The sequence below is a fragment of the Rhopilema esculentum genome, chromosome 7, assembly GCF_057945365.1.
Source record: "Rhopilema esculentum isolate cy_ngs chromosome 7, ASM5794536v1, whole genome shotgun sequence".
NCBI classification, from domain to species: Eukaryota; Metazoa; Cnidaria; class Scyphozoa; order Rhizostomeae; family Rhizostomatidae; genus Rhopilema; species Rhopilema esculentum.
In genome coordinates, this window is record NC_142821.1 from 13,233,946 (window position 1) to 13,522,303 (window position 288,358).

Genomic DNA, 288,358 nt, shown 5'->3' on the forward strand with positions numbered 1-288,358 from the left:
GGTCGATCTTGGAAAAAATGGTTGCACCATTTAGATTGGCAGAGAAGTCATTGTTATGGACTCCCTATGGACACCATTGTTTTAGTATTTATTATTGTATATCGGACTAGCCGAGTGAAGGTTGATGTTATGTTCAAGAGATATACAAAGAGTTTCTTTCCCGATCTTTACACTTACTTGCGGGCCAACATAAGATATAATAAAGTGGCTACGAGAAAAAGCGAATAATCAAGACTTGCAAAGAATATGGCTGCAAAACTTGACCTGGCACCACTACCGTTTTTCGATCCCCATAGCGATCAAAGTAACCTTGCTGCACATTGGAAAACATGGATTAAACAATTTCAAACATTCCTCAAAGCAGCCAACATCTCGAATAAAACACAGCACCGAGCATTGCTACTCTACCAAGCAGGCCCTGAAGTCCAGGACATTTTCGAAACACTCACCGATACGGGAAGAGACGATGATGTGGACGCGGCAATCAAAAGTCTCACAGAATATTTTGCTCCAGCACAAAACACAGATTTTGAAATATTTCGTTTCCGCCAAGCAAAGCAACAACCCCAAGAAACTTTGGAGACTTTTCACACTCGCTTGAGGAAACTAGCTCAAACATGTTTATTTCCGACAGATTCAATGGATAGAGAAATAAAACAGCAAATTATTGAAGGTTGCTCGAGTTCCTCATTGCGGAAGTACGCCCTGAAAACAAAGGAGGTCACATTACAAGACATTTTGGAGAAAGGCAAAACAGATGAAATCAGTAAAGAACAGGCAAAAGAAATAAAGAGACAAGCCACAGAGCCAATAGAAAAATTGCAAGCCATGAAAATCGAGCTCAAACGGGACAGACCGAGTGGGAAAGGAAAAACACAACAAAAACACAATTCTGCAAATCCACCTTCACGGAAACCAGCTATTTGTTACAACTGTGGATTCGATTACCCTCATCGAAATAAACCCTGCCCTGCCAAGGGAAAAGTATGCAGTTACTACAAGAAACAAAATCACTTCACTCGCTGTTGCAGACAACGTCAGAAAAGCCAACAAAACCGCGAGAAAGTAAACATAGTACAAGATAATACCAGCTCAGATGACAGCTCAGAGGAATATGTTTACTGTATGGATAAATCGAACGAATACACAAAGAAATTGGAGACTAAGCTCAAAATCAATGGACAGGAAGCTTGGTTTCTCATCGACACAGGAGCGAGTGTCAACATTCTGGATGAAAAGTCGTTTGACAGAATTAATGCCACAGGGAAACCAGTCACGATCACGAAGTCAAACACCAAAATCTTTGCCTACGGATCAAAAGCACCACTCCAGCTGTTAGGTACTTTCGAAGAAACTGTTGAAACAAGTAAAAAGATTTCTCTTGCACGATTCCACCTTGCAAAGAATGTAAAAGGGAATTTGCTCAGTTCTCAAACGGCTCAAGATTTGCACCTTATCAAGATAAACATACACAGTATGCAACAAAAAACAAAAACAGCCACACAAACACACTCAGCCCAGCCCACGGTAAATTCACCAAGTTACGTCAATCACTTGTTGAAGCAGCACAAGAAGGTTTTTAAAGGTGTCGGAAATTTGAAAAACTTTGAAGTTAAGCTACACACAAATCCTGCAATCAAACCAGTCATCCAAGCACAACATCGTATCCCTTTCCACATACGAAAGAAAGTCGAGGAAGAACTAAAGCGACTCGAGGAAGATGACATAATCGAAAAAGTGGAAGGAGCCACACAATGGGTAAGTCCTTTGGTAATTACCCCGAAGAAGAACAGCGAAGAAATAAGAATTTGCGTGGACATGCGTTTACCCAACACCTCAATTTTACACACAAGACACCCTATGCCAACGACAGATAAACTGATTGCTGATTTAAACGGTGCGTGTCATTTTTCTAAACTTGATTTGAAACAAGGATACCATCAGCTGACACTGGCAGAAGAGTCGAGAAATCTAACAACATTCACAACACACAAGGGACTCAGGAGATACAAAAGACTTTGTTTTGGAGTAAACTCAGCAGCAGAAATTTTCCAGAACGCTATTTCTCAGACTACTCAAGACATCAGCAATTCCAAAAACATGTCTGATGATGTAATTATCTGGGGAAAGACCCTTGAGGAGCACAATATTGCATTAGAGAAAGTATTGCAAAGATTCAAGGAAAAGGGAATTACTCTCAATGAAGGGAAATGCCGTTTCAACAAAACACGTCTTCAATTCTACGGCCTAGTCTTCAGCAAGGAAGAAGTTAGCCCTGACCAAAGTCTTGTACAAGATTTTGCCAATACACAACCACCACAGAATGTTAGTGAAGTCTGTAGTCTACTAGGAATGTCTCAATACTGCGCAAAATTTATCCAAGACTATGCATCAATCACAGAGCCCCTGCGAAGGCTGACACAGAAAAATGCACAATTTCAAAGGGGAACAAGCCAACAAGAAGCATTCGAGAAAATAAAGAAAGCTCTATTATCGGATCCAGTTATGGCCTACTTTGATATTGCCAAGCACACAGCAGTCACTACAGATGCCAGTCCATACGGAATTAGTGCAATACTGTCTCAAACATCGACACCGGAAGCGAAAGATCATAAAATCGTAGCATATGTATCAAGATCGTTGACACATGTCGAACAGCGTTATTCTCAGACTGAACGAGAAGCACTAGGACTAGTATGGGGAATTGAATGTCTACATCTGTTCCTATATGGAGCAGGAAACTTCGATGTCTTTACAGATCACAAGGCACTCAAAACAATCTTCAGCAATCCAGTTTCCAAACCACCCGCTCGTATCGAAAGATGGCAATTGCGACTGCAAAACTACAGCTTTACCGTAAAGTTCAAGAAAGGATCAGATAATCCGTCAGACTACCTATCAAGACATCCAGCGTCGCATCGCTCGGAGCAAGGCACAATTGCCGAAGAATATGTAAATCTCATCACCAAAAATGCCATTCCAAAAGCAATGACATTGAAAGAAATTGAGGAGGAGAGGGAAAAGGATAAAACCCTCCAAGTTGCAATTGACCTGATTCGCAGAAATCGATGGCATGAAATGGATAAAATCCAAGATCCTACCATCAACAGACGAGATCTCAAAGTTCTTTGCAGCATCAAACAGGATCTCACTGTCACAGGAAACATAATTCTAAAAAGCACAAGAATCGTCATACCACAGACAGTACGCCGCAAAGCTATAGAACTTGCTCATAAACCAGGAAATTCAGGGACAACTAAGACAAAAATGTTACTGCGTGAGAAAGTATGGTTCCCATATATCGATAAAACAGTGAAAGCATTCGTAGATCAATGCACTGCTTGCCAAGCAACGGGACATGAAAACAGCAAGGAACCGATGCAGTCAACAGACCTACCACCAGCACCATGGCACACGGTCAAAGCGGATTTCTTTGGACCAGTACCATCCGGAGAATACTTGCTGTCTGTCATTGACACATACAGCCGTTTTCCTGAAGTCGAAATTGTTAAATCAACAGCAGCAGGAAGCATCATTCCAAAACTTGATCGTATTTTTGGAACACACGGGATTCCAGTCAAGTTTATATGTGACAATGGTCCACCATTTAACGGAATTGAAATGGAAACATACATGAAAACATGGGGCATTGAATTCAAACCAGGAACACCACTATGGCCTAGACAGAATGCAGAAGTAGAATCTTTCAATCGACCTCTCAAGAAACTACTTCAAACGTCTAAAATTGAAGGAAACAATTGGAGAAAGGAACTGCACTTATTTCTGTTAAACTATAGGTCAACACTGTTAATTTAAAGTTATGTCGAGTTTCGCAGAAATAGCGTAAAGAAATCACGAGTGTATATCTGACAACACAACAAAACTCAATGATAATAGCGAACACAACTTCAGCAAGCGAGAAACTCTAAACTCATTACAGTCACATGATGTATAACCGCTTTTGCGGAACAGGAAGCGGATGTAGATACGAATCAATATAACAAAAGATAATTATTGTTCAACAGTCCCCCTTGATGAGTATCTTCTCTTAGTCCTTTAATCTAAGACCCATCAAGTTTCGCAATTTTTCAAACTTTTCTTTAGGCAGCCCTTTAGTAAGGATATCTGCAATCATTTCCTCTGATGGACAATACTTTAGATTTACTTGTTTCTTTTCCACAGCATCTCGAACAAAGTGGTACTTTATATCTATATGCTTTATTCGTGAGTGGCTGGTTTGGTTCTTTGATAGAGCGATTGCTCCTTGGTTGTCTTCGAATATTGTTGTGGGTCCCGATGTTTCAATTCCTGAACTCTCTATCAATCTTTGAAGCCAGATAGCTTCTTGCGTAGCTGTACTGAGACTGATGTACTCAGCTTCTGTCGTTGACAGCGCAACAACACTCTGCCGTTGACTTCTCCATGAAACTGTAGAACCTGCTAGTTGAAACATGTATCCTGAAGTAAATCGTCTTGAATCAACGTCACCAGCCCAATTTGCATCAGAATACCCTTGTAACTTTAAACTTGTGTTGTTTGCGTCAAACGTAAGGCAGTAGTCAAGTGTTCCTTTCAGGTAACGGAATATTCTCTTAACTCCTTGCCAATGATCTAAAGAAGGGTTTGACATGAACTGACTCAGAGCTCCTACAGCAAAACATATGTCTGGTCTTGATGCAATCATGGCATAGTTTAATGATCCGATTGCTGCTTGATATTCTTTCTTGTCAAACGCTTTTTCACCATCAGATAGCTTCGTGTATACCTTTCCAGGTTCCATTGGTGTAGAGACTGGCTTACAGTCAGTCATACCAAATCTTTTAAGGACGTTCTCTAGATATGCCTTCTGATTTACAAAGAGAGTTCTATTTTCTCGACTGCGCTCAATAAGCATTCCTAAACATTGCATCGCAGGTCCCATATCTTGCATTTCAAATCTTTGTGATAACATCTGCTTCTCCTTCACAAGCAATTGGCTATCATTGGAAGCAATCAGGATATCATCAACGTATAATGAAAGAATCACAAATGATACCTGATTTCCATTGCTGGACACCACTTTTGTGTATATGCATGAATCTGCATTGCTCTGCTTGTACTCAGAATCCTTTAGAAATCTATCGATTTCCATATTCCAGCATCTAGCCGACTGTTTCAGGCCATACAGACTTTTCTTTAACTTGCAAAACTTTCCTTTTGCGCCCTCTTTAACGCATCCAGCGGGCTGTGCCATGTAAATATCTTCCTCGAGTATGCCGTTTAAGAAAGCAGTCTTAACATCCATTTGGTGAAGCTCGAGATCTAATGTGTTGGCAACAGCTAGAACTACTCGAATTGAGTTATACCTCGCAACAGGTGCAAACACTTCATTGTAGTCAGTTCCTTCTTCTTGGGAGAAACCCTGAGCCACTAGGCGTGCTTTGAATCGATTGAAGCTACCATCTGCATTCCTCTTGATCTTAAAAATCCATTTGCAGCCAACAACATTCCTGTCAGGTGGTAAATCAACTAGCTGCCAAGTGTTGTTCTTGGTTAATGATTCATATTCACTGTCAATGGCGTCCTTCCACTGTGTTGCAAATTTACTGTTCAATGCTTCTTGTAGACTTTTAGGCTCTTCACTGTCCTGCACTGCAATATTTGCACAGTCCAAATCTTCATGTTGCCACCATTCACCCGTTATACTTCCTAATCTTTCAGGAGCAACTCTGTTTCTTTGAGGTCTTTGATGCAGTTCTTCTGGTACAGCATTTTCTTCTTCTTGACTCTCTGCAAGTTCTTCATTATCTTTACTCTTGTTGGCATCTTGTACGGCCTTGAAATGCAAAGCATCAGACGATAAATCTTTCTTGTCAGTAGTTAACAGTTCTGTTAATCCCTTTTCATTGTCAAACAGTTTGTGTTCGAAGGAATTCTCCAGAAATATGACATCACGACTTCTTATCATCTGCTTTGTTTCAGGATTGTACAACTTGTATCCTTTACAGCCAAAAGGGTAACCAACAAAGATACAATGCATAGACTTTTTGTCCAGTTTGCTTTTTTTTTGGTCTGGCACATGGACAAAAGCATTACAGCCAAATACTTTGAAATGGCTTACATCAGGTTTCTCATCATACCAGCACTCATGTGGTGTTTTCTCTTTCAAACATGATGTTGGGCTTCTGTTTCTGATGTAATTTGCTGTAGACACAGCCTCTGCCCAAAAACTCAATGGAAGATTACCATGATGTAGCATTGACCTTACAGTTTCTATGATTGTTCGGTTCATGCGTTCAGCAACGCCATTCTGCTGTGGTGTGTAGGGAACCGTGACTTCGTGCAGTATTCCACGACTTTTGCAATATTCAGCAAATTCTTCTGAAATGTATTCGCCTCCATTATCTGATCTAAGCTTCTTTACTTGTTTTCCAATCAGTCTTTCAGATGACTCAACAAATTCTTTAAATTTATCCAGTACTTCACTCTTCTTCTTTAGCATGTACACAGTAGTGTAGTGAGTACAGTCATCTATGAAGGTGACAAAATACCTTGAACCTCCCACTGAAGTGACATTCATGGGACCACACACATCACTGTGTATGAGTTCTAAAGGCTGAGTATTCTTCTGTGAACAGTTCTTTGAAAATGGTTGGCGACTTTGTTTCCCATGGGCACAGCCTTCACATTTTCTATCAGTTTGCTCATTTGGTTTCCAGCTCAGCCCATCTACCATAGATTTGTTGTGCAGCAGCTTCAGGTTGTCATAACCAAGGTGTCCATAGCGATAATGCCAAAGTGCATTGTCATCATTTGCAACAGTTGATCCAAAACAGCATGATTTCTCGGGATCTACATTCAATTTATACAGTTTTCCATGCTTGTGGCCAATACTGTATACATTGCCATTGATGATTATCTTGCAATGTTGACCTTTAAACTGCACTTCTGCATCTTTGTCAGTGATAGATAGCAAAGATAGCAAGTTTTTCTGTATTTTTGGTACGTAAAGTACATCTTTCAGGGTTGCATTCACCTTGTCTTTGCCATCATACAAAACAAGCTGCAATTCCCCTTTTCCATAAGCAAAAATTACAGTATCATCAGCAAGCTTCACTTCTATTGGTTTCTTGAATGGTGTATATCCATACATCCCCTTTTTAACAGGGGTCATGTGCTGTGATGCCCCCGAGTCTATCCACCAGTCATCTTTATCTGATGGAGTATTACCCACAGCTAACGCAATCTCAGTTGCTGTTTCTTCATTTACCTTGCCATTTTCTTGTTTTGTTTCTGCCATACTTGCTGTTACGTTCTTGGGGTTATTTTTTGCATCAGCTTTCTTTTTAAAGCAATCCCTGGCAAAGTGTCCGGGCTTTTTGCAATAATGGCATTGAAATTTCTTGCAATTATTTATTTTCTTGTGTTCTGTTAATTTCTTTGTAAATAATGCATCTTGGCACGCCTCAGCTTTTGGAGTACTCACTGTCCCTTCACTTCCGCCCTGCATTTTATCATATTCGTGAATTAATCTGTCACGAACATAGTTCCAACTCAATTTCTCTTCAGCAATTGTTTCTAGAGCAGTGATCAAATAATTGTATTCCTCAGGTAGACTGCTTATTAAAATGATAACCAAATCTTTTTCAGCTATTTCGTCATCCACTGCTTCCAAATGCTCGGCAAGTGTTTTAATATAATTTATATGGTCGATCATTTTCGCTCCTTTTCCCATTCGTGCAGAATATAGCTTCCTGCGGTAGAATATTTTTTGTGATAGCGATTTTCGTTCAAAATGTTGTTCAAGATTGTCCCAAGCTTCTTTAGCATTCTTAGCAGATCGAACATAAATTTGTAAACTTGTTTCAACAGACAGGCACACTGTCGCGAGGGCCACATTTTCCCTCTTTCGAAATCTCCTTTGCTGTTCAGGATTTGCTGTGGCATTCAGGGTTTCTTCTCCCGTAACTAATTCCCATAAATCTTTTCCGATAAGGTACATTTTCATCTGGAACTTCCAGCTATGATAGTTCTCTCCATTCAGTTTTTCAACTTTAAAACCAGTGTCTTCGGCTGCCATGATTACAGCGAAATATTCCAACAGACTTCCTCTGATTTATTTATGTACGGAGCAAATATCTAAGCCATGTACAGACGAAAAAACTTATGAAAGTGTCTGGGCCCATAACCTGTTAATTTAAAGTTATGTCGAGTTTCGCAGAAATAGCGTAAAGAAATCACGAGTGTATATCTGACAACATAACAAAACTCAATGATAATAGCGAACACAACTTCAGCAAGCGAGAAACTCTAAACTCATTACAGTCACATGATGTATAACCGCTTTTGCGGAACAGGAAGCGGATGTAGATACGAATCAATATAACAAAAGATAATTATTGTTCAACAACACCTCACTGCACAACTCAAGTTGCACCCGCTGATCTTCTGTTCAATCGTGTGATCAGAACGAAAATTCCTGCTATAGGAATCACGTTGAAACCATCCAACAAACACAAGCTTGTCAAACGAAAAGATAGAGATAGCAAGACAAAAGCCAAAGTCTACTATGACAAACGTCAGCACACAAAACCATCCGACATCAAAGAAGGAGATCTCGTACTCGTCAAACAAGAGAGAAAGAACAAACTGATAAGTAAATTCGATCCGAAGCCATATCGCGTCATTGACATCAGAGGAACTAAAGTAATCGCTGAAAGATCTGACCATAGGATAACTCGAAACATTTCATTTTTCAAAAAGTTTTATAACTCCTTTGAATCAAAAATCGAATCAGAGACTGATGATGATGATGATACAATTCAAACAGACACTGAACCTGAAGCCGATATTGTACATCGATATCCAAGGAGACCTCGCATGATGCCTATGTACTATGGTCAAGTTATCACACACTGAAAACTACTTTATTAATAAACTGTTGAATATATAACCGATGTTAGTAATTTTGATTTCCGAAGAAGAGGAGAGATGTTATGGACTCCCTATGGACACCATTGTTTTAGTATTTATTATTGTATATCGGACTAGCCGAGTGAAGGTTGATGTTATGTTCAAGAGATATACAAAGAGTTTCTTTCCCGATCTTTACACTTAGTTGCGGGCCAACATAAGATATAATAGTCATGAATGTACAGAATCGGGTAGCGATCAGGAACTGTTATGTTGTTATGTTATTAAAGCTCGGTAGTCACCGCAGGGGCGCCAGTCACCAGGTGTAGGTTTTGGGACCATGTGAAGTGGAGAGCTCCAGCTACTTTCGGAAGGATGAATGATTCCAAGTTGTAGCATGTGCTCAAACTCAGCTTTTGCAACAGGCAAGCGATCAGGAGCAAGACGGCGTGGACGACAGAAAACAGGTCGGCCTTGCGTTCGGATGTGATGGGTGACATTGTGTTTTGTGGCTGACTCTTTGTAACAGGGACGAGCAAGGTCTGGAAACTTCTTGATCAGAGCTTTATAAGGAGAAGATGTAGTTGGGAGGGAAAACATCGGACATGGTGAAAATAATGAATAGTGAATACCGTTAACAGTCAATGTCAATGAGTTTCCGATGGCGCGATTATTTGTGTCAATGAGTTTCCGATGGCGCATATCCACTTTCAAGCTGAAGTTGGCCAGAAAATCAGCACCAAGGATCCCTATTGGTACATCCACAATGATGAAAATCCAACGGAAATCATGACGAAGTCCCAAATCTAGAGCTATGGACTTTTCACCATAAGTTTTTATGCTTGACTCGTTTACCGCTTGCAACATTACAGGTGAAGGATGACATTTTTCAAAAAGAGAAGCAGGGATAACACTCATATCAGCGCCTGTGTCATTGAGAAATCGTTTACCAGTAGGACGATCGGTGACAAAAATTAGGCGACTTTGTGTGCTTCTGCCAGGGAGACTTGTCGCCTCTAGTCGCTGGCGGGGCAGTTTTCCTGGTCTTGAGATGTGGAAGTGAAACTGCATGGCGGAGTGCAATTGCGAGCAGCTGAGCCAAAACGCCAGTGGTACCAACATTGAAGACCTGTATGACGACTTGCATTAGAGGACCGTGGACGAGAAGAGCGAGGTGGAGTTGGATATCGACTGCGAGAACGAGGCTGTGAATTGAAACGGCTTGTCAGGGTTTGAACTTGAAAAGTCAATGTGCTAATTTGTTGTCGAAGATCAGCAATTTCATTGGGCGGAGAGGAAGGTATACCTGAAGAAATGGCAGCAATTGGCATTGAGGGTGTAGCAACTTCAAGGATTTGGTCAGCAATGGTGGCTAATTTTTCAATTGAAACCGTGTCTGGTGAGAAAAGCTAGGACCTGTCGAACATTCGTTGGCAAACCTTGGAGGAATAACTGACGGAAAATCCTGTCTTCCAACCAGGTATCACCTAGTAGTTGTTGCATCTTGCGAAGAAGCTGTGAGGGTTGTTTATGACCAAGCTCTTCAGAAATTAACAACTGATGAAAACGCCTTAGTTCTGAAGCTGATATGCGCCTTATGAGCTCCGCTTCAAGCTGGTCGCAAGGCTGGTTAACTGGAGGATTGATAATGACGTCGCGAACTTCCTGAGCAATTTCTGGTTGCAGTGAGGCTATAACATAATTATATTTTGTTGTCTGTGAAATAATGCTACAGGTTAAGAACTGAGCCTCTACTTGTGCAAACCAAACCATGGGGTCGTTAGGCCAATATGGAGGTAATTTCAAACTAATGGCAGCGACGGGAGCGGCCATGGCTGCTGTAGATAGAGCTGGAGTTGGGACATCTGGTTGTGATTCGTCGTTCATGATAAAATAGCAGCAAGCGAATCAAGCGTAAAACAATGTTGGAAAACGGCGAGCGATGCAATGGTTAAAACGTTGTGGTCACCAATTTAGTAAATGTTGTTGTTTAGTTGTATTTACTAATTTAGTGAAAAACGAAAGAGAAACTCTCCACGTGTGTCTCTGTGAAACTTTATCACCAACTCAATTAAAAAATAGCTTTGTACAAACTCAAAAGTTGATAACAGAGAGTTATTGAATTAAATACAAAAGGAAGAGAAAAGAGCTAGATGAAAACAATAGGGCTAAAGAATTATAACGCAAGTTGAAAACAAAAGGTGTTATCTGCTATTGTTTTGTGAGTTTGTTTGTTTTGCAAGTTTGTGAGTTCACTACAGTGGAAATAGAAATGAACAGCAAGTCTTTCGACCATGAGCTTGACAAAGACCTACTTTCTATTATTGACAAGCATTCAAAAAAGATTACCCCATTCATGAAGCTATTTTGGGAGCAGCAAAAGAAAATCTCAGACAGACCCTCTTTTGGCCGTCGTTATTTTCGGCCGGACCTCTTTTGACCAATAAGCTCAAAATCTGCATCAGCTCATGAAGAGCTGAGAGAAACTTTCAAGGATGGGGGTTTATTGGAACTTCCAAGCAAAAGGATGCTTCAAAATTATCGAAAATTATCGAATTGCAGATTTGATTGATGCTTCCAGAGACTACCAAGTCCTCCAGCGCTATATTGTGTTGCTTGTTGATGAAATCAAGGTGCAAGACAATCTCGTATGGAATAAACATTCCGGAAAACTTGTTGGGTTTGTTGATTTGGGTGATCCTGACACAAATTTTGCAACCCTTAAAGAAACAGATGCATTGGCAACACACATGCTGGTTTTTATGATAAGAGAGATTCAGACAAAGCTCAAAATGTCAATGGCATATTTTGCTACAGCCTCTGTCACTGGTCACCAGATGTTTCCAATCTTTTGGAAGGCAGTCGGGTTATTAGAAATGACATGCAAGCTTGCTATCATTGCTGTTATTTGTGATGGTGCATCATCCAACAGGAATTTTTTTAAAATGCACGAAGACTTGGACAGAAGAGGAAGTGCCAATATTGTTTACAGGACATTGAATTTGTTTGCCAAAGACAGATACATCTACTTCTTTAGTGACCCTCCACACTTAGTAAAAACAAGCAGAAATTGTCTACACAATACACCTCTCTCACCCCTGCATCGCTCTTAAACGAAAACGAGGCCACCAAGGCAAGGAAGCAACTCGCTCGCCACAAGTATGCCTAACTATCATTGCTGCGTTCCTAGATGCGAAAATGATTCAAGATATCAAAGTAACTTGTCATTTCACTGTTTTCCGAAGAATGAGGCAACCAGAAAGGTGTGGATTGCAAAAATTCGAAGAGACCCCGGACGTGCTTTCAGCATTACAAACCACACATTCGTGTGCTCGGCCCATTTCAGGCCCGAAGAGTTGAAGACGTCTCAAGCAGGAAAGAGATCTCTAAAAAGTGGTGCTGTACCCACAATTTTTTCATGGCAGGAAGAAAAAACGGAAAGGAAGTCTCCACAGAAGAGGAAAGTTTTGGTGGAGAGGGACTATGGAGCTGTCCGTTACGAAGAAAACGAAGCCACTGCTGCGGCCTGCTCAGAGGGTGATGATCGGACAGAGGAGCAACTTTCCCTGGATAAAAAAAATTTGAAGATTTGCTTTGAAGCTTTGAAGAGAGTTCAGGAACTTACAAAAGAGGTCGAAAAACTGAAAATGGAACGATTTGGACTTTATAGATATGCAGCTAATGATGCAATGATTTGCTTTTATACTGGCTTCCAAAGTAACCAGTTGTTGAGACAGTTCATTCTTGTCATTCGCCCAACTGCCCTTAAGATGACAACTTGGCAGCAAGTCCAGAGACAAAGGTTATCTGGCAAGACAGTTACAAAGAGCACTGGTTTTTCGCAACATGCATTATGTTTAGAAGATCAGCTGTTTCTTTTCCTCTGTAAACTGAGGCTTGGCTCATTTAATCAAGAACTTGCAGACCGTTTTAACACCTCAACATCTACTGTGAGTAGGTACATTATAACTTGGGCCAATTACTTATACTTCTTTCTTGGAGCAATACCAATTTGGCCTTCAAGAAAAAAGATTGATCAGCATATGCCAACCTTTTTCAAGGAGCAATATCCTGCTACAAGAGTTATTTTGGACTGTAGTGAAATCAGATCACAATCTACATCAAGTCTGGTCCTACATTTGGAATTATATTCCAATTACAAGGGCCACACAACTTACAAAGGGTTAATTGGAATATCCCCAACAGGGGCTGTGACCTTTGTTTCACATTTATACACTGGAGGAATTTCAGACAAGGAAATTACTTCCGTGAGTGGAATTTTACATTTGTTGGAGGAAAATGACTCTGTCATGGCTGACAAAGGCTTTGAGATAGAAGATCTTTTGGTTAAATACAAGGCAACTCTAAATATTCCACCATTCATGAACCCTACAGGACAGTTCTCAAGTGATGAGGTGGAGAAAACTCAGTCAATTGCAAGGTTGCGTATTCATGTGGAAAGGGCTATAAGGAGAGTGAAGGAAAATCATCTTTTTGACAAGGTTCTACCTTTAAATATAGCAGGGACAACAAACCAACTCTGGACAATTCATGTCTGCTTACAAACTTTAGAGGGGACTTGTTTTGAAAAAGCATTTTTATAGTCATGTTTCTATATCAACATAAAATTAAGAGCACTACAGTAATAACCTTAAAATTTAAATTTATTCAATTTAAATTTTTGTTAACTATGGCTGGCAAAAAGTATTCAAAGTAAAATTTATCAACTTTTGATATAACATTTAAAAAAGTTGTTTCATCGAAGTTAATTCTTTCAACAAAGTGGTCTTCTGGGCACCAAACCATAAAATCACACCACTTCAGGCCCGTTATCCCAAGCTGACCAATTACTTGGTAGTAGTACTCATGACAATCATTGAGGTGTATCTTGCCATCCTTTTTCTTCAGGTATGGTACTTCTGTGATTGTTTGTTTATCAGGGCACTTTATTTCAAGAAGACCGAAACATGGGTCTTCAGCTGGATCATATACTTTATAATCAGGTGAAGTCCCTAAGTATGGTATTCCCCAGTTTATACAAAAACCATCTCTTTAAAGATTGACTCCCCTGTTATTCATATATGCAGAAGCAGTCATTTTCTCACAAGCAATGCCTCTTCTCCTCGCAGCTGTTTGTATATTTTTTGTACTTACTAAATCCATAGCAAGTTTTGCAAAATTATCACGACGTGAAACAATCCGTTTGAACTTAGTTTATGTTATTCTACTGCATCTCATTTCATGCCATAAAGGAGTAACTGATTGCTCTCTGGTCTCATTTTCAATTGAGATAGCTTCCTCTTCGGTCACAATGTTCTCTTCAAAAATTTCTAAGCTATTTCTGTCCAACACAGTCGAATAGACTCTACTTAGAGAATACAACGGAATGGCTGGGAAGGTAGGTGCATCTTTAAGCTTGCAAAAGTTGTCAACTTCCTTCAGTGGAAAATGGTAACTGATAACTGAGCCTTTGGGTAGCATTCCATAAGAAGATGAAACTAGGATATCTTCCTGATCTGCATCCAGAATGCAGGAAAACTGTGTTTTTGGGCCACTTGCAAAGGATTTTTTAAAGTCTGCAATAAATTTTTTTGCAGAATAATCTTCATCTTGCAAAGGGTTATACACAGTGGGCTCAATGCATATGAAGTTGTATCTTTCTTTTGTCCTCTTGTCTTCAATTTTATCTTCTAAAAATGAAATTTAATTTCATCACTTTCAAAGCTTTAAAAGACTCAAATTTGAAGAAACAGATTTGAGCACACAAAGGTTACTTCCTTTAAGCAGTAAAACAGGTTGGGTTGTTGATTAAAATTTTCCTAACATTTAACAGAGTCCTAGAAATTAAAAGAGATAAACAATAAATAAATCCTAGATTCATATTAAACTTGAAAAATATATAAAAGAATTGATACAAAAAATTTAGACTCTTGTCTTTGGGGAGCTAGTTCTCTAAAATAAACCCAGCTGGATAGCAAAAAGTAATCCAGCATGACAAACAGGCTTTGAAAGAATTTAAGGGCCTATTTGCAAGTTGAAATAAAATTAATCATACACAAAATAAAACAAACCATTTGACTGAAGTTTCTTCTTTGCAAATTTCACAGGCTTTTGAATCCGCAGAGAAGAAATTGGCTCAGGATTTATACCTTTCGTTCTTGGCTTGTGCCAAGTTTGAGGTAATGATGTTTTGGAAACATTATTTGGCAAAACCTGCAATGTATAAAAAAATAATCTAAAGGTACTTGAGAGCAAGAAGAAATATGTATCACAAAGCTAAAAAAGAAGACATTATTGCAGATTTTGTTTCATAAACATGTACAGATTAATACTAAATTCATGTTTTGCATTAAAGCAAGTTTAAAGTATTATGCTCTAAAACATACCTTGATAAAAAATATTTTTGACTAATTGAAGTTGTGAGCCAAGGAACGAAAATAACAAATTGATTAAAACCAAGGGAAAGGTAGGAACACAATCATTTACACGGAGAATAAGATCTACATGCACCTTAGAGTGAACAGCCAAAAGACCCACCCAAATCTTAACTAAACATGGAAACATACCTTTAATCCTAGGGATTTGTAGTGGACAATCTGGAACAAAAAGGCAGACTTGTGATTGCAAACCCCTTTTCCAGCCTTGCATGTGCAACTTAATGCGTCTACATGCACTTTCCCGGCATCTGAGGGAAGGAGAACAGCCAAAGAATGCGGTTTTTCACTTTCTCTCATCGAATGGTAGCACTTGCTCACTATTTCGCATTGCGTGATTTCGGTTGTTTCATTGATTCTTTTCACTGAAACATAAAGAAAAAGATGTCAAGAAACTGTAACTCATACTACAGAGAGGTAAATAATCAAAATATAAATGAATCAATGTAGAAAATTGTACAACAGTATTGATACCAACCCTTTATGTTGTGGATGTATCCTTCCGTAAAGAATTGGTACCCTCTTTCTTTGATTTTCTGTGGTACCTTCCCTAAAAATTTATACACATCCTCATATAAAATGTTAGGCACGGACACAAGACTTCTAGTCCATGACGACTGCGAGCCCGAAGCACTTTGCTGCTCAGCAACATGCTGTTTTTCTTGTTCTTCTGGTGCTTGATTATCGCGATCAGCCATTGTATCTGAAGCTCGGCAAATTTCTTGCCCTGGTGGCCTCGTTTTCATAGTAAGCGGCACAAGGGTGAGAGAGGTGTATTCAGGGTCAGGTCGAGGTTCCCGTTTGATGTGGAACAATGGATGTTATCTCTTGTGGAGCCACATATCCCCTCTGTATTACAATGATCTAGAAAATGGTCTCCATTTTTTGCCCAAGCCTACTACTGAGCATTTTGAGCTGACTTAATTTTCTGTTATGAAAGTAAACTTGGCAGCACAAGTTTTGAGCCAAACTGTAGCAAACATTTTAAGAGATTTTGGGCCTCCCAATGCAGCAGCCACTGCTGATTTCTGTGAGTACATTGACCCTTTCTTTGACTGCATGAATGTTAGGTCACTGAAGGAAGGTTATGGTAAACGGAAACCATATTTGCTAACATACAGAAGTCTTGAAGATGAAAGGTTGACTTGGCTGGAAGAAACCTTTCTGAAGTACCTTGAGACTTAGAAAAGTAGTATTGAAAGGAGAGAGGGGACATTTTCAGAAGCTGATAAAGCCAAGATGTTCATCTCAAAACAGACACATGAAGGTTTCATGATCACGGTGCACTCCTTAATTAAAACTGTAAGATTTCTTTTAAGTAGTGGGATGGAGTATGTCTTGTCAGATCATTTCTGTCAAGACCCTTTAGAAGAAAATTTTGGAAAAAAAAGAGGCATTGGTCAACGAAATGAAAATTTAACTGTGAAAGATTTTGGAGATAATGACAATATTATAAGAGTTCAAAGATCAGTGTTACAGATCAAAGGCAATGTGACTTCTAAAAAGAAAGTTCAGAAAAACGCTGGAAAGAAGCCACAGATGAACCTCTTCTCACAAAAAAAACAATCTCCCACTAAGCGACTAAGTGGGTTCAAGTGGGTGCATCTCTAATCCTTTAATTGAATTAAATATAACAGATACACTACCGAGGCATTCCCACTTGCAAAACATAAACACCCAGCTAGCTGTGTGAAGACAAGACTGTGAAACCTCTCATGTTTAAGAAGGCTTGAAGTTTTCAAGTTTTGAAGACAAAATCGAAAAGAAAGTTCTGGGTACGTGAAATTTATAGAAAACAACAAGAGCTTTTCAACACAAACTTTAAAGTGACAGAGAGTATTTGTTTCAGTATTTGCAAATTGACAGGTTAGCAGAAATATGTTAATTGGCAATGTTTTATTGATCGCAAGGTGCTAACAGTCACAAAATCGATTTCATGCACTGCTACGGTTGAAATCCCCTTATTTTGGCTTTATATTGGCATCTTACTTGTTGGTTGATGAATGAAACATTCCTTGAATTTCCCGGCTTCTTTTATGTTTAAACACGCAGATCAAAATTTTTTGATCTTGGCGGTTAACTTTTTTGAGCGTTCAAGTGCGTTCATCTCCTCCATGTTCAAAGCCCGGAGCATTCCCACTTGGCGTTTAACTTGAACGCACTTGAAAGCACCTAGTGGGAACCAAGCTTTAGGGTTCACCACTTGAGTAATGAGCAATTGTCTATATGCAAGGTTTCGGCTTTTCTAGAATCGTATCATCAGTCATTTACAGAATGCAGTCATAGAACATCTTCCATCCTCTCATCTTCTCAGTTTATCCTGTTCTCCAATCCGACTGCTGCAATGGAAGCTGAAAGCTAAGTTTGTTTTTTTTCCAATAATAGTCAAATGGTTTTTTGCCTCTTGGGTCACATGAAGGCTTGTTCATGAATAGATAGTAAGAGTAAGCACAACAACACGGAGCAAAAGCGTGCGGTAGGACTTTACCCATACTTTTTTGAAGAAAGCCTTTCCCTGCTGTCGCAGCTCACAACTGGTGCTGCATGCTGCAGCAATGCTGCTGAGTAATCATGTGAAGCTCTCATTCACTAACTCACTCACCTCGACGACGTTCTTCAACATCCACAGATTGATTACTTTGCTGCTGGAGTGAAGGAGCAGGCAACAGGCAAAAGGCTGAGCACTCCGCAAGCAACAAGGCAGACTTGTGAAGAGTCTGAACTGAAGACATGAGACTGGGTATAGCTTCTCGGCCCTTTGGCTAAGATCTGTCCTACAAGTTGAGCAGTGGACTTTGGAGAGGATTTGCAACATCGTTGCAGAGAGCAACAAGAGAAGGGTGACTTACTCCCTGTTAGGACCTGTTGGTACGACAACCCACTGCCACAGGTACCCTAACGGGGAAAGTGCTTTGGCTCTCGGCTTCAGCCACTAGCTAAAGCATGGCCAAGAAGCTTGCTTCCAAAGGCAGTAGGCCCTCTGGGAGCAAAGATCTAGGATTCCTTAATGAGTTAGAAAGCAGTTTGTGTGGAGTGACCAATCCTGCCACAGAACGCCAAAGTCTTGCTACCCATCAAAACAAAATTCGAAAGTTTAGAATGCCGCAGGCACCCACGTTTCAAAGAAGAAAACCTGTCCGTTGCCCTCCCACATCTGCATCAGATGTTGCGAATCCCAGATGGCCACAGGAGAAAACAGCTACCCGTTAAAAGTCCCTCAAAAGCCACAGGAGCAGTCAGCGGCCCATACAATCGAGATCAGCTGGAAATTCCCGTAATCGCCACAGGAGGAAGAAGCCGTCCCTTTGCCGCAGACTAGACAGGTCACCCTCCCGCAGCTATGCAGCTGCAGCTACAACCACTCTCAGCTGTAACCTGTAAAGCAAGTACCAATGGGGAGAGAAAGGCCATGATCCATCTGTGTCCACGCTACAAATGGGCTGATTGACTGCAGGGCCTTCATTTAGAAGCTGGCAGATCACGACCTGAAATCAACGCACCTTCAAAAGCTGCCAAATGGGACCTAGAAGTTACCTCTGCGTTGTTTGGGGACAAAGACCAGTTCCTTAGGCTAGAATTCATCTGTCACCCTCGAATAACATGGAATTCAGTATCCACATCTGTATTGGTTCGTATCTTCCACGTTCCTGCGGAGCTACTGCCGGAAATCATGCAGAGGAGGATTTTGGTTGTGTCCTTTTGCCAGGGAAAATATTCACCCTGGTACAGATAATGGAAATTGTGCAATGACCCTCAAAATGATCATCAAAGATGCCATTCCTAGCTATGTGAACTTCGGTTCATACTGTCTACTTGTTCGACATGAGGCTCAGCCAATGACTTGTCAGAGATGTGACAGAAGGAACATTTTGCTGCCAATTGCACCATTTAAAGGTGTTTTAACTGTGGGTCTAATGGCCATATCAATGCCGACTGCCCCAAAGCCAGTCGCTTTCAGGGTTGTGGTTCGACTGAGCACCATGTTATTCAGTGCGATGCCGCATGGACTCCAGAGGCAAACAGATGCATTGACTCTTCCTCTGCTGTCTCTACTGACGATGAAGCCGACAACATTTCAATTCCAGAGACGCCGACTAACACCACCATGGCCTTTGATCCTTCACTTCAGGAAGATGATGCGGCCAATGACCTGACGAAAAAGAAAGCAGCAGCGGCCCAAAATCCTCCCCTTTCTGAAGACGAGGAAGCAACAGCAGGTCTCGCCAATTGCCCAACAGCTGCAAGTGAGAAGTCAAGCAGTACTCAACCGTCACCAAGCTGGTGTGACCAAGCCAAACGTGCAAACGTGCTGACCCGGCTCCAGAGGAGACAGCCATTACCCACGTTCGCTCATTGTCGGATGGTGGCGTGGGTATCGAAAATCTCCCAATTGCTGCTCCTGAGGAGCCGGCCAGCCTCCAGGACTCCACCACTCAAGTTTACAACGGCCAAGCAGTGTCGAGATGGTATGATGCACCAATGCCTTCACCCGAGGGTATGAACTCCTCTTTGTATTTTTCTTCTCCTCTTCCCATTTGCACCAAATACTCTGCCATGGCGCTCCAGCAGCTCCAACAGCCATTACCCATGTTTGCACACCGTCAGATGGTGGCGTGGGTACCAAAAATCGCCCAGTTGCTGCTCCCGAGGAGTCAGCCAGCACACAGGACTTCTCCTGGCTATTCATGATGGCTATTCAAGGAGGCCTACGTTCATGATGTGTTGATTGCCTTTAGTGATGAAGGCAGTGGCAAAGCCAAAGGTCCTGCTTGTCCTGCCGGGCAGGACCACGAATTTCCAAAGATAACAATTTTTAAAATGTTAAAAATTGATTCACTTTATGAAATCATTATATGCCTGATTCAAAGGCATTTCTTGTCTTATTCTACACTTATACTTCGTGGCTGTGCCTTTTTTCAATTTTGGGACACAGGGTGACTGAAATAGAATTTCGAGTATCCCGTTCGTAAATTGATATCGTCAAAAATTTAGCCCTGTGGTCAGTCCTGCCCAATACTCGTAGGCAGGACTAAACCCTATGTTTGGTCCTGCCCAACAATAGGCAAATGCCTCGTAGCCCTGTTTTTGGTCCTGCCTCACAATAGAAGAAAACAATGGCACTCCTGCCCTTCAGAAATGGCAGGACCTCTTTCATGAAGGCAGGACCTAGACTTTTGGAGCCCTATGTTTCGGTATAATTTGTTGATTTTTTGCGCCGTGGTCAAAGGTCACAAAGAATTTTCACTCAGGCCATAGTCAGGCTTAACTATTTTGATATCATGGATAAAACTAACTGTAACGAAGACATCATGATTCTGCTGCTGAAGAAGTTTTTGCTGCTAGAAGCTTTGGTCCTACACTGCCGTCAATTGATTTATACAAGAATCGATGGTTTCAAGAGGAGTGGTACTTATGGAACTCAAATTGTTTAGGATCGTTCTGTTGCTCCTATTTACTGTTAAAGTCGGGAATATCACAGACATCGCGAGAAACCAGATATGCATATAGTTTTCTCTCAGACTGCAGAGAGCGAAGGAAGTCATATTCAAAGGCCTATTTTAAAAAGTAGAAAAAGTTTGCCGCCGCTGCCGAGAAAGAATCTTCTTTTTTTTTGTACCAGGAAAGTCGAGATCGAGGGGAGATGGAGTGTTCATGACAGAAAAAGGGCTTCCTTAAATTTAGGCCCCGTTTACACGGGAACGGATCCGCATAGATCCGTACCCAAACTGGCTATGATAGGCCTTGCGTCTACACGGGCACGGTAGGATCCATATCTTTTCTGGGAGAGATCCGTACCTTTTTGGATACGATTCGAAAGCGAATCCATTTGGATCCGTACCTTCATCAGCGTCGTGTAAACAGGAAGATACGGATCCGCAAAGGCACGGCAGTAAAACGAGACTGTTGCTGGGGTCAGTGGAGGCCATTTCAATTGTACGCAGCACTCATCATACAACAAAGAACTTACTCTCCCACCCCCGCTCTTTCTTCCACAATCGAAAGTCTTTCTGAACCCTGTCTTCATCATGGTTTAATTTTTTTTCACCTTTTCTTATGTAATTTTTTTTTATCCTGGGTATTTGGAAAGTTCTCTGTTGCTATTTCTAGATAGGCCTCGATAAATTGAAGGAGAATGTCTTTGTATTTCGACCAGACAGTCTCTAAGTTTTTTTCATTTTGCATTTACCTTGTCATTGCGCATGCTTAAAAAAAGCGATTCGATTTTGGTCCGTTCCCATGTAAACGCTTTATAGTTTAGGATCCGATCTCGTGTAAATGCTTGTGGATCATAGAAAAGGACGCTTTGAAAAGGATGAAAAGGAAAACAATGGTAATTACTGGGAGCTTTTGTACTCGGTGACTCAGAATGTGTTGTACTGGCAAAATGTCAGGGGTCTCCTCTGATATTCAAAACAAATTGATTCAACACCCTATCTACCGTTCATCAGACATATCCATGTTGTGACAAAATATTTTTACTTTTTTAAATAATTTGAATCAATTATTTTTCCAGTATGTATTACAACTGTATATGCCTATCTGTACAAGCAATTTCTTTTTAGTCCATGATTTCAAAATTTTCAATCAATGAAAACATTTTCAAATCTAACTTATTTTAGAAAGAATTTTTGTGATGCTCTTTTGACTTTTTCAATGTAAGGCAGGAGGAACTTGAAAGGATCCGAACCTTCATCCCCTTTTTTCCAAAATGTGGCAATGAAAAATGTTTCACTGAAATCTTGATTTCAACATATCCAGAAGGGCGTTTCCCCCTTTTCCGAGGGTCTCTAGGGCGTGGCTTCACGCGATTTTTCCCCAGACCCCCTTTGAGCAGGACCACCTGCTATTGGTTAGCTTCGCCACTGGATGAAGGGAATCCCACTAATCTTCACCCGAGGGTATGAACTCCTCTTTGTCTTTATCTTCTCCTCTTCCCATTTTCACCAAATACTCTGCCATGGCCCTCCAGCAGCTTCTAAGAGATCCTTTTAGGACGACAGTGTCTCTGACATTTCTGCCGTCCGGAGGCCCTCTACCAAAAAGAAGACAATCAATAGAAGTTCAACTCAGTGATCACTTTTTCAAAATTCAATTTTTGATACCAAGAGTATAAATCAGAGTAAAACTCAAGGCTTTCGATAATTTCAATGCTTAAATGATCTGCTACGTGCAAGGATACATGTATAAAAATTACAACTTACTTTTAAATATTATTTGCCTGTAGTGCACTTACAAATAAATGTCTTTAAGTACAGTAACATTTGCAAAACTACAAAAGTAAGAGTCCAAATCCTCAAAAACTTACCCAGTGGGCCTATGATCCACACTACCACCCTGGCCCAAGAGCTTTTGCTCCCATATTGCTATAATCTAATTGATTATGTCTTTCTTGTCATTACTATGAAACCTTATTTCAAGAGCCTAAAGAATTACCTGTTCAATTAGAATATTTAAGTTTAAATTGAAAGTTTAAATTAAAAACATTGTTTAGCTGTTATGATAGCATAGGATTATGTAAGTTAGAAAGCAAGCATATAACTGTCCATATTTGATTAATTGTTCCCATCATTGCTATTGGAATGACAGAGTGTAACACACGAAATTGCTTTATCTTAAAAATAGCTCTCTCTACATGTATCCGCTGCATTGCAATAGTCTGGGTTCTGAGGACATCTGACTCAGAAAAACTACCTTTATCTTTCAAGTATGGTGGAATGCTGAGACCAAGGTCAAGCTCTCTAAGTTCTTCACCTATGTTGAAGCCTTTATCTGCCATGATAGTGTTTCCAGGTAGAGGTTTGAAGCTTTTGCTTGAGAATTTCCAAAAATTCCACCTTATCTTCTAACAATCTCCTTATCACTTATTGATCCTTGATACAGTTGAGAAGCAAATATCACACCACCTTTTGGATCCACACCAATTAAGGGTAGCATGACTTTTATAACTGCTGTAAGTCTCACTTTGTTTTTGCAATGAACTTGGAACTTGTTTCCAAATTTCTGTTGCATCTTTAATTATTATGTTATTACCATATTTTACAATGAAATCTTTTCGTGCATTTTGCAGAATTATTCCACGAGTTGGCCATATTTTTGGAGACCCAAGGATAACATACAAATAATTTATCCAAGTTATCAAGATAGCTGACACAGTGCTTTGGGAATATTAAAGCGTTCTGCCTCTGCTCGAATATTAAAGTCTATATCTGTTAATCCCATTTGCAACTTCATCAAAACTAAAATAAATTCATCTTTGACAGACAATTTATGATTGTTCATAGTGCTTGGCTTCCCTTCCCAGCTTCGGCTCTTCATGCCATTATCATCATCCTGGATATTTCCCTTGTCATCCAATATATTTTCCATATCAATTGACCTTCTAGCAGCTTCTTTTGTTCCCCAGTAAACCAGTTTCATTCTATCCAGGTTAGGCAGGAAAAAATTCAATGTCTCCATAAAACGCTGCTCTGAACTAAATCCAGTAAAGTGGGCGAATTTTTCTTCCTTTTTCTTCGTTGCACATTTTGAAACAAGATGTCAGAGCGAAAAATCATGTAGACAAGGCAACCAGTCTACTTCATCATCACAGTCTTCGCCAAAAGTTTGAGTCTTTCTTGATAACAGCTTAGGCTTTTCACGAATCAAAACAACACCTTCCCCTTCGGAGGCAGTGTTGGTAGCTTCTTCAGCCTGTACACGACAACTTTATAACTTTTTCAGTGCTTGCCTTGCCTGCTCAACTTCTTCTTGATGTTCACAGCTTGGAGTTGTCCATTCGAACCTACTTGGAACTGCAGTTGCCTTTAAACACTTTAAATACTTTTGCAAGTGGGTCAATGAAATCATTTTTGCTTAAATGAACCAAATAAATTTTCGTATGTATCGTTATGATAAAAAACCTGGGATCTTGTTTCATCTTCTTGTCATTTAACGGCAAACTATGAAATGAAATATCTTCATTGCCATCTGAGCTTTTGGTGCATCCTCTAGAACAACAAAAATGCGGCATTTTGAATGTAAATTTTACAAAATTGTTTTCCTGCAAATAGCGACTCAATTGTACCAGATTCTTAACCCCTGAAAATCTTTCATGTGATTGAATAAAAAATATACCGAAAATGAGTGACTTAAATTCAAAACCTTTACTGCGTATATTGATATTAACCAAGATCAAAGACCAAAATTAATTTGGGTGGGGCTGGTAAATTAGTCTAACAGCAGCCCTATTTAACAAAATAAAGGAATTTTACTTAGGGTTCCTGAAAATAGAAATCCTGTCAATATATTTATCACTACCATACGATATGTTGGCCCGCCACACACTGGGTCCTGCAAGACGGAGGAAGGGCCTCAAATGCTTTGAATAGTACAACATTCTTGCAAATCTTATTATGAAAGGTTTGTAAAGGAGCCATCATCTGTGTTTCAATTAGGTTGTAGAAATGGAGTCAAAACCTATTGAATTAATGTATCGATGCTCATCTGCAAAGTCATAAAAGTACGGCCTTCCAGACTGTCATGTTGCTCAAGTGATGTGAACATGGTGTTTGTGACGTCACGATTATGCGGAAGGCTTGGGCAAACTTGTCCGTGTTCAAAAAAGGTTCGGAAGCTAATTTTGACGCTCAATATGCTTGATATGCTTTCTTTTGAGATCAAGTTAATTTTGCGTGTCAGTTCACCTTTAAAGGATAACTGACACGCAAAAATAAGTTGGGCTAAAACGGTAGTTTGGATGGGAAAAATTTTTTCAATCACAGTTACCATTTTTGAAATACAGGCCTTTTAATTTGAGAAATGACAATTGTTCCGAAAACTTGAGATTTGATGTTAAAATCGTCACAAGTGGGCCATCATCTTTGACAACAAAAGTGACATGTTCTCAGCTGGTATTGTGTTTCTCTATAGAAACCTTTAAGAAAATGCTGTGGACAAATGTATATTTTGGTGCATCTGAAAGGAAATAATTTTGCATTTTTGACACATAAGTGACTTCTTCAATGGTTTGAGACTCTGAATCCGATTTTTATTACACTGATTTCGAAACAAATGGAAAATTTCAGCTCTCAGAGGTTTTGCTACCGACCAGCGCTGCCGCTTGGGTAGACAGTCATCCCATGGCTCAGTAGTGATGATATTATGAACAAAGAACAGACTGGAAAAGTACAAACTGATATGGAGTTTCTATTAAAAACATTGCTATTGCTACAATTTAAATGGGATCAGGTATTGTAATACTAGAATTCCATTTCAGATTGAGGCGTCTTTGTCCAGACTGCTTTGCCTGTATAGCCTAATTTGCTGAAATGCCTATGATGCCCTAGAGGGAACTGCAAGTTATTCATTGTTAATGTAACATTCTATGATTGTTTTTAAATGTTTCAAACACGTTAACTGTATAGTGATATTAAATAGTAAAGGCGGGTTGAAAGTCGCACTTGTGGGGATTATATGCCCTTTTCACCGGGCGTGAAGGGTTTCGGGAACCGATAAGTTACCTGGCAGTCAAAAAATCTGGATTTACGAAATAGGCTCTTAGCTCTTTGTCAAAGAACTTGATTTCTTAGTCAAAGAAAATGCTGTTTAGCTGTCATAGGAATATCAACTAGCGCTTACCTTCTTTTGCAAGTAATTTTGACTTGGGTGGGGGATGGTCTATTTGCAAGACTAGGTTATTCCCTAGTATCTCAACCTCTGTTAAAATGCAATAATCAAGTCCAGTGAAATTATTATTTAGTCACACTCGCAGCTCCCATCAACCAAGGTTTTTTCTTGAATTCATATTTCTGCACCCAAAGCAGGTTGCAGGATCGCTTTTACCGCTGTCTCCACTAGATTTCGTTTGTCTTTTGGCTATTGCTCCAAACCCCCCTCCCTCCACCGTCCCCCATGTTGTGATTTTATTTGTAATTGTAAAAGTAAAAACTTTGAAGAAACGGTATCAATTTTCAAACAAAGTCGACTCCTTTTTTCACAAGCTTAGAGGTTCTTTCAATGTTTAAAAGCATGCTGGTTCGAAGATGGCATTTGCTAGAAAACCCAGATTGTGCAAAAAACTATAATGGCGACATGTTTCGGATTATTGGTAAAGCCCGATCATTGTTCCACCTAGCAGTTTTAGAATCTATCTACATAAGCACGAAAAAACCGCTACTGTGTAGACAAAAGGAGTTCGTTTTCACCTTAGGACTCCACTGGTAACATTCTAATAGGCAAGCGGCACTGATTGGTCAACCTTTACAGTCATGTGCTCATGTTTCTGATTGGCCTATTTCGATCCACAACTGGGTATATATATTTCTTAGCGTAGAGTTTTCGATCTATGTTCTGACGTTTTAAACTCTGAAGAGTGTCAGACGAAAAGCTTTAGTTTACTAAATGTTTGCTTTTTTCAAAGCCATATTCATTTGTGTTGTGTAGCAACACACATTTCAAACTTCTCTTGGAACTGTCAATGAATAGGCGCCAGGAGTTCGCATCATAATGGTCTATACCTAGTTCCATCAGTAAAGGCTCTACATCATTGCAGACAACAATTTCTTCATATTGTTTGTTATACGGGAGAAATTCAGCATCCCTGTTCCTGTAGAATGTCACCTTTGTCTTCGGTTTCAGAAGGTGGTTGACCCCTCTGGTTAAAAACTTTTTTATTTTCAGGAATTTCTTGATGAAATTAAAAGTATGTAAGAATCATATGCTTAAAAAGTAAAAAATGTAAACATTTCAATTAAATATGCAAATTACTTAAAATTGCGGCAATAACAATGGGAAAAAAGTTGATGCTGCCTGTGACAACAATTTTTGATACAGGAACACTGCAAGGGCCTGAAAATTGGTATACTTATAGCAAGAGCCTACATCTAATGAATGAAAAAGTTTGACTTAGCTCCTATTTGTAATTTTGAAAATATTCGAGAAAAGCTGAACATCGATCAAATTGGTATGTTACCTGTTACTTTCATTCCCTAATTAATCATGAGCTAGTATACAGAAGGCAATCAAAATACTTCAAGCACTATAGTAAAATGTAGAGAGTAGACCTTGAAATTTTCAGCTCTTTCAGATGAAGCATGTTGGAAAATCATTGTCACAAAACTACCACGGTCGTCATTTTACGCAAATTGAGAAAAAGCTGATTATATATACAATGTTTCTGAGGAAAGTGTCAGTGGCCTCCAGCCTCGTACATGTTGCCTTCTTTTTCCTTTTCTGTATCCCAAAGTCCTTTTTTAATAGCTCTTAGTTGTTTCCTCCTTTTTTTAAGCTTTTCTGATGACTTTTTATTTGCCAAATTTATACGCATCTTATTGCATTTGTTGATGGCCATTGTAGTGTTCTTTCCTGGGCAGATTTGTAAATGTTCAAGAACTCTGGCCACAGAGGATACACCATCATTAAAGTGTGTGATTGCACTTGCAGTGCACAACTCTAAAACTTTCTTACCCTGATAAATCTTTTTTGGGCATCTTGCCCATATAAGGTTATTCAGAGACTCATTTGCATTTTGCATGAAGGATTCAAGACAATGTGATAACAAGTCCTTTTTACTTAAATCCTTATAAATTGGGAGCACTTCTTCCATTACAGCTGCAGGTATATAAGATTTGTGTTTGAAACTCTTATTCTGTGCCATACTTTTTTGCCAACCACACCAAGAATCTTTTCCTTTTGGACACATGTCATGCTGGGGGTTGCAATGTGATAAAGTCCTGCCATGACATCATTCATCATTTGCTGTAAGTTATTTTTATTTTGTCTTATAGCTAGACCATAATAGTTCTGCATTTTGTCCATCACTTTCTTTGTTAACCTGCCTTTACCTCCAATTCCTTTGCCATCCTTCAGTTTTCTAGTTCCCAACTTCGACTTCAGCTTTCTTAGCCGCGTTCCTAGCCTTTTCTGGACATGGCCGACACACTCTTTCTTTTCAATAATAACATCAGGTCCATATGGCTTCTTTTCAGCAATAGTGGAGTGAGATGCAGAATCTCCATCACCAACAAAAGTTGTGTATCTTACACCATATGCTGCCTCACTCCTCTTGAATATATCTCTGAGGCCATCAACCTCCATGGACCCTGATGAGCCATGATGGTTGATCACACAATGTGCACTATGTCGGAGTTGCCACTGTAGAAAAGCAAGTGAATCCTTATTCAAACTTGATTTCCTATCACAAGCTTTGCACTTCTTAGATTTCACCTCAAAATCTAATACTTTGCCAGAAGAGATTGCAATTGCAGTGACAACTCCATTCAATGATGCATATCCTGGTTTTTGCCATGTACCATTAAAACTGACTGTCAAATCATTTAACCCTGAACTCCTTTTTGCATCCTCAACAGCTTCTATCATGCTGACTTTGGCCTCCTCACAATAAGCTTTGTGTATATTTCCAATCACTTTATTGTAATATTTTCTTGTCATTGGATTCTCCATGTTCATAGCTAATGCAAAATTTTTAATGGACTTGTATCCACATCCAATATTTCTAAAGGCCAGTGCCATTCTAACATTGACTTCTGAGCTTCTTTTTGTTTTATCATTTACCTTTCTTGATGATGAAAATTATTTTTCCCATGTACACAGTTCACACATAACTTTAAATGTTGAACAAAATCCTTTTCGTTTTTCGGTGCACTTCTGTAGAGACAATCGATTTTGTTTGCAGCAGGGACAGCAAAAACAAGCAAAAATCTCGACCAACACGCTGGAGTCAAACAAAACAAAACCACCGATCTCCTTCTCAAATTCACCATCTTCTAATAGAGTTGCATCCGTTGCTAACTTTATTTTTTGGCCCGACCTTGATAACAACGCTTCTGTTTCATCAACAGCATTTGATTTTCTAGAAAGACTATGATCATCATGAGATGTAATAACAGCATTAGAACTTGGCCTAGTCTCAGTATTTGAATCGCAAATAACAAAAGACATGGATGTTTTCTTGCTTGTTTCTCGGTCCTCTTCAGCTAAACAGGCAGCTGTTCGCTTCCTCAACTTTCTTCTGCTCCTATTTCGTGGACTTTCCATTTCAGTTTCGTATAAAACTCAGATAATTCTCAAACCCGTAAAATACTTTCGCTACCACCACTCTCAACTAATCCGGGACTTTTGTACTCTAAATACTTAATGTAAGGCGCATACAAGCCTCGTTATCATCGAGGAATGCTTTGAAGCAAGCCTTTGAGAACTTTTTGGGGGTGAAATCAGTGGGTGAATTAGATAAAGAAATGGAAAACGTGTAACTATGGCAATTGCTAAGGGCTTTTTTCAGGGGTGGCTGTGGAAAATCTTTTAAAGAACCCCTTAGTATACTCTGATTAAAAATCTGATGACACCATTCAAACCACAATACTCTTAACTACTTATAGTGAAAGTTTCAAAATTTTGGAAAATATTCAATTTTGGTTGCTGTGAGAGGGGTCAACCACCTTGACTTGAAGCAAGCAACTCAGCAGATTCCTTGGAAAGATTCAAATCACGGATTAGATCACTCAGATCGTCTTGGTTGAAGCGGTTTGGTTCACTTGAACACTCATCATAGTCAAAATCATCATCATTATCTAGACATTCAGGGTCTGAATCGGTTTCAGTCGACTTTTCAGGAGCGAGATCTTATGCAAGAGATGCAGCTGTCATAGGAATATCAAGTAACTCTATAAAAAATGACACGGGAATTTCGTCAGAATGAGGAATTGAATCTTTTTATTGAATCCAACTAAGTTAGTCATGCAGAAATAGCAGTCATCAAAATGATTGGCTGGTTCACGCCATACCATGGGAATTCCGAATTTAAGAGCTGTTCGGTTGCCTTTCATCCAGAGTCGTAGAGTTTCTTTGCATGACTTGCAAAAAATGTGAGGTGCCTATGTCTTATCTTGGTCGCCTAGTTTGATTTTGAAGTACGTGTTGTAGGCTTTCTTGTAGAACTCATCAATTGTCTTTCTGTTCTCTTTGAAGACAAACTCGCCACAGGTGTAGCAGAACGAATCTTTGTCATTATTGCACTTTCTTGACATATTATATTATATTATATTATATTATATTATATTATATTATATTATATTATATTATATTATATTATATTATATTATATTATATTATATTATATTATATTATATTATATTATATTATATTATATTATATTATATTATATTGTATTGTATTATATTGTATTGTATTATATTATATTTATTATATTACATTATATTACATTACATTACATTACAATACAATACAATACAATACAATACAATACAATACAATACAATACAATACAATACAAAACAATACATTAACTTTCTGTTCTGTTCCGTTCCGTTCCGTTCCGTTCTGTTCTGTTCTGTTCTGTTCTGTTCGTTTTGATAACGCAGTAGTAAACAATCGTGGCTAGCACAATGACGGAAGTAGAATAAATTTGAGAGGTTGTGCAATGTAAGACCATTCCTTCGTACGCTGGAAAGGTCTATCGCACGAAGGACGCGTGTCCAACTTCAGCGGCATGACGTCACGCATCGCAACCTGAGGGGTTGCATTTCTTGTTGACCATGTTGGAGCTCCATGACTGAATAGTGATTACATCGAGCTATTCACATTTAAAACTCAGCTGTGTTCATGTTTTTCAAGCTATGTAAACAAAACTTTAAAATACGTTATTTATAGATACATGATTTCATTTTTAGCAGAAACGCACATTTCTTTGTAACAGATTTCTTGTAACAGATGGCCCTCGTAAAAAGATTGATTTGCAAGCAGTGTTGGACATCCTAAATTCTCCCAGAGATGTTGTCTTACCTTCTTTACTCCACCTCTAATGCTAGATAATTTGGTGTTGGCTAAATATCAAGCTTGTTTTCTTTTTCGTTTTCATTTTCTTGAGGTGCGTGTTTCAGTTGCAGCTGCTCGAAAATAATTGCTGGAACGATCACAGCAAGAAAAGCCGACGTTTCCTTGTAGTTCTAGTTAAAGAAAATGCTCAGAAACGAACAGTTTCTACCAATCTCACACCAAAAAAAATTTGTAAGAAACTTAGAATTTCTGAAGCAGTTTCCGACATCATAAATCAGCAGAAAGGTACATTTCCGTTTCCACAAAGTGCCACAACAGAAACGTTGGCGTTTCTTACAACGGAAATGATAATAATCTAACATATCCTATGCCATATTTACAGAATAAATTTACGTTTTCAAAAAACCCCAGTTTCTTACTTACAGAAAACCTCTGAAATTTAACTTTTTTTTAGGCAAATGATGCAGAAAAATTAAAATTTCCAAGAAATTCTAGTTTCTTACCTACGGAAATGGCTCAGAAATCTATCTTCTTTATGCAAATGATACTGAATAAATCTGGGTTTCCAAAAAACCCTATTATCTTTTTTTTACCTTTGGAAACGGCTCAGAAATTTCAGCTTTATCTTATAAACAAAATATCATATTTATCGAAAAAGATCGGCAGGTTGAGAAAATATCACATAAATTTAAAAGAAATTGTATCAAACTCATTTCCATGAAAATTATCAGAACATTTAATGGTGAAGACACCAATAATGCTACTAACAATAAAATAAGTTCATATTTTATACAACTACGGATAAGAAGAGTGGACTGACATGACATGTATGGACTGTAATTGCCAAGTTAAGATAAGTCAACACCAATAGATGAAACTATTAAAAATAAACTTATGGAATAAACCTATTTGATTAAGTTCTTATTATAACCGTTTATATTCGTTAGAAAGAGTGCAGGGGATGGAGATTCATATACTCAGGTGGAAAGTGAAATGGCGGCTTTAAAAGCGCACATTTGGAAAAACTATATTAAAGAGAAACATAATTTTTCAAGATAACTCAGCTAAGAACGTATTCTATGACTAATAATTTATCTGCTAATACATTTTCAGTCCATCTACGTTATGGATACACACAATAATTTTTTTGAACGTACTTTGTTGAAATCCTCTACCTAGTTTCATTCATCGTAGTCCTGTTTTACAAATGTTTTTGTTTTCGCCCTTTTGATGACATTCGTTTCATTGGAAAACTCTTTTATTCCTTCAAATCTGTTTGACTTCTTCCGCATTTTTTGCCTCATTCTCTCATCAAGCAAACCAGTGAGATGATACAGAGCTTTGGTCTCCAATGGGGGGATTTGATCTTGAGAACATCTCCATGGCCCTCTTCGTCTTGTGTGCTTGAATACATCGCCACAAAGCTGATCACTGATAATGGCATTATCCTGCTGCCCAAATCTGAAAATTTAAATTTGAAGAGTAAATCGTTAAAAGCATGTTAAAAGTAAATCTTAATTCAGATTAACAGTGTTATTATAAAATCAGTTCTAAATTGGAGTTTGCGCAGTAGCTAACTTGGATGAATTTTCCAATGTGAAATGATTTTCTACTGTACTTTCATAAAAGTTCAAATGTACATACAAGACCTAGCCTTTAAACAAGAGCTAACTTTAGCGTGCTCTTACTTTTAGAATATAAACAGAATATAATCGTCATTTGAGGAACTTAAGAAAACTTACCCTCTTTCTATCTATTTTCCGCGGAAATCTGCTTGCTTCAAGGTACTTTCATGCAAGAGTTGTGAGCCAGAACTATAAAAAGAATTGCATAAAAGAATTTGATAACTGCAGATCGATCAGGTGCCTGCCAAACCAGGCGGGGAGTTAAAAATGCAACAGCTTTCGGTCGATTTCTCTAATCTTTTTTAAACATTAAGATCATTAACGTTTTATATATGCTATCACAATTTTCAAAAATAGTCTTTAGTTCGTTTGTTTACGCAGGTTTTTCGACAAAATCAAGGTTGAATAAAGGCCACAGAATCTCTATTCTGCTTAAAGGCCCTGAAGGGCAACTCAGATGCAAAAAATTTTGAAGTAAGATCAGGAAACGAATTACCTTTTGATCGAACCACTATTCAATTTGCTCGCTCTGTGTTCTGCCATGTTTTTTTCTGAAAGTAGAGAAAATTCTTCGAAGATCTCTTTTCATGTCAGCAAACCGTTGGAATAAACTCAAGCACTCGGCCTCAAGGCAAATGGGTGGAAATGTCACCTTGACCTTTGCTACTTTGGCGCACATTTCCGTTCACAATAGGACAGTCATTGTGAAGTGACAAATTCTGTCAACTGCCATCGATGGGCTATTGTTTGTCCTTTTGCCAGCAGCACGCGAGCATGGTGTAGCCTGCATCACAGACCAAATCGAATTCGATTTCTATGATGTACAAAACTACGCACTAAGGAAAAATTTAATATTTTACTGAAAGCATCCGATTAACCGACGGAGAATTTCTCGAAAAATGTAGCAAGGTTTTCATAATCGAAAATTACCACGCCGCAGGAAGGTTCTAAAACGAAACATAAACTTTGGCGCAAATACTGTTTGATTGATTTCGAGCAAAACCGTTTACTCACAGAAAGGACAAAAACGATTCAATGTTAAGCCCTGAATCCTAAATCAAAAGTCTTATGGGTCAACTTGCTTCAATACCTGAAATTCTCAATAACACTTCTAAATTATTTAATGGAAACAGCCTGAGTGCAAAAAGAGTCTTAGATTCCAATTTTAGTCCTAGATTGACATTTCCCCCTTGAAATTCAAAATCAAGGGCAAATCAAGCAAACATCCAAAATTTGTTGCAATTCGATATTAAAAACAAGTTAAAAGTTTATGAGATCATTACCAAAAAAAATTAGCCGAAATCCGGCATGTAGTTCTCAGTGAAAAGAAATTTCTAAGAAATTCGTAGCGTAAATTCCGGCAAATAAACTTGCACTGAGATTCAGGGTGCAAATTTCCGTAAGAGGAAATCTCTCTGAAATTTGTAGTGTAAATATCTGATTGGGAAACTCGTATACACGTGGAAATTTCGGCAAGTAAAAACTAGATGAAACTGAGGCATTTCTTGCCGTGGATATACTGATTGTTTTCAGCACTATACCATACAAAGCCAACATCACTGCTGACTTGAACCAAGTCTTTGAATATTCTATCGTGATGTGGACGCTTTTTCACAGGCTCTTTGTTTTTAATAGCTTGAAGGTTCTCCTAAGTAATTAAGTACAAAGGCAACCTAATATTTACAGAAGCAAATCAGGTTTACAAACAGAGACTTTCTAGTAGTGTAGCAACAGGATATTCCCATTTTCGGACTAGGCCTAGTACTAAGCAACTGTCCATTTATTTATCATTTTTCCTCTATATGCCTGTCTGTCAGTTCAGTTAAAGATTATGATATTTATTACTTTACAGTCAATGTGTATCCACCTGCACTGCTCTTTCAATCTGATACATATATATTTATTATGTAATTAACTGTTTATATTAGTATCATTGTATGTAGTGAAACCATTTTTAAACAAACCTCATTTTGGTAACGAAATTCTTCTAGTGCTTCATTGCTGACAATGTCCATTCGATGTTTAAGTATTACATCAAGCTGTTAGGACAGATTCAACAGGAAAGAGACAGCTTTACACACATGCTCAACAACATTGCTTTTAAGAAATTTTAGATTAATGCATGAATACAAAATAATTATGTGTATATAGATAATTTAAGGATACATGAGGTTCCTGTTTGGGATATTTAGGGATTGTTCATAGTTGTTGGCAATGCTTACTGAAAGGCAGAGGAATTGAAATGTTGAAATTTTTTTTGGGGGGTGGGAGGTGGGGGCAGGGAGAGGTATCAGTGATATTTATTGCTGTGAATAGGTAGCTTTTAAATCAGATAACAAGATTTTTGCAAGATAAAGATGACTTGGATGGTTGCTAAGCGAATGATAAAAATATTGATAACAGTAAAAATAGACTTTTCCTGCAAAATTATAATTTACCTTAGTTAAGTTGGCTTCTGGTGGTAAATGTTTAGTGAAACTTCTTTTTGACTGGCATTTAAACAAACAGTTTAAACAAAGCACTGAACCAGCCTTCGTGTTAGAATTCTCCGAAAAGGCAGGTAAACACGCTTGCAAACCACCAATTTTTGCTAGGTCCTTTGTCTCGTCACATAAACAGTTCCAGGCATTATGAAGAGGATTGCAACATTTTTTTCTTAAAGGTGGCATATTTATTTTTTAAAAAATTGGCAATACTTTGGGGTGACATTTTGGCATTTTCGCATCAAAAATTGCATTATCAAAATGGTAGCTAACACAGGAACCTTGTTTATCACTCAAGCCATCACAACATGATAGAAAATGTAAATACTACTGTATTGTTAAGTAACTATTTACCATCAATAATATTTACATTTTACCGTTAATAATGTCTGTTTAGAAACAAAACCTGTCCAGCAGCTGACCGATTTGGTTTTTGTCCATCTTTTTAGTCAATGAAATAAGTCTTTGACTTTGATGCTATTAACCTGAAGAATCCTAGAATCAAAGTCACGTAAAAAACCTTCCTTGCTTCAGAGATGAGTGTGATCCTGCTTTAGACCACTGTAGATGTTTTCTCTGTTCCTTTGATGAGAAATAAGTCTTTTGAGTTGAAGTAAAACTTGAGAATTCTGTCTACAAGTCATCTGCTTGGCTGCAGCACATGCTGTTAAATAGGCCTAAATCAATGCGTTTTGAAAATGGTAAATATCTTGAGATCGAGGCGATGAACAAAAATTCCCAACGACAGAGTTGTAAATTTGCCTTTGCTGGGTTCACTTCTGTTGATTTTCGCGCCGAGTGCACCTCGTGTATGCCGGGGAGGTTAAAAGCCCTGCGCCCCTCAGCCACAGCTTCCCCATTGATTTCTATAGCACGAGGTTAGTTTGCATAAACTCAAAATGCTGGGGGTTCAGCCAATCAAAATATTATTCCGCTATGCTGGGAGGAAGGAAGTCATTTTTGAAAGAAAACTGAAAATAGAAGCTTTTCTTGAAAAGTCTCAACCATTTTTGACCAGGATTGTAGTTCCTAATCTTGTTTGTTGCAAGGAATCAGCTGCGCTGTTAGCTTAATGTGCCAATTCTTTCATTGTTAGACAGTCAAGAATAAACAACTTTCTGTCTATTTTTCCTAAACCCAAGATTTCCCCATCGCTTTTTAGGATAAGACATTTGTCCTCATTAAAAGCCACTGATAAATTTTCTTTTGACAACTGCACTGATTGAGAGCAAATTCTTTTACCAAATCTGAAGTAAACAGCACTTCAGACATTTCACCCAGTTCTAAGACTGAGTAACACTTAATAGCGTAAAACACTGAATGGAGTTGCACACTAAAGCTGGATTTCCAATGAGCAAAGTTCTACGCGTATTGACACGGATGGTACCGTCGTGCATGCGTGCTTCTATAGAATTTTTTAAATACGTGTATCTCAAGAACGTGCATATGCACACTCTTCGATCCTACTTTTTTACGTACTATGCCGTATCAAGCCATAAAACAATCAATCAACTTTTGTATTTTTGGGCATTAATATTGAAATCAAGATGGCGGCTAAAGGTCAAAGTTCTGTCAAAGAGGGAAATCACCCACTGTTTGCTAATAAAAGTTGGTTAGACCTTTTACGATCGACTGGTATCAATAGCGATCAGGTTGTTCAACAACAGGAATCAGAGCTGCAGGGGGAACTATGCAATAATGATGCTGCCAGACTGCCAAGGAGGGCTTCTATGTCTAGAATAGACATCCTTAAGGAACAGCTTAGCGTTGGGTGCACCTGTGAAGGCCAGTGGCTCGAGTGTGCTCTCCAAATCTTTGACAAAAATTGCATTGATAGGTCTGTGTTTGCAAATGCCATTGTAAAACTGGTTGTTATGGGTCGTGGCAAGGGCCGTAATATTTGCATTACTGGCCCAGCCAACTGTGTCAAGACTTTCATCTTGGACCCCCTTAGAGTGGTGTACGATAGCTCGCTGTCCCCAGCTACTTGCTCGTATGCATGGCTTGGAGTTGAGAACAAGGAGGTTATATTCCTCAACGATGTTGGTTGGTCTCCTGTTATACTTCCTTGGGCTGACATGCTGCTGTTGCTTGAAGGCCATGTGGTACATTCTGCTGCACTCAAAACCAACTACAGCAAGGACATCAAGTTCACGAGGGACACTCCAGTGTTTGCTACTGCCAAGGCCCCCATCTCCTTAATCAAAGAATGATGTCTGTTTTCTGGCGCATATTTACGTTCAGGTATCAGTTTTCTTTGGAAGAGCAGAAGACAGCCTCCCCATGTGGCCATTGTTTTGCAAAAATGCTCTTGGAATAATAATGCAACATGTCATGATTTCCAGATGCTCTTTCTTAGAGAAGCTTCCCTGTACAAAGTGAAATGGTACTCGGGCAGCCAAACGACATCGGGTTACCATTGCATTTCCCCCTTGAATTTTCTTGTTTTTATGACAGTTTTAAAATAATTCCACGCAAAAAGTGGTACAATATGATGTACATTCTAAAGACAAAAAAACCATTCTCGCGTTTGCCTATTTGAGTGTAATTGAAAGAAATCACCACTGTTTACCATTTTCCATCTAAGAACAGGAACAGGTAAGATTCATTTTTCTCAAAAATGGTAAACCGTGAACATTTTTGGCTTTTTCTCAAAAAGTATCAGTCCAGTTTTTAAGAGTCTTGCGGTACGTTGTAATGTACCTCCTTTGGGGAAACTATCGAAATATACCTGCAACCTGTTATTTTTATAAGCTTTTTTAAAATGGTAAACCATGATGGTAAACCGTGACCAAGCATTTTTCCAATCCAATTTAACTCTATCACTTTTTATTATGTAAGCAATAGACGTTATCCAGAACTTTGAACAACTAATTAGTCAGTTATAAAGGGCTTTTGAAAATTTTTCCTGATAAACAATAAGCAATAAATTTAGATGAACTGCTAGTGTGAGTATTTTAAAATAATCTTCAAACACGTAGCTTACAGAGGAGCTGCCAAACACTACAGAGAAACAAATCCATAGAGAACAAAAGCAATTTCAAAGTTGCAGTTCAAATTTCACGATACACAAGTTAGAAACTCTCATACAAAAAAACACTTTTAAGTTTTTTTTAATAGCCCTTTTTCCGAATTACGTCATATGTGTGGCCGCGCGCAATGCATTGTTGGTTTTGTAGTCACGCTTTGCCTTGTTACCTTTGTTTACATATTGACCTAGCGACTCTTGGCTGCTTGAAACCTGGATAAAAAACCGATTGAAAATGGATCAAAATGCAACAAACGATACTATTGAAACTGGAAACCACTGCCCTAGTTTTTTTCAAAACTCTTGCCCGGGGTCTGGTGCCATTGAAGAAGCAGAAGCAAACCAAAGGAAGACCGAGTTATCCAAAGGTGGCCTAAGGGTTCTTCGTGGAATTCCAGACCCCATCAACCAAGAAGGCTGGGCAAAGTTTCTATCCTGCTTTCCTGGTGTTACAACTGAGGCTGTTGATAGAAAACTAATTGGTAAACTTAGTACTTTACCCGGAAAATCCATTGCCCCAAAGACCTACAGAAACAAAAATAATGGATACAAGTTGTGGAAAGAGGGCTATGTCTGTAACGTATTTGTCAAGCCGAACGTGCATGGTGAAATGATACTATTCCTAATAAAATCAAAAGTGCATGCGTCAATGAAAAACACGTCTTACGATGTTCTTGTCCACTTGAATCAAATAAGTGGTGAGAATTTGTATTCAAAATGCAGCTGTAAGGCTGGTCAAGGGGGCTGCTGTAAGCATGTTGCTGCCCTCCTTTTCTTATTGGTTGATTACACATGCATGGAGTTACGAAAAATTCCAGAGGCAATGGCATGTACCATCATCTGCTAGTATGAAATTGCCAAAAGCAGTAAAATTTAATGACATTGTATTTGAAAAAGGTGAGCCAAACAAAAAACGCAGAAGACCAACTGTTTGTGGGACACGAGAAGGATATTGTGGAACACCACCATTTGCACACAGAATTGAAAATGAGGCATTAAAAATTTGGCTGAAGATTTGAGACAAGCAGGACAAGCTAAGCTGTTCTGTGATGCACTTGCCTCAAATAATTATAAGCCTTCATTAATATTTGAAACTTCATGCAGGAAAAAAGAACTTGCAGACACAGCTGCTTTAAGGGTCATTCCATGTCAAATTTTATATAAAAGTCATGAATTGTCACCCACCCTCTAAGATTTTGATGAATTTTACAATATTGATTCAGTCCCAGGAGAAACCACCTCACCCAAAATTTCAGCACAATAGGTTAAGGCGTTCCGGAAATACGGCCAGTCAAAAGTTGGCTCATTTTAGGGCGTGGTCCGCCCAAAATTTGTGCCAGCGATAAATAATAACATTCAAAGTCCTGTGAAAGTTTTTTTATCACAATATTTACATCAAATTATCAACACAGTACATTCTGATAGTGCAGATTTCAAATATGACCACCAAAACATCAACAAAGCAAAGCTAGCTACTCAAAAAATAGGTTAAAAGTTTATATTAGACTTCTTAGATTTTGTGACTAGCCAATTTGAATTTCATTTTTTGCAAAGTCTACAAAAGTTTTAAGAATTGAAAATAGAACCAGCTGAAAGCTCTTGAATTGGGCTTTTTAACCATATAAATATTATCATTTGCATATTCAGCATTACTGAGATTATTTGAGTTATATAAGAGAAATAAAATTTGCAAAACTTGCCTCACAACCATTCTGTATGCCAAATGGCTGGCAAAATATTTGTCAAAACAGATAGTATTTCTTTTAAAAAACATATAGAAGTAGATGCCTAAGATGAAAACTATTACTCATTTACTTCGAAATACCATTTCTTATGTTAAAAAACTTCTGGAATGTTTTGTTAATGTTGTTTAAATGAGCATGTTTTATGCTGTATGTCCTTCCAGTTGCTGTTACTGGAGCATCAATCTTCACCAAGAAATCATTTTCTGGAATGCAACAAACATCAGCTCTAGCTGGCCAAACAAAGGTCTGTGCTGGGCCTGAGGGATGAAAAAAGTTTAATTTTGTTTATCACTTCAACCATGCCAATCCACCACTTGTCATCATAAACGCATGCCACAAAATCCTTCAAGGTTAGAGCTTTGTATATTTCTCCTTTGAAATTGTGAATTCCTGAAAAACTGTCATCTTCTGATGTACGATTGTAAGCAATCTCATAGGGACCAATTGGTTCAAAGTAATGGAAGCTTCTTGTCGAAGTAATGGAGGCAAAACGGTCTTCCAAGCCCTCTCTGACTGACATAATTTCCTCTTTTGTTATAAAAATGAAACTGATGTTATTTATCTTTTCACTGCAAAAGAGAAACATATCCTTTGCAGTTAAAATCTGTTGTGAAATTGGTCTTTGTAAACTTGCCCTAGCTGTCAGTCTCTTAACTGCTCCTCCGATGCCATTGCAGGGGGACTTGCCATGGCTTGATGCAAAGAATGTCCAGTTTGCAGATAACCCAAAATCTTGCTGATGGAGTGTCAAGTTCAAGAAATTTTTGTAGTTCTTGTATTGGGAAGCACAACCATCAGAAAAATATTCTAGTTTGCATATTTTTGGCACTTTAGTTTTGATGACCTGTGTTAATTCTTTTTGAATCTGATATACCAAGCTGGTGTCATTATCCAGATCATCTGATAAAATACAGAAGGAGTTCTGCATCAGTGTCTCATCCTATTTGAAATATACAACAAGTGGGTAGCTGTATCCTCTCCAATTTGTTCTTTGCGAATCTTCAAATACCTTGCTTGACATTTTGCCAGATATGAATGTGAAGTCAATCTATCAATGGTTTTTACTACCAGGTCAATGAAACTTTCTAAATCTAGAGTCTGGCTTATAAGTTTTGTACTATCAGTACTCTGCCATTGCTGGAAAGATATTTCCTCGTCTGCACTTGTAAGAGTTTCACTTAGGAAATTTTGAAGATACTGTGTACCTGGGCAATTATCACACCTATGTATCATGCAGGTTTTGCTATCTCTATCACAAACTATCATGTCAATTAAGTCTTTGTAGGTTTTGTCCAGATCTATAGCATCAACAAGCAGAATTGCATTTTGATGTGTGACACACACGCAAACAGAATGAGATCCCTTTGAATCAACAGTGATGCACCATTTTGGATGAAGGGAACAGAACTTTGAGAATCCAATTTTGATTTCAGGCTGTTGACTCACAAAGGTTGCATATAACTCCTCAAGGTTGCAGAAAAGAAGGCGTTTTTGTTTGTGAGTGTTATGACTGATGCTCACAAAATCTTTTTTCCCTGGCATAATTCTTGAAAATTCGTCATCCTCAAAAAATGAATTTACTGCCTCAATTGTTCTGCGGGGAAGCTCTTTGCCCTTCTTTTTTCCTGGGCAAGCTAAGATACCCTGCTCTGTTTTAAGTTCACGGTCACGTTTTACAAAATATTCAGATACTTGAAAATGAGAAGACGCCTCCTTTATGCTCCAAGATTCTGGTGTAAGTGTGAGCAGCTGGACTTTCTCACGGGAAGAAACAGTTGACAATTTATCACGAATCTGTTCCATCAGTTTATCAAAGTCATTAGCTTTGGTCATTATAATTCGGCTTAAATGGGGTGCCTCTGGCTCCATTATCTTCTCCTTTTGGACTCCAACGGCTGCAGCAAATGATTGCTTGAATGAAGTAACCGTTGCTTCAAATTTTGAGTTGGCATAAGCAAACGACGATGCTTGGGTACACTGTGCAGCTTTATTGGTGATTCTCCCAAAACCTCCAAACTTTCATTGATAGCTTCTGTAGAAGGATGATTCAAGGTCAGTTTCACCAAAATCCATTGGTTCTTTATCATGAGATTCAGTCATTACATTATCTTTTTCCAAATGTTCTAACTTTGTTAAACAATTTTGACAAAGCTGCCACCCTGGAACACACACAAACTTTTTTGCTCTTAGCTGTCTAGCCAGTGCAAGGGAAATTTTATGACCACCTTTAACACTTTTTTTGTGATTCTTGAGTAAATTGCAGCATCTCCTTTCAAAGTCTGCTCCTAGTTTCCATTCATGGTGAAAGCAAATGCTCATCACCCTCAGCTCATTCTTAAGAGATAATGTTCCAGCTCTCCACAAATAAATCTCTTTCAGGTCATCATCATAGTCATTAAAATCTTTTAACCCAATTTTAGTAGTGAAATGTGTTTTATGACAAGGTTCTTTCAAATACTTTCCAAAGTCACATGAACTATGAGCTTCCAGATCTACCATGTTTCAGCATTGAAAGTCAAAGGTAAACTAGAACATCAACATTTTAAGGGTATACAAGCTGTTCTACACAGCAATCAACTTCCTTTCAGGAAATAACATATCATTCATAGGAGATTTCTTGAAACAATATTTCCACGCCCACAGAACAGTTTCCTGTTTATATCAGCTTTGGTGTAGATAACAGGAAATAGAGAGTTAATGATATCATAACAACTTCCTGAAAGAATTGAAAGAGCAGAACATACTGAAATTGCAGCTTTCTGCCCATTAAACCTACTTATTTAAACAACATTAACAAAGCATTCCAGAAGTTTTTAACATAAGAAATGGTATCTTGAAGTTGATTAGTTATAGTTTTCATCTTAGGCATCTACTTCTATTTGTTTTTGAAAAAAAGGCTATATGTTTTGACAAATATTTTGCCAGTCATTTGGCATACAGAATGGTTGTGAGGCAAGTTTCGCAAATTTTATTACTCTTTTATAACTAAAATAATCTCAGTAATGCTGAATATACAAATGATAATATTTATATGGTTAAAAAGCCCAATTCAATAGCTTTCAGCTGGTACTATTTTCAATTCTTGAAAATTTTGCAGACTTTGCAAAAAATGACATTCAAATTGGCTAGTCACAAAATCTAAGAAGTCTAATATAAAATTTTAACCTACTTTTTGAGTAACTAGCTTTGCTTTGTTGATGTTTTGGTGGTCATATTTGAAATCTGCACTATCAGAATGTACTGTGTTGATAACTTGATGTAAATATTGTGATAAAAAAAACTTTCAGAGGACTTTGAATGTTATTATTTATCGCTGGCACAAATTTTGGGCGGACCACGCCCTAAAATGAGCCAACTTTTGACTGGCCGTATCTCCGGAACGCTTTAACCTATTGTGCTGAAATTTTGGGTGAGGTGGTTTCGCCTGGGACTGAATCAATATTGTAAAATTCATCAAAATCTGAGAGGGTGGGTGACACTGACCTTAAACTTGACATGGAATGACCCTCAAAACACAGTCACCTTTGGTGGAACATGATGGCATTATAAATTCTCTCTTTGGAAACATTGGAAATATGATCTTTGATGTTGAAGATGCAAGTGATGCCAAAATTGGTATTAATGTCAAGAAATTAGTGGGCTTATCAGTTGAAGATGCTATTGCACTTTGCAAAAGAACAGCAAAACAAGCAGAAGAAGCAAGTTGGCACAGTAAAAGGTCAAAGAGCATTACAGCATCAAATTTCGGAAAAGTAATGAAAAGAAGAAAGAACATTGAGCCTATGTCAATTTTTGAGGCCATTATAAAGACAGAAAGCAGAAGAAGTAGTGTTCCAGTTTCCTTGCAATGGGGTATTGCAAATGAGACAATTGCAGTCTAAAAATATATGGATGCTACATTTGATAATGCAGATCTTAAAGTTGAAAGCTGTGGTCTAGTTGTCTATGCAAAGTTGCCATGGCTTGGATGTAGTCCTGATGGAATCAAAGGGGGAGTGCCTGTTGGATGCATTGAAGTGAAGTGCCCATTCACAAAAAAGGACATGAAACTTAAAAATGCTGCAGATGAGGACAAATCATTTTACTTGCAACTGGCATGCTTAAACTTAAAAGAAATCATGCATACTATTACCAATGCCAGGGTGTTGTTAATATCTTGAACTTGCCATGGATTGATTTCATCGTTTATACTGAGGTAGATATGTATGTTGAAAGAATAATGGAAGATTCATTTTTATGGGAGAATAAAATGGTGCCAGAGTTGACTGACTTTTATAAAAAGTACATTTTGCCTAAATTTTTATAAAGAGGTTGTTTGTATTGAAATAGTTTTATTCATGTTAAGCAGAAAGAAAATTTTATAAAAATTATACTATGGACAGATTCTAAACCAATCTACATTTTTGGTGCATATTTTTCTTTGATGAAACTTGTAGCTTCAGAAACCTCTAGGTAATATGCAGAAGAGAATCAGTAATCTATGTCATTTGTTGAAAAATTTGTTGATACTTAGACCCCTATATTCACATTGGCTCATCTTCATCGTGCATGAAGCTTCAAGGGCCATTTGTTCTTTGTCACAAAATTCCAACCTCAAAAACCAATGTTTTTATAAAATAAATTTGTATATATAGGTATATTATCCTCTTTAAAAACCTTGATATAAATCAAAATCTATGTCTCCCAAAGTTTCAAAAATTCCTGGGAGTATAGGTAAAGTGTCCTCTAAAATAAGGAACTCAATAAAGAAATTTCAAATTATGTGTGATTCAGAAGCAACTAATTCATCATCTACAATTAATGGAGGTAAAAAATTTGTCAAGTAGGCACAAATGACCCAAATTTTGTTTAGTTATGCACTCATACTTATAGGAAATACTGTGCTTAAAATCCTAAAAGTTTTTATTCTTGAGATGGCACGCTCAACATGAATTCGCAAGGAGGCTATTTTTCTTGTTTCTTGCGCTTCTTCAATTTCTAAATGATCTCTCCTTTTAAGGAATGGAGGTATGTTCGACAAAACACCATTTGGCAAGCTTTTCTCAATGTCGAAACCTTTATCTGCCATAGCTGGATCTCCATTCTCCAATAAGAGAGATAGTTCACATTCAACTGTTGCTTGTTTATCACTAGTTCTGCCAGCATATAGATCTGACACAAAAGATACTGCCCCTGCAGGTGTAATGCCAATAAGCCCCTTAGCAGTATTGTGGTGCTTATAATTTGAATAGGTCACACTTTGTGACCTGATTGAAGAAGCCTTTTCAATATATAATTCTGTACAGTCAATTATGACTCTGGTTGATGGATATGTGTCTTTGAAGCACTTAGGCATTGTTTCATCAATGCATGTTCTTGTTGGCCAGATTGGAAACATGCGCATTATATTGTGCAGAAAATCAAACCAGGTGGTGCAGATTCTGGACACATGTTGGACAGAAATAGAGGTCCTGTTTGCTATGTCTTTCTCGACTGGGCCCAATCTTACCAGCACAAGGAAAAACTCCTACTCTGGTGTGAGAGTTTTTTGGTCCTGGCTTGATGTGATCTGATCTCACAAGCTTGTCTGCATTTGTACCAGAGTCATGATAAACAAGTTTGTCAGCTGCTTGTCCAAAAGATGTCAATAATGCCTTGAAAGTTGAATAATTGGGCAATCCTGTGTAAAATTTAAACAGCTTGTCATCTGCTTTAAAATTGTCAACGGAAAATGTACTGGACCTCTTTTGGTTAGTAAGTTTATCCTGTAGGAGACGATTTTCACATCTAAGTTGCTCATTCTCTGATCTTAAATGCTAATTCTCCTGTTCCAGTTTCTTTATTTTTTCACCAGGTCAAAGTCTTCTCCTCTTTCTTCTTCGTAGGAATCTGCTGTAATGTCAACACTTTGATTTTCTATTTCCAAAACGATGCTTGAATCCACGTCTTTCTCTTCGTTGTCAAATAACTGTCTTGTGTTTAATGCGACTAGAGCTTCTCGATTACTTGCCTTCTTGGTTGGCCTTTCAATTATTGGCTTGTTGTTCGCCGTTTTTGGCGTTATTATTGGGATATTGTTCATGATTGTCTTTTTGCCACCCTGAAAATGTTCAGAGCAAACCCTGTGTCCTAGAGTTGGTTTGAAATCCTTCCTGCTTATAAAGTGGATCCATCTCTTTCTAAGCTGCTGTTTTTCAGTGCTTTTGCCGGTTGGGAAGGAATAAAATGAAATATTTCTGTTCTATTTGCTGTTGTTAAAGCAGTTAGGCACACAGCAAGTGAATCCACCAACACCTCCTCCTCTTCTCTTAGTGTTAGGCCTATCAACTTTCCAGGCTCTTATTGACAATTCTTGTGTTACTTCAGCTTCTAAAAAGTCACTAGTGCCCGGGCAAGAGTTTTGAAAAAAACTAGGGCAGTGGTTTCCAGTTTCAATAGTATCGTTTGTTGAATTTTGATCCATTTTCAATCAGTTTTTATCCAGGTTTTACGCAGGCAAGAGTTGCTGCATAAACTCTTGCCTGCGTAAAACTCAAGACAACACGTGACTACAAAACCAACAAAGCATTGCACGCAGCCCAACATATGATGTAATTCGGGGAAAGGGCTATTAGTATTTAGTTCTATATCCATCATTTATGGCTAGAGTGCTCGAACGTTCATGCATGCTTCGCATAGTTCTATCTATAACAGTTCCATCAAAGTCACTAAATGCCTGCAAAACTCAAAAGTCTGAAAGTCCTCTTTCACGACTTTTCCTCTCACAGCCTCCTGTCGCAAATTACATTTTATAGTATTACATAAATTTTCAACAAGTTCAGCACCCACTTCTTCTAAAGCGTCGCTTGCCAATTTGCTCCTTTGACTGGGGTCATTATCCATAACGAATAACAGTTTTTCCTTCTTTTTCATCGCTGCACATTCTCTGAGAGTGCTGTCCAATGTCTCATGCAGAAATTTGCAAACCACCGGGCGTTCATCTTCTCGTACTCCTCCGCAACAACAATCCATGCCGAAAAGGAAACACCTACCAACAAATGTAGCGTACGCCCTCCAGGCAAGTTCTTTGATCCTTTACTTGTAAACACAAGGCCCCCTTTTTTTTGTTCTCCACACTTGTCCCCTTGGGCACAAAACATCGTTATACGGATTTTGTTTGTGATGGAATGAAACTCTGTCCAGATACATAATTTCTGTCATGTTTCTTTAAAGCATCCCTGGCATACAATACTCTCTTCCTCCTATCCTTCGCTGACAGTATACCCTTCTATCTCGGATTCAGAAACCTGTATCCAGCATCATGCAGAGCTCTTACCAAAGTCCTGTAGCTAACATGTGTGATCTGGCATTCCTTTGCTACATCCATTACTCTGACGTTTCCACTTGTTTCTCGCATCTTCTTGAAAGTCCTAAGAAACCTTGCCTTGTCTCTTTTGCTCATCAGTGGTGGTCTACCTGTCCTCTTATTCTCTTGTTTAGTTGAAGGCCCCTCTTTACAAATACGGACCACATTTGAAACAGAAATCTTGCAATGTTCCGCTATTTTTTCGAAACAACAAAGACCTTCCCTTTCGCAAGTAGCAAGCCAACGTCTCTCTCTGTCGCTAATTTTGCTATGAAACACCATGTTTGTTAAAGTGCCTGTGACATGATTTTCGTACTTTTGGGTTTTTATATCTAATCTTATGTAAAAAGGCCTGTTATTTTCATTTCTGAGGTTAGTTTTTACGTTTCGTGAGAAATGAAGGAGTTATTGGCGATCTTCTACGCCAAAATTCGCCATCTTGGTTTTCAGAATGAGTAGACAGTGACGTCACGGGAGAGACCCGATCGCCTCCTCCTTCGAGTTTTTGTATTGTAGTCAATGAGGGAAATCTAACAGGTCCAAGATGAGCGATATTTCCAGAGAAAGTAGTGGCAGCGAGGATGAGATTTTTGAAGGTAGCGATAGCGATGCCTTTTTAGAAGTTGAAATAGATGGAGAAGATGACTTAGAAGATATCCCGGCGGAGATATTGCCGTACATGTTTGAGCCACGGCAGCGGATCCTCGAAGGTGGGCCCGAAGACCAACCTCGCAAAGAAATTCCATCAGAGCAGGAACTTGAAGATCAATGGTAAGAAAGTTATTTAATACGTGAAAAATGATTATGTGACATACATATCGTCAAATTTTATCACCCTATTGTGGACAAAGATACGTCTATACGTTAATTCTCGTACTCGAGGGGAACATTGACAGTTCACTAGAATTAGGAAAATCAAATGTCCATTTTTCAATAGGCGAAAAACACATGATTTCTAAACTCTAAATAACTATTCAATGATATCAGCCTTTTCATGATATAAATATGGTTGGGCTATGCAGTAAGTAATCAGCACAATAGGTATGTTAGAGTATAACAGTTAATTTTTAAGTGGCGGGGGGGGGGGGGAGGTTGCTGATTAAATAGTATATTTATGCAAGTTTTTCTTCAATTTATTTCCACAGGTGTTTGTGTGGGCATTGCCAGCCACAAAATAAGAAAAGAGAGAACATTTGCTGTAACTCCATCCCAAATGTAATGGAGAAATTGAGTGAAAGAGAAGACAAACCACTAGCCTGTATTACAGATCACCCTGGGTTTATTGCTGTTTGTACAAATGTCTGGGCCCTTGAAACAGCTTGGTTTTACTACAAACAGCAATATGAAGATGCCTACGAAGGTCCAAGGCATAAAAAATTCCGGCATGTTGCTTACAGGCAATTTGTGCAATGGATTTGGCACTACCTTGGCAGACATGTAAGAGTTGTTCTACCAAGTTGTGCTGTATCCTGCATTTGGGCACACTTCCCACCTCCTGGTGATGAGGAGGATTTTGTGTTTGAGGGTTTTAAGCTTCCAGACATTTAAGGGGCTTCAAGACCTATTTACATATACACATACACTTATAAATGTAGAAAAATACCCATTACAAATACCTATCTCTACATAATCTATTTTTGGAATCGAGACAGCATTGACTGGATGGCATCATCTTTAGATGGTCGCTCGTATTGACTGGATAATGGCTGTGGATGCTCTTCTTCGAACTCTACAATGCTGTTCTCTGCTCGTCTCATGAATTCATCAAATATTTTTCTCACATAATCTATAAAAGGGAAGGCAGATGTTTTAACAAAACATTCATGTCACCACAGCTGCCACCAGGAAGGGGGTACTCAAAGCAAATGTTTCTTATTGAATCTGCAATTGCACTGTGTACTTTGTATGTTGAATTTCTTTTTATCAGTGCTATGCATCTTGAATCCATAGTTTGAATTAGTAGTAGAAGAATATATTAAAGTGCAAGTGACACGATCTTGAAAAAATTCTTGTTTTTGCATGAGAAGCAAGAATACATTGTATTTAATCATTCTGACTGTTTTTATTGGCTCGAAGTGTAAAAAAACAAACAGTTGCAGGATCCTCCCCCAGGACTTACTGCAAGCAATTTCCCCGCCATTATTCTTGCTAAGTGACGTCACACAGAGAACAAGTAACTCGTACTCATTTTCATCTTGTTTCCCGTAAACATGGCTGCATCGGGGGCAGATAGGAAATCATCAACCTATGAATCGGAGAGCGATAGTAACTCAGGTGAGAGTGAAAGCACGTTATCAAGCACTGATGATAGTGTGGATGAAAATGTGAGACAGATACGTCCCTACAATTTCGAGCCACTTTTTGCGGCAAATGAACTCGACCAAGAAAACTTGCTGGTAGAGGAGCATGACGAAGTAAACCACCAACTTCAAAACCGTGACTGGTAAGGACGCTTTGTTATAATATCTTACTTGCCAAACACTGAAGTCTAAAACCAAGCAAACATGTAGTCAAACCCTGCATAAAAGGCAGATGGCATCAGACAATCTTGATTAGGCATTGTGCCCAAAAATGTTCCTTTAATTCTATCATATACGCTCAAGTATTTTGATATTTTTTTTGTCTCTTTCAAAGGTGATTGTGTGAGAACTGCCAGACCATGGATAGGGAAGTTGAATGCTTGTGCTGCAGAGAGTGCAACGATACAGTAATAAAACTGCAAAAGAATATAACTTTGCTGCAGAACCCAAATGAGTTTGTTTGCATAACAGAACACCCTGGCTTTCAATCCGTATGCCTGAACTAATGGGTACTACAGGTTGCTTGGCTTGCATACAAGCAGATGTATAACAATATTTACAATGGGCCACAACATAAGAAATACAGACAGCCTATCGTCAGTATGTAAGATGGGTTCATAGTTATGTAGGGAAGAATATAAGAGTTGTTATTCCTTCTTGTGCCATAAGCTGCATCAGAGCACATTTCCCTCCCCCTGGAAATGAAGAAAACTTTGGGTTCACAGGTTTTCTGTTTTCTGATCTGTAATATATATAAGCTAGGGGTAAATACTTCTAAGTTGGTTTCAATTAATGTTTTTATAATTATATATATGAAGAAGTACACACATTTTACCAGAAGAAACCCCCTTTCAAGAAGCTCTCCCATCCTTCAGTCAAAGAAATCTATGCAGAATCTTGTCACTTTTATGTATTTTCACTTGTTTTTTAAACCACCTTGTTGCTTGGAGGTCACACCTGTGTAAAACCTCCCTGTGAACATATTCAAAACTATACAGGATGCAAGAAGCCAAGACTGTTTTGAAACTGCGAAAAAGCCCTGAAGAAGCTGCACATAGTTAAATGTGAACAATTAAGAGCATGGTTGGATCCAGAACAAATTTGAAGGAGGGGCAGTTGGTATTGGGGGCACTGAAAAATTTTCAGAAATTGGTGATGAGAGTGTGCTATATACAACAATTTCAGACCTAAACTACTGACAGAAGGCTCTCCATTCACATTCTAAAGAAAATTTCCACAATAATTGTGCCAAACCAGACTTGCTTCAACTCAGTGAGGGAAGGGCAACTGCCCCTAGTTGCCCTTAAATCCGCCACTGATTAAGAGAAGCTTTTAGTATATACATAGTAAAATTCAGTTTCTTATGGAAAGATATGTGTATTTAAACTGTTCAATATTGTTAGTTATGACTAGTTTAAATTCTTGTTTTAATTCCTCTTAAACTATTGTTGTTAACAAAGTATTATCTATGATTGTCATCTGTTTTTTTTTCAATTCAATTTCTTGCCCAGTAGATTATCATGTATTGAATCGAGTTGTATGCTCTTTCACTGCTGTTGTCTTGTCAGGATGAGTGTAACTATGACAAAGATGTGGAGGATTGTTCCTTTCCACACTTTCGCTAACATCTTGGTGCTGAAGATTTTCAATTAGTTCCTCAAACAAAGCTTCAACATAGTTGCATGTGCAGTTTGACAAAATCCTTCTTACAATATATCCACCCTTCTTATACTTTGGGAAAGCAATAGTATATTCCAGTGCTCCTTGTTTATTCAGTTGTTGGCTTCGTCCACTGTTCTCATTGTAGTGCATGGCTGCTAATAAAAGTCTACTTTTCATGCCATCAAATGAAAAATGGAACATTTTGGGTGAAAAATGGTTAACAACACTATGATAACCTTCAACTCCGGAGGTCTGGCCATAGGGTGAAGCATTATTAATATCTTTAAGTAGTGACTTATTTTCCACTATTTTCTGGGAGTTATCAGCCAACTCACTATCAGGCTTGAACCATTTAATACTTTTTGCAATATGCCAACAGTCAAAATAATGTTTGATACCAGGTCTATGATCTCTGAGCCACTTAGCAATTTGTTTATGTCGATCAGTAATTAGACTCTTTATTTTTATTCTGAATTGGTCAAATAATTGTAACGTCTCCTGGAGGCCTTTCAGCTCCATGTTGTTGGATGATTTCACCTGATTGCTTTGCACAATTTCTACATTCAAGATTTTATTTGATTCTATGTTAATTGTGGTGTATGAGCCATATTTTGCAGAATGGCCCATGCTGTCACATCTGCCATCTACTCCTACAACAATGCCTGTTCCCTGTAATTCTGTAAATTGCTTATTGCGTTGATTAATCCAATTATTCTCTACAACTTTGTGAAGAAATCGTTTTTGATATCTAAAAAAGGTTCTATTGCTTATCATATTGACATTGATAGATCTGAGTGATCCCAAAAATTTGCTTGGTAATGAGCCAGAAAATAAAATTGCTCCGCTAGGAAGAACATTGCCCATTGGTATGCCTGCAATGTCTGGTTGACTTTTCCATTTCCGGACTGTTTTACAGCATAAACACTTGATGTAAGCTGTGAGCATGCTTCCACATGTTGCGTAATTGATGATTACATCTTTTGAAAAGCAAACAAAGCAAAGAGACATGAGAAGAAGCAGCTGATTGTGAAACACAATATACTTTGGTTTTCTTATGATAAGACTCATTTTCTGCCTCGAATTTATTCATCAAAGATGTTGATTCAAGTTCAGCTTCACTGTCACTGTCATAGATATCGGAGTCTGTTTCAGGGTGGTAACTGTCTGAATCAGACATATCTTCATAATCAGATGAGTCTGATGCTGAAGCTTCATACTCACTAAAAGAATGTTCATCTTGATCTGAAAATATCTCCGTTTTCGTTCGTTTCTGTGGAAATGAATGCTCCACAACTTCCTCAAAACAAGTCTGGATTCCCCTGCTTCTGTGAGGTGGCATTTTAAACTTTGGTTTCAACTTCCTTGTCTGGGTACCACGAGTTGTCATGGCAGGTTTACTGTTATCTTTATGAGACTGTGGTATTTGTCCCACATTGGACACATCAGCTGTCTCTTGATTCTCATATTCTGAGAAAATCCTTGCTGATTGAGGCTTCCTAGCAGCTGACCTCGAAGTCTCATCTATTGGCATAACCATTGGCATAAGAGGATGTGAATGAATGGTAGGAACTGACTTGCTCCTGTCCAAGAGTAACCTTTACGCAAAGTAGATGTAAAAAAAATTTACAGAAGTAGGCAGTGGTTGTTTCAAGAAAGGACAGGGTGAATGGCCCCCAATTTTCCCTAGGGAAAATTTTAAAATTTGACTATATCTGCCAAGAAATTTTTTCAAGATTTAATTGGATACTTAGATAGTTAGATTCTAAGATATTATGACAAAAAATTTTTTCCTGTGGGCAAAAAAGGGTGTTTGATTTGATTACATTAAACAACATTGCAGGAACTTTGATGATCTAAAAAAAATTATAAAGACTTTGACCCCCCCCCCCCCCCCCACCAATGCTCCTTCAGACCCTGCTGTCTGGTGAGTTGTGCAGCTACTATGAGTAAAATATTGATACCATTGAAAATGTCAATTCCATATAAATAATTTATCGCCAGCTTTTTTCTTTATCAAAGTATCGTATTAGCATTATTCTTTATTAACCAGTTCATAGGTTCAAAATAGAATTTCAAAGATCTTTATGTAAAATTTACTGCATATTTTGATTTCATTGACGTCCACATTATCATTTGAGACGCTTGAAATGCCAGAAATAAAATTTGTTTAGACCTAGTAAAGTACACAAGCTAGCTAATACATGTAAGAGAAAAAGATGACGCAATGGTTAATTGTTCATTTCAGTATTATGGTGCTAAAATTCACCCACTTCTTAGACAATCCGGCTTTGAATCGTCTCAGGTTGCTAAAACATTCTTCGTTGAAGTGGTCACTACACAACACTGACGTAGAACTTGGTTTCCAATTGTCTCTTTTAGTGCGCACAAATCTTGTCCATATCCTTGCCAAATTCTCGTTCTTTGGCCACACGTACAGCTGGTTATCTGCTTTATTACAAAGTGCAGCAACGCATCGCCTAAGCATCTCAAATTTATTCAATGCACTGAAGGTGCAACTTATCCCTAGGTCAATGTTTTGCACAAAGGTTTTCGATCATTGCTTCTCTGTGTGACGTCATGTGATCTGATCGTTTGGCGGGAAAAGTCGAGAACAAAACCTTTTGAAGTCTGACTTTCAAATGATAATAACTTAAGTTAGGAATGAGATAATCAAACAAATTTTTTTGTTACAACTTGTGACGAGATGGTCTGTCAAAATTGGTTAAAAAGTCCGAAATTCAAAATCATGTCACTTGCACTTTAATTAGTTAGAATATTATTTTTACCTACCATATGTGCAATCAGTTGTTATTTTTCTAACAATAAAACCACCTTTCTTGTACTTTGGGAATACAATCTTGTATTCAAGATTACCTTCCCTGTTCACAGCCTGCTCACTACCTGCGTTTTCATTGAAGTGTAGAGCAGCAGTCATAAGCCTGTAATTTAATTGAACCGAGTTTTTCATGGGAGAAAATAGTATGCATTACTTACAAAAAACTTTGGGAATTAGGGTATGGCAATGTTGCAGACATAAGAAGATTTGAAGGAAATTTCAGCATTAGAAAATTATAAGTTTACCTTGCTTTCATACTTTGAAATGAGAAATGGAACTAGACTGGTAGCCCTCTACAGCAGATGTTTGGCCGTATGGAGATAATTTACGTACACTTGTTTGCAAATGGGTGCTCTGCAGCAGCTCACTCAGTCGTTCATATACTGCAGTTCCTGAAAGTAGCAAAAAATTCAAGTTGGCATATCACAAATGTAATGCACATGCCTGGAAACAAGAAATATACCTACCAGATGTCATAGAATTCACTTCCTTGAAGTAGAGATTAAAAATTAAAATTTCAAAATTTCAAAATTCAATTTCAAAATCAAAATAAGATTAAAAATTTCACAAATTTGCAACCACCAATGGACTTACCAGCTTCAAACCATTCCCTTGGATCATCATCCAACGATTTATGACTACATTTTGGGTATAAATCTGAATGTCCTTCATGAGTATTACAGATATGATTTGCTACAGAGTTCCATTTTGCAAGCATTAAGTCACCATTATCCCCAGAGCTAACTGCGCACCAATAGAGGTGGTTGATTATACTTCTGCTCCATCTATTTACAAGAGAGCAAATGGGTCTTTTTCCCAAAGCATCCATCTTTTTTGCAAGACCTATGGAAAAGAGGAAGCAAAATCAGAGTTAAAAATCTTGATACCAATTTATGAGTTTTTGAATTTGAAGGGTGTATTGATAATATCTAGATAAATCTAGATGGAGGTACAAATATGTTCTTCATATAGTTATAAGGTATCAGAAATCGAAAAATAATGAAAATTATAATAGTGAGTGCATAAGCATATAACACCCACCTTTTGCAACATGCCACACATCCAAGAAATGCTTTGTATCTTTACAATTCTCCCTAAGCCACTTTTGGATTGATTTATGACCATCTGTTACAATGGCGGAGATATTGATAGAATTTTCTTGCATGCGGTTCATGATCCTTTTAAGCCCTTCTTGCTCCATATGATAACTACTACCAACTTCATTGGACTATTAGTAGAATAATAAAGCAACATGATCTTATTCATATTCATGAATATTCAAAATTCAACTTAACTAATACTATATACTACAATACTAAAATACAAGTATAACAATGACAATTAGATGTATAAAGATAAACATAAATATACAAGCAGTTAGCACAAATTGTTGGCTGTTGAACTTACAGTACAATTTAGATTTTATATTCTATGCTAACTATGCAAGTACATATAATTCTCACCTGGACAAGTTCAAGATCCAAGACTTTGTTCAGGCCAAGCTCCACAAAAGTGTAGCTACCATATTTAGCAGAGTGACCCATTGAATTGCAACGTGCATCACCTCCTACAACAGTGTAATGCTGGTTTTTACGAATTTCTTGCTGGATAGCTGCAATCTCATTTTGCCAAATACTCTGCTCTGCTGGGCAAAGATATGCTTTCTGGTGCCTGAAGTAGGTTCTATGACTAAGAAAATATAGAAATATTTGAAATCCTGATTCATGGAAGCCCATATTATTATCTACTACCAAGAAGACAGTGGGAATGTAAATGTGTAGAATCCAATGACTTGCAATTAGGTTTCTTACATATATGGTGTAGTAAAATGTGACCATTCAGAGGGTGGCCTTTAAAACATATATCTATATCATTATGTACTTATATATATGTATTATTGTATTGGTTACCTGTATGTCACTGCGCCAAAAAATCTGACAAATTTCAGAATTTTTCCAGGAAGCCCACAAAAAAGAGTATAGCACCAGACAGTAACAAATAACAAGAAGGTACAGCTCCAATGTAGGGTGAATTACACCATATTCTGGTTTCACCACATTTTTCACATATCTGACTTAAAATGACCATGGCTCCAATGATAGATGTGATTGTTGCTTTGCATCCAGGTGACAAGCAGAAGGTGCACAAATAGTTCCATCAATTTGCTCTCATGAACGAGGAATTTTCTCTCATGATCCCCAAACTGCTCAAGAGAGGGCCTGTAGGTAAAAATAATATATTGGCAGTGAGCACAATGCACAGTTTACAACCACAGTGGCTAGATTAATTAAAATTGCACTTATTTGATAAAAATCCTATTAAGAGTAAAATGATTATATCATGATATTGAACAATACTTAAGATAATATCTGCATTGTTTTTGTAAGTTCAGTATGGTGATCATAGACAGAAACACACCCACCCTTCTTCTATATCCATTAAGTTATCATCGTCTGAATATCCATTGTAACATCTTCTGGATTGTATGTTTGATCATTAATTCCATAATTTTCTACATCATCCTCATTATTGCTATTTACATGGGTTGAAGAGTCAAACCTAACCAGGTTACATTGGACACCTTTATCCACCATATTTGGTGAAGCTTCAATTTCTAAAATAAATTATAAGTTTTTAGTCAAGCAATTCTAGTGTTGTTGCTACTAGGAGATGATACTAAAAAACATAAAATGAACTGTAAATGCAAACATATATCAATGAAACGTAACAGCGAAAAGGGTGATAATTACTTGAGTTTCTTCCTTTCACAAATGCTTGAGTTTTTACGGATCTGGTAGAATCTTTTGTAGATAATGGGGTGCCTACATCAGACTCTTGTGGGAATTCCTCATCCACGTCTGTATGCGCACAAGCGGCTGCCACAGCCTGGAATTAGTAAAACAATATGTCCTCATTCAATGAACATAAATAATGGCTTTCACAGCAAAAAATTTATATTTTAACAGTTATGGCTTATAATGCAACAATGATAATATTACCCTGACACGCTCAAGTTTTATTACTGCTCCACGAGTTCCTGCTGTTGATTTCGATGGTCCAGGCATGGGGCACTCCTTGTCAATCCCCCTCTTTAACGTTGGAACGGCACCCTTTTCTAACTGTGAAGATCTAAAACAGATGAACATATTTTTCGTCATTTTTACTACTTTAGACGGCTAAGCTGACGTTTCTGTGAGCACATCTTTGACAATGTGGCCTATCGTAAGTTTGGCATTGGCCTAAAAACTATGCGCAAAATAGCTATACATTCAGACATTAGATTAATAAGTTAGAAATATATATATATATATATATAACTTACCTTTTACCAAAGCCAAGAGAATCAGCAACCGGGTTTTTTTTAAGCAATCTGGGGTGAAATGCAGGCTGCAAATGCAACTAGACGCCGAGTGTTTCATAAAGTCCTTCCTTGTGCACTGGACGAACTTTACCCATAACTTAATTATCTTCTCGTCTTTAGGAACTTTATGAAGCGAAACTCCATCGCTAAATACTGTCCCGCATTTCCCAACAACACATCGATTTGGCATTGTTTGTTATTTTGGTGTAAAAGTTTAAACTAAAGAATATTAGCTTACTCGTCCGTGATATCAGCTGATAGCAAGTAACAGCCTCGATAACGAGTTCCTCCCATGACGTCACAAGAGAACGGGGAATGATGATAAAGCGACTTGGCTAGGCCGTACTATTTTGCTTAATTTCAATATCAAAACGCTTTTATTTAAAAAAAAAAAGTTCAGATCTACTATAAGAGCAGTGCAACGCTTCATTTAAGACAATAAAAAAAATCATGTCACAGGCACTTTAAAGAGCAACTAAACAACTGCTTTTGATATTATAGTCATTTTCGTTTTTATTTCTTAGCTTATCGTTTAATTATACAATACCGACACACTGAGAAACAGGAAGGTTTCCGCCATTGACATTACAAAAATTCTTTCTTGGAGACATTTTCACACGTACATGTGCTTTGAACAGCAATTGCAATACTTAATTTTCTTGTTTTTCATCTTTCATCATTTTCCCTTGCAAGTCTGGTGAATTGTCAATATCTAATTTTGAAAAAAACAGAGCAGAATTTGAAGAATTCAAGTAAACAAGTGAATAATAATCATAATATCTCTAAAATTCGAAAAATAGCTAAATTGTGCAAATTCCATTTTAAATATCAAATTTTTTCGATGCCAATGAAATCAGCGCTACCGAGAACCCCTACTCCCATAACATTGATTTTCATGCAGCTAACGGTTAAAAGAAGCGCTCAGACAATCCTTGCTGAAAGTCTTGGTACACTAAGCTAAAATTTCGCATAACTTCAGTAGCATCCTCCCCTCCCCCTTGAAACAATGTTGAATAACAACAGTTTTAAAGCTTGAAATGCAAGTAAACTCATTTCTATGTGACCAGTTCAGTTTGCATACAGGTCTACAAGAAATGGCTAAGCCGGAGAAAAGATAGTGAAAACACAGTTAAAACATGCAAATTCTTCAATGACAAGATTTTATAGATACAATAGAACAAACAAAGAGTTGTGATTGCTGATGAGTGGATCTTTCAAGTGTTTTCAATGGGATTGAATAAGAGCCGTAGCAGTTTATCAAGTCAATAAATGTAGAGTCCTTCATCTTCACAATCAGGATCCTTGTCAGCCTGAGCTGCAGTGCTAGTGCCTGGTGTCCTCGTGTACATCTGCTCTGTGTTGAAGAAGTCAAGCATCTTTTTGGTGACCTTGAGGTCTTGACAGCATTTCCCATCAAAGTGTAATTTTGTAGGAATGCGAACAAAGGAAGTCAGCATTTCTAATCCCATCTGATTAGAAAACATTCTCTCTCCACGACTGCATTGCTAACAGGGTTGGTCAAGCAAGCCAATGCATAATTTGCTAATTCTTGGAATGGATTTTGACCAAAACTAGTTTCGAAATGATAGATTCCTATCCAGAATTCGACTGTATCATCTGGCAGTGCACCATTGAATGCTGGTCCCTCTTCCTAATTTCTATGAACAATCTTCCTAGATTGCCCTTCAATCTGATCTGATTTAGCAGCTCTTAGATGTGCAAGAGAAAGCTGACCAAATGGAACTCTGGCATTTGCTTTCAAAACTCCTTTTGGGTGCAGACCACTGAGACCTTTAAACAAGTCTTTCGAAGCAGATAGACGCTTTTCAACTTGCTCCGTTGCTTCAAAGAGAAAGCTGAGGCAGCGCGACTTCATTTTGATGATGTTAGCCTGCACAAGACTGTCTTTCAAACTCTGTCACTAATGGGGACACAAAATGAAAATAGAGGTGTATGATCGGATCGTTCAAGAAAACTGCGTGCCTTGTTCCGAGCATCCTGTGTGCATGTTGGCAGAGCAGACATATAGTAGGCTTTTAATTCTTTCCAATTCACAAGGCAATTGAATATCACCTTCCCTCTCACTAACCACCTGGTCTTGCTGTATCTTTCAAAAGGAGAAGGAATACCTTTTTGCTCACCACTTGGATTCATTGCAGAAAAAAGCGTTTTGAAAGCCTCTCTGCGTAGTGTGCTCTTTGAAAACCATTTTGGAATCTCTGCCAGGAGGTAGAAGGTAGCTTGTCAAAGGAATGTTGCACCAGAGAGCAAGCCAGTGGCAGACGCATTTAACTTGAAGACAGTCAGGAGCAACGGCAGCAATCCTAGACCAAACTGAATTGTGCTCTCCAACCATGACAGATGTCCCATCACTTCCATAACCAACACAGTCCTCCAGTTTCAGACCAATTCCCTCAATGCAGTTCTTTATGGCAACAAATAGATCTTCTCCACGAGCTTCAACGACCTGGATCAGGTCAAGAAATGCCGTTTCTATCTTCTTCTCTTTCTCACACTGTAGTACCTAATGACAGTTCACATCAACTTCTTGGTTGAATCATCTGTCAATTCGTCTACAAGAATAGAAAATTTCTTCCTTATTACGTCCTCCTGTAGGTCATCTTTTATAGAAGGGGCAATCACTTTAGTTACCAATTTTGAACACTTACTTCTGTGCAGCTTGATCTTTTCTAGCTTGCTTCCCTTTCCATTCCTTGCAATAACCTCCCCAAGGTGGTCAATTGTCAAGATTGCAGAATGACAAGAAATGGTGGTAGCCAGCTCTTTATCTCAATACGCTTTACATCATCTTCCTCTCTTGGTACATGCACAACTTGTAGTGTCCTCGTTATAGATGCATCCTTTACTCTTCGCACATGCTTCTCGCTTTTCTCGTGATTTGCAAGGTTTGATGCTCTTGGCTGTATTGAGGTTAGGCACAGCTTACAGAATGCATTCTCGGTTCGATCGGACATCTTTGAAACCCAAGAAAACTTTGCCTCCCAACTCTTACCATATTTTCTTAAAGTGTCGTAGTGACCTTTCCACTTAGTTGCCATTTCTTTTTTTTTCTTCTCTGCTCAAATTTCTGAGCGCTATAATGATACAAGGACGCGTTTTCGTCGATACTTACTCAGAATGATATCTTCAGATTGAAAGAACTATTTTTAGTTTGACGAAGCCATTGTATTGTTTTAAAAATATTATTGTTACAAAGAAAGTTGATTGAACGACGCTTTTGAAATGATGTCTTGTTGCTATAGAAAATATTCCGGTGGAGGGGTGCAGGTTTCCTACCCTTTGAAAGCCGTTTCCCCCAAGTTATGGAAATAGAAAAATTGAGAATATAAATTGTTTTCTTGGACATAAAAAAAACCCAAAATAAAGCCAGAAAGCCAAATAACTTTTCAAAATCCAAATCCAAAGTTGGCAACCCTGTTCCACACCCAACATTACAAAAATAGAACTATCATAACACAAATAACACATTTTTCATGATACTGTAATGTGCTTGATGAGAAAGACAATGAATAAAATAAATATTAACAATATCATGATAGCAATAACCTTTTATTTTTAGATAAGATATAAATTTAGAAGGTGTTTCATGTTGAAGAATCAACAAAAATCATTTGTCAGTATATGTCTCTGGAGGTTTGAATAGATCCCACTATTCAAACTATTCAAAAGGTTGCTTTTTGTGCTGGCCAATAAAACCACTCTTTTTTCTGATCCCCCCTCCCAATAACTCCACAATTCTATGATCCTCCATTTAATAGCTTTTACAGTAAACATTGGAAAACAATAATACCTATAAGAATCTTTGCCTTTCCTGAGAGAAGCTTTGCTGTTTTGGTGGCATTAAGCTTGATTCAATTTTATAGATACTTGGGTTTGGTGGCTCTTCATATGGGGTCTGAAATAGGAGGGGAGGGGAGTTAGTTAATCAAGAGTCATGATAAGGCATGGCTAAAAACATAAAATGTGTTACTTTAGCCTCTTTAATCAAATCTATGTAAACTTTAGCACAAGTTGCCCCATCCTTAAACATTTCTGTCGCTTTTCTCTTTGTGGCTGCATTTTGTCTGACATACATAGATGTATGTGCTTTCTTTGCATTGAGTTAACTACAAATTCTTGGTTTGAAATATTTTCCAGTGTCAATGGAGGTGTTTGAATCTTTGTAATATCTTTTTCTTACAGTTGCAAACATTTGCAGCAATGATGGGTTGTTTTTGTTTTGCCGGTATGTACATGTCAGTGTTTAAACTTCACTTGAATGTACTTGTACCTTCTCATATTTTGTGCCAATTCTTTTGCTGATATAATATGAATCGTCCGTTTTCTTTGCTGCTGTGCAAGACCAGCCATTGTTGTTAGTTATGAGGTAAAATTTCTTTTGACACCAAGTTTGAGCATTTAATAGATTGAGAATTTGGAAAACCCAGTATAATAATGAAGTTAATAAGACATCATGTATCCATTAACTTGTTGTTATATCGTGGACAATTTCAATTAAGACAAATCCATTAAGACAGTTCCAATTTAGGCAATTCCATTACGACAAGTCCATTAAATTAAATTAAACGTTTCTACTCTGGCTAATGTCATATTTAGTATAATTGCAGGCAAGAAAGAATCAACTTAATTATGAAAATGCTAAACAAAGGAGATCGTAAATCATGTGATAAAAAAGTACGCTGGAGGAGCAATCAGAAGGTGAGAGAAAACACAAGGAATAACAACCTAGAGAAATAAACAAGGAGTAAAGATCAAACAAAGAAAACAATGCAGGAAAGAAAATCAGGTCTGTCCTAGTGTATGAGGAGGCTTTCATGAATAAGTAGATCAAAGGAGTTTCTTGGCTATGTGTCCAGTTTTGGAAATATGATCGTGAATGGAGGAAGGGCTAGGGGTTTTAACACCCTGGCCATGTTTGTTGATTCCCAAGTGCTCTGTACATCGACTCATGAGATTTCAAGATGTTTTACCATAATAAGTGGCGATACACGTAAATATGTAAATAATGTTAGAGCACAAAAGGAGAGTGTGGCGATCTTTAAAGATGAATGAATACACCAATTGCACGACCGCAGCCTCGAGTTTGCGAAGAGGTCTGGCACTAGTTTTTGGGTGAAAAAATGTCACCCATAGCAATGTAAACAGTAAACAGTACTACAGGATCTGTGCTTTTCGAAAGTTATCGATTATTTTTCTCAACGTTTCACTTGTCTTGACCTAGTCTGTAATCTTCGAAAAAGCTTTTTTAAAAGCTCCTGTAATTTCAAAAAACTTACAGCACTGTAAACGATTGATTTTCAGTTGCTCTCTGGTATGAAAGTGGAAGAGCTGAAGGCATTCCTGCGGCTCCGTGGATTAAAAGTAAGTGGAAGGAAAGAAGAACTCGTTGCCAGAGCATTCGTAGCGATGCAGTAAAACGTTCCTATGGAGCTAACAGCCGAGGAAGTCGAAATAGAACTTGCTAAGCAGTACACTGCAAAACTTAATGTATTTATATCGGATGAAGTTGGAATAGAGGAAATACCGGATCCTTTCAAGCTCACCGAAGGTTGGATTTCTGAAAGCAAAGGAGTTAAACTTTGGCCACATACATTATACCCTGACATTTTCAATTTTTTGGCCTTTCATCCGAATGAGTTAGCAAGCAACGATCTCTGTGATTACAAGACCTCTAAAGGGTACAGTTACTACCAGGATGGGTGGCTGCATAATCTCGCCCAAGAGCTCTCTATGTTTGCTTCGAACAATTTGCAGACCTTCGCAGAGAATATCTGAGGTACCTTACAAATTGTGGGTGTGTTTAATGAAAACTACTGGGCACATTATGGCTGCTCATTGTTCATGCATGACAGGGATTTCCCAAACATGCAACCACGTAGCTGCTGCACTCTTTAGGATTGAGGCAGCAGTAAGGATGGGCTTGTCAAACCCTACATGCACATGAAATCCTTCTGAATGGCTACCAAACAACAAAGATGTGCAGCCTTTGAAAGTAACAGACCTCAAGCTTGTTCGAGGGGATTTTGGAAGAAGAGGTAAATGTAAAAAAAGGTTTTATTCATCACCAAAAAGGAAATACGACCCCACTGTCAATATTCAGGGATCATTAAACCTTAATGACATTTTATCAGCCCTCAAGTCTGTTTGCAATGAAAATGACTCAATCATTTTCACAGCTGAGCGGAAAGAAATAACAGTGAATACGGAAGATAAAGGGTCAGTTAATTTATTAACCCCAGAGGAATTTATCAACAGCTTATCCAGTTTATCAGTCAAAATTTCTGAAATTGAAAAGGCAACTTAGGGCCAAAGTAGTAATGACTTTTGGTTTTCGGTGAGGAGACACCTGATTACTGCATCAAAAGCCCATAATGTCAAGACAAGGATGTCAACTCATAAAAGTAAAGGAGAAGAAGACTTTAGTTCAGTTTTTGCAAGAGTTTCGGGAGAAAAGCTGGTAAATGCCAGACTGCCAGCACTAAAGTATGGCCTTGCTATGGAAGAAGATGCTACAGCAAAGTTTTTTGAGAGTTTTACCAGGGAGCACAAAAGTGCAACACTAAAGGAGTGTGGTTTGTTCCTTTCCAAAGAACTACCATTCATTGGTGGTAGTCCTGACAGGATTGTTTACTGTGACTGTTGTGGGAAGTCATGTCTGGAAGTCAAATGCCTCTTTTCCATGGCCCATACTTCCCCTAGCAATCCTGATGCAAAGCTGCCATATTTAGCAACTGATTCTGGGTCCAACACGCTTTGTTTGAGAAGAAAGCACAAATACTTCACCCAGTGCCAAGTTCAGATGGCTGCTACAAAATCCATACAATGCTCCTTTTTTGTCTGGACCAGTCATGGCACATTCACAGAGAAAGTAAACTTTGACAAAGAATTTTGGGACAGTGCAAAGGATTTATTAAATGAATTTTACACAAATTTTTATATCCCACATATGTTTTCAACCAAGCTGTCATAAAATTCACTGCTTTTATCAATTGACTTTTTGCTTCTTTGCATTTTTATTCTTCATTTAGTTCCAATGTAAACTTGCAGGAGCTTTAATGTTACGAATTCTTTAAGAAAAAATCAAAAAGGATGAAACAAAATTGTCTTTGCGTCAGTATTATGTTATTGAAAAGTCAGTTTCATGTTGTGCTAGTACTACATTTTTAAATGAAAAATGTTACAATGATATTGAAGAAATAATTTTACCCTAATCTATTTTGACTTCACATGTTGAAAAAGTAAACACTCAACAGAAATACAAGATTCTACAATGGTTGGGAACAATGCTCAGTTTGAAAAATTATGGGCTTATCAAAATGTTAAAGAAAATCAAGCCTGTGACTGTGACTGAGGACAGCTTTAATTTTAGATAAATAATGAATTGAAATTAGAATGTTCTAGGTTCAATGTTCTCAAAAATCAACTTCTAAAACTTGGGCTTCTTTAAGAGAAGAATCAACTAGGTAAAAAAGGACTAAAATAAAAAATATGTCACTTCATCAAGGTGCTCAAACACATAAACATTGTAAAGAGGTTTCAATCAATTGGCTGTTTTTTTCATAATTTGATAAAACAAAAGGGAGGGCTGCTGCTAGGGGGTTATCCAGAGCTTGATGATAAGGAGGGAAGCTTCCTTTTTTGGCAGGAAGCTTAAGAAATTTTAATTTTACTCGGTAAATTTTAATGTTGTAGTTGACTGGGCAGACATTTGTATGACCAAAAAGGGTTGTTAAATGTAAATGTAATGATGATGAAATAATTATTATTGGTAAATAAATAAACTTTTTCACTGTCTTGGCTTGATCAGAGGTGGTTGTATGTTGCAAATTGCTGCACAAGTCTTTACAATATCATCAGCAAATGAAAGAAGAGTGAGGGGCAATGTACCCTTCAAAAGTCTAAATGTTTTTATGCGATTAATTGCACGCTCTACGTGGATCCGTAAATTTGCAATTGCCTTTGTCTTTTTGCACTCTTCAGCTGTCATCTGAGACTTGACTCTTGCTCCAGGTGGGACAAAAAGTGTGCAGTAAAAATGGAGGAGATCCTCTTATATCTGAAACCCGCGATCTATTACATCCATTATTACATCATTGTATTCAAGTAGGGAGTAGAATCCACTGTTCTGACATATGTACCGATCAGTGGTCCTACCCCCGAAACACTTAGAAATGAAAGTTATAAAGCCAGATGGAGCAATACCAATAAGGAATTTGATAGTGTTCCTCTTTTTGTAATCTGACCAAGTTCCTGCATGATCACTGACTGACTTTGGTCTTTCAATTGCTATCTCAGTGCAGTCAATGATGCATCTGGTTTTACTATAGGGCTCTTTGAAAACATCTGGCAAATTTGTTGTTATGATGTCTTTTTCGAGCCACACTATCAATGCATCTCCTAGAATTCTGCTCAAAAACCTGATCCATGTGGAAAATATTCTTGAGCAGGTAGATGGGGATATTTGAAATCTATACGCAGGATCATTGAGTAGCAACCCAAGCCGTAGCTGCATCATAACAAGCAAAAACTGGTCTTTGCCACATAGCTTTTGAGACATCAAACCTTTGTTACCAGTTGGCCTTGCTTTTGTAGAAATGACAGTCTTTGATCCCCTCCACAGCACCAAATTTGGTAGGTATGAGCGTAATAATGCAAAAATAGCATTAAAGATGACAAGTGACTGGATGCCAGTATAAAATTTGATCTGTTCATTAGATTTTAGAAAAGCTGCTGACATTCTCTGTGGCCCTTTGACATCATCCTTTTTCAATTTTAAGGATTCAAGCTTTGTAGACAACTTTGCAATATTTCACCTGTACAATAACAGCACGACCTAGTTCTTTTTGCAGCTACTGCTGCGAGTGATTCATGTTGAGCTTTTCTTAGTTTTCCATATTCAGAAAGGAACAGTGGATAAGCATGGCTTTTATGCGCAAAGAATTATGATATCTTCTTTCCTTCACTGGTATGCAACGTAATGAGATTTAAAAAGTTTGCAATCCTGCTTGAAATTATATAGCTCTAAGCTTTGTTGTAGATGTAGAGAAACAACAATTTAGATGTAGATGTAGAGAAACATCAATTTGGAAAAACAACAATTTAATGTGAGCATAATTTTTGTATCATAATTTTCTATTAGAGACCTACAGTGCAATATTTTTGGATGGAGAGTGGCCACTAATATTGCTTAAAATGTATCTTTTTAATATGTATCTTATAGTTACCTTGATTTGCATTGCACCTTTTTTTGCCAAATTTCACATTTTTGCAAGATTAAAATTTGAAACCTGAAACAGGATATACTCAGTCAGAAGTTTTAAATTGGTGCACCTGTTTGACCCATGATGCAATGACTATTTGAATATATCACAGAGTTCAAGAAAAAAATTAAATTCTTGTTCAGTTAAGAAAATATTTGTTTGGTAGATTCTTACCATATGCTGATTTCTTAGAAACTTTTTAAAAAACTATGACTGACTCACTGTAATCACATTTTAAAAATTTTAGTCTCTATCATTGTCTTTTTTAGTCTTTAGCTCTGTTCATATCCCCTTCTGTTTTGAAGATTTATCGACCGCTCTTCTGTATTTATCAATTGTGTTGTTTGCATAGCTGTGACACCGTATCTTTATGTATAATGGAAGCACAGCTTTACGTACAAACAATGCATCTTCGAAGCTGCATTGTTGGGGAATCAAATTCAAAAATTTCCTTTCAATTTCACTGTTTTGAAGACAGTCTTCTAAGATGTAAGTAGCGTTTATTGTTTTTTCAATTTTCGACACATGTGTTTGAAAGATGTTCTCTGCAACAAGTAAAATTTCACAGAATCCACTTTTTGCTTGTGTCAATCCACCTTTGCTCAAGGCACTGATAATTTTCATTTGCTTTTCCTCGCCATCTTCTGCTTTAAAGGAATCTATGATAAGTAAATCCTTATCAATTGAGCTCACTTTCTCAGAGGTACTGGTTTTCAAAAGCTTAAAGAATCTCTTTTCTAACTTGGATAATATTGCTCCTCCTACATATGCATTTACATCTTTCTTGTCATCTGAAATTTTGATTTACGGCACAGATTCTTCATCAAGAGCAATTCAGAATTGTTTGTGAAGACAATGAAAATTGGTCTGTATGTACAATGAAAACCCTGGCTCGAATCCAAGAGGACCTTCAAGACTTGACTGAAGGGATTTCCTGGTCAGAGCCAATACTATGGAATTCTCTCCACATGGTTTCTCTTGCCACTGCAACACTTCCCTTGCCAAATTTTTCAATAGTTTTTTGCAACTTTGGAATAAGGAAGTCAAGGTTTGGAAGAGATTGCTGAAGGAGTTTTATTTTTTGTTCATAGAAGGTGATCTAGCATAGGATCTCTCTGCATCATAATTATTGCATCTCTAATAATTGAATTCAACATGTTTGAGTCGATGAACAGGTTAATTTTCTGTGATTTTTATATTTTCTTTTTTTCATTCTCTTTTTTCCCTTTAGGCTTTTTAGTTCTTGAGTTAATACCTGGGTTGTCACCATCTTATACAACAAAGCTCCTATTATATAAAGAGATGCATGAAAAAGCATGTACAACTGGCGATTTCCAAGAGAAAACAAAGTAGAGTAAGTCCCAGCCTAAGGAAACGCATATTTTCATATCAGGTTGTTTAGTTTCTTTCATTTAAGAAAATATTTTTAAATGAGGCTTGTTGAATTCTTATATGTTCATTAAGAAACTCCTTTTTACATAAAGCTTTCTTGTCAAAAATCATCTTCAAGGATAGCGCTCCATAGTAAACAAGGACACCAGAAAAATGAAGATGCATTGTTTAAGTATAAAATACTGTATATAGTTGAACTTAGATTTCGTCCCATTTTCCAATAATTGGAAAAAAATCAGGCTGCCTAGTTTCTTAAAAAGGAGCAGGCTGCAGTTTCTTTTATGTCTATTTCTTCTAAGTGGGGACTTACTTACTTATAAACAGTGTATTTGCTTTAACTTTCGCCGTAGGCTTCCTAAAACTTTCATCACTGACCACAGGGGATAACATGAATGAAGAACTTTTAGCGCAAAGGGAAATATTTATTGCATTCAATTTCATCATATTTGTTAAAGAGTACGCCGAAAAACATTATTTTCAAGCTTAAGGCCTAAGTTAAGGAACTCTTCTGCTAACATAGGAGTTGTCGCGGTCGTAGAGCGAATTTTTCTTACCTCTAGAATATCTTTATCGTCAAAATTAAAAATGTCATCAAAATCGTTAGCATTTGCCATCACTGAAACTGAACTGAAAAACCGAAACAAAACTTCTCTTCATTCACGGCTTCAACGCTGCACTTCTTCAAACCGGAAATGAACCTTCTACTCTTGGCTCCCGAAACGATAAATCCTAACATTGAGTGAAGAGGACATCCTAACATTTCTGCCTCTTGTATCTCCCTTTCCATCCTGGTAATTGTACAATGTTATATTCCCCCCTTCAGACCCAGCATCCAAGAACTCTAAAACAGCATTAAAAACTTTCAATGTTGGGAGACCTGTGTAATAATTGCAGGAATCATCTTGGCTTAGAACATGAGCAACAAAGTTAGCTTTTCTTGAAATCTTGTCCTTCATCGAAATTTCCATGTCAGTTACTTGCTTATGCAAGTCAATATTGTCGCTGCTAAGTTGTTTGTTTTCTGTCTCTAGTGCAATAGATTTCTCTTTTAACTCTTATAATTCTCGTTTGACTTCAGCGACAGCAAGGTCTACGCTTGTTGATTCCTTTTCAGTCTCCTGGATAACAGGTGTTAAAGCTGATGCCTGATTTCCAAGATTAGTATAAGTATAACAGAGTTGGAGAGAGAAATAACAGAATGGACAGTAGATTTTCTAGAGCTTTACCCAACTGTTGATGTCACACCATAAATGTATGCCTTTAGGGATGTCATGTTCTGCAGTTCCTAAGACTATATGGCAAGATTGAGGCCTTCAATCAACAAGGCCTTAAAACGTTGAATGATGAAGCCAAAATTTTAATGGTGAAGCCTCTAAATGCTACTACAGGGCTATAAATCATGAAGGAATAAAGGCTTTGAGGCATTTAATTTTAAAAAAAGAATGGGTTGCAGTTTTTGCTAGCTAGAGGAGCCATCAGCAACTAAGGGCTTTATATCGCAGACTGTACCACTGGTACATGCTTCTTGCTAGATACAGGTGCTTATGTAAGTGCCTCCTTCTTCTTCTGCTGACGTCCTTCTTCTTCTTCTGCTGACTTACCTCCTTCTTCTGCTGACAAACAAATTTCTCAAAACATTTCTTTACAGGCTGGAAATAAGGTGCCAATTCGTACTTTCCTAAAAAAGGCTTTAACGATGGACCTCAGACCTTGCCGCATGTACAGGTTGATTTTTATCATTGCTGAAATACTGTTTTCAATTCTTGGCGCTGACTTCCTTGCTCATTTTGGCCTTAAAGTGGTGGATGTTAGAAATCGGAAACTCATTGACAGAACAACAAAATTTGACCATTCAAGGTATTTAGCCTGCCGACAGCTCACCCTATCCTATGCTGGCAACCCCTGATACTGCACGGAAAAACCATTTTCTACAAAAATTGATCTTGTACATGCATATCACCAAATGCCAGTCAAGCCTAGTGACATTCCTAAGACTGCTATAACAACTCCCTTTGGGCTATTTGAGTTCATCCCCATGCCGTTTGGATTGCATAATGCAGCACAGACCTTCCAGTGATTCATACATCAAGTACTTCGTGTCTTGGATTTCCTTTTGCTTACATTGATGATTTACTTATCGCAAGTAATTCTGAAGCAAAACATTTGTTACCTCTTGAGATTTTATTCTCTCGTCTTTCCGATCATGGTATTGTCATTCACCCTACCAAATTCACTTTTGGCAAATCTCATATCGATTTCCTAGGACATCATGTTTCTACACAAGAAAACTCACCACTTTCCACAAGAGTTAAAGCAATCAACGATTTTCCTCATCCAACTTCGCTCAAAAAGCTTTGTGAGTTCCTGGGATTAATCAACTTCTAATGTCGATTTGTGCCTTGCTGTGCTCAATTAGTACAGCCTCTCACTGATCTTCTCTCTGCCAAGTCTATCAAGGAAGCGTCACATCTAACTGTGGATTCTTTATCTTCATTCTCAGAGATTAGAACAGCACTTTCCCAGGCTACTCTTCTTGTTCACCCATCACCAGTAGCACCATGCAGTGTAGTTGTTGATCCTTCAAAATGTGGCTGTAGGAGCAATGCTGCAGCAATTCTTCAATAATGCCTGGCAATCTATTCTTTCTTTTCAAAGCACCTGCAACTAGCAGAAACAAAGTACAGCACATTTGGACGAGAATTACTTTCAGTCTACTTGACTATCAAGCAATTTTGGTATTTTTTGAAAGGACGCACATTTCATGTGAGGACAGACACAAACCACTGCTCCGTGCACTGTCTTTCTCATGTGATCGGTATTCGCCACATGAAATTTGCCTTCTTGATTTTAACTCTCAATTTTCCTCTGGTATACGACATGGAAAAGGCCATCAGAATGTGGTTGCTGATGCTCTTTCTCGCAGTGAGCTCAATTCCTTACTCAATATTCTTAACCCTTGACTTTGTCACAATGTACGCAGCACCACAGCATGATTCTGAATTCTAACATGTACAGTCAAAGACTTCTCTTAAACTTAATATTCATAAATGACATTGTTAACAACGTTTCTTCTGACATAAGTCTTTTTGCTGACGACTGTGCTCTATAGAAGAATTATAGAAGGATCGAAACACTAGATGACGTGGTAACATTGCAAAACGATTTAAACAAGCTTTGTGCATGGAGCCATCGTTGGAAAATGGAATTTAATGTAAGCAAATGCTATTCTATGACAATTACGCTAAAAAGGAGAACCATTCAAAATGAATACCACTTCTCTGAGGAACCTATTGAAAAAATTGAATCTTATAAATGTGTAGGCATTTATATTAGCAAAGATTTACGCTGGAATAAGACTGTTGATCAAATAGTAGGAAAGGCAAATAGATCTCTTGGTTTGACTCGGATAAACTTTTCTAGAAGTCCACGCCGCCTTGAATACGCATGCAAAGTGTGGTCACCGCATACTAATGAACTGAAACAACAAATCGAAAAGATCCAAAGAAACAGAGGTAATTTTGTTATGGGAGAGTACCGTCAGAGATCTAGCGTGACAGATGTATTGCAACAACTGAATAGGACTCACATGAATCACGTAGATTACTATTCAAACTGTAATATGTTGGAATACATAATTCATAAAATGTTTACAAATCAGGTTGCTTTGGACCCTAACATTTTCTTTTCCCCTGCAAATTGTAAGATCATGCCTTAATTCGGAAGGGTTGATGCTTGTAGATTTTCATTTTTTTATTCAATCGTTTCTGTACGGAATAGCCTGCCAGACAGTATTCGGATACCTTTTACAACCTATGTCGAAATCACCTCAGTAAATTTTAATGTTGTAGTTGACTAGGCAGACATTTGTATGACCCAAAAGGGTTGTTAAATGTAAATGTAATGATGATGATATGGTTCTACACTTCGTCTTCCAGGTTAATTCATATCTGCCACATTTGATGCAACAGCCCTTGATCCCTCTGTTTTTGTTGATTGTTTACAAAGTTATATGCACAACTAAAACCAACTCCTCTTCCCTGTTCTCAAGAAGCTTACACGCACATCCCAGTTAATCCACGTCTTTGTTCCCTATGATGCTGTAAGAAAGCCGCTTCAACCTCCATATGATGGTCCTTTCAAGGTTCTCAAGCGCTCTGACAAACATTTCCTTGTAGATGTCATGGAAAAACAACAAACAATAAGCATAGATTGTCTGAAAGTTGCTTAGACCTATGCAGATAACCAACATTCAACTGCCAGGAATATATCATCCCCATCCAATCATACTTCAACAAGGGCCCAGCCAGTTGAAAATCAAGTACCTGCTACTTCTTGGGCAACACGTTCTGGGAGACAAGTTCATTTTCTCAATAGATATGGACAAGCCTGAACATTCTAAAAACGTTATATTAACTTTTTCCCCAAATGCTTTTCTCATGCTTGCATTCTAGGGGAGGGTAGACCAGAAAAGAGCTAGGTTGGTGTCATCCGTCTGGGAAATTTGTTAAATATGCTTATTAAATACAACTCTAGGGCACTGATTCTGAAAATCGATGTTAGATGCATGTTCAGGCTCTATTTGAAAATAAAACCTGGATTTCATCATTTGTGTTTTAATGACTTACATCTTCACTACGTGCAGAGGATTCATAAAAAGACTGAATGAAAGTAATCTCAGAAGACAAGAACCAAACAATTTCTATTGAGAGAGAAAATTGGTAGAGTTTTGTATCTCAACAAAAGATAAATACATAAAACAAAACAGGTGTCAACACTAAACTCGAAAAATTCAATAGTTTCAACTATTCACTGCGAGATGTCTTCGATATCCTCATCAGGATTCTCTTCGAATTCATCACCATCGATTTCATATTTGTACGTGTCATTGTCTTCATCTTTTGGTATGAGGAGCTCACATACATTCCCAGGATAATTTTCGTTGCTCCCCGCGACTCTACCCTCATTGTCCCAGCCGTGGTTTACCGGGTCATTGTGTGAGATGATTAACATGTAAGCATTCCGATAGAGAAAGGCCAGATAGTTGGAACACATCATATTAAATATCAAGTTTGCCTTGCAAGGGGGAAGAAGACAGGTAAACAATCAGCTAACTTTTGTTAAATTTTTGCCAGAAAATTGACTGTCAAACTGCACTGACATCATTCAGTGTTGAATAACCATACAAACAGCAAACGAATTTCTCTAATCCTTCCAAAAGATTTTGACCTACTGCAAGCGTTGTTCCTAAATTGCAAAATACGTAAAGGAATTCTCTTCTTTTCTGCAAAATTCTCCAAAAGGCTACTTTTCCTTTCCTAAAAAAGGCTGATACGTAGTAAAAGTCCTCTTTTTTCCTCTGTTGATGAATTTGATCAAGAAATTTCTAAAATCTTTCGTTCTTTTCCAGTTCCATTGTCCACATAAATTCCGATATTGCCAATGTTGTGACCCAACAGTAACACGAGGATGTCAATATCTCCAGAGCAACATTGTATCATGACAGATTCCACATTCTGCAAATTGGCTGACTTTAGAGGGGCAATTAACTTTGTGTCGGCTTCCTCATGATTTGTGCTCAATTCAGAAATTATTGATTCTCATTTATCATGGTGCATGAATGAACTGTATGAAAAGAGCTTCGAGTAAAATTATCAATAACCGCTTTAGCTGGTAAACATGATTGAAATAGAAAGTTGGCCTATTTTTAAATTTTTTAATTTCAGGAAGTTAACTTTTTTAAACCGAAAAATAGCGTGAAAAGATGCCAGAATAGAAAAAAGGTACTCATCAAAATACTTAAAATTCTGTGAAGTCTGTGTTCAGAAACCATTTCCCCAATGAAAACAAGGCAAGAAAACACAAAATGAATCAAAATGCCTTTCCCTGGCTGCTCGCAAAAATATGATAAAAAGCACTCAAAACTTTAGTAACATGTCCGAATTGCCTTAGGACAAGGGTTCTTAATTGTTTTGAGTGCAGTGCCAGAAAAACATGTGGATTTTCTCCAAGGGCCACTAAGTTTTCGACTTTTACATAGCTTGTGTCAAAAAGTTGTACAAAGTCATAAGTTCTATATTCTACATTCATAAAATTTATGTAGTGCACTTGTTTTGACCACATGAAATAAGTTTGGGAAAGGCAGATGAGAGGAGAGAAAAGGAGGGCGATAACATTTAGGAACATGATGCTGGCTTGATGTAAGAGGAATTGGCTCAATGTACCAGACAGATTTAGACGCCCAAGGACGGGGACAACTTTCTAGGGGAGGGGGACTAAAAGCTTCAAACTGTAACAGAGTGTATAAAGCCAAAAAAAAGATTACACAAAAGATTGCCGCATGCGTTTCTTTTACCAGGTTGAATCAAGACAGTTGTGCTATTTTTAGGTTATAGCTTTAATATTTGTTATGTCGACTTAATGCATTTGAAGTCTCATCCAGGCACGGTGAAACATTTTTAACAGTAGGATCAAAACTTAATGATTGTGTTTGTATTATAAAAACCCGTCACCATGGTTGGCGCTAACAAAAATTTAAAATTATTGCAATCTAGGAATGGCCAGTAACTGCATCTAGAATAGAATTTGATGGGAGAAAAGCTAATGGTTCCATAGTTTTATTTATTTCAATGTTGACATGAAAAGAAAGGGGCTTCCAAAGTAATAGAATTATCTTAGCATTACAGCGAATAATCAAATTTTTTGCAAATGAACGAAACCAAAATATGATGGAGAGAAAAAAACAAATAAAACACAGTTTGGCAATAAGGCATTAGCCAGTGCCCTAGTCCACACATGCTGCTTCATACGCTAAGTCTGGCCTTGGGCCTGGGATCTCAGAAAGTGGAGAAGGGGTGAGGTCATGGTGATTTTATCGCCGATCAATTGAATTCAATAAAAGCAGTAAGAAAAACTAAATCGAATTCAGAATTTTCAAAGTGTAAGCCAAAAATATTTCTTTTTGATGAAGCGCTTGGGCGAGCCGGATAAAACAGGTGCTGTGGGCCGGAGTATAAAAATGGCTGGCCTAGGATAACATATCCACTAATTCCTTGATGCCAACAGGTCAGTTTATTTCAACAAATGAAAACACTATTTTATTACAATTTCTTTCTCCAACTGCTGTCACTGTATTATAAAAGCTTTGATTTTCTTGGGTTAAGTTGACACTGATGGAAAGCTTGCCTTACTTTCTGTTTGATTAAACTAGGCATCTGTTTGATTAAACCAGGCATTATTCAACCAGGCAAATATACCGAAGATCACCTGTACTTTGGCTTCGGTTACCTTTCTTGCTTTGGTTACCTTTCTTCTTTCTGGATCTTGCTAAATTGCATCTTCAGGAAGGGATACTGCTGGTTCTTCGACTAAATATTGCAAAGCCCATTGCTCCGGGACTTGCTATTTTGACATACATTGACATACATTGCTTACCGAGCACCGATGATCTTCGGGTCGGGATTTGCATCGACAGCACAGTATTCAGAAATGGCGGATTTTCCTGTCCGCTGTAAGTTCGGGATCTGATTTTTTGTATTAGTAATAGTTTTTTACTTGTAAATACTTTTATCGAATCAGAATGAATTGAGTGAAATGAATATAGTATGGATTGCCAGTTTTTTATTTGATTTAGCTGCAAGATCACATCGGTGATAGTGATACACTCCATTCATGCTCCATTGTGACCCCAAGGTCTGACAATGGGAGTTTTCAACTTGCTTTTAAACTGCTTTTAGAATAGATTGAAATTTATTTGCTGTTTTATATTGCATCCAATTTTATTTTTGACAAGGACTCAAAACAGCTTTAGCCCACAAATGAGGCCAAAAGCAACCTGAGCACTGACAAGCCTGAGATAGAAACTCACCGAGATTGGCAATGAATTCAAAGATTTCTGAATATTACAACTGGAATGCTGTAAAATTTGAAGCACAAAATGTTCTGCTGTAAGTATGTGTATAACGACTATAAAATTTTACTAGAATGCAAGAAAATATTTAGTATACATGGGCATTTAGTGCATTTAAAATATTTAGTATACATGGGCATTTAGTGCATTTAAGATATTTAGTACACATGGCGGAGGCTAAATGTTTTATTTAAGGGACTTAGTATGGGTCTTGCTGGAATATTGTTGCTTCATTGAGATAAAATTGCCTGATTGGACCTGAAATTTGATATACTGTTACTTTATGTAGAGTTTGGACAATTATTAACAAATTTCAATGACATAGAGGCTTATAATGGCAATCGTTGCCTTACCTGATTGGCTGAAGAAAGAAAATAATTCTTTATAGTGAGATAAAGCCTTGAGATATTTATCATTCACCCTCCTCTTTTCCTGAATCCATTTCAGTTGCTAAATTCTCCTCTACGATGGAATCTGATATTTGAAATGGCCTATTTGAATTTGATAAAAACTCTTTTCATAATGCAACCAATGGAATCAAGGACCAATCAGCTAGGGGACAGGCTAGATATCAAATTAGATTTGTAACATGCATTTCAGAGACTCATACCATAGGTAGATAGATGTAGATGTAATGGATTCTTGTCTAGCAGTTTAAATAACAAAGATGGTACAACCAATTATTTTGATACAATTCTATCGATAAAATAGTTACTCACTGTTTTGTTTTTAGCCGTTATGGTATAAGTCCATATTTCATTCCTACCGAGGCCATCCCAAAGACACCTCAGGGTACTTGGTCAAAGATATTTCTCACCCCTGTGAATTTACAATGAATTGTTTCCCCTTCCCAGGGCAGTTGACAACATGTGGTCTATGAGAATATACAGCTATACTGAAAATAATGTTTGCTTTCAGCTTTGGGCATTTACTAAACAGTTTTATTGATCTTCAGGCTGTCTAGAGGATCGTAACGTTAAGAATAGAACAAGACATTGCTCTCATATTGAAAGAGCATACAGACAAAATGAGGGCACTTGTGATGTTGCTGGATTTGTTATTTTCTCTTTCAGGTTTTTGTTGAAGCCATCATAAAAGGCCCATGATTCCTTATACCTTATTAATGCAGTATAATATGACATGGATGCACTCCACAATGTAGCTCCAACCAGATGATACCTAAAAGGTAGTCAGAATAAAAGGTATTGAAAGGCCTCTCCATGAAAAAGTTCATTGTTCAAAGTTAACTCTGGGGCACAATGCCCCCTGGTTTGTACTGTTATGTTTATCATTCATTAGAAAGGGCAATTTCATTTGTGACTCAATTGAAATAAGATGAATAAAGAAAAGACTGTAATTGCACATTTCCTGACAAGCAAGTCAGCAAAAATAGCCCCTGTTTGCATGTCCACTGCTCCTAAAATATACGCACAATCATTTTGGCAAATATTGTTTTTAATATTGGACATGTTCAAATTCATTTTAAAATTCACCTGACTAACGTTCGCTACTCTGTTCTGAAATTATAAGGTGTCTTCTTGAGAACACCTTGACGGTTTGAGAAACCATCAAAAATGACATAAAACGTGATACAATTTTTTCAAAACAAACCTTTGTCTATTCAATAGTCTGATACACATTGGGATATTTTCAAATGGTAGATTGCCATTCTTGCTAGGGAGGTCAACTTGTACTAGCAACAAGGGGGGAATTTCACACTTGATGAATTTCTTTGCTTCAAATGACCTTTGACCATTGCAGTAAAATTTTATTTCACTTGAAGAGAAATAAATCACTGTTAATAAGTTGAAAATGTTTTATTCAAAATAAAATTGATACTGACCTGTATATCAATATTATAAATTTTGATATTATCAACAATTCTCTTTCACCTTGCAACTTCATAAAGTGTAGGAGTTTGTATTTATTCTTCCCATGAGCTGCATGATCGAAATCAAATCTGCTTTTTATCAACTTAACAGGGAATCTCTTTCAAATGTAGAGAAATCCAACTTCTTTTGCAAGCCTTTTAACCCTCTATGATGTCTGAGTCACGACATTCAAACAGTTTGATTGACACTTGTATATCTTGTGTTTAGATTATGTTAATAGTTCTATAGCCAAATGATAGTTAAGGGGAATAATATCACAAGTCAATAGAAAGCAATTATATATGTTTCTTACACAGGTCTCAAGGCCCTGAATCAAAACATTTTAACCACTAAAGTTCATTAGGGATGGCTCAGTTGTAACAAGCTTGACTACAAATCTAAAAGGACCAGCACAATGCTTCTATAAGCTTCACTTGGTATTATACTAGAAGTACGCTTCTACAAGCTTAGCTAGATACAAATATAGAAGAAAAGTCAAAGACAACTTGTTATTTTCATCCCCTAGGTATCATTTTGATCGTCTCTTTAATCCTTAATTAGTTTGATCAATTTTTGAAAACCTACTTTTTTCCGGTTTCTGTGTTGAGCTGCTCACTTGGAAATGTGAGGTCGATTGGAAATGACTCTCCTTGCATTTTTCGTCCACAGCGTGACAAGGAACCGTTCAAAAGCCATTCATTGACAAAAGATGTAACATCATCTGCTAAATACTGCGTTGATCCAGGCAAACGAGGGAAAAGCTTGAATGTTTTATTCAATACACCTTGGGGGCATGCTGGACTAGAGCAAGTGGATCTAATCGAATGCTCAAAGGCGAATGAGAGATAACGAATAAACAACTCCTGTTCATTACGATACATGTTTATTGTGTTGTTGACTGGTTCTAATCCATTCATTTTGGCAATGTGCAACTTAGCTTCAAGATACTGGCACAGCGGCACGAATCTAAAGACTTTAGCTATTTCATCATTGTATGCCATGCTCCAAGCTGCACGATATGCGTTTGAATGTGCGAGATTTGCGACTGCTAGTAGCATGAGCCAATTATCAACTGGGCAAGTATTGGAGAGCTTGACAACTCTGTTCCCTGTTGCAATAGATCCTCCCTATAATGGTATCGCTGACCGGTCTGCACTGCAGGTAGGCTTTGCAACATTTTGTCCAGGACGGCTTGCAGGCCCACTTTCATAAAATTCTTCGGGTACTGGCGTTGAATTTGCTACATTTTCTGACTTGACCAGATCTCCCGTCACGATGCTTACTTCGACTTCTTTTTCTTTATCTTCACTGGACAGCTTGAACTTTTTTGACTCGCGAAATGCACTAGCTGCTTGACCACAGCGACCTCGAGACCTCCAGTGTGCTTGTTTGCGCTTGCGAGAGTTGTTTCTTTTCAATGGTAGAATTTTGTCCTTTGTTCCTGTCCTGTTTTGGATAAGGGCCTGCGACTTGCATGAGGTCAACGGGATACTTTGACTCGGATCTTTAAGAAGAGTTTTATCGACTCTTTTCACCATATCATTTAATGTATCTAACGTTTTTTTCAGCGTAACTCTTTCATGACACTCGAAGATCTTGCTCTTTAATGTTTCTAAAGAAGAAATACATTTACGACGAAGGATTTTTGCCGATTGCGATTTCAAAATTTGAAATGATTCATAATTTTCAAATTCATCCAGGGAGTCTCTCTCTTTGTATTTATTTACATTGTCTACATTGTGCCCGATATTTACTTCGACCCCGGTATCGTTCTCTACAAAGTTTTTTTTCCTTATTTTAGTTTCTAATGTCGCATCCTCCAGACAAGCAGAATCTGCCAATGCACGATGTAGAAGCCGATCATCAACTTTCAGAAAGTCTTGTTGTAAGTACGCAGCTGGCAAAGTATCCCAATCAATACCTGGAACGTATTTTAAGACGTAAAACATGTGCTTACATGGTAACTTATTCCGGCGCCAATCCATACAGTCGCATCGAGGGAGTTTCAAGTCGCAGGAGTAAACCTTCTGATCATTTGAAGATTTGACTTCGAACAATTTATTTCCGATATCTGTTCGCAGCAAGTTCTTATTCCCGTTAAAGTCAGTTTCAGCATTTTTTATTCGAGGTAAACAATGCTCAATAAATTTTCGTGGTCGCCCTTTAAGAAATGGGGGGACAAATGAGCCGTAAGACCGTATTCCATTTGTCTCTCTTGATTTTACATTTGCTGTCAGGAACTCTCTGTATAAGTGTGGTAGAAATTTGTTGATTACAAGTGATATTATAGCACATAGGGATTTTTCTTCAGATTTTTTGAGAAACTTGTATTTTAAAAGCTTGTTTAGAGACTCAGCTCCATTGTTTGTGTTAACATTTCTGTCTAGATCGCTCTCTCTGAATGCGCGTGCCCAGCGTTCTGGGCAAGACAACCACCACTGGTTGATGTACTCTCGAACGTTAGGTTTCGAATTCCAAACATGGAAAGATTTAAGGTTATCAACAGCAAGTTGAAAAGGATTAGTGTTTTCTTCATCATTTGCTGGGGCGTTGGCTACTGTCGTAGGTATCCCAGTAACTCTTTCCTTTCTTCATGACTTAGTGTTGACTCCTTTCGTTTCGTCCAACGTTCCCAGGCTTGCTCTCTGTGAAAAGCACATATCAGTACTTTTGTTCCGCATTCTGAGAATACTGTAAATGTAAAAAATAGTATCAATGCTACTTATATCTTTTATACTTATACTGATAATGGTGTCACTGTTTTGTGTTCTATATTTTTACTATAAAACCTTTACAATTGAAGATGAAGTTGAGATACTTCCGGTGCTTAAATGTATCGGGACAAAAAAATGAGAATACCTCTCATTGCCTTGGCCCGCGAGGAAGGCCATTGAAATCATCAAAGAAATCTACGTACCCGACTCAATAGCGTTTATTTCAATTTGGGAATAATCACACATGAAGAATTGTGGTTTCCAGCTTGGATTCCAATTCTTCAAAACAAGCAATGCCTCTTCAACCGACTCTGTATTTTCTTCTTGAGTGATAAATTCCGCTGAAACAAAATTTTGATATCTAAATTATTATAAAGAATCAGAAATATGAAAATTATTTTTTTCAAAAAAAGGTTTTTGAAATAGATTTTTCTAACATAATTTTCTTATATAGAGGTACCTTTTAGCAAAACACAAGGTCTCTAAGAAATGCGTTTCTATTTTTCGGGTTTTTACTGTATCATAATAACAAAAAGGGAGCACAAACTTAAGTACTTGATACCCACTATGCGACGAGCATGTTTTTGGAATGGCATCAAATGGCATCATGGCATCAAAATCCCGGTCTTTGGGAAAAAGATCATAATTATAACTGCGTGTTGCGGAGCTGGGAATCAAGCCTATATTTAGTTAATTTGAATTTGAATTTACCTGCAACTTTGTACCCAGCATTTGTATTTACGATGACAAAGAAGAAAGGTAACGCGTATTTTGTTGTTTTGTATGTTGCATCCATCAAGCATATGTTATTACCGTAGTTTTTCAACAGGTCTTGCTGCCATGGTTCTTGGTGGACGTAGAGTAGCTTTTGTTCAAATTGTCTGGATTTTATTTGGTGCGGATTGAATTTGCTAATTTCCGTTGAATTGTCACAATTGGGGCTGTTCAAGTCTTCTTGAAGCCTGTCTTCTCCACCATCACAAATTTTACTTGCTCGGAAGGAAAACTTTCGTTTTACCTGGTCCATACAGCTAAGTTTCTGTTTCGTGGCAGCTATATACATGTGGTTTGCAATGCACCTATCTCTTGGAAAGAATGCGGTGTTAAGTACATCTGGCTTTCTGCTGGTGTGTGCAAACATATCATTTAAGATAAAATCTTTCAGCAGCTCTCTCATTGTCTGGACATCGGATACACCTATAAGAGAATAGGTATATTCTTTTGCCATATATTCTCTACACTAGATCTCACATGGAGGTATCAAATAAATGACGAAAAACATTGTATTGAAGATAAAGGCAAACATCATTAAGGAATTTGTTACTCCGCGTATATATTCTCAACCTTTTTTTCTTTGTCTTGACGTTAGGCAAACTTGTCGCGTAGTTCAACATCACTTATTACGATTGATTGAAGAGTTTGTGTTTTGTGAGTAGATGGTCCTGAATTCATAATTTTCGCAGAGAGTTTCTCACGGAGTTTCTATTTTCTCTTCCTTTTAATTATTCACAAAAGAGAGACTGTATGCAGGCTAACTTTTTTTTTATATTCGTTTTTGATTTCATAGTCTATTTTCTTTTAAATCAGAGTAAAATTGGATTTCTTCAAGTTTCAAATCTTATTTTTTAGTTTTGTTTTGACAGCAAAATTTTCTACCTGAATTTGTCAGTTTGTGAATTTGTTCTTTCACCTTCTGGTTAATTGGTTGGCCCAGCCCGGCAAAAACACCAACAGCGTGCGATGTATGGGTGCATTGGTCCGGAACACACAGGTAATATCGTTTAAAAATTTTAAGATCAGGATTTCCGATATTTTCCTTCAACTTCTGCAACCACTCCTTCTTTGTAAATCTGTCAAACTACGAAAGAGGAAATATGCTTTATGGCTGAAAAGAACATTTTTGTTAGAGGAAACCTTTACCTTTTACCGAGGTAAGGAAAATCCAGCTGCTCTATTGCCTTGAAAATTGATTGGGAGTGAAAACAACTGCTTGGCAGCAATTTAATATATTTTCCGGCATATGCTTTCTGTCATTGACATTTTTTTTGGTTGTGTAATTATTTTCAGCATCTACTGTATGTAATTCTTTTCCAAATAAAATTTAAAAGAGCTATGTTGTGCTTTCGAAAACTACTGTCGATATTCCATTGTTACTTTTAACATTATTATTTAAAAAATCTAAAGTATTCTTACATGTCTGCGACTTTCAGTCTTGGCTTTATCAGATATGTCATAATCTGGGTACACTGTTCTAGATCGCACAAAGATCTTTGCAGGACATCCAAGTTTTCGCGAATCTTGCAGCCTCATTCGTCGTTTTTTCCAACTTGGATGATTATTGATGCTCTCCTGAAATTTCACAAATAAAAACCCCCATAATATTTTACACTAAAGATTCTTGTATCCTTATCTCCAAGATATTTGAAAAAATTTAATTTGTATGGATGGTATTAAAAAATTCTGGATTGCCAAGCATATTTTGTGCACAAGCGTCAAAATACCGCTGTCGTTACAAAAAAGAGGCAATGATACAAATTGAAAATAAAGAATAACCTCTGGCGAATCTTCTTTGTTTTTGTCATGTCTGTTCTGTCCGTAAGTACATTCGAGCTGCACATTAGATTCTACTTTAAATGGACTGCCAAAGAATTCTATCGGATTGTGTCCACGCGTGCTCTGCCAAACTGGATCCCCTAAAATGTAAGACAGGATACGATTAACTGGTTTCTTCCATATTCAGCTTCAATCAAACATCAAGGGTTTTTAAAAAAGGTAGATATATTTTCCAGGCATTGCAGTGATTTGTGATTTCATAAATGTGCATGTCATCTTTCGTCAATCATTAATTGAAGTCCTCTCGGCCGATACCAGCCATAACCACATGGGGGGGGGGGGGGGGTGCAGAGAGGCAACATTTTCTTAATATTCACAGTTTCTTATAAAAATACATGTATTCCTTCAATTAACCGTATGGTGGGGGTACTGATTTGAACTTTGAAATCTGAAAACTTACCTTCTGTACGATTTAGCCTTCTCTGCGGTGCTTTTCCCCCTATTCCCTCCGCTGCTGCATTTCTCTGATCTTCATCCCCTTGCTCTTTCTTACTATTTTGCGAAGCATTATTGAGCTGATCCTCACTGTGATAGTTTTTTCTCTCTACTGAAGTTCGCACGCAAAATGAATTTGAACTTACAGCAGAGAAATCATCGAGAAAGTTTTTATAGTTATCTTCCCCGTCTACATAACCTTTGTAGTATTGCCCAACCTTCTCAATGTTCTTGAAGTATGAAGAGATAACCCGGTGAAGAGTAGAAAATAAAGGGGGGCCTATACCCTCCGCCATTTTGGTTCGTATGATTTTCCCGCCAAAAAGTTGAAGTAATCTTTTTCCCGCCCATTATGTATGACGTAGTCACAATACTCGTTATTTCGATATTCGCCCTCTTTTTGAGTACGAAGCGTTTTCGTGGTTTTCGGCCGAAAACTGGTATGGACTTTGACCGCGGCCAATGTATGTCAAAATAGCAAGTCCCCATTGCTCCACAGTTCTTTCATGGAAGCAGCCATGAACCCTTTCAACTTTCTCTTCCACATGTGCAAATTTTTCTCTGAAGATTTGCATGGAACTTTCAATGTCCTTTTACGTCTGGAGAGCATCTAGTTTGCTGTGAATGGGCACCAGCAGGCGCTGAATAATCTTTTTTTTCAGAATCCAAAGCAAAGAAAATTTCTTACTCTGAAAACGACATTGACAGAAGCCCAATGATGATGCCATCTTGGCAAGCACCAAGATGAGAGTATTCTTTGTTCACCCAGAATCCTGTTGAAATAGCACTATATGCAACAAAAATAACACCCCAGTTTTATTACAATAAGCATGCTTTGCTATGGGTTCCATTTCAACGCCTTTTCTTCTAAACATTAGTAGAATATTTCTGGAAGGAGAATCTTTCGAACTAGACTATGACAATGTTTGCGCTTTACTTTTCTTCACTCATAGGTGCATCTACAGCAGCCTAGCCCTATTAAAAAAGCTATTTGGTTTAAAAATAGAATACATATTATATGCAGGGATTTGCTGTATCTAGTAGATGCTGAAAGGGAAGAAAACCATCCGGGCTATTGTCATAGCAGACCCAATTGAAAACAAGCTTTCTATAATTTTCAAACAAAAGTTGGCACCCCATCCTATATCTCAAAAATTCAGTTGATACCCCCAAAAAAATCTAAATTACATTTCATATCCCACTCCAAAAAGAAATGCTAAACGTACCTAACAATGTGCAGTTCATACATACTGGCTTCGTTTCCAGTTTGTTGTGAGTCTTCTACTCTTCTAAAGGGACCTATGCTTAGCAGAAAAACTATACATCATCAAAGCAAATAACAAAATTCTTCTAAACAAACGATCCGAATTAATCTCCAAATGCCGACACGAAAACAAGTTTTATCTCATGAACAATAGAACTCCACCTAACAAATTAACCTGTATCTAATAAAATTTATTTTGTCTAACTTTATCACACCTTTTATATATTTATACCGCGGTAGCAGGAATATTCTTCATTATAGTCTGTCTGATGAGTGCGCAAGCACAAAACTCGGAGTAACAGAGAACATGTCTCATTTGTTTAATCTTTCATTTAACTTTATCGTGGATGTTTCTAAGAGCACCTTCCTTTTCCTCTTAAAGCATACGTCACACAAAAAGCATACTTCTTTGGAAACACTTTTTCTTTGTTTCTTCAATCTTCCTTTGCTAACCAAGCCAGACGATTCGCCGACACTCCTTTTCCTTGCCCTTTCAAGCTTAGTGTTGCTATATAAGGACCTACACCACTTGTTATACATTGCATTGTTATCTCGTAAGGTTTCTTCAATACCATTGCCTTTTTCAAGTCTTTCAGGATCTAATGCGGTCAGCAAGCTATTAATAGAGAGTTTCCGATCGCAGACGCAGCTACGACGGGGACGTTTGCGAGGCCTGGAAATAGCGCAGTCAGAAAAATTGCATACCCCCCATGATTACTTCTCGTCTGGCCTACGACGCAAAATTCGAAAATTTCCGTCAGAGGAAGAACGCAGAATTTTTAAGGCAAGAGTTAAATGTTTTTGATGTTATAGTTTAAAATCAATATAATTTTGATTCATCGAGACATTAATCTATCTCTTCGAAGTAAAAACAGCTCAATTCAGGAAGCTTTCTTTTGCATTTCAGCCTTATCAAATCGACCTATTTCAGAGGGAAAATGGCAACAGAACCACTATCCAAAGAAATGGAAAGCCGACCCGTGTTTGTAGTCATATCGCATTGAATGTAGTTGTCATTTACTAACTGAACACTGTCTTATATTTCTTATAAATTATGGCTTTCTTATAACTAGTTAAACTTTGTCTAAGAGTTATTTAATCAAAAATGTGCCAGCTTCATAACGCATTTGAAGCTAAAATTTTCAGATATTTATTATTAAAGGGATTTTACCATCTATTACCAGCTATTATTAAAGCTTTTTCCCTTCACAAAAACACTATATACTTATCTATTATTCAACAAACTTGATATAGAAAACTTGCTTGGGACATTTCAGAAAAGAGAGCTTGAAGAAAGCTGAGAGTAGGACAAGTAACAAAAGCTATTACAAACATCTACCTGTTCTTCAAAGCCAACTTATCTTCAGTTATAAGTTAATCAAGTCCCCTTCAGGTTTCAGTTATAAGTTAAAAAGTTTCAATTATGAATTAATGACATGCAATTAAGAAAGTTGACAAAAGCAAGTGCTGAAAAATGCAGCAACACTAAGACACTTCGCTACTAAATGTTGACCTTTGTTTCTTATAAAAATGAGTGTTCGTCCAAATTGCAATCAAACTGCAATCAAGACTTTTTGCCAAATTCTTATTATGCATGTCAAAATGCAGCTTTCTACATTTTCTGTTCTTAAATAAACAGTTGTGTTCTTGTAAAAATGTTGAAGGTATCCTGTAAGATATACACCAGTCTGAAGAGCATGGCAGATTTATGCACCAGGTCAATGTAGTGCTGTATGCTGATATTAGGAACTACATATACACATAACATTTAGTGCCATGAGGTTTACACACAGAAAACCAACCTGAAATGACTTTGAGCATGTGAGATTTTATTTAGAACTGCCACACTCTCCAGACTGAGATATACACAATTATATCTAGAACATCTGTAATCATTTATGTTTCATATATAATTTTTGAGTGAAAAGGTTTTTTTTTGCCTTCAACCCTTCTTAAACCTTTTCAAACAGGCACAAAATGACATGGACCAAGCAGCATGATGTGCTAATTTGTAGAGAAGTGCTGGTTGTCCAGCCATTTCAATTTAGGCATGGCACCCATGACCGAGGGCAATGCTGGGAGCGAATTGCCAAGAATTTGAATTTGGTGGAGCATCCTCACTTCATAGTTGACCAAAGGTCAGTGAGAGATCGCTTCACCAAACTTGAAAAAGATTTTAAAAGGAAAAAGGCCAGCGAGGAAAGAGCCAGTGGTATCAGTCCAGAAGAGCCCGATGAGCTGGATCAGGCTCTTGAGGATATAACAGAGACTGCAAGGGAGCAGCAAGAACAGTTGTTGAGGGGAGAGGTAAAGAAGAAAAATGACATTGAGAAAGAAAAAGAAACAGCAGAGGCAGTGAGGAAGAGGGCAATGGAGAGAATGGGGGAGACAAGGGAGAGGGAGAATGTAGAAAGAGAGAGGAAGAAGAAAAGGCATGGGGGGATACAGTGGAGTATTTAAAGGAAAAGAGAGCGCAGGGAGTCAAAATAAGTGAGAAAGAATTTGAGTTGAAGAAGCGAGATCTTGAGTTAAAGGAAAAGATGCAGGAAGAAGAGATAAAGATGAGAAGGAAAGAGCAAGAAATAAAAGAGAGGGAACAACTTATGAGGGAGAGGGAATTGGAGGCAAGGCTGAAGAAAGATGATGAAATTATAAATATTTTAAGACAACAGCTGCAGCAGCAACAGGCTATTTTGGAAGAGGTACAGCAGCAAAACAAATTGCTACTGTCCCTTTACCACAGTAGACTGGAAAAGAAGGAATGACCAGGTTAAGACTCATAGTAAAAATGATGGAACCTCCAAGTGAAAATGCTGGTATTATTAGTACCAACAGATCCTCTGTTTATAAAACTCAAAAATGCCAGATAAAATTCATATCCAAACATTCCTTCTTTTCAAGTAAGAACTTAATGACTATATTATAAAGTAAGAACAAATTTTAGAAGATAAACATGTTGACAATTTTTGTTATAAAACCTGAACTAATACCATGACTACCGCTCCAAATAATTAGGTTGCAAGTAGAGAAATTTTTAGACAGGAACATTTCACTGAAGTACTAATGGCCTTATATTTTCATTTAGATAACTATTTTCTTAAAAAATAATCTTAATATCAATTTTCTTAATAGCAATTTTCTGACAGGTTATGCATTGAAAAGCCTATTTCAACAAGCTTTATATTCGAAATCACCTTGTAAAATATCTCAGCCTTAGATTGTTCTCAAATTTTTACTATTTTTGTGTCAGTTTTCAGGCTCATGTCCTGATAAAATAGTTCTACAAGACGAGATTGTGATTTGGAATTAATGAAATGTTGCTCTTTACAACTCAGTGTGTTCGAAGTGATATACTGTTTGTTTTGGAAAAGTCACATTTACTTAAGTTCTATCAATGGTTGACTCAATTGGTTAATTTTTTGTTTATCAATATTAATTATCCCATACACTGAGATTTCTATCATGTGTGATAAGATAAATCTAAACTTGGTACCTTTGGTAGCTTTTAAAAAAACTGTTTGGTAGGTTTTAAAAAAGCTGTTTGGTAGCTTTTAAAAAAGCTGTTTTTTTTAAAAAAGCTTCAAGAAGTGGTGGCTGCAGATTGAAAAAAGCAGATGTGTTGTTCCCATACAGGCAAGTAAGTGCATTGCGTAGTAGGGCACAAACAACATAAGTCTTTCCAACTGCACTGAGGCCAATCTTCAGATCTTTCTTGAAGTCTGTGAATTTAAAATAATTCACAATATCACCAAACACCCACTCAACAGAAATACGAACCCTGCTCATGGATTGATTGAAGGCTTGCTCTTGAACAGTGAGGTTTGGTCTTCTTGCGAAGGGGCATTGGAGAAAAACTCTGAGGATATGCAGGATCTCCATAGATGCACAAAGGCTGGCCATCAGGTGTAAAGGAATGTTGCTCCAACTGATTTAAAAACCTGACATTGCCAGGATGCCACTGTCATGCCTTCTTCCTTCAACTGGACCAAAGAGGTTGGCAATAAGTCCATTAGGTACCACTACCGATTGGAACTTGATTGCGTGCACTCTTTTATGGCCGTTATAGACAGCCCTTTGATCCTGGTTTGGTCTGCAAATGGGCCTGACTGTCCCATCCACGAAACCCCAACAGTTGTCTAATGCAGCACCTTTCTGATGAATGGCATGTGCATATACCTTCAGATTATGGCGTGACAATAATGGCTGATCAAGGTTGGCAAGGAGGTATCCAAATCTGTCGAAGATATGGTCAATCACGAGATTTACGACCATACAGAGTTGTGATACAGGCCTACCAAAACGAGGGATGAGATCAGCAAGTCTGCATGGGTAAGCAAATCTCTTTAGGGCGATGCACAAGGCTTCGATTTCGTCTACCACCACACCATTCTGACACTTGAATATTTCCAGGAGGCGCAAAGCAGCTGCAAGTCTAAAAATGTCATCCTTTTTGAAGCGAAATTACACTTCACATTTGTCTTCTCGCATCTCAAAAACATTAAAACGTTCGTACTTAAAAAACGGAAGGCCAACGTGCAAATTTTTCGGTGGTCATCTAATAGAAGAAGCAGCTCTTCGTCGTCGATATCGCCCTCATCGTGCAATAAATACAGCATGTCATCCACTTTAGCTGATTTAATTTTGGCCCCAATGCACGTCCCCGTCGTAGAATCGGAATCTTATTTTTTTACATGTGCAGGAGGACGGAACGGCCGCGCTATTTCCAGGCCTCGGAAACGTCCCCGTCCTAGCTGCGTCGGCGATCGGAAACTCTCTAATATTCAAGTCTTCTTTTCTGTCTTTTTGACATAAACAGCATTTCGCTCAGTTTGTTTTCCATTTCTTGTCATCCATGCTCTCAACGACCAGCTGCAATTATCTATGTGTCCAATCAATAACAGGAAATAAAATTTTGACATTTTTGTAAGAAGGAGACTGCATTTATAGACTGGTTTTGATTGAGTACCATTAATTGATTGACATCACCAAATAATAAAATGTTCACATTTAAACGAGATATAGGGCCTCGAGGGGATGGAAGGGGGCAAGGCCCCTCATTTTTTATAGTGCGTACCTTTTCAAACATCAAATATTGCTTCTCCCCAACTTTTCGAGACATGCTAAGGTCATGCATATACAAATAAATAGCGGGCATGAACAATTGCAGATAACTTACCATTTTAGAGCAAAAAAAACTATAGATTTATCTGTAGAAGCGCGAGCTAATCATCAAACAGTTTTTTTAAAATGGCTGCCGGATGCAAAACACAGGGATCCTAGCTCAGAATTAACCGCATGTTTCCAAAAATGGCACAGACTGGAGGTCAACAAAATCATGCCAGAAATGACATCGTTTGCTGCAAGATCTTAGTAGCTTCGGTGTATTAACCTTTTTTAAAATCGCTATTTAAAATTTGTTGATTTTTATTGACAATTTGTGAAGTTTAAAATGTTTTGGTCTTCATGGCTGCCATCTTGGAAATGGCAGCCATCTTGAAAATCGACCCTTAAATTTCTCAGCAAGGGAAAAAAATTTCACTTGGCTCATCGACTAGAGTTTTAAGGTAGGATAATACCAATGTCCAGGCCAAGTTTCATGTTTGTATCACCAAGTGAACGATTCTGCACTTAGCTGCTTCACTATCTGCTCAATGCAATCTAGGGTGTTTTGAAGAACACGCTTTACCTTCAGAAAAATTGTGGGTTATGCATCAGATGGTGGAAACCTCAAACAAGGTCAGAAAGATTAATTACTGATCAAGCACCTGGAATATACGTTTTCAAACGCTTTTACCACCCCTTTCATTTGGTTGGCCGTCATTCTTCTGAAAAACTGTTTAAAACTGCTGAACAACTGGTACATGAGATTTATACATATTTCAAAAACTCACCCATCTGGCAGAAATATTTTGAAAATGTGCAAAAGTTGGTTGAAACAGAGCCCCATAAAATTTTGAAGCCTTATCACTTCAGAAGACAAGATGGTTTTTGCTTTCTCAGTGTGTTAACATAATTTTAGAGCAATGAAACCCCTCAACTTGCTTTTCGCATCTGAAGTTTTCGAAACGAAATCTCCACAAGCTGACTGACAACAACTCATAGGTTTTGTTCTTTTTTGACAGGTGTCAATGTCCTTTTCCAGTCAGATTCTTTCAAGCTTCACCGACTGTTGCCAGGGGTTGAAAAAGTTCTGAAAAGTTCTGCAATGGTTTTATGTAAAGGAAAGTTTAAGATCTTATATATTTGGATGTAGATGATTAAAGTAAGTGGGGTTCCGTGTATAACAGCAGAGCCCTTTATAAATTGATTCAGACATTAGAAATGATGGCAAAAGTACAATGTCTCAGAACTCTGGAGAGCAATTCAAAAGATTGAAGGTTACAAGGAACTTGTATTTTTAATGGCACAAACAATAGAGTGCTAAAGTGTGACGTCACGTCGCGTAGCAACCAAATTTTCTGTTCTAAACATACCTTACTCTGTATATGAAGTCGATAGGCCGTAATAAAAAGTCAGTTTTAACAAGTATTTCCTGTTAGCAAAAGAATCAATTTGAAACATTTTGTATGCTTTAAAGCCTTTTAGTCGATTTGCCGCAAAAAACACATATTTGGTGGAGTATACGATTAATTTTCAAAGCGTGACAATGGCTCAATGTTTCGCTCCTGATTGCAACCACCAGTCAGAATCGCACTACTGTCATTTCTTTGGATTCCCAAGCAAAGAAAAAAAGCCCCAGGAAGACAAGAGATGGTTGAAGCTATTGAGGTTAGATTAATTTGTAATTTTTCATAACCGGCGATGTGAATTTCAGCCATGGCCTAGATCGATACATCGCCTGCTTTTGCATAGCATACCGTAATCGTAGCAACACAACATGTAGGTCTTTAGGCAAAAAGTAATCGGATCCTAATTTCCGCCACTATTCCAGTGCTTAAACTACATGGGTACAGACTAAGTAAGGGATTGAGGGTGCAAGCCCCCTCCCCCGGCCCTGTGACAGGACAATCAAATGTAATGTTTTGGCGTGGTTCCTTGTCAATAATTGAGATCGAATTGTGTCATAAACATTTTCTAAATAAAAAGAACCCTTTTTTAGTTAAAACATTCATTTTAAGTCTTTAGCCATCCCTGGAAAAATCAAAACCTCTAGAGAAAGTCAGCACCTGTGCTCATATATGTTGAATTTGCTTTTAATAACAAGACATTTTTTAAAAATTATGAAAATGACTTGAGTTTCAAAAGTTGCCTTTATACGAGTCAAAAGAAAAATCTGAGAAGTATATTTCAGTTGTTTTGATAAACTTTAATGTGGTCCAATTTATTTCCTATATAGGAGAGAGGATAGAGAGCCCAGCACCCATTCAAGGGTCTGTAGCTGTCATTTCCGAAATGGAGAGAAATGCTTTGGCCCCAAAATTTATGCCAGAAATGCTGAAAAGATTTTTCCGTCCTCTAGCAGCAAGTCCAGGTCAAAAAAGAAAACAGAGTGATGAAGAAACAATTGCAGATATTGTAGCTAGGTATCGAGAAAATGAGCCACAACCAGTTGTTGATCAAGATATTCTTCTCCCTAATGAAGTCATACTAAAGGCTGAGCTGGAACAAACAAGGAATGACTTGGCAGAGAGAAAAAAGAAGCGTCTTACAACAAAAAACATTATGCTGCATGCACTCTTAGTGAAGAGGTCATTCGCATGGAAACTGGACTGCCAACAAAAGAAGTTTTCCAAATTGTTGTCCGTCATGCCACAAGATTTAAAGAAACTATGGTGTATTATGCAGGGTGGAAAGTTGTCAGCATTTCATTTGAGGATCAGATTTTTATTACACTCATGAAACTTTGCAAAATTATACAAACCTACACTTGGCTCAACTTTTTTCTTGCTGTGTTGCTACATTTTCAAACATAACTACTAAATTCATTCATATTCTCTATAAATTACTGTTCAGACATATCATGCTATCAACCCCATTTAGGGAGAAGAATGAATTTTGCTTACCATCTTCCTTTTCACTTTTCACCAACTGTAGGATTATTGTTGATTGCACTGACATAGAAGTTGCAAGGCCCAGTTTAATGAGCAATCAAAGTGCATCATACTCAACATATAGAGGTATGAACTCATTTAAAGTTTTGGTTGGAGTTGCACCAAATGGGGTCATTACATTTGTAAGCAGCCTTTACCCTGGGTCGATCTTGGATAAGGAGATTGTGAACAAGTCTGGGTTGCTAAGCAAAATGGAAACTGGAGACCTTATAGTAGCAGACAAAGGGTTTTTGATACACGATATGGTACCTTCAGGATTTTCTGTTAATATTCCACCTTTTTTGCAACATGGAAAATTTACAGAAAGTAAAGCTGCAGCAACAAAAAACATTGCAAGGTGCAGAATACATGTTGAGCGTGTAAATGCAAGGCTGAAAGATTTTAAAATACTTGGATTTGTGCCACCCTATTTACGAAGCCGTATCGACACCATCTTTCAGCTTTGTGCAGCATTGGTTAACCTGCAGCTTCCTTTGATTAAAGAATGCTGTGAAACAACTGACTTTGATTGATATTTTTAAAAATTTATTTATAATGATTGTAACATAGCAGCAGAAACGGTTGTAAGTTAAAGAAGCAAAATAGCTCATAATAGTATATTTTAAAACAGTTCATCATTCATTATCTTTGGTAGGATGTTGCCAAAATAAAAATTCTTCAATTTGTCAATATTTTCCTCCCAAGAAGGATCCTTCTTTTTTTCGATATTACCGACCATGATAGTGTTCACACAACAAAATAGCAATCGTTTCTATTTGTGAGATACATGTTTCCTTGTACCTGATGCCAATTTGCATGATCTTTCTTCAAAAGATACAAGGAACCTTCCTTTTGTAGACAAAATGTCTTGCTTTTTAATGCTTCTTCAAGTGACTGATCTTTTTGTGTATAGGGGCATTTAACTTCCAAAACATGATCCAAACCTACTAAACCATCAGGCGAAGCACCCAAAACCCAAGAAGAATCAAGCCATATCCCTGTGCTCACAACCTCCAGCTTGGTTCTTTTAGAGAATGCACCAATAGCCTCAGCCTAATTGGTCAAGCCCCAAGCAATAGATTTAACTCCAGATAGATCATACTCTCCAAGAATTTGTTTAATTAAGGAAGATGTTATCCTCTTGGCATTCAGGACTAAACCAAACCTACTTGCAGTTAGCCTTCCTTTTCTTACAAGATGCCACTGTGGATTTTCCCTCTGTCCAACAGTAAGTTGACTGGCTTGTAAAATCTCCTGTGAAGCTATCAAAATTTTGATTTTGATTAAATCGAGCCTTTCAACAAATGAAGGAATTTCCTGTGTTTTGCTTGAAAAGACAACTTCTTTGACCAATTTTACTTGAGCCTTCTCTTGCTTTTGAGGCTCAGGACTTAAAAGCCACCACAGGCCTGTAAATTGCCCATAATTGCATAAAGAGCAGCTTTGTCTTCATCATTTGGCTCCCTTGTGAGTGGAACATATCCTGGCCTTCTGGGTTGATAAAGTTCGGATACTGCATGTGTGGAAAGACTCTCAGTCTTCTGCTTTTCCATGAGCACTCCACATCTGTCACACTAATGCTGTTGATGGCATGAATAAAAAGGGCAGCTGCATGGCTACACTTGAATTCACCTCTAGGGCATTCAGACTGTGTTGATTTAATTAAGTAGCTCTCGTCAACATATACCTGAAAAATTATATGCATTCAAACAAGCCATTCTTTCGACAGATGGAATAATCATCTCAATTACTTGTTGGAAAAGGTCAGAATGATATTTATATTCCAATTAGATTTTTTTAATAGATACCACAAATCTTAAAAATTTGTTACCCCATCCTATATGAGTTTCATCCTATATGAGTTTCATCCTATATGAGATCCTTACTCACAATGACTTTCATATCTCCAATAACTGAAGGAATCATTGACATTTCATATCATTCGATGTTTGCCAACATCAGGAAAGAGCGAATCAAGCGAAGAATGTCTTCAAAAGGTAAGGGAGGTTGAGATTGGGGTCGACGTACCACACTCTGTGCTTGATTGTGCTCACAGAATTGGGAAATTGGTCACAATTGAAGGTAAGCGCACAAAGCAGATGATTGTGCGACTAACCACATGGCAACATAGAACCGTAATTTATAAGGCACGTAAGAAGACCATAAGGTATAGCACCATGTTAGACCTGACAAGGAGAAGAAGGGAAATCATTAAAAGGGCAAATTAAATTTTGAATAACGATCATGAATCATTTGCATTTGCAGACATTAATTGCAATTTGTGCTGGTTTAAGAGGGGAGAATTCGTATATTTTAATGATGTGAAAGATCTTGAGAGGCTGAGAAACAATGATTCTAGATAGGTTAAACTCGTTTCTTTAAACATGGCTGTCCTTTATCGTTGTTTTTTTAAAATTGTTTTTCGAAACCGTAATCTTCAAGGGGGCTTAGAAAATTGTATATTAATTTATTTGCTGCAATTGCTCCATTAAGCTGCCACCTTCCGTTTTATACCTTAATTTAAATCATGATTGAAGATGCCTAGAGACATTTCGATAACAAATGACGAATTTATGCAGTAACATATCTATTGTCAACAGCACGCCCCCTTTTATTAAAACACGTAGATTCAATCTAAATGACTAACGCCGCTCAGCTTGACTGCTAGGATTAAATATCCAATTGCTAAACCAAATTGTGCTTCACTCCCACCTTTTCACGTTTAATTAATTTTTACTTTTACATACTATATGCTTGAGGTAGCGAACCATGAAGAGCCCTCATATATCGCAAAACTGCTAAATTTTCAGTATTCTTTGAACTTAAGTGGAGTACCATACTTGAGTGACTATGACATTGATGAGCAACTGCCTCAAACTATTGACTCACGCTATTTTACTGTATCTGAACTTAGTTCCCTCAGATATGATTCTCGCGATCTTTCCATTCTTCATACAAATATAAGGAGTCTTTCTTTTCACCATGATGAACTTATTAATCTTAATGTGCTTAGGCTAAAATTAATTTTGATATTATAGGAGTTTCTGAGACATGGAATCAAACTTAAAATGAAATTTTAACAAATGTCAGATATTATTATTACGACACTAAATCGTCAAGCCAAAATGGAGGTATATGACTTTATGTCAAGAAGTATTTGAATTCTAAACTATGAAATAACCTCAGCTTAAACTGTGATGAATTTGAAGCAGTTTGGGTCGAAATAGATAATAAACTCGGAAAATTTTTTTTATTTTGCTGCATCTATAGACATCTTGGTTCTGACTTTGAAAAATTTCCCGAATATCTTAAAGGTACTCTTCCAAAACTAATCAATAAAAAGGTATTTATGATGGGTGATTTCAATATAAACCTTTTAAATTTCGATTCTCACGCACCTGCCAATGATTTTGTCAATACTTTCTTTTTGTACAACTTCTTGCCTTGTATAAATCGCCCAACAAGATTTTCCTATAACTCGTCGACAATAATTGATAACATTTTCACAAACTTGATGAATTCTGAAATTAAATATAGAAATATTCTAATCCAAATTTCCGACCATTTCCCGCAATTTCTAATTCTTAAAAACGCTAATATGGAATACAATAAGTCAGTGACCTATTAACATGACTACTCATTATTTGACAAGAGGTCTTTTATTTCTGACTTTAATAAATTAGAATTGAGCTATATTGATAACGATATTAATGGAAACTATAACAAATTCTCTTAGGACATTAATATGCTTGTTGAAAAACATGTACCAGTTAAAAAGTGCCCAAAAAAGAATCAAAGATGAAAGCAAAACCTTGGATCAACAGCAAAATACAAAAAATGATGCGAATTTGTGATCACATGTTTAGAAAAATGAAAAGAAATAGATCGGATCTTCAACTCTACAGAAAATTCAGAAATGGGGTAACAAATGAGATAAAGAAAAGCAAGCTAAACTATTTCCATGACTATTTCTCTACGAATTATTAAAATATGAAAAACTGTGGGTAAGCATAAAATCAATTATCTCTAACAAAGGCTCTGTCCCTGCAAGTATTGGCAAAATCAAGGATAAAGAAGAAATAATTTCAGACACAACTAAAATTTCTAATACCTTTAACGAGTACTTTGTCAATGGTGTTGAGAATATTACCAAAACTTTGCCAAAAATATCTGAGTCACCTATTGATTATTTTGATAATAAAAACTTAAATTTAATCTTGCTCTCTCCAGTCGACCATATAGAAGTTGAGAATGAAATTTCTAGATTGGACTCATCAAAGTCTTCTGGGCCCCACAGTATCCCGATCAATCTATTGAAAATTCTAGGACCCTAAATTTCGAATTCCTTAGCCACACTCATCAATCAGTCGTTCTTCAACGGAATTTCTTCCAAATAAATTAAAAGTAGCCAAAGTAATTCCTGTCTTTAAAAAGGGGGACACCAAAACTAAGTCAAACTGTAGGCCTATATCGCTGTTGCCAGCAAATTATATGAAAAATTAATGTACAGGCGACTCTATTTGTTTATTACTCATAACAAAGTAATCTAGTCCTTACAATTTGGTTTTCAGGAAAATCATTCAATTGACCATGCTTTTATTGGTATAAATGAAGCAATAAGAAATACTCTTGACATTAGAAAATATGGATGTGGAATATTTATCGACCTGGAAAAAGCCTTTCATACTGTTAACCATGATATTTTGATTAACAAACTTGAACATTATGGTATCAGTGAAGAAGCCCTGGCTTGGTTTCGGTCCTACTATTCAGAAAGACATCAATTTGATTCAGTCAATGGCGTAAATTCTGAATTACTAAAAATCACATGCGGTGTGCCACAGGGATCTGTACTAGGAACCGTTGTTTCTTTTCATTTTTATCAATGACCTACGAAATGTCTCAAGAAAAACTGAACAGTTGTCCACTTGAGCAGTTGTAAATAGTCCTTTTCTCAAACTAGGTCGGCAAACGCCGTTTCTGTCAAGTGTCACAAATCTTGTTACCGACGTCAGTTGAGATACTTAAAACTCGATCATATGATATTGACAGTCCAGACTCATGAAGTATATCAATTACTTCACGTTTTCGAGTTTGTGCGGGCATTTTCAATCCCAAATATATAGGGAATGGTGTTTCTTGTGCTCTTGAATGGCGTCGATATTCTCCTTTGCTACTTCCAATCCGTTTTGTGCTGTTGTACTTTATCAATTGTGCTAAATTAAGTGCAACTGAATGTTCTTAGTCATTTTCTGAAGTCCTACCTGTCACCTTTGGGCCTTCCATAAGCATTTCTAGCAAAAGAACTAATAATTTTGGCACAGTCTCTACTTCTGACATTCCTTGAAATGTCCCATCGAAAGGGGGAGTTTTGGCAAAAACCTTTTTGCAAATCTTCATCATCTTCATCATCACGAGAACAGGCTTCAGAAATAGCATCACCTATCTTGTCAGTTGGACCCAAAATTATCTTGCTTCCATTGTTGCTTGTAGAGGCTCCAAGATATGGCAAGTGTTTTAAAAGACTTTCTTTCAATCTTGTAGAATGTCCTCTGATGTTAGGTTCCTCCACATGAGCAGTGTATATTTTGACTAGATCTGACAATACGAAGAATGAAGTTATTCCCTTCATCAACCATGCATCGATTTCCAATAATTGCCACAAGCTCTGATAGTGCTATAGATTCTGGTGATGTATCTACTGTACCATTTTGATCGCTCCAAGACACATTGCTTCTTGCAGCTCTTTCTCTGTTGTACAGATTAGCAAGGCATTGTGAATGATATTTTGCTTCCATGGGAATATATTTGTTTCTACATGATTTATGCCACTTTGCATTTTGAGGTTCAAATGTCGCTTGTATGCCATCACCTTCATCACTTTCATACTGTACGAAAATGATTTCGAGAGGCTAGGGCCTAGGCATTAATTCCCATTGTAATAATGGACACGCAAGGAAAGAAAGCGAAAAAGCACCCAAAGAGAAAGGAGCCTCTTAAGATGGTATATTTCTTAGAATCAACTTTCGATATCTGGAATAAGGCAAAGAAAAATTATTCACGTCCTGAGCACACTTTGAGCAGTGACAAATTTGCGAAGTTCTTGCTGAGATGCTTCAGCGAGGGAAGTGAGATGGCGTTAGACTCTAGTTTTGGGGTGGAAAGAATTGATAAGGAGCACTGCCATGGCAAAACGGAGAAAGTAAAGTCAGTTTGGTCATCTTCAGAACCCCAATACGCATCACAATTATGCCATCAAGGCAGTGGGTAAGTTTGAATTTTTTTCCTTACCAGCGACAGCACCATGCATTTTCCAATAACATACTTTTACTTTGTATTGTTGCATAACGCGTTTTTATGAGACATTTTAATGGTGGAAACAGGCCTCAAGCCAAAGGGTTTGCAAGAGTATCCCAGACTTTTGAGGTTCCAATTGCAAACGCTTTAATCAGACGCTTCAAAAGTGAGCTGGCAAAAGATTTCAACACAAATAAATGGTGAATAATATGACAGTTCTTTTTAACTTTTCTGGATGAGTTACATTTCAGACCTATAGTAGCAAGGATTCTTTCATTTTTCAAATTTTAATGGATTGTTTCACTTTCCATATATGAAAACTAACTTTTTAAGGAATTAATACCACAAAATTCAAAATCAAAATGACTGCTGTGTGGAGGTTTGTGGGGAGGTTCGTGGTGATATTTTCGATAAACCTTTACGTTAAGAGATGTGCATTTGTTAGCTCAGACTGCATTGGAGTTTCATTGATTGGAGAGGAAGCTAAGGAGACCAAATATGGAGAGTCATTTATTTGCTCAAGCCAGTGGCAAGCGAGAGATGGAAAGTTTTTATTTTGGATTCGAACGTCAAAGCAAAGCTTTTTTAGCATTTCAATCCTTATGTGTGGCGATGTGGAGCAATGTCCCGGGCCTGGAAATTTTAGAAGGAACATCTCAATTAACCTCATTGACTAACAACAAAGGGATGAAAATGTTTCACCAAAACGTGAGGGGACTCTTTGGAAACCTTGGACATGTGTCTGAACTGCTACAAAGTTTTCCAGGCAGTGAAACATACATCGAAGCGGGATTTGAGCAAGAGGAAGCAATATACGACATACCTGGCTACTCTTTCATAAATCGTCCAAGGAAATCTGGAAAAGGTGGCGGAGTTGGAGTGTATATCGGTGATTGTGTAGTTTGGGATCGACGATACAATTTAGAAAATGATAACATCGAAGCAATCTGGATTGAGATTAGGCCAAAACATTCAAAGAGTTTCCTAGTGGGAATTATGTATCGTCCTCCTGATAGCTCTAAATATCTCAGTAAAGATTTCAACAACCATTTGAATATCATACTTTCTAAAGTGTCTGAAAAATCACAAGAGACAATCCTCATGGGAGACCTGAATGTGAACTTTCTAAAGCAGGACAACAAAGAATTCAAGGCTATTTGAGTGTTTTTGGTCTGAAACAAATGGTTGAAAAACCCACAAGAGTAGCAAAATCATCTGAAACTCTGATAGACGTCATCTTAACAAATAACCCGGCAAATATGATACAAACTTATTAGTCCAGTAAAACTAAGTCAAAAATGGTCGAACCTCAAACAAATTGCAACAGAAACGAAATAATGGTTGTTTTGCTAATTAAACTATGCTCTATAACATATGAAAAGTCCTAAGAATTTCTAGAAGTGGAAAGTGTCCAAATTGCCAGCTGAGTTAAGGTGGTTTAGCTAAAAAAATTTCATGGATTTTAAACGTAGAAGTCAAAGTCGAGAAGGCATATGGGTTTACAATGACTCTCGTAGTATTTCCATTAAATCTACCAAGATAATTACCCACTCTTGAATAGATATTTATTCAACATAGTGCTTACTTAATTGTGATGTTCACTTTATTTGGGGAAGTCCTCTCGAACCATTTCAAAACAAATCTTGGTGAAGGAGCTGTTGCGATTGAGCATATGATCAAATTGCATGTTGACCTTGAATCTTGACCAGAGAACCTGTTTGTTGCTTGCGTTATTTCTTCTTTGTGCAGATAATAAAACGTAGTCTACAACCGGCAAAATGGTCTGCATGACAGTTACGTAAGATAGAGTGTGTTATCTGCAAAAAACCAATCTGGAACATAGCAGCAGGTGTCGTTCTTCGTCAGAAAGGTGCAAATGGAATCAACAACGCAAGTAAAGAGCGAGGCGACGTGATAAATGTTACTGCTGGTCAATCAGTTCACAAGGATTGTCGTGCAAATTTCACAAAGCCACAAAATATAGCAGCGGCTGCAAGAGAGACCTCCCAAGCAAGGTGCAAGCGTTTACTTCGATCTGAAGCTCAGAAATTCAACTTTAAAGAGCACTGTCTGTTTTGTGGTGAGGGGGAACGCTACCAAGGGAAGAAGAAGGACTTTTCTCTTGTACCGGTGAGGACCTTCGAATTTCAGAATACAGTTTCCGAAATATGCAATGAAAGAAATGATGAATGGGCAAGTAACGTCGCTGAGAGAATTGAATCGGCTATTGATCTTTACGCTGCAGATGCTTTGTACCACCAAAAATGCAGTGTAAACTTTAGGACAAGAAAAGGAATCCCTTTAGTTTTCACATCAAATCAAGAAGGTGCAGCACCTCAAAAGAAGACGAAGCGTGGCAGACCACTGGAAGAAAGGCAAAATTATGCCTTTGAAAGGGCTATGGAATTTTTTGAACAAAATGATGAGGAACAGCTCACCGTTAAAGATTTAGTTGAAAAAATGGCTGACTTCCTTCAGGAATCTAAAACTTCTTCATTCAGTGCTGTATACATGAAGAAGAGGATCAAAGAACGTTTCGGAGAAGATGCTATTTTCACCTAGCTGGATGGAAGAACTGATGTTGTAACCATGCGACCCTTTGCTGCAAAAATTCTGCAAAAGTTCTATAATGAGCCAAAGAAGGAGGAAGTTAAGGAAGAAGAGATGAGAGTTGTTAAAACAGCGACAACATGCCTAAAGAATGCCATTAAGTCATGTCCCACCTCAAAGGAATATTATGCAAGCAACAGTGATATATCATCTATGGAAAATGCAATGTCCTACCTACCAGAGTCACTGATCTTCTTACTTGACACAATTCTTGTTGGAAAAGATAGAAAAGTAAGATTGCCTCAATTGGTCAAGCAATCATGGAGGCGGCGAGACCTAGAACATTGATTGCACCTTTACAACTTGGTCTTGGGGTTCAAATGCACCACCACTTTGGATCGAGATTTCTGGTCGACTCACTTCATAGGCATGGATTTTGTTGCTCCTATTCAGAAGTGCAAGCTTACGAAAGGAGTGCAGCTATCAAAGATGGAGTTGAGCTGAGTATCCCTGAGGGACAAACGCTAGTTCAATATGTTGCAGACAACGTCGATCACAACATTAGAACTATTGACGGAAGAAATACTTTTCATGGAATGGGAATAATTGCCACTATCACCCCAAGGAGTGCTGCCCGTCCTTCAACATTTATCCCAAGGCGATGCAACATATCATCTGATGAAATAGCAGCCATCGGTGCAATTAACATCAAGCAGTACAATATAGCCAATAACCAACTCAACATCAGGTACGATCAGTTGCTCTCAAATGAAATTGTTGATCCAACATCAAAATTGGATCTTTTATGGCAAGTTTCTTGGTTGCTGAACCCAAGAAGGCCATCATGGTCTGGAACAATGCAATGGTGCCACCAGGTGGAGTATCCAGGCAAGTCATCTGTTATCTTTTTGCCAATGATCGATTTGGATCCCAGCAATGTCACTTGTATTCACTCTACCTTAGACTTTGTTTCTCGCCATGCCAAAAAATATGATGTGACACCGATTCTCACTTTTGATCAGTCGCTATGGTGGAAAGCCATTTGTATCATCAAAGGGGAGCCAATTGATAGCCCTTTGCATCAAATAATTTTGCGACTTGGAGCTTTTCATACAGAAATGAGTTTCCTCGGAAGTATTGGATATCTCATGAGAGGGTCAGGATTGCAAGAATCTCTCGAGCTTATATATGCTGATAATGTTGTCCCACATATTCCCACTGGTAAAGCTATCTCCCGAGCAGTACGTGGCCATCAGTTAGTCGAAACAGCTCTTAATGCTATTTTGTTATCGAAAGCCTGTGATGTACCATTGCCTACAGATGCTGACAGAGAGCAGGATGCTGCCGATACAAAAGGAGAGGCTCCAGAGCCTCAACAGCGTGACAGAGGTGCAGAGGCAGCTGCTGTGTTAGAAACCCCAGAAGTATCCAGTGATTTGAGGAATTTGAAAGATATGTTTGAGTCACTGATGGGTCATTCCATGCCAAAGTGGGACAAAAAAATTAGATTTGTAATGCACCCTCTCAGATTTTTCTGATACTCCTGTCAAATGCTAAGTATCTTGAGAGGAAAATAACCTGAAAATTTCAAGTTGATATCTTAACTCATTCAGATATTATAGTTATTTTAATTTTTGTTGATTCAGCATAATATTATCCACATATCCGCCATTTTAAATGTGCGGGGAAAGTTTTGATAAATTTTGATAAAGCAGATGGAAATCACCAATAAAAATATCACTTTTGGATAAATTAGGGGCAAGGAATTCAAAAATTGCATTAAAAATTCACTAAATCCATTAGAAAACAGAGTAAATTATACTAGAATATAATTTCTTATACTCACAAATCGCTTTTACCATCCATCAAACTATGAAAAAATTCACCATGTTGGAAGAATGTGACAAATTTCAAATTGTGCATCCAAGAAGTACACAGGACAGACTTTAAATTTACAAAGAACCAGCAAAAGGTTTTTCTTGGTTTCTGAGATACGCACCTTGCAAATCTGTGAGAAATTCATGAAAATTTGGTATTTTTCTCAGTTGTTTAAAGCCATCTATATAGCAAATACACTGCATGTTGTTGGAATTGGTGTTTTACTAATAGTTGTGGCTCTTTCTCTGCAGTATCTCTCTTGATAGATGGTTCAAGAGTACTTCTTGAAGGGATGTTTTTAGGCAAAGAGTCCACTGAAATTTTGAAACTGTATATTCAAAACATTTTTTCCGCAGTACTTTATGCTACTAAAGGTTAGATAAATTGATATTCAAGCAAATTGTCATTTCTCGTTATTTAGTTATAAAAATGTTTATGTATGTAGCTATATACTCACAAGCAGTTCTACATCCTTTGAAGACATCTGTCAATCCTATCTCTATCTTTGCCATCAAGAATATACTGCCTACCGGTATGAGTTGAAAGTGTTGGTGGCTCGATTTTGAACAATATCTTTGTTTTCGGTACCCAGCATGTATCATCTCTTTTTGGCCACTTCAAAGAAGTGGATGGGAGGCTGGGATGCATGAATTTAACATTGACATCATGCATATCATTGTCTACCTCTATCAACATTCCTGCCCAGTAGAGTTCGTCGTAATTGCAAACCACAAAGAGGCCAACTCTAGCCTCGACACCTTCCAGTTGCTCCTCTCCAAAACTGAATCGAAGAGCAAAATCCACTTCCTCAGAAACTCTTTTGGCGCCAATAATAGATGAGCTTATTGGTATAAATTGGTGGAAGCTTCTTGTGCCAGGAACTGTCTTTGCTTGACTGAGACGCTCTCTTATATTCTCTCGTGTGGATTGAATTTCCTCCATTGGAATATATTTAAATTCAATTCCACTTATTTTTTCTTGGCAATAGAGGAACATTGCCTCTGCTGATAAAATTTGGTCATTTGAAGGCCTTTGCAAGCTTGCCATGGCAACAAGCTTCTTCACTGTGCCACCGATTCCGTCACATGGTGACTTACCATGGCTGGTGGCAAAGAAATTCCACTCACATTCAATGGAAAAGTCTTCTTGATGGTGGCACAGGTTAATGAAGTTCTTGCAGTTCTTGTACTGGCCTGCGCAACCGTCTGAAAAATAGCTGATCTTCTTTACCTGGCTTGAGAGCTGCTTTATATGAGCAACAGTTTCAAAAATAACTTTGTACACAAAATTTACATCATGGTCCAAATCGTTTGATGTGAAACAGAGGGATTGGACAGAAAATTGAGCAGCATCTTCAAATTTGTGGTAAAGAACTATTGGATGTAGAGTACATTGCTGTTGATTCCAATGGTACCCTTGAACCTCATCCTTTATTACAAACTTGTAATTCTCTGAAAAATCCCCCAAAACAATCACTTCTTCAGCACACAACGATTCTTTTTTGGCATTTAAATATGCTGCTTGTGAACGTGCTATATATGAGTGAGCTGTTACTTTATCCAACTTTTCACAAAGAATTGAAATAAATTCACTTGCAGAAACAGTTTGGTAAGTCAGCATAGAGCGATCTGTTGTTGTCCATTGATTGAATTCAATACTTATTTCATCCAAGTCATTGTCTTCATCATCTGTAGACGTTTCAGATTCATCACAGTAGTTAACTGCGCCAATTTCATCTGACAACGGCAGCTTTCCTGGGTCAACTCTTTGGAGTTCCCTTTTTAGATATGCTTCAACTGATTCTATGCCTGGACAGGAGGCACACCTATGAATCATGCATACCTTTGATTCTCGGTTACAAACAATCATGTCTGTAAGTTCATGATAACTTTTGTCTATACTGATAGCATCTAACATCAGTTTTAAATTTTGATGGATTGTGCAGACACACACTGAATGAGTACCTCTGGGGCCAACTGAAATGCACCATTTGGGACGTAGGCTGGCAAACTTTGAAAACCCGATCTTTAAGTTAGGATTTTTAGTTTTAAATAATTCATATAGTTCTTCCAAACTGCTTAATATCAAACGCTTTGCCACATATTGCTTCTTTCCGATGCTTAAGCAATCTTTCTTGCCAGGTTGCTGATGAGTATAATCATCATTGCAATAAAATTCTTTAACTGCCATAACGATGTCGTGGTTCAACTTCTTTGCTTTACAGGCTGAAGGAAGTTCTATAATTCCCTTTTCATCTCTGAGGCGGATAGCTTTTTGGATAGTACTTTTGGAAACTTTGAATTCTGTTGCTGCTTTTCTGAGTCCCCAAGACTTTGGAGTCAGTGTCAAAATTTGAATCTTTTGTCTTCTAGTTGACACATTCAGCTTTTCTTTCATGAGAGAAACCAGGTAATCCAGGTCCCTTGATTTTTGCTCTGTTTCCTTTGCCGACTTATTTTCTTCTGATTCGAAACTAATCACACTTTTATCAACATTTAAAACAGTGGCAACTCGTTTGGACAGTTCATTGCTTGCTTCTCTGATTTTTCGTTTTCCGTGCGTAACCATTGTGTTTTGAGGTATTGAATGCAGTTTTATTGGTGACAAATCAAGCTCAATGAATGTGCTACTTAATACCTCTTTACTTTCTGCAATGGCTAACTCATCATCTAGTTCTTGCGTGAATTGGTCATCCTGGGGTAAAATACTTTCATGGGGATCACCTTGCGTCAATGCACGGACTTTCTTTTGGCATGAAGGGCATAGCTTATATCCTGGAACAGCGTGCAACCCATACTGGATCATGTGCTTCGCAAGCTCCAGCTTTATTTCAGCAAGGCCACCTGCAAAAATAGTTTTGTTAGTCAAAATGCTTTATCAAGTGTGTTCACGATTTCGAAGTAACCTAAAAGGGGCGTAGAATGTGTTCAAAAGAAGAGAGCACGGCAGAAGTTTTTTGACAAAAAGTGCACTTTACTGAGAAAAGGGACAATTTTGCGTACAAAAAGGGGCACAAAACTTGTATCCTCTGAAAAGTAGGGACACCTGCCCCTCACGTTCCTACGTTACTGTTTCATTGAAATGGTCGGTTATATCATGAATGACAGTTTGTTTTCGTTAAAATCAATGTTTCTTGTAAAAATGCAGAACTTCAGCGTATCCTTTTTAGATTTTAGAAGATTCTTAATGGTAAGGCTCACTATCGCTGCTCGATGTTCAATTTTGGTTGAAAATAGATATAAACGATTGCTTGCTAACATACATACCTTTAATTTTCTTTGTGTGGGCATGGAAAGGATCGCAACACCACGTTTCCTTTATGATGTATCTTTTTAATATTTCGTGTTTATGATGTAAACAAATGTCTGCACCCACATTTAAAATCGAAAGTCCAGATCTCCACCAAATGATTTCTCGTTCCTCCCGGTCAAGCTCGTCCAACTTTTGAATTCCCTGGTTTCTGCTGTAAGACTTTAAATGACAAGGCGTGCCAATATTTTCACCAATCGAACAATTCTTCAAACTCATAGTTACACCAAAACCCTAAACTGCTTGCGTCGTATCGAAGTAACAGATCAACTTTTTAAAGCGTCTGCTGTGTAAATTACTGCGCAAATGTGATTTAAATAAAACCTCAAAAAAAACTGATACACCTGTTCCTGACAGGAAACATCATGGACATTAGCTGGAAATATTGCAGAGGTGTTAACTATGAAGTTCTTTGAAGAACAAAGGATTTACATTGTTCCCACTTGTCGCAATTCGCGTAAGAATCAGGGTAGTCGGCTCTTCTTACCCTTCTGCATTCATTGCGTTCACATCCGTTATGAGAATTTGATTTCAATGCTGCACGGGGCGGCAAAAAGGCGACTGATCGAAATTCGCAAAAGTGTCATGGAAGTCGGCGACTCATGAACAGCCGATAAAAACACGTTCACACTTGTCCCAGTACGCATAAGAAGCAAGAGAATCGCCGACTTCCCCGATTCCTACGCAAATTACAACTGGGAACCAGGTTTAAAAAGGTGTGGTGTTTCGCGTTTACAGACGGTACACGCTTTTTTTATAAGGAACCACTTTATAAGGAACCTACATGTATAAGGCCGAAATATTTAAAGAACTTTTCGATTTGCAAAATTTTTAAAACTGCAAGCATCAAGAACTAAAAAGCTGGTTCCATTCATTTGCAGCCAATAATTGCATAGATTGTTTGCTATTCGTGTGTCAAGTGCTTTGTCGAGTAGTTTCCGCATATGCTATCTCACCCCTCTCCATTAAGTGTTAAGGCTTATTGATGTGCAGTAATAATTAAGGAACTTTTGAGAAACTTTTGGTAATAAAATCTGATGATTTGAAGTATACGAATAAGGAACTTTTGGAACTAGGCCTTGAGGTAGGTTCCTGATAAAAAAAGCGTGTACTTCAAAACTTAAAACAAATCTGCACAATAACATGTCATGTTGTTAGCTTTTGGCAGATAATAATTTTGAAATAAATTACATCCCTAGAAAATTTTACCTTGAAATATGCATTTTAGGAATTGCCGAATTTTTGCATGGGTTTTCAAAATTTTGAACGTTTTTGTAGGTCTTCGTACTCCCTAAGCATGTATAAAAGTAAATTTGGACCATTGAAAATGGGTTGTATTGATGGGAAAGATATATTCAATTATAAACACCATATATTATAATAGTTAAATTCTATTTGTAAAACACCAATTCCAATAACATACAGTGTATTTGCTATATAGATGGCTTTAAACAACTGAGAAAAATACCAAATTTTCACGAATTTCTCACAAATTTGCAAAGTGCATATCTCAGAAACCAAGAAAAACATTTTGCTGGTTCTTTGTAAATTTAAAGTCTGTCCTGTGTACTTCTTGGATGCAGAATTTGAAATTTGTCACATTCTTCCAACAAGGTGAATTTTTTCATAGTTTGGTGGATGGTAAAAGCGATTTGCGAGTATAAGAAATTATATTCTGGTATAATTTACTCTGTTTTCTAATGGATTTAGTGCATTTCTGTTGCAATTTTTGAATTCCTTGCCCCTAATTTATCCAAAAATGATATTTTAATTAATGATTTCCATATACTTTATGAAAATTTCTCAAAGTTTACTTTCTCTGCACATTCAAAATGGCGGATATGTGGATAATATTATGCTGAATCAGCAAAAATCAAAATAACTATAATATCTGAATGAGCAAAGATATCAACTTGAAATTTTCAGGTTATTTTCCTCTCAAAATGCTAAGTATCTGATAGGAGTATCAGGAAAATTTGAGAGGGTGCATTACATGACTGTCCCTCATTGGCATGGAATGACCCTGATGCAAGGAAGGGTTTCTATGGAATATGTTTGTCAATCACATGATCTTGAGGATGTAAGGCAGAAGATACTCGATGCCAAATCGTCTTCAAGCAATTCCAGGACAGGAAAGCTTTGGTTGCAGTACCTTGAAATGATAGAGATTCTTCGCACATTTATCAAAGCTGAGAGGACCGGAGATTGGAACCTGCACTTGCAAACTGTTCAAGCTATGTTGCCTTACTTTGCCCCCTCGTGACACAGCCTCTACACCAAGAGTGCACGAATATATTTGCAAGAAATGAGCAAGCTAAAGGATGATCATCCACGTGTCCATGATGCCTTTGAGAAGGGATTCCATGTTATCAGACGCTCTGATCGTTATTGGGCTGGATTATCCTCAGACCTCATCATAGAACAAGTTTTGATGCGAAGCCTTAAAACCTCTGGTGGTTTGACAAGAGGAAGGGGAATGTCCGAAACACAGAGGCTGATCTGGTTGTTATCCATGCCAGCAACTGCTGAGATCAATGAAGCTATGCAAGAGTTTACTGAAGTTACTTTCAGCAGCAGTGAGCAACATAAAGATACGTCAGAAGCGAGAATTAGCAGAGATTTGAAAGACACAAATTCACTTCTTTCATACTTTCAGGTAAGAGATCCATTTAGTGACGACTGCAGTCTTCGCAACATTGCGACAGGGGTAACAGCAATAGATACAGTCAATGCTGACGTTGCAAAAGAAGTTGGAAACAAGATTCTTGAAAAGATGACAGGTCAATATTGCAAAGATTTTCTGTTCAAAAGAGCAAACCAGGCCATTACGCTTGATGCAAAAAAGCTCCCAAAGGAAACAGATGGAGACATTCATGTAGGACCCCAGCTGTTATTTCAAAGACTTATTGCCGATAAAAGTCATACCACTGAAGATACATCAAAACTTTTCAGCTACGAGCTCTGTTCTGTTCCAGCATCTTTATTTGAAACAAATGGCTCCTTGAAAAAAGTTAACAAGCCCGTCCTGGCGAGTACCATAAGAAAAATGGTTGACACAGAGATTGAAATACCATCGCAGCCAGTAAGGTATGTTTTAGATGGGGGCTCTTTGCTGCAACGGATATCTTGGAAGCGTGGAGCATCATATGCCTCCATTATCGATAGTTATGTGGCATATGTGAAAAGAAAGTACACAAAAGCTTTCATAGTTTTTGATGGGTATACCGCTGGTCCTTTGCCCAAGGACATGACACATCAACGAAGAGTTGGCTTATCGTCTGGAACAACGGTGAAATTTGAAGAAAATATGCTTCTTACTATAAGGAAAGAAACCTTTCTTGCAAACAAAGAAAACAAGCAAAGGTTTATCAACATGCTTGCAGCAAAGTTGAAGGCAGAGGGCTGTGATGTCTACCATGCTGATGCTGATGCTGATCTTCTGATTGTTCAAAAAGGGATTGAGACCTCAGTGGAAGAAGAGACGGCGGTGATTGGTGAAGACACAGATTTGCTAATTTTGCTCATTTACCACTCAAACAAAGAGTCGAAAAAAATCTACTTCTACTCTGAGTCCAAGCAGAATGCTAGAGGTACAAATGTCTGGGATATTAAACTATGTAAGGAATTGTTGGGCAAAGATATATGCAACAATATTTTGTTCCTACATGCCATTCTTGGGTGCGACACAACATCTAGCCTGTATGGCATCGGTAAAGAGTTATCGTTTAAGATATTCCAACAAAATAAACACTTACAACGACAGGCTGCAGTGTTCCAGAATGATATTGCCAACTCCGAGGAAATAGCATCTGCTGGCGAGCATGCCCTCGTTTGCTTATATAAAGGACAGGAAGGTGAAGGACTCGATGCCTTGCGTTACAATACCTTCTGTGATAAAGCTATTTCTGGTAAATCTGTTATCAGCCCACAGGTACTTCCACCCACCTCTTCTGCTGCTAAGTATCACAGTTATCAAGTTTTCGCTCAAGTAATGCAATGGAAAGGAAGAGATCTCGATCCTACAGAATGGGGGTGGATCATTGAAAAAGGGAAAATGATGCCTTTGCAAACTGATCTTCCATACGCACCAGAAGAGGTCCTCAAGTTGATCAGCTGTAATTGCAAAAAGGGGTGCGCAAATCTTCGATGCAGTTGCAAACAGAATGGTCTGAAATGCACAACGTGTTGCGGAGAATGCCGCGGAGTGAGCTGCAAGAACGCCATGCAGGCAGATATGGAAGAAAATTTGGAGGACAGTTTGTGAATAATTTAGAATGACCAATATCTAATTAATTTGTTTGATAATTTTTCGTTTTTGATTATTTAGATAATTTGGTTTGGTTTGGTTTGGTAAAGTTTGGTTGTTTTTGTATTTTGGCTTGAAATCAAAAGCGTCAATCGCATTCAAGACTCAAAATAGAGAAATAATACCCCTGTTAGTCCAAATTTCATGAGACTTTGCAAAGCGAAAATCATTTTGTAGATAGGTAAGACGAATTAAGAAGAGTTTAGACGAGTGCATAATTACTGAGCGACTCTAAAAACGCCTAATTTGGTAGAAGACCATATTTTGCAGCATTCACCATATTTCAAAATTTAGCCAATGTACTACCTTAAATGGCATTTAAAGTTTCCAATGTCTTCAATGATTTTCTAGGACTTTTTTGCTCAAGGTATAAATACATTTTGTAATCTTTTTAGCATGTATTCATTCCTGTTGCAATTTGTTTGAGCTTACACCACAAATTGACTGGACTATATTCCTACCAGCATCGGTGATCATGACATGGTTGCCTGTGAAAGGAAATTGAATCACTCTGGTTTCAAGCAGAGGAACATGGTCTGTTGCGATAATAAGAACTATCGCCCAGAGAAAATGAATAAAGGCCATTGACTGGTCTACTTAGCAGCAACTCTCTTATTTGATGAAATTCTGCAACATATAGATGAAAGGAAAGTAGTTGGTGCAATGTTCATTGACTTAAATAAGGCATTTGATACCATCAGTCATTCGAACCTGCTTCAGAAATTACCTCAGTACGGAATCTGTGATGAAGAACTTGGATGGTTTACAGATTATCTTTTCATCGATCAATGGCTGTTAGCTATGGTGGCTGTTTGTCTAACAAGCAAGATATTCAAACAGGAGTGCCGCAAGGATCAATTCTGGGTCCCCTACTTTTCATAATATTTTTTAATGACATACACGCTTTTTTTTATAAGGAACCTAGCTCGGGCCTAGTTCTTTAAATTCCTTATTTTGAGACCTGTTTTGACCACTTTGTAGTTCTAAAAGTTCCTTAATAGTTCCTTAATTTTAAGTTGGCATTTAGTGGACAATAATTAGTACAGATGCAAGAAAAACAATCAAATTCAGCGTTTTGCTATAAACTTAAGAAAAGATAACAAGTTAAAACACAAAGAAGCTTCATATAATATAAAATTAATAATAATAGTCATTAAAGAAGTTGCATATCCACTCCATTGATGTCGTCTGACACAATGTAGTCTTCAGTACCGTCTTCGAAAAGAACTCTAAACTCTCCCAGCTTGGTGTTGAACCACTTCACTTGTCCAGTGTGCCATTCGTCGTAGAATGCGCGTATTTTTTTATTAATCAACTCATGTTCGTAGACACGATCTTTTACATGGTCTACTCTTTCATGCTCAAGCTCGTCAGGCTCAAGTTCTTCATCCCCTTCATCTTCTTCATCACTTACATCTTCCTCACAGGCTGCTGAGGCCTCTGGTATTTGTACAGACAGTGGATTTTCGGGGCCAGTCACAGGCAATGGTGGTGGTATTGAGTACCCAATCAGACCTTCAGGCTGAATTTTCTTGTCCTCCGACCCATCAGCCGTTATTAAGCAGCCTGTCTTTTCAAAGCATCTGTACCGTGATGAGGCATAGCTCTCACTGGAAAGCCTATTGTATGCCTCACCAACCCAGTGTGTAATTAGAATTCTTCGCTTCTTGACATCCAGTTTTTCAACACTGTTCCCAAGCCAAAGATCTATATTTTCGTCACTTTGCAGCCACTCATCTTGGAGGGTTCGAACCAAAGACTTCAGCATGTTTCCAAAGCCACAATCTACAGGTTGCCAGATGTCTGTCGCACCGGCCAAACCGAACCAAACAACACCATTTAATTTTCTGACCTCACTCAGAAACAGATCATTAGTTTGCGCACTTAAGTTGTCGCAGAAAAGAACGAATTCTTCATTTTCACCTGTTTCGGAAGAATTTTGGACAGCTGGTTTCAGAGTTCTCTTCACCCAGTCGATGCTGAAATTGATGTCTGCCCAGGCGTTTGTCTGCCAGTAAACATCCACGTCTTTGTGGTATGCCTGTATTTCATCCTGGCTGATTCTTTTCCCTGTTCCACGGAAAATAATTGCAATTTTGACTGGCGGTCCTTCGGCTGCAAAGCAGATTTGTAACGTGCACTGCCGCTTATCAAGTCCCGGTCCCGGTGTGCTGAAAAAGAATTAAAGATAGCAATTTTAGAAGGAGTGGACAAATGAGCAGCCCCCCAATTTTTATAATATTTCCAAATTAATTTTTTAAAAGGCCCAGTCTGGAAAGAGTTTAAACAAAAAGCAGAAAGCGGTTTACCTGACCCAGGTTCGATGGTTTCTTTGTTCTCCGCGCGGAAAGTGTTTTTCGTATGTTGTTTTACAATCGACCGCAAACGGCATAGGAACTTGGTCAACGTTGAAGCGTTTAGATGGTCGGAATCTCCCCCATTTGCTGTCATAGGAAGGCTTTGCGTTTCCTGTCTTGATCAAGCCTTCGCGCAAAGTTGTGTGCCAACCAATCATGCCTGGCAAGAAGCTCGTTTTCTCAGCCCTTTTCTTACGCTGAATTCTCCTCAACTTGATTTTGTACTTCCTGATAAAGTTGAAGACTGCAGATTTCGGGATAGCTTTAATATCTGATTGGGCACTTTGGTCGAATTCGGGGTTAATCTTCCTAGCATTTGCGTACAGCCATGCAAAAGATATTCGCATCCCCTTTGATCTTGCTTGTAGGAACTTTTCGTGAAGCATCACGAAGACTTGCTTATGCCTTGTGCTGGGTCTGATCTTTTTCATCATTTTCCTGTGGCTATCGGCGGCTGCATCAGTAATTTTCTTCTCATTTTTAACCCAGGTCGATACCATCGATTTAGAGATGTTGTATTTGAATGCAACGTCATTCTTTTGGTTTTTCTTTGCTTCCTCGATAACTTTTAGCTTAAATTCGGTGTCATAAGATAGTCTGTTCTTCTTCTCTCGATGGTGCTGACTGCTTTCTCCTGCTTCTGACGCTCTAGCACTTTTCTCTATCTCTTGACATTCCTCTACAGTTTCTTCGATGTTCTCATCCACATCAATAGCAGTTGGTTCTTTTTGTGGCTCAACAGCCTCGGCGCTACTTTCCAAGATCAATGGAATTTCATCGATTTTTTTAGTTGGTTGTTCTTTTTCTCTCTCACTGTCTTTTTTCGAAGTGCACCAAGACACGTGCATCGTAAGGCCAGACTTACTTTTGAAATGCTTGTTGCATGTGTCACAACGATACAAACTTACATCATCATCCTCAACAAACGAACGACCAGGGACTTCTTGTAACTCATTTCGATGAGGTATCTTTTTAGAAAAACCGAACTTGAACAACGTTGACTGCTTTTTCTTATCTCCCATATTGCAACTACTGTAATACTCAGCCACACACACAGAATAAGAATTCTATTTTGTTGTGACTAACCTATTTGACTAAAACTAAAACACCTAAAGTGTGAATTCACAACAAAGCACAGCTGCATGTGAGGTGAGTTAAAACGGAAATTTCTCATGTTGATTCTTGGCCCCATGAGCATGGCCGGTTTTACTGAAAATCAATGGAACCGGCTTCCTAATTGTAAATTGTGCGGAAATATAAATATATTCAAAATTAAAAAGTTCCTTAGGGATTTGGCCTTTAGTAGTAAAAGTTCCTTAAGTTTTTTGACCTTCTACATGTAGGTTCCTTATAAACGGTTCCTTATAAAAAAAAAAGCGTGTAACCAATGTGATAAAAAGTGCAAAAATTGTGAAGTATGCTGATGATACAGTGATATATGTAGCTGATAAAGATGTAGCAGTTATTAATTCTAAGCTCACCAAAGATATGGATGCTATTGCCAAGTGGCTGGAAGAAAATGCGTCTCTTCTTTTCGGAACATCACAGAGAATTGCAAAGCAAAATGAGATACTCACTATCATGTACCGAGGCGCAAATGCATTGAACACAATCCATTACAAATATCTTGGCATTGAAATCGACAGCTCTTTGAATCTCAATAGCCATTTTGACAAATGTTTTAAACGCGCATCAAGCAGGCTGAGGCTGCTAGGAAAGCTTAGAGATTATCTTGATCTCAGCGCTGCGGAGAAGATTTATCGCTCACTGATTCTGCCTACTTTTACCTACTCTGGAATACTACTGCTGAAGCTAACTGACACCCAATTAAGAGGACTAGCTTCGTTTCATAATCACTCGTTAAGAACAATACAAGGAAATTTGAACACTAGCGGAATAATTCAGTCAGTTGTCAGTGCAAATAAGATTCGTGCATGTAAGTTGGTACGCAAGTGTATTGACAAGGATATTTGTGACACTTTTCAAGGCTACTTTGAAATCAATGACCACAATATGAGAACAAGAAACAATCAATGTCTTGTCAAGCTTCTAAAAATTAAAACTGAATATGCAAGCAAAAATTTACAATGAACTGCCTATCAACAGACGGAAAACTGAATCATTCAATGCCTATGAACAGCATCTTAAGCAACATTTTACCTAGGCTTCTTGTTTTAGATATGTAATATATGATTTAGGCTCCTTATTTTAAATATTTAACATATGGTATTAATACAATTGCTGTAAATTTTTCAATTTTTTTATATAATATCTTTTTACGTTAATCAGGACACACATTGATAACAGCAGTAACGTTGAAGTGTTAATCCGGTATAAAGATTTGTGTTATTATTATTATTACATTTGAAATTGAGACTAAATGTTATTCTAAAATATATATGCAACAGGTTTTATGCATGTCAACTCCACAAATTTCTTATTAGCGAAGAATTCTTTTTCAGCCAAGAATAATGATTTAATGAAAATCCTTTTGAAATGATCCTTACAGTAGGCAAAAAAAGCTGATTACAAAATGATACTTGTTGTGTTGTGTAAAGCAAATTGTTATTGCTAATTTGTTTCTAATTTGCTCAATTTGCCACCTTGACATCAGCAAAAGAAATATCAATATTCATTGCCCAACTTAGTAGTGAAGATGATGAAGGACTGGACAAAGAAGAGGTAGATGAAATCCATCACACACTACATCATCCTAGAAATTAAGACAGTGAAGATCAGAGTCTGTTAGCTGGTTTGACTGATATTGACTTGAACAGGACATTTATTTTTAAAAGTTGCGACAAAGCTAACTCAATGGACCTTGAAGAATGCCTTGATGACCAAATGCCACAAATTCAAGCCACTGAAATAAAAAAGGAAGCATCAGATGCGTTGACCATGCTTTTTCCAGTGGATGGTGCTGGTGAGGCCTACAGGCTAAGCCAAAAGCAGAGAGTGATTGTATCTGTGCAAAAACTCAAAGAACTGAAAGGTAGAAAATGCCCTCATGTTCTGGATAATGGATCTGTCTGCCTTGGAGTTTTAGATTATGCATTAAATCTGAAAGGAAGCATTGTACAATTAAGATGGTGCTGTCCTTACAAACACAGTGGCTTATGGGTATCTTCAGAAGTCATAGGAACATCCCACAATCAAGATATTTATTTAAATGACTTGCTGATTGGGGCTTGTGTCCTACTCTCCGGCAATAATTATTCAAATTTTCAGCTGCTTTGTAAGTTTTTAAGACTTCCTGTGCCAAACAGATCAGTTTTCTGTAGAAACCAAAGGCTTTTTTATTTGCCAGTGATACTGACTATGTGGGATGACATGAAGTGCAAACTTCTGGAAACATTGATGCCCTATAAAGACATTATTGTTGGTGGAGGTGGAAGAAATGACTCCCCTGGCTTTTCTGCACGATTCTGTCTCTATGTTGCCATGGATCTTTTAACAAATTTAATTATAGACATGGAGGTTCTTGATAAATGGGAGGCTGGTGGGGCCTTTACAAATATGGAAAGAGAAGGCTTAACTCGCATTTTGCTGTGCTTGATGAAGCAAATTGACATTAGAGAGATTGCTACAGATGCTTCCAGTTCTTTGATGAGGAGAATTTCAGACCTCAAAGGTATAATCTCAAACACACTAATATTCTCAAAATGTCATACCAAAGATTTCCACCTCATCAGTATACATTTTATCCAAAGCTTTATAAAAATTTATTTTGACAGTTGACAATTCATGCTAGTGTAAACTTGAAAATTGAAGAAAATTGTTTTTAAGGTATCAGATATTGCAGTGCTGAAATTGGCTTAATGATTTGTTTAATCCTTGCCTTTATTCTTGATAGAGGTATTTAGGTATTTAAGTGTACATATATCACTATTTTTCAGCAATTCATCTGGAGCTCAAGAACATGGCCCATTCATTGGATGTTTGGCACATGTCACATGGCACAAGGAATATTCATATGTTCCATATTGCCTGGCTAAGATTGTTGTTGATCGTCAAAGTTCCAAAGTGGTGATCCAAAGCTCATTTCAAGGAACCTGGACCTAGTTGTAAAGCCTCCAACCAGCAACCTTATTCAAGAAAGGAAATCACGCACGGAAACAAAGGAAAAAAATTTTAAATTTAGCTCTAAAAGTCACTGTAAAATGTAAAATTTGAAGGAAAATTCCGTGATAATTTTTTTGTGTGACAGAAAGTGGCAAATGGGTGTGGGAAGAGCGATCGTGAAAGAATTTTTTCAAAATATGGTTTAATTTGCGAGTAATTGTTAATTGAAATAGTCGTTGGCTGCGGGCAATTGTCGGATCTTCTTAGTTTCCGAGAATTTGACTTTCCATTGTGACGTTATATGTGATCATTGGATTTCGGACATGCGATCCACAAAGAGATTTTGTATAAAAGTAGGGGCCATGCGTATGTATCTTATTCGCTGCAAGGAAACCCGAATAACCCGAACATACAAGAATAATGGTTCACTGTAGTGCTAACAACTGTTTTGTTGATAGTAGAAGAGAATATCTAAGAAAGATCGAGTGGTTTGTTCCGAAGATGCTGCTGCAACTTTAGATGGGCCTAGCCATCCAACTCAAATTAAAACGTTGTTCGTATTTCCAACAAATCATGCCCTTCGAAAATTTGGATATCGAAGATGAACCTCATCAACTTTGAAGTAAAACCTCACTCTAGATTGTGTCAGGATCATTTTGAAGAGGATCAATTCGAAGTCAGCCCAAAATTTATCGCTTCCCTTGGACTTGAGGGGATCAAACCTCTACCTTGAAGAGTGACGCTGTCCAGACAATTTTTGATAGAGGGTCACCAAAAGGGAGTAAGCAAGTCAAAGGAAAGATATCCTTCAAAAGAAGACCTGCATCAACTATCGAGTAAAAATTCCAGTCAAAATTCCAACCTTCAAGTCCAAAGAGCATACTTGGTACCATCAATAAATGCTGTTTGGGAAGATTCTCAAAGAAAATATTTTGATTTTATTCGCGGCAAAAATTTGGTTTTGGGTGGAGATGCATGGATGGACTCTCCAGGCCATTCAGCAAAGTGTGGATTTGGAAAGAAACCATAATAATAGATACACAACTGATTCAGGTAACTCACACTACCATTTGCTGTTTCCTTTTCTTCTTCATCATCTTTATAAGTGATGGTGAAATTTAAATAAAACATTTGTAACCATATCAAGATACTAATGGCTTTTGGATATCATGGGTTCCAGTGGACAAATTTTGATATAATAGAAACAGCAGCATTGCTATTTATTATTTAATATACAAATATTTTTGCAAACATTTGATATTTTCTTAACTAGCTTGTGATATGTAGATAATTACTTTTTAATCTATCTTAGAGTAATGAAGTTGGTGGAGCCAATAAAATGGAGCTTGAAGGCCTGAAGAGAACCCTGTATACATTATCAAGAGGTGGTATTACATACCAGGTTCTAAACAATCTTTTGGTGGTACAAAACTTGTAAATGGCTTTGAAAAAAGCAAACATTTAGTAAACTAAAGCTTTTTGTCTGACACTCTTCAGAGTTTAAAACGTCAGAACATAGATCGAAAACTCTACGCTAAGAAATAAGAAATGTTATTTCAGTTTACATTCAGGAGAAGATGGAAATTCCTCGGCTGACGTAAAATTTGGTCCTCAAAAGTGCCCGGTCTATCTAAAATTACCCTGGACCGGTAACAGCTCCATACGTTTTGAATGCCAAATAAAACAGGCCATAACAAATTGTTTCTTCGCGGTTAACCCAATAGTACAAAAAAGGCCCTTCCGTCCATTCAAAAGGACTGCGTTCCTGCCACAAAAAAGGTTCTGTTGTTTATTAACTTTACGTGCCAGTGTGATTCTGGCTACGTAGGACGCACCACCCAAAGGTTGTAGGATAGGATAAAACAACACGTTCCATCTAATATTAGAAACAAAACACATCCCCAAAGAGAACAGCCACCTCGGTCTTGCAAATCTAAAATTACAACTAAAACCTGCGATTCTGCTATCGGGCAGCATTTGCTAGAAAACCCAGATTGTGCAAAAAACTATAATGGCGACATGTTTCGGATTATTGGTAAAGCCCGATCGTCGTTCCACCTAGCAGTTTTAGAATCTATCTACATAAGCACGAAAAAACCGCTACTCTGTAGACAAAAGGAGTTCATTTTCACCTTAGGACTCTACTGGTAACATTCTAATAGGCAAGCGGCACTGATTGGTCAACCTTTACAGTCATGTGCTCGTGTTTCTGATTGGCCTATTTCGATCCACAACTGGGTATATATATATTTCTTAGCGTAGAGTTTTCAAACTATGTTCTGACGTTTTAAACTCTGAAGAGTGTCAGACGAAAAGCTTTAGTTTACTAAATGTTTGCTTTTTCCAAAGCCATATACCAGGTTCTCGTAACTGATCCACATGGTCAAGTCAGAAAGTTCATGAGGACAGAGCAGAAAAACACAAGACACTATTTTGATGTTTTTCATGTTGTAAAATGTGAATGTTGTAAAATGTGAGTATGCCATTTTAAACATTAACAAATCATTCTTTTTTATTTCTTTATTTTATTCATTCATATGCAGCATTAGGACTCTATTCATCAGGTTCCATATTAAAGTCCCCAAGTATTAGAATTCTTTCATAGCTTCGTGAATAGAAATCCAATAACTTACCTAATTCATCAAGAAAATAGAGGCCATTTTGGTTTGGAGGGTGATAGATTCCAATAATTATCCATTTTTGTTTTTTAAAATTAACGCAACGGAAATAGTTTCTATATAATTTGCTGGGTTGAGATTTCTTAATTCTTTAGCTGGAATGTTTTCATTCACATAAAGTAGTAATCCTCCAGATCCAATTTTTCTGTCACGTCTAAAGGGCCTCCTATACTCTATGCAGCATCAAATATTTTTCATAGACCATCTCAGAGATAGGGCTATACAACTATAAAGAGTCATAAACTAGTTTTATTAGATGATGGTTGAATCAAATATGCTATCTTAGCTTTCAGTTTTTCTATAACATATTCATCAATTCATAGGTTATGATTTTTCTTTTAAGCAATTGGGAAAAAGGTAGAAAAGATTGGGTGATGGAAGCAATTCTAGACTGGGTTCAAAGCATCAAAAACCATGTTTACTGGTGTGCTGCAACCTCAGATGGAAACTTAAAGAAATCAAGGAGAAATGGTTGTCGCTTCTCAATCATTTAATCAATGTCCATGAAGGTCATGGGGAAATTAACACAAAGTGCCTGCATGGTAGTATTGATCGTGACTGGCTGAAAAAAGGTACAGCTTTCTTTAATGCAGCTTTACTTTGTTAGTGACTTGATGGTATCTATAAACGAATTTTTTGTTTGAAAATTATGTGGTTAACTAATTTTTGGCCGATAAAAATTAACCGAGATTATTTTAATTTGTAGGACAAAAAGGATACAAAGAGCTTCAGGCTTTTCTGACAAAAACAAGACTTGTCTATGTTATTGCCAGGCTATCGGCTTTGGAGCAAACAAATGCACTGGAATCTTTTCACAACGTTGTCATTCGTTTTGCTCCTAAGAGTAGCCACTTCTTCTATGGTTCCATGAAAGCTCAGTAAGTTCTTGTTTGTGACAAAATCATAATTGATATTGAATCAAGTAAAAGTAAGAGGGGAAAACAACCTGAGAGTTTTGAAACCTATGAAGCTATTTATTCTATTGCTTTCTTGTAAAGTTTGAAAAGACTGTTACAGTAAAGGAAACATAACATATTTTATCTTAATAATTTCCGACAATAAAAGGTAACAAATGGTACACAGGCAAAGGATCCTTTTGACAAAGGACTTTCCTAGGGCATAGGTATAAAATTTAAATGTGTATGAGCTTGGAGGTCTACTTTCAGAAATAAACTTAACGTTTCAGTCAAAATATGGTAAAAATTTCCATGGAATTTCCCAAATTGTGAATTCAGTCTATCAGGCACTCCAAAGGAGAGGGGGCATTTTCAGTTTAAATGAGGTTCTTTATGCCAATTGATTCCCCCACCTGGAACTTTTGTTTTAAAAATAAGGCTTGTAAATTTGACATTCTATTTTAGCTGCATATATTTTTGTGATCAGTTGGACTCCAGTGCACTTTGCAGCTTAAATTGTCTTAAATTTTCTATTGAAGTTAAACAGTAATTTTTAAAAGCATAGAAATGATTGTTTTATAGTTTCATTTGCCCCTGTTTTCAGGATTCTACTTGCTGCTCTTCATTTCAATGAAAATACTGATAGACGTCAAGCAACAACAAAGACACGAGAAAAGAGATGGAGAGTTTTGTACCGGAAATTTAAGGGTGGAGAGGGCACTGTTCAGGCAATCAAGGAGAAAGCTACTTACAGTATGTATGATGTTCAGAACAAGCTGTTTCCTTAATAACAATTTTATTCATGTTTTTGTGATCAAGTATGTTGAAAACATCTTAATTTGTTTTTCTGCTCCATGCCTCACTAGATTTTGTTCATACATTACTTTGAATTGCTAACCTACATGTATATATTTAAGATAAAAATTTGTTTTTTCATAGATAATGTTGATACACTGAAAAAAAAGGCTACTGAGCTATGCAAAAGACTTGTTGCTGCACCAGCAGAGGCCCAGACACCTGCGTTCTTGTCTTCAGCAGCCAAAAAAATGGCAAAAGCAGAGGTGGTTGCAAAACAAAAATCACGCTTTCCAAGGATTCAAAGAAGAGATAACACAAAACAATTCAAAGCAGTAATTTCGTCAGGTGCTAAGAAAACAAAATAGGAAGTCAATTTTAATAATTTCATGATGTTAGTAATGGTGGCAATTCAAAATTTTATTCTGGAGGAGGGGTAAACTAAACCCATTATTTATATGATAATACAGAGACAACAAGATATACTTTAGGGGCAGGGTAGAGCATAAGACAAAATTCTTCAGATGTTTTATGAACAAAAATTATCTGCATTGTTCAAAATTGGAAGCATTCATTTCCCTGTAATGCTTACCCCTGCCTTAATTTCCACCACTGGCAATTCAATTAGAAAATATTAATTTTTATTTAAAAATATTTAAGATAACTCAAAAAACTTTCTACAGGTCCAGCTTTGGATACTTGAAACCTGTATATTCGTTTGACGGAAATTTATGCCAGATTGACGTAACAGTGCAGGCAGGCAGTATCTCCCTCTTGTGTTTCCCAAGTTTGTGCCATATCCACCTCACAAGTTGTCTGTAACTGACATATCTAAGAAGCCTATTGTAAGAAAAAGAATAATGTTAGGTTATAGCATATTATAACACATTATTCTAAACTATCCTCCAATTTCAGAGCACTTTAACTTCGAGCAAATCATACTTCCACAATGTGAACTGCCTATATGCAGCCTTCCTGTATGAATCCATAGAAAAATCCATAGGGTCTGCACGAATATCACATCTTGCAGTAATATTAAGCTGTAGGACATCTCTGTCCAGACAGAGCTTTCGAAACATTCTGTAGGAAGTCACACAGACTTTCCTGTCACAACACTTGTTTTCATCTGGATGCCCAGTGTTAACACAAATCCCACATTTACACCAAATTTGCAAATCTTTGAATTGGCTCCTCCGGGCGCTGTATGGTATCTATCAGGTCCCGCACATACTCTAAGCTTCCCTCTCCACTGAAAGCAAATTCAATAGTGATCTGTTGAAGTGTTTCAAGTGTTAGGTCATTGATTATATTGTAAAAATAAAAAAGAACACATTTAGTACAAACATTTTGTCTGTTTTCTTTGCTCTGATGAAGCCCCATATGCCAGGGCCAATATAAGCCTTAACTTATTTACGTGTTGTTGTTCATTATTCTCAGTGCGTTGTGGTTTTCCTTATTTACTACCTTTAGAGCAAAACTTTGTTATCTTGCCTTTACTAATAATACTAGGTTCTTTGAAAGTCAGGTTTTTTTCTTGTTTATTTGTTCTTGAATAAAAAACATCGATCCTGAAATTTTTCTGGAACAAAAAGGTCTTGCTCTTCAAGGCCTGCTCCTGGGTCACAAGCTGATTTTTTTTTAAAATAAATATTGGTAATCTCAATGTTGGCCTATATAATGTTGTGATTTGTTTATAAAAATTTTTGTTGGTTTACATTTTTGTGATATTCACCTGCACACTCAACCTTGCAAGCTCTATTTCCTGCTCTATGGAAAGGATTGCCTCCTGACTTCCACCCTGATTTCTGGCTTGATTTCCTCCAGCTGGTTTTGCCTGAATGGACTGTGGCTAAAAATGAAGTAATTTCACCTCATAAGTAACATTCTAAAAGTTGGTTGTTATTCTTTAGTTATAATCAGGAGGGCAAGTCATTCCCAGAAAGCATAATCTTCCTAGCCCTGATCAATATAAATAAGGATGCTATTTATAGAGAAATGAATATGCTTTGCTTAGCATCTGGGTTAAGGCATGCATGTATGCATTCATACAAATGTATGCATTCCCTGTGACCTAGTCTATTCTTTGTACACAAAAAGTGGGAAGCTAGTATGAGGGATTCTGATAACCATTGGAGTCCAATGAACCAAAAATTACCAATGGAGTCCAAGAGAGAAAACGAACTCCTTTTGTCTACACAATGGCGGCTTTTTCGTTTTTCGTTCATTGTGTAGACAAAAGGAGTTCGTTTTCTCTCTTGGACTCCATTGGTAATTTTTCTTTAGGCTCGCGGCACTGATTGGTCAACTATACCGGTCTTGTGCTTGCGTTTTTCTGATTGGCCTATTTCGATCCACAACTGGGTATATATTTTTCCATCGTGTTTTTTCGGAACCTATTCTGACGTTTTATGCTCTGAGGAGTGTAAGTTTTATGCTCAGACGAAAAAGCTTTAAGTATGTTGTAAAATGTTTGTTTTTTTCAAAGCCATTTTCAAATTCTGTACCGCAAAAAAAATGATTAACTTGTATGCAGATTTGAATAATTTTGTTTAGGATTCTGTTCATCTGGAAGGCTTTGCTATGACTCACTAGCAAGGTCCTTTTCACGCTCACATCAATTCTATTGCCCATGAAAAATGCGTAAGTACAGAGAAAAGGTAGGCTTAGTCCAAATTTCATTTGTATTTTTGGGAGCTGGGATAAGTTTCCTTATATTGTAGTTTAGGGGAAATCGAAGATTAAAAATAGTATGGCTTTTTACTACTGGACAACTTACCTAAGCTGGCTTTTTATAACTTTTCACAATTTGACCATGATGAACCCCCTTTAACCATGTTTCAAACACGGCTTTACAAAGTCTGTAGCAAGACTGTAAGAATGAATTGGGTTTGACTAAAATGTTAGAAATTATACAATCTTAATGTTACTAACTAATATACTTTCCATGAGGCGGTCTAATTTGGACGAAAAGAAGAAGAGTTAATTCACCTTTCTGTTTGAGCACCACTTCACAACTTTGCCTCAACATTTTTTGCCACACATGCACTGTTTTGCAAGGGCAGCCTGGCCTTTTTTCTGAGCGTTTTGAGCATTTGCCCTTGCAAAAACAAATAGGCCTCTGAAATCATAAAGAAATAAATGCCCGTTTATACAACAAATTTAGAACACCAGATAAAGTATTTAGAATACAAATTTAGAACACAGCTTTTTTAAAAGCTCCTGTAATTTCAAAGATCCTACAGCACTGTGAACGGTATTGGTGAGCAAGAGGAGGCGGAGGTATGGTGAACGGAAATTGTGCGGTGATAGGGTGTACGAACAGCAGATACAAGATCAAGGCATGGCAGAAGAAAGAATGCAATGAGCATAAAGGCTTATTACATAAGGGTTGTCCATGTCCTACCCCATTTAGCCTTCACATCTTTCCAAGTGTGAAGCTGAATTCCGATATGAGAAAAGAATGGATAAGACTGCTGCAACGAACAACAAAGGGATATAAAGAATGGACTCCTGGCCAAAGCGATATGGTCTGTTCATACATTTTGTTGATGGCCGCCCAACTTTAGAGAATCCAAACCAAGAAGAGAACTGGTAAGGGCCGCTCCACCTGTAATGACACCAAGGTCATCATCTCAAGCAACAGAAGCATCAAGCTCATACTCCGCTACATCTGAAATTACTTCAACAGTACAAGATCTATGCGGTAGTTCTGCATTTCCAAAGGATGAAGAGTGCCAAAAATGTTTAGAGATAAGTTCTCTTATGGACAATAAGGTTAGTGTGATTAAGATGGAAAATTATGCTTTGAAGGAAAATATTGCAAAGTTGTCTACAAAGCTTGAATCCTTAAAGTTGAAAAAGGATGATGTCAAATGGCCACAGAGAATGTCAGCAGTTTTTCTAAAATCTGATGAACAGATCAAATTTTATACTGGCACCCAGTCACTTGTCATCTTTAATGCTATTTTTGCATTATTACGCCCATACCTACAAAATTTGGTGCTGTGGAGGGGATCAAATACCGTCATTTCTACAAAAGCAATGCCAACTGGTAACAAAGGTTTGATGTCTCAAAAGCTATGTGGCAAAGACCAGTTTTTGCTTGTTATGATGCGGCTATGGCTTGGGTTGCTACTCAATGATCTTGCGTATAGATTTCAAATATCCCCATCTACCTGCTCAAGAATATTTTCCACATGGATTTTGAGCAGAATTCTAGGAGATGCATTGATAGTGCGGCTCGAAAAATACATCATATCAACAAATTTGCCAGATGTTTTCAAAGGGCCCTATTGTAATACCAGGTGCATCATTGACTGCACCGAGATAGCAATTAAAAAGACCAAAGTCAGTCAGTGATCAAGCAGGAACTTGGTCAGATTACAAAAAGAGGAACACTATCAAATTCCTTATTGGTATTGCTCCATCTGGCTTTATAACTTTCATTTCTAAGTGTTTTGGGGGTAGGACAACTGATCAGTACATATGTCAGAACAGTGGATTCTACTCCCTACTTGAATACAATGATGTAATAATGGCAGATCGTGGGTTTCAGATAAAAGAGGATCTCCTCCATTTTTACTGCCCACTTTTTGTCCCACCTGGAGCAAGAGTCAAATCTCAGATGACAGCTGAAGAGTGCAAAAAGAGAAAGGCAAATGCAAATTTGCGGATCCACGTAGAGTATGCAATTAATCGCATAAAAACATTTAGACTTTTGAAGGGTACATTGCCCCTCACTCTTCTTCCATTTGCTGATGATATTGTAAAGAGTTGTGCGGCAATTTGCAACATACAACCACCTCTTATCAAGCCAAGACAGTGAAAAATTTTATTTATTTACCAATAATAATTATTTCATCATCATTACATTTACATTTAACAACCCTTTTGGGTCATACAAATGTCTGCCCAGTCAACTACAACATTAAAATTTACGGAGTAAAATTAAAATTTCTTAAGCTTCCTGCCAAAATAGGTCTCCCTCCTTATCATCAAGCTCTGGTAACCCCCTAGCAGCAGCCCTCCCTCTTGTTTTATCAAATTATGAAAAAAACAGCCAATTGATTGAAACCTCTTTACAATGTTTATGTGTTTGAGCACCTTGATGAAGTGACATATTTTTATTTTAGTCCTTTTTTACCTAGTTGATTCTTCTCCTAAAGAAGCCCAAGTTTTAGAAGTTGATTTTTGAGAACATTGAACCTAGAACATTCTAATTTCATTTCATTATTCATCTAAATTTAAAGCTGTCCTTAGTCAAAGTCACAGGCTTGATTTTTTTTTAATATTTTGATAAGCCCATAATTTTTCAAATTGAGCATTGTTCCCAACCATTGTAGAATCTTGTATTTCTGTTGAGTGTTTACTTTTTCAACATGTGAAGTCAAAATAGATTTGGGTAAAATTATTTCTTCACAATTATTGTAACATATCTCATTTAAAAATGTAGTACCAGCACAACATGAAACGACTTTTCAATAACACAATACTGATGTAAAGACAATTTTGTTTCATCCTTTTTGAATTTTTCTTAAAGAATTTGTAACATTAAAGCTCCTGCAAGTTTACATTAGAACTAAATGAAGAATAAAAATGCAAAGAAGGAAAAAGTCAATTGATGAAAGCAGTGAATTTCATGACAGCTTGCTTGAAAACATATGTGGGATATAAAAATTTGTGTAAAATTCATTTAATAAAAAGTCCAGACAAAAAAGTAGCATTGTTTGGATTTTGTAGCAGCCATCTGAACTTGGCACTGGGTGAATATTTGTGGTTTCTTCTCAAACAAAGCGTGTTGGACCCAGAATCAATTGCTAAATATGGCAGTTTTGCATCAGGATTGCTAGGGGAGTATGGGCTATGGCAAAGGGGCATTTGACTTCCAGACATGACTCCCCACAACAGTCACAGTAAACAATCCTGTCAGGACTACCACCAATGAATGGTAGTTCTTTGGAAAGGAACAAACCACACTCCTTTAGTGTTGCACTTTTGTGCTCCCTGGCAAAACTCTCAAAAAACTTTGCTGTAGCATCTTCTTCCATAGCAAGGCCATACTTTAGTGCTAGCAGTCTGGCATTGCAAGCTTTTCTCCCGAAACTCTTGCAAAAACTGAACTAAAGTCTGCTTCTCCTTTACTTTTATGAGTTGACATCCTTGTCTTGACATCATGGGCTTTTGATGCAGTAATCAGGTGTCTTCTCACTGAAAACCAAAAGTCATTACTACTTTGGCCCCTAGTTGCCTTTTCAATTTCAGAAATTTTGTCTGATAAACTGGATAAGCTATTGATAAATCCCTCTGCAGTGGATGCTGAGTGAAATAAATCGGAAGGGGTTAATAAATTAACTGACCCTTTTTCTTCCGTATTCACTGTTATTTCTTTCCGCTCAGCTGTGAAAATGATTGAGTCATTTTCATTGCAAACAGACCTGAGGGCTGATACAATGTCATTAAGGTTTAATGATCCCTGAATATTGACAGTGGGGTCGTATTTCTTTTTTGGTGATGAATTCAACTTTTTTTTACATTCACCTCTTCTTCCAAAATCCCCTCGAACAAGCTTGAGGTCTGTTACTTGCTGCACATCTTTGTTGTTTGGTAGCCATTCACAAGGTTTTGATGTGCATGAAGAGTTTGACAAGCCCATCGTTACTGCTGCCTCAATCCTAAAGAGTGCAGCGGCTACGTGGTTGCATGTTTGGGAAATCCCAGCCATGCATGAACAATGAGCAGCCATAATGCGCCCAGTAGTTTTCATTAAACACACCCACAATTTGTGAGGTACCTCATATATTCTCTGTGAAGGTCTGCAAATTGTTCGAAGCAAACATAGAGAGCTCTTTGGCGAGATTATGTGAAAATCAAGCGGTTTAAGCCACCCATCCTGGTAGTACCTGTATACTTTAGAGGTCTTGTAATCACAGAGATCGCTGCTTGCTAACTCGTTCGGATGAAAGGCCAAAAAATTGAAAATGTTAGGGTATAATGTATGTGGCCAAAGTTTAACTCCTTCCCTTTCAGAAATCCAACCTTCGGTGAGCTTGAAAGGATCCGGTATTTTCTCTATTCCAACTTCATCCAATATAAATACATTAAGTTTTGCAGTGTACTGCTTAGCAAGTTCTATTTCGACTTCCTTGGCTGTTAGCACGATAGGAATGTTATTCTCCATCGCTACGAATGCTCTGGCACGAGTTCTTCTTTCCTTCCGCTCACTCCACGGGGCCGCAGGAATGCCTTCAGCTCTTCCACTCTCATACCAGATATCCAATCGTTTACAGTGCTGTAAGATCTTTGAAATTACAGGAGACTTGCAGTTGACACTTCGCATACTTCATATTTAAGAAAAGACTTTTGCAAAGGTAAGTACTTCCAAACATGCAACACATCTTCTTGGCATGCTGCACCAGACCTGGATATGAACCATCATCCACCATGGAGATACTCCATATAAAACAGAATTATATGAGTTTCCTTATATTTCTGTTTCAATTCAATGATACCCTGCAGCTCAATCAACTCCATTTGAAGATGGAAAGTGAACTAAGTTCTCTTGATTCAGCTGAGTTTTCCAAAAATGTAGCATAAGCAGGAACCTGACAACATACTCATACATGACATTAACAAATTGACCATGGCCTTGAAGCTTCTTGTTCAGCTTGTTCGAGTGACTTGTAATGACAACGAGGAATGCTAATCTGATTCCAAGCTGACACTTGTGCATTGGGCCAGATTATTTACAGGTTAACAGGGGCCTTCCGGGACACACAAAAGTACCTTTCGAGCCACATGTCGCCCGCGGGCCACGGGTTGCCGACCCCTGTTTTAGGAGCTCGTCTCCTGCAATCATCCCGGCATTAGTTGTCCTTTAGAACCTTATTATTATTATTATTATTATTATTATTAACGGAATGGAAAAAAGCTTGCACTATATTAATACACAAAAAAGGAGATACAGAGGATCCCTCAAACTTCAGACCTATCACTTTCAAATCGGTCACACTAAAATCTTCACATCTTGCCTCCGAGATTCTGTATTTGATTTTCTCAAACAAAATAGTTTCATAGAACATCAGATTCAAAAAGGGTTTTACCCATCAGATATCGGGTACACTAGAACATACTGCGATGATGAGCCATATAATAGACAAAGCTCGAATAAAACAACGGTCTCTAGTCATAACATTATTGGATCTAAAAAATGCCTTCGGAGAGGTTCATCACAATCTAATCAAATCTGTTCTGTCTTATCACCACGTACCAGAAAACATCCAGTCCCTGATTTCTAGTCTCTACATAAATTTTAAAACCTCTATTATCACAGATAAAGTTGTTACCCTTGCTATTCCTGTTAAACGTTGAGTGTTTCAAGGTGATTGCCTAAGTCCCCTTCTATTTAACATGTGCTTTAACACTTTCATTCAATACATAAAGGCAGAAAAATTCAGACAACTTGGTTTCTCTCCCCATAGCCAATCGAAGTACCTTTAAAAATATTTACTTCTTGCTTGCGTGACTTCATGTTTTATTTCCTTAAAATAAATGGCTATATTGAACAACAAATTAAAAAAGGCTTCACGTCTAACATCTCTGGCACTCTTCAACATACTTCAATGATGGCGCATATTATCGACAAAGCACGTACAAAACAGCGCTTGCTGGTTGTCACTCTTCTTGATCTCAAAAAAGCCTTTGGCAAAGTACATCATAATTTGATACCCATTAAACTGTCTTATCATCATATCCCTGACAACATACAGCTTCTTATCTCTAGCCTTTACACCGATTTTAAAACCTCTATCATCACAAGCCACTATAATACTCCTGCTATTCCAGTCCGCCGTGGTGTGCTTCAAGGCGACTGCCTCAGTCCCCTACTATTTAATCTATGTTTCAATACTTTTATACAGTACATAAATGCTGAAAAATACAAACAGTTAGTTTTTTCCCTACATGATCAGAACGACCTTATGTTTCAACCAGTCCATTGGTTTCAATTCGCAGACGATGCTGCTGTTATCACCAGCAATGAGCAAGAAAACCAACTTCTACTGGATTGTTTCACTCGCTGGTGCCAATGAGCTAACATGATCATGTGTCAATAAATGCATCGCTTTTGGAATAAAGAAATTTTCTACACGTTCTCTTCAGTATCAACCTAAGCTTTTCATAAACAACAAATCTATCCCATCTGTCTCGAATGGAAACACTTTCAAGTACCTCGGTCGTCATTTTGACTTTGAAATGACAAACCAAGAACATAAATCTGACCTTTTATCATCACTGTCCAACATGCTTAAACAAATCGATTCCCAGTCTCTTTATCACAACTTTGTTCTTTCTAAAATCTCCTGGAACCTTACTGTAGCAGATCTTTCAAAGACGTTAGCTTTCAAGAATCTTGTGGCTCGACCTCCCAATAAGTGCTACCTTGAGTAGCATTATTCTTTCTAAAAACCAGTTTGGACTCAGCCTAACTTTACCATCCACCAAATTCCTACAGTGTCAAACAGTTTTACGCAACGCATTGAAATCTTCACAAAACGATAACATTCGCTCTTTATGGAGAAATACCAGCAGTAGCACAAATATACAATATGATATATATAGAAACAACAAAGAAGCATTAAAGGCTGTCCAGCATGAGCATAAAGATCGTCTGCAAAACATCCTAACCTCCCAAGGATTTTTATTATCACATTGCCTTAACCAGAATCTTCCACAAATAAACAAACTTTAGTACAAGGTGCAAAGTAGCATGCCTCAGAATATTTTCAATTTCACCATAAGGTACCTGAACAATACCCTTGCCACACAGAAAAACCTGAAAAATGGAACTTGAGCCAGACCTCTGATTGTTCTCTCTGTTTTTTGCCAGAAAATCTCCTTCACGTTGCCAGAAACACCTGGAGACATAGCTCTATCCTAAACTTTCTAGCTACGTCACTAAAAGCTGTCAATGAATCTACCATCTACGCTGATATACCTGGCTTTCTTTCACCATCAATCATAACTGGAGAAAACCTTCGCCCTGATCTTCTTTTGAGGACTAACAACAATTACCTCTACATTTTAGAGCTAACTGTTCGCTTCGAATCCAATCTTGACACTAATGCAACAAGAAAACACAGCAAGTATGCTCCTCTCTTATCTGGTTTACCACCGCAGTTCAAATGTGTCTCCTTTTTTAATCTTTCTATGAGCTCTCTTGGCATCTTCGGCAATTTCTGCAATTCATTCTTCAAAATGTGTGACTCTCTCTCCCTCGATCAGCAACAAAAACGGTATCTTATTTCCAAACTTTCCAATATTGCCATCCGTACTACGTACTACATATTTTGTTGCAAAAATAAGCCATGGACAAATCTGGAATTACATTACCTTTTTAACTTTAGTCATTTTATTTTTTTCCTCAGTTTTTCCTTTTACCTTACGATTGTTATAGTCTTTTCTTGTAAAACCAGGCTAGCCAATTGCAAATTACCTTGTAATAGTGAGATTTGTAATTGTAGTTTAAGTTGAATTGAAAATGAAATGTTTCCATTATTATTATCATCAGTTTGTTTTTTGTATTGTTCTCTTAAGAGGCCGAAACCAAACTATGGTCCTAAGGCTTAACAGTTCAGCTCTTTTTCAGGTTGAAGATAGAGCTTTCCTCGGGATATATGATGTTCCTAGCAAGACTATCTTTTGGATTTCTTTGATGCTGATCTTTCCAGGAATGTTTGATACAAGTTCATTCATACGTTTTCTGACGAGTCCAAGGGCTCCGATTATGACAAGAATAACAGTTGTTTTCATCTGCCATATTTTGGTAACTTCTATCTCAAGATCTTTGTATTTTGATAACTTTTCTGTTTCTTTGCTTGCAACATTTCGCTCATATGGGACAGACATGTCAATGAAAATGCATTGGTTTTCCTTCCTGTTTTTGATCACAATGTCAAGTCTATTTTCAGTAATTTCCTTGTCAGTATGGATATCACCATCACCATATCCCACAATATCACCACATCCTTCCCTTCAACAACAGTGCTTGGTTTATGCTCATACCATCTAAAGGGCACCTCAACATTGGAATATTTACATATCTTCCAATGCATGTAGATTAATGCTTTGTCGTGTCGTTCGAGGTATTCCCTTTTTGCCAGAACAGGGCATCCTGATGTGATGTGCTCTATGGTTTCATAATGGTCGTGGCACAGTCTACACTTTGGATTTGTTCTGTTCTTAATGATCTTATTCCGGTAGTTGTTTGTGGCAAGGCTTTGGTCCTGTGCTGCAATAATAAATCCTTCTGTTTCCCCCTTCAGACTAGAACTTTACAGCCATTTATAAGTGCTTTCTTTATCTATATCTGATTTGTTTACTCTTTCAGGATATTGCCCATGCATAGGATTTGCCTTCCGGTTCTCGCATAATTCTTTTTTTTGGCGCATTCTTTAGTGTGTCTTGCGCATTGTGTAGCTGACTCATTTTCCCCTGTTTCAGTATCTTGCATTTGGATGTCTTTCTTAAACCTAGTTGCTTCATTTTGTACCGAATATAGTTTCTTACTCTTCTCGTGGTGGTAAACTTGTCTCAACAATCTATCTCTTTTCATTTTTAGGTATGTTTCTAGGCCTATGGTATATGGTATATATATTGTATATATATTATATTATATTATATTATATTATATTATATTATATTATATTATACTATATTATATTATATTATATTATATTTAATTAAATTATTGTATATTATATTATATATTATATAATATGTTTATATATTATATTTTATAAAGAAGGTCGTAACTTGTTGGTAACTCGTATACATCCATACTGAGCGCTACAAATGTAGAATCATAGTCTATTGAAATGTTAGGAATGGTTAGGAATGTTCAATGAGTCACATGATTTTTGTTGGAGCAAGCCCTTTTTTTGGTCACGTGACGACAAGCCTGCATCAACTCTGCAAACACAAAGATGGCGATGGAGAATAGAAGCGACGAAATTGATCTAGACATTTCCGAATCTGAATCACTGTGTATCTCTGAAATTGTGTTAGAAGATCAGGATCTTTTATTCGATGTCACTTTTATTTCCGACAAGGAGATTTATTGGTCTACATGATTTTAGTTGTAGTGAGTGTGGGAAAGAATTCAAGTCGAAGAAAGGCCTAAACATGCATTTGGCGAAGACGCACAGAAACACTTCAAATATAGCTATTGTTAGTGCGAATAGCCCTTAGCCATTGTAGTAAAAGCTATTTTCATCTAGCCTCGTTTTCACATTGCATTGTTTTCTTTACGCCTTTTAGTATACGTTTCATTAGGTCATATTTCGTATTTCCGTTTTGCGTGTTCTTGCTTTCTTCATTTACTTCCGGTAGCTATAAAGGATTTGCACCCCACGTTTTGGGTTGGTTATTGACTCGCCTTGCATTGCGCTGTGTTGGGGGCAGTTTTCTATCGTTTTCCATGCAGTTTTTGGCCTGGTAGTTTCCACATGCTGTGTTTGGCCGTTGTGCAAAATTTTTTATGGCTACGAGGACTAATAGATTCAAACTAATGTAGTCCACAATTTGTAATTCTGACTACCTTTGGTATATCGAGCGCACCACACCTAAATTCCTACGTTTAATACATCACCTCAGAACCTGTGTTGTTTCTTGCTGTGTTATCTGCTGGGGATTTAGGTGTGGTGCATTCGATATACCAAAGGTAGTCAGAATTACAAATTGTGGACTGCAGCTATAGAAGAGGAGCAATCATATATTTCCGATATCGATTTCTCTACTTTGGCAACTAAAGTCCTGCACAAAATTAGAGCCAAAGGGATCTTTCCAGAGGAGATCTGAAAAGCGTTCCCCACCGCACTCCCAGGAAATTTGTCCGAAGTTCTATCCGTGCTAGCCCAAAAATTTTGGCTTCAAAAAGTAAAGAGACTTTTATGCGAGATATTGTGAGGTAATAGCAAATTTGTATCAATATTTCCCTCATCAAAAGCCGGAGCTTGTAAGTCTTTTCTTGTAAAATTAGGGCCTGAACTGATCGCTTTGGCGAAAGAGAAGTATAGTGCAAGGAAGGATAAAGGCAAGAAGAAACCAATATGTTTTATAAAAGAGGAAGAAAGAGGACCTTTGGCATATGTGATGGGTGCTGTAATATCAAAACTTGATAAAAAGTCAGCTTATGGTCATACTACTTCACTTTGGAAAGATCAAATTGAAAGCTTATTCACTGAAATTCTGCGTGTTTCCATTGAAGAAAACTCTTATTTATCCGAGCTTGATAGAGGAGGCCTTTGGAACCCCTCAAAAACAGGGTTGCCAGACGCTTGGGATGGTTGGCGGCCAAATATTTTACAATCGAATGGTTCGATCAGACAACACATGTTTTTTTAAGTTTAGATGAACTTCATTTCAAAACAACTCAACAGAACAGCAACTTGTCAACTAAAACTACAAAAGCCTATCAGTATAAAATAATAAAGTTATTCCTAGGAGAAACTACAATAAAAGCAGCACATAAAAGCAATATCAAAGCTAGACATAAACAAAAAAAAGTAATTCAATTAGGGGGAACAACCATACCTTATTTAATTTATTAACAATTTATTAATTATTATGGTTTTGGGCACATATTTGAATTGTTTACTTTTGGTATAATTTAACATGACACGTTATTTATAACAGGTATAATTTAACATGACAGGTCTTTACTTAAAACAAAAATCATACTAAATGGAAATTTAAATAGAACAGCTCAATAATAAAACTAATATTTCATAAGTCAAATTTAGTGATTTCCCTGCAAGGGAAAACCACAAAAGGCATTTATTTTTTAAAAAATATTAATAAATACTTTGCTGAGGCTTTTTTTGCTACAAAATATTAATAAATACTTTTCTGAGAAATTTCAAATACTTGATAATTAATATTTTATCATACTACAATCATATTTTCAGGAACCAGGTTTTGAAAACTTTTTTTGGTAATGAGTCCTTATTTATATCTTGCCATTTTGTCTTCTGTTTCCCCCTAGTGGTACCCTGCACCAATGTCATTGCATGTTAATGATCTGGTCATTAAATCCAAATTCATTTGCACTTGGATTCTTGGAGAGTCTGCCATGGCTTCTTTGGTAACCGAAATATTCCTCCAAAACGTCCTGCATCAACCTTTCAGTAAGGACATATTGGAAGCCGTTATTTAGAAGAAACTTTATTATCTCTACAGTTGACTTGATATTAATTATAAAGCCTCCATATGTTTGCTTTGAGATGAACATTTTTGCTCTCTCCTCCTTTGAGTACTCTCCAGGCCTCTTTTCAATATTTTCCTTCCACCTTTTCAAGTACTCTAGGAATACATCTGTCATCCATACTAGCCTTTCATCATCAACTTGATCTTTGGATACTTTTACGCATGTGCTCTGTTGTTGACCTGACATTGCACATATCAAAAAGATCATTTACCATGAGGCATATATTGGCAGTTTTCTCTCCATCATCTTTTAAATAATGCCTCCATGCCAATGCCATACTTTTGCTGAGCACTTGAACTGCAAAAGAGACCCTCATCTTCAAATATGGAATCACATGTTTGTGATCAGGACCAATCTTGAAGAGACGATGTAGACTATTTTGCTGATCATTAGAGAAGGCTCTTGCAATGTGACTCCAAATCAAGTATTTCCCATCATTCCACATTAGTCTTGTAGACTTTTCAGAAAATCCAGAGGATAAAAGACAATTTATTGTTGTTTTTATCAAAAGAGGGATGTCTGAAATGAACAATATTTTACGATTTGTATCTGCAAGATTTACAGTGGAATGGCACAATGTTTCCTTTCCTGTATTATTTCCTGTTGCTGGGAATGCCTAGAGTTTCTGGTGAAGCATGAAAAATTTCCTGTTTGGTGATGCTCCATCGCAAACCACAAAAACTACTTTCAAGTTGAGAACCAACTCAAGGGTAAATACCGCATCCCAGAATAATGGCCGCAACTAAAAAGCTGTTGACCCAATTGAGCCAGTTAAGTGATAACTGAAGACAGCCTTTAAACTTGTGCAAAGGTCCCTTATCATAAACACCAGGGCATATTGTGCAAACTGTTTATTATCCTCAAATGAGACATAGTCAATTACTGGATCCCCAAGGTCAACATATCCAATAAGTTGACCAGACATTTTGTCAAATACAAGATCATTGCGTATTTTCATCTCATCAAAAATGATGCCTATGTACTGTGGGATTCCTCCAAATGCCAGGCCTCGCTTTAAATGTGAGCTTATAATTCCGCAGGCATCTTTGACTTGGCAGCACAAGAACCTCAGATAATTCATCATATGCAGATGAGCTTTTCGCTTGCAATGATAAGCAGAATCTGATGAACTGTGGGTGGTAGCGCCAGCCTTTGACAGATACAGTACTGAGCTGTTGCTGCTCCTCCCAAACCAACCTCATTGGAGGTGTAGCATTTAGCTTAGAATTTCCTACTATGCTTGTTATATCTTTGTGAAGATCATCACTTACATCGAGTCCATTGGTATTTGCTTGGCTTTGAAAAAGGCAAACATTTAGTAAACTAAAGCTTTTCGTCTGACACTGTTCAGAGTTAAAAACGTCAGAACAAAGATCGAAAACTCTATTCTAAGAAATAGATATACCCAGTTGTGGATCGAAATAGGCCAATCAGAAACACGAGCACATGACTGTATAGGTTGACCAATAAATTTAGCTTGCCTATTAGAATGTTACCAGTGGAGTCCTAAGGTGAAAACGGACTCCTTTTGTCTACACAGTAGCGGTTTTTTCGTGCTTATTTAGATAGATTCTAAAACTGCTGGGTGGAACGGCGATCGGGCTTTACCGATAATCCGAAAAATTTCGCCATTATAGTTTTTTGAACAATCTGGGTTTTCTAGTGAATGCTGCCCGATAGTAGAATCATAGGTTTTAGTTGTAATTTTAGATTTGCAAGACTGAGGTGGCTGTTCTCTTTGGGGATTCTCTTTTGTTTCTAATAATAGATGGAACATGTTGTTTTATTCTATCCTCCAATCTTTGGGGGGTGCGTCCTACGTAGCCAGAATCACACTAGCACGTAAATTCATATACAACCGAATTTTTTTGTGTGGCAGGAACGCAGCCCTTTTGAATGAATGGAAGGGCCTTTTTTGTACTATAAACAACACATGGGTTGACCGCAAAGAAACAATTTGTAATGGCCTGTTTTAATGTCTTTCAAGTAGGGATCTATTACCGATCCAGGGTAGTTTTTGATAGACCGGGCACTTTTGAGGACCAAATTCTACGTCAGATGAGAAATTTCCTATCTTCTCCTTAATGTAAACTGAAATAACATCTTCTGGATAGCCGTTCTCCAGAAAAATCTTAGTTAGTTTTTCAAGTTCCGAGTAGAGTTTAGACTTGGAACAAATCATCAGTGCAACTAAGCGTTTTGATGAGGCTGATTTTTCTTTGTTTTGGGCAAAACGAACTCCATCGAGTGTATAACCCTGAAAATGTGGTATATATTTCAGTTTATGGTATACACTAGTGTGTCAGATTTTTCAACCAAAGCATCTAGAAATGGCAAGGAGTTATTTTGTTCCTTTTCAAATGTAAAATGTAGGGCTGTGCGATACCATTAAGGCGTTTTAGGAAAGTATCACACTCAGCCTGTGTTTTGAAAATAGTATGTGTCATCCACATACTGAAAATAGACACCTGGCTTTTGGTCGCAGTCAAACAAACGCTCTTCATGAAAGCCAACAAAGATATTGGCCAAGGCTGGTCCCCGAGGGCTACCTATAGCGACACCATCCTTTTGTTGGTACATTTCATTGTTAAAGCTGAATTCAACCGAATGAGTTGCAGTTTCCATCAGTTCAATGAATACTTCCTCTGGGAATGGTGGGCTATTAAGCTCGCTCCGGTACAAAGCGTCAGCACATATTTTGATGGTCTCATTCAAAGGGACATTTGTGAAAAGAATGCTAATGTCAAAAGAATGCATGAAAGATGTTTCGTTTTCGATGCTCAAGTTTTGCATGAACTCAGCGTACGTAAAAGAGTCCTTGATACAATGTTTTGAATATTTTCGAAGAACAGGGTCCAAAACTTCAGAAAGCCTCTTAGCCAGTTCATGTTGTGCTGAGCCAATCATAGAAGAAATGGGTCTAAGTGGAACATTCGGCTTGTGTATTTTAAGGAGGCCATACATTTGTGGACATTGTGAACCTGTGAAGCTTAAGTTTACTGAATGTTTGCTTTTTTCAAAGCCATTTACAAGTTTTGTACCACCAAAAGATTGTTTGGTAATTATTTCTTGTTTAATCTTCACAACTTGATTTTCAAGGTCTCTGCATTTCAATCGGCTGGCTTTCACTGTAGCAACAAGCTTACTTTGACTACATGCCGAAAGTGGGGCTTTATCCTTAGCTGGGACCGCTTTTTTTGTCAGGTTTGCCCTTGCTTTCAACTTTAGCTTGCAACTTGAACATCTGCCATTTTCAGCATTTGGTAATAAGATAATAGAGCAATCTTCGCTTCTAAATATTTGAGATGATTCAAATGGATCAGAGTTGGTATTCAAGATTGGTCTTTTTGAAACTGCATGTAAGATTGTGTCTTTACACCAATTACATGGTATACCACAACAAATACACAAAGTTTCCAAAAAGTTTAAAATCTGCCTCACAGAGTTAATCTGTATATCCAGGTTTGGGAAAGATGGTATTCTCCAGCCAAAATAAAAACATTTTGTGTCCAATGGTTCTTTATTAGAGACAGTTACCGAGAATCTTGGTACATACATTTCTGAATCATCAAGGAACAAATTTATAATTTATTTTTCATCCTTCTGTTTGCCATGAAATTAACTTCATTTTTCCTATGCTTTTCTCTACTGTTTCGAAAGACTCCTAAATTGGCTTCAACAACGGATCTTGAATTTTGCCTTTGACAACTCTCTTTTCTTTGAAATTTTCGTCAGTGTCAAATTATATTTTAGGCAAATTTCTTGACGGAATGCTCCAGGTTCGTAAGATTTTTCGTTTAGGAAACATATCAATATCATCTAAATCGAAATGAATTTCACACAAATGAAAAGTATTCACAAATGAAAAGAAACTGCCTTCCCAAATCGGCATCTCCTACACACAATCCTTATCCACTCAGCTCAGGCTTCCTCCTTCTTTCTACGTGTATCCTCTCCATCGTTGTTACTTACAGTTGGTATTTTAAAAAACGACAGCTTTGCACCTGATGAGGCCCTGCTATTGTGACAACCAAGAGACGCGCAGTTTTCTCCGGCCATTATGTAAAAGACGAAGTAAGATACAAGACTAGAGTAAAGATCATGCTATTACGCTGTCATTCTGGCGTACTGAATTTTCTCTTTTTGGCGACTGAAATGATGGCTGCTTGTCCTTACGTGACACAAAATTACCATAACAATAACATAGCGGTCGAAAGACAATAGGATTCCTAACCAGTCTTTTCAATAGACTATGGTAGAATGTAACCCGTACGGTAACTCGTTGGTGACTCATGGTAACTTGTGATAATTTTCCCAGTACTGTACAAAAGGCTCCTTTTATCAGTACAAAAGGATCCTTTTATCAATATTTTATATTAGCGCATGCGTAGAAATGGATTTGTTGTTATAAATTTCCAAATTGCAGGTTTTGATTTTTTAAACATGAAATTTGAAGACACATAAACACGATATGTCTAGTAGATTTTCATCACCTTAACCCCTTCCCCCCGATTTTGAAAATCTTTCAACCTTGAACACTTGTATTGAAGACCCCCTAATATGAACAAATTAGACTTTACCAAACCCGCCAACAACTTTCAACTGTACCCGAGAGCACATTTGTCCTTTAATAACCATCATTCAACTTTTCTAATAATTTGTGGGTTCTACTTTACCATTGTCTTCGTAGTAATAATTTTTTCTGTGGCATCTCTATTCAATTGCTGCTTGACAATTCCAGAACAATCAATTGGATTTAGGCCTGGGCTTCAAGATAGAATTAACACAAGTTGTGAATTGGATTCCTGCATGAACTCTTTTGCTTGCTGAATATAAAATTCTTCATGATTGGACGCACCTTTCTTAAATTGCTCCTATTTTAGGTTACAAAAAATGACACTTCTCTATATAAGATATTTGCAAATTTTCATCTTCTTCCTTTTCCCTCTATATTAGACAATCCTGGCCAAAAGATTAGTGAACTGGTGAAAAAACCACTAAAATTGCAACTTGGCCCCAAAAATATTATCAAAACCCCCCACCCCTGCAGCAATTTTGGTTTTTTCTTAAATACCTAAGTAACAGCAATCGAAAAGAGTAGAAATAAGCGTATGAATATTGACAGTGGGGGGCGGGAAGTCTATTTTTCCAAAAATACTACAAATTGCCAGCTAGTCCAATAACTTTTGGCTAGGATTGCAGGTCCTTGACGTGCCTTGAGGGATAATCTGATGTTCTGTGGGTATCTGACATGCAGATATTACAGAACTCTGACCTGATCTTGTTAGAAAGAGATATTTTTTATTTCAAATAGTAATAAACGGAGGCAACTCAATACCTGCAGAAGCAAGGCTGTTGCCAGCCTTTTTCCATTGAAAGTATTTGGGAAACCCTCCCAAGTTTGCTACTATACAGGAGTCATAGTCACATTTCTTGACAAAGCGGCAGTTGCACCAACATCCATGGTTGGACGCTCACTTTCACTGGGCAAGATTGTGTCCAGGCGACCCACAACCCTTACACAGACTGCTTTCAGGGCAGTCTGTATTAATATTGCTGGCACAACCATAGTTGAAACAATTTTTATAGAGCAATTTGCTGTGAGATGGGTCCTGCTGTCACATTTCCGAAACATCATAGGTTGACTCTTGAGTCGCACGAGCAAACAGTCAAGTCTTAAGCCTGATTTACACGAGACGAATTTTTCGCGCGAAGCGAATTTTTCGCCACGAATTTTTCTCCTGCGAATTCGCTGCGAATTCGAAGTTTAATTTCCACTGGCAGAATTTCTTTTGCGAATTCGCCGCGAATAATGCCAAAGAAAATGGCGTCTGTTCGAAGATTGTTGTTATTGAAAAAAAGCGAGCAAAAAAGCAAATAAATGGGTACTTGGTTCGGAAAATTTATTCAGAACGTCTGCAGAAGGTGGAGTTTCATCTTTCTGTAAGTGACTTACGCTTACATTGTCAGGAATAATTACTTTCGAATGTCGCCAACTACATATGAGGAGCTTTCATCGTTTATTGCACCAAAGACGCCTGTTGCTAGAAACGTCCCATTCCATTGTTTATGTTATAGGTGCGGGATTTTCCCAGCATTGTTTAGGCCTAGTCATAGGTTACTCATTCTTCACCCATGTTGTTGTTTGAACCATTGCGTAGTTTTCTGTCGTTTTGCATACTTTTGATTTAGATATGTTTACATTGCGTAGCACCATTCGGCCAAGCCCTTCCTTTGGGTTCGTGTCAGATGTCTTCAATTGCTGTTCTGATTGGTTTATTTTACATGGCGAAAAAATTCGCAGCGAAAAAGTAGGAATGGTTTCTACTTTTTCGCAGCGAATTATTCGCTGCGAATTTTCTAATCTCCACTTCTGCGCATATTTTTCGCGCATTCGCGGCGAAAAATTCGCTTCGCACGAAAAAATTCGTCTCGTGTAAATCAGGCTTTAGGCGTACGTAACTTGGTATCCTCTCAGTCATGGTCTTTTTTCTTGTTGTTAAAAAAAGTTGCGTTTAAAAATCTCAAGTTGCAGCTAAGTCTTGAAAGTTTTGGCTTGCTGATGGTCTGTCCAAAAATTGCGTTCTGTAGTCATAAGTTACAGCTTATTGGAAATGGTCTAGTGAATAAGTTAACAAGCTATCCAGTTGCTCTAATTGCCAGTTCTGCTGAAGTGATCATATATAGACAAAAGCAAGAAATTTTAGATTTTTATAACCTTTTCCAATTTTCTTCAATGTCCCACTAAATAGTTAGATATAGAGTCAAGCCTAACTACACTAGCAGGACAAAAGTATTGCAACACCTGCAAAGGCGATTAATGGCGGATCACGCAATAGCTTTTGTTGTTGTCTGATTAAGCTATTGTTTAATCAGCCAATGACGCGCAAATAATATGGCAAATAAACTACTTGTTTAACCCTATCCAGACTAGGGGGGCACAAAGTGCCCCCCTAGTTGGTTTTTCTTTCATAACTTCAGGAGTTTGAAAGCAATACCCCTCAGACCTCTTGACTTTTAGTTTTAACCTATCTGACACATGTTCATATAAAAAGATAATTTTTTTATTATTAATCAGGGGGTTGTGTAGGGGCGTTTTCAAAACTAGTCAAGTAAAAAATAGTTCAATCTGCCACGGATTCGCAACAAAAGTAGATTTATTGATGAAAATTAGTATCTAGGCATTAATTTGTGCTCTTTTCATGATTCTGACCAGAAAATTCAAATTCAACATCCTTTTCTATGATTTTTCTGCTGCGCATGCGCGCACATTTGTTGACAGATTTATAGGTATTACATTAATAAAACTGCAAGTTTAGAATAATTTGTCTGCTAAGGCATTAAAATTGAACTTAAACATGACATTTGCTTGTATCGATCATTTAGTTATAAAGGAAAAACTATAGCCAAATACAAAATATGTTGAGTTCTTTTGTTAGAAACGTTAATAATTTTGAGAAGTAACATTAAAATTGTGTCAATCTTCTTGTTTCTATTAGAAAATGCATCAAATTTGCTTATTTTAATATCTTAGCCCGATGCTTTGGAATTAATGAATATTTTAAGATTTTCTATAATTTTCTAAATTTTTGCTTCACCCGGCAACCATTTTGATGACGTCTGGTCTGGCCTAGTCTGGATAGGGTTAAATAGAGAGTCATTACTGGATAGGGTTACATTTTTTTTTCATTTCCTGCCCTCTGATGACACAGTAGGGTTAGGGCATAACAATCATAATCATTTAGTTTATATGTGACAATTTAAAGGGAGACAACTGCCCCTTTTGTGCAGAGGTCCCCCTTGACTACAACATTTTACTTGACATGATAATTTTTACTTTCACAATTTTACGAAATTAGTTGAGGGACAGGATACTAGTTACAGACATATGGTTGCAATACAGAATTATTGACAATGATACAAATAACAGACAATTCAAACATTACGATCTTCTGACAATATAACGCTAATCATTTAACGAAGTTACAGAGACTACCGGAGAGAATTCCAGGCTGAGAATGTTCATCTTTTTACTTTGAGACAGAGAGTAAATAGGTTTAACAGCTAGATTTTCAGGGACAGCGCACTGTTTTGTCCCGGTTCATAGTTGATGCATTACATCAAAATTTATACCCGTACGCCTTATTTCTCTTTGTGAGCTGCCAGCTTGTCTGGTATCAGCTTGTCACAGACCCTTTTTTACACTAGAACGGATCCAAATGGGTACGGATCCAATTTGGATCCGTGCCAATATTTGCTAGCGTTTACACTCGAACGGATCTGTTTCAGATCGCGTTTACACTAGAACAGATCCACAGCCAGGTCCAGCACCGTTTCAGCACTTTGACCTCGCACTGATTACAAAAACAAGGTCATTCCAATATTTCAGTGATTTTTGGTGCAAAAACATTTGCAATATCGTCCGCGTGTTTTTGTTGAAGTTGACCAACAAACTTTACATCAATAATGGCTTCAAGAGAAGGGAACTTGAGAGATGAATCAACGTCAAACTCAAAAACATTCTGTTGGACTGATGAGGAATTACTCTTGCAAACGGTGCTTGATTATAAAACAATGAAACTGTCATCAGGGAATGATTGGGAAACTGTGAAAAATAAATATGAAGACATTGCCAAACTATTCATTGCCCATTACCCAGTTGAGGGTAGTGACGAGTTCCCAAATGCTGAAGCAAAGAATAAGTTTACCAAGGACAGGATCGCATCAAGAATAAAGAAGCTTAAGTTGGGATTTCGTAAAGCGATTGACCGTGGAGAAAAAGTGGAGGTGGGAGGATAGTTGGTGCATTGTACGATGAATGTTATGAAATTTGGTCTGGCAGCCCAGCAGTGGAGACAATTAGTTTAGGGTTCGAAACTTCAACATTTAATGAAAGAAATGGAGATATCGAAGCTTTTTATTGGATATTGAAGATTCTCCTTCTGGACTGCAGGGCTCTCAAACCAGAACATCTTATGAAGATGGTGTTGATGTTGGTCATCCATTGGTGGAACCAATAAAAACAAACATGAAGAGAAAAAGGGAAGTATTATTGGAATCACTGGAAGAAAGGCGTCATGCAAAACGACCAAACAAGTTTCTTTCCAGGAGCAATTGATGTCATTTGTGAAAGAAGAGTCATCAATGAGAAAAGACGATCTTGAGTTAAGAAAAAAATCTCTGGATCAGTTTGAAGCTGCGGAAAGAAATTTTAAGGCTTCATTGCAGCAAATGACAGAAGAGATTGCTGGAACCATGAAAGAAGGTTTCATGATGATAGCTTCAATGTATCAGCCACAGTATCAGCAGCAGCAAGGTTTTCAAAACCAATTTCATATGCCCGACTACCAAAGTGGACACCATAATGTGCTGCAGAATGTACACCAAAATTTAAACCAGAATGTACACCAGAATGTACAAAATGTCCACCAGAATGTGCACCAGAATGTGCACCAACATTTACAGAATGTACAACAGAAGGGAGATAACAGGGATACATACAAAACATTCACAAAACTTCAAAACAGAGAACAGTGCTTTTGAAAAGTAACTGTTTTATTGTTCAACTAACTCAATTTGAAAAACTCAACGAAATAAAACTCGATGGTTACAATGCAGTACTACTTTCTTTATAGACCCAGGGGGAACTCAAGGGGTAAAGTGATCATGGTGACCCTGATCCTCTGACACTTTCGAGGTACCATTTTCAGCCAAAAATCTCCTGGCTCACATTTGGGTCTATGGTCTATCATCTTTAACTAAAAAATCTCCCTCCTGGTGTAAATTTTTGGTTCTTTATTTGACTTACTTGGCCTCCAATTACAGTTTGCAAAATTATCAAGAGATCTGGAAATTTTCTTAAATACTTTTAGGGCATCAAAAGTCTAAAAAGTTTTTACATTTTAGGGTTTGGGGCTCAGATGACTAACTCATTGTGACCGTACTCCCACTACATTCTACCTCTTGAGTCCCCCTGGTCTTATAGACCACTTTCTTATAAAAATCCACATATGATGGAGAAACATTACTTAATGGTTATTAAAATACATTTTATATGTATCTCTGATTCTTTTTGCTTGAATATCTGCGCCACAGTTTCCATTTCTTTACATATGTGGTTGACATTCTCTATCTGACTGAATTGCAACTTGAACTGCCTCTTCTACCATTGCCTCACGATGATCCTCACAGAAGTTGTGCAATGTGAAGCAACTGTAAATTACATGAGGGAGGTCTTTCTGGCATATATCCATTTCACGTCTTAATGCCCCAAAACGAGCTTTAAGTCGACCAAAGGCACATTCAATGGTTATTCTTGCTGATGACAACCTTTGACTGAAGAATTTTTCTTCAAGTGAGCTGCCCCTCCAGCATACTCTTTCATGACATAAGGTAAAAGTGGGTATGCTGGATCTCCTAGCAGACAAACAGGAACACTGTCTTGGGCTTCCACTAAAACCTTTTGGCAAGGAGGTATAGAACCATTTTGCAACATTTTGTTTTTGTTTGAGTTTGAAAAAATGCGAGCATCATGCACGCTACCAGGCCATTTGATGACCACATCTAAAAATCTAAACCGGTAGTCACATGTCGCTTGAACATTAATAGAGTAACAAGATTAGTAGAGTGCCATCTACAGCACCTAGACATTGAGGAAAACCATGCTTTGTTTCAAAATTCTTTGTGAGCTTAACAACCGACTCAGTTGTTGTAGGCAACTTGATATACTTCGGTCCCATAACTTCAGCCATGACACGATATACTCTTCTGATCACTACTGACACAGTTCCCCTTGCTACTCCAAAGCGTTAGCGACCTTACAATATCTACCTTTGTCCGAAAGATAATATAAAGTAATAGCCACCTGGCTCTCAACGGACAAGGGCTTTCTCATTTGAGTTATTTGCTTTTGTAAAAAAGGTCCTAATTCCTCACAAAGGTGATCAAAACTTTGCTTCAACAGCCTAAAATTTTCGTACCACTCTTCAGGAACAACTTTTTCATCCAAGAAATTTTGCCACCAAGCATTGGTTCTTCCTGGTCGTTGCTGGAATCTTCTTGGCTTGCAGTGTTGAAATCGACGTTTTTGAATAATAATTTGTCGCATCGCATGTTGTAGGCCTGGCCGTCCAATGCTATCCTGCCCAAAAATTTCTGAGGCAAGTCTCCACAGGCGAATTTTATGTTGGGTACATAAAAATGTGACATAATGAAGCCATGTATTAAAACATGAAGCTAGCATCGTGAGCAGAAGGAGGATTTTCTGTTGACATTGCTCATCCATCTTTTTGATTTCTGAATTTGCTTCGAACCCTTAATCTTTTAACTTCTGGCGCCAACAAGAGCCTTTTACAGAGAAATCTATGCCTCGCTTTTGAGCTGTATTCGTTTGGGAACGGTTCCAGCCGTTTACACTAACCTAAACGAGCACGGATCAAAATGAGTACACCTTGAAAAGCGATCCCAAATGGGTCCAGATAGCAGACCCAAATGGGTATGGATCCACAGTTCTAGTGTAAACGGGAGGCCTATCTGTGCTAGTTTGGGTACGGATCAATTTGGGCTTATAGACCCAAATGTTTACAGTGCTAGTGTGAACAGGGTCTAAATGTAAAAAAACTGTGAAGAGGAAGAGTGGAGACGAAAGAAAGGGGATGTCAAAGTACGATGCACTTTTGGAATGGCTGTCACCCTTTGTAAAGCACAGACAGTCAGACACAAACATCACTGAGTAAGTAGCTAAATCTCAAGCTGTTTGACTTGATTTTAAGCTGTTTATTATGAATTTGTTTAACCAAAAGCTTGGGGAAATCTATTTCGCTTGTCATTGCTAATCAAAACTTCGTAAACTCAACAATCTTTTGTTTTTTGACTAGACAATCTCAGCAAACGACAAAATTTTTGTCCTTAGAAAAATTTCATAAATGAGTCAAAATAACATAGATAATTGGAAAGAGATGGTAGTTGGTTACTTGAACTTTTTAATCATTTTTGGAGCATTATCTTATCATCCTTTGTCTTTTTTTACATTCATTTTTATCTAGCTGCAGTTTTTAATCCAAAAGAATTGTAATAATTGTGTGATGTTTTTTTAATGTTGAAATTACACGCTAAATTATGAAAGAGATGGTCAATTGCCTTTTTCAGTGACCAAGCCCAAGACCTTGATCAATCTGACCGTGAAGTGTCTGAAATTGCATCTCATTCCTCGTGTCCTTCCCCAACTCAATCTTTGCAAGGATGCCAGTCCTCTTTTGTCAGTGAATCAAAGGTAGGGCCCTTTATGTATATTGTCGTCAGCTAAAATATAGAACTGCAATTCTGGCCAAAAGTTATTGGACTAGCTGGCAAATTGTAGTATTTTTGGAAAAATCCGCATGTTGATACGCTTGTTTCTACTCTTTTTGATTGCTGTTACTTAGGTATTTAAGAAAAAACCAACATTGCTGCAGGGGTGGGGGATTTTGATAATTTTTTTAGCGTCAAGTTGCAATTTTAGTGGTTTTTCACCAGTCCACTAACCTTTTGGCCAGGATTGTGGTTCAAGAAACGCAGATTTGTGACAATTAAAAGGGGTGAAATGCTACAAAACTGTCATATTGGGAAAATTCCAATTGGATACTATCAAAGATCATTTCAGTCATAAATAAACAGTTTAAGATTATTATTGAATCATCAGTCATAAGAATTTAAAAATCAAGCTGCAATTTGATGGCACAAAAAGCATATATTTTCACAGGTTCTCACAAGCAAGAAGAGAAAAGCCATACCTTGGGACTCAATAGCTCTTTAATTGACTTTATATCACAATATTCAATGTTGTTTTTTTAGGGGGGGGGGGGGAAGAAATGTAAAAAGGTTACCCCCCGTATAGCTGTACTTATTCTGACGCATTGTAATTCCATTCATTCGGTATAGTTCTAATTAGAAAACACAAACTCGAGAGTCTTTCTGATATTTCGTTTCTACACCTTCATCGGTCAAGAAAATTCTCTATTTCTTGCAGCTTGTTTCGATGACATATTTCTACCATCTCAATTTTTATTGCATGGATTCTGTCTGCTTGTATTTCTCTCCATGTTCCTGGCACAACATCACCCTGTAGTTCTTCGTCAACCAGCATTGTAGGCACATATCGGGTTTTGGCGTATTTTGAAAATCTGTTTTTGCTAAATAATTGTGTAATGCAATAGATGCTTCCGTTATTGTCACACTATTTTCTGGATTGGCTTCAATTGTGCAACCAAAAACTCTCCAGCAGGCTGACAAGATTCCAAAAGCATTTTCAGAAATTTGACATGCTTGTGAATGTCTGTAGTTGTAGACCTTCTTTTCATAGGATAATTCTGAGCCTGAAAATTAATTTTGAATTTTTAGGCTACTTTTAGGATATAAATGTTTCTGGAAGCTTGTGTTTCTTGATTGGGACGATGGAAACTTAAAAGCTAAATTAATGAAAATCTCATTGCCGAGGGCACTACATATAAAACAAACAACTGACAATCATATCAAATGTTTTGGATACCATGTTTGATATTATTACCTGGATAGGGGCGCATCATATTTTTGAGTGGAAATGCTTCATCACCAACAAAAACGTACAGGGATATCTGCTCTGAACCTGGCAGCGCACTGGGTGCTGGAAGGTCCAATGTCCCTGCGCTCAGGCTCTTTCCAAATACTGAATTTGCAAGGATGCCTCCTTTGCTCTGCCTGCTGTAAGCACCAATATCTACCATCACAAATGAGTATGTGGCATCAACTACAGCTAGAAGTACTATGGAGTTGAACCCTCTGTAGTTGTAATAGTCACTTCCTCAATTTGCTGGTACCTTTATTGCAATGTGCTTTCCATCCATGGCTCCTAGGCAATCTTTCCAATAGAGGTTAATTCCAATATTTCCAGAAATCGTTTGCGCACTTTTTCCATTTTACTCATCAGGAAAGCTAAGGAATTCGTTGGAGAGTGTATCCCAAATAGCGCGGCATGTATGGTAAATGATCTGATTTACTGTCTATTTACCGTATCAACCTGTGATGGCTAGGTTTTGGTGTGCATCTCCATGAGGGAGTTATCATAAAGTGAGCACCAGTCTTTCATCTGCTGATATCGGATACCTGTGATTCTTTCGAAACGTTTACTTTTCCTTCAATCTTTGGAAATGTCACTTGTATGTTCAAGCACGGCGGAAATGTAAGAGATATTATCTTCATGGAAGGACCTCTTTGAAGCTGTGGGGACCCCAGCAATGACAGAGGGCATTGGGAAGGGAGGAAGAGGGGAGAAAAGTTTAGAGGAAGAGTTAGAACCCTGTTAAAAAGACAGGGTGTCATACCAGTTCTTGGTTGGCTGGGCTTTTTCTTCGGTTTCGGTAAGGCTGGATGCTTCTTCAAGGCTGGATGGCTCTTCAAGGCTGGATGGCTCTTCAAGGCTAGCTGGCTCTTCAAGGCTGGGGGTTGCTCTGAATTTAAATTATCCTCCTCTCTTGATGGGGGTTCCAGAGCACAGGCTTGATCGGGTATGGTCACCTCAGGAACTGGAGTTTCAGGATCTGTGGCTGAGCTGCCAGCTTCACTTCCTAAAGTGTCAAAAGCCATTGTGGTCTCTGTTGGTGTCGTGAGAATAGACTCGTCAGTTATTGCACTGAACAAGATGGTGCTCAGGCGACCCACAGTCCTGAAAGAGACTGCTTTTGGGGCAGTCTGCATTAATATGGCCGACACACCCACTGTTAAAACACCTTTTAGCAGAGCAATGGGGGGCAAGATGGGTCCTGCTATCGCATTTGCCACAAGTCATAGGTTGCCCTTTGTGTGGCACGAGGAAAGAGGCAGGGCCCAGGTGTACGTAACTAGGTATGGGCCCCGTCAGTATAATTTTTAAGGTCATGACCCCATTCAACTTATTTGTACCAGGGTGGTTGTTCTCCCTGGGAAACAGAACCCGGCCGAACTGACTGAGCCTCCTCTATAGGAACTCCGGCACAAATTCTGTGTGCTTGTTGAAGTCTCTCACCCAGACAGGGAGAGGGTCTCTGAGACCTGGTTGCCACGGACGCGGGGGATGACGCACAAAGTCCAGACCAAGGAACCTGACCTTGTCTGCTATCGTGGGGAAGGTGACCTCAAGGTCCCCATTTGGAAGCTTCTGGACATGCGTGGATTCCAGCATGTAATTCTCCAACTTGGCAATGAGGGCCTTGCAGTCAGTGGCCCCCTTCCCCGGGTGATCGCAGACAGTCCTTAGCCTGGGCCTGCCAAAGATGTTCATGTGCAGGCCACCAGACCTGCTGACCATAACCTTCGTCACAGGGGCTACAGCTCCTCCAACTGCTGTTGCATAGTTCCTCTGTGGATGGCCAGTATCCTCTGCAAAAGAGGGAAAAGCTGGCAACGGGTGGCTCGAGGCAACAATATCGCTTGTGGGTCCTGTGTACAGGCAGCGATTTCTTGACGGCAGAACTGGGATGACAGACTTACTCAATTGTTGCTGGTGATGCACCAGCTTTCTCTCTCCAATAAAATGTCTGTCTCCTCTGAATGACTCCCCTCTGAGCTCTCCTCCGCTACCATGACTAGATATTCACTCCCGTAGGGCACAGAGCCCCCAGGAGCAAGCTTCTTGGTCATGCTTCTTCTGCTGCGATATTGTTGCTTCAAGCAGAAGCACTTTCCTCGTTAGGGTACCTGCAGCAGTGGGCGTGGTTCGTTGTACCTGAAGGTCCTAACAGAGAGATTAGAGAGTTTACGAAACACGACGCGACAGGTCGAGACAAGCTGGGGGAGTCTAGTAACAAGTGTGACCATCTCATCTCCTAGCGTGACCAGATTTTCGATTTTTACGTTGTGAGGACAACGCGGACATTTAAATCGTAAGTACACTATCCAGACTTCTTGATTTTCTTAAGATTTGTTAAGGTCGGCGATTTTATTCTTTTTGCATCTGATAATGTATTTTGGTTAGATTTTAAGTAATATTTCTCACTTTTGTAGGCTCATTCACCAAGAAACTGTGAGATGAATTCTCAAGGACCCCACGAGGCAAAGAACCAAAAGTTCGTGAACATTGTAGTATAATTAATCTACAGATTTTAAAACGGTTAAGTTGAGGCAAATAGTAAAACTAATGTCAGGCGTTCTACTAAGCTAATGGGCTAGCCCTAAATGATTTCTTTCTAAATTTATGCAAAGGAAGTTATATTGTGACAATGCTATTTTTTGTTATTCATATCTTAACTGAGAGTAGCTGTTCATTTATTTTTAGAAATTTATTTTACCGTTTTTCCTTAAAATCCAACAAAATGAAAATTGCCATAAAGAAATCCATTATATTGCATGTTGCCATTAAATTTGATTATGTGTTGTTGATTGTGGTACAATTGTTTATTAGTCTGAAATTTGCGAATATAAATTTATTCATGATTTGGATCAGATATGAGTGCTTATTGTGTTTTTTCTATTCTTATGTTCTATTAATTAGGCCAAAAAAGACATGGACCTTAGAGCATGAGACGCTGCTCTGTAGATAGATCCTTGTTGAGGAGTCCTTTCATTTTAAAATGGGTACTCGAGAGCGTGGTCACGTTTTGGATAAGGTGGCTACCAATTTAAATAAGATAGTTGAACCACGTTTCTCTGTTGATCAAAGAGCAGCGAGGGACCGATTTTTGAAGCTTGAACGAGGCTTTAAAAAAAGATGTCAGAAGAAGAGCGTGCCAGTGGTATCAGCCCACCAGAGCCAACTGAATTGGAGCAAGCGATTCAGGATATTATTGAAAGGGGGGATGAGGCACAGAGTGAAATGGCCAGGGCTGGTGATAGATTTGCAGAAAAGGAGAAAGAAACATCTGAATCTGTAAGCTGCTAAAACGCTCATATTTAAATTATGGAAGCTCTAAATGAAGATTAACGTTGTTTGGGTGACCATGATGTAATAGAAGGTAGTCCTATACATCTTCCATATTTTCCTCCAGCACGATGAATAAATTGTTCGCCATTCTGCAGCTTCGAGTAAACTGAATTTGGCGCCAACTTCTAATGCGTTGTGACAGGCACGTTGTGAATCGTAACAGGAAAAAGGTCAACGCATCGGAATGACTAGATTCCAGACCTTTTCAGCTCGTCTCGATCTGTCGCATCTTGTTTTGTAAACTCTCTATTGTCCCACAAGCAACGCCAAACAACTCACCCTTTACTTGTTGCTCCTGTCCAATTTTCTCCAACTCCTCTTCAAAACTTCGCTGCTCCACTTGTTGGGCTAATCTTAGCAAAAAGGGCCGAGAAGCAATACCTGGCTATCGCCACAGAATAGAAATGACCAGAAGGTCACTCGTGTCGGCATCCTTTGTTGCAAGTTCACTCAATTTTTGCTGGCGCTGCGCTGTCTGTACATACAATTCTCGTTTTCAACTGGCAGAGAAAAGAGGCCACTGGACCGATCTGTGATGATACCGTAGCCACAAAAGGCCTTGAAGATTCAAATGTGTGGAACGATCGAGCATGCGACTTGCGTTGAACAAGCCGAAGAACAAAAACCTAAGAAAGAAACGAAGAACAAAAAAGGCAATGCTCAGTCTTGTTCAGTCAACAATGAATCGTAAGTTTTTTGTCTAATGGCCTAGTTGTGTATTTGTGTCATATTTAATATGGTCCTAGTTGTGTATTTTGGCCTGATTTCAAGATTTTCAAAAATGTTCAAGTGAACTTTGATATTCATTCAAACCAAAAGCAAAATTTAAACTTTAGCCAGATAAGTAGTTTAGAGAACGTACCTCTTGTACCCATCATTGGTTCTTTTTTTTGCAATATGTAGCCACAGCTCTCTCCAACCTTGATGAAATAGTACCAACTTTCAGAATGTAAATTAATCTATTTTCTCTGTAGAATGTTTGGACATGCAATGTGGGCCTTCAAACGTTTGTAATTCTGTGTAGGCTGAGTTAGGTTGCTTCCAACACCTCCATGATTTGTAAAGGCATCAAAAATTGCTCACATGTGTTCCATCTGCATGCAGACCCCTCACAAGCAAATTCTCACACTCCCAAAACTAAAACAGGTGCCCTTATCTGCCCAGTAACTTCTTGGCAGGTGATTTTTCCAAAACTTGAGCCTCCTCCCTAGATCTTGTAAACTTTGGAATGCTCTAGTCTATCCTCTTCCTGCTCCCCAGACTCACGCAACCTGTCTTTATTCAAAATAAAAATAAACAAGCTCCATCTTTCCTCCCTCTCTTCCAAACCCCTTCTTCCTTTCCCTCATTAGAACCATCCTATTCTATGCACCAAAGCATGTATGACTGTGTTTATAAGGCACTTTATGACAGATCAGTAAGCAGTAATCTTCAGTTTTCCTGAAAGTAGGCTTTTTATGACAAAACAGTAAGCAGTAATCTCTTCCAAATCCCTCTCTTCCAAATCCCTGTCTCTTTTTCCTTGTTAGAGCCATCCTATTCTATGCACCAAAGCATGTATGACTGTGTTTATAAGGCATTGGGCACTTTATGACAGAACAGTAAGCAGTAATCTTCAGTTTTCCTGAAGGGGCCCAACCAACCCCCCCCCCATAAAACACCCTAATCTTTAATCCAAAAAAATTCCTGTATTCCGGTTGTTCTCAAACAATGCTGCTCTAGTAATTCCTCCATCCTTTTATCATTATTATTAAAGCTCTTGCAGTAAACAGGGCTGATTTTACCTTTGATCTGCAACTAGCAGTTTTGAAATCGATCTACATACAAACAAAAAAGCCACCATTGTGTAGACAGAAGGAGTCTGTGGTCTCGCCTGCACTCCAGTTGTAATTTTTCTGTAGGCACAGAGCACTGATTGGACAACTATGCCGGTCATGTGCTTGCGTTTTTCTGATTGGCCTATTTTGATCCACACTTGGGTATATATCTTCCATCGTGTTCTTTCGGACCCTTATTCTGACGTTTTATGCTCTGAGGAGTGTCAAAGGCATTTATATTATATATTCAGAGAAGTGCCAGATGAAAATACTTGTTCTCATAGCTTCATCCTCAAATACACGAGAATCATACTATGATTTGTCCAATTGGTTTACTACATCTGCATTTAGTTATTAGTTCTATATTGTATTGCTACCTAGCAACATGAACATAGTTTTAGGAACATGGAAGGCTATGCTTATAGAGCAGTGTCCTGGTCCTTCATCTCGATGTGACCACACCTAGTAATGCATACCTCTGTAATGACAGAGAGCTCGCAACTCCCCTCAATCCTATTGAAAGTTTGATCATGTCAGGGGCTCAAGCCATAGACCCTTTGATATGTAGTTTTGTACAAAATAAGTTCAAATTTACCTCATGTCTCAAAGTAGATAATACAGAAGTTTCTAATTCCAGTATAGTAGAATTGCCAAATACATTACCCTCCCTTTTTACCCCTCCCTAGTTAGTCCTTCTCTTTTAAGCACCTCATTTCTTTCCCTTGTTTGACATTACTGTTATCTCCACTTGCATCATCACCACCATCATCACCATTAGTGTCTACTATAACATTGCCCCATTCACTTTAATTATTAACTCACAAGTGCGCTGCAGTTCAGACTGTGCACTGTTTCCTCAAAGGAATGGAGCAACCTTAGAAGACACATTGTTTATTTGTCTACAAATGAGCCACTTTGATGAATTTTCTGTTCTTTCGTTTTGATGATGCAAGTTTTCTGTTGGTGTATTTGAGGGAGTAATAAATTCTCATTCTTGTAAATAATTTAAGCATGTAATTTCTTGGAAAGCTACTGCAAGGAATATCTATTCTTTCTTTTTCCAAAACCTCAAGAAGGTGCTTTCCAATTCCTTGTAATATATTGAGGTCTTGGAATTTCCCTACAAAAGTGTCTTCAAGCTTGATAACATAGTCTATCATTACTTTAGAGGGAACTACCAAGCCTCCAAAAGCATTGCTGCCTGACTCGTATGCTTTGAAGAACATAAAGACCTTCCTGTCATCGTCAAAAGAATCATTTGTCAAGAAAGATCTACATGTCTGGCATTCATGCTTAGTGAAGGATTTTCTAAGCAAGAAACCAGCAACATATGTAATGGCATTATCCTTCAAAAGCCTGTTCTTGACAAGTTGGTGTGAGAATTCCTCTGCTAGTATAAGCTTCAAAGGAGCTTCAGCTAGTGACGATTGTGGCACATGTACTTCAGACAGACTTGGGAGAAATTGTAAAGGCTTGTCATCGTCAGCTTCACAGTTACCTGATGCAATCTTGAGGAGATTACAATGGAAGAGCTTTCTGTATGCTCTCTAAAATTGTACAGGAGTGGGGTTGTCAGAGTTCCCTCCCTGCTGACGAATTGAGCCAAAAAAATTCTCCAAAGGATCTTGGTTTAGCTGTCTCGTTAGAAGATAGGAAGCTTGGCCATCATTATAGAGCTTCTCCTATAGCTGTAGCATTGAATTTAAGGTTAGCCCCCAACCTTTAAGGCATTTCAGTAAATGTGTCTTGTCCGCCCCAGTTATATGTTCCAGCACTCTTAAATTTTTGAAGAGCTCAATACCTGATCTTATTTTTGTTCTAGATGCAGATGTATTGGACAAAGGATTTCTATATTTCTTTGGTGTGTTGAAGCTATGAGAGTGACACAGTCAAAAATATCATCCATCATTTTGATGAAATCTGCTGTGCCTGCAGCCTGTGTTGGGAGTTTCTGGCAAAAAATGTATGCTGACATTCCTGCAGTGACAGAGTGGCTGAAAACTTGAGCAGCTAGCCTAACTTTCATTTTCATAAACCCGTTTCTGTATCTGTAAGCTTTGGAGCCATTCTAGTTGGTAGCTGCTGCTCAATTCTAAAAAAGTGCTTGATGTCAGCCCACTGAGCTGTCTTGCTGTCAAATGAAAATTGGTATTTCATCAAATTATTCCTTACAGATTTAAGTAAATGTGGTGAATCATTTATGATGAAGTACTGTTTTCCATCCCACTCTATATATGGTCGTTTTGGTATTACCTTCTCCCCTGCTATAAACTTTTGGAAATTAGAGCCCTGATCACTCACAAGAGCAACAATATTCAAGCCAAGTGACTCAAGATGGTGGAAAGCTTCCCTTAAAATCTCTTTCAACTGATCACTTTTGCTGGTCTCATGGACCAGATAATATGACACTGGCTGTTTCCAATTTGAAAGGACACCTCTTACCATGAAAACCAATGCAGATGTTGCTACAAGACCTGATGACGATCCTTTTCCATAGTCTTCAAGGCCAATGATGGAATCCTTTGATGGGTCATAAAAAATATTGCTTTGAGGGAGACTTCATCCATCAAAAGAGCACAAATTTTGCTACGAGCTGGCAAAGTACCCACTTGGCATTTTTGTGAACAAGCTTCAATTTATTTTGAAGATAGTTGCACCTGTTTCTCATTTTTGTTAGCATCCTCCTTAAATTTGTTTTATGGGGAGTGTGAGCGCTCAATTGATTTGGGGTCTGACATGCATACCCAGTGTTGTCTGCTGAACAAGCACTTGCGTTGATCTCATTACCTGAAGCATGGAAAGTTTCATTTGACAAATGGTTACTGTATTTATTTTAGTTGAAAAAAGTGAAACAGTTAATGGCTTGAAAATTATAAATCAAGTTAGAAATTAAAAACAATTTTTGAATAGAGAAAAGAAAATTGTATTATAATAAATCTGTTAACAAGTTGACAAAATATACATGTTTGGATAGAGTAAAGACTCAGGGGCAAATAGCAACAAATGCCAACTTGTAGTTAAATTAGAAGTTAATTTTTTCTGATAATAAAAAATTTGCTCATTTCCCGAATTGGGTTGGTTGTATGTAATATTTTCTACAAAGTGCTAAATTAAATCCCAATTTTTTCAAATAGGTTTGAACATACTTTATTTTTCTTCTTGCTCTAAATTTTGTCCAACAGGAAGATCATCAATTTTTTTTCTAAAAACATGATAAAAGAAATAAAAATGTGAAATATGGGATGCGTTTTCAATTGCCTAATGTCAAAAGCATTTCTAGTATTTGTATCTAAGAGGTACTAACAAAGTATTACCATTACTAGTGAACACTTCCTCTGTATTATTTCTTTCCAATTTGTTTCTTTACCTGCAATACATATAAAGAAAATGTTTCAATTTTTTAACATAGTAAATGAAACCCTATCACAATTTAATATTTCCTGCCAAAACTCTAGGAAAATATTTACCAAGATATAACAAAATATCACTTTTCTAATTTACTTTTCGATAAACTTTTCGGGTTCCTCAACAGTATAAGTTTAAAATTCTCTTTACAAGGATATTGAAACTTTTGAAATGTCACAAGGAAAGTTACTTTTTACCGTATGAATCTCCAGTTTCTTCTGGGTCAAAGCTGACCTGAAGTTTCCGTTTTGGTGTAGCTGAAAATAAAAGAAACATTTATTTTACATGCTTAATAGAACATCTATCAATGCTTTGAATTATATGCTTGCCATCTTTATTGCAAGCAGAGACACAGTTTGCAAGTTTGTCAAAGGTATTTAAGTAGAAAACTTATAAGCAGAAATATCAGATAAATAGTGTTGAATGTTGAATTTAAACTTACATTGATGTTGCAAAGGTGCAGGTGAAGATTGGGGTAGATTGGAAGCATCAAATATTGTTGGCTTTGCATCAGCAGATAGCCTTCTCCTTTAGTTCCCAACTTCACGAAATGCCTCTTGACTGAAATGTTCAGCACAAAGAAAGTGGTATGTGTTAAGGAAGGCTGGTGCTTTTGACATCAGCTTTTCCTGCCTCACAGCCTGTAACCATTCATTGCACCTTTAAAAAGAGCAGAATATTTTAGCAGGTGTTTTATAATAATTTATCGTGCAAAATATCTATTGAAATATAACATATTGCTTTTACTCTTTATTCAAGTGTTATATTTTGAGAGGAAAGATTTGAAGGTGAATATGGTAATTTTTTCTGTTGTTTTAAATCATATTGGCAATCTCTTTAAATAAGGTATGGTACTTAAAAATGCCCTTTTAGAAGAGAAATCAAGAAAAAATTTTCATGTAGTATGATTAATGGAAAATCAAAATTTCTTGCCCCTATGAATTATCCTATTTATCCAACTGGGCAATGAAGTCATCTGGTTTCTGTTCTAAATTTTTGTGTTTTCTGCTCCGAGCTGCCACTTGTATGATTAAAAAATAGTTCATAGAAGCTAAATGCTTTTTCTTAAAAATACAGGAATGCTGTGTGGGAGCAAACTTTGACCTCTGACCTTTATTTTCGGTTGGGCAAGCAGTTGGCCTTTTTTCTGTGAAAATTCTTTGCTTCCTGATAGCATCAATTTTTTAAATTAAAATAGTACTCAACTTTTCTTAATTCCGAAAACAGGGTGGGCACTGCCGGGGCTGTTGGCACCGACCCTGACCCCTGTCAAATGCCAAATAGTTGTTATTTGTCTGTTGTAAATGGGAAAGAATTTAACGATCACAGCCCTTCCCAATTCTCAAAATATAAATTTCTTTCCGATGACACGGATTGCTCGCTTTCTTGAAAAAAACAAGTACTGAAATGGTTACTTACCGTAGCGGATCTAAAGGAAATCGATGAAACGAAAGGTCAGGACGATTTGCCTTATTGTTCTTGCATGCCATAGCAGAGCAGATGGAGCCAGTTCTTTGTTTTTTCTCCCCTTTTTCCATTTTCTTTCGGAGTACGCGCGAATTAGATGAATATTTATCTTCGAAAATAGGGGTCCTGACTGTTCGCGCGACAGAAATTTGTTTTTCCCTCCAAACTTTACATACTATCCTCGTTTTGGTGGCGCATGCGCGAAAAAACTCACGCTGAATCGTTTGGACGCGAGTGACCCTTCTGGTCATTTCTATTCGGTGGTATCGCTTCTTATGTCTCTCGTGTACCTGGGTATCTCATGTCTTCAGTTCAGACTCTCCACAAGTCTGCCTTGTTGTTTGCGGAACTCTTTGTCAATTGATTTTACCAAGTTTGTAATTCTTAAATGTTAACTGACACAAAGAAGCTTATATCATTGCTCTTTGATTATAGCTATTTAGTATAATTATAGACAAACTTCTATAACATATTTAACATATTATAGACATATTATGAATTCGAATTTGAATTGAAGATAGGTTTGCTTGAGATTTGCATCAACCATTGCCAGACCATATTTGCATCAACCATCTCTGTGTATTTTTATTGACAGATAGATATAGGTTCACTCTGGGTTAGGGTTAGATAAGAAAGTTAGTATAGGAAGGAAACTGCATTATGTAGTGCATAGTAAAAGATGACCACCCGATAAAAACTAATTCATTGAGATTAATATAGGAAGGTGGCACTCAGTTGGGAAAATGCTGCTCTGAAAGTTGCGAAGTATGTATATTTGGACAGGAAGATTTTTTTTTCTTTGTTGAACTTGAATTAATTTGGCCTTTTTTATCAAATGCTACAAGATAGGCATGCTAAAGCCATAACATTTCAGAAACGATGATTGTCCTGCTTGAAAGGATCATATTCAAGGCAACAGACGACGAGCCAGGTTAAGGCAGACAAAGGCAAAGCAAACAATGACAGTCTTTCTATGACAATCTAGCTCTATTGTGATATTGTGAGTGATCAAGAAGGCGCCACGGGCGGCTTTTTTTGAGGAACTGCTTGTGGGATTCTGCTCGGGTTGGCTGGACTCTCTAGACAATTGTGAGGGGACTAGAGCGAAAGCAGGTCCCCACTACCAGAAATTGTGCGGCTGAGTTACCCACGTTTGGGGTAATCACAGGGATCAGCCCAACAAAGTGCAATGGAAGGGCCTCACCCTGGAAGAAATGCCTTCTTGATCACTTTTTTTTCCGTTTGAGCCTGGCACATGCCAGCGCACGTTTAATTGAAAAAGACAAGTATTTACAATTTATTATATACAAAGTTGATATAATTAATTTCACAATGATAATGTTCACAATTGTTTGATTTGAAAAAAATTAAGCAGTTAATATGTGTGATTGTGATACAATGAACGTACGCATAGAAAACAGTAGTAATGTGAGTTAGAAATTTAAATGATCTACAATTATAAATGACATTATTGTTACAATATATAATATACATACGCGTGAGAAAGTATTATTTATAAATTAATATTATTGATATAAGTAAAATGTAAACCAGTCCAAAAATTTACGAGAGCCAAAAATTTTTGTTTGCGAGAGCCAGACAGCCAAATTAATCACAAAGGGAGGTATCCGATTTTTGTGTGAACAGTGGGTAGGATTATCATGCTCAAGTGTCATCCAATAGAGGTGTACGATATTGCTCAGATGTTGAAGAGAGCGATCATGGTATACTTATCAGGGGGTTAAAAATGCATAAAAAGTTTATCATCAACAACCGAAGCGAAAACATTGTTACAGCATCAAGTGGTTTTTAAATTAAAAAGACCAGCGAATGAGGATTTAGCGAGAAAAAACTCCTCTTTTAATTTCGAGCGGAGATTAGCAGTAAAAATTTTAGAGGGGTTGATAGATTCATTATCAAAAACGAGTTTGTTTCTAGAAGACCAAATTGCAAGGAGAGCTATATCGGAGGGCAATTGTGGGAGAGTGAATAGGTGAAATTTTAATGTTAGCAAAACCAATGACAATAAATTGTTCTAAAGAAACTAAATTTAAGTCTAATTCAAGATTTTTATTATGGGAAAGAACCATGTCCCACGGAGGCGAAACTAGACAGCAATGCATAAAAAGATGTACCGTAGTTTTGTTATGGTTATTACAGCGGGGGCAAGAAGGATTGTCAATAATTTTGTGCCTAGCTCGGCAGTGGGAATAGCTAGTTGGATTATTTTCTATTGCAGGGCGCAAGATTTTCGGTCGGAATCTCTAGTAAATATTGAATTCAATATAAATTTCCAGTCAAGATTTGAGAACTTCTTTTCCCAATAAACACGTAACTTCTGCGAAGAAACATCAGTAGAGGGCATAAGAGATGTGAGATAAAAGTCTTTAGAAGTTAATTTACAAAGCGGCTTTTTAATGTCTTTAATAGGCAGAGTGAAATTAGTAGAAAAGTGATCTTTTTGAGCAGAATTGGAGCGAATGAAATTTTTCTATTCAAGGGGAAGAAAAGATAAAATGAAAGAAAGGTCTTTAGGCTTGAATTTACTACAACTAACTCGTTATTAGCGGGTTCAGGGAGAAAACCAGGGGAAAACTCGTAGGTAATATCTCGTAATAAGGTAATTCCTGCATCTACCCAGTAGAGGTTGAGAGGTAGACTACTTTTTGCGATTTTACGATTTAGAAAGAGGGGTTCGTTAAATATTTCAAACATGTTCTCTTAAGATCTATTGTGGTCATTAGTAATAGCGATATACGCACAGAGGGTGTGTTTATAGAAGGTAGATTTGTGTATTTCCCGAGATGGTTGAAGAGAACTTTCCATTTGCCTGTTTGTTTGGGGGCAACGAGTTTGGCTCGCATTGATAAAAGGAGGCTGTTACATTTTTTATCTATATCAAGAACATTGAGGCCGCGGTCTTGATAAGGAAGTTTAGCTTGTGATCTAGGGATTGGGGGTCGTTTGCCATTAAAAAGAAATGCCCAATTTTTCCATTAAGTTGTTTGACTGCCTATTGGGATATGGGGAAAACTGAAGCTGTATACCAAAGTGCAGAGCTTGCAAGCTGATTAATGACAACGGCCTTCCCCCTAAAGGACAACTCACGCGACTTCCAAAGATCTAATGTTTTTATAAATTTAGAAACTTAAGGTTCAGTTTATATATATATATATAGCAAAAAGTTCAGTTTATTTGTGTCTTCAAGACCGAAATAGAGGCCAAGGCTTTTGAGGGATTTCTTTTTCCACTTAAAACCTAGAGGTGAATTGAGGCAGTTTTTAAAGCTACCAAGCCAGATGCCTTCACTTCTACCTTTGGTTATTTTGGCTCCAGAGGCTTTTTCGTAGTTCGCGATGTGATTTTCAATTGTTAGTAAAGATTGGTTATCTTGAAGAAGGAGGGTAGTATAGTCTGCGTATTATTTTAAATTCAGTTTTACTGACAGTAACACCCTTAATTGCGGACATTTCCAGCAAACACCTCAGCAATGAGAACATAAAAAAGGGCAGAGAGGGGGCAACCTTGTCTGACACCTCTCCTAGGAGTGAAAGAGTCAGAAATAAAATCGTTACATTTAACTTTGCTTTCAATGTTAGTGCATAGAAGTTTTAGCCAGCTAATAAAAACAGGACCGAAATTGAATTTTTCAAGTGTTTTATGGAGAAAGTTCCAATTTACTCGATCAAAGGCTTTCATTTGATCAAAAGAAAGTAGAGCCAACGGGAGATTTTCCTCTTCGGAAAATTGAATAATATCTTGTAAAGCATGGCGATTGCTTAAAATTGAGCGGCCGGAAACAGAGCAAGTTTGGTCTTCTGCTATAATGCTAGTTAGAACTTTTGAAAGGCGATTTGCTAGAACTTTGGCTATTATTTTGTAATCACAATTTAAGAGCCTAAGGGGGCGCCAGTTTTTAATGTTTTCTCTGTCGCCTTTTTTAAAGAGGCAAGAAATTAAAGCAATTCTGTGAGAGGGGGTAAGGGATTTGTTATCAAAGCAAGAGTTAATTACGTTTAAGAAGTGTTTACCGAGAGATTTCCAAAATAGTTTGTAAAATTCGCACGGTAGTCCGTCTATTCCGGGAGATTTACCATTTACCATAGTTTTTAAGGCAGTGTTTATTTCTTCGAGAGTGAGGGGGTGTTCGCAAATGTTTTTCTCAGTTTCTGAAAGACGTTTGCTTATTTTTTGTAAAAGAGTGTCCTGAAGGGTTGAGTCGACTGGCTCTTCTTTATAGAGTGAAGCATAAAATTCTTTGACTACATTGACTATTTCAGTCGGGTCAGAGATGGAATTATCATGTTTATCTTTAATTGATTTCATTGTACGGTCGCTTTGTCGTTTCTTTTCAAGGGAGCAGAAATATCTTGTGACTTTTTCGCCTTGTTCGGACCATTTAGCTTTTGACCTAATTTTCACCCCTTCAGCTTCGGAGGCTTCTAGGGATTTCACTTCGTTGCTTATGTTTTTGTAAAGCTTCTGAAATCGGGGGTCTCCTGAACTCTCTGCCTTTCTTTTCGCATTTCTGAGTTGTTTGAGAAGTTTAGTTTTTTTGCGGAGAAAATGTTTCTTTCGATCTCTAGAATATGTTTTGGCAATGTCAACAAAAGTGTTTTTGCCGTGTTCCCATCATTCGGTTAATGAAGGGAAAGACTCTTGAGATTTTTCCCAGTCGGTGATAAATTGATTAATGGAGTTGATGAATTCTTGCTCTTTCAAAATGCAAGTGTTTAATTTCCATATACCTGGCCCTCGTTTAAGGGCTGAGAAATTGAGGGTAAGGGAGATCCTATCATGATCAGAGTGGGGGAAGGGGTCGATGCGAGGTTTATTAAAAATGTCACGAAAATTCCTAGAAGTGTAAAATTTATCAATACGACTAAAGGAACCTCGAGAACTAGAGAATGTAAATTGCTTAGAAGAGGGGTTCTGAACACACCAGATATCCTCTAAGGCATAGGAAAACATGCTTTTAGATTATTAGCAGTTTTTTCAATATGATTTACTGGGCTAGAGCGATCCAAAGGATCTAAAACACAGTTAAAATCACCTCCTAAAATTATAGGAAAGTCTTGAGAAAAATTTTCTAACACCTTAATCAGCTCATTAAAAAATTCCTAACGATTTGCAATGCCGTCGAGCCTGCCTGTGAGAGCATAAACGTTGCCTAAGATCAATCTATTGTCATCGATTGAAAGGTCGAGAACAATTAGATGGCCTGTGTCGGAAGTATGGCGTGAATGGATTGTAGTTTTCAATCTATCAGAAATTAGAATAGAGACACCCTTTCTATATTATCTTCACCAAAGGAATGAAAGGAAGTGCCGGGCCATTGCGAAAATGCATTGTTAACATTAGCAGGATTGAGGTGGGTTTCCTGTAAAAATAGAATTTCAGAGTTAAGTCAACCCATTCACGTTAACACTCACAGCACAAGCCATGAGAAAAATTAAGATCAAAATAAAAACACTAAATGGTAGGAAAAGGATGAATTTTAACTATTGTTCTCACCAGCAGTTTTTTACGAGAAACAGTCTTTTTGGGGGTTGAAGGAACTGGTCTTTTTACTGATTTTCTTGTGAAGGGTGCATAGTCGTCCGGGGTTTTAGTTTTCATCGCTGTTGATTTTTTTGCTCTTTGAGGTTTCGGCTTTTGATCCAATTTTTGAGGAGTTCAATGTCTCCTTTTTTGTACAAGAGGGACATTATAGCTAAACTAATAGATTCAGTGAGAAGGCCTCTATTAAAACAAAAGTTTAGTACTTCTACTAAGGCCTCACCAATTTCGTCCCAGAAAAGAATTATAAAATTCTGCTGGTAGGGCATCAGAGCCAGGAGATTTGTCCGATTCCATGTTAGTAAGAGCTTTGTGACATTTTTCTGTGGAAAGTGGTCCCTCAAGTAACAATTTAAAGTTTTCGGGGACAAAACGATCAATAGTATTCAAAAGGACATTCTGTTTTTCATCATCAACGGGTTCAGGGGAATAAAGGGACTCGTAGAAGTTAGCAATGCAGTCAAGCAGGTCCCTGCTATCCTGTATTACTCTACCATCTGGTGTTTTTAACTTACAAATGACTTTTTTAGATTGACATAAATTCTCAAGGCTGAAAAAATAGCGGGAAGATTTCTCATTGGATTGGTACTCAATGGCTTTTGCTCTGATACAAGTAACATTAATATTATTAAGATCGAGTTCTTCTATTTCTCGTCTAATCAGGGGAACAGTTTCTTTTTCCTTTTTATCAGAAGATAGTGTTGCCCGTTGGAGCTTTTCTTCCAAAGTTTTGGGGGGTTCTTTCTCTTTTCTTTTGCCAAGCGTTTAGAAAAATTTTTTGGGTCTGTTGCTTATTTCCATTTTACCTATATCCCACCAAATGTGTAGCTTGCCTACAAAGTCTTTTTTCCGAGTTACCCAAAATTTCAAAAAATGTTTCATATTACAGGAAAATTCTTCATTTTCGAGGAGGCTAGTGTTGAATTTCCAGGTACCTCTGCCACGAGATTGCAAATTTGGCAGTTTGAAGGACAGAAACAGGGAGTTTCGCAAAAGGCAGCTCTTTCGCCTATAGGACATGGTGCGTAGATGTTTAGAAGCTGAAGTTTTGAATCACTAACTTATAAGCAAACATTGATCCATCTGCCACAGCTGTCGTAAGTGACTTTGGGGTGTTTAACAGACAAGGACTCCTTGATGAGAGTAGTAACACCTCTGCTTTATGTTCCTCCAAAAAATGCAGGTTGCCAAGCTGAACGTCCTTTTTGGCTTCTTTATCGTAGAGGGCCTTCGCACGGCAGAAATGTCAGAGACATTATCGTCCTGGAAGGACATCTTTGAAGCTGCTGGGGTGCCAGTCTCGACGGAGCGTTGAGGAAAGAGAGGAATAGGAGAAGAGATCGTTATAGAAGAGATCATACCATCTGTGGCGGATGTTGGTTGGTTGTACCAGTTCTTAACTGTTTGGCCGTTATCTTCTGGAGTGGAGGAGTCCTGGAGGCTGTCCGACTCCTTGAGAGCAGCGATTGGGTGATATTCGGTAGGGGAGAGTGGGGCAGGTTGTCACAAAAATTTTATCATCGCTGTTATCTCAAACACTGATGGAGAGATGAAACTTTAATAGCATAATCTATTAACTGTACATATCAGGTTACTTTGTTAGCATAACAAAAAATCAACACTAGCAAATGTTTTCTGTAAAATTATATTTTTAGGTAGACAGGTTCAGTGTGACAACATGCCCTGTGGATGGGGCATGTTGTCGCATGAGTCAAGGCAAGTTGTCACAGAGAAAAATGCACTTGGGTTTAGGAGTTATGGCTAATATTCTAAAAATAGATATGCTCTTTTTTGCAGATGTAAACTAAACTTTCTTTGTTGTCAGATTTTTCTTTGATTTCTTTGCTTTCACCTCCTCCTCTATTGCCATTTTAACTGGGGTGTCAGTAAAAATTTGTGACTTTCCCTGTTTCCGTTTACTGGATCCATCTTCTCTGGTTTCCTTCTACCAAATGGGCGAAATTCTTCAGCACTTGTAGAAACTGTCTACATTTTGGTTTTGGTATGGTGTACTCTGTAAGCTTATATCACTTTCCCTTGATGTTGACCGCGTGGGCCTGTCATTTATGTCACTAGGTGCCATTTTTTCCTGTGTAGCTTCCACCATTGGCCTGTCTGTAGAATATGTTGACAAGAACTTCTCTGGAGGAATCACATTTCTATCAAATGGGGATATTCCAGTTGCTCTAAATCCAGAAATAATATTGGCTGGTGTTATTGCTTTGGGAAAGGCATATGAGACAATACTTGGAATGACATGAATAGTCATTGATTTGCCAGCATTCTCTTTTTGCCTCATCCACATCAACACCTTGGTTATAAAATGTTTTGAAAGGACCAAAGACTGTCTTGTCAAGGAGTTGTAGTTCATGTGAACAATGTGGTGGAAAGTTCAGCATGCTGATATTGCTTTCTTTTGCATAATTCTTTTGCATACCTCCAGAGAAATGTGAGAATTATGATTGTCAAGTACCAAAAGTATGGGCTGTTCCTATGTCGGCTTTGCATACTTAACAAAGTGTTTCATGTACTTGACAAAGGTGTCTTCATTCATCCATCCTGATGTAGTAGCAGAGCTTTCAATTGGTGCAGTCAGAAGCCAGTGGTCTTGGATATTCACCCTTGGAAACACAAAGAAAGGTGGGATGTGATTCCCAATGGCATTGACAGCACAGCATAGTGTAACTAGCTGCCCTCTCTCTTGAGATACTGCTGAACCAACTTGAGATACTGCCCCAGTTTTTGCAAGTATCTTGGGAGGTCTTTGTACATTTGTCACACCAGTTTCATCTAGATTCCAGATCTGATCAGCACTGTAACCTTGAGGTCGGTTGAGAACTTTTTCCAGGTTGCCAAAAAACATTTCAACATTATATCTGTACTGAATTATAGCTTAGACCCCCTGACTCCATTTTGTTATAGCCTCGTTTTTTATTAGAGACCAGGTTTTTTTGTAAAAGTTGATAGTTTTGATGATCGATATAGTTTGCACTCGCACAAATGTTTTTCTCTATCTTAAAGAAATTTTCCCAATGTGTTGATTAGGATATTTTACGACATATTCATTAAAATTTGTCATTCTCTAAATTGATGTTGCTTCAGGCTTTCTTACATAAATATTTTTATGCCTCCGCAAGAAGCATTGAGCCCAGTCTTTGCCCGCCTTTCTGTCACGAAGCCATGATTCTGGATTATTCTTGACTTTATTTGCAATAGCTAACTTGAAAGCCAACAACCTCAGTTCATGCATTGTGATGCCATAAAAAATTGAAGCTGCCTTTAGGATATATTGATCAAGTTCTTTTCTAAGGCATCATTCAATACTTTTGGCTGTTTGTATCCAAAGTGGACATCAGATAAGCTTTCTTTTTCTCCTATTAGCTTGATAGTTACTGTTCAAAGTGCGATAATTAACATCATTCAACTGCCCAGCTTTGTGAATGCTCATTCCATCTTTGATAGCATGAACAGCAGCTTCGATGTTTTCCTTTGGAGTTTTAGCTCGGTCTTTTTTTCTTTGGTAATTCCGCACCATCTAGAAAAGGTAAAAAATGTATTTAATGCATGCAAAAAGGTAGATTGCTGTGCACCAAAGTAAAAATTGCTGATAGAAATACTCTGATGCAATAAGTATACCAAAATGGGGTCACTGATATATGCAGGCATGTTTTCACAGCTGGCTCAATTTTGAGACAACTTGCCCCACACCAAACTCTGAAAAAGTAGGCCTAATTTCTCTAATAAGAGTCGAGGAATGTCAAGGGAACTCAACTCCAATAAACATATAATAGAAATGGATAAGAAAAACAATTAAATGATTCTCACAAAGAATAGTATGGAAATGTGCCTACCTTTTTCCAAAGGATCGACTTCATGTTCAGGGTCAGCAAGAACAGTCAGAAGCAAAACACAGGAAACTCAACCCCGAGTTGAAAGTGAAGAGTTTATTTCAGGAACGTGTCTAGGCTTCCCACCTCAAGGGTTGTAGCCAAAATGGATGCAAATGAGGCAGTTCTCTAAAAATGAGACAGTGACAACCCCACTCTCACCTACCCACGCCACCATCTGACGGTGAGCTAACATGGGTTATGGCTGTCTCCTCTGTAGCCGGGTCAGCACCAGCACTCCCAGCTGTACGTTCCGTAGTGTCAGACCAGTTTGGTGACTGCTGGCTGTGGTCTGCCTCTTGATTGGCAGCGGTTGAGCAATTTTATTCTTCTCTCGTCTTCTCTGCTGTGGAGGGGGAGATACCTTGAGTGACAGCTGCTTCATTTTGTACCAAAACAGCACCAGCAGCATTGCTGTCTTCGTCTCCACTGCTGTCATGTTCTGTGAGGGCAAGGTCAGATGAGGGCTCATGCGTATACCTATTCGCTTCGGGAACCCAAGAGGCATCACATTGAATAAGGTGGTGTTCAGGTGACCCACATCCCTGACAGTGACTGTTTTTAGGACAGTCAGCATTGATGTGTCCTGTCAAGACACAGTTGTAACACCTTATAATGCTGCACTGGGCAGCAATGTTGCCACAGCTGTTGCATTTGCAGCATGTTTGCGGTTGGCCATAATGGCTTAGCGTTAAACAGTATGGGCCTAGGTGTTCAAAACTGGGCACAGGCTCGGTAAGGATCATTTTAAATGTAATACCACCATTCAGAATATCTGTACCAGGGTTTTCGTTTTCCCTGGCAAACAGGACCCGCCCGAAGCCCTCAAATTTCCTCACCACCACATCAAACTTCAGCTCAGCTGGCTTATAAGAAATCCTCACCCAAACTGGTGGCGGGTTGTTCATCACAGGCTCCCAATCTCTCCTCGGCAAATCGACAAAAGGTAGGCGGAAAAACCAATCCTTGTCTTCCAGTGTCTTAAAGGTGATTTCCAAATCTCCATTTGGAAGTCGCTGGAGGTGACTTGGACGGATCTCAGCCTCTCAGTCAGTTTGTAGATGAGGGCTGACGGAACAATCATGGCATTGGGCGTGTGGATGCACACTGATCTTGGTCTGTGTCTACCGTTCGTCCTGCAAATCACCAGATCTACCTACATATATGTCACTTACCATCCCTGAAGCTGCTTGTGCGACAAAGCTTCTAGGCATAATGTTCGTAGGTCTTGTTGGTTCGATTCTGGCATTTTGGTATGAATGGCGAATTCTTGGCAGTGTTTGTGGGAGATGCCTCAGGGTCGATTTATGCTGGCGTCATAACTCTACTTCATCTGTATTATCCATATCTGAATCGGTGTCTTTCTCAAAGTGAATTTCCTCGCATGTGGGAACTCTATCTTGGCCCCTAACTGGGGCCAACTTCTCGGACATTTTTACCCCTCAGTAGAGTTATAGATGCTCTCTGGCAAAACTCTTAGAAAAGAGTTTCAAGAGCATCTAAGCATATGTCCTCTACTTGTTGGGGCAGCACTCATCAGATCTTAGCCAAAAGGCCGGAAGCGATACCCAGTCTCATATCTTCAGTTCAGACTCTCCACAAGTCTGCCTCGTTGCTTGCGGAGCGCTCAGTTGTTTTGCCTGTTGCCTGCCTGCCTGCTCTTTCACTCCAGCAAAGCAATCAATTTGTGATTGTTGAAGAACGGCGTTGAGGTGAGTGAGTTATTCAAGTTCACATGGTCACTCAGCAGCATCGCTGCAGCCTGCAACAGCAGTTGTGAGCTGCGACAGCAGGGAAAGCACTTTATTCAAAAAAGTATGGCTTAAGTTCTACAGATCGCTGTTGCTCCGTGTTGTTGTGCTTACTCTTACTAGGCAGTTTAAGCATGGGCGACCATAACCATAACGATAGGAGGCTTTATTACCTTAATGCGCAGGTGTCAGTGGAGATTCCCCATCCGTTATCGTTCTCACTCATGGTTCTAGTACGATAGAAATCTGATGTATCGTTCTGCGACAACGATAGGATTCAGTGACGGATTTTGCTGAGTTTTATGAGGTCAAGTCATGCGGGTGAGTTGTTTGTTTCTCTTGTTTGCTTAAAGCGATTTATAATTTCATTTTCATGATGGAATTTGGCCTACCTATATTGTTAAGATTCACGTAGGCTGCAGCGATTAAATTCAATAAAAATTCTGCAAGTTCGGTAAAAAAGATTGAAAACTTAAACTTTCTTATTACTCCAATATTAAACAAATTCTTTAAAATTTGTGTCAAGCGACCAAGGTCGTTAATTTCTGAGGGGTTTCGACCTTAAACTACCAAGGTTGAGAAAAAGATTGTCTGTGTTTTGGCTGGAAGGTGTATTTACCATATCTCAAATTTTTTCAAGGTTCTAGTGGACATTTCAAATGACTGTCATTTGCCCAAGATGAGATGAGCTTTAATGCGAGATGACCTAGCAGCAAAATTTTGGTAGACGAGGGTTGGTAGTGCAGAAAAGGAGGAAGAAATCCTTGTGCTTTTCCTTTTGTTAACTGTGTAGTATTTTATACATAATAATTCTACGTTTTAAATAAATTCATTCATTTAAATTGAAAATCTCTTTTCTCAAATCGGAACTTTTTCGGTATTAGTTATCTCATAGTGCAAATATGGAGAATGAAACTTTCAGATTAAATTTAGGCCTTTTTGTAATTCCAACAGAAGAGTAAGATCTTCGTCACTGGTAACATCAAAGCTGCGTGCGACAGCAAGAACTTTGGCTATTATTTTATAATCACAATTTAAGAGGCTAAAGGGGCGCCAGTTTTGAATGTTTTCTCTGTCACCTTTTTTAAAGAGGCAAGAAATCAAAGCAATTCTTTGAGATTTGCTATCGGATTTATTCTTTGAAAGTAAGGGATTTATTATGAAAGCAAGTGTTAATTACGTTTAGGAGGTGTTTACCAAGAGATTTCTAAAATATTTTATAAAAATTCTCACGGTAGTCTATTCCGGGAGATTTTCCATTTACCATATTTTTTAAAGCAATGTTTACTTCTTCAAGGGTAAGGGGGTTTTCGAAAAGGTTTTTTCCATTTCTGAAAGATGTTGTGTGACTTTTTGCAAAAGAAAATCCTGAAGGGTTGAGTCAACGGGTTTTTATTGATATTAAGTAGCATAAAATTCTTTAACAACATTTTCTTGTCAGAGATAGAGGTCCGGGCATAAATAAAATTATTGATTTCATTGTATGGTCACTTTGCCGTTTCTTTTCAAGAGAGCAGAAATACCGCATTACTTTTTTGCTATGTTCACACCATTTGGCTTTAAATCTAATTTTTACCCCCTCAGCTTCAGAGGCTTCTAAGGATTTCACTTCATTGTAAATATTTTAAAGTTTCAGAAAGCGGGGGTGCCCTAAATTCTCTGCCTTTCTATTCGCATTCCTGAGTTGTTTGAGCAGTTTGCATTTCCGACAGGGAAATTGTTTTTTACGGTTTCTAGAATATATTTTAGCAATTTTTACAAAACAATTCTTCGCCGTATTCCCACCATTCGATTAGGGAAGGGAAAGAATTTTGCGAATATTCCCAGTCTTCGACAAATTTATTGATAGAACTGATAAATTCCTGTTCTTTCAAAATAGAGGTATTTAATTTCCATGTGCCAGGCCCTCGTTTAGGGGCAGCGAAATTGAGAGTAAGAGAAATCTTATCATGTTCAGAATGAGTTGATGCAAGTTCAACGAAAATGTCTCGAAAATTCCTAGAGGTATAAAATTTGTCAATGTGGCTAAATGATCCATGAGAGCTAGAAAAAGTGAATTCTTTAGCAGAAGGGTTTTACACATGCTAGATATCTTCTAAAGCAGGGGTCGGCAACCTGTGGCCCGCAGGTCACATGCGGCCTGCAAGGTACATTTGTGTGGCCCGGAAGGCCCCCGTTAAACTGTAAATAATGTGGCCCAATGCACGACTGTCAACTCGATATTGATTAAGTGATCCTAAATTATTGTCTAGATTAGCATTCCTCTTTAATATTACTAGTCACTCGAACAAGCTGAACAAGAAGCTTCAAGGCCATGGTCAATTTTTTGAATGTTGTGTATGAACATGTTGTCATGTTTCTGCTTATGCTAAATCTTTGGAAAACTCAGCTGAATCAATGGAACTTGGTTCACTTTCCATCTTCAAATGGAGTTGATCGAGCTGCAGGGTACCAGTGAATTCAAACAGAAATATAAGGAAACTCAGATAATCCAGTTTTATATGGATTATCTCAATGGTGGATGATGTGTTGTATGTTTGGCAGTACTTATCTTTGTGAAGGTCTTTTCTTAAAGATGAAGTATGCCATGAGTCAACTGCGATATCAAATGACTGGTCAGCACCTTCAAGGCAACCTGCCACAGCTTCCACTTTACAGTACATTTACCGATAAATACATTTTTATTGACTAGATTAGATTTGGTAGAATTAGTATATATCAAAATTATACTGTATTTTGAGTTGCAGCCCTCGTATGCATTTCAAAAATCAAATTTGGCACCCAATTTTTTAAAGGTTGCCCACCCCTGTTCTAAAGCATGAGAAGACAGAACCGTTTTTAGGTTATTAGCAGTTTTTTGGCATAAGTTACGGGGCTAGAGCGATCTGAAGGATAAAAAACACAGTTAAAATCACCTCCTAAAATTATAGGAAAGTCTTGAGGAAAATTTTCTAACACATTAGTTAGGTCATTAAAAAATTCCTTTCGATTTGCAATGCCGTCGAGACCGCCTGTGGAAGCATAAACGTTGCCTAAGATCAATCTATTGGCCTGTGTCGCAAGCATGGGGTGAATGGATTGTAGTTTTCCATCTTTCAGAAATAAGAATAGAGACACCCTTTCTATTATCTTTACCAAAGAAATGAAAAGGAGTGCAGGGCCATTGCCAAAATATGATGTTAACATTAACAGGATTCAGGTGGGTTTCCTGCAAGAAGAGAATATCAGGCTTCAGGCTATAAAGGTGATGCAAGATTGAATCCGTGCGACAGGGGTCGTTCAACCCATTCACATTGATGCTTACAACTCAAGCCATGAGAGAAAATAAATACAAAATAAAACTACTGAATCGAAGGAAAGGAGAAAGATATTTATTAACGATCTCACCAGCGGGTTTTTTCTAGTAATGTTCTTTTCAGGGGTAGAAGGGACAGGTCATTTTGTGTTTTTTCTAGTGAAGGGGGCATAATCTTCTGGTGTTTTGGTCCTGGATGTGGCAGAGGGTTTTTGTTGTCTTTGTGGCTTTGGCTTTGGGTTTGAAATATTTTTTGTTTCGTCTTCTAAGATGGGCTTGGGTTGTGCTTCTACAGAATCTTTTTGGTTGTTGTTGGTGTAATTTGAGCGTGGTCTTCTTGTTCCTTGATGAGAGTGGAGGGGTTTCTGGCTCTGCAATTTCGCTGTTATTCTCAGCTTTTTCTGCACCTTCGTTTTCAGAGAGATCTTCAATTTCACCACTGTTGCGCCTTCCTCTAGCTCTTCTGAAAAGAACAAACTGTACACAATCCTTTTTGTTGTGCTCTGTCGAACCACAAAGGGAGCAATGGCTAACACGTCTTGAGGGGCAATCCAATTCTGTGGGTATCTGACATACAGATATTACAGAACACGGGTTTACCCCTATAGGAAAGAGATATTGTTTTGTTGTAAATTATTATAAAGGGGGATAACTCGGTGCCTCTTGAAGGAAAGATGGTAACAAGCCTTTTGCTGTTGAAGATATTTGGGAATCCCTCCCATGTTTGTTTCCAAACTGGAGTGACTGTTCCGTGCCTTGATAAAGCATTGTGAATTTCGTTATCTGAAATGACTGGTGTGGCATCAGGTATGATTATTAACGAGGCTCTCTATCTAACGGGTGTAAATACAAAACCTGGGTTGCCAGCAGGCAGTGATGGAAGTTTGACCAGAGAGTCTATCACTTTGTCTACCATAGACAGCTTTGAGAAAATAATATTCCATTTCCGCTTACCTGGCAGGGCAGCAAGCTGCATGAATTGCTGTATGCTATTTGATCTTCTAATTCTTTATGGGAATAACCAATGATTTGTTATGAGCTGTTATTTGCTATGAGGACATGTTATGAGCCCAGGTCGGGAATTCTTTTGTAAATAAGGAATGGGAGGACATTATTCTGTTTCTAACAGTGGCTTTGATAGAAGAAACAACACCTAGAGGGTAGGGGCCTTCTTTTCAAAGTGGCGATCACATCTATTCATCCATATGGAATAAAGAGTGATTTTTAGTAGGCAACGGCAGAGGGTTTTGACATTCCAATGAATGCCATTCAGAAATTCGAAGAATATGACAAGGGAGGGGAGCACAGAAATGTGCAGAGCAGCTGTTCGAAAATTGGCTGCAGGGAGGCGAAGACTGCAACTGCAATTGGGCAGTCTATGAAAACATAATTAATGTCTTTAATTTGGTGACATTGGTCACAATTTTTGGGGATACTCAAACCCCAACCTTTTAAATGACCTGCTGTTTTCAGGAGATGGGGTAAAGGCACGAGGAACTAAATTGGAGCAGAAGAATTTTGCATCTGGAAAGTTCTTGAAAAGATGGAAACCGATATTGTAGCTGGTAAAATAAACCCAGGGGAAGTCATAGTTTGTATTGATAATTGACTGAAGAAACTTGAGGTGGAGTGGAGAGCCTTAGTTTTCAGGTGTATGTCAACTACACCTTGACCACCTTTATCTGCAAGTTGAAACATTGTCTTTCTGCTGACTACAAGGTTAAGCTCTATACTGGCATACCATCCATTACTTGTTTCTTATGGTTTTTTAAGCATGTATCCCAAGAGTTGCCAACAATTGTTTCACAAAACGTCTTTTTTATGGTCTTCCTAAAGCTGCGTTTAAATTTTCTCCACGAGGATTTGGGATATAGATTTGGCATAAGCAAAGCAACAGTCTCAAGGATACTCAACAGCATACCAGTTATTGCCAAGAAACTGAAAGGCTTTATTCATTGGCCTAATAAAGGGGATTTTTTAAGGACCCTTCCAAGCATACCAGTTATTGCCAAGAAACTGAAAGGCTTTATTCATTGGCCTAATAAAGGGGATGTTTTAAGGACCCTTCCAAAAATCTTCAAGAGATGTTTTCCAAGATGTAGGGTGTTTATAGATTGCACAGAGGTCTTTATTAAACGCCTGGGAAATCTTAAAGCCAGACAAGTCACCTGGTTAAACTAAAAACATAATAACACCCTGAAAGTTTTGATTGGAATATCACCAATTGGCACTGTAAATTTTTTTGTCCAAAGCATTTGGTGGGCGGGTATCTGACAAAGTTATTGCACATAGAAGTGGCTTTTTAGACCTTCTGACCTTTAAGACCTAATTAAAAGGTCTATTTCTTGCTTCGTGGACTGTTCAAGTAGTTGTTTGCGTTCAAAGCAATATTGAGTTTATGACATCAAGTCATGACAATCACCTGCTTGTGCATGTCATTAGTTCTTTTCTTCTTTCCACTGCCTTCTCCATAATGATCTTTGCATACTCTAAAAAGTTTGAAAATGACATATGAAATAGAATGCAAAGGTAAAAAGAATAAGATCACAATTTCCAGGCACTGCCAAGAAAGACTTACCATATGTGCTTTTTGACTTAACTGGTTTAACCACACCAGTTTTTTTGTACTTTATATAGAATATTTGCCATCTTTTCTCCCCATCCTTTGTTTCCAACTGCTGTATGCCAGTACTTTCATTGAAATGAATAGCTGCCAGAAGAACCCTATAAAATAAAAAGATTATGCTGATCTGTTGTTTACAATGAAGCACAAACTTTGAAAGACACATACCAGCTCGTTGTTTTATAGCAACATAAAATAACCCTTTTAATTCTGTATGCCAAATGTCACATTATGCAAAATAGAATTGCAGGATCTTCACTTCAAATGGCATTGTATTACTCCTAAAACAGCAAGATGCGATAGCAGTCTCTTTCTGGCAAAGAAAAGCTATTTAAACCAGGTAAATAACAAGATTCCTAGATATCTCTAACCAGGGCTATTATGTCTCATTGATATTTAGAAAACAATAAATGGATAACATGTGCTTGATTGTTACCTTGCTGTCATTGCCTGAAAGTGAAAATGTGTATGCTTTGGGGCAAAGTAGAGAACAAGGTTATGGAAAGATTCAAGATGGCTTGTCTGTTCCACGGGTGAAAGCTTAGCTATGTCATTGAGAAGTTGTGTTTTGGTCAATTTGTTTTTCAATTCTTTATATGCAGCTTAAAAGAGCATTTGTTTTAATCGATGTTTGTTGTCTCATCAGAAACACAAACACAAATTAATGCTTTTTGAACGTGATCCCATCCAACAAATGTTTGGTTTGCAAAGTCGTTTATTGTTAATTCTACATTTTTGTCATGTTGAAAATTTTTGCTCAAGATGCCTTTTATCAACCATTCACGCTCCATAGGTCCATGTTCACAGCATATAAAAAGTTGTCCATCATGTCCTCCGTGCTTATTAATGATGTGGTTGGAAAGAGAAAGCCACTTTTCCTTGATTAGTTGTGGACTATCTTTGCTAGTTGATGCACACCAATATACATGATTTTTTATTGATGGCACCCATTCATTTACCACAGCTTCTTGCCAATTACTTCTACCTTTCTTGCAATCGCTGATAGGAATTTTAAATCAATAACCGAATTTCAAGCATGATTGTCATTTTATTTGGATAAGGATATAGCAGTGAATCGATGTTTCAACTCTTTAAGAAATAACCAATGCAATCAAGCAATATTCATTTAAAGATGAAGTTATAAAGTAAATTTCAGTGGGATGTGTAGATATTAAACATTTGGCCAACAATTGATATTTTAATGAGTTGGAGGAGTTTTTACATTGATTGCTAACAAATGAATTTATTTAATGTGAACTACTATGCAGCAAAGCAACTCACATTTTGCAAAATGGAAGACATCAAAGCGATGATTCTTGTCTGAATGACATTCTTTCATGTTTTTTTAACACCAGCATGTTTGTCCGTGACAAGTGTTGAGGAGTCAATACCTGCAGCCTTCACTTCATTCAAGCAACGTTTTAAACCTTCCAGCTCCATGTGATATGAACCACCAACTTCAATGCTCTACACCAATAAAAAGGGAAATCAGTAGACTTACTAAGTAGTCATCGCATACTTAGAGTCGAGAAAGGTCATAGTAAATCATTGGAAAAGCTCTTTTGGATCTAAACTGAAACTTTGCTTAGGTTATACCTAAAGATGTAAGAATATTTTAGATCTCATTTCATAGTTACCTGTAGTGTATTAGCACTGATTATTTTGTTTGATTCCAGATTAATCAATGGATAGCTCCCATATTTGGCAGTATGACCTGGAGAATCCATCCTGGCGTCACCTCCCAGTGTACTGATACCCTGACTGCTTCTCAAAAGTTGCTGTAGAACAGACTTCCAATGTTCCAAAATTGAGGGACTCAAATGCAGTTTTTGGATCCTATGATAAGTCCTCTCTGTGAAGCTTGGTGTTTGAATATTGAGAAAAAGTAGTAATATTTTTGCTGGGCAGCACCCTGACAACAATGTACTTGCAGCAATGACAAAATTTCAAAGTGGCATATCACCAATTAGTGGCTGACTTCTCCATTTTCTTACATGACCTTGCAGACATGATGCTTCAACTTGTACCATTGAGCCCACCAAGGAGGTTGAGATATCAATAGAGGGACCAAGACAAACTGAGCTTCCATATTTGGCAGTATGACCTGGAGAATCCATTCAGACGTCACCTCCCAGTGTTCTGATACCCTGACTGCTTCTCAAAAGTTGCTGTTGAACAGACTTCCAATGTTCCAAAATTGAGGGAATCAAATACAGTTTTTGGATCCTAAGATAAGATAAAATTTTACCTTCGTTTGCCTGATCTGGTACTCTATGGATACATAAAGGATGCATTTGGCTGTCTGTTTGTATGGCTTTATGGACAGACTCTTTTTCATTTCAGCTTGTGCATGTTTACAGACTCTGTTTTTTCTGTTTGCACTGATACATAACTGGAAGTTCGGTGTCTGTATTGCAGCCAATGTCTATAAACAAGTGCATTGCAAGTTCTGCCAATAACTTTTGCACAATCTAGATCAGTATGTAAAAAGTAGTTATTATTTATGTCTTATATACATTCCTTAAAAGTCCTTTATTTAAATTGGTAAGCAGAAAACAGGCTTGAAAACGTTTCCTGTAGGGGCAGACACTTGGTCAAATATTGGGGGGAGCAAGCCATTTGTTTTGATAAGATGATGTCGAATTGTTCCATTGTTTTAGACCCAAAGACCATTGTCCTAAAAAATATTGGGGGCAACCACCCCCTCCCTCCAGGTGTCTATCACTGCTTTCCTGAAAAGGAGCCTGACACTGCAACGCCCCTCCAGTGTTATTTTGGTATAAATTTCATGTTTTGAAAATTATTTAGGGCTTAAAACCAAAAGCTCCTACTGCCCGTTTTATTTTACATTGATAGCACAATAAAAGTCATCTCACAAAATTCGCATTCTGTTTCAAGGCCGGTTTACACGATCATATTCAGGTCACATTTGCATCACATACTTTATGTGATCACATACTTTATGTGATCACATACTTAATCAAATGGAAATGTCTGTGATGCAATTTTTTCAAAAGCACTGACAAGTTTTTACTGTCCTGGGAAGATCAGTAACTGTTTGGCGCGCATTTATCAGAGATCTGCCTATAAAAAGTAAGAGTAGTCCCTCACCTCAGAAAAACCCCTTTAAACATGATTCTCATGCTTTGTCTACAGAACATAATATCAAAGCATTTTCTGATATAACTCCAGGCATAAAAAACAATTCATACCAGGATGTACATAAAGGGGGAGGATTTAAAGCACAACCATTAAATGATGTATATGTTTCCAAGTTTATTAAAAAACCTTATCTTAACAAAAGATATGTCAGAGATTTTATCTCATAACTGTTCTCTATGAAAAATGTTGAGTTGATGCAAATTTCAGAAAAATATAAGCATTGGGTACCAAAAAACTTCATTCTCAAAATTTGAAAACAGTGTATCTAAACAGCAGGCAGTGACAGAATATATTAAAAGAACATTGTACCCTGAAGGTAAAACATTTTCTTCTGATTATTTATAAAAGATGTTACCAAGCAGGTGGTACAGGACCATTATTGTAAGAGAAAAACTTGATCAAATCCAAACTATTCTACACATTTTAATGTGAGTGAAATATCTCCAAAAGTACACCTTAGGAATTTTAAAAATATCAAGCCTTGCTCAATCCCCCCCCCCCCCCCCTTGTTGTTACTAATTTGATGATTTTGCCTAGGGCTGACAAGATTTGGCTATTGTCCCACTAGTTTCAACAAATTTATCTTCTTGCTATTATGAACTAAAAGTCTGGATCTTTTGAATAACCCCGTGTATATAACCCTGTTCTCCACTGTATATGTAGTAGGTAGCTGATTTTTGAATTTTCATTGTCTCTCTGCAGAATTTTGAAACCCTTGTTTTCTTTGACTAAAGTTCTTTTCTTTACATTTGTGATAAATGCATACTTAAAGTTGTCCAGTTATTCCAGCACAAATACCCAAAAACCAGCAAAGCATCCATTGACCGGCCACTGTTTGTAGATACCTAGCAAAGTGGGTATAATTTTAGGTATTATTCTATTTTAGGCATATTTATGCAATTCTATTAAATATTTGACATTTTCGAATTATCAGTCCAAAAATCTGAATTGCAGTTAGATTTAAAAATACTTGTCAATGTACACAAAACAAACCAGTTTTTAAACCAAAAATGGATTAGGTTGACCTGTTCACATCAAACTATGTATAAACTATTTTTATACAGAAGCAAATATTTATTAAATTGTAATATGTAATAATCCTTATTATTTCAGATTTTAGAAACGGAAAGATTATAATAGGAAGCCTACTCACTTCTCTGTTGTATCTTACTCAGATCACGATCACGATATCAGATACAGTGAAATTTTGTTTTATATTGGCATTCGTTGTGCCACAAACTCGCATCTCTGAATAACCATAGACTGTTTTGGTTTGTTTACGATATCAGATACAGTGAAATTTTGTTTTATATTGGCATTCGTTGTGCCACAAACTCGCATTTCTGAATAACCATAGACTGTTTGGATTTGTTTACGAAATGACACTTCTCTTATCCTGACCTGTGAATGTAACTGATTTGCTGGTGCGAGTAATTCTTGCAAACATGTATTTGCCTTGCTTCACTTCATTGAAAGTGAAATCGATCTGGGATGAAATAAGTCTTGTACTGGCAAAAAGCAAGAATGGGATGTGCGTATTTCAAAAAAAGCAGAAAAGATACATTTGCCATGTGAAATTTCGTCTCTTCTCATTGAACACTCTTGTCGTGTAAGGGAATCTTCCAGCCATGCAACAGCAAGGAAAGAATACGAGCCACATTCCAGAGCTGATTTGTCTGTCGTTTTTGGTGATGCCGACTGGGAAGATGTGTACTGATGGAACGGCTAGTGTTCTGGTATTCTGAGCTGTCAATATTGCGGTTTGGGGGTTTTGGAAATCAAGTGTCCATGGAGCAGCTCTGACCTTGACATTTATGAATATATCAATAAAGCTGATTCATACTTAATTAAATATGATGGATCAATTTTGTTGAGGCCAAAACACCAGTACTGGTATCAAGTACAGCACCAGATGCTACTTTTGAAAGACATTGTAAGACGTGTATCAGATGGTATTTAATGAGAAGATAAGTGAGAGAGATATAAACATAACTTTTGTACATGTAGTTTTGTTTTGCCCGCATATATTTGTCTTTTTACACAATATTTAACCTTTTTTTATATTCATGCACATAAATGAAAAATTGCCATCACAACTTAGTGTTTAGCTTTACCTACAAGAAAGTTTGCTACATTAGTTAAATAAAATACAGAGCTAGTATTGAGTTTCCCTCACTATATTATTTCATTAAGGTAAAATTTGACATACAAATATTGGAAAGACAATAGTTTCTTTCTTAAGACATGTTTATAAGCCATTGCCAATGTTGTATTTTCAAGAAATAGTCATCTATAGACTCTTTATATGTCAAATTCCAAGCAGCATTAACCCCTGGAGAAAATCATGTTACCAAAAACTTTGCTTATAAAAACTGCTGTCTTATGATTGTACGAAATGAGAAACTCAGAGATGCAACTTAGAATCACCTTGTTCTATACACCAAAGCATAAATAGTTCTTTGTGTCACAAAGCAGTTGATGATGACAGGCCTTCATTTTATCCATGACATTTTATGTATATTTTTATTCATGTTAATGAGATAGGTCTCCGAACTTAAAGATATGCAACAAATATTCCCCTTTATACTTTTACCAAACATACATAACATTTTTTGTTTTTAAGTTAATTTTGTACAATTGATTGAATGTGCAATTGTAAATAGTAAAGAGTAGCTATAGAATAGATGTTGTATCATTACTTGTGGGACTGTGAAATGTATTTCTATTTACTGATAACTGAAGGGGGCTGAAGATTTGTTATGGCTGCTGCGATTGTCCAGATATCATCGATAAGGTCTAATAAACTTAAGGGTAGAGTATGATCAAGCAGTCTAAATTCTTTCAACCGTCCAATTACCACTCTAAATGTATTTTTGCACGGGCAATCCTTTCGGCATCAGCTATTTCTTTGGGGGTAAACTGTTTTTTATCCCTGGCAAATGGTGGTATCTTGCTTTCGAAGGAATATGTCTCGAACTGTAAAGCCTTTATCAAAGAGAGCAATAAATCCAGGTGTAAATCTATTTACTACATTGCAATCTTCTGTGATGAACCGATCAGAAGCAGAACCAGAATATGATTTTGAAATGAAACTAAAAGATCCACCTTTAGTGCAAAAAAATATCTTTTTGTGGGTGTTGCGACTTTTGTAGGTGCTGTAGGTTTGATATTGTTCTTTTGAGTTAAATGACTTCTGGATAAATTGTTCTGTGCAATCCCCAATTCCTTCAACTTTAACAAAATCATGCTTTAAATGAGGTTGCTGGAAGGCAAGTGTTTCTTCTGGAGTGGGCCAATAGAAAAGAGGTTCAAGTTCCTGTGCTAATAGTACAATGAAGGTAGTGTATATTTTTTTAGGCATGGCTTGGAGAAATCTGGAAACGAAATGAAAGATCAGCAACTGGGGAATCTAACCAGATAGGCATTGAAGTCAATAGAATTTCATCTTCAAGCTTCAGTTGTCGAAATGGTCCTGGTTTCTTTTGACTTCATGATTTTGATGGACTGTGTTGGTATCTTTTCACTGTGTCCGACTCTTTTCCTTTGTAATAGGCTACTTTTTCATGTTTTGGGCAAATCCAGTTCACAATAAACAAACGCTTTGGCCGTGGGGCAACCTGTATACAACTTGATGATGCTTACATCACTAGAAAATTGCTCCCAACTCAGTCTTGACGGCATCGGCTTGCATGGGGGGGGGGGGGGAGATAAAGAGAAAGCTAAGAGGGACCTTCTGTGATTTCATGAGCAAGAGGGTTACTTGAAACAGGAGAAGGTGAGGTGGCTTGTTCTTCATTTGGATAAAGTAAATCGTATTTACAAACCGTATGGTCAATGCTTTGAACGAAGGAATTTAAATCCAACTGCTCCTTTGTAGAATGTTCGGTTGAATATAATGTGCGGTCCAGTGTCCTTGGCCTTGGAGGGTTGGTAGGCCCATCATAACCGCGAAGGAAAAGAATTGGATGGGGATAATCATCGGTAGGCCTTCCAAAAACGAAGTGATTTGAACAAACTTAAGTATAAAGTGATTTGAACAAACTTAAGTATACTTTATTACCCTGAACAATTTCTTTTTTGATCCTTCTCCAACAAATTCTCTGTTTATCCTCTTTGACCAAGTATTGAAATGTTGAGGCTTGCTAGAAATCGTATCAATAAGGAACCATCAAATTTAGCAATATGTTCCTTTACGAGGTATTTTTCAAGATATCTTTGGTGGTTGTCATATCCTCAAACAGCGCAGTAGTCTGAATTTCTCATATTTTTTAGTTAGAAAACGAATTAACTAGAGACTTTTGCTGGATGTAAACTAAACTGCTGTAGTTATGACTTGGTTGCTAAGGCCATCAAAGTTGTTTGATCCCTGGGCACCCCAAAATGCAATGCGTTTGAAAATGGTGTCCGTATCAGGAAACAGATCTATTTCAGTGGCAATAAAAATTCATGTCAGGCAAATAGAGGTCTGGAATCCTCTGGAATCCTGTGTCCGAAAGGAAGCAGGATCTAAATTTATAATGTTTAGCAATCAACAACAGATTGAGGCTATGGTATGTAATATCAGGCTCAGATTCTCAAATTTACTGAAGAAAATTGTGAAAACAAAGCTGCTAACCTCTTTCTCTTCAAGCCAAGTGTTTTCAAAACATTCTCGTAGTTTACTGCCGTAGTTGGCATTTCAAAATTCACTTGCTTTCAAAGTTTCTTCTGCCATTTCAAACTAAGTTTGTATATTGTTGCAAATCAGATATTTACAGTTTGCTGCTATTCAATTGATTTCTTACCTGTTTTAGTTAAACCTTCTAATAAAGGACCGATATAATTAATATTGGGTAAATATATGTATTGTTAGTTTTTTCCAATTTTAACTACCTATTCTATCTCAGAGAAGTCATTACTGTAGAGCACTAGCCTTTGCTATGAACTATAATATTTGAAATATGTGATATAAATTTGCACAGTTGGAAGATGTTAACGCTAATAAAGATACCCTTTTGCTGGCTAGTTCGACTTATTATCAAAATCATGGTGTGTATAAATTGTAGACTGTGGCTATGTATGGCTTTATAAGCAATTTGAAGTTGTATGGCATGATCTCTTTTAGAGTAATAGTTATCTTGCTAAAGCCACCCCCTGATGCCTGAATTTTCAGTGGCCTAATTCTGATTAAAAGTAAGTGGTGCTGAAATTAAAAATTGTCTTTCTTAAATTTCATTAAGTTTTTTTAAATCATAGCAAAGCTTACATTTTTGTAAATTTGCATTTGTCATTATCAAGATCCTTGATATTACAAATAATCTCATTTGCTTAATAATGTTACTGTGCTGTCTATTGTGTTTTAAATTTCTATTGTATATGAATTCTTTTCATAAAAGTCCATAGTATATTACGAAGCAACAGATAAGGAACAAATTATTGTTAAAAATGCCAGTTGAAAATAGTTTACATATGTTTTTAGGCTATCATAGGATTTCAATTTCTATGGATAACTATAACATTATACAAAAAACATTAATAAAACCAATTAATTGTTATTTGAGAAATTATTCCAATCCCTATGTAAATATAACTTTAAGCCATGCCCAACACGTTTTGTTCTGGCAAGGTTGATCGACAATAGAAATATTTGATTTTTGGTAAAATCGATTCCAAAAATTTTTCATCATAGTGAATCGATAAAACAAATAATGGCTCTTTATCTCCAAACCGAATCAGACAACAGAATCAACTTTCTTTAATCCAGTGCAGAACATCTGGCTTTACACTTGGTAGAAATTGGTAGTTTTGTTAGTTGGTTAGTTAGGTTTTTGAGTTAAGTGTGAATGAAGAAAAGGTAGCAGGTATGAGTGATGTTGAAAATTTTCCTGATAATTATGTAGTGGTTTCTCTTTTGTCAATTATTCTCAACCCACACAGTTTATAGTTTACAATACAGTGTTACCTTGAATTTGAAACACTTACCATGAGGTTGAGCGAGATGTATCAAAATCACCTGCCCACTTTGCATCAGGAAAACCCACCAATGCATGATTATAATCATCTGCAGAAAATGCTAGCCCGTAGTCGAGAGTCCCTTTGATTTAGCCCAAAATTCTTTGCACACCTGTCTAGTGATCTTTTCCAGGTTTTGACATGTATATTTAGGAAATACTAACAGCTGCAGCAAAATCTTTGCATGTGACTGTTGTTAAATAGTTTAAGCCCCTAATAATCATTTGATAATCAGGGTTGCTATATCCCACTGGTCAGCGGAGGCCAGATTAAAGATACCAAGAGGCCAAGTTGAAACCCCTTGTAGCCAAATTTTCAAAATCAACAAAAGCAACATCTGTGGTCTCATCAATAAGTACTGCCAACCCTTTTCCTTTAACATCTTTTTTTAGTTCATGTTTTATCGCTGGCAATATAACTTTGGTCAGCAATTGACTACATTTCGTACGATGGAGATTAATTTTGCCGATTGTGCTTCCTTTACTGTGCTCAACCATGATTTCACTAAGATGGTCAATAGCCATTATTGAAGAATGACATGCAATGCCAACAGCTATTCGGATTTCTGCATTCTTCATTTCATCTTATGTTGTCCCTGCAAGATTATCGGGTCCAGCTGCTTTTGAAGGATTTATTCCAATACACTAATGCATTTTATTCTATCATTTTTGTCTGTATGTCTAGCATAATCTGAAGATATTATTATCAGGGGTGCTGTCTGCTGAGAGGGTGTTGGGACAGGGCCTATATCTTGGAGGTTGCAAAGCTTTGTAAGCGGCTGGTTTATATATGCACGCTTGCAGAAAGCTTCCTATATGCACGCTTGAACTGAATAGGAGTGGGGTTATCAGAATTTCCACCCTGGTGTCTGATAGAGCTAAAATAAAATTTAAAGCGCATCTTGGTTAAGTTGCCTTGTTACAAGAAATGAAGCTACTCCTTCAAGATACAACATTTTCCAAAGACCAATAATGGATTGCAATCTAATAACCCAGCCATTCAGACATTTCAAATTAGAGGTTTTGTTTTCCCTGGTGTTTTTGACAATCACCTGAATGGATTCAAAGAAATCAATTCCTTCTTCCATTATCTTCAAATGGGGTTAACCCTTGGTGAAAGGTCTTCGCTGGACTTTGAGATTCCTAAAGCTTAAAGAATTAACTGAGTCGAAAATGTTTCCCATTTTCTCAATAAATTCTGCTGTGCCTATAGCACTGCTGTTCAAGACATTCATGCTAGCATATGCATTTATACCAGCTGCAAAAGTTTTGACTTGCCAGTTTTACCCTCATTTTTAAATAGCCATTGGGATCAATATGCTTCTCAGTCAGCTTTGGGGCCATCCTTATTGCAAGCTTGTGCTCTCTTTGATAGAAGGATTTAATTTCATCCCAAGATGCTGTCTGGTGACCAAATTCAAGCTTAAACTTCAGCAAGTTATCCGTACTGACTTGAGAAGATGTGGTGGATCAAAAGTAACAAAATATTTCTTCCCTCTCATTTCATAATATGGATTTTCGCGGAAATTCTTTGGTCATTTGCAAAAGAAATAAAGTTGGAACCTTGGTCACTTATTATTGAAAGAACTGTTAATCCCATGGCCTCTAGGTGGAGAAGTGCTTCACTGATAATGCCCTTCAATCTGCCTGATGAACAAGATTCAGTAAGAAGAAAGTAGGCAACAGGTTGCTTCCAGTTATGCAGTATACCCCTGACCATCAATACCAAGGCAGAGTTAGCAAGAAGACCGGAAGAATAACTGTCTCCATAATCTTCTGTACCAATCAAAGTATCCTTGGAGATATCATGAAACAAATGATTTTTCAAGGATATTTCATTCATTGAAAAGAGAACAAACTTTGCACCAGAAAAAGTGAAGCTAGCGGCTGTTTCACAACGTACAAAGACCTTTCTGAGAAACCAGCATCTGATGCAAACTTTGACACAACCCTAGCCATTGTTCTCTTGGATGGCAGGTGAAAAATTTTGGATAAAAACCTATGTGCCTTTTCACTAATGGGATATAATGTCAAAGCCCATGCTTTAAAATTATTATTATACTTTCTCCCTTTTGACTTGGAAAATTTCAGCTGTTGCTTCAAAAGGCTTAGAAGACCAGAAGAAACTATTCCATCTAGCAGTTCAAGTGTCCTTTGAATGCCCTGTTTGCCTTGCTGATGGAGCCTATTTTAGTGATCTCAATGTGCTTCAACTTATGGGACAATCTACGAAGTTGTTGAAACTTGAATTTTTAAAAGACCTTTTAATTTTGCCTTTCAAGGGGTGTTTGAAACCAAATCCAGAGGTTCCTGGGAAGACTGGGCAACATCAGAGCTATGACTGTCAACCACAAGAGAAGCAGCTGTATTACTTGACTGATCTTGATCTGATAGAAAAGTATAGCAAATATAAGAAATTTGAAGGATAAAATGAATGCAAGTTGGCATTGTGAATAGAGCTTAATAAAAAGTAACAGTAAGCTTAACACCAATGGCATCTATGAGGCTTTGTTCATTGTATGTTGCACATTAAGTACTTCTATTGAAATATTTAACCAACAAGTGTCTGCTGTACCTTCATCCCTTGCTGTTCCTTCATCTCCTGTTGGCTCCTGGTTCTCTTCATTCAATGATTCTATTTAAGGAAAATCAAATAAATACAAAAATTAATTGGTATAATTTTTGTTTTGTTAAAATTGGTTTATGGGGAGGAAATGCGTATTCTTTGGACTGCTGCAGTGGATAACCACTGGGGGCTGCACCCACTTGCATCCTGATACACCAGTGTGTATCAGATAACTTTCCGGATTGGATTGGGAAAATTATATGAAGTCCAATGTGAAGGCGAAATCAGTGAAATAGACTGACAAACTGTTGAAGCACTTTCATAAAGAAAAATGATCATTCATACTTTGTCTCCCACTGTAGCCAATTGGCTACACCTCCCAAGTTGCGCTTTAAAAATATTTTGTGGCGAGCCATTTGGCATCATTGGGGGTCTATGGAAAGAGCAGATTCTTCTCTTTCCTTTGGTGTATTTTCACATGAAGTTCCATCTGCATACGGGAATTTGTGAACCTTCGAAGTTGTTCCAAATCAGATTTCGAGGTGGCCAAAGTTACGAGATCAAAGGTAGGTGGATCTTCCATAATTTATTTGTTTTATTTTTCTATATCTAACTAGAAGGTAGTATATTCTTTGCAGATTCTGATGATTTAAACTATTTTGAAAACTTTAGATTCGAAGTTATTGAAATTTTTTGTTGAAGTTTCGTGTAGCCATTTGGCATCATCGGGAAATTTGTTTTGGTTCAGGCCCGGCCCATCAACTTTTCTAGTATTCTTCCACAAAGTTTTGGTTTTGGTTTTCACAAATGCGCGCCAAACAGTTCCCGATCTACCCAGGACAGCAAAGACTTGTGGGTGCCTTTGAAAAAATTGCATCACAGACATTTCCATTTGATTGCTGGTCAAATGAAAAATCTGTGACATCGAATTAACAAGCAATTTAAAAGGGTTAATTCTTGCTGCTTCGTACAACTTCAAGCAACTTGTAAGGTCGTTCACATGATCACATTCTGTGATCACATAAAATATGTGATGCAAATGTGACCTGAATATGATCCTGTAAACCGGCCTTAATTGTGTTGCGCTGGATGTTACACGATCACATTCTGTGATCACATAAAATATGTGATGCAAATGTGACCTGAATATGATCCTGTAAACCGGCCTTAATTGTGTTGTGCTGGATGTTGAATATTGACATTGAGCTTCGATTGTTCCCTGCTCTTCACCCAGGCCACTTTCTGTGTCCATGCATCTGTTTTTCTCCTAGCAACATTCAAAATGGAGGCTTGCTATGGAAAGGAAAAGTTGAAATATTTATTTAAGAACCTAATTTGCTTTCTATATGATCTGCTTTTATATAGGAATAATTAATCAGTTGCACTTAAGTATTTTCAGAACTCTTGGCACTTGAATTTTTCCAGGGAAAAATCTCATTTAAATAAAATTTTCAGCAGGCTTCGATGATGTATGTAAAAAAAGATGTATCAAAGAATTATGGAAAAAATGTTTTGCCTATATCTCTGTCCTTTTCTTGTCTTATATTTTGTAGATGCAAGACGCAATGACCATGTTTAAAGACATACTGGCCTGAATCCTGGATGTTGGGTCATACAAGATGGTACACAACCAAGTTCTCTGAACACCAACTCATCATTTATTGCCTCAACACAAAGATCAATTTCCAAGCAACATCTACATTCCATTGCATTTTGCAACAATATTCTGTCACATTTCCCACATTTACACCTAAGAAAAGTTATTATGTAATAAAATGATATTAAGTGTTTTACAAACTTTAGGTAAGTATGGAAACAACACTTTTCAGAAGAGGTTCTCAAATAGCACAGGGACATAATGGAAAAGAAATTCTAGCGGATGGCCAAAGAAGGAAAAATATTCATATTTTATCACGATAAAATAAAGAACTAAGATAGTCTAACTAAAACCCCTCGATTTAACTAAAACCCCTTTTTTCATCCTGATTTTCAGTGGAATGAGCTCTGTTGCCCGAAAGAAGACAACAGCTCAGTTGTCCTATTATGTTTTATTAGAGTTTCTAACTACTTTTCCTTCACCAACATGTGTTTTGTTTTCCCTTTCCAAAGGCAAAGTATGCGTATACACCTACTGATGATACAACCGCTATATCAAGGACCTTTATTAAAGCATGTTATCAATTACAAATATTTGATTTTTAAACATTTACTTTAAATTACTATGTCCAAACCAAAACGTATATAATATGATGTGTAGTCGCCAAGTGGGCTTGCAGTTACACGCAAGTTTAAGGGTCAAAAACGTGTAGCCAAAGTCATACACGTTCTCAAACCCACTCTGGTTGCATTTGTCAAGTACCTAGGCCCTTGCTTGTAACTTCCAAAACTTGGCACGTAACTTACCACGATTTAAGCTTTGTGCTACCATCAAGTCGTTTTTTCAATTCGTCTTCTTCTCTTTGCTCTTCTTCTTTTTCTCTCCTATACTCTTCCAACCAAGCCTCATCAGCAAGGGGTTCGTCCGAATAGGGAACGACAATCATTGCATCGCCGTAAACACTTACTCCCGCGGCCGCTCCAACATATTCTTCAGTGTAACTGCAGTCTGAATCGTTTTGACTGTCATCTGACCGCGAACTTGTATCAGACATATTTCGATAAAATGAAAAACAGCGAAGCACCAACGATATATTTACCGGCACAAATTTACTTCGTAGTCAATAAACAGAGCAACTAAAGCTTCAAGTTGATATCGTTCCTTAAATGACGTCAGAAAAATGTTGAGCCTCTCTTGCAAGTTTCTCGCCCGAGACTTCCAAAGAGCCCGAAAAAGTTGACGTCAGCAATAAACTAAGAACAAGATAAAACATAGACGATGAATCAAAATCAAAATTTTATTTTTTCACATTATTCCGCGTATTCAAAATATTTGGTTAATGCATTCAGTTCATAGGGGTGATATGCACTTTCAAGAAATTTGTGTGGTAAAACCAACAACAGGAAAACACTAAAATGTCATAGCTGTGGAGGCGTATACCGGCACAAAGTTCCTTGCTCAGCTAGTGGAAAACAATGCCGCAAATGTGAGAAATTGAACCATTTGGCAAGTGTCTGTAAAGGGAAAAATCTGCACGATCGTATAGTCAATCTTTGAATTTTTCAACTAAGGACAAGAAAACAGTTCAACCCTACACGATGTTAAGTATTAAACTTTGGTTTTTAATTAGAGTTACAAATTTTGTTGTTGTTAGGAGGACTGGGTCATGTAACTTTGTAACCCTGTTATCTTACCTCGTGTTTTTTTATTCGTTCGCATGATATTATAAAAATGCGTAAAGTATCGCATATTTATTCCTCATTTATCTACCATGATGGCTAGTTCAACACAGATCATCAGTCGAGGATTACTTGTAGGCTGTGAAAGGAAATCACTCCAAGAGTCCTATTATGAAAGTCACAGTATGTGATTGTTTCTTCAAAGCCACAGGAGACACAGGCGCGACAATTAACATCATCAACTATGAAACATTCATCAAATTGAATGATGTAAAATTACAGAAAACAAATATCAAAGCATTTGCGTTTAATGCAACAATCCAGTCAAATTTATCGGAAAGTTTATCGCCCTTGCGGAAACCCCCAGAGGAAGCATGACCACGTTTTAGGTTGTACCACCAAGACACTGCAATAGAGAGTTTACGATCCACTACGTAGGTCACTACGGCTACTCAAAGAGGTCTGTGCACTAGTTTTGTCTCCCTGTAGTCACAAAACATGTTACGAATCACGACCTAGTTTGTAGTACGCAGCTTTGGCGCCAAAATCAAAGTTGTATCAAAAATGGCAGACGACCTAAGAATGCTGCATGCTGCAGGACTTTTGGATGCTGAAGAGGTTCTAATTTTTGATGTTGCCAACAGGAGAAATAACGTTCACGGTATGCTGCCATACCGGAATTACGATCGTTTTGTTCTGGAGGACATGGATGAGAGTGAATGTTTGGTAGATTTTCGGTTTAAGAAGGACGATATTTATAGTCTCGCCGTTGCACTGCATCTCCCTGAGGTTTTCAAATGCACGAATGGCCTTATAGTCGACTCTGTCGAAGCACTGTGCACTTGCCTTAGACGTTTGTCATACCCTAGTCGATATGCAGACTTGGTTCCAATGTTTGGTAGGCCAGTTCCTCAGTTGTGTATGATATTCAATAAAGTAATTGACTTTATTGTTGACAATCACGGACATCTCTTGAGGAGTCTAGACCAGCCTTTACTCTCACGGGAAAATCTGCAACAATATGCAGATGCAATTCACCAAAAAGGCACTGCTCTAGACAATTGTTGGGGGTTTATTGATGGTACTGTGCGTCCAATTTGTAGGCCTAAACAAAACCAAAGAGTTGTTTACAATGGACATAAACGAGTACATGCCCTGAAATTCCAGTCTGTTGTTGCACCTAATGGCCTTATTGTCAACTTATTCGGACCAGTTGAAGGAAGGCAGCATGACAGTGGGATATTAGGAATGTTTGGTTTGTTGGACCAGCTGGAAAGATACTCGTTTTCACCAACAGGCCAGCCATTGTGTATTTATGGTGACCCTGCCTATCCTCAAAGAGTGCATCTCCAGTGCCCGTTTGCCAGGAGAGTTGCGCTGTCCCCTGAAGAACAAGCCTTCAATCAATCCATGAGCCAGGTCAGAGTCTCAGTTGAGTGGGTTTTTGGAGACATCGTGAACTATTTCAAGTTCACTGATTTCAAGAAAGACCTCAAAATTGGGCTCAGTGCTGTTGGGAAGATCTATGTTGTTTGTGCCATACTTCACAATGCATTGACCTGCCTGTAGTAACAACACAGCATCATATTTCAACATCAAACCACCTACCCTGACTCAGTACTTTAATGGGGAATAACAAACTGCAATAATTCAATGAGAAACAGCTTTTTTAAAAGCTACCAAATTTGCCAAACTTAGTTTTTCCCAAATAACACACAAAAAGTTGAAAACTCTATCAAAAAAATCAGTTTTTTCAATGCACTGATTTCCCAAATACAAGAAATGAGGGTTTACAAAGTTTAAGCCACTATGAGATAATTTTTTGATACATTGAAGGAAGGTCAATAAAGAGGGGGTCTTTTAGAATAGGGGGTGGGGCTCCGTTTCAGTAGATACTGCTTGGAGTTTTACCCACTGGTCAAAGGTACTTAGAAGATGGTCATGTGGTTCCAGGACTCCTCAAGGCAATTTCAAATGAAAACTAACCCTTTGATATACATAATTAATGAGTGAACTAGAAGAAAACACAGGTTAACAAACAGAAACATTGATAAAGGGGGGCTAACTTTGTCTGCGCTCAGAAACAAGGATCTTTTAGTGAAGAATGCCTTAATGAGAAAGGGGCTCAATGCTGTATTTATGGTCAGGCAAAATTTTTGAAGTAATTGAAGAATTTAGAAACCCAGTGTAATTCATTGCTTCTACAAACTTCTTCTATTTTATTCACAAAATTATTGCCTTTTTACTATTAAGTCTATTTTTGCTTTTTGATCATTAAGACTTTGAAAAATTGTCTGCTGATTTTCTAATATTTTGTTAATTGTTTCCAGGATAAGTTTATCCCTTTTGTCCCTTTCCTCTTGTTGTCTCATCAGTAACTGCAGCTCTTTCTCTCTGAGCATTTGTTCCTGTCTTCTCAAATCTAAGAAGTCTTGGTGTTTTTTTTCTTCCAGTGCTAACTTCCTTTCCTTTATTTCATAATCACTCTTTCTCTCACTTTCCTCTCTCATTTCTTTGCCCTGTAAATAATCAACCAATTCATAACCTGATTTCTTTCTCTTCTTTCCACTTTCTTGTCCTTCCCTTCCCTTTGTTTGTGAAAGCCTCTCCATCGACCGCTTCGTTACACTCTCATCTGTTTCTACCTCTTTTTCAACTTTTTTCTTACTTTTATCTTGAGCTTCTATCATTTCTTGTTCAGCTGCTTCTGAAAATTCGATGACTGTCTCTAATGCTTCATCAAGCTCTGTTATTTCAGGACTGATGCCACTGGCTCTTTGCTCCTCCCTTGTCTTCTTTTTAAAAGCCTTCTCAAGCTTCACATATCGCTCCCTGACGCCCCTCTGGTCTACACAAAACCTTAGCTCCTTAACTACATTAAGAGACTCTGCAACTTTATCCCAAGCATTTCCCCTTTCCCTACAACCATGTTTGAAATTAAATGGTTTTATTACCAAAACTTTCCGTACCAACAGAAGATCATGCTCTTTTGTCCAAACCATTTTTGGCCTGTTGAAAGACAAACTTAATCCAAAAGTTGGAGATTGACACATGTAATTAGAAGTTTGTGAAATATTTCATTCCATCTTTTGATTTATTTAAGGAGAACTAATACATACAAGAATACTTTATAAATGTCCTATTTAAGCAAATATATATATACAACCACTAACCATAATTTTATATTACTTGCACTAAGATTTACAACAAACACAGTAAATCAAAAATAGAAACAAACATGTTAAATAACACATAAATAGAGAGTAAGGCCACACATAATACTTAAAACAGCACATGCACATGGCTATGGAGAATTTCCAACATTATTTGTTGAATCATTTCCTGAAATCTTCATAGTGATGTTTATAGAAATTGCAACAACTTAACTTAAAGAAGTTATCTAATCTGATCAAATATGGGTGGCAGGAAATAACAAACCTAAATATTTTACCATGTAGAATAAAGGTTGATTTACAAAAGGATAATAAACCGACATTTTGTGCTGGGTAAAGATGTGGTAGCAGCAAGGTAGGCGAAAAGAATTATAATTGTTCAAATTTCAAAAAAGCTAAAGAATGGTATTCTCGAGTATCAGTGGCATAACAGCTAACTTTCTTTGCAGATTAAATTCTATTTTCGGATAAAATTCATAATAAAGAATAATTAAATAACTCAGTCTTTTGATACGAACACTTGTACACGGGAGCTTGAGTGTGAAGGACTTGCCATTTTCACTTCTTGTTAAACGTTCTGAAATTACAGAAATCGAACAAAATAATGCGGCAAATGTAAAAGTCAGATTAGCGAAGCCATAAGCAAATGGAAAAAGTTCAAAATGCAAAGAAACTAGAGCGCTGTTGTTGATTCTCACCTCAAAACTGCAGCTTAGTCGACAGTACGTAGAAATAGGCCACCAGAGGTAGTAGACTTGAGTAGTACGTGATGAGGATTCCCCCAGACACTTGGACCGCGCTTGCATCCAGATCTCTAAGAGTAGCCGTAGTGACATACGTACCGAATTGTAAACTCTCTAATAACAACAGCAGCTCTAACCTCATTTTGTTGCAAACTTCCCAAGACTTAGGCCTTGTAAGCCAACATCTGAAAAAAAATCACTATCAGCCACACTGATTTGAATAATATTCTAAACAAACATAGCAAGGTGTTTGATGGCTTAGGATGCTTGCATGGAGAACCAGTTAAACTAAGTATTAATTACAAACACCAATTTAAAGCACAGCCAGTCCGTGGAATTTCGCAGCACATGAGAAAAAAAAGTAGAAGTAGAAAATTATTTTGAGTCAGATCCACGCTTATTCTAGGCCCTGACTCTTCCTTCAACCATCAGTGGTGGTACTTTTCTCTAGCTGACCACCCTTAAGCATTGGGACCATCATCTTTGCCAATCAGAAATTAATTGAACATTTCCATTGTCCATTCAATGAACAATCACAATGCTACTGCTGGCATCAACACACCAGTCACTTTTTGACATTGATATATATATATGAGTTCAGCACTGTATATATACCGATAGGCTGCCGGTTTACAAAATTAAATGAACATACAACTAAGTAACAAACATAATGTTTTTAATTAATGATGCTAGATAAATTGTTTCTAGTGTCAATGTCACCCATTTCCCCAACAGGGACAACATGTTGTTGGGACCTAGAACCTCTTATACAAATTACTGCAGTTCTATATAAACAAAAACTCAGCTTTCTTTTGATCCAAGCAGAGGTTTCATTAACATTTTGGTGATGTTTTTCAGCAATTAGTTGCAATACACGTTGGAAAAATGTCCTCGTTTCAATGCTCATACCACCATTGAATGAGAAAATCAAAGGGGTAAAAGTTCCGTTTTCTTGATACATAACAACCTGGTTGTATTTCCTCTTTCACAAATGTACCGAATTTGTAAACTTTGTCAAGGTACACCCTCACAAATTGTAGCAGGATCGCCAGATGTACCAAATTGTTTAGGCACACCGTCACTAATTGTAATAATCCCGAAAATTGTCTTCTCACGCTCCCATTTTGTAACAAAACTCAACATGCTCACGAAATTCTAAAAAAAACGGCCTAAAACTAGGTCCCAGTCCTAATTTAACTACACGTCATAAATGTACTTTGCGAACAAAACAATGTCGCAAATAACTAACTAAAGTCATTTTACAACTCCCCCTAAAATTTTAGTTAAACAAACCTCAAATTTTATTACCATCCATTGTTCCACTCCTAGTCATTTTCATTGTCCTCCAACATCATCTTTGCCTTCATAGCGGCATTCATCGCAGCATTCCTCTTCAGTTTCTTTTCATTGCTTCTCTCTTCAGTTGCTTTTTCTTCGACTCTCTCATCTGTAGCTTCCTCAGCAACACAACTTCTTATTTGTAACAGACATACAGCTTGTAATGGTCTTTCAATAGTGTGTCCTTTGTGTAGCAATGTGATTCCTCTGACAATTCCATCTTTTCCTTTTACATGGCTGACGACTTTGCCTTTTTTCCATTTACCTCTGTTCTTCTCTTCTCCTAAAACGAGGACGATCTCCCCCAAATTTGGAATGCACGTGTTAGACTTTGTAATGCTATGCACTCCCATTAAACTATATAAGTATTTTTTCTTCCATCTCTGCCATACATGTTGTCTGGCGTTACTTAATCTTCTCTGCATCTTCGTCAGATCATTCTCCTCTACATCTATATCTTCTAAAATGTGACAGTTCTTTCCCCATATAATCATACTTGGTGTCAAAACTAGGCTTTCCTCGTTGTCTCCTTCTACGTATGTCAAAGGACGATTATTCATGTGTCTCTCAATATCCATGACGACTGTTTAAGTAGTGATTTTCCAACTGTCTTGAAAAGTGCTCTCTTTAGGTCTTTGATTAAAGCGGAAATACAACAGCTCCATAGATCTGAAGGTTGCAGCTAGGGTTTTACAGCGATAGCTAGGAGCGAAAGGGTAAAATACCCTCAAATCAACAAATGCTCTTTGCATACGTTGCCAAAAACCTCTTGCACTTGCATCAGCACGCAATTCTACCTCATTCCCAGATTGTTGTGAACAAGGTTCCTTGAACACATCCTTGCATACAGTTGACAAAAAATCAACAGTGAGATCCCTCATTTCATTATGACGGAGGGTGACAAAGCCCTCAATCTTGCATGAAAGAGCATGATCGACATCAAAATTTGCCTTACAAACACATTCTGAAGGAAGCAGCGAATGAAAACCATCAAAAAATTCGCGTTTCATGAGGCTGAAATTTTCAGATTTAATGGTAACGAAGACAGTCATATTGATGCACCATCAGAACAGGCAATATCGTTTGCCCTACATTGAGAAGATGTCATCTTTTCTCGAAGAAAGGCAAGTATACTTTTATAGTATTCTAACTTCTTTTTTGCGATGTTAGAATATACATGCACACAAATGTTGCTGTTAATCTGCAAATCATTTTGATTGATTATTTTCTTAGCAATGTGTTCTGTTACGGACTTTGAGGCATCATATTCCAGTGCTGCTATCCTCGTCAAATCTGGAATTCCCAGCCTGCCCAATTTTCCTGGATAAGACAGCAACAAGCCCTTGTCATCACTGCGAGAACGATCTTCGCACAAGGCAGGAATCAATTTGTGGCGAATTACATCTTCAACGGGTTGAAGGTGCCTAGATAGACCAGGAATCGCTCTAAGCATGAAGTTGAATTTATGATGATATCCAGCCATGAACGCACAATATGCAGCTTGAGGATAAAATCTTGCGATCTTGGACCCTAGGATGTCATGGTGATCTTGGTGTCTTTGAAAATTCTTTTGCACACTCTACTTTTGCTGGCTTCACGATCAGCCAAGACTTAGAAGGTTTAGAGTAATAGCCAACATTTGGCGCCACTGTCAACAAATTTTCCCGCCATGTCAACAGTGGTTGTAATTTACCAGCTGAAATCAAATCACACCAGTCACTGGACCCTCTCCACTTCTTGCTCAAGCTTTTCTTGTTTTCTGGACTTTCTCTGCACCTTTCAGTTTGTCTGCACTTACCGTTGCCACAGCCAAGATTCTTTCTTTTTGAAGATACAGCATCAGTGCAAAAGAATAAAAGCAACTATCAAAATTGAACTTGTAGCCTACATTCCTCTGCAGTGATGATGACAAGCGAGCCACAACATTACCAAATACACTGAGATTTTGTAATGCCTCATCTGGATTTCCCTTTGGAGAAGCACCAGTGTAAACTTCAAAAACATAAACAATGCCACTTACTCCAAAGCGTGCCGAAATCTTTATTCCCCATTTGTGTGGCTTTTTCGAAATATACTGCCTTGGTGGAGACCTGCCCTTTGTAGGAATGATTTGTTCATCAATAGAGTGCTTTTCCACTTTTCCTACGTTTACTCTGAACAGAAACTATTACTGGCCTTACTTTGAAGAATTTGTCAAACTCTGGGTAACTTCTTTGAACAAATTTGAGTTGTCATTGCAAAGAAAAAAGCTTTTGTCAAAACGGTTTACAGGCATTGTTTCTGAAATGCTAGAAATGTTCAATTCTCTTGACCAGTTCATTCTATACTGAGAGACCTTGTAAGTACCCATAAGTAAAAGAATGCCAAAATATTGCATCTCATCTCATCAGCAACTGAAGCTCCATTTTTGCACAGAGTACAGGTTTGTCTACTCAGATATGTGAGCTATCAGCTGATCATCAAAAAATTCTTGAAGTATTCTTTTGGTATCAATACGTCATTGGGCGGACTTGGTAGAGGTTCTCCACTGAACATATTGTTAACCACAGCAGGCTCCTTCTTGCGCAATCCTAGTATTGGGATTTGCTGTGTCATTCTTGTTTGCTCTAATCAACACATATCCACTAGTAATAATAAACAACAACTACGCTTCAATGCGCTTATACGTTTGAACTCAATAGCAATGTGTTCTTTATTGAATGTCAACACAAAACATGCAAAGATTTCTAAGGAAAGTGACAATAGGCTAGTTTCACCACATTCTCCCCCAGTAAGGAAAGTTACTCATGGACTTGAAAATCCATATCTCTCAGGTTTCTTTCTAAAACGAGTTGACTGTTGAAGTTGCTCAACAGATTCCACCATTTCACACCTAACATTCTCTGTTATTGGAACTTCAATGGTATCTGATTGGCCAGGTTCGATGACAGTAGCCCCGTTAAGCTATGGTCTGTATCGGCTCCATCTTCTCATTATCTGTGCTCCTTGGGCAAGGTGCAAGATCAGTAAGAGAAAGTGACATTCACGGCCATCTCTAAAGCGAATACAAGCATACGTTGGATTCAGATGAGTCAGCTCAACTTCCTCCACCAAATCATCATTCTTGTTTGAACGTACAAACTTCTCAGAAAAACTGGCCCTGGAGATAGCCATGCAGGTAAAGATATCCCTTGACTAGATTTCCTTGGGAAACTGAAAAATCTGTCATGTGGGGTGCCATTTGTGGCGGTTGAAAAAAGGGATCGGATTGAATGAAGTGCGTCTGGTAGCCTAGCAGAGGCCAAAGCGAGCCTCACAGTTTTCCACACAATAACATTGTATCGCACTACTTGTGAGTTGCCAGTGGGATGATAAGGAGTGATGTGGCTGCTGGCAATTCCTCTGCTTCTGAGATAGTTGGTGAGTTCTGCAGACATGAAAGAAGAACCACGATCAGAGTGTATGAATTCCGGCATCCCACATAGGGAAAATATCGTTTCCAAGCATGTTATAACAGTTTCAGTTGACATATTAGAGCAAGGAATCACGAACGGGAAACAAGAGTATTCATCGATTACTGTGAGAAAGTATTTATTCCTTGATAAAGATTGCAGAGGTCCTTTAAAGTCTATGCTAAATTGTTCCATAGGACGTGTTGCCTTCTTAAGCTTATTGTTCTGACGCTGATAGAAATTGGGTTTCAGCTCAGCACAAATTAGACAGTTGAGACATACGTCTCGCACATCTTGCGTTGAAAATAGCAGGTTCTTGGCTTTCACAAAATGAAGAAGACGAGTGATACCCGGATGACATAGCAGAGAATGGATTTCATCTAGACTTATCGAAGCAGCAGCACAGTGAGCGCGAGTAAAGGAATCTGGAACGACATTGTTCTTTCCTTCTCGGTATTGAATAGTATAACTGAATTCCGCAAGTTCCATGCGCCAGGATTGTATTTTGCTGTTCGTAATCTTTGATCGTTTCCTATTGTCAAACATGAAGGATACAGACCGTTGGTCTGTTATTAAGATGAATGGCTGACAAGATAGGAAATGGCTCCATTTCCTAACCGCTTCAATGATGGATAGAGCTTTCTTCTCTACTGCAGGGTAACAACGCTCAGCACTGGATAATGTTTTGGACATGAATGCAACAGGTCTCCCATTCTGGTTCAAAGAATCAGAAATTGCAACATCAGATGCATCACATTCAACAACAAATGGTATAACCTCCTCAATTGGAGACAAAGCAAGATGAGAAAGTTCGTCCTTCAAGGCATTTAAAGATGCAAGAGCGTTTCTGTCAAGTGGGAAAGATACCGTGTCTGCTAATGGACGAATTTTGTCTGAAAACTGAGGAATCCGCTTAGAGTAATATGCGAACATCCCTAGAGCTCTTCGTAAAGATGAGACATTTGAAGGTGGTGGGTATTCCTGCAGAGGTCGTAACCATTCAGGATCTGGTTTAACGCCATCATGACTAATTCGATGACCAAGTATATCAATAACAGGAACCGAGAAAACGGTTTTCGATTCATTGAGGGTAATGTTCCTTCGGTTGATCATTTGCAAAAAGGCAGCTACATTTCTGTCGTGGTCAGCTTGATCGACTCCAGCTACAGTAACATTATCCAAGTAGGGAAATGTATCCTTTAAACCAGGGGTCGGCAACCTTTATAAAACAGGGGGCCAAATTTGATTTCTGAAATGCATACCAGGGCCGCAACTCAAAATACAGTATAATTTTAACATATACCAATTCTACCTAACTGCTAATCTAATCAATAAAATTGTATTTATCGGAAAATTATCTGTAACGTGAAAGCTGTACGTAAATTAAAACATAGATGTGAAGTACATGTTCACTGGTCAGTATATTACAAGAAGCTAATGTGCAAGTTGGTGCTGCATGTCCTTGTCGAACTTCTCAATATTTGGCAGAATTTTTTATGTTGGCAGTCACAAGTTGCCTTCAAGGTGCTGATCAACCATTCGAGATCGCAGTCGACTCTTCGCATACTTCATGTTTGAGAAGAGACTTTCGCAAAGGCAAGTACTGCCAAACATGCAACACATCTTCTTGGCATGCTGCACCAGACCTGGATATGAACCATCATCCACCATGGAGATACTCCATATAAAACTGGATGATATGAGTTTCCTTGTATTTCTGTTTCAATTCACTGGTACCCTGCAGCTCGATCAACTTCATTTGAAGATGGAAAATGAACGAGGTTCTCTTGATTTAGCTGTGTTTTCCAAAAATGTAGCATGACCAGGAACATGACAACATGCTCATACATGACATTAACAAATTGAACATGTCCTTGAAGCTTCTTGTTCAGCTTGTTCGAGTGACCGGTAATGACAACAAGGAATGCTAATCTAGACAAGACTCTAGGATCACTGAATCCGGGTCACTGAATCCGGGCCGACACTCGTGCATTGGGCCAAATTATTTACAGGTTAACAGGGGCCTTCCGGGCCACACAAAAGTACCTTGCGGGCCGCATGTGGGCCGCGGGTTGCCGACCCCTGCTTTAAACCTTCTTGTGTAACTGAATTGTCTATGATTCTTTGAAAAGATGGGACTCCATTTGTCACTCCGAACGGTAAGACAACGAATTCGTACAGTTCACCAAGTGCCTCAAAAGCGGTAAACTTTGTCTCAGACTCTCGAAGAGGTATCTGGTGATATGCACTCTTGAGATCAAAGGTAGAAAATACTTTGTACTGTGAAAGCTTATTGATACTTCTATATAAATGATTTATGCTTCTTTATACATCTATATAAATGCGCGATATATAAAGAACTTAGACTTCATAGCAATAGGTTTCACGTCATTTTTTACGGTCTTAAACAAGGTAGGCGGGTCAACATCAGCTACATTAGCAATCAGTCGCGAAATAGGCTGCTTTGTGTCAAGGGCAGAGACTGTTTTTGGGAAGCTGCTTGAGACAATCAGGTCCTCTTTGTTCCCTCCAAATTGAAAAGTGAGGTTCTTGTGCTGTTTCTGAAAATCATATCCTAGAATGACATCACTGCAAAGGCTCTGTAGAATATCTAGCCTGACATTTTTATATGTATTTCCATTCAGCATTCTTTTAACATCACACTGGCCGATTATGGAAGACTCCATTGATGTCATTGCCATCGATACTTTCTTGTCTGATGGTGTTACGGGTATTTGCAACCTTTTGAATGCCTTTTCGCTGATAAAGTTTTCAGAGCTGCATGAATCAATTAAAGCTGTTAGGTTAAAAATATAATTGACTTTAACTGGAACTGAAGCATGTCTAAGACCTGAAGGGCAGGCGGCTGTAATCGTGCAGAGTGAAGGCTTATATATGGCATTAACAGTAGAACTCTTCTTTGAGGATTGACAGACTTTGCCAAAATGTCATTTTTTGAGCAGTTATGACAAACAGTGTCACAGGCGGGACATGAAGCTCTGTTAGCATGAAGGAAACCTCCGCAAAAGTAGCAGGATTTTCTTGAAGGAGCTTGCTTTTTTATTGCAGCCAACGATTCTCGATTTGGATCAATAGGTAGACTAGCATGATCATTAGAAGAAACAGCAGCAACATTAGTGGTTATCAGTTGATGGCTTTGCTGCATGTATAGTTCAGAGTTCTTCTGGGCGGTATGCAGTGTGCGGGCTATTTCATAAGCCCTGTCCAATGATAACTCAAAATTTTCCAGGAGTCTTTGACGAATATAGTTAGATGTAAGCCCATTGATGAAAGAATCTCTTATCATCTCAGATCAGTAGGTTTCAGCCGAGACTGCAGTGAAATCACAATGTTTACTTAATTTCGTTAGCTCTTCTAAAAATTCATCAAGAGATTCACCAGGCTTCTGTTTACGAGTAGCAAGTTCATGACGAGCAAAAATATTGTTTGGGTTTTTCACATATAATTTTTTCAAGAGTAGTAACAACCGCATCATAGGTTGTGCACTCCTTGACATAATCAAAGACATCTGCAGAAATGAAGTTGATAATAGAGCGAATCTATCAGGAGCTGTCTCTCCACATTCAGTGATAAAGTTATTGAATATTCGTTTCCAATGTTTCCATTGTTTTGCAGCATTAGGAGCGTTTGGGTCGACATCCAGTCTTGATGGCTGCAGCGCCTTGCTCATATTGAATATATGTGTTGATTAGATTGACATGAGGTAGAGAAAAAGTAATGAGACGTAGTTTAGACCTAAACTAGGCTCTAATCAACACATATCCACTAGTAATAAAAAACAACAACTACGCTTTAATGCGCTTATACGTTTGAACTCAATAGCGTTGTGTTCTTTATTGAATGTCAACACAATACATGCAAAGATTTCTAAGGAAGGTGACAATAGACTAGTTTCACCACACTGTGGAGTTGCTTTTTGTAGCTGATTTTTTGGTAACCTATGTACCCTCTGGTGTGGTATTGACTGCATGATCAGGAACTGCATGATCAGTTCTTTTAGAAACTTATCACACTTTTCTCTCCATGTTCATTATCATCATAATCAGAATCATCACTGTCATCACCATCATTATTATTACTGACTTTCATCATCATTCTCTTCATCTTCGATATCTCTGTTAAGAGCATCAGGTACAATTCCCAAATTTGATACTTTTTTCTTAACCCCATGAGTTGTTATTCGAATGTGAGTTGTTCTCATACTTCCATAAAACGAAGTGGTTGGTATGCTTTTCGCAAAGTGAACCTTGTTTATCTGGGATTAAAATGAATTAATTCAATTAGTCTTCTCTGATTTATTTTAATCAACTTGAACTTATTAATGTTTGTGTATCCATTAAAAACTTTTAAAAATAATCTTTCTGGCCTCCCTTACTCCCAGAGCCCCCAAAATACTAGCCAGACCATCTCTATCTTCTTTTATGCTTTGAATAATCAATTTCCACAAGACTTCAGAAATGATCTCAATAGGTATGCTGGGTTCAAATCAAAACATGTGGTACACCATTATGACCCTTGCTGCATGATGTTCAACAACAATCATGTCTACATGCCTGGTATTTAACGAAAAGATGACTTCATGTAAAACGCAAGAAGAAAGGTTTTATTAACTTTTCATATAGACTACCTGTGGCAAATCAAACCACTTGATCTTCAGGCATATCTAATTTCCTGCGCAGTGACAGCATCTTTTCAAAATATTGTTGTTGAGCAACAACAATGTGCAGAGAAACGCACCAAGTCTCCTCACCAACAACCTACGTTTTTTCCTTCCATGACTTTCACACGCAATTATAAGAAGTGTCACTTATTTAACCCCAAACTGTCAAAAGTCCACCGATCCTAATAGAGGAAATTAATATTATCTCAGCACTGGTCGATCTCCTATAATTTCTCTTAGGCAATAAATGCGGCTAAAACTGGTTAAATGCGAATAAAAACAACGAATGATACGTTAACGAAGGTACTTTACATTCTTGTAGTCTTTAACTTTCCTTTTGTGTTCTCTTTATACGATAAATCAACAAAATACAAGCCACAATCCACAATCTTTCTCTCCGATTCGTTCACAATTTTTCACTCCTCTATACGATACTTCTCAATCCCACCTGTCCCTCGTGCGGCTGTTGCTTTTCCAAAAGCAACAGCAACGTAAGTCTTAACATAATAATAACGGTCAAAATATTCACTACACACTCCCCCTGATCAACTGATCTAATTGTCCTGATCTTCAGTCATAATGTCTCGTATTTTCTCTCTTGCTCCAACTGCTGTCAATCTCTTCTCCCTTTGATCAGGCTTCAGAATCCTGCTGTTGTCGCTCGCAAGTTGTATTGCCAGTGTGTCTTTTTCTTGGCTCCATTTCAATCCTAGAACCTTGGTGCTTTCTGGCTCCTTGCTCAAACTCTTTCCTACCACTTCCTCTATTTCAGTTTTCTTCTATCTGATGTCTTCTCTAGCCTCTTGATTACTCAATTTCCATTTTCTCAGTGTATATCGTCCTTCCTTGAAGCGCATTTGTGCCTTCTCAATCAATTGAATAGCATCTCACAACTGAATCACACTCTATGACAGCATCGTCTACATACAAACTCTTCTCTAATCTTTCGACAATTTCTTCAAATGATGCTTTAATGTCCTGCATAAAAGGAAAGGGCTAGAGTCCAGCTCCGAAAATAACTCTGGCATATCTGTACTCTTTCACTTCTCTTTCTTCTGCCGTTGGGTCTTCAAACAAAAGCAAGCATAAGAATACTATATCAACTTTGTCTAGCTCTATCTGGAGAATTTCATTTTCTTTATCTCCTATCAATATGACTGGATGGGCTCGCATTCTCAGCAACACATCATATAGCAACAATGCTGTTGATGGGCCTATATGGGAACAGTCGTTCTGCGACATGTCTCTCTTTTTTGCCTTTGCAGATGCCTCGGGGGGAGGGGTAACTTAATAGGTTTGACGTACGGAAATGTGCCATTATTTAAGGGGTACCTTTTTTCCAAAAGATGCGGAATTATGGGTATCATTTGAAGAAATATGCATAGTTATTGGTTCAATTTTAGAAAAATATTGCAAAATCATCAAGAGGGACATTTAGAAGTAACAAAATGAATGCCCTGTTAAAAATTTATAGAAGTAATAAAATTAATGTCCAGTTTGAAATTTAAAAACTCTTTAGACTAAGTAAGGCTCTTCAAAAATATGCTAGATTTTTCTCTCTAATCAACATTAACTGAATTTAAAATACAAATTTGATTTCCAGATTTCGGGTTTAAACCAGAAGAAGGGCATGTACCTTTGATTACAACGACAGTTGCCTAGAAAGTTGAAAGTTGTCTTGACATACATAGAAAAGAAAAATAAAAAAGTGGGGCTAAACTAACTGATAATAGACTAGTAACTATGTCAAAAATTCATTTTTAAAGCAATCTCCCATCTTTGTGACAGCAACGATTTTGATTTTACCCATAATCATTTAGTTTTACATTGGGTACATTGTCATCCCTTTTCTACAGTATGTTTGGCTAGAGTCCCACTTGGTGTTATAAGTTTTGTAAGAAGTATTTGTTTTAAAAGTTAACATGCATATATTCTTGGATGGAAGAATTTTTATTATGTAGTGAAGATTCCTAAAAAATTACTTTTACAATATAATTTTACTCACATTCCAGCCTGACAAGAGTGAGACACAAAGAAAGTCAGAATATTACAACTGCAGTGGCCATGTTGGATTCCAGCAGGAGCCTTATCATATTTGAAGACTATGCAATTACAGAGGGAGACTGTTTCAAAATCGAAAAAAATTCAGAGAATGGTGAACAAAGCAAACAGAAAGCGGGTTGAATACAAACAGCCAGTGCCATTTGGAGACAAATGCATTTCAACACTTGATATACTGTGTTTGGTGTATCAAGAAAGTTCACCAGAATTTTATCAGAACAGCAGTGGAGAAAGCCTTGGACTTTCGCGCATGTCGATCTGGCATGCGGACGTGTTTTTCAACGCTCAAAAAATGTGAGAAATTCGTCGAAACCGTATATTCTAAATAAGATTTTTAACTTTTTAGCTATCTTTATTTACTGCTATTGTTATGTTTTATATTATTTACAAGTAAATCAAGCTCAAAACGAATCAAATATGGAATCTGCTACTACCAACGAGAAAATAGACGAAATACTTCTCATACTAAGAGGAGTTCAATCACAGACATCGCAACACAACGAGAATTTTGAAAAATTGGAAAAGCGATTGAAAAGTCAATAGAGTTCATCAATACCCAGTATGAAAACCAAAGGAAAATAACAAATACCATCCTCAACAAAAACACAAAATTGGAAGCCGAAAATGAAGTGCTCAAAAAACAAGTTGGAAAACTACAAGCAGAAATAAATAGAGTCCAAAACGGAGTCAGCAATCTAGAACAGTACGGCCGTCGAGACTGTGTCGAAATAAATGGAATTCCTAAAGAAGAAAACGAGACAACAGAGTCTTTGGTGATTAAGCTGGGTGAAAAGCTAGGGGTGAAATGCCCTGCTACAGAAATTCAAGCCTGCCACCGTGTCGGACCAAAGAACGACGCTACGATCATCTGCAAATTTGGAAATAGGAAATTGAGAGATGCTTTCATGCAAAAAAGAAAAGAGACAAGAAACATTTCAGGAAAAGATCTTGGGTTGAAAGCTGCTGACGTTAAAGTATTCATCAACGAATCTTTAACCAAAAAAAAAAGTATCTTTTTAAACTGACAAGAGATGAGAAGAAGGAAATCGGATGGGGCTTCGTGTGGACCAGGAATGGGGTCATCTTTGCCAGAAAAAATAAGGATTCTGCATTTGTTACTATCAGAAATGAATTGGACATTACAAAAAAGATTGTTTGAAACTCAGGTGATGTCGTATAAAGTTTACTCATGCTAACACTTCATGTCTTTCTTGTTGTTTCAGATTAGGCCCTTTACTATTACCATTATTATTTTTATCATTATTAACATTAATATTTTTTTTATTACTAGCATTTTATCAGCAGTATCAAGGCAGGGCAAACAGATTTTCATAATTAACCCCCACAATCTAAATGAGTAGTTATTCATATTCATGCCCGAACTGCAAATTATTGGTTCTGGAGAGTCAGAATTCAATATATTGTGACGCATGTTGCAATTGGTATCACGTTAGGTGTAGCAAATTATCGATTCAAAGATTTAAAGAACTAGGAAATGACACCTCTATGGCATGGTTTTGTAAAGACTGTGTTGCAGATGCGTTACCTTTTCAAAAAATGAGAAATGTTCCTTTCTTAAGAGCAATTTCCGCAGACAAGAAGCAACACCACTCGATTATTGACTTTAACAAATCCTGCTCTGTTTGCGATAAACGTGTTAATAATATTGAAAAAGCGGTTCCTTGTTATCATTGTCAAAGCTATATTCACATCAGGAAATGCTCTGGTTTAACCGAACAAGATATTTTAAATCTAGGTGCTGACGCACAACAATGGCCTTAGCTGCCGTGACCATGTTTTTCCTTTCAATTCTGTTCACGCTCAGGATATTCTTTCCAGTAACTTCAATTCTAATGAGCTATGTCCTTATAATGACGTAACAAAAGACCTGACAGACTACGAATGTTTAGAAACTATTACAGAATTGAATCTAGATAAACTTGATCTTAATCATTTTCATCTGAATGCAGATAACGATATTGATCAAAACTTAAACTTAAATGCTAATTTCAAATTTTATACATCGCGTGAATTTCATAAGTTAACTAAGAAACTAAATTCTGAACATTCACCCTTTTTTAGTCTGATGCACACAAATATTTGCTCTTTGAATAAAAACTTTGAAAATTTAGAGTTATTAACTACTTCATTAGAACATAAATTTGACATTATTGCTCTATCTGAAACATGGATAACCAATAACAATAAATACTGAAAATTTAACCTTACAAGGGTATCAAAAAAACACAGGAACATCTGGTAAAAGCATGAAAGGGGGCTGCGGCTTTTTTGTATCTGAAGAACTATCTTTTCATCCTCGAGAGGACTTAAATATTTCTCACACAGATAATAGTAGTGAGTTTGAAGCAAACTGGATTGAAATTAAATCTCAGAACAATAAAAACTTCTTGATTGCTATTATTTATCGTCACCCAAAGAAAAGAAATGATGTTGAATTCCTAGGATATCTAACAAACATAATCTCCAGTAAACTTTGAAAGGAAAAGAAGACAGTCTTTATTACTGGAGATTTCAATATTAATCTTTTAAACATTGATTCAGATGAATACACCGAAAAGTTTATAAATCTCATTCTTTCAAACTTTTTCCAGCCACATATACTCCAGCCCACTAGAATTATCAATAGTAATAAACCATCATTGATTGACAATATCTTTTTAAATTCAATAGAACATGAAACATTAAGTGGAAATTTAATAACAAAAATCTCTGATCATTTACCAAACTTTATATTTTGTAAAAGTATCAACCTAAAATCAAAAAGTAAAAACAGAGGTTTTTATCGCGACTATAGCAATTTTAACCTAGATTCATATATACATGACTTGCGCCAAACTTGGATGAAAAATTAAACTTAATTCAAGGTGCAGACGAGCAATATAACATTTTTCATTATATACTAATTAATAATATGCAAAAACATGCTCCAATAAAACCCGTTTCACGAAAAATGTACAGACAAAGACTAAAACCCTGGATAACCAAAGGAATCTTGAAGTCAATCTCGATTAAAAATAAACTTTACAAAAAATTTCTTAGAACAAAAAAGTCAATCTGGTATCAAAAATACAAATACTACCGAGATTTGATAAATCATCTTATAAGGAAAAGTAAGAAAAGCTACTATGCCTCATATTTTGATAAATTTCAAAACAATTCTAAGAAACTCTGCTGTGGTGTGAAAGACATCATAAATACACAACAAAATAAAAGAAACAACGGAATAAGTTCAAACATAAATGGTAAGCTTGAATCAGATAATAAAACTGTTGCTAACTCTTTCAATAAATATTTTACAACCGTAGCACAAAAGTTAATAGATAATCTTGGACCATCAACAAAACATTTTAAAGACTATTTATCAAATCCGAATCCAGAAAGCTTCTTTCTTGACCCTGTAACCCCTGAAGAAGTAAATGACATCATTGCAAATCTAGATGAAAACAAATCAAATGATTCGTATGATATTCCCTCTAAACTTATAAAATTGGTCCGTATGACTATTTCAGGGCCTTTTGCACTTATCGCCAATTCATTCTTTTTTCTTGGTGCCTTTCCAGAAAAATTAAAATTTGCAAAAGTTACGCCTATTCATAAAGGTAAATCCAAGTTAGAATTAGGAAACTATCAACCTATCTCAATTTTACCTATCTTCAGCAAAATACTTGAAAAGTTAATGAACGTTCAAATGGTTATATTTCTGAATAAAAAAAATAATTTTTGAACATCAATATGGCTTTCAGGAAAACAAATCTACATCTTTAGCAATTTTAGACCTTCAATCACAACTAATCAATAATATTGAAAATAAAATGTTTTCTTGCAGCATATTTCTAGATTTTTCAAAGGCTTTCGATACAGTTAACCATGATATTTTGCTAGAAAAATGAGAACATTATGGTTTCAGAGGTATTACTCACTTGTGGTTTAAATCATACTTAACTAAAAGAACCCAAATAGTTACAATTAATGGCGTTAATGCAAATGAGCTTACTATCAATTGTGGTGTTCCACAAGGGAGTCTACTTGGGCCACTGTTGTTCTTGATTTATATAAATGACATTTATAAATCTTCTCAAATTCTTCAGTTTCGACTATTTGCAGATGACACCAGTATTTTATTGGCTAACAAAAATCTTGATATCCTAGAACAAACCACCAATTCGGAGTTACAAAAGGTATCTGTGTGGTTATTGGCTAATAAGCTATCGCTAAATGTATCTAAATCGAACTTCTTGCTGATAAGCTCTCGTAAAACTGATAGAAACATAAAATTATAAATTAATAACAGAGATCTCAAACAAGAAAATTACACTAAATATTTTTTGGAGTAATAATTGATAATAAGCTTACCTGGAAATTGCATATAAAGCAAATAAATTTAAAATTATCAAAAGGAATCGGAGTGCTATATAAATTAAGACATCTGGTACCAAAACAATCTCTTAAGACTTTATACTCCTCATTCATTCAATCACATGTACTATATGGTATATTAAATTGGGGTTGTGCTAATAAAACTATCCTGGAACCTTTAAAACGTAACTTACGAAAAGCAGTTAGAGTAATCGACTTTGCAAACTAAACTGCACATAGTGAACCTATATTTAAACGCCTTAAAATATTTAACTTTGATAAACTTTACCTGCTTGAGACAGCAAAAATGATATATCAAATTAGCTCTGAGAAAACTTCTCTTGAAGGCGAGTTTGTAAAAACAAAAAATGTACACAATTATAATACACTGCAATCTTCTTCTAAAGGTTTTTCTCTTCCATCCATCTCTACAAACTTTAAAAAAAACTTTCTCACTTTCGATGGTATTTAATTTTGGAACTCCCTACCTATAGAGTTAAAAAAGATGGATAATAAACACCACTTTGTGAAACAGATGAAATATTTTCTTACAAACAAAATTTGACATCTGTAGGCTTGATTACTTTATGATTTTTCTATAATTGCACTTAGCTGTTATTACAATATTACACATAGTCCTATTTTTATTTCGTTCTACTTTATTTTGTTCTTGTTATATCTTACTGTTATTATTCAAACTTAAAATCGTCATTATAAACACGTCAATTTGGATACATGGCTCGATAGCTTGCCCAAAGTTCTTTCCATGTGTCCATCAGCCTAAAATTGTTTAATTCTCATTGCTGTTCTATAAAATATTGCGATTGACCATTCATTGTTATTTAGCCATATTAACTTTGATATTTTATATTTAGTATAATTATGTTAACCGGTATATTGTAATTAATCAATTTTATGTTGAAAAAAATATTTTGAGTTTGAGTTTGAGTAAGCCCCAAAAATTTTCCAGCATCTAAAGTTCTGTGTCATGCTAATATAGAGTTTGATCAAGGGTCAAAAACTTTCAAACTGCCTGAGCCAGAGCTGGAAGCTCTTAAAAAGACAGTTTCTGGAAATGCAAATGAAATTTGTGTGCAAACGACCAGGATTACACAACATAAAAGGGCTGAAAGTGCCAATAATTATTTTAATGGAACATTTCTTGAAATTGGAGCCAAGCACCAACTTTGAGGATCCAAAGGACAAGGACCACAATAAACCATTTGCATTAAGGGAATCCAGTCATGTAAAAGGTTAAAGAGCAACTTTGATTTGGTGCCTCTCAGGGATTAGCCAATAAGATAACAAAACACCTTGTTGTTGCATGTCAGCACAGTTTTTGCACTTTCTTGGATTACATAACATAACTTTAGAACAAAGGGCATACAAAAGTTGTTTGGAGTTTTTGTTGTGTCTTGAAAAATGTTCTGTGTCTTGCAGAATTATGGGTAGACTTTTACTCATTTTTGCGGAATTATGAGTCACATTTTTCCAGACATGTGCAGAATTATGGGTCTAAATTTCGAACCAAAATGGCACATCCCTGTCCAAAACTAGGCTTAGTTAATCATTTTGCTAGGCTTACTTGATGTCAATCTGTTTTTTTTCATTTTTTATTGGATCTTTAGCTACTGCAATGCTGCTTTGATTGTCGACATATAGGGTCACTGACTCATCAAATTTCTCAATTTTAATTTCATTTAAGAGCTGTTTTAAAAATTTAGCTTCTTGAGTTGCAACAGTGGTAGCAATATATTCAGCTTCACATGTTGACTAAGCCACTGTAGGTTGTTTCTACTTTTCCATGAAATTGCACCACCATTTCAACAAGAAACAATATCGTAAAGTACTCTTCCTATCCTCAGAACCTCCCCAGTGAGCATCACTGTATCCAGTGAGTAATAAGTCTTCTTAGCATCTCTGAAAACATCATTTGTGATTAAGAGTTCTTTTCAGATATCTAAACACATGCTTCACTGCTTTCCAATGATCAACAGTAAGATTCTGTGAATACTGTGCTTATTTTGTCACAATCCATGATATGTCAGGTCTTGTACACATCATTGCATATATCAGACTACAAATTGCCTAACGATATTTATGGGTATCAAATGCTTGTGCATCTTCAGAAAAAATTAACTTTTGTTCACTTGGCAATGATTTAGGTTTACAGTCACTCGTGTTAAATCTTTCTCAGACCTTTCTGACATGAATCTCTTGATTCATTGTGATTTTACAACTTTCAACTATAAAATCCGTACCAAGAAATCGAGATATCACACCTACGTCTTTCACCTTGAATTTCTTTGAAAACATGGCTTTTACTTCTTCTAGCATAGCTCTAATTATATAATCAACCTATACTAAGATGACAACAACATCTTTGCAATTTTGCTAAACATACATGCAAGGATCGGCTAAGCTTTGCTTGTTACCATCATTAACAAGTTCACCAATCAATAAATTGTTCCAGTCTCTGCCATTCTGCTTTAGACCATGCAAGTATTTGTTCAGTTTATAAACCAACTTTGTGCTGTCTTTTCTTGAAACTTCATTGCTTGTTGCTTGCTCTAAGTAGATTTCACAATCGATTGGCGCATTGAGATAAGGGTCATTCCATGTCGAAGAGGGACAAATTAGCAACTTTGTCACCCATCCTCTCAGAATTTTTGTGTAAATATAGCTAGATACGAGATAAACAGAAATTGGAAATTTCAAGTGAGTATCTGGAATATTTCCAAAAATAGAAACATTTGAAATTGTCCCAATTTCTCGAGATCTGCCACTTTGAATTTAAAGCATTTTTTGAACAACCTGAACTGCCATTAAGCATTGCATTCAGGAGAAAAAATTACCAAATTTGAGTAAATTGCACATTCAGATTCCAAAAATGAACTTAAAACAGATTTCACAAAAGGATTAAAGACCTACTATGATTGCCATGGCAACAAAAGCTAGCAACATTTGTGTGAAAATGTTGGCAAAATGAGACAAGTGGGTACAACAAGAAATATAACAACAATTTTCAAATTTTGCCAATTCTGAGACAACTCTGAGTCTTACCTTTGATTAGCATATAAACAGTAGCATATAAAAATTATATGTTTTAATTGCTGTTTTTGTTAAAATCTTTTTTAATTGCCATTTCATTAACATAAACTTGCTAAAAGTATATACAATATGTCACTATATACGTCCTAAAGTGGCAAATACATCACTTCTTTTCAATATTTCTGATACATGATTCAATGTCGCTGTTCTTGGCCATGTGAAAGATCGTGCTGGGAAGTGATGCATGAAACTGACATGAACCTCACTGTTATCATTTTCGGCTTGATAAATCATGCCCAACCAAAGTTGATCATCATATCTGCACACGATGAAGCTGCCCAAGTAAAATTTTTTTTCTAATGCTCATCATCTAAAGGCTCATCAGTGAAATAAATTGTCAAGTCAAACTCTTTACTTTCTGAAACTAGCTTTGCTCCAGTTTTATTCACAGATATTGGGACAAACTGATGGTATCCCCTTGTGCCAGGAACTGTTCTTGCAAGCTGAAACCTTGACTTAAATTTTTCTCTTATGATACTGATATCACTGCTTGAGAGAAATTCAAAGTGAATACTCTTGATATCAGCTTTGCAAAAGTAAACTATTTCCTGAACTGACAAAATTTGGTTTTGCATTGGTTGTTGAAGACTTGCTTTTGCCACAAGCCTTTGCACCGTACCGCCAATTCCATCACATGGAGATTTGCCGTGGCTAGTGGGAAAAAAGTTCCACTGGCATTTCATACCAAAATCGTCCTGATGGTGGCAAAGGTTCCCAAAATTCTAACAATTCTTGTATTGCACTGCACAGCCATCAGAAAAATAATGGATCAACTTTATGCCAGGGGAGATTTTCTCCTTTATGAAATGTACTATTTCTTGTAAAATCTTGTAGACCATGCTAATGTCATGGTCAAGATCATCCAAGAGGAAACATATTGATTTGTTAACCAGTGAAGATGGCTCTGTAAATTTGTGATAGATTGCCACTGGATGTAAAGAACATTGCCTTTGATTCCAATGGTAACCTTGAGATTCGTCCTGAACAACAAATTTGATGTTCTCTGAAAAATCCCCAAGTACTATCACCTCTTCCTGCCTGATCTCTTACTTAAGAATCTTCAGGAAATTTGCCTGTCACTTGACGACGAACGAATGTGTTGTTATGTTGTCGAGTTGTCCACACAAAATGTCAATGAACTCTTTCACGGATGCAGTTTGGGTGAGCAACTTTGACCTATCTGCTACTATCCACTGCTTAAAACTGATTGCTTCTTCCAGAATTTAGTTCTCTCTGTCTGACTCATCCAAACTTTCTATTTCCTCTGAAAACAGTTCTTCTTTATTTACAAATATTTCCAACAAAGATTCTTTAACATTATCAATTCCAGGACACTTAGAGCACCGGTGTATCATGCACTGTTTTGAATCTGAGTTGCAGACAATCATATTTATGAGGTCCTTGTATTGATTTGACATACGGGCAAAGTCTAACAAAAGTTTAACGTTCTGGTGTAATGTGCAAACACATACATAATGGGTTCCTTTTGGGCCAACTGGAACACACCATTTCGGCCTTAGACTGGCAAACTTTGAAAAGACAATGTTGCAAAGAGGCTGCTGTTCTCTGAAAGCAGTATATAGCTCTCGAATGTTGAATAGAATAACACGCTTTGAAATTTGTTGTCTTTTCCCGATGCTGACTGAGTCTTTTTTTCCTGGTAGCTGTCGCGGGAACCCGTCATCACAATAGAATTATATCACCAAATCTATGATTTCCTTCTTCAGCGTTTTTCCTCTTATTTCGTCTGGCATTTTGATGATTCCTTTTTCTATCTTGAGAAGCCTTGCTTCCTGAATAGTTGCCTTGGAGACCTTAAACTCTTGAGCTGCCTTCCTGTGGGTCCACAAATTTTGAGTTGAAGTTAAAATTTGGATTCTTTGGTGCCTATTCGCGACTTACAACTTCTCTTTAAGGTAGTAATTCACACTTTTAAAAACTTGCACTGAGGCAGACACATATGGACATAAATAGAAGGTTCCTTCATGTAACACATTCAACTTTTCAAGAGTGAAAGTTGAAGATATGATGCAATTAAAAATTAAGATTTTTTTAAGAAAAATAGTAATTATGCTAATTAATGCAAATTTTAACGATGCGCTCTTTTTTTCTTGGGCAGTCGATAACTTTTTAATGGAATCTCCTATTCAGCTCAAATTTTTACTGTGTATTCCACTTGAGTGCATGTGTGCAATGAATAGACAATTCTTGAAAATTTTCACTTAAAAAGGAAATAATGGCAAAAAACCATGTTTCCATGGTAACGGCTACCATATTTGAAATTTGAAAAATTCCTCTATTCATTCCACTTTTCATATTATTTGCTACAGACAGTGAAAATTTCAAGAAGATTGCTTATCATATGTAAAAGTTATCTCCTGCCCAATTTCATGATTCCCAAAAACAGTGTTTTTGAGAAAATTGACTTTAAAGTTTTGGCTATCTTTTTCAATATTCTTGGATCTATCTGGGGCCATAACTTCATATTTACCCCCAGTTTGGCCTAAAAAAGACTAAGCATTATTTAATATACTTATTTTGCTAATAAGTTTTCAAATTTTCACTATATTCTCCAAAGGAACTGCAAATGTTATTGGGATGTCTGTTATTACGTCATCAGAAACAGATTGGTCAACTTTATTTTGTTTGCTGCAATCAGAGTACTGATTTCTCTTTCTTCTTTTAGTTGAGATTGGCTTTTCACCTCTACTGTCAAAGGCCCCAGGTTCATAATGTTCTTTTTCAGATCTTTTCATGTTAGTTTTGGTCCTTTTTCTACTTATTCGCCAACTCTTATACTTTGAAGTGACTTTCTGTGCTGCAGAAATTTGGCGAATGTGGTCTTCCTTCTGAAGAGACTTCAAAGATTCCTCTCCAATATCCTCAATTCCAGCTTCTTTTAACATTAGTGCCCTTGATCCAGCACCAGTGTTAAAACAGCAAACTGCTTCTGATACTGCAGACTCTATTCTAACTTTGCTACAGAAGGTTGCTTTGGGACACCTTTCCCAGATCATATGGTTTAGACTCTCATTTGCATTTTGCGTTACACCTCTCAGGCATCTCTCAAGCAAATCCTTTGATGTCAATCTTTTGAAGATTGGCTCTAAAATGTCAAAAAAGGAGCTTGGTAACCTTTTGCTTCCATCATAACTCTTCTTGCCAGTAATTAGCTCTGCATTAAATTTGCACCAAGAGTCTTTGCCTTTAGGGCAAAATTTGTGCTGATCATTAAGGGTAGATGCTGTTGCTGGCATGACTGAATGGTGAAAAATTGCCCAAACATCATTCTGCATCTGAGCCAGGTTACCTCTGTTGGCTCTTATGGAATTACCAAAATACCTTTGGAAACTGTCAATTCTTTCTTTTGTCAATCTCCCTTTACCACCTATTGTTTTCCCATCTGACATCTTTTTACCTTTCATTTCTTTCAGAAGTGTTCTTAGGGCATTTCCCATACGCTTCTGTATATGTCCTATGCATTCCTCCTTTACAACCTGATACCTGCTTCCATAAGCTCTTTCCAATTCCTTACTCACAACCTTGAAGGTGTCACTGTCACCATCTCCAATAAACGTTGTATATTTTAATCCCCTTCCTTCAATTGATCTTAGGAAAATTCTGGCTGCACCAATTCCTTCCATACCACCAGATGAACCTTCATAATTTATTTGACAAGAGGCATCGTGTTTTGCTTTCCACCTTTTAAAAGCTTCACTATCTTTATTTTCATGTTGATGTTTTCTGCATTCATGGCAATGCATTGACAATACTTCAAAATCGACAACCTCGCCAGTTTCCATTAGAACCACGACAACGACTCCATACTTAGAAGAGTATCCTCGTTTTTGCCATGTTCCATCAACACTGACAGCAACAGAAACAGTATCATCCATGTCATCTAGATAGGCATTGGGATTCTGTTCCAAAACACTTTTCTTGAGACGATTTGCTGCATCCTTCATCTGTTTTTCAGCAACTTCTCTTGAAATTTTGGCAGAAGACTTCAACTGCCTTGCATAGGAAGCACTAGTTAGTGGTGAAGGTAAATTCATCATTCCACAAAAATTTGAAAGAATTTTGCGTCCACCTTTCAAAGAATTGCATGCCATGACTGATCTTGTGTTTACTTCGAATTTACCTTTGTCTAACTTTTTGCTGGTGTGGAAGATTGTCTCTGCTGAGCAACAAGAACACTTAATGATCAATGTCTCAGCAAGCCCATGCTTCTTTCTGCTATCCTTCAAGATCTTCAACTGAGAATCTGATCTTTTACAAGCTCTACAATTGGTAGAGGATTGCAAAGCTTCTTGGAGCAGAGACAGATCAATAATAGTGAAACCATCAGCTTGTTCAATTTGCTTTTGCTTAGAAAGGCCCAGTTTCTTCGATGATCTTCTTGTAAGCACCCTCATACTATCATTTAGTTCTTCAAACGATGAATTCAACAATTTTTGTGCTGTCCTAGATTGAACTGAGCTCGTTGGTGTGAACGACGAACTGGGCTCCACATCGTCACTAGGCCTAGCGTCAGATTCAAGTCTACTAGCAATATCCTGCTTGCGAATGCCAAAAAACTTCCTTTTCCTCTTAACTCTACTTGCTAGAGCCCTTCTTTTATTCGGTGGCATGTTTTACTTATAATATCGATTCAATAAAGGCATTATCAGAATAAATTTGTATTCTGTTTCGCAATCCAACATCTACGTGACTGTAAAGTGTGCGAATTTGGCGTGTTTCTCAGCCTCTGATCCCAAAAGAGGCTACCACAGGGTGTTCATAAGATGTTTATCATTCCATAGGGAAAGCCTGCAGGCTTGGGGGTAATTTCTTACAAAAAGACACAAAAATGAGCTCCTTAGCAACGCTAAAAAGTCGTTGCTAAGGAATAAACTTCCGACTACTGTCGAAAAAGAAGTTAATTGTGTCTAAACCTCAATGTGGTTGTCAAAATAACTATTTCTACCGAATTCTACGATAATTTTGGCGTAGAATGAAACAAAAAAATGAAAACTGAAAATTTTTAGAAAATGCTTTTTCAAAAGTGTGAACTACATCCTTAATTAGATGTATCAAGTGATCGCGATCCTGAACTTTGAGTTTGATTTCAGTAGCTTTTGCATCTTTTGTGTCATCTGGCGCTAAATCCTCTTCATCAACATCAAGCACTGTTGCTACTTTCTTTAAAAGAGATTCGTGAGCTTGGTGAATCTTTCTCTTCTCATGGGAAAGAACTGAATGCTTTGGAACAGCGTGCAGCTTCAATAGGGAAACATCCAATTCATGAAGTGTTGCATCTAGTGAATCTTTGCCAGAAGAACATGATACCTCTTTATCAAAATCTTCCTCAAACGCTACAACGATAGGGTCGCTCTTTGTCTCATTCATTCGAATTTTAGAAGAGGGGCAAAGCTTTTGACCAGGAACAACATCAAATCCTCTGGTTACCAAATCCCTTGCATTTGACAATTTGATTTACTTGAGACCACAAGGCAAAAAATACCATTAACAACTAAGTTAGCTTCAGTACAGAAAAAGAAGAAGCTTCAGATGATCAGCAAGATTGGTCTTCAAATGAATGAGCCAGTGGATACAGCCTGTTTATTTGGTTGAATTTTTTGTACCTAGACTTAATATTAATCTCTATTACAATCAAACTTAAAATAAAATAAAAGTTTTTCTGCAAAAAATAGAATTTTTTATGTGTGGAACTTGTAATTAATTTAAGAATGCTTGGTACAAACCTTTTGCTGCCTTCTTGTGTATCTGGAAAGGATTGCAGCAAGTTTTTTTCGCAAGAGAGTACTTTTTGATTAACAGCTGCTCGTGATGCAAACAGATATCAGCATCTTTGTTAATCAACGAAAACCCAGACCTTGAAAATATCAGTTCTCTTACATCACAATCGATTTAATCCAGCCTTTTACTTCCAACCATTCTCGAAAACGTGAACTTCTGACACCCTTTTTTTCCTACAGAACACATTTCTGCTAACAGGTTTTTGGGAAAAAAAATGCTTTGCTGGTAGAATCCAACCCTTTAATATAACGCATAAGACTGAGCTAAGTGAAAAGGAAATTCAACTTCTACTCATGCATCTCCTGTTATGAAACATGAGCAATTGAAAAAGAGGTATTGAATAGCAGGAAACGACACCTCAAAATATTAAACAAAAATAGCTTTTAACACCTGTGCCTAACTGAAATAACAACAATATGATATATAAAACCAATAATGATTTCCTTTTGTATGCAACTAAATGACTTACAATAGATGTTTTCACACAACTATTCAAAAGGAGTAAAAGGGGATATCATTACTACATTAGAGTGCCAACACATAAGAAAACTACCCATTTATTTAACGATAACAAATCCAGTTATCTTTCTGTTACTCGCTGGAATTTTGTTTTAAAGAGCTTGACACGTTTTTTGAAAAAATGGCTGTTAACAAAAAACGTGCTAGTAAAGGTCTCAAATGTTAAAGAATCGTTATCTTTACAACACGACCCGATAGCTCAGCGGTAGAGCACTTGATGTACAAAGTCAAGGGTCGTGAGTTCGAGCCTCGCTCGGGTCGGTTATTTTCCTGCATTCTTTATTAATCTTTATTAATCTTTAAAAATTCTGTAAACTATCTCAATTTTCCAACATCCGAAAATCATGGGAGGGCAGACAAAACTACAACTGAAGAATGATATCGAGAAGAGCAGTGTTCCCTTAGAGCTTTACTGAAATATGCCCAAAAAAATGGAAATAACCGGAATATCCACTGCAGAGAAAAACAGTGAAGATTATAGCCATAACCCCCCAAAGTTGCTTGAAGATAATGGCTGGTTGCAGAACTTGCATTGCTGGGAGAGTTCAGAGATAGAAATTCCTTCGTTCAAAAGAGTTTCTTGGTCGGCAGACAATGCAAAGAAGCTTGGACGAAACGTTTACAAATGCTCAGGTTAATCATTAACACTGCAAGATTGGATCGAGAGCAAGCGGGCAAAATCGAGACCACAGTTTCACTACTGGGCCACAGTTATTGAATTGGAAGCGTTACTCTTAAAGTTAGTCCAGAGTCTATGTGAACCAAACTTTTCAATGTTTGTACAGACTCTTGAAGAAATTGTGCCATGGGTATTTGCATTAGATCATACCAACTATGCACGGTGGCATCCTATCTTTATTCAAGACCTAAAGATGCTTTCCTCTAGACATCCTTCAATTCACAAAGAATTTATGGAAGGGAACTTTACAGTAAGAAAGACAAGAAAGGCCTTTTCATCTATTGCTGAAGATCAAGCTCATGAGTAGAATAGTAAAGTTATAAAAATTGACGGTGGAGCGATCGGCCTTCTCGACAAAGAAACCGCTCTGCTGAAATGGATGGTTGGGGGACAGAAATTGCCCAGTTAGTTAACGAATTCAAGAATTACGACGAACAGAGTGAGGATTAAGACAAAATTCCAAAGGAAGAGTTGCCACATCATGAAGACTCAGATTCTTTTGAAAAAAGCGTTTTCGTAAAGATGTTGCATCGCTCAAAGCAACGTTGTCAGAGATAGGAAATCCATTCAATGAACGTGATATTTTATTTCAAATAATGACAAAAAATGTCATGACTGATTATTCAATCAAGTCAGAACAAAACGCTAAAAATATCAGAGAGGCGCAGTATCAAGCTAACATCACGGAGAGACTGCTGACTTGCAAGAAATCAATCTATCAAGTTATACCGAAAAACAAACTCTCTCTATTTTGCAACAAGAATGTAGTGAAATTCTCAAAAGATTAATTGAAGATGATTTCTCTTCAGCAGAACCAAAAGCTCTATGTTTCTTTTCCTTATCTGACCTGGCTGCATGTGCTTTTTTTCTCTTCATTGTACTTTTCTGAACAGAAGGGAAAGGAGTGCTTTTTAGCTTCAAATTTATTTCACATAAAAAAGCAGCAAGTTTATTTATGACGGGCATCAAATCTTCTAAAATTTGGGTATAAAACTCCATTTCATTGGCTTCTGGTAGTACTTCATTGTGCTGAAATAGGTTAGCTTTCCTTTCTTTCACTTCTTTCAGAAAATTAGAAGCTTTTTTGCAGTGGTTTTCTAAAAAATCCTTTGAGGCATTTGCAGCACTAATGTCTGAGGATTTTAATGTCACCCCAGCTTCAGCAAAGTTGTGAACATTGATCCAATTCCCATCCTTACTGCTTGAACAGCTCTCAAAAACTTTCAGAATAGACCCCTTTCACATTGAATTGACTTATATACCAAAACGAGGCTAAAGTTGTTTGGACGCAAACTCACTTAGTGAAAGTACTCCAAACATTCTTATCTTGAGATTTATTAGTTGTTTCTTGGGGTTTGATTTGTTAAAAATGGATCAGTCTACAAGTACGAATGAGTCGAGCCAGCAAGTAAAGAAAAGAGCTTCTTTAGGAAAGCAGTGTGCAGCGTTTGGTTGCTACAATTTCTTTTATTCTACCGACGGATCCCTGGCTAGCCTACGCTTCTTCAAGTTTCCTCAAAAAAACCCGGAAAAACGTCAGTGGTGTAATTTAATAAAGCGAGTTGATGGCCTGGATGGGTTCAGAGTTACTGCATCGACTTATCTGTGCCATGAACACTTTACGGATTCAGACATAAAGAAGAATCCTCAACGCTGGAAGTTACGAAGTGGCGCCTTGCCTTCACTTAAATTGCATGAAGGAAACCGCTTGGCCTCTTCTACGAAAACAACTTGAAAAGCTCCAACGGATCGCAGCTCCTTTGTTTTTGAATCTGTAAGCGATGTCTTGGATTCAATGGAGAACACTGTTTCGACGCAAACAAATCTTTCGTTTATTGACAGGCCTATTTTCCTATTTTCAAGCCGTTTTTGAATATTTAAAGCCAAAGCTTGAAAACATGTCTTATTGGCGAGGAACAAAGTCCACCAATACCTCCACAGACCAAGAGCAAGAACAGAATCTGACTTCAAAAAAACGAGGACCAAAAAGAAGGTTGTCACAGTTAGATGAATTTATCTTTGTCCTGATGCGTTTGAGAGTTGGATTGTTTCTCAGTGATCTTGCTGACAGATTTGGTATCTCTGTTGGTCATGCCTCAAAAATTTGTACAACCTGGATTAACTTTCTCTTCCATGAATTACCACTTTTGTTTCCCTATCCGTCAAAGGATCTAGTTGCGAGTATGCTGCCAGCTGAATTTAAAAATTATCCTTCAACAAGAATTATCCTTGACTGTACAGAAATACATATTGAATACAAATACATATATCCCCTCCTCCTTAAGATCACAGTCTCAAACATGGTCAGAATACAAACATCATAATACATGGAAAGCTCTTATTGGTATATCTGCCAATGGTGCAATTACCTTTATATCAAAGCTCTGGTTTGGTCGTGTTTCTGACAAAGAATTAACATCTTCCTCTGGTCTTCTTTCTCTTTTGGAACCAGGTGACAATGTAATGGCAGACAGAGGTTTTGATATCGCCAATATATTACCACCTGGTGTCACACTAAATATTCCTCCTTTCAAAGGCTCACGTGACCAGTTAACACCTGCAGAATCAGAAGAAACAGCCAAGATTGCCGCTGTGAGAATTCATGTAGAGAGAGCTATTGGGAGGGTCAAAAACCAACACATTTTAGATGGTGTATTGCCACTAAGTCTTGCTCCCGCGCATCATTTTTCACAGTCTGCTGCCTTTTAACAAACTTTTTGCCATTTTTAGTTAACCCTCAAAAGAATGATAACTGAATTAAATTTGTATTCTTCAGTAATCAATAAAATAGTATCTATTATTTACAAGTACTGAATAGGTCATACAAAGACATGATAAAAATAGGTATTATACATTATCGACATTGGGTAAATGACATTGAATGCAATCCCCCTTTTTAGGCATTAACTACAATTTGTCACATCTATTGTTGTCCTATTGCCATTATTGTAGTTCATAGCAGATTAGTCCTTGCCATCCTTTCAATGCTGTGCATTCAAGCTGATTTCATCTTGGACCTTTAAGTCTTTATATTTCAACAAGAAGCCTTTTTAGTCCAGTTCTTTGTTGCAAAATTTTATTGCCATTATTGTAGTTCATAGCAGATTAGTCCTTGCCATCCTTTCTAAACTGTGCATTCAAGCTGATTTCATCTTGGATCTTTAAGTCTTTATATTTCAACAAGAAGCCTTTTTAGTCCAGTTCTTTGTTGCAAAATTTTATTGCCATTATTGTAGTTCATAGCAGATTAGTCCTTGCCATCCTTTCTAAACTGTGCATTCAAGCTGATTTCATCTTGGATCTTTAAGTTTTTATATTTCAACAAGAATCTTTTTTAGTCCAGTTCTTTGTTGCAAAATTAATGTTCTTATTGCCATTATTGTAGTTCATAGCAGATTAGTCCTTGCCATCCTTTCTAAACTGTGCATTCAAGCTGATTTCATCTTGGATCTTCAAGTCTTTATATTTCAACAAGAAGCTTTTTTAGTCCAGTTCTTTGTTGCAAAATTAATGTTCTTATTGCCATTATTGTAGTTCATAGCAGATTAGTCCTTGCCATCCTTTCTAAACTGTGCATTCAAGCTGATTTCATCTTGGATCTTCAAGTCTTTATATTTCAACAAGAAGCTTTTTTAGTCCAGTTCTTTGTTGCAAAATTAATGTTCTTATTGCCATTATTGTAGTTCATAGCAGATTAGTCCTTGCCATCCTTTCTAAACTGTGCATTCAAGCTGATTTCATCTTGGACCTTTAAGTCTTTATATTTCAACAAGAAGCCTTTTTAGTCCAGTTCTTTGTTGCAAAATTTTATTGCCATTATTGTAGTTCATAGCAGATTAGTCCTTGCCATCCTTTCTAAACTGTGCATTCAAGCTGATTTCATCTTGGATCTTTAAGTTTTTATATTTCAACAAGAAGCTTTTTTAGTCCAGTTCTTTGTTGCAAAATTAATGTTCTTATTGCCATTATTGTAGTTCATAGCAGATTAGTCCTTGCCATCCTTTCTAAACTGTGCATTCAAGCTGATTTCATCTTGGATCTTCAAGTCTTTATATTTCAACAAGAAGCCTTTTTAGTCCAGTTCTTTGTTGCAAAATTTTATTGCCATTATTGTAGTTCATAGCAGATTAGTCCTTGCCATCCTTTCTAAACTGTGCATTCAAGCTGATTTCATCTTGGATCTTTAAGTTTTTATATTTCAACAAGAAGCTTTTTTAGTCCAGTTCTTTGTTGCAAAATTAATGTTCTTATTGCCATTATTGTAGTTCATAGCAGATTAGTCCTTGCCATCCTTTCTAAACTGTGCAATCAAGCTGATTTCATCTTGGATCTTTAAGTCTTTATATTTCAACAAGAAGCCTTTTTAGTCCAGTTCTTTGTTGCAAAATTTTATTGCCATTATTGTAGTTCATAGCAGATTAGTCCTTGCCATCCTTTCTAAACTGTGCATTCAAGCTGATTTCATCTTGGATCTTTAAGTTTTTATATTTCAACAAGAAGCTTTTTTAGTCCAGTTCTTTGTTGCAAAATTAATGTTCTTATTGCCATTATTGTAGTTCATAGCAGATTAGTCCTTGCCATCCTTTCAATGCTGTGCATTCAAGCTGATTTCATCTTGGATCTTTAAGTCTTTATATTTCAACGAGAAGCCTTTTTAGCCTTTTTCAGTGAGATAACTTTTAGTGAGATGTTCATTGTACTTAATATCTTAATTAAGAGATGGAATGTCAATATGATTCACATTTGTTTTTTAACTGCCTTTTTTCTCTTTGAACACTTTAGGGAATTTTCCCAACCCCCATGCAAGTATAATTTTAAGCCTCGCTTAACACGCCTTGTAAAGTACTCAGGCAAGACAGCTCTACAATAAAAGAATTTCAATGCTGGTAGGCAGGAACTTATAAACTGTTCATCATAAACAATTGAATGGACAAATAAGGGCTCTTGATCTCCAAACCAAACAACAAGGTCTGTTTTTTTCAATCCTGAACAGAACATTTGGGCTTGAATTTGATAATAGTAAGGATGGCTTCTCTTCAACTGAATATCTTTCTTCTTTGTTAAAAAAATTTATTGTCATCCAAAGCTTCAGCAAGTGTTGAATTGTACTTAGAGAAGGGACATTTGATCTCAAGTCCCCAAGAATTTTCTTTAAATTTCACAATTCCATCCAAAGAAGCAGCAAGGTAAGGAAAAGATTTGCACACAGTTAAGCCAGGCTCATCAATGATCAATGCATCATAGCCGTCTTGAATCATCTTCGCTCTGTATAATGAACGCACGTGTGACTCATAAAGTTTGCCATGGTCAGTACTGGCAGAAGAAAAAGAAGAATAGTACATGAATTTCAGCTTTGAGGATGGCTCCACTGAGTTGACAATAGCAGAATGAAAGTTTGAGGCTGTAATGCGGTATAATCTATGAGACTGCCAGTGTTCATTCGCTGCTTGACCACAAGTAATATGTTCAATTCTCTGGACTTCATCATTACTAATGTAGAGATTTGAGAGACAATAGTATTCCATCATCTCTTTGAAATTATTGCAAGAAATCATATGCATCACTAAAAGGTTGAGGGTCTTGGAAATCAGCTAGCAAAACAGAAGAATTAGCAAATGGTGAGTTTAGAGAAGGAACAGTTTCAGTGGTAAATGATTGCTCTTTTGGTGAATGTGATTTTTCAAGAGAATGAAATGCAAAGAAACAGCTATTTGATAAACAGGATGCAAGCTTTGATTGTAACTCTTGAAAGCTTTTCTTATTGACTTGACGGTCTGTAGGTCTTCTAGGATCATAGCAAAGATACTTTGGCTGATTAGACTTGTCATTATCTTTGCCAAATCTTATTCTTTTTATAACTGTTTCATCAATTGAGACAGGAGAGACTGCAACAAAAGAGGTTGGAACATTCCATGCAGATAATCTGGAAGTGCATGATACAGGCTCTGGGCAGTCTTGATAACCTTTTCTGTTGAAATCCTCTAAGGCAAAAAGAACACCTCCGACATGATTGCAGGTACCAAAACCACCCAGGCCTGCACCAGCAGGGCATGTACAAGCTGCACAGCAAACATCTCCAGAAGTATTTGGAAGGATGACAAGGACCTTGTACAATGTATTCTTCATATAAGCTTTCATGCCGACATCAAAAAAAGTGTAATTATTATCCCTTGCCACTGAAAAATGCTTGATGTAGCCTTAAAAAAAACTGGAAAGCTTTCAACTTCTTGTAGGCAGTACTTTCCAGCTTGATATGCTTAAATTTCATTGTTCTTACTACCAGATAGCTATATAGCTGAATGAAAGAAAAGCCCGGAGTCCCCCTGAGGTCTGAGGACCAGGGCAAATGGCTGCATTTTGAGGAGAAGATGGCGTTGTTTGTACACTCAGCGTCTTCTCCAACCAACACAGGTTCGGATGTACTTACGGCACTGATTTCTTGCTGCTCTAATCGCGAAAAAACCGCATAGGCACGGAGAATAAGATCAGCCTTGGCACCTGAGACCTTCTCTTTGTAGGCCAACAAAACTTTCTTGAGTTCTTTGACAAGTAATATCGAGAAATCTTCAATGCAGGAAACCGCCTTCCCCTCAGGTAACAATGAAATAAATTGATCCATATCTTTAATACGAAAATCGATGGAAATCTTTTACAAAACGGCGATAATATATCTCAAAGACGTATAGATGCAGAGAGGTTGATCTCTGATGTTCGGCACCGAAACAACTCTAGCCTCGTTTTGGATTTTAAGTCAATGCAATGTGAAAGGGGTCTATTGCCATCGAACTGCACGCTAGCTGCAAGCATATCTGCGAAAAGTAACTTGGACCATCTGGGAATAGCTTTCTTTGTGAAGAGATTGGATGACATCATTGTAAAATTTCTGCTTTTCATTGACAGGTGAAGGGATTAAAAGCTCTTGAACATCTTTTGGTACTAGAAGCAAAATAATCTCTCTAAGGCTGTTGTCATGTAATTGCAAATAATAGTGATAGAAATCCTGTCATCTAGTTGGTTAATGCAAAATTAGAAGGTGATTCGAATAATTTGCACTTACTGAAGGTCATCAACACGACCTAAATGGCCTGTTTTTGTACAGTACTGTTCAGTACTGGTGCATTTTCAATCAAAAATCAAGGAAAAATTCAAACTGTAAAAGTGTGTCCCCTAAAGTGCAAACTAGCCAATCTAGTTCAAACACCTTTAAACGCCGTTGAAAGGACTAAATCAGTTATAATCAAATGAAACTCACACCTAGTAGGAAGATTAGCCCTTGCATCCTTTTGGATCTTTGAAGATTCTTGATGGCTTTCTGCTGGCGAGAGCTTCTTCACCTTCCAACGAGCCACAAACCTTTTGATATGGCCTACTTTTGTCATGCCAACATCCTTCAGCATCTCCAGAATGTCTGACTCATCAGTGCTCAATATAAACGAAAAATCATCGTAGCCAAATTTCATGAAGCTCTCTAAGTAGTCAGAAAAGCGATTTTTAGCGAGAAAATCCTCAAGAGCATTGGTTTCCATGTTCTCCATTTTGTGCAAGGCTGATGCTGCAACTAATCAACGAAAAACGAAAGAAACAGCGACCAGGATTTTGAATGAGCCTCGCTATGATCTACAAAATTCGCGCCATTTGGAGTGAAGGCCATGTTTTTTAGTTGAATGCATGAAAATCACGAAAAAAGTACACACACGAAAGACTGGAATTATGGATAAAGAGCATCCTGTGAAAAGTGGGCACGAGAAGCGTGCATTTATCCGAAACACTCCCAAAGTCAATGACTTTGGGAAAAATACTTCATTACAAGCCTGTACTATTCATGAAAGCCGTGAAGTAGTTACAGCGTTTATTGATAGATTTAAGGATAAAACACAAAGATCAAACAATTTGCGTGCTCTGCGTTAGCTACTGGACTGTTTACTTGCAGAAATACCTCTTCTAGATGGCTCTGAAAAAGTGCAATCGTTCCTTGAGTTTCAGACAGCTTTTGAAGTATTTGTGCCATACAAAAATGAAGGAAAGTGTGCAGATCTGATAAAAACTGACAGACATGTAAAGAAACAGCTTAAAGAGCTACTTTGTCATTCAGAGTACGGATTATGTATTTATATTGTTCATACAGACAAAGGACAGTGGATCGTTTTTCGCCCTGATAATGTTTGCCTTGAGGCCTTCTTTGCAAAGTTTCTAGGAGAGGTTGACCCTAGCACAGTCCCACTTCTGGGTAAAGAAGTGGTGAGAAAGATTTTCAATGTATGGATACAGAGAGGGACAAAAACGTATTAAGGGTAGCAAGGGCAGATTTTGTAACAATAGGTTCTTTGGTTTGTTTACATTTTGTTGACTAGCCAATCAGAGAGCTCTATTTCTATGGCGTCATCTGATGGTAATGGCGGATGGAGGGGTTTGCTGTGGAGAAAACCACACCCTCGTTTTTTCCTCGCGACGAAAATATACTTTAGCAAAAACTCAAAATTTTTTGCACCCGTACAGAACGATAAATTTTACATATAAGTTTATTGGCACTAAGCTCTGTGTTTTCTGCTCTTTGCGTGATCGCTCGCTATTGACATCCCTTTTTGCACGTCCTCAACGCCTCAACGACCCTCCGACGACTTGGCTCAAACCCAACAAATCACGCTCCTCTATCTAAAACAACAGTGGACTTCAATTGCACTGCTAGCAGATTTAAGGAATATTACAAAATGGGTCTTACAGTGTTTTTTAAATCATTTTTCAACCTAAAATAGCTATTTGGGTGGATATGTAGCGCTAGCCCTTCGGGGGAGGGGTCTAGCTATAATTTTGGCGAGGCGTAGAGTGAAAAGCAAATAAAAGGCAGTAACTAAACAAACTGGCAATGAACACGGTCATACGAAGATTGCAGATAAGACACAATGTCCCACCGCTATTTGATGCCTCGATGGTCATTTAAAATTCTCATTGGTTGGACTATACACTGCACTCCCCACTCGAATGTATTCGGAAAGTTTTCAATATTGCCAGGAATCTGTTTTTAAATATTTTTTAAATAATTTCAAAGATAACTCTCATAAATATCTTTCTTTTAATTTTCTCGAATTTTTCCTGTGTTTCTTTGGGATTGAACTATTTATTCGTCAAAAAATGTATCTTATTATAGATGCGTAAGCAAACTTTTTTACGGTCTTTCACCAAGATGGTAGCATCGGAAACAAGTCAGTTGAAACATTAGCAGTGTCTAGAAATAATGTTTTATCACAATGATCGAAGAAAAGCTATCATTTAATTGTTCGTATAACTGAATGCAAAAAACTGCTGATTTAGACAATTGCAAAATAATTTGAAAGCAAGAAGCATAAAATTTTTTCACGTTCAAAAAGAGCAAGAACTCTCGCGACACAAATGGTCAAACGTTCTGCCCAAACCAGTTTGCATCGAAACTGATTTGCTTATCACACAAAATTGCACAAAATGTTTACAGAAAGTTGCAAACTGAAATTGAAAATTATAACTTTTAAAATCTGTCGAAAATTATTGCAAGAAGAAAGATAAAGAATTACCAATGTACACTCGTACCTATCGATTCAGCAAGACTTGCAGCTGTAAAGAAAACAGCTTGCACTGAATAAAATGCCTGCTGTTCAAGAACGTTTATGGTCTGGTAAAATGTTACTAAATGTTATAATTCGCATGATTTGTAATTGATTGTTGGCATCTCCATGCAAATAATCTTCCCAACTTAAAGTAAACACGTTGTTTTTCAAAAGATTTTGTGTCTCGAGAACGAGTTTATAAAAAATTATAATGTTTCATTGGCCAATTTGTAATTGTAATTGAATTTGTAATTGACTTTACTGCTCTTCGTTGATTTGACATTGGTTTATTTGCGTGAAGCTTGTAGTGCAAAGGTTTCATATTTTAACAAAAGCTAATAACAGACAAAAGTGAAGAAGGTTGGCAACATTGTAACGTCTTGGTTCATCTTGGAAGGGTTTCTCAAAAACATTATCGTTTCTTATAAATTATCGTGGACCCTCATGTATTTTTGAAAAGTCCTTTTGCCAATCTAAATTTGTTCTATAACTTGACAAAGGGCGATGCTCAAAACGTCGTTTTTAACACTTTCATTTTCCTAGTACAATTTATCTTATTTTCCAGTTATATTGTCAAATAATATTGTACAGATGCAAACTATTACGTTTTTTGAATTTGTTTTTGTGCGGCAGTGCAATCGATCGTCGAAAAATTGAGGACGTGCAAAAAGGGATGTCAATAGCGAGCGATCACGCAAAGAGCAGAAAACACAGAGCTTAGTGCCAATAAACTTATATGTAAAATTTATCGTTCTGTACGTGTGCAAAAAATTTTGAGTTTTTGCTAAAGTATATTTTCGTCGCGAGGAAAAAACGAGGGTGTGGTTTTCTCCACAGCAAACCCCTCCATCCGCCATTACCATCAGATGACGCCATAGAAATAGAGCTCTCTGATTGGCTAGTCAACAAAATGTAAACAAACCAAATAACCTATTGTTACAAAATCTGCCCTTGCTATTATGGGTTGTTTTGAGTATAACACACAGTCATAGAGATTTAGATGAACTTGGCATAGACAGTGACTCAATCACCTCTGACAGAAAAGCTGTTTTTGGCTACTCTGAATTGTATGAAGATGCAACAAAAGAGGCGTAAACAATAATAAATAATAGTCTCCATAAACGATTAAAGTAATGTTCCTCTGAGTTGAAGCAGAAAATAAATCTCTTGACAACAAAGATCGTTATTTGGAGTAAAGCTCAGACAGATGAATTTTCAGAAGAAATTGACGGTCTAAATTCTAGAAAGCAAGACCTAGAAAGCATGATTGCCAATGATGAGAAGCAAAAGCTAGTATTGGCAGGTATGCTCAAAAGGGCACGAGCAAATATAGTCAAAGAGAGACGTTTGAAGATGAGGAGGCGAGGTGGTGGTCGCAAGCGGCTGATGGATGAGGATGATGAGCAGCATTAGCTAAATGGATCACCAATGAAGCAACTGCTCATGGAAGAAGAAAGGACTCAGTATTATACCTTTATCACCGCGTATAGAAGCGTGACTTTCTCAAGATTGTTAACTACAATAAAGTGAGGCGAAATTTGCCTTCAATCAGGTCCACCACTGCAATTTATAACCGTGCAGCACCAAAAAACAAGCGGTCAAGACAAGCCAAAAATCACCTTGGTAAAGGCCTATTCTGCTGCAAGAAGCCACCTAAAGCAGAAAGTACTTCCAACTTACTTACACATTTTTGTCTTGCTCACAAATAGAACAAAGTGCGAACTTTGTGTAGGCAGGAGAATCAAGAATTGACACTGTTTAGAAGTTTTGATGATAAGACATATGTTTGTCCAGAAACTAGCACTGGTACCCAAATTGCACGTTCCCAGATAGTTTTCTGTCCAAGTAAAGATGCCATTGCAAGAAAATTCAAGCATTATGACTTTCCAAAGTCAATGCTGAACTGTACACTTTGAACTTTTCTTTATATGGAGAAAAATGTGTAAATAGCAGTTAAGACTGAACTTATAAAAACAACACAGCAGAATACTGTTGTAGTTGTTAGACCAAAATACTTTGTGGGAAGTTCTGGAAGTGTTTGGGGAAGTCATCTGATGAGTAACAGACACAAAGAACCTATTCTCCATGAATGCAACAATGGTAGTAGCAGTATAAAATCCCCAGTTATCAAAGGATGGGTAGTCAAAAGAAGGGATTGCCTGGATAGTTTTAAAGATCAGACTGTAACAGAAAATTTTATAATGATGAGAAAGGGAGAAAACCTGCATCGCCAGTGTCGGAAATTTTCCATTGCTTTCGGGCATTTCTCTTCTAACCATAATTGCTACACGTAGTTGGTAAATTATTTGCTATAAATACAGAATTGCGTAGTGATTAGTTGTTTTTCCTACGATTCACTTAGATGGATAGCATGGTGAGCTCGTTAGGATTGCAGTAGAACCTTTAACATTGCTTGTTTACTCCATAACTTGGCTACAGATACATGTTTAGGTAAATTTAGTTATAAGCGTTCAGCGTGTTATAGACATGCAGCGTTATTTCTACATAAAAATTGCTGTTAATTAGCTTAGTTGACGTAAAACTGCACATGTTATTCTTGCTTCTTATTGGTAGTCAAAATTGGAGAATTTTTGCAGCGTTACTCAGAACCAGGGACTGTAGATTTAAAAGAGAGTGCGTTAATTGTGAATTTAGATGCATCGTAAGATGTAAAAACGATGGTTGATACCAATGAACAAAATAGCAGAGCAAATTTGTCTTGTTATTCTTCAGCGTTCATCTTTAGATACTTCAAAAAATCTTTAGAATTAGCAACTGGGGAGTTTATAGTCCCAAAAGCCAGTATGAGAAAGATAAACTTCTATTTATGCAGAAGTGATGTGAAGACCTCCTCAAGGAATATCATGAATTCACAAATTTGAATAAAGTGGAGTTTGAAACTGGGAATTCATTGTTGGCACAATTGAAAATTGTCCTGTTGTCTGCAAGGAATTTATACCAAACAGTAAGCAATGCAGATAATACTGGTGATAGTCTTGTGTTTCAGTTCAATAGCTTATTGGAAAAAATTGACTCATGCTTGGAAACTTCAAGAATTGTGCAGCCTAGTTATAAGCCAAGAATTATTGATCTCACTGATGCAGGGCCTGGTGTAGGAATTACTAATAATGAAGTGTCTTTTCGCATTGCTCAAAAAAAAAGAATTTGTAAATATGATTTCTACATAAGGCATCACTTAGCCCCTGGTGACAGCAGTCAGAATGAAGTTGAAAGAATTCAGAGAGCTGTTGGTTAGTAATCCCCTTTTTAATAATTTTGAAGGAAGTCTTATGCTGAGGTGAAATATTGTTTTCTGATTTTTTTCCCTTGAATAGAAACTTGATGCATTTTGTTTTGCTACTTGACGCCCCAAATCAATACTCATCAAATTATTCAAATCATACTAACATAAGAACCTTGCAGATGTAACATATCTGTCAGATTAATGAAATAATATTTCTACATGGAATTCAAAATTTATCAATTGCGTTCCTATCTGCTTTGACACATTTTGGCAATATTTTCTCTGATACATTTTACTTTTTCTTTTAAAAATGAAAATTGTTTTTGATGACATATATACATTTAAAACATCTTATGCCCTACAGTATAATATGTGATTTTTTATGTACATGATATTTCATATTTATTATATTTTCTATGTGAAACTGACATGAACCATCTCACTATTATTCAATTTGAAGCAAATGAGACTGACCTTATGAAATTTAATGCTTTCAAATAGATGGAGAAGTTGCTCCACAGGGTTTTATGAAGGCTTATTTCACTGAGGATCTGAAAGACTTGTTCTTCTGGGTTATAAAATGTTTGCGTGATTACCTTACAAATAAAGATGCAAGAAATTGTAAAAATTTGCCAGGCTTTCATTACTACAAGTCTTTACAAAAGTTCATGGATCAGCACAGAAATAGGGGGAGAAATATTTGCAATTTTTGAAGTTCGGTTGTAAAGATAAAGGGAATGTTTGCTCATTTTGTTTACAACATGGATGGATTGGGACTCCTTGTAGTCGCATTCCACAGCCTATGCCAGACTATGAATCCTGTAAATTTTAATATTTGCTTATTGTAAAGACACCAACTGAAGTTGATAAGGAAATCTGGCAAGTCAATGATATGAATCCGCGGGTGCAGCTCAAAGCATGGTTTTCAAAGGGGCAAATAACAACAAAAAACATTGAAAAGATAAATAAATTTTCCAGGCTTTATGCTCTGAAAGAAGATATTGTTGTAAATGCGTTGGCTGAATTGGAGTAGAGCCTGTTTTGTAAGAAGGTGAGGCTGATAGAGAAAAAACGAAAAAGAATGACAAAAGTCGAAAAAGATTTCCAGGATTATGACTGGAAACAAATTGCAGACAATAAAGGTATCAAACGATTAACGGTTTGTGAGTTAGATAAATACCTTTCTCACTGCAACCTACTTCATTTCCTCCATCTAAAGAAGGCACAGAAGATAGAAGCTATAATAGCACATTTGAATGATGCAGTAATAGAAGATGAAGGTGACATGGAATAAGGATTCAGACAAGGATTCTGACAATCAAAATTCTGAGGATGATGTTATTGGAGAGCTGACAAGATTTAGTGATAAAGACAATGAAACTGGAGTTAGCAATAGTGATGATGATGAGACAACCAACGATACCGATTTAGAGGAGTGTTTTGACCAGTTGTTCAAAAAGACAAGATATGGAAGGCTAGCTGGAACTCATCATCTCTCAGCATACAGGTAAGTACTGCTCTTTCAGGGCCTATTTTAAGAAATTTTCAATACTGCACATTTATAATTATATTTTTTTTAGGAAATTTTGTTGTTGCAATCTTAGCCATGCAAGCGTAGCGAGGAAATGCCCCGAATTTTGAACACTTGTATAGGCCATCACGCAGAAATCACAAACAGACAGACGATAATATACACAATCAACAATAACACTTCAAAACATAAACAAAACAAACAGTAGCTATAAGACTTGAATAGAGACATGGTCATTCATGTCCCGACATATCTCGTGATTTGTCGGGACAGTACAACTAAAAAGTCTTATTAGGTTCTTTATCTTTCTTTTTATTTAGTTTTTGTATGTCAGTAGCCTCCCTAAATGTTTGCACAAACCACTCCTGTTGAGTTGCCTTAGAAGGCTCGACTGCTCTGTGTCGTTTTTCACTCATCCAATATAAGGCAGCAGGTCTTGGGTCAAACTCAGCAAGGGTTGGCATATTCATATTTACATACAAATTGTGGGCAAGTGTCTCGTTGGATAAACTGCTGCGGTCAGCTGTTTTCAGCTGGTTATACAGACTTATAACCCTTTCGACGTCAGCAGAATGTGCAGTACAAGCTGCTATTCTTGCATATACAGTGCACAAAGTGCTGAATTCCTTCATTCTGGAGAAGTACTCTACCGACTCTAACAATGACAATGACTTCAATGCAGGTATATTTTTGGCATCAATATACTCTTTCGATAAACAGGGCAGTGAAAGATCAGCTGCAATCTTTTCATGAACATTAACTAATTCATTATCAGTGGAACGAAAAGAAATAAATTTCTTTAGCATGCTGCTGAGCATTTCGTCATATGAAAGCCTCTCTTTAATGAAATTTTTTAACGATTCTAATATTTGATAGCGAACAGTTGGAAAACTTCGCGAAGAATCACTTACGTAACGATGGTGTTCATTTCTTCTTGGATTCCTATTTTTCTCATTCAATTGTTCACCGTGAAAAATGTTTTTCTCTTGGTCAAAATCTTTGTAAAAAGCAGCTTCCCAGCCTCCAACAACTCGTGATTGATCGAGGAGATCAAGCCTTTTAAGGCAGTCAGCTTTCCATTCGTGTAGATCTGTTAAATTAAACTTGTCATCTTGCATTTTCTTGTGATATCTTGAAAAAACAAACAACAAATCACCAAGAAAAGCTAAGAGCTGCACGTTTTGGATAGCTGTGAGGTATTTGAAGTAGCCTTGCGATGATTGGTCTGTTCCTGTTTTAAAGTAATTCACCAAAGCCCGCCAAGAAACGAGTAAAATATCAACTTAACTTCTTGCACACTTTTGGAAACGCTTTTCCAAGCTAAGTCCATTCTGTGTGTGGCGCACTACACCTTTATCAATGGCAAGCCAAATTCTGTATGTTCTTCAGTTAAGGTTGCCCAGAGACTTTTCTTATGTCCTGTATTAAGGTTGGTGCCATCCGTTACAAGTGAAGTCATCTTTTCTGCAACCGATTTCCAATTCGAAGTTATGGATACAGCATCTTTCACTGCTTGCACGTATCCTTGTGTGCCCCTGTCTTTTGGCTCTGAAGCCCAAGAAACAGAACCTCTAATTTCCCTTCCTGGTTGATAATTTTTGCAATCACATGGCAGTTGTAAACTCTTCGTTTGTCAACTGATCCATCGCAATGAAGTGAAAGTTCAAGACATTTTTCAAGCTTTGATTTGACGTTATCTTGATCTGTCACGTTGATGCATTTCAGAAAGGCTTTATGCTGGCTTGGAGTGATGTATTGGAAAACCGAAGACGGTGGATTGAACGCACTGAACTCTTCTTGAAAATCTAAGCCAGCAGCTATCATGTTTGCTATTTCCCTCGATGGCCAACTCCAGTCAGAGAGAGTGAGCTCTTTTGCATCAGTGAAAACGTTAATCATAAGTCTAGCTATTTTGTTTTGTAACTGAGCACTTGCTTTTGCTACCGTGCTTCCTAATTGACTCTTTTGTATTCTCTTTGCTGGGGTTAAACGTGATGCCTGTTCTGCTTCAACATGCCTGTTCTGTTCATCAAGAACCTCTTTTCGTGGAATTGTTCCTTCACTTGTACAAATAGCTGGAATCCTCTTTGACTTGCCAAATGTCTTGATTGTGGCTTGCTGATTGTAACAGGTATCACAACGGACATAGCTTCTTCCTTTAATCCCTCCACCCAGTTTAAAATAATAAAAATTTGAACTAAATTTTGGTAGAAATACTGTAATCAAGAGATTCAATTTTTTGGCTATCAGCTCAGGCTCCTGAGGGGTATCCAATTGTAGATGAGGATGAATTACAAGTTTCTATCAAACTTCTGGTACTGTTGCTGTCATCTTCATTGGCAAATGTACTTTGTTCATTTTCTTTGGTTTCCTTACTATTTGCTGACATGTTTGAATCGTTATCTTCATTAATATCTTTGCTGGCCTCTTCATCCTGGTGTTTTTTAATGAAGAAGCTCAGTTTGCTTTGTTGCAGCAACTTTGTTTTCTTTTCGGGTGCATTTTGCTTGTCGTTGTTGTTGCTTGTCTTTGCCATTCGCTTTTTTGAACCGGAGCATAAATTCCACATTCTTGTGTGGTCTGGCAGAAGAGTCGAACAGAAAACATTGTGTGCTGGGCTACCGCATGATATGCATTTATGCATTGTTGGTCTCTCGGCATCTTTACAAATGCTGCAAATTTCGGTCATGGCCATGGGATGAAACTCAAATTAACTATTCTAACTGGCAAAACATGCTGACTGACTACTCAGTAATCAGTGAGCTTCTGCTAGATGCCCAGAGCATGATAGGTCAACTGATAAATTGTTACTGAATGTTTTGTCTTCCACAAGATAAATTACGAAATTTACAGCAGTGCTGACATTTACAAGTAGATGTTTTGTTTTTGGTTCCGGGCATTTCGTTTTGTTGTAAGTTTTGATAAGAGAGTCTTTCCGATGGTCATACGAGATTTACAATACATGACCTCTATATCGAACTGACGAAGAAAATTCACATTTTGTGAACAATGCAGGAATCTGGGATACCCGCAAATAGACATTTTCACAAATCCCAAAATTCAATACTGCACATTTTCGAAATCAATACTGCACGTTTATTAATTAATACTGCACAAAGTGTGCAATACTGCACACTAAAATAGGCCCTGTGCTCTTTGTATCTTTTACACAAAATGAAGCAAGAAGACTTTTCTTTGTTGATAAGCTATTATAGCATTTAGAAGATTCTTAGCTAGAAAATTGAGATGTTTGTCTTTAAATGCTATTCCTGCTTTCCCTTCTTTATGCAAGGTTGTGAGAGTACCTATTCATGTTGGTACTGTAGCAGGTCTTGTACATGTCAGCATCACAAGAAATTTGAACATTTCCCGAGCATTTCAAGAATTTTTTGCATTCTGTTGTGCAACTTGAAAGCTTTGAATATGTTATCAGGAGTTCTCTAATTAGAATTTTTTTACCAGTTTTTTTCAAACTGATTACTATATGTCCAGCTTTTTAGAAATGAGATCTTAAAAAGAGTAATGGTGCCTCTTGTGCAAAGATTGTTCTTGCAAATTACAAGCAATTTCAGAAAAATGCCTTTGGTACAGATTGAGAATTAAAAATTTTGCCTAGAGAATTTAAGCTTTATATATATTTACTGAATTTTATAAAGTGTTTGTTGTTTGCACCCTTTTCAGGTAAATAAAAGTGCAACAGCAATGAAAGGTAAATGCAAAGTGAATCAACAGAAAACTACTCTGAAAAGAACAAGTAAAGTAAAGTATAAAATATTTGGGTCTCCATCAGATACTGTACATAGCCACTGGGGTATGAAATTTTTTTCTTATTTTTTATTGGGGTATCAAAACTTTTAGTGAAAATTAGAAGGGGTGTGAAAAATTTTGACCTGTTTTGAATTTCTAACCCGCCCCCATACCTGGAGTTTTAAACGGCTGGCCCCTAAGAGCTGTCGACACAGATGTTGTTGTTATCGCTATCTCACATTTTCATTCACTAGAGGTTGAGGAATTATGGATAGATTTTGGCGTTGGGAAATCAAGACGGTGGTTCACTCGTATGTACATGCTTTGGAACAGGACGTTTGCAAAGGCCTCCCATTTTGGTATGCATTTACTGGCTATGACACTGTGTCGTCATTTTCTGGAAAAGGAAAGAAATTAGCTTGGAACACGTGGAAAGCTTTTCCTGAGGCCACGGATACCTTTGCAAGGTAAGTTCTTTTAAGTGTCTTTAAGTAACTAAATTCTCTTTTTGATAGTACAATTTATAGCTTGTTGTCACAGACATACAAGAGAACTTCAGAGCAAAAAATATTCTTCTGGGATTGCTGAATAAACTCTAGTTTAAAGATTTATCAACAGATTTATTGTATCTAAAGAAGTGCATTTGTTTGCTATTTAAATTTATCCCATTTGTCAGATTGTCGATTGGTGAGAAAAGCCAACCTAGGGATATTGAGGACAAGATGATAGATTGTTTCGTGGTATTGATGTACCAAAGAACGTCTACACTCAGAGACATAAACGAGTCCCATCGACATTTGTTCACCAAGAAAGGTTGCCCAAGTGAAAGTTTGCCACCAACAAGTGATGCACTTCATCAACATACAAGACGGGCTATTTTTCTAGCTGGGTAAGTATTGAAAAACTATTCACGTTGAAGTTTGCAGAGGCATGTATTGGTAACATTGGGCGATCTGCCTTCCTTGAAGGCGAAAAAAGCTTTGGATATTAGACCAATTCTTCAAGGTTCGTGAAGCTTATTTTTGCTTTCACATCATCAAACATCATCAAATATCCTTTTCTAAAAGTGTTGTAAAATCAGAATTGTCATCTTTATAAGCGATTCGTGATGCCATCTCGTGGAGGTGATTTCTTTTATTATTAAAGCGTCTCTCACAGATGATTCATTCAAGAGGACAGTAGTTGAACTGGGAAAGGATGAAGTGTGAGAAGGAAGAACCGCAGGATAGGCTGTCTGCCGGATTCTGTGAATGTTGCAATGAGATTTTAAAATGAAAGGTATACAGGAACAAAGCAATACGACGACGAGAATCCAATGTCACGAAATAAATTTTCAAAATAAATTAAATTTAAGAGTATACTAACATTTCGCCCCGGCATACAGGGCTTCATCAGAGTAAAAAATATTAGTATACTCTCAAATTTAATTTATTTTGAAAATTTATTTTGTGACATTGGATTCTCATCGTCGTATTGCTTTGTTCCTGTATACCTTTCAAAGGATGAAGACCTTCATAACTTGTTTTAGTTTTACAGTATCCATATACTTGGTGATACGCGATAGAGTATGTAACTTTTGTTCAGCTCTTTTGTATAAGGAGGTTAATTGTGATTTTAAGGACAAATTCTTATCTGATCATAGGCGCCGACTTTTATTTTTCCCAGGGGGGGGGGGCTCAAAATTTAAATTAAAAAAATTTAAAAAAAGTTAAAAGGTAGAGAAATTCCCTGTCGCTTTAATAATGTAATACAACATATGTAGTATGTATAATAACACAACAAAACATTTAAATAAAGCTGATATAACTTCATGGTCTACAGAATCATCAGTTCAGTTCTTTGATTAGTGTTTCTTCGATAGAATAAAAGTGTTTTTTGGACGGATGATCTCGAGATAAAATCGTCTAGCAACTCATCAACTGGAATTTTTTCTACAATATTTTTATGGACGTTCATCACAGCAACTGCGTTTAGTCTTCTTGGGACATTCGCGATCTCAAGTATGTTTTTAACCTCCTGAGGCCAGAGAATGATCTTTTTTTTTATTCATAGAAATTAATAACAATACAATTTTACATTACTATACTACCCTAATTACTGTACTACACTACGGGGACGATACCATGGCGAGCGAAAGACAATGACTACCCCATGGCCAATACATAAAAACACACAGCATTAAAGAAGGATAGAAAGTAAGATTACTAAAACTAGGTAGACTAATCACGAATACAGGGTAAACAGACAAAAAGTAGATGCTAATGTATAGGAGTGTGCAGCAATGGAATATTTAAAAGCGTTCTGAAGCATGAATGAATTTGAGCGTTGCCTGAAGTAGCTTCTTATTTGAGTCAATGGTAAGTCGCTCATCACCATACAAAATGAATTTGACTAATGCTTCATTTGAAAGAGATGAAAAACCATGAGGGAGCAATATTGCATTCACACTACTGAGGAGATCAGATCTAGACCGGTTATATGAATGGCAGAGCAGCAGAAAATGTTCCGTGTCCTCTACCCCATCATTTGGGGGACACAAAGGGTTGAATGTTTCTCTAAAGTTATGTCTATATTTATGATAATTTAGTTTGCTCAGTCCTACCCGTAACTGAGTAAGAAAAGCTAGACCTTTAGGATCATGAATACCGTAGGTACTAGTTTAGGAGTGGGTCGGATAAGTTTCAATAATCTTGTTTTAAAAATGTTTAGTGAGGGTGATAACCTAATCTCTGGGTCAAGTGTGTTCCATCCAGAGAGACAATCGGGATAAAAGCTGTTCTTGAATCTTGTCGTTCTTGCCCTTATCTGCCCAACTACATCTGCATTACGAAGAGAATACATAGCTTGTGGTAATTGTGGAATAGGGTATCTTGTGTAGTCAGGGGTAATATCGTTGACTATCTTGTAAAATAGAACGAGGCGTCTGCTCCAGCGTCTTAGGCTTAGGGATTCCCAACCAAGTTCGTCGTAGAGTTTTTCACGAGATGTTCCTTTCCATGCTCCAGTCACTGCTAGTGCAGCAGAATATTGAATTGATTCAAGTTTTTCCATATGATTATTCAGTGAGGTATCTTGACTGAAGTCGCATTTTTTGGGTGGGATGTGGTAAATGACATCACCGTAATCTAAGTGTGGCCGCACATACAATTTATACAATTCAGTCAAAGTATTGCGAGGCAAATACTTTGAAAGAAATTTTATTATTCCTATTCTGCGTCTACATTTTATTATGATTGACTGAATGTGAGTGACAAAAGACAATTTAGAATCAAGCATGATGCCAAGATGTCTATGTTCATTCACTTTGATGACTGGGATGTCATTGAATAGAACTTGTGGATGATCGGCTGAAATTTTCTTTATTGAAAAAGTCACCTCAACTGCTTGTTTAGTTGGATCGGGATTAAAAATCATACGCCAATTATGTGCCCAGCTTTTGATAATGTCAAGATCATGATTCATGTCTGAAGCAGCCTGATCAGGACTATGAACAGGTGAGAGAATGATCTCTCAGCAGTACAACTGGACACTGGTGAATTCAATAGAATTCTGACAGTTTCTTTTTTCTGGGATGATACTGCAGAATGCTTTTTCCTCTTTGAGATAATCCACCACGGATTATACCTTCCTTCGGCTGTTCTGCGCTGAATTTTCAGCCCAGTGGCGGATTTCAAACGAAATTCCGAGGGGTCGATTCTCGAGCCCCCGCGTAGTCGGCGCCTATGTATCTAATATAATACCCAGTAATTTTTCTTCTGAACTCTCAGCAATTAGGCATATGATCACTTACATATATAGTTGTGTCATCCGCATAGTTACAAACCATACTGTCAGACACAAACATAAATAAATCGTTTCTGTAAATGTTGAAAAGGAGAGGTCCGAGGACAGAACCCTGAGGCACTCCATGGCTTATAATCTTCCATTCACTGTAAGATCTATTAACTTTAACACATTGCTTTCTAAAGTTCAGAAAGCTATATATGAAATTTAAAGCTTTTCTTGTGAAACCATATGCATCTAGTTTAGCAATTAATAGATCGTGGTTTAAGCAATCAAATGCTTTGGAGAGATCTACGAAAATAGCCCCTGTGCTCATTCTGTTGTCTAATGCCTTTTTGCAGTTTTCAACAAAACGTAATAGGGCATGCTGTGTCCCATACCCTTCCCTAAAACCACAGATTAGAGGATTTAGAAAGGTATTAGCATATGGCTTCATCTACTTTTCCATTAGTTTTGCATAAGACTGAAATAGGTCTAAAGTTTTGCTTTACAAAAGCATCATCTTTCTTAAATATAGGTGATACATCAGCTTCTTTGGGGCTTTCAGGGAAGTTACTGTTTTCTACGCACGTGTTAAAACTAATATGAAGAAATGGGGCAAAAATTTCACAATTTGCTTGAAGTATTTTTGAGGGCATGCTATAAACTGGTTAAGCTTTTTTTGGGTTCAGTCTCTTGAGCTGATCAAAAATATTGATGGAATTCAACCTCATTGAACTCAAATAGTTCCTGGGGTACCCATTGCTTTTTGATCATTTTAATACTAGGGTGGTTTTTGTATTTGTATACTGATTCATCTATAGGGTCTTCGATGTTTATTGCGAGGGAGGGGTTGGCTTCATTTTCTGTAATTTCTAGCTCATCGGTTATATTTGTAAAGTATTCGTTCAGGATTTGTGCAATTTTTCGGTCGTTATTTAGATGTTCTCCATTTTCCAGAAGATTAATCATTGGTGATACTTGTACTTTATCCGTGAGAACCGGTTTGACTGTTTTCCATAACTTTCTATTATTAGATTTTCCTAGTATTGCGACACATTTATTTCTCTGATGCTTGTATGTGTTCCAGTTAGCTTAGACCGTTGCATTATTGCTTTTCACAGTTCTTTGGTCATGAACGGACCATCATTTGCACGAACATATTTTTTCTTGATTGGAGCATGCTGATAAAGTATTTTTGTCAAGTTTGTGCTTAAACAATCAAAGGACACTTTTCCTGATAAATCGTTTATGGTATTAGCAATATCATGTGTAAAGTTTATCGTGCTAAACTTTGTATAGTCTCTGTATTGAATTATCCTCGGACCTTTCTTGATATACCCACCTTCGAGAAATGTCAGGATTATTGTGTGAAAGTCAGAAAGCCCCGTTTCAAATTTTGTCTTGCTTTTAAGGCTGGATTTTCTATTTGTTAGAATTAAATCAATGCATCTAGACTTAGCTGATTTAAAGCAGATTGGCTCCTTGACAATACTAGCAAAGTTATAGTTATCCATCAAAAATTTACTTATTTCGACTGTCACTTATTTCGCAGTTTAGGTCTCTCATGAACAGAAAATTTTCAAATTTGTTGCTAAAGGAGTCTAGGCATTTTTTTATTTCACCGAGGAAAAATTTTTGGTACTGAGATGGTAGGCGATACATACAGAGGAGTAGCCATTTTTGTTTTTTCAGATTAATTCCTCCAGCTATCGCTTCAATGCTTGGGGGGAATTGTAATTTAAGAGTTGCTTAACCGGAAGGCCTTCTTTTATGTAAACTAATAGTCCACCTCCATTTTTGTTACGGTCGAATCGAAATGGTCTCATAAAACCTTCAATAACAAACTGGCTGGTAGGGAAGGTCTCATCAAGTTCTGTTTCAGCTATGGTGACTTCATCAACTTTACCTCCTGATATAATAGGCTTAAAAAGTTCAATCTTGTTTTTGATAGAATTTATATTAATATGACCTAGTATAAGACCATTTTTGTTTGTGAGTTGTAATTCATTTAGTTTCTTGTATTTGTTGTCAGTCACGTTATAAGACTGGGGTTCTAAATGGCTATTCTTGTTATGGACCTTATTTATTGTGTCAATCCTTTCAGGGACAGTTACTTCTTCTAGGAGACTTTTATCAACATTTTTTTGTACAAAATGCTTTGATGGAAATTTATCTTGGTGTGAGGCTTTATTTCTCATTCAGAAAGATTTTAGCTTACTTATGATGTTTTTCGCAAGTTGGGAACTTCCTCGCTGATTCAGGTAAAGACCATGTCTTCCCAAGTGCTCCATCTGGATTGTATTTTCTCGCAAGATGTCGCATCCGACTTGATTGAGTATGTCTTTCACTTTTTGTCAAGATCTGGTTTGTCCTTTCGCAGTATAATTTGAGAAATTATGATATGACACTGTGGTAGATTTGCATGTATAAATGATTTCAGCTCTTCAGGCCTCTTAAGTATTTCTTCAGGTGTTTTTTTATTCATATCATTAGTCCCAATTACTAAAATTATCTTCTCAGGAGCTTTGTTGAGTAATGGTTTTAGATAATCAAACATATCATCAGTGGTTGCACCAGGGAAGCTTCTAACTCTCATATTGAAACAGCGACTAAGGGTTCGCTGGTCTAAATTTGAAGAATTTAGTCGTTTGAGGAATTATTACTTGAAGAAGTACCCACTTGCAGAGCAGAAACTTTTATCTGACTTCAGAAAACACCGATCTAGAGGATTAAAAGTAGGAGGAAGATGGTTGAAGATAAAAATGAGACAATCATTGCGATTATTTTATGGTGACGAAGTGGCTGACAACTTCAAAGGCTCCAAAAATTGGTTGCATAGATTTTCTTAGAGGAATTTCATTCTTCTTCTTCGCAGAACAAATAAGAAGAAGATTGGTAACACTGAAAAGCTTCCTATTATTCAATCCTTCCATCGTCAGCTAAGAAAAGATGTCCAATCAAGAAAGCGACATAATTATTCAATTCAGCTTGATGACAAATGGGGCCGTTGGGTTCCCACAAGAAGGTACAATATGGATCAAGTACCATGTCCATTTGTCATTGACCAACAAAGTACATATGATGAGAAAGGCACCAATAGTGTATGGATCTCCCAACCAGGTAGTGGACTAGACAAGAGACAATGTACCCTGCAGCTTTGTATAAGTCCAGAAGATGAACAACATGTTCCTCCTGCCATTATTTTCAGGGGAAAAGGCAATGTTTCCCAAATAGAAAAGGATGCATATGACAAGCGAGTACATGTGAACTGGCAAAAAAATGCTTGGATGGATCGTTCTGTTGCACTAAACTGGATCAAGCAGACATTTGCTCCAGCAGTTGATAAAAGCAGTGAAAATGTTTTGTTTTTTGATAACCTTGGTTGTCAGATGACAGAGGAATTTCATGCAACTTGCAGAGAATTAGCATCAACAGTTGTTTACCCATTGCCTCCAGAGGAAACTGACCAGTGCCAGCCTATTGATCAAGGAGAAGGATTTCTGATAAAGAAATTGATGGGAAAGGAACTAGATAAACATCTAGAAGAAAGTGATAATTTGGAGAAATGGCAGTCTTCTTTCAGTGCAAGTGAAAGGAGAATTCTTTTGACTGAATGGTTAGGTAGTGCATGGGAGTTAATTAACTCTGAATATCCTGGTAACAGAAAGAAACTGTTTCAGAGAACAGGACTACTTATGACTGCTGATGGCAGTGATGACAATTTAATCCAACCAGAAGGTTTTGCAGACTATTCTTTTTAAAACTGGTTTATATAGAAAAAGCTATTTGTTTTTTGTATTGCTGTTTTCGTTCAATTTGTTCAGTTGGTTTTCTCGGAAAAAGTTTAAATTTTATTAAAAGATTTTCTCCATTTAGCATCATTTATAAGGAATTGGGAAAAAAATGAGGCTAACTTTTTTCTTATAGAGGAGAAAATATTCTCTGTGCTGGCAGGCTGCAGTTTCTTATATGTACATTTCTTATATGCGGCGACTTACTGTATTTCGCATTGTCTGAATCGAGGCTGTTCTTGGTTTTTTTGGGATGGATCCAACCTCATCTGCAAGACGACAAGCTTCTTCGTACCATGTCTTATATCTGCGTTCCATGTTGAGTCGAAGTTTCTTTAAAACTGCAAACAGAATTGTTAATTTTTCGTTGCATATCACCACATCCATTTCTGGAGCCTGTAACTGTCTTGTAAGAGGTAATGTTACCTCCAGACAGCGAGAAACAACGGTAAGCGTGAGAATAAACTCAAATGTTAATGTCAAATGGTACAAAGAAGATGCATCAACAATTGAAGCAGCATTCCATGTACCGTCAACATTGTCTTTTATCTCTTCAAAAGCGCAGATAATTGGCTGAAAAAGAGCTATAAAATATTCAAGGCCATCAATACTTGCGACTCATCTTGTGCAACAGACATTGATCAAACGGTCACGATTTGACGCTGGCTTATTTACCATTACTTGCTCTTTCAATACAGCAAACCTGGCCCATCATGTTTTGAACGGCAGGAAGAGGCAACACAAAGATTCAGAACAAGAGAGCCACAGTGAACGTACCTAGCTTTTGGGTAGGTGTTTTGAATGCGCGTCGCAGCACCTGAACATCGACCTGCCATGTTCCCCGCCCCATCATACCGTTGTCCGCGGCATAGCCTCATGTCTAACCCAAAAATGGATGGCATCAATATCGTTTCAGAGATTGCTTTCCCAGAAAGTCCTTTGCTGCAAGGGAAAAAACCAAGAAACTGTTCCCGTATGACCGATTTTGCGTCGACATACCTCACAACAATTGCCATTTGCTCGACATTACCAATGTCAGCAGCTTCAATTCATTTTGTGTTGTTTTCGACCGATAGGTGGCAAAATCGAAATTTTTGCCACATTTAGCCAGCAAGTGCAGAATAGCTTGGAGGTTACCAGGATTATTTAATTTGTCTCCAGCGTAGGTGTCATCATCACCATGGCCTCGTAGTGAGATTAGCTGACGTCCGCACATGATAATTGCCTCTATGATAGGTTTGAGCTTTTCTCGGTTCTTGGCTACCTGGTCAGAAACCTTCTTGTTCAATTGCACGTCTATAGATGTTGCCTTATTTTCCATGCAGCGGCTGAACTCCAATGCTCTGATGCTAGAAAATCCATGCACCGTGGATTTCAAAATATGATCTTTTAGTTTCTCTTGAGCTTTTGCCCAGCAATTTAACAGAGCTTTGAACAGATATTGTAGCTTGGAGGCATTATGGCTACTCTCTTCACCAAAAAGAACTCAGTTGAGGCAAAGTGCTCCATCCAAAGAAGGAGAATATGCAAGCCAGAAAACTCACTCAGCCACTTGAACTGAAACCTGCGTCCAGCTGCATTGGCGGGAAACTTAAAGGTTCCATTTGGCTTCCAAAAATTGCAAAGGAGATCATATTTTTGAGCTGCCCCAAAACTAATGGTAATCTTGTAAAATTTCCCGATATCATTGTTAATATCTTTTCGAAAGAATTCAATTCAAGAGCATCCCTTTTAGATCTAGAGCTGATGTCTTCTAAAGTAGACTTCTCAGATGCAGAGCATGAAGCTGATACACTTTTGTCTTTTTCCACACGGCGGATTTTACTTTGAGTATAATAAAAAATGCTTAGCTGTTTTGGTTTAACCGGACGACTCAAGAAAGAGTTTAGGGGAGGCTTGGACAGCACAGGTTGATTCTTGGGCACTTTTGACAAAAATTTCTCTTTAACGACATTTCTTTTCTTTTTTTGGACAATTCTCAGAAGACGAAACAGTAGGCAAAAGAGGCACAAAATTATTCTTCCTCGTTGGAATCTTCCCTGTTTTTAGAAAATCGAAGGGTGCTGATGCACATCTAAGTAGGTGAATTTTTTGCATTTCGCTAGCAGGCACTCTTGGAATGACAGTTGCATTAAACATGATCTTGTTGTATTAGAAATAGCACTTAAAAATGTATTGTAAGTAATTATGTAACCCCTGTCTAGCCTCGTTCCAGTGTAGTTAGCAAAAACGTGGCAGTCAAGTTCTTGCTTGCAAACAAATTTAACTTTAAATTTTAATAGGTTACGTGGGCCCAATTTACATAGCCTGAGCCCCAGACCCCAAATAGTCCTCTGTGTAACCGAGCGCAAAACCTTGTCTGAGCATTTTCCCAGATATCGAGGAAAAATTAGCTATGCGATGAAATAATTCTGCATAATTAAAAAACAATTGTGGTTTTCCATTACCTCAAAGTAAATGGCCGGTGCAGAGTTAGAAAATTGTGCTTTCTGTGCGAAACAACTTATCCAAGCAAACGACAGGAATCTGGTTGATGGTAGAGCTAGCTTCAAAGCCGTTGACGAGATTAGTGACTTGCCCTTCACCATCGCTTTTTCATCTCCATACATTTGCAAATATTGCGTTACTATTTTGAAGAAACGACACTCGCTTGGTTTGAAACTTAAGGATATAGACGCAGAGCTAAAAAATAGATACAACAGCGTATCTTTACTTCAAGTTAAAAGAAATACTTTGGAAGAACCTGCTGTTAAGATTAGACTCGTCGGATCGTCATTTTGTTCCACGCCTCTCTCTAAAAAACATGTGTTCACACAAACGAATAAATGTAATTTTATTCTTAAGAGTTCAAACAAGAACCAAGAGAACTTACCTTTTCAGCAGAAGGCTGACACATTGAACTACCCTAAGGTTTCTGTAGAAGTTGAATGGCAAAATGAAACGAGAAGAAGGGAATTATGCCCATCTCTAAACCCTCTTGGCAAAATGCTTCTAAGGGGAACTTTCAAACAAATCGCTGTGGCTGCATGGAGATGTGATCAAATTAGGCCATACATGATAACTCAAGCCTTGAAAGTTATCAACAAAGAATGTGCTGTCCTGTGTGCACGAAAATCGCCAAGTATGCTTCGTGCAGTGAAGAAAGATGACATCGTCAAATTCAGCTTCATGGAGTTAAATAAAGAGCTCAAGCAAAAGTGCCCATTGTTGCATACAGTTATTAAAACAGCGTGTCTCAGAAAATGTGACATAAACCGAAAGACAGTGCTTGTTAATGAAGAAACAGGGATAAATCAGAACATAAAGTGGATTCAACCACTCTGTATGGCAGTAGCAATTTGTGCCAAAACACGATCATCTCACCTCTCATCGCTGCAGCTGATAATCTCCATTATACTACAGCATTGTAGCCTAACAGTGAGTATCAACTATTAAATTCTTAAAAAACATATTGACTGTGTGCTGAACATTACTACAAGAGGTGTATTTGCAATTTAAAAATTAGGATCCAAAACCTCCCTTTAGGCAAAGTTTTTGACACATTTGTCTGTTCTTGCTTTGACTTGCTTTGCTGTGCTGTCCTAAAACATTAGTAAGGGGGATTGTGCTGTAGAAGCAACACCCAGGTTCACACCCTGTATACTTGCACGTGTGTTATAGATCTTCTGTTGTGCATGTGGAAAATCAACAGCATAAGGTAAAATCAACCCTTTAGTGTTAGAGTTGAAATTGCCAAGTAAGAGATTTGCCCAACAAAATATGTTCTGGCTTGTTGAGTTGGAGGTTTATTGTTTGATTACTACCCGCTCACTATATGAAAAAGCCAAAAATATATCATCTGAAGTTGTTGGAAATATCCAATTTTAAATGCTGCTAGTAAATCATGTAGCATTCTTTATGAGTGGTTTTTTTTTTCATTTTGAGATCTTGATTATAAAATATAAAGACATTAATGATTTTTTTAGGCAGCAATTGCCAGACTTCGAGCAGTGAAACTGACTGTCTCCCACCCATGCTTACACAAAAAGTTAGATGAATTTGGTAAGCTACAAGATTCATCAATCTTGGAACAAGTTTCTAGAGCAGGAGAAATGTTAAGTAGCAGAAGGGATTTGCATGAAGAAACTATTGAAAAAGATCAAGAAGAAAGGGTTGTAGCATGCAGAAAGCTACCTGATTTTGCTGTAGTAAATAAAGGTTGGAGAAGATAGTCTTTGACAAGATAGACTACCAGCAAAATGTACACCACATGAGTGAGCAACATCAAAATTCAATGTTCCATTGGGTGACCTATATGACAACTCAAAATAGAGTTTCAGGCAATGATTTAAGAAGTGAAAAACCACCAGGAAACCTTAGTGAACTGGAATATGGGAAATTCCTACCAAACAGGATAGAGCATAACGATAAGACATAAAGCCCAACGAGACGATTATGTCTTTCTTGTGGCACGCCTTTGCTCAACACACATTCCATGTCTCCAATTTCTTTTACCAACATTGAAGAAACACATGAAACATAGATACACAGATCTTACAAACAAGCCTACACAAACGGTGATATATATTTTCAAATAAGCAGCCTTTCTGTTATGTATATTAATTTGTTTAGATGTTAAAGTGCCCCTTCACCTTGGAGGGAGTTTATGAAAACAAAAGACCAATGAACATAGGAAGTTAGAAAACCATTTTTCGTTGTGTAATTGTAAAGAAATTCAGAAATATAGGGGTTTTATTTCACACCCCTCGCGATGCAGTACCGCGTTTTAGGGGGGACTGGGAATGAGCCTTAGCTACGTCATACCGGGAACCCATATTGGAATCGTATCTCGACAAAGACCGTGTCTGTGCGTACTTTGTTCAATCTTTCCAATATTTTACCATGTCTTCTTCCGAAAGCGATGTGTCTAATGCGAATGGTAGTTATGATTATGAGTCTGAAGAGAATTATGCTATAGAGGTTGAGGGAAACGAGGAAATAGGTGCCGCCGCGGCCGCTGATGTCGATTCAAGTACGGACGATGATAATGGCCTACTCGAATACGATCCTGTTGCGGACGAAGAGTACGTTCGAAATTATGAAAGGGCTATTCAGGAAAGTCGAGAAGAAGAAAGCATCTTATCGAGACGTTTTGAAGGCATTGAACAACTGGACTCTTGGTGAGTTTTTAGTCAAAGACTTTCTACCCCTAGATACCGTATTTCTACAAACCGGAATAGATAGGCACAGACCAAAGTAATAACGATATATTCGAATGTGGGCATGAATGTTTTTCCATCTCATATTAATGTATTTAGGAATCTAATTGGGTTGAATATATGAGTCGTTGGCATCTTAGGGCTCATTTTTCATTTATTCTACATTCGAGCCTTAATACTTGAATACCGAAATACGAGGTGCAAATTTAACCAATTTACACCAAAATCAAAGTATTTATCGAAAACTATAACCTCAAATAACAAACTGGTTGAAGGGGCCCCCTGAAAAGTAAAACTTGTGGGTCTTTGATTGAGCCATATTCCCCTTTTGTACGTAATTTACATAATCCAAAAGTGAATACCTAGAGATATAGTAATATAAATGTTTATGTTAAATAGTTACGGATAACTGCCTCAGATCTATAAGGATTATGCCTTTTTCTTTAGATGCAAATGTGGAAACTGTGCTATAGACAGACTTGCCAATGCTAGAGAATGCAAATGCTGCACTGAAATTAAAGGTTGTATATCATCATTGACAACTGTAGAAGTAAGGCAAGATATTGGCGAACAGACTCCAACATGTGTAGTTGAGCACCCTGGGTTTAAACCAGTGTGCCTCAATAAATGGTCCTTAGGGGTGATAGCACAGAGCTTTAAAAAAAAGACAAAACAAGATACAAGCGTACTGGATTTGAAAATAAGTAAGTGCATTTTTTTCAAATTTAAGCAACAAATTGCACTTTCACAAGTATACGTATCCAAAGTTAACAGAGTTTTATATACAGTTAACACATTTTCTATTTTCATAAGGCTAAAGTTGTTAAGGGTACCATAGACTTTTTTCCTTTTTTTAAAATTAAATCTAATGTGTGATGGTTTTTTATATGGTTCAATATATTTCATTGTGTTGTGAGTTTTCATTACAAAATAAACATCATTCAGTGTTCTCTTTTTCCTTCAGGTTCCTACGAAGTATCTCATACAGATCCTTCAGGAGGTTGATACACGGTCGCCTTGGAAACAAAAGAATTCCCTTGCCGGCCTGTGCATATAATGCAATTCGACAAGAATTTCCAGTTTTGGCAGGAAATGCAAAGGGGTTTGAGAGTAATAGTTCAGAGTAAATCTAAGTTTCCAAAAGTAAATTCTTCTCCCTGATACTTTGATACCTTTCTCAACCATACAATTTTAATGTTATTTATTGGTTGGACAGTCGACTTTCTTGTGTCCTTTCATCGGATGCTTACAAACAGAGCATTGAGGCTTTGATCTTTGCTTTGTTGCAGTTTGTACAATTTGGTTAACTGTCATGAAAAAGTTTCTTAATGCTAAGAGGTACATTGTATGTATCTGATTGTATGTATGTAACATATTTTTGCTCTGCAAATCAGGATTATACAGCATGGATTAAGAAAGATGCTTTTATCATTATAATATGATTTTAACCGAGGATATGTTTGATCAATGGGTTATGAAACAATTGCTGACCTGGCATTGTTGGTGGTACATCAGTAGCAACTAATGATTTTCTTGCAGTATGCTTTTCAACAGCTAGAATTCGTGGCTGTTTCTTCAGTGTAGAGTTCATGGGTGGAGGTGTTTGATCCTTCAACTCATGTATAGCATCCTGTAAAACTGTTGGTGACTTGATGCCATTAAGGATGTTCTGATAAATGTCTTCCACATAATCTGTCGATATAATTCAGTAAGAGTTTCCTTTATACAGAATGCGAGAATCCTTAATTCTGAAGCTCAAATTTCCTTGATTGTCTATTGCCATTTGTTTTTATTTAATTCAAAATTATAACCTTAACTGCAGCAGGGCTGTATTAGATTTTTTATTGAGTCAAAGTGAAATTCTGTAAAAGCAAATATGTAATTAGAAAACTTTCAGAAAATTAAGTATAATGTTAATTGAGAATTTAAAAAAGGAATTCTAACCAAAATTTTGTGCCACTGGAACATCACGTACTGTTGCGGTACCATTTTTGAATTTTGGGTAGGCTACTTTAATCTGCACAGACCCATTCTTCTTTCTTTTTACACCACGGTTGACATTATAATTGAAATGTATTGCAGCTAGAGCATGCCTGGAATTATCCAATTTTGATATTTTAAAGTATATACAAAGTTATTTAAAGTTTTTATTTACATCTCATGAAGCTAATATAAATTTTTTTCAAATCTCTAAATATTTGTAAAAAAACCTTTGGATTTCAGGGATTCTGAATCTTTATCAAAACTGACTTGTATATTAATTTGTTACCTGCAGTACATTCCAACATATGAATAACAAATCATCTTTGGTGCAAATTGATTGACTACAGAATGAAAACCTTCCAAACAGCTAGTCTGCGCATCATTTGAAAGCTTCTTTATGCCTTTTAGGAATCCTGGCTTTGTCAGGGCTTTGCAGACTTTTTCGTATGCATCAGAATCTGCAGTTAAATGACATGTTGATAAAATGACAGACAGGTGTAAGATTTGCATTAGTACTGTACATTGAATGAGCTTCTACTTTCGAATGATTAAAAATTTAGCAATTTTCATAACTAACCTTTTAACAACCATTTGCGCTTTGTTAAATCTGGACCATGACTGCAACTACTGAATAATGGGTTGGGTAGATTCTCGTGCTTATTTAGTATGTGGCTTAAAAAGGCTTTGTACTTGGCAAGTATCACATCACCATTCCCATCCATGGTTGTTGTGGCACTCCAATACACATGATTAACACATGATCGTATCCACTCGTTGATGACTTCACAACCCTTTTCTTTGCCAAGTTTTGTTAACATTTTATTCACTTCTGAAGTCAAAAATAAAAAATTATAAGATTTGCAATTGTGTTAATAATGGTAAGATTTGCAATTGTGCTAATAATGGAAGGAAGTTGTGAATCATAATAAACAAAAAAGAAAACACTCTTTGAAAACGTTTGCAAGGCAATTATACAAAGAAAGCTGTTAAACATACTTTTTGCAACATGCCAGATGTCATAACGATGAATTATTTCTTGATTGTTTTACTTGTATAAAGCTTGATATGCCTATGTGGCGATCTGAGACAAATTTGGAAATTGGGACATCTCTCAGTAAAGTCTCGAGACAGAGTTTGAATCCATATAATTCCATAGCACTGCTGCTACCAGCTTGATTTCTCTGGAATGTAAATTATGTACAAAGTATTAAAATGGGCTTTTCTGTATTACCACAGGAAGTATAATATCATGGGTATTTTTGGATGATTTGAAGTAGATACTTGTGTATTGCATGCCTGAATCGCTTGTCTCATATGTTGTATATATAAATGCAAAAAAAATTCAAGAACAGTCTTTTATTAAATTTTTACCTGCACAAGATCAAAATGTATCACAGCCGACTGAGAGCATGAATAAACCGAATAAGTGCCATATTTTGCACTGTGACCCATGCTGTGACTCATGAGTGCTCTAAGGAGACCAGCCTGATATACTTTCCAGTGGAATTTTTCCTGGAAAAGAAACTTGTATGTTATCTATTGGTTGTCAATTCAAACTTTTGTGTACTGAAACTTTCATAAGAAACTTTTGTTATATAATCAAGAAAATATTCTAAATCTTAAGCCTGTTTTGTTTGCCACTCTACTTCCCTAGCCTACATATGTGCCCTCTTTGTAATTTTGTGTGATCCACTTAACATTTTGCCTGAAACTTAAAGTAAAAAATGAACCCTATACTGCAGCACATTTCTACAAGGATGAAGTTTTTAGTCATAAAATAAAGAGAGACTATTACTTAGCCAGTTTTTTTGGTTCAAAATATAACAAAATCAATTTCCAAGTAGGGGCATCAACTCATTTTAGATTCAACAGAATTAGCTTCAAATAGCAAATTTGATTAATATTTTGACATGTTTACCCTTTGGTGTTTGAAGAAAGTTGTGAACGAGATTGTGCAAAGATTCATGTGATTGAAAATCTGTCTGACTTTTGAGATTGAGCCCCCAGCTAACAATGTTGACATACAGAGCAGGAAGTTGCCGGCAGGTATGTTAGTTCCAGTCATTTTCGGTTGACTTCTCCAAAGATCTTCTTTCAGACATGCTGGGTTAATACAGTGGCTCCAAACAATCAGCATTGTTCCACATTTATTTGCTTTAATGTTAGGGTTGTCACTCTTGCAGAAATGACAGAACTTGAAGAGCAACAAGATTTGAACCAAAAATGAGATGAATTTTGGTTCTGTCCGGAGGTTTCCATGTGTAGCTAAGAACCTGTGTTTCAGAATGAAGTAAATTTTGAACATATGCATAACTTGACTAAACAATTTGAAAGATATGTTTTCTTTGCTAATTATCTGCAAAACTGCATAGAATAGTAATGTTTAAAACAAGAAACACTGCAATGTGCAGATAATAAACAACAATGAAACACAAGTGGATTAAAGATAGCTAATATTTTACCTCAGCATATGGGGCTTCATCAGAGCAAAAGTAATGGCATAGTAATGTCTGCGACAACTAAACCAGATTTTAAATTGGTGGGTAGTATACAATCATATTTCACATGTAAATGGTACTAATTAATTTACCTAGAAGCCTCTTCAGTGTCACTTTCTACATCGCTTTCTGTGTCTGAATGATCAGATGGTTCATAACTTGACATATCTTCATCCTCACAATCAAAATCAAGCTCCTCCAATGATTCATTATCACTTTCCTCAGAACTATCAGCTTCATTTGGAAGATCACCGAACATAATTTTTGTAGAATCGCTCTTTTTAGGTGACCTCTTTGTTTTCCTTACTCTCCCTGAAATCAATTTTTCACCACAATAAAAATGGCTGGATTCAAGTGATGATCCATCCTAAGTATTAAATAGGCATCAGTTCCAAAATAGGCTTTTCAGTGCTCTTTGTGCAATTTTATGATATTATATTTGCACTCTTCTTTGCAAGGTTGCCACCTCAATTAAGGCTATAATGGTAGCACTTTAGTGGAGGGGCAAAGCCCTGTTCAGATCTTTTCAGGAAAGAGGGAGTTGGTATCCCTGGACTTTGGACATTTTTTCCACAGCTTTTGTCACAGAGAGAAAAGTGAAACAGAAGCCTTGAAATTTAAAGGGCCAAATTAAGCTGAAAAGCTTTGTAGAAGGATTTAAGCCATTTAGAAGCCATTTAGAATGCAAGAAACTTCTGGATCAAACAGAATCAATTGCACATTCGGGAAATAATTGGGAAAAACAAAAACCTACATTGTAGTGAAAAAATTTTGTGATAAAATTATTCTTACCATAACACCAAAACTGGATTTTCTTTCAGTCCTCCCTCTATCCCTAGACCTCCCTCCTTATTGAAGGGCTTGACTGGTGCAGTTTTCTGTTTCAAGTTTGTTTAGCAAAAATGCCCACCTATTTTTTAAAGTTTCTTCAAAGATAAAAACTGAATTTGAAAGTGGACGTGTCCATCATTTTTTAGTCACCTTAAGGTTGTGACAAAAATCCAATCATAATCTAACAACCCACTTCTTGCCATTTGAATCCGCCCATGCTTCTTAGGCTTCCTCCCAGACCCCCCCCCCCCCCCCCCCGCATTTTTCCTATTTTATTTGCCCTGGTAATTATGGAATGTTAACAAAAATTTATTTACAAATTTGAAAAAAAAATATTTTTCCTGGCTGATTATGGCTAAACCGGGTTCTTGAAGGCTACTTCTTTTATAGCATTTAATAACGTTTATTTCTCCGAAAAAATGTGCGACTTAAAAACGTGTCAGTTTTTTTCTTATCCTTTATAAAACCTTACTATGATTAAAATTGATTTTTTCTTGCTCAATATATAAAAATTTCTGACACGGTGATGCCGCACCCACCCTTCTCTGACGTCATTGATTTCAATACTTACATAATACATTTGTTTGAACTTACTTGTCAATTTTTGATTTTTCAGTCTTTGTTTTGATAACAGTACCCTTAAAGTGACGATTCGATTCCTCGCAATACGATTCTGTTTTAAAAGAGCAGTGCAGCTGGGACAAGCTTCTTTGTTGCTGACATTAGGAATTTGATGTTGTTGTACCTAGAAAATAATTAGGTGCAAGAGTTACAGGGGGGCGTGTTTTCAAATGTGCAAAATCATGAAAATCTACTAATTAAAAACAAATTTAAACGATAGAAATCTGAATAATTGTTTTCTTCAATACCTCTGGATTATATGATTCATTATCCATGTAGTTTTCGTCTTCCATTGAATGACCAGCAACATTTGGCTGTTCGTCGGTTGCAGCGAGCTTATCTAGGCCTATGGTTGAATCCGTGGTAGAATTCCCTTTGGCTTTGCCCAATGGGATTGTTCTAGACCCTCTCAGGACCTAACAATATAAAAAAATAATACCTTATTGCTCTCGTTCAAAATTTGCTACAAATACGACACAAAACAGTGCCTAACTTCAAAATGCCGGTAGCTAATTTTTATTTAGGCCTGTAGGCCGAAATGTTGTTGTAAATCTAACCATGAAAAGAAACACACCGCAAATAGATTAATGATCTTATCTGGCCAGCATTGATGTAAATATTAAATAAATTCGAATATATTTCATTAGACGACTACCCTGGTAAATCTAACACTGGAGAAAATATCGTGGTTTCTATAACCCCTACCTTTCTTCGCGTTCGGTCCGTCATCATTCCTTCTCTGTCTTTCGCCGTGTTGTTTGACTCTAATATGGTCGGATACGGTACTACCCCAACTTATCAGTAATAAGCCGTGGGCTTGTCCCTGGGAGCAAAATTTTCCTAGTGAAACTGTCTGGGGTGAAGTGTGCAGAGCAGATGACCAAATGTTAAGATGCTGTCCACTGATCAGCCCGTTTCGAGTTGATGAAGTTGATCCATCTCTTGCATCTTCTTTTAGCCTCAGGGCGATCATCGTTGTAAAACAGCACTGGATGAAGTGCAATACATCGATTCTTATCGGGTATGTTACTGCAAGTTGGTAAAATGCACCTTGCCGGCATATTGATTTAGTTTTTCAATAGCCTTCCATGTATGCAGGCCTTATATACATTTTTTTGGTTCCCGGTATGACGTCAGAAACATTCGACCGAGGCCACTTTTCATTCATTCGCAGCGCGGCGCTGAATCGAAACTGATTACGTAATGCGTCAATATTTACAACTTTGACGCATTAGAAAACAAAAACTATAAGTCCAATTGCGAAATAGTTTCGATTGACGTAATGTATGTCTAGTATCCTATCGATAAACGTCATAAAAGATTTTAGGTGGAGAGGCACTTTAAAGAGAAACACCTTCTGTTAATAAAAGATAAAATTGTTGATCACTGTACAGTGCTATTCACCTTTAGAAGGGCAAAGGTTTTGAATGTTTAGGGATATCAAACAAATGTAGGGTAAAAACAGTCTTCTTTATGGACACAAGCCCTTCATGAGATAGGAATGGATACTGAACAGTATTTGCAATGTCTCAATGAATTAATTCCTATTGAAAGACGTTATGTGCTTATATTGCCCTTCTTGTGCTGAGGATAGGACACATATGTCTTAGTTATATTCATGTGCATATCCAGATAAACAATATGAATTAAGATTCACCTTATTTGTTTGTGATTCAACTTCTTATGATGTATGAAAAGTCTCGTGTAACGATTTTTGATTATACATTTGTAGACACAGCTTCAAAAACAAGTATTAATTTGACCCTAACTTTACATTTCAGACTTTTCATGGTTGCATCTATGAAAACGAAAATGATTCAGATGGGATCCAGAAAGTGTTGCATGTGCTACACGAATTAGTGCCTAAAAAGGAAATGGAAAATGAAAAATTATTTGCAGAGCAAGGAGAAGTTGGAGACCAACTGTCTGTTGAGAGGGGAGTGAATTGCCTATTGGAGCTTTCTAATGGTTTCACCAAGGAAGAACGTTTAGAAAGTCTCCATTTTGAGATAGCAGATTTTCATGCAGCAATGAAATTTCTACAGGTTAAAAGAATTCACATTTTTAAAAAAACCCTTTTGATGAAACTATACTTTTTTTTTCTCAGTGATGTTTTTATTTGAACAAAAATAAAATGTTTGTTTTGGATTATTGGTCATGTGGTTTATGTCATCATGTATTTCGATCCCAAACTGGGTATATTTCCTAGCCAATACAAACAGCTTCTGTTTGTTATTAAATGTTTTTTTCAAAAAATAACTGTTTTCCCTATAGATGACTAGATGGCTTTTTAAAAAAACAGGTTATTGCCTTTATTCAACTTTTTAGATATGAAAATTGAATGCTTATTTCTTTAATTTTAATAGTATAAGTTTTCTAATCACAGTCATTTTATTTTTTTAAAGCTTGGATTTGACAATTTTTATAGTGGATCTGCTGCATCTGATCACTGCACACTCTTTGCTGACAGTGTTTTGATAAACAGGAGAAATGTAGGATCAGGTGTCAGATCAAGGTATGCTGCATGCAAACAGTTTTTTCTCATGGAAGTGGAGTGCAGAATAATAGCTGCCACAATGGAAATTCTCCAGTTGCAGTCACTTGATGGTGTTCCACAAGAGAATCACCTTCTTCTTATTTGAATAATGAAACTGTGGAGAATAAGAGAAAATTCTTGGAACAACTCTCAGCAGTAATTGTTGACACATACATTCTCCAGCTTGACAAGGTTTGCCTTAGAACTAATTTGATTACTTGTTATGCATGCTTTATAGTATAGAGTTCACGAGTAAAAGACTTTGTAATATCTTAGCAAGATGTTGCCCTTTCACATTGTTTATGTCAAAACAATTATGAACAAACCTTTTTATAAACCCAAGTAGGTAAACCTGCAAGCACCCTCCTGGTAACAGAAGCCTACACTTAAAACTTGTGAAAATATATAATTCGTTTGCATTTAGGTAACAGAACTTCTTCAACAAGCAAAATCTGCCGAAGCTTGTTTTTTCCAACAACCAGAATGAAAACAATATGTGCAAGTTTCCTGGTTGCAGAAAGATTTTCAAATGAAATGGCAACGCAAAAAGGCTCCATGAGGCATCACACAGTTCAGGTTCAGCTAACAGCGATGACATCTTCCATTACCAAATTGCCTTTTTGGAGTATGGAATGGTGGTAAAAAAAATTTTTGATGCCATTGCAGAAGGTGATGGAGAAAGACTGTTCAGAAGCTGGAAATTTATGCTGCTTTATTTGAAAGGTGACGGTAGACGAAGTTCAAATTATGCACTTGAGTGCATGTACTTGATCTGCCAGAGGTACTGTCTTCTTTCAGAGCAAGCAGCACATAGACTAATGTGGAACAGGTTTGTGATAAACAAAAGTGGATTCGGAGGCAACATACCACTCGATCTGGCACTGGAGCATTTCAATAGGCTGCTTAGAAATGTCATCAGAATGCTTGGGCCAAATGCATCTAACCATCAGGTAGTTGACAGATACTGCAAAGCTTTGGCAACAAGCAAGGCAGTTATTGAGAAATGGGATGAAGGCACCAGCTTTGTTGCTAAAGGTGGTAGGCATAATGTACCTTATGTCTCTCGTGATATGGAAAAAGTTATGAAAGAGCTTATTGAGTGTCAGGCTTTCAAGAAGATTCCTGGATGTAAATACAAGCATTATCGAGATTTCAATAAAAGTTTGATCTCTGATTTAGACATTTCTGGCATCTTTAAGTGGATAAGCAACCATGTGAACTTGGTGAGAAAAAAGAAAACGGCACGTTGAGGACCACCTTTCAAAAACAGTTTATTGAACAAATGATTTCAGGGGTCAGGGATGTTAGAGCCAACAGTCATATATATCAACAATAGTGTAATATGTCCATACCCACTTTTTTCATGTCTACAAAAATACAATAGAGTTTATTGTTTATAAGTGGTGAGTTTTAAAAGTTATTCCCTCCCTTTTGTGTCAGCACTCGCAGAAATCTAACTGGCTAGCCTTTGTTTGTTTGTGCAAAATGTTTTATCAATTTGACACATTTTCAGTCATTTTTGGCAACCCAAGCAAGTGACCTAGAGGATTCAAAGCTGTTTTATCAGAACACAGGAAATATAAGTAAGCTAAATTGACCACATCTTAATGGAAAAATGCATTTGAAAATCCATTCCACTGCTAACGTTTAGGAATATTATAGTATAGGTACTGATAGTATTTGAACTACATAGCACTTAGGGCATTTTTTGGGCTGTTAAAGCGTTTTTTTTAATGTTTCGTACAACATTTGCAATTATCCTGCAATTATTTCTAAATGACCTTCTTAATGAATATAATACACCAAGTATTTTAATATTGGGTTTGGGTATTTAATCTTTCTTGGAGTGCATTAAAGATAATTGTCACTGTTTTGATGTTAACGTATACCAAAGTACCTTGCAATAGGATTATGTAGTTTTTATAAACACTGTGGACGCTTTTAGCATTTTTTAACTTTTATTAATGTCATTGGTTATCTTTCCCTGGAGCAATTGCTCATGCAAGAAAAATCTCGAGCATGCGTCACTTCTTACAGAAAGGTCTGTTTGAATATGATTCAACTGGAGCTCTTTTAATGATTTTGAAAGGTTACATTTCAGGCTCATATAAATAATTTTGATTCATAAAAGATAGAGCAAGATAGATCCTTTAAAATCTAAAGAAACAAATCCATGAGCATATTGGTTGTAGAGTGCATTTTGTTCTATATATTGGATGTATTTAACAGCTTCTAATTGTTTATAAAAACTTTATTTGTAAATTAGCTTCTTCAGCAATATGTTCTAGTGCACTGTTGATTTCTTCCTGTTGTTCCATATCTGTCGAAACATCAAGGTCTGTGTCGGTACAATCTATACCATTAAAAGCTGCACTATGCATTTCAGTGATGTTTGAGTCTCCACAATAGCTGTTATCACCATGATCGAGTTCATGGTCTTCTTCTCCACAAAGGTCATTATACGTCAAATTGAGCTCAAAGTCCTTGAAAACATGGTGGATAACAGCAAGTATGTTTGCTGCATATTTGTTACGCCAAATTTCAACATTATCCTTCACGTCTTGAAGGGAAAATATTTTATGGCAGTTATTAACTGCCTGGGTTACTTGCAAATTTGTAAATTCAAAAACTGTATTTTGATAAGAAACAAACTTTGCATTTTCTGGCTCAGGAAGCAAAGACAGCTTGTAAGACTCCAGCATCTCTCTCAACTGGATTTTAGCTTCCTTCGAAACTTGGCGTATTTTCCATTTTGTTGGGGTTCCCCTAGAGAAGGTGGTGGCGTGAAGGCTGTTAAAATACATCCTTCATGGTTTGAAATACAACCAGCAGCACAGATGTCACAACAGTTGCATTTTGAAATTCCCTTTTTCACTTTAGACTCTGGAAAGAATTTTTTGATCTCAGCCCTTCTGCAATTTTTAGCATCTGAATATATTTTGATGTCTTCGTCTGATTGTTTAAGCAGCATTCCATTATAAAGAAAAATGCAAGTACTTTCCTCTCCTCTTCTTCCAGCCCGTCCACACTCTTGTAAATATGTTTCTATACATTTTGATCCACCAAAATGAATCAACCTTACGATATACTGACAATCTATTCCCATACCAAAGGCAACTGTGCACACTAACACTCTAATGTGACCATCAACATCAGTGAGGGTTTGAATGATATGTTTTTTGACAGTTTCAGGAGTGCCAGCATGAAACATTTCTACAATGCGTTCTGAAGGAGATTTGTCCACACCTCTATAAATTCTGTTTCCAATACAGCCAACAAACATTTGGTAGATAGCAGCACACTGCTTCCTGGTTCTGCAGAAAATCAGTGTTCCACTCATTTTAGTGCCTTTGTTTTTCAGTTCTTCAATAATGCATTCAAAAATATTTTCTAAAGCTTCATCTTGTGCACTATGTTTCACCAAAAATCTTAAGTTATCCTTGATTGGTTCGTGTTGAATCACATGTGTTGTCATAGGATCCAAGTCCAACAATTCAAATATTTTGCTTTTTGTTGAAGTAGTAGCTGTTCCAGTAAATATTGCAATACGTGGGTTCTAAAAGAGATTTTAGCTCAACAAGTTTGCTATAATAACTACGAAAAGGTGCTGATTTATTCACATCTGTTATTTTACCCCTGCAAATAAAATTCAAAACTAACTGATTTATTAAAATAAAGACAAATAGCAATACTTAAGTCAGGCTAAGGACAGTAGTGATTTCTTACATTTATTCATTTACAGAGAGATGCTAATATTGCTTATTATTTAAATTAAATATTTATAACTTCAGTGTATATGTTTGAAGCTGTGGGAAAACAAAATTGTGACTGTAATGCAATGAATTAAAATAATATTGAAATGATTCCTGCTGTCCCACTCACACAGCTTTGTCATTGATCAAATAGTTTTACTGAAATAATTTCTTCATGGGGTTGTGCCTATTTCACATGGTATCTTAACATTTCATCTGACATGGCCATCATCAATTTCCAATAGCTTTTTACCAGCTTCTCTTGGAAAAGTTTTCTGTTATTTATATTTTAAATCTTGCCATGGCATTTGTACTCTAGTTACATTCTGAAACAGCATAGCATGACTGGCATAGTATATTATATACTGAATTTGAATACCTATGTTTGTATATAGTAAATTATATACTAGCTTTGTATTATGCTGCATATATTTTATTCATTTACACATATCTATTATTGGAATGTTTGATAATTTTAATGTAAAGGTTTATAACTTAAAAAATAAAGGCAGCAATCATATAACCTAAAATTTCATTACCAGTGGACAATGCAATGAGCTTCATCTATTACAATCACTTCACAGTTTGTTCGGAACTCCTCACTAGAGAGCACTGATCGCCAATGATCGGAGGCCAACATGCTTATTGGAGATGTATAAACTAATGAATAGTCGCCATTCCCAATTTCTCCCAGAACTTCCTGCGTTTGGCTCTCGTATATAGCAGCCCCTGGAACAGCTGTGGCTTTCAGCTTTTCGATTTGGTCAAACATCAAAGCGTTTAGCGGGGAAACAACCAGAACCGTAGACGTACCAATTGCTTGATCCTACAGGATATCAATCAAAATAGGAATGCATTGGAAAATAAGAGACTTTCCTGATCCTGTCGCTGCACTGTAATATAAATCCTTACCGGAAAACAATTGTTTTAACACTGCCTTTTGCTCCGTGAAAAGCTCTTCGACTCCAAGTAATTGCGCAACTAACGTGAAATGTTTATCGATGTCTTTGCTGTGAGATCCAAGCAGCTTGGTCGCCATTTTCACTTGGTTTGGTTTCCGCTAACTGATCTTCGCTGCATAAATTATTATAAATTCAACTCAACTCTCGGACAAGGTTTCTTTCACCGTTGCACAGACCCAATACTTCTAGTTTGGGGTCTGGAACTCAGGCTAAATTTACGTGGCTGTTTGCATATTACGTCAATAGCTGTAGTGCTATATGAGGAGGTTTTTTTGGTGTGACTAAGCCTGACTCTTAGCGCTAAAATTACAGTGTGTCCTGTGAACTCATGTGCATGTGATTCTGATTGTCGCTGGTTGCAGTCTGGGAACCGACATGGATAAGTTTAATATTCAAAAGCTGAGTGGCAAAGCCAACTGGACAGTGTGGAGATTACAAATCATTTCCAACTTGCAGTATCATGGCTTTGAGGAGATAGCTTGAAAACTCACTGGTAGCTTGAAAATGTCGGAAGATTTGCCAGCAGATGCGAGTGCAGAAGATAAGAAGAGTCACGCCGAAAAACTGAGGCTGTTCAAAAGAGCGAATGGCTTTGCTATTACTCTTATTATTTCAAATGTGGATGATGTGGTATTACAGTTAATTCTTATGTTGGGAACTGCCAGGGAAATGTGGGTCAAACTAGAAACTGCATATGAACAAAAGTCTGAACAAAGACTGGAACACTTGTATTTACAACTTCTAGAATACAAGGTGGAGGCAGGTGATTCTGTTGCAACACATGTTTCAAAGTTACAGAAACTCTGGATGGAGCTGAATGAAGAATCATGGAGAGTGGATAAATGTAGACTCCCAGGTACTTTGTTAATAATGCGAATACTGTCATCTTTCATCAAAAACCTGAAAAGTTATCTCTTAAAGTCGAATTGATATACTTATTTGAACCCAATTATGAACATTATCATTAAACATTTATTACCACCATGCATCTCACTATTGTGTTTTTAGTATAACCAATTAACATATCTCATTATACTAACCCATATTATCTTGATATTCCTCCTTTTTATTTTTCATTCACATTCTTCTTTTGAAATCGAACACCTACACCTATAAACGTCCAATCGGGCATATGACCTAGATAGCTCCTTGTGAGTTCTTTTCATATGTCCGACAGCAAACATACCAAACTTTGAACTATCTACTGTTTGTAGTTTTTCTTTTTTGTAAAAAATAATTGTTATTTGTGGTTCAAGTATTAAATAGAAATGTAGTAGTTAATTATTGCTGTGAATGAAATGTTTTGAGTTTGAGTTTTTGAGTACTGAGTACTTTGCCAAATGAATATTTTGAGTTTCCCACGACTTGGGAATCTATTCTTAGAAATGAAAGGACAGTTGAATATCTGCTTGAACGACTCACAATGGTTGAAACCCGCTTGTCAAGAATAAATGAAACCACAACTTTTTGCAGTAATGTGTCTGCTCTTGTTTGTAAGAAACCACAAAAAGTGAAATACAACAACAATGGTAGTTCTTTGAAGCACAAAAAGGACATGAGTAAAGTAAAATGTTATGGGTGTAAAGAGTTTGGACATTTTAAGAATAAGTGCCCCCCAGGGGGGGGGCACTCTGCACATAGACATACGGGGGGGGGGGGTAAGTCCAAGAAATTTAAAGGCCACCCAAAAATATCAACTCATTTTCAATAAGACCCAAAAATATCAGTTTTACTTATTTCTTGTACCCAAAAATATCACAAATTGGAATTTTGGGTGAGATAATATGACATAGCTGTAATTTATAAGATCTGCAATTCAAAAAAAACGTATATAGTTGCAGTTGCCATTACCACACATGGAGCAAATGTTCAATTTGGATATTCACTACCCAAAAATATCAGTGTTTCTAAATTTGATACCTAGAAATATCAGAATTGTATCTACTATTTTCGCAGGACCCAAAAATATCATTTCTGACAAATATTTAACCCTAAAATATCACTTTTGGCAAACATTTGACCCAAAAATATCGGACTGACCCACCCCCCCCCCCCTATGTTTGTGTGCCAAGTGCCCCCCCTGGGAAGTGCCCCAATGTTAAATCTGCACCTGTAAGATCTAATGCCAGTAGTTCTGCATTGTTTGGTGAGGTGTTGTTGACATCAGTGCCTGCTGATGGGATATGGATAGCAGACTCAGGGGCCACACAGCACATGACAAAATCAAAGGATTATTTTGTGAATTATACAAGCTTTAATACACCAAAACCTATGACCTTGGGAAACAAAGGTGTCATGATGGCGTATGGTGAAGGTGACATTAAAGTGGAATCCTTTGTAAATGGTGAGTGTCTCAGTCATACACTAAAGAAGGTGTGGTATACCCCAGATGTAGTCAAAAATCTGTTCTCAGTTCCAGCTGCAGCTGACAAAGGCATTGAATATCATCTTGATAGATTTCAGTGTTCACTAATAAAAGAAAACACCACTCTGGTTGTTGGTGAAAGACACTTGCGTGCAGTTTTGCCAAGTAAGCCAGTGAAGGTGTTAGTTGCAGAAAAAGCAGAAAAACTTCAGGTATGGCATGAACGCTTTGGTCATCAAAACAAACAATATGTTGAAAAGTATCTAAGGAAACATAAAATCAACTACATCAAAGATGATGAATTTTGTGAAGGTTGTGTCTGGGCAAGTATCACAGAAAAAGCTTTGGTACCAGACCAATTGTGGCAAAAAAGCCAGGGGATTTAATTCATGCTGATGTGTGTGGTCCAATGGACCATGATAGTTTCAGTGGCTACAGATACTATGTTTTGTTCAAAGATGACTTTTCAAAATACAGAAGTGTTAATTTTTTGAAAAGGAAAAGTGAAGTAGTGGATAAATTCAAAATATTCCTAGCAGAAGCAAACGTTTTGCGACATACTATTAAAGAGTTATTAACAGATGGTGATGGAGAATTTGATAACAAGGAATTTAAAAAGGTGACTGAAGAAAACGGAATTCAGCATCGTTTCAGTATGCCGTATACACCTGAACAAAATGGATCAGTAGAAAGGGAAAATCGAACACTAGTTGAAGCAGCATGTTCAATGCTTCACAGTAAAGAAGATTTACCAAGAAAATTATGGGCTGAAACTGTGAATACAGCAACTTATATTATTAATCGCACAGGACCTGCCAAGTCAAGTAAAGAAACGCCTTATGAACTGTGGTCTGGAAAAAACATTTCCATTGATCACTTGAAGATATTTGGGACTGAATGTTATGCATATATTCCAAAACAAAGGAGACAAAAATTTGACCCCAAAGCTCAAAAAGGCTTTCAAGTTGGTTACTGTGGTGACAAAGATGGTTACAGAATATACATACCTGAAAGAGATACTGTTGTTACAACCTGCAATGTGATTTTTAAAGAGGAAACTACAAACTCCAGAGAAACAGGAGGAGTTTCTAACCTGAATGAAGTTGTTGAGCCAGTTAGTGAAGAAATGATTCCTGATGAGCCAGATAATGAAGAAATGGTTCCTGAAGAGCCAGTCAGAGGGCTAGTATTGCATGATCGTGCTCAAATTAAACCACCAAGTAGATATAAAGACTTTGCTATGATAGCATACAATGAACCAAGTACTTTCAATGATGCTATACATTGTGAAAATGCTAATGAGTGGATAAATGCTATGGATAGTGAAATGCAGTCACTTGCAGAAAATGAAACTTGGGAATCAGTTGAGAAACCTGATGATAGAGATATTGTGTCATGTAAATGGGTATATCGTGTTAAAACAAATGCTACTGGAGAAGTAGACAAATTTAAAGCCAGATTAGTGGCAAGAGGATATAGTCAGAAAGAAGGAGTTGACTATAATGAGACCTTTAGTCCAGTGACAAGGTTTGATACTATTCGTGCCATGATAAGTGTAGCTGCAAAAGAAAATATGACTCTTACTCATTTTGATATCAAAACAGCATTTTTGTATGAAGAGTTAGAGGAAGCTACATACATGAATCAACCTGAAGGCTATGATGATGGTTCAGGTCGTGTGTGCAAGCTAAAGAAGAGTCTCTATGGTCTCAAACAAGCCCCATGAGTATGGAATAAAACATTCACAGATTTCCTATTGGGACAAGGCTTTACACAAAGTGGAGCAGATCCTTGCTTGTTTACTTACAACAGAAATGGAGAAAAAATTATGATAGCATTGCATGTAGATGGTGGGCTGGTGGCTGCAAAACAGGGTGATAGTAAGTTAAATAACTTCCTACAGCATCTACAGGAGGAGTTTTAAATCACATATTCACCAGCCAAATATTTTCTAAGTTTAGAAATTGAACATTTGGATGATGGATCATTTGCTATCAGTCAAGGACACTACATGAACAAAATACTTGAAAAGTTCAAAATGGAAGATTGTAATTGTGTTAGTATTCCAGTTGAATCTGGCTGTGAGCAGTCCGAAGATGAGAGTGATTATCTCACAAATGAGCCCTATCGTGAAGCTGTTGGTAGCTTGAATTATCTTCCTTTGTGTACCAGACCAGATATTGCATATGCAGTGAGTTTAGTGTCACAAGTACTGGACAAGCCAACCAAAAGACACTGGAAAATGGTGAAGAGGATCTTCAGATATCTGAAAGGGACTAAAGATATGAAGTTAATATACAGCCGTAAAGTGTCCCAAAGTCTCACTGGATATAGTGATGCAGACTTTGCTGGTGATAAAGGTTCCAGAAAGTCACACACTGGTGTAGTGTGTTTACACAATGGAACAGCCATTTCTTGGATTAGTCAGAGACAAAAATGTGTTTCACTCTCAACAACTGAAGCAGAATTTGTAGCTGCAAGTGAAGGAACAAATTAATTAATCTGGTTGAATCGCCTTTATACAGAAATTGCAGATGAAAAAGATATTCCTGTATTATGTGTGGATAACATGAGTGCCATACAGTTGGTGAAAAATCCAGTTTTTTACAAAAGGTCAAAGCATATTGATATTAAGTACTACTTTGTGAAAGACATGTTTGAAAGTGAGAAACTGAGGGTAGAACATGTAGCAACAAATGAGCAACTGACTGACTCTTTAACAAAACCCCAGGTTAAACAGATGTTGAAAACTTTCTGTGAAAATTTTGTAGCGGTTCTTGCTCATTACATCAGCTACAGGAGCATATCGTGTTTCCGCCTGCCAATAGTTTGCATATCTTGGCATCTTAACCAAAGCCATTCTTATCTGGTTACCAAGGAGTTGCTCAATTTCATCTGTTGTAGTGCATATACTTTTTCCAGATTTTTGAACACTGTATAAATTGGTTTGCTCACACAGATTGTTATCTGGTTACCAAGGAGTTGCTCAATTTCATCTGTTGTAGTGCATATACTTTTTCCAGACTTTTGAACACTGTATAAATTGGTTTGCTCACACAGATTGTCTGTCATTTCATCATCCCAAAATTCTTTGAAGTACCATAATGGTGTAAGCTCATCAAAATTATCAGGGGGCAAACTAAAGACTCTCCCTGAGAAGGTAGAGTCAACGGCTGGGGGCTTACGATTACCCCCAACGAAAAACATGACTTTTCTTGGCCCTTCTTTTTGCATCGTTAGATTTCACATCACATTCATTCCCTACTCTGTCAATACAGTTATCTTCAACTGAGTCCTTAGCTTTATCTGCATTCACTTCTTGTACAGTTTTCTCCAAAATTTTGAATGGAATATGATCTTCATCTGTTGTTTCTATGCACTCAGCCTCAAAGTTTTCATAATGTTCTTTTTGTTTAACTATCATTTCAGTAATTGTTTCATCTTCTACAACTTTCTCATCTTCTTCCTCATCTTCAAGTTTTGAGGATGAGTATTGAGAAGAGCAGAGTTCAAACATAAAACACGTGCTTGGAAATGTTACCAAAACGAGGACAACTTGTTGTAAATGGGGCAGGAATATTTTGTTGCCATATGGCAACTATGGTCAATAAAGGGTTAAAAATGTCAGTATTTTCCATTAAAAAGCAAAACTTTGTCGTTCGAATTAACATAGTGCAAAAAAATTTTTTATGCGCGCGCATGCTGACGTCATTTGCATGCCCGCGAAAATTGTGTCGTTCTGTCCCGGATGCGAATGATTTAAAAATATATGAGAAAACAAACTTTGATTTTTAATCTTACCTCTGATTTATTATGGAATAGATAAATTATCTACTTAAGATACATTTATATCATTAAATTAAGGCTTTAAAACCTTATTAACTCTCTTCGTTGCCTTTGCTTTACTGCTTTACTAAATTTTAAAGCGTTACCCAATTTTCCGCCATTGAAGGAGACATTATCCAAAAAAATTAACTATTGACTACAAGTACACAAAAATTCAGGATGCGGCATGGTTGAAATTTTTCACGATCGTTAATTTAAATATCGAGCAATGTTTCCCACGTTGACCTTGCCAAATTTCGCTTTTGTTTGGTTTCCTACTCTTATAGAAAAATACCAAAGCGATTTCAAAATCGCGTTAAAAAACAGCTTTTTACATTCGTGACCAATCTATTTTAATGAAAAACCTCCATGAATATACTGCATATCCCAAAAAGTATGGCGATTCCAAATCATCAGTCAATCGCACCCATAATTTGACAATCCTAAAGTTAGGTATCTTTGCGGTGAAATTATGAACGTGACCCAATTTTCCAAATATGCCGTCCAATATAATCTTATTTTTTGGGGCATGAAGATGAATCAATAAAAGAATCAGCGTTAGGCATGTTGCCGTTTTTGAGATAAAATAAATTAAAATTTTTGAGGCAAACTGACAATATTTGAGGCAAACTCACATTGTAAAATTTTGTATATAAAATGAGCCGATCAGGCTTCAAGTTCACTCCGCCATGCTCAGGTATTTTGTGGTTGTGGTGACACAAAACCCTATAATATTGCACCTCCCAGGAGGCCTGGATCGCAATCAAACTGTCACATGGTCGTTTGGCGGGAAAAATTTTGGCCGCAGCTTGCAGGCGCAGAAGCTTTTTGCACAGCGGCTGCAAACATTTTTGTTCTATGTTGTTCGATTTCACAAAATACTGTACATATTCCAAGATTTAAAATCAACAACAAAATTTCAAAATTCGAGTTAAATTAGAACAGTATAAAAAATTTCAAAGAATCTTGAAAATTTTTTACAAACTTTTTGATGATTCCTTGTAACTAGTTGAATTTGATACTGAAAAAATAGCGCAAGGCTGCGAGATGCCATACACCAATTCAACTTAGGGCTTCGTTTTGAAAATTTATCCGAATTTCATTGTACGACTTTTTCAAGCTCAGATGTGGTTTTATCGCCATAATTTTAGGCCGGTTAAAAATCTTCATGCCTTTTTTGCTTGTATTTTAGATTTTACGTAGAAATGTAGTTTGAAAAATACTAAGGGATTTGACCGCAAAAGTCGTTACGGGTGAAAATTCTTGCTCCAAATCCGATCAAAAATTCTGTACAAGAGAATTTAACGAATTTTTCAAAATGAGGCTGCAAGTTGAATTGATGTATAGGTACCAGCAAAGATAACATTCTCAGCAAGGCTCGTTAATGTTGTCTTTTATGCACTTCTATTGTGATACAGAGGTAATCTTATGTCCCAAAGACAGCTTTCCCCTCTCCACAACCTTATGAACTCTTTCAATTCTTTGACACTTGGCAGCCTTTTATAAGTATTTCAGAAAATAGCGTGATCAAAAAAATTACCTGGCTGGTGGAGTGAAGCCCCTGAAGTGCAGTGCACGTCATCAAAGACAATAGGTTTGAAGGAGGATTAAAGAATAAAATAGCAGAAAGTTGGATGAAAGTTGAACTCGTCAAACTTCTAAAAAGAAAGTTTCACTTTGTCGAAACAGCTATTTTGACATTCAATTTTTCGTTTACACTGTCCAACCTTTGGCAATTCAACTAAACGCGTTCATTTAAGGGCATAGAATATTTCAGCCTGAAGAATAATAAATGAATATTTAGACTCAAAAACCTGAATTGATAAGAATTTTGAGAATAGATGAAACTTGGGCATTTTTATTGAAAGAAACTTTTCTAGCAAATTCAATTCGTGAGTCATGTTAGCGTTTTCCCACCTTGCTCTATCACTTAATAGATGTATATCCTAAATTAGAAAAATCACAAAAGGATTACTGTCAATAAAGATTAGCGTGCAAATACCGTCACTTTCAGAAAGCAATTATCACCACTATAACGTTTTGTCGTGAAATCATGAAGAACAAAGTTGCAAAATGCATGGCCTAGTCACTCAAGTCCGCTGATTAACCCTTCACGCCATGTAGCGCCTCTCGTAGAATTTCAACATGTAACTTTTTATTGTTAAGAAAAAGCTTTCTTATGAAAAAAGGCGGATACATCGATTTCTGAATGTAGAAAAGATGTTGCTTTTTTGAAAGCTGCCAAGAGCAAATTCCCAGGGGGACTTCAACCCCTAAATAACATTGTTCCGTGAATAAAAACACATGAGAGATGTTCTGAAATTAAAGGCAATGAGGAAACAGAACTATCGATTTTTAAACTGAGTTTTATGAAGAACCAGTGGATATCGTATAAGAGTGAATGGTATACGCAATTTGTTTAACGTTTACGAGTAATATTGGACTTTTCAACATTCTTTGCCTAATCTCAAACTAGTTCTTAAATACACTCTTTTTTCAAGAACAAAATGGCAGTAAATTGAATTTCAAACTGGATTCTTCTTGATTTGCATTGTTTTTAAATTATTAGGATGCAAGCAGTGCAATTGCTAGCTAGTGTGCTCTAGGGGGTGTTCAGGCCTCATTTGTCAACAAAGTGAGTGAGACATCCTTGAAAATTTTGAAGCTCGTGTTCTTATAAAATTGTTCTGATAAAAGAAAGAGTGTAATTGAACATTGTTTTCAACTCAAAGGTGCCACTTACATACCTTATATGTACACAGTAATTGTCAAAATATTAAATCGATATGCGCGTTGTAAAGGTGTTACCTGATAGGTCTCAAACCATGGCCTCTCTTGCTTTCCCCACCATTGGTTAGCTGTAAGTCAGCAAATAAATCGATTAAATTCTCATCCATTGCACCTCGAAAGTATGCTCGCCTCCCCTTCTCTAACACATCGATTGCCACCAATTTAATTATATTTACAGCGTCGAACTGTTCACTTTTAAGAGCATCTTGTAAGCACGACAGAAGATTCTTGCACTCATCCATCTCGTCCCGCGAATGAGGTACGCCCGTGACGGAAGACAAGCGAATGAATCCTAGCATTTAGTATCCTAATCGTTTATTGGCCATTTCGACCTGACCGGTGCTCTGATGATGTCAAGCACCGGTGGAAATGCAAGTGATTGGCTAATATTCGATCTGAGCACCGGTGAGAAAATAGATGATTGGCTAGCTCCATTCTTGAGGACTCTATTCTACTGACCCACCGGTGCTCGGAATATAATCGGATAATAGAATTTCATTGGAGGGTGAAATTCGCAATTCGTATTGTTACTGGTCAGCATTCGAGTTCTGTCAGAATCTTGTTCCGGTAAACACTATACTTTGATAACAAACTATAGCGCAGCAAAACAAAGCAGTTCAGATAGAAATTTGGTAATTTCGTGTAAAAGAGGGAAGAAATATCGAATTTATTATTGGTAGAAGGTGTTTGTTTTATTTTGTGACATCTATTTAGCTTGATTTTAAGCAGAAATTAACTTTGGTCAGTGAAAATCTGACCGGTGCTCAAGCACCCTTTGCACCCCCCTGGATCTGCCACTGTATCGGATTACGGTATTTTGAAGAAAACAAAGCAAACGATCAACTTATAAAATGAAGAGACACCTATAAACATGTTACAAAAACGATAACTCGATAAAAACACAGAAACTTTTAAACCATAGATTATCCTTACCATTCTTACTAAGGTATTAAGTCGCTTCTTATCAATAAAGCCTTTCGATTTCGAAATGAATTATTTAGAAATTATCCTTCTCAAGAAAGCTTTTCTTTAAAAAAAGGCAGGAACATTGGCATGTTTCTCTTTGGTACGAAATAACTTTGGTCTGCCTTGACTTACGAAGATCAACTAGAAAAAGATCAGTAGAGTCATCTAAAACGTGTTGAAAAGATAAAATACCATAACTTATAAACCATAAATTATCTCTCCCGTTCTTAAAATAGTATAAAGTCGCTTCATATGCTAAAGAACAATGATGGAGCTAATTACTACTGAATCTATTATCATGGTCTTCAAATCCCTTTATGGGTTGTCTCTACTATTCATGGCATCTGTAATTTTTCACAGAATAATACAAGTTAACTTCTACGAATCTTAGAAATACATGAACTGGCCTAAGGCTACCAAAGAAAAACTCCGAAAATGGAAAGAAATTGTTCTCATTTAGAGGTGCTAGCTCTTGGCGTGTAAACAGACATCTTCCCTGAGCACCTTAGTTAATTGGAAATTGGTGTTAATCATTTGGTCTTTTTACGTAGATTTCTTTTTTAAAATAACTAAATTCAGATTAAAGTAGTTATTTATTATAGTTTGTAGATATTGAATCGTAATTAGGTTAATGTATTCCTTACCCTATAGCCTTTCCTGTAAGTTTCTTATATGGAAGGCCCCCTGAAAAACAACATTGCTGAAGGGCTACCCTCCAAAATAAAATGAAATGAAATGAAACGAAACGAAACGAAACGAAACGAAACGAAACGAAACGAAACGAAATGAAAGGAAGTGAAGTGAAGTGAAATGAATTGAAATAAATGAAATGAAATGAAATGAAATGAAATGAAAAGGAATGAAATGAGGTGAAGTGAAGTGAAATGAAATGAAGTGAAGTGAAATGAAATGAAATGAAATGAACTGAATTGAATTGAATTGAATTGAATTGAAATGAAATGAAATGAAATGAAATGAAATGAACTGAATTGAATTGAAATGAAATGAACTGAAGTAAAATGAAATGAAGTGAAGTGAAGTGAAGTGAAATGAAATGAAATGAAGTGAAGTGAAATGAAGTGAAATGAAGTGAAATGAAGTGAAATGAAATGAAATGAAATGAAATGAAATGAAATGAAATGAAATGAAATGAAATGAAATGAAATGAAATGAAATGAAATGAAATGAAATGAAATGAAATGAAATGAAATGAAATGAAATGAAATGAAATAATGAAATGAAGTGAAGTGAAGTGAAATGAAATGAAATGAAGTGAAGTGAAGTGAAGTGAAGTGAAATGAAATGAAGTGAAATGAAATGAAATGAAATGAAGTGAAGTGAAGTGAAGTGAAATGAAATGAAATGAAATGAAACGAAATGAAATGAAATGAAATGAAATGAAGTGAAATGAAGTGAAGTGAAGTGAAGTGAAATGAAATGAAGTGAAGTGAAATGAAGTGAAATGAAATGAAGTGAAGTGAAGTGAAGTGAAGTGAAATGAAATGAAATGAAATGAAATGAAGTGAAGTGAAGTGAAGTGAAATGAAATGAAGTGAAATGAAATGAAATGAAATGAAATGAAGTAAAGTGAAGTGAAGTGAAATGAAATGAAACGAAACGAAATGAAATGAAATGAAATGAAGTGAAATGAAGTGAAGTGAAGTGAAGTGAAATGAAATGAAGTGAAGTGAAATGAAGTGAAGTGAAATGAAATGAAATGAAGTGAAATGAAATGAAATGAAGTGAAGTGAAGTGAAGTGAAGTGAAATGAAGTGAAGTGAAATAATATGAAATAAACGAAATGAAATGAAATGAAATGAAATGAAATGAAATGAAATGATATGAAATGAAATGAAATGAAATGAAATGAAATGAAATGAAATGAAATGAAATGAAATGAAATGAAATGATATGAAATGAAATGAAATGAAATGAAGTGAAATGAAATAAAATAAAATGAAATGAAATGAAATAATATGAAACAAATGAAATGAAGTGAAATGAAATGAAGTGAAATGAAATGAAATGAAGTGAAGTGAAATGAAGTGAAATGAAATGAAATGAAATGAAGTGAAGTGAAGTGAAGTGAAATGAAATGAAGTGAAATGAAATGAAATGAAATGAAATGAAATGAAGTGAAGTGAAGTGAAATGAAATGAAATGAAACGAAATGAAATGAAATGAAATGAAATGAAGTGAAGTGAAGTGAAGTGAAATGAAATGAAGTGAAGTGAAGTGAAATGAAGTGAAGTGAAATGAAATGAAATGAAATGAAGTGAAATGAAATGAAATGAAATGAAATGAAATGAAGTGAAGTGAAGTGAAGTGAAATGAAGTGAAGTTAAATAATATGAAATAAACGAAATGAAATGAAATGAAATGAAATGAAATGAAATGAAATGAAATGAAATGAAATGAAATGAAATGAAATGAAATGAAATGAAATGAAATGAAGTGAAGTGAAGTGAAGTGAAATGAAATGAAGTGAAGTGAAGTGAAATGAAGTGAAGTGAAATGAAATGAAATGAAATGAAGTGAAATGAAATGAAATGAAATGAAATGAAATGAAGTGAAGTGAAGTGAAGTGAAATGAAGTGAAGTTAAATAATATGAAATAAACGAAATGAAATGAAATGAAATGAAATGAAATGAAATGAAATGAAATGAAATGAAATGAAATGAAATGAAATGAAGTGAAGTGAAGTGAAGTGAAATGAAGTGAAGTGAAATAATATGAAATAAACGAAATGAAATGAAATGAAATGAAATGAAATGAAATGAAATGAAATGAAATGATATGAAATGAAATGAAATGAAATGAAATGAAATGAAATGATATGAAATGAAATGAAATGAAATGAAATGAAGTGAAATGAAATAAAATAAAATGAAATGAAATGAAATAATATGAAACAAATGAAATGAAGTGAAATGAAATGAAGTGAAATGAAATGAAATGAAGTGAAGTGAAATGAAGTGAAATGAAATGAAATGAAATGAAGTGAAGTGAAGTGAAGTGAAATGAAATGAAGTGAAATGAAATGAAATGAAATGAAATGAAATGAAATGAAATGAAGTGAAGTGAAGTGAAATGAAATGAAATGAAACGAAATGAAATGAAATGAAATGAAGTGAAGTGAAGTGAAGTGAAATGAAATGAAGTGAAGTGAAGTGAAATGAAGTGAAGTGAAATGAAATGAAATGAAATGAAGTGAAATGAAATGAAATGAAATGAAATGAAATGAAATGAAATGAAGTGAAGTGAAGTGAAGTGAAATGAAGTGAAGTTAAATAATATGAAATAAACGAAATGAAATGAAATGAAATGAAATGAAATGAAATGAAATGAAATGAAATGAAATGAAATGATATGAAATGAAATGAAATGAAATGAAATGAAATGAAATGATATGAAATGAAATGAAATGAAATGAAGTGAAATGAAATAAAATAAAATGAAATGAAATGAAATAATATGAAACAAATGAAATGAAGTGAAATGAAGTGAAATGAAATGAAGTGAAATGAAATGAAATGAAATGAAGTGAAGTGAAGTGAAGTGAAGTGAAATGAAATGAAATGAAATGAAATGAAATGAAGTGAAGTGAAGTGAAGTGAAGTGAAGTGAAGTGAAATGAAATGAAATGAAGTGAAGTGAAATGAAATGAAGTGAAGAGAAGTGAAGTGAAGTGAAATGAAATGAAGTGAAGTGAAATGAAATGAAATGAAGTGAAATGAAATGAAGTGAAATGAAGTGAAGTGAAGTGAAATGAAGTGAAGTGAAGTGAAGTGAAATGAAATGAAATAAATGAAATGAAATAATATGAAATAAATGAAATGAAATGAAATGGGATGAAATGATATGAAATGAAATGATATGAAATGAAATGAAATGAAATGAAGTGAAATGAAATAAAATAAAATGAAATGAAATGAAATGAAATAATATGAAATAAATGAAATGAAGTTAAATGAAGTGAAATGAAGTGAAATGAAGTGAAATGAAGTGAAATGAAGTGAAATGAAATGAAATGAAATGAGATGAAATGAAATGAAATGAACTGAATTGAATTGAAATGAAATGAACTGAAGTAAAATGAAATGAAGTGAAGTGAAGTGAAGTGAAATGAAATGAAATGAAGTGAAGTGAAATGAAGTGAAATGAAGTGAAATGAAGTGAAATGAAATGAAATGAAATGAAATGAAATGAAATGAAATGAAATGAAATGAAATGAAATGAAATGAAATGAAATGAAATGAAATGAAATGAAATGAAATGAAATGAAATGAAATGAAATGAAATGAAATGAAATGAAATAATGAAATGAAGTGAAGTGAAGTGAAATGAAATGAAATGAAATGAAGTGAAGTGAAGTGAAGTGAAATGAAATGAAGTGAAATGAAATGAAATGAAGTGAAGTGAAGTGAAGTGAAATGAAATGAAATGAAACGAAATGAAATGAAATGAAATGAAATGAAGTGAAATGAAGTGAAGTGAAGTGAAGTGAAATGAAATGAAGTGAAGTGAAGTGAAGTGAAATGAAATGAAATGAAATGAAATGAAGTGAAGTGAAGTGAAGTGAAATGAAATGAAGTGAAATGAAATGAAATGAAATGAAATGAAGTAAAGTGAAGTGAAGTGAAATGAAATGAAATGAAACGAAATGAAATGAAATGAAATGAAGTGAAATGAAGTGAAGTGAAGTGAAGTGAAATGAAATGAAGTGAAGTGAAGTGAAATGAAGTGAAGTGAAATGAAATGAAATGAAATGAAGTGAAATGAAATGAAGTGAAGTGAAGTGAAGTGAAATGAAGTGAAGTGAAATAATATGAAATAAACGAAATGAAATGAAATGAAATGAAATGAAATGAAATGAAATGAAATGATATGAAATGAAATGAAATGAAATGAAATGAAATGAAATGAAATGAAATGAAATGATATGAAATGAAATGAAATGAAATGAAGTGAAATGAAATAAAATAAAATGAAATGAAATGAAATAATATGAAACAAATGAAATGAAGTGAAATGAAATGAAGTGAAATGAAATGAAATGAAGTGAAGTGAAGTGAAATGAAGTGAAATGAAATGAAATGAAATGAAGTGAAGTGAAGTGAAGTGAAATGAAATGAAGTGAAATGAAATGAAATGAAATGAAATGAAATGAAATGAAATGAAGTGAAGTGAAGTGAAATGAAATGAAATGAAACGAAACGAAATGAAATGAAATGAAATGAAATGAAGTGAAGTGAAGTGAAGTGAAATGAAATGAAGTGAAGTGAAGTGAAATGAAGTGAAGTGAAATGAAATGAAATGAAATGAAGTGAAATGAAATGAAATGAAATGAAATGAAGTGAAGTGAAGTGAAGTGAAATGAAGTGAAGTTAAATAATATGAAATAAACGAAATGAAATGAAATGAAATGAAATGAAATGAAATGAAATGAAATGAAATGAAATGAAATGAAATGAAATGAAATGAAATGAAATGAAATGAAATGAAATGAAGTGAAGTGAAGTGAAGTGAAATGAAATGAAGTGAAGTGAAGTGAAATGAAGTGAAGTGAAATGAAATGAAATGAAATGAAGTGAAATGAAATGAAATGAAATGAAATGAAATGAAGTGAAGTGAAGTGAAGTGAAATGAAGTGAAGTTAAATAATATGAAATAAACGAAATGAAATGAAATGAAATGAAATGAAATGAAATGAAATGAAATGAAATGAAATGAAATGAAGTGAAGTGAAGTGAAGTGAAATGAAGTGAAGTGAAATAATATGAAATAAACGAAATGAAATGAAATGAAATGAAATGAAATGAAATGAAATGAAATGATATGAAATGAAATGAAATGAAATGAAATGAAATGAAATGAAATGAAATGAAATGAAATGATATGAAATGAAATGAAATGAAATGAAATGAAGTGAAATGAAATAAAATAAAATGAAATGAAATGAAATAATATGAAACAAATGAAATGAAGTGAAATGAAATGAAGTGAAATGAAATGAAATGAAGTGAAGTGAAATGAAGTGAAATGAAATGAAATGAAATGAAGTGAAGTGAAGTGAAGTGAAATGAAATGAAGTGAAATGAAATGAAATGAAATGAAATGAAATGAAATGAAATGAAGTGAAGTGAAGTGAAATGAAATGAAATGAAACGAAATGAAATGAAATGAAATGAAGTGAAGTGAAGTGAAGTGAAATGAAATGAAGTGAAGTGAAGTGAAATGAAGTGAAGTGAAATGAAATGAAATGAAATGAAGTGAAATGAAATGAAATGAAATGAAATGAAATGAAGTGAAGTGAAGTGAAGTGAAATGAAGTGAAGTTAAATAATATGAAATAAACGAAATGAAATGAAATGAAATGAAATGAAATGAAATGAAATGAAATGAAATGAAATGATATGAAATGAAATGAAATGAAATGAAATGAAATGAAATGATATGAAATGAAATGAAATGAAATGAAGTGAAATGAAATAAAATAAAATGAAATGAAATGAAATAATATGAAACAAATGAAATGAAGTGAAATGAAGTGAAATGAAATGAAGTGAAATGAAATGAAATGAAATGAAGTGAAGTGAAGTGAAGTGAAGTGAAGTGAAATGAAATGAAATGAAATGAAATGAAATGAAGTGAAGTGAAGTGAAGTGAAGTGAAGTGAAGTGAAATGAAATGAAATGAAGTGAAGTGAAATGAAATGAAGTGAAGAGAAGTGAAGTGAAGTGAAATGAAATGAAGTGAAGTGAAATGAAATGAAATGAAGTGAAATGAAATGAAGTGAAATGAAGTGAAGTGAAGTGAAATGAAGTGAAGTGAAGTGAAGTGAAATGAAATGAAATAAATGAAATGAAATAATATGAAATAAATGAAATGAAATGAAATGGGATGAAATGATATGAAATGAAATGATATGAAATGAAATGAAATGAAATGAAGTGAAATGAAATAAAATAAAATGAAATGAAATGAAATGAAATAATATGAAATAAATGAAATGAAGTTAAATGAAGTGAAATGAAGTGAAATGAAGTGAAATGAAGTGAAATGAAGTGAAATGAAATGAAATGAAATGAGATGAAATGAAATGAAATGAAATGAAATGAAATGAAATAATATGAAATAAATGAAATGAAGTGAAATGAAGTGAAATGAAGTGAAATGAAGTGAAATGAAGTGAAATGAAGTGAAATGAAGTGAAATGAAGTGAAATGAAATGAAATGAAATGAAATGAAATGAAATGAAGTGAAATGAAGTGAAATGAAATGAAATGAAATGAAATGATATCTATCTGTTAATTTCTGTTATTTTATCAACGTGATGTGGTTTCTGCAATAGCCAAACCAAAGTATCGTATGATGTTGCCTTAAAGGAGAACTGACACGCAAAAATAATTTTGGCTAAAACGGTAGTTTGTGACAAGCAAATTCCGGGATCGAAAAAATTTTTCAAATCACAGTTACCGTTTTTGAAATACAGGCGTTTTAAGTTGAGAAACGACAATTATTCCGACAATTTGAGACTCAAGGCGAAAATCGTCACGAGTGAGCGATCATCTTTGACGTCACAAGTGACATGTTCTCAGCACGTATTGTGTTTCTCTATACAAAACTTTAAGAAAATGCTGCGGACAAATGTTTATTTTGTGCATGTGAAATGAGCTAATTTAGCATTTTTGACACATAATTGACTTTTTCAATGGTTTGGGACTCTGAATCCGAGCTTTATTACACTGATTTCGAAACAAATTGAGAGTTTCAGCCGTCTAAGTTTTTGCTACCAACCTGCGCTGCCGCTTGGGCAGAGAGTCGTCCCATGGCTCAACAGTGACGATGTTATGAACAAAGTACAAACTGATATGGAATTTCTATTGAAAACAATGCTATTGCTACAATTTAAATGAGATCAGGTATCCTTAAACTAGAATTTCATTTCAGATTGAGGCATCGGTTTGTCCAGACTGCTTTGTCTGTATGGCCTAATTCGCTGAAATGCCTATGATGCCCTAAAGGGAACTGCAAGTTATTCATTGTTAATGTAACATTCTATGATTGTTTTTCAATGTTTCAAACGCGTTAACTGTATAGTGATATTAAATAGTAAAGGCGGGTTAAAAGTCGACTTGTGCGGATTATATGCCATTTTCACCGGGCGTGAAGGGTTTCGGGAACCGATAAGTTACCTGGCAGTCGAAAAATCTGGATTTACGAAATAGGCTCTTAGCTCTTAATCAAAGAACTTGATTTCTTAGTCGAAGAAAATGCTGTTGAGCTGTCATAGGAATATCAACTGGCGAATTATCCTCTTTTGCAAACAATTTTGACTTGGGTGGGGGATGGTCTTTTTGCAAGACTAGGTTATTCCCTAGTATCTCAACCTCTGTTAAAATACAATAATCAAGTTCAGTGAAATTATTTTTTAGTCACACTCGCAGCTCCCATCAACCAAGGTTTTTTCTTGCCGAAGTGGTGAAATCCCAACAACATACCACAAAAGAAATCACTGCCGAAACGCAACGACAGTTACAAAGCCTCTCGCAAGCTGTTGCTGACCTGTCTCTCTCCGTTCGTTCACAAAATTCAAGCAGCTCGACACTACGTCTCCCACAATTAATTCTACCGGAGTTTACAGGCAGGGAACCTCTAGATCGTTTCATAGAGCAGCTCACATACATTCTTTCCTCCTCTGGTGTCTCTCCAAAATTTTGGTTGACTTATTTAAAGCAACAATGTCAAAAAGACGCCAGAGCCTTCGACATCGTCTGCAAATTCGAGTCCGAAAAAGCTATTCAATTTTCTTCTACACGGACTTCAGACGAATTCATGACTCTTTACGATCAATGTTTGGCCACTCTTAAGCCCAATCTCCAGTGAGAAAGAAAACTGCGAAATGCGAAAAAGTTCTCGCGAAATACGTCCTAGGCATGCGCAGTAATCTTTTGCTGGGATTTCTCGCGAAGAATTTCTCTGCGAAAAAAAGTTAAAATGAGTTTAACTTTTTTCGCTTTTCGCTTGCGAAATCCTTCAACAGCCAATCATATTCCGTATCCCTTTGTCACGCTTCCAAACTTTACATTCCAATGTCGTGAGGTCAACAAAAGCATTCAAAGGAATTTGTCGTGTGAAGTATTTCGCAGCGAAATTTCGCAAGACTTTTTCTCACTGGAGATTGGGCTTAACAGCCCACCGTGGTGTACCCAAAGAAAAACGTATCCGAGAACTTCTTGCCACGTACTACGCCATGCACCAGCATCCTGGCGAGTCTGTTTCCGGTTTCGCACACCGTTTTCTGGAAACCCAGCACTCCCTCGAAAGGCTCATTCCTGGTATCCATCATTCTTCCAACCCACACACTGGTGACATGGAACTCATTCATGCCTTCATTATGAAACTTTCTCCTATTTTATCCAAGGAACTTCTCAGTCGTGATTCTCCTTTTTCCAATCTGACTGCTGCCATCGAAGCTGCAAAACGATATGAGTCAGTTCAGCACGTACTTTCGCCTCGAGACACGCCCACTCCATGGAAGCCGGAATCTCTCCTTACCACTACTACGCAATCAGCTTCTCCAGTCCAGCAAAACGTAAATTCTGGACATTCAGGTACAAAAATTTGCTGGTACTTTAATAAATTTCATAAAGCTCATTGTGAATTACCTAATAACCGATGTAAGTTTGGCTTTATTCATAAATGCGTGCAATGTTCTAAGTCTAATTGTAAGAAATTTTTACATAATTTTCACGATTCCACACGTAACAAGCCTTCTCGTGGCCAGAATCACGCACAGCCACGAGGCACCTTTAAACGTAATTCACATGATACTCGTACTTCTCCTCCTGAGTCTCGATATTCTGTATCACCTCGAATTCATAGCAATTATGCACATATTAACACAGATCATGATGCCTTTATCGTTGATACAGTAAAGAAAGTATTTAATGATTCTATTGTATCTTTAAAACAGGATCTCTCTGCTAGTATTGCACAGGAGGTAGAAAAACGTCTCCCCTTTTCAAAGTCCACCCACCTCCCCGAGGCTACGCCGCAAGATCCACTTTATGGTATGCCTGCCGTAACCGCCCTTACAAGTAATCTTACATTTTCGGCCCTTCGTCTTGCGGATAAAAACATCTTGTGGACTAAGGTTACTTCTGCAGGGGTTTCCCTCCCGTTGCCTTTAGATAGTCGCTGCTCGGTGTCCCTAGTAAGTCAAAAACATGCTGCGCACGTAGCCCGTCAGCATCCCAATCTCAAATTCACTAAGCTTGAGCAGCACGTCCCCGTTTCGGTAGCTGGGCCTACCTCCAATCTACTGTAGGTATCATGGAAGTCCCTGTTGTATGGGAAAATGGTCGCTCAGTTATATTTACAATGCTTGTCGTCCCTAATTTGCCATGGCCTATTTTGTTCGGGCAGAATCATTTACGCAAGACAGATGCTCGAATTTACAGCAAAGATCTCAAGGTGTACTTTGCTGATTCTGCCATGAATTTCGAAATTTCATGCTACGATTCCAATCCGTTATTGGTATTTCCTAGTATGCAATGTCAAGGTAGTATACCCCCTGCTTCCAGCGCAAATATCACATGCTTAGCAACATCACTACCTAAATCTTCCGGGGGTACCCAACAGGTTTTGCTCCGTAAGGGGTTACATTTTTTGACAGTCAGCTTAATCTTAGCTATTTCATTTATGTGTTCTCTCTTTTCCTCAGGATCCCAATGCCTAGCAAGTCAGCAATTTTCCCCAGGCTTGCAAACCCTAAGAGTTCCAATAAGCCGTCCCATCCCTCTGAGTTTGGTCACAGATAGTGCCCCCCACACTCCGCATAAATCGGCCAATGATGTCATATCTGCGCCTATGCACGTTTCTACTGCTAACGTTTATGTTCACAGCGACGCTGACTCGATTAATCAACTAGGTACACATGACGATACATTGTCATTTACCCATGCCATCAGTCATGCCATTCAAATCATTGTTGACAATTTGTATTCATTTGTATGCAACACTGCCATGCGTCAAGCACACACTAATTTCTCTCACAATAAACCCCATTCTTCTGTGACCATGCACAAAGACTCTACTGCCCTACAGAAAAATTCTCCAGACGTTTCTAAACTGGATTCTCTTTTGACGTCATACATAAAAGACCCGATTCTAGAATACCCCGAGTTGCTTATGCGCACGTCCAGCTTATGTAAAGATTCGAAGATTTTGTGCCCATACCTCCACAAACCAGGTCGCATATATTTACGCACTTATATACTATATTTAAATCCGGAAATTGTTTGTAATCGTTAAAAAAATGTAATCTTTCGCTTTCATTTTTTTCGATAAGGAGGAGTAGACTGTAGTAGGAATATTCTCCTTTTCAGTATTAACCTCGTTATCATGTTACTTATGACGCACTTTACTTAAGGATATATATTTCTGCACGTAGATAGTTATAGGACTTTTGATTTCGACGATGAAGCAGAAAACATAAACGAAGTTCGTTTCTCTTCGTCTCACTTCTTCGATAAAGATCCCGCTACACCCCATGTTGCGGTTTTATTTGTAATTGAAAAAATAAAAACTTTGAAGAAACGGTATCAATTTTCAAACAAAGTCGACTCCTTTTTTCACAAGCTTAGAGGTTCTTTCAATGTTTCAAAGCATGCTGGTTCGAAGATGTCATGACATAAAAATAAATTTTATGTGGATATTAGCGTCTTAGCAGACATGTAGCTAGGATTTTCTAGCTTCTTTATACTTATAAATGAAAAGCCTGACAATTTTTTGTCTTTTCACCGCGGACTATTTTCAACAAAACACGAAACTTCATTTGTACTTTAACCGTTGCGGTGAAAGCCTTTACAACGGCATTGTTAACATGTCACTTGTGACGTCAGCCGAGAATTTTAACAACTCCTGGTGATAATCTTGTTTCCGCTTCGGGAAATTCCCGAGTCCTGGCTATGACGTATTTGACGGATAAAAGTGCAAATATCAGAAAAACGGCGAGTCTAAGAAGAAAACTTTTTTCAGATTTGAAATCAGCAACAAATTTTGCATCGATTAAGTCAAAGTTATTTTTGCGTTTCAGTTCTCCTTTAAACAAATTTTCAATGCTCTTTTGATAAGAGATTTCATTCAATTTGTCAAGATTACCCACTTTTTTATCTCTATTAAACATAAATCTTCTTTATTTTGAGAACCGTGAACAAAATAAAGCTTATTCCAGGGTGGTGACATATCTTCTGGAACAAAGATCGGCTGCCTACTACACATTGCATTTTTCTACAAAATGGAACATTTTCGCTTCATCAAAAATTCATGTTGATGATATTTCGTTTATAAACTATTCAAACACCCAAGCAAA

At 37.1% G+C, this 288,358-nt stretch overlaps 21 protein-coding genes, 2 long non-coding RNA genes, 2 other non-coding genes and 15 pseudogenes across 27 annotated transcripts in view; 17 read left to right on the forward strand and 23 right to left on the reverse strand.

Annotated features, from left to right (window-relative positions):
• Positions 1-9,168: 9,168 nt before the first annotated feature.
• Positions 9,169-9,963, reverse strand: LOC148960025 (uncharacterized). Its single transcript, XM_089109321.1, has one exon. The coding sequence runs from the start codon at positions 9,961-9,963 to the stop codon at positions 9,169-9,171; it is 795 nt and encodes a 264-aa protein (XP_088965447.1).
• A 309-nt stretch (positions 9,964-10,272) lies between these two features.
• On the reverse strand, positions 10,273-10,779 carry LOC148960026 (uncharacterized). The gene has a single exon (XM_089109323.1). It carries the CDS (start codon positions 10,777-10,779, stop codon positions 10,273-10,275), a length of 507 nt encoding a protein of 168 aa, XP_088965449.1.
• A 1,263-nt stretch (positions 10,780-12,042) lies between these two features.
• LOC135694964 (uncharacterized) lies at positions 12,043-29,686 on the forward strand. Its single transcript, XM_065213871.2, has one exon. It carries the CDS (start codon positions 12,054-12,056, stop codon positions 13,494-13,496), a length of 1,443 nt encoding a protein of 480 aa, XP_065069943.2. The 5' UTR covers positions 12,043-12,053; the 3' UTR covers positions 13,497-29,686.
• On the reverse strand, positions 14,107-16,072 carry LOC148960027 (uncharacterized). The gene is made up of 4 exons (XM_089109158.1): positions 15,805-16,072; positions 15,459-15,691; positions 14,964-15,105; positions 14,107-14,582 (listed from the first exon to the last, which is right to left on the reverse strand). The coding sequence occupies exons 1-4, from the start codon at positions 16,070-16,072 to the stop codon at positions 14,107-14,109; spliced, it is 1,119 nt and encodes a 372-aa protein (XP_088965284.1).
• LOC148960028 (uncharacterized) lies at positions 23,163-24,032 on the reverse strand (annotated as a pseudogene).
• On the reverse strand, positions 24,031-28,892 carry LOC148960029 (uncharacterized; annotated as a pseudogene).
• Positions 29,687-38,473: 8,787 nt separating the features above from the next.
• LOC148960030 (uncharacterized) lies at positions 38,474-44,305 on the forward strand. The gene is made up of 4 exons (XM_089109324.1): positions 38,474-39,084; positions 40,161-40,243; positions 43,518-43,701; positions 44,070-44,305. The coding sequence occupies exons 1-4, from the start codon at positions 38,490-38,492 to the stop codon at positions 44,303-44,305; spliced, it is 1,098 nt and encodes a 365-aa protein (XP_088965450.1). The 5' UTR covers positions 38,474-38,489.
• A 447-nt stretch (positions 44,306-44,752) lies between these two features.
• On the reverse strand, positions 44,753-47,605 carry LOC148960031 (uncharacterized; annotated as a pseudogene).
• Positions 47,606-47,867: 262 nt separating this feature from the next.
• On the forward strand, positions 47,868-49,099 carry LOC148960032 (uncharacterized). The gene is made up of 2 exons (XM_089109168.1): positions 47,868-48,094; positions 48,469-49,099. Exons 1-2 carry the CDS (start codon positions 47,868-47,870, stop codon positions 48,869-48,871), a joined length of 630 nt encoding a protein of 209 aa, XP_088965294.1. The 3' UTR covers positions 48,872-49,099.
• Positions 49,100-51,141: 2,042 nt separating this feature from the next.
• On the reverse strand, positions 51,142-55,959 carry LOC148960033 (uncharacterized). The gene is made up of 5 exons (XM_089109325.1): positions 55,585-55,959; positions 55,163-55,349; positions 54,716-54,964; positions 54,380-54,513; positions 51,142-52,356 (listed from the first exon to the last, which is right to left on the reverse strand). The coding sequence occupies exons 1-5, from the start codon at positions 55,957-55,959 to the stop codon at positions 51,142-51,144; spliced, it is 2,160 nt and encodes a 719-aa protein (XP_088965451.1).
• A 600-nt stretch (positions 55,960-56,559) lies between these two features.
• On the reverse strand, positions 56,560-57,279 carry LOC148960034 (uncharacterized). The gene is made up of 3 exons (XM_089109177.1): positions 57,121-57,279; positions 56,872-57,007; positions 56,560-56,735 (listed from the first exon to the last, which is right to left on the reverse strand). Exons 1-3 carry the CDS (start codon positions 57,277-57,279, stop codon positions 56,560-56,562), a joined length of 471 nt encoding a protein of 156 aa, XP_088965303.1.
• Positions 57,280-63,198: 5,919 nt separating this feature from the next.
• Positions 63,199-64,473, forward strand: LOC148960035 (uncharacterized). Its single transcript, XM_089109466.1, has 3 exons — positions 63,199-63,439; positions 63,635-63,699; positions 63,808-64,473. The coding sequence occupies exons 1-3, from the start codon at positions 63,199-63,201 to the stop codon at positions 64,471-64,473; spliced, it is 972 nt and encodes a 323-aa protein (XP_088965592.1).
• Positions 64,474-65,289: 816 nt separating this feature from the next.
• LOC148960036 (uncharacterized) lies at positions 65,290-66,240 on the reverse strand (annotated as a pseudogene).
• Positions 66,241-72,224: 5,984 nt separating this feature from the next.
• Positions 72,225-83,990, reverse strand: LOC135688184 (uncharacterized; annotated as a pseudogene). The gene is made up of 9 exons (XR_016143891.1): positions 83,660-83,990; positions 83,200-83,339; positions 82,840-82,995; positions 82,303-82,504; positions 81,358-81,843; positions 80,850-80,987; positions 79,063-80,623; positions 72,966-73,228; positions 72,225-72,393 (listed from the first exon to the last, which is right to left on the reverse strand). The product of XR_016143891.1 is annotated as an uncharacterized LOC135688184 (transcript).
• A 2,945-nt stretch (positions 83,991-86,935) lies between these two features.
• On the forward strand, positions 86,936-87,723 carry LOC148960037 (uncharacterized; annotated as a pseudogene).
• Positions 87,724-88,486: 763 nt separating this feature from the next.
• Positions 88,487-89,446, reverse strand: LOC148960038 (uncharacterized; annotated as a pseudogene).
• A 3,472-nt stretch (positions 89,447-92,918) lies between these two features.
• LOC148960039 (uncharacterized) lies at positions 92,919-93,521 on the forward strand. Its single transcript, XM_089109139.1, has one exon. It carries the CDS (start codon positions 92,919-92,921, stop codon positions 93,519-93,521), a length of 603 nt encoding a protein of 200 aa, XP_088965265.1.
• A 214-nt stretch (positions 93,522-93,735) lies between these two features.
• Positions 93,736-94,693, reverse strand: LOC148960040 (uncharacterized; annotated as a pseudogene).
• A 5,090-nt stretch (positions 94,694-99,783) lies between these two features.
• LOC148960041 (uncharacterized) lies at positions 99,784-100,564 on the forward strand (annotated as a pseudogene).
• Positions 100,565-103,524: 2,960 nt separating this feature from the next.
• LOC135694285 (uncharacterized) lies at positions 103,525-109,520 on the reverse strand. Its single transcript, XM_065212963.2, has one exon. It carries the CDS (start codon positions 106,516-106,518, stop codon positions 104,179-104,181), a length of 2,340 nt encoding a protein of 779 aa, XP_065069035.2. The 5' UTR covers positions 106,519-109,520; the 3' UTR covers positions 103,525-104,178.
• LOC148960042 (uncharacterized) lies at positions 109,328-112,305 on the forward strand. Its single transcript, XM_089109135.1, has one exon. It carries the CDS (start codon positions 109,328-109,330, stop codon positions 111,284-111,286), a length of 1,959 nt encoding a protein of 652 aa, XP_088965261.1. The 3' UTR covers positions 111,287-112,305.
• Positions 112,306-112,394: 89 nt separating this feature from the next.
• On the reverse strand, positions 112,395-114,707 carry LOC148960043 (uncharacterized). The gene is made up of 2 exons (XM_089109132.1): positions 113,638-114,707; positions 112,395-113,499 (listed from the first exon to the last, which is right to left on the reverse strand). Exons 1-2 carry the CDS (start codon positions 114,705-114,707, stop codon positions 112,482-112,484), a joined length of 2,088 nt encoding a protein of 695 aa, XP_088965258.1. The 3' UTR covers positions 112,395-112,481.
• Positions 114,708-125,728: 11,021 nt separating this feature from the next.
• On the forward strand, positions 125,729-136,331 carry LOC148960044 (uncharacterized; annotated as a pseudogene).
• Positions 128,184-129,293, reverse strand: LOC135693239 (uncharacterized). The gene has a single exon (XM_065211654.2). The coding sequence runs from the start codon at positions 129,291-129,293 to the stop codon at positions 128,184-128,186; it is 1,110 nt and encodes a 369-aa protein (XP_065067726.2).
• An 11,645-nt stretch (positions 136,332-147,976) lies between the features above and the next one.
• LOC148960045 (uncharacterized) lies at positions 147,977-179,392 on the forward strand. The gene is made up of 3 exons (XR_016143862.1): positions 147,977-148,107; positions 148,524-148,647; positions 149,116-179,392. It is a non-coding gene; the product is annotated as an uncharacterized LOC148960045 (long non-coding RNA).
• LOC135687940 (U1 spliceosomal RNA) lies at positions 161,067-161,224 on the reverse strand. Its single transcript, XR_010516317.2, has one exon. It is a non-coding gene; the product is annotated as a U1 spliceosomal RNA (small nuclear RNA).
• Positions 167,500-170,853, reverse strand: LOC148960046 (uncharacterized; annotated as a pseudogene).
• Positions 178,425-178,850, reverse strand: LOC148960047 (uncharacterized). The gene is made up of 2 exons (XR_016143863.1): positions 178,727-178,850; positions 178,425-178,556 (listed from the first exon to the last, which is right to left on the reverse strand). It is a non-coding gene; the product is annotated as an uncharacterized LOC148960047 (long non-coding RNA).
• On the reverse strand, positions 178,905-191,458 carry LOC135686047 (uncharacterized). Its single transcript, XM_089109178.1, has 2 exons — positions 191,211-191,458; positions 178,905-190,557 (listed from the first exon to the last, which is right to left on the reverse strand). Exons 1-2 carry the CDS (start codon positions 191,456-191,458, stop codon positions 190,383-190,385), a joined length of 423 nt encoding a protein of 140 aa, XP_088965304.1. The 3' UTR covers positions 178,905-190,382.
• Positions 191,459-192,647: 1,189 nt separating this feature from the next.
• On the forward strand, positions 192,648-193,719 carry LOC148960048 (uncharacterized; annotated as a pseudogene).
• Positions 193,720-194,314: 595 nt separating this feature from the next.
• LOC148960049 (uncharacterized) lies at positions 194,315-196,670 on the reverse strand. The gene is made up of 3 exons (XM_089109166.1): positions 195,955-196,670; positions 195,775-195,833; positions 194,315-195,092 (listed from the first exon to the last, which is right to left on the reverse strand). Exons 2-3 carry the CDS (start codon positions 195,810-195,812, stop codon positions 194,315-194,317), a joined length of 816 nt encoding a protein of 271 aa, XP_088965292.1. The 5' UTR covers positions 195,813-195,833; positions 195,955-196,670.
• A 654-nt stretch (positions 196,671-197,324) lies between these two features.
• LOC148960050 (uncharacterized) lies at positions 197,325-197,915 on the reverse strand. The gene has a single exon (XM_089109171.1). It carries the CDS (start codon positions 197,913-197,915, stop codon positions 197,325-197,327), a length of 591 nt encoding a protein of 196 aa, XP_088965297.1.
• Positions 197,916-223,776: 25,861 nt separating this feature from the next.
• Positions 223,777-224,710, forward strand: LOC148960051 (uncharacterized; annotated as a pseudogene).
• An 8,126-nt stretch (positions 224,711-232,836) lies between these two features.
• On the forward strand, positions 232,837-236,111 carry LOC135683874 (uncharacterized; annotated as a pseudogene).
• Positions 236,112-240,362: 4,251 nt separating this feature from the next.
• Positions 240,363-240,988, forward strand: LOC148960052 (uncharacterized). Its single transcript, XM_089109179.1, has 2 exons — positions 240,363-240,562; positions 240,772-240,988. The coding sequence occupies exons 1-2, from the start codon at positions 240,363-240,365 to the stop codon at positions 240,986-240,988; spliced, it is 417 nt and encodes a 138-aa protein (XP_088965305.1).
• A 9,098-nt stretch (positions 240,989-250,086) lies between these two features.
• LOC135683293 (uncharacterized) lies at positions 250,087-262,576 on the forward strand. Its single transcript, XM_089109467.1, is given in 7 exon segments — positions 250,087-251,083; positions 251,617-251,678; positions 251,849-252,072; positions 252,074-252,207; positions 260,564-260,827; positions 261,188-261,418; positions 261,852-262,576. Coding segments are annotated over 7 exon segments (2,607 nt in total). The 5' UTR covers positions 250,087-250,108; the 3' UTR covers positions 262,569-262,576.
• Positions 252,437-253,436, forward strand: LOC135692965 (uncharacterized). Its single transcript, XM_089109184.1, has 2 exons — positions 252,437-252,810; positions 253,297-253,436. Coding segments are annotated over exons 1-2 (279 nt in total). The 5' UTR covers positions 252,437-252,532; the 3' UTR covers positions 253,298-253,436.
• Positions 253,528-259,845, reverse strand: LOC135692960 (uncharacterized). Its single transcript, XR_016143874.1, has 12 exons — positions 259,488-259,845; positions 259,031-259,198; positions 258,756-258,906; positions 257,423-257,642; positions 256,736-257,105; positions 256,204-256,344; positions 255,829-256,013; positions 255,410-255,661; positions 255,119-255,290; positions 254,794-254,942; positions 254,341-254,541; positions 253,528-254,156 (listed from the first exon to the last, which is right to left on the reverse strand). It is a non-coding gene; the product is annotated as an uncharacterized LOC135692960 (transcript).
• Positions 262,577-270,435: 7,859 nt separating the features above from the next.
• On the forward strand, positions 270,436-270,894 carry LOC135683876 (uncharacterized; annotated as a pseudogene).
• Positions 270,895-287,541: 16,647 nt separating this feature from the next.
• Positions 287,542-288,358, reverse strand: part of LOC135683369 (uncharacterized) — a 16,583-nt gene continuing 15,766 nt past the window's right edge. The window contains exon 10 of one of the 2 annotated variants that reach the window (XM_065198604.2): positions 287,542-288,358. This exon is cut by the window's right edge and continues 1,146 nt beyond it. The gene's annotated coding sequence lies outside the window, so the exon portion shown is untranslated. The other variant, XM_065198605.2, reaches the window with a different exon arrangement.

Coding starts and splice junctions, on each gene's coding strand:
- LOC148960042 (XM_089109135.1), top strand. CDS start 109,328: ATGAGCAAGCTAAAGGATGATCATCCACGTGTCCATGATGCCTTTGAG.
- LOC135693239 (XM_065211654.2), bottom strand. CDS start 129,293: ATGGAGAATAACATTCCTATCGTGCTAACAGCCAAGGAAGTCGAAATA.
- LOC148960050 (XM_089109171.1), bottom strand. CDS start 197,915: ATGGATATTGAGAGACACATGAATAATCGTCCTTTGACATACGTAGAA.
- LOC148960035 (XM_089109466.1), top strand. CDS start 63,199: ATGGGTGGCTGCATAATCTCGCCCAAGAGCTCTCTATGTTTGCTTCGA. Junction 63,440..63,634: donor GGGCTTGTCAAACCCTACAT/GCACATGAAATC, acceptor ACATTTTATCAG/CCCTCAAGTCTGTTTGCAAT. Junction 63,700..63,807: donor CTGAGCGGAAAGAAATAACA/GTGAATACGGAA, acceptor AAGGCAACTTAG/GGCCAAAGTAGTAATGACTT.
- LOC148960052 (XM_089109179.1), top strand. CDS start 240,363: ATGGATAGATTTTGGCGTTGGGAAATCAAGACGGTGGTTCACTCGTAT. Junction 240,563..240,771: donor GCCACGGATACCTTTGCAAG/GTAAGTTCTTTT, acceptor CCCATTTGTCAG/ATTGTCGATTGGTGAGAAAA.
- LOC148960039 (XM_089109139.1), top strand. CDS start 92,919: ATGCTATCAACCCCATTTAGGGAGAAGAATGAATTTTGCTTACCATCT.
- LOC148960049 (XM_089109166.1), bottom strand. CDS start 195,812: ATGGCAAGTCCTTCACACTCAAGCTCCCGTGTACAAGT. Junction 195,093..195,774: donor TCAAGCTCCCGTGTACAAGT/GTTCGTATCAAA, acceptor GTCTTTCAACAG/GCCAAAAATGGTTTGGACAA.
- LOC135686047 (XM_089109178.1), bottom strand. CDS start 191,458: ATGTCTGATACAAGTTCGCGGTCAGATGACAGTCAAAACGATTCAGAC. Junction 190,558..191,210: donor AGCACAAAGCTTAAATCGTG/GTAAGTTACGTG, acceptor AACTTTTCTTAG/GTGTAAATGTGGGAAATGTG.
- LOC135694964 (XM_065213871.2), top strand. CDS start 12,054: ATGCCTAACTATCATTGCTGCGTTCCTAGATGCGAAAATGATTCAAGA.
- LOC135692965 (XM_089109184.1), top strand. CDS start 252,533: ATGTCTTCTTCCGAAAGCGATGTGTCTAATGCGAATGGTAGTTATGAT.
- LOC148960026 (XM_089109323.1), bottom strand. CDS start 10,779: ATGAACGACGAATCACAACCAGATGTCCCAACTCCAGCTCTATCTACA.
- LOC148960033 (XM_089109325.1), bottom strand. CDS start 55,959: ATGGTCACATTTTACTACACCATATATGTAAGAAACCTAATTGCAAGT. Junction 54,514..54,715: donor AAGGGAATGGTTTGAAGCTG/GTAAGTCCATTG, acceptor TGCTACTTTCAG/GAACTGCAGTATATGAACGA. Junction 52,357..54,379: donor GTTCCATTTCTCATTTCAAA/GTATGAAAGCAA, acceptor AATTCGAGGCAG/AAAATGAGTCTTATCATAAG.
- LOC148960043 (XM_089109132.1), bottom strand. CDS start 114,707: ATGGGAGATAAGAAAAAGCAGTCAACGTTGTTCAAGTTCGGTTTTTCT. Junction 113,500..113,637: donor AACCATCGAACCTGGGTCAG/GTAAACCGCTTT, acceptor ATTCTTTTTCAG/CACACCGGGACCGGGACTTG.
- LOC148960034 (XM_089109177.1), bottom strand. CDS start 57,279: ATGACGAAAAATATGTTCATCTGTTTTAGATCTTCACAGTTAGAAAAG. Junction 57,008..57,120: donor TAAAACTTGAGCGTGTCAGG/GTAATATTATCA, acceptor TACTAATTCCAG/GCTGTGGCAGCCGCTTGTGC. Junction 56,736..56,871: donor TGTGAAAGGAAGAAACTCAA/GTAATTATCACC, acceptor AATTTATTTTAG/AAATTGAAGCTTCACCAAAT.
- LOC148960025 (XM_089109321.1), bottom strand. CDS start 9,963: ATGCAGTTTCACTTCCACATCTCAAGACCAGGAAAACTGCCCCGCCAG.
- LOC148960027 (XM_089109158.1), bottom strand. CDS start 16,072: ATGAAAACGAGGCCACCAGGGCAAGAAATTTGCCGAGCTTCAGATACA. Junction 15,692..15,804: donor ATACATCCACAACATAAAGG/GTTGGTATCAAT, acceptor TTTATGTTTCAG/TGAAAAGAATCAATGAAACA. Junction 15,106..15,458: donor ACAAATCCCTAGGATTAAAG/GTATGTTTCCAT, acceptor TATACATTGCAG/GTTTTGCCAAATAATGTTTC.
- LOC148960030 (XM_089109324.1), top strand. CDS start 38,490: ATGGATCAAAATGCAACAAACGATACTATTGAAACTGGAAACCACTGC. Junction 40,244..43,517: donor CTCTAGCTGGCCAAACAAAG/GTCTGTGCTGGG, acceptor CTCAAAACACAG/TCACCTTTGGTGGAACATGA. Junction 43,702..44,069: donor AAAACAAGCAGAAGAAGCAA/GTTGGCACAGTA, acceptor GCTGCAGATGAG/GACAAATCATTTTACTTGCA.
- LOC148960032 (XM_089109168.1), top strand. CDS start 47,868: ATGAGCGATATTTCCAGAGAAAGTAGTGGCAGCGAGGATGAGATTTTT. Junction 48,095..48,468: donor CAGGAACTTGAAGATCAATG/GTAAGAAAGTTA, acceptor TTATTTCCACAG/GTGTTTGTGTGGGCATTGCC.
- LOC135694285 (XM_065212963.2), bottom strand. CDS start 106,518: ATGATCCAGTATGGGTTGCACGCTGTTCCAGGATATAAGCTATGCCCT.